General features: G+C 28.6%; 6 protein-coding genes and 3 non-coding genes across 12 annotated transcripts in view; 5 read left to right on the top strand and 4 right to left on the bottom strand.

Annotated features, from left to right (window-relative positions):
• The window catches only part of LOC107436240 (uncharacterized), a 16,517-nt gene extending 9,532 nt beyond the window's left edge, over positions 1-6,985 (bottom strand). The window contains exons 1-4 of the mRNA XM_016047874.4: positions 6,794-6,985; positions 6,564-6,690; positions 4,895-4,965; positions 2,779-2,845 (exon numbers count right to left, since the gene is read on the bottom strand). Of these exons, the coding sequence (XP_015903360.1) occupies positions 2,779-2,845; positions 4,895-4,965; positions 6,564-6,690; positions 6,794-6,897 (369 nt within the window). The 5' untranslated portion in view covers positions 6,898-6,985. The remainder of the gene's footprint in view (positions 1-2,778; positions 2,846-4,894; positions 4,966-6,563; positions 6,691-6,793) is intronic.
• Positions 6,986-15,812: 8,827 nt separating this feature from the next.
• LOC107436239 (photoreceptor-specific nuclear receptor) lies at positions 15,813-77,577 on the top strand. 2 transcript variants are annotated; one of them, XM_016047873.4, is made up of 6 exons: positions 15,813-15,922; positions 49,086-49,331; positions 69,694-69,996; positions 73,030-73,488; positions 75,022-75,177; positions 76,575-77,577. In XM_016047873.4, exons 2-6 carry the CDS (start codon positions 49,091-49,093, stop codon positions 76,814-76,816), a joined length of 1,401 nt encoding a protein of 466 aa, XP_015903359.1. In that variant the 5' UTR covers positions 15,813-15,922; positions 49,086-49,090; the 3' UTR covers positions 76,817-77,577. The 2 variants fall into 2 exon arrangements, with proteins under 2 accessions (XP_015903359.1, XP_071043191.1); XM_071187090.1 differs by lacking the exon at positions 15,813-15,922 and adding an exon at positions 47,533-47,665.
• TRNAR-UCU (transfer RNA arginine (anticodon UCU)) lies at positions 22,831-22,903 on the top strand. Its single transcript has one exon. It is a non-coding gene; the product is annotated as a tRNA-Arg (tRNA).
• TRNAR-UCU (transfer RNA arginine (anticodon UCU)) lies at positions 56,841-56,913 on the bottom strand. Its single transcript has one exon. It is a non-coding gene; the product is annotated as a tRNA-Arg (tRNA).
• TRNAS-AGA (transfer RNA serine (anticodon AGA)) lies at positions 66,426-66,507 on the top strand. The gene has a single exon. It is a non-coding gene; the product is annotated as a tRNA-Ser (tRNA).
• A 21,425-nt stretch (positions 77,578-99,002) lies between the features above and the next one.
• On the bottom strand, positions 99,003-120,938 carry LOC107436230 (SET and MYND domain-containing protein 4). Its single transcript, XM_043051046.2, is given in 19 exon segments — positions 99,003-99,353; positions 101,010-101,181; positions 102,036-102,149; positions 103,305-103,371; positions 103,459-103,566; positions 105,741-105,806; positions 105,809-105,830; positions 107,640-108,049; positions 108,822-108,967; positions 109,054-109,114; positions 109,869-109,974; positions 111,400-111,524; positions 112,748-112,877; positions 113,688-113,742; positions 115,633-115,689; positions 115,833-115,956; positions 117,236-117,352; positions 118,346-118,487; positions 120,407-120,938. Coding segments are annotated over 19 exon segments (2,298 nt in total). The 5' UTR covers positions 120,547-120,938; the 3' UTR covers positions 99,003-99,217.
• A 7,217-nt stretch (positions 120,939-128,155) lies between these two features.
• LOC107436237 (uncharacterized) lies at positions 128,156-176,101 on the bottom strand. Its single transcript, XM_043051047.2, has 28 exons — positions 175,884-176,101; positions 171,748-171,779; positions 171,531-171,667; positions 169,812-169,912; positions 168,587-168,696; positions 164,151-165,805; positions 160,865-160,921; positions 155,771-159,604; positions 151,847-151,944; positions 151,627-151,722; positions 150,478-150,587; positions 149,492-149,660; positions 147,884-147,997; positions 146,273-146,353; positions 144,489-144,638; positions 144,304-144,405; positions 143,149-143,326; positions 142,184-142,258; positions 141,297-141,445; positions 141,002-141,140; positions 139,466-139,642; positions 138,292-138,365; positions 136,812-136,988; positions 135,275-135,400; positions 135,028-135,161; positions 133,542-133,693; positions 131,316-131,354; positions 128,156-129,501 (listed from the first exon to the last, which is right to left on the bottom strand). The coding sequence occupies exons 1-27, from the start codon at positions 175,887-175,889 to the stop codon at positions 131,329-131,331; spliced, it is 8,259 nt and encodes a 2,752-aa protein (XP_042906981.1). The 5' UTR covers positions 175,890-176,101; the 3' UTR covers positions 128,156-129,501; positions 131,316-131,328.
• Positions 176,102-176,673: 572 nt separating this feature from the next.
• LOC107436238 (heterogeneous nuclear ribonucleoprotein U) lies at positions 176,674-213,425 on the top strand. 2 transcript variants are annotated; one of them, XM_071186999.1, is made up of 14 exons: positions 176,674-176,857; positions 177,120-177,179; positions 181,861-182,000; positions 183,430-183,529; positions 185,159-185,271; positions 192,933-193,088; positions 197,155-197,268; positions 198,961-199,083; positions 199,647-199,775; positions 202,934-203,102; positions 203,751-203,915; positions 209,036-210,354; positions 211,439-211,571; positions 212,852-213,425. In XM_071186999.1, exons 1-14 carry the CDS (start codon positions 176,842-176,844, stop codon positions 213,070-213,072), a joined length of 2,958 nt encoding a protein of 985 aa, XP_071043100.1. In that variant the 5' UTR covers positions 176,674-176,841; the 3' UTR covers positions 213,073-213,425. The 2 variants fall into 2 exon arrangements, with proteins under 2 accessions (XP_071043100.1, XP_042906983.2); XM_043051049.2 differs by lacking the exons at positions 176,674-176,857; positions 177,120-177,179; positions 181,861-182,000; positions 183,430-183,529; positions 185,159-185,271 and adding an exon at positions 191,395-191,586.
• A 5,313-nt stretch (positions 213,426-218,738) lies between these two features.
• On the top strand, positions 218,739-242,634 carry LOC107436236 (uncharacterized). 2 transcript variants are annotated; one of them, XM_043051051.2, is made up of 8 exons: positions 218,739-218,938; positions 224,160-224,823; positions 226,171-226,342; positions 229,064-229,226; positions 231,472-231,687; positions 233,144-233,217; positions 235,393-235,423; positions 237,446-242,634. In XM_043051051.2, exons 3-8 carry the CDS (start codon positions 226,178-226,180, stop codon positions 237,667-237,669), a joined length of 873 nt encoding a protein of 290 aa, XP_042906985.1. In that variant the 5' UTR covers positions 218,739-218,938; positions 224,160-224,823; positions 226,171-226,177; the 3' UTR covers positions 237,670-242,634. The 2 variants fall into 2 exon arrangements, with proteins under 2 accessions (XP_042906985.1, XP_042906984.1); XM_043051050.2 differs by lacking the exon at positions 224,160-224,823 and having other exon boundaries at positions 218,740-218,938.
• Positions 242,635-248,511: the final 5,877 nt, after the last annotated feature.

The following is a 248,511-nucleotide window of genomic DNA, read 5'->3' as shown; positions in this document are numbered from 1 at the left end:
ATGGTTGATGATTTGATAAATTAGAGCGCATACTGAACTTTATTTGCAGTACTCTTAAGTTCAAGAATTAATAAAATTAAACGATGTAAGATAAAGATGATTACTGCTATATTCAGGGATGAGATTGGCCAAAAGCCAAAAAAGCTGAATTTTCACGCGAGTAAATCTTACGAGTAAATCAATCGTTTAATAATAAATTTCAGACAATTCAAGATAATAAATAATTATGTGTTGATATAAAGTTAATTGTGTACTAATTTATTAATATAGGTATAATTATATCGACCCTTAAGATTTTGCAAAAAGTAAAATTACAAATTGAAAAAATAAAGCTGGAAATTATATTTTTCTTGAGTCACAAAGGAGTCAATTATTACTGCCTAGTTTAGCACACTAATCTATTGAGAACATACATTAACATTTATTTTTTTTTTATTAAAAATTACTAATACGTGATTTATAGCAAAAATAATCAGCAACATATTCTCATCCAGTTTGGCTGATGTTGTAATGCCTATATATATATATATATATATGTACCAAAAATCGTTGATAGAACAACTGCCACCTATATAGTAACTAATTCAAGAAAAAAACTTACTTCTTATAATAATTGTGATAAAGGATTTTGAAATCGCGAGAATACAATTTGCGATCTTGGACTTTGAAATCGCGAGAATACAATTTGCGATCTTGGATCTTGAAATCACGTAACTACGAAACTCAATATTGGATTTCAAAAATGTGAAAATACAAATCATGTTGCCTAATTTTTAGATCGCGTAAATACGATTCACGATGCATAATTTTTAATTAACTGAATACGCACCCAAAGCCTAATTTTTAAATCACGTGTAAATACGAAAAGTGATGTTTGATATTACAACCGCATAAAGGAATCATGACATTGGATTTTAAACTCAGGTGAATACGAATCACTACATAGGAATTTAAAAAATGCGTAAATACAAATAGCAATATTGGATTTTTAAACCTCGTAAATAAGCAATGTACGATATTGAAATTGCATGAATAAGAATCGAAACGAACAACTTTTAAATCAGGTGAATAAGAAAATCGATGTTTGATATTAAAATGCAGTGACGTCTGACTTACGAAAAATGCGGAAAATCTTATTTTTTGCTCGTAGAAGTGGAGAAAATAGCTAAAATTATTAAAAGCAGTTCGTAGTTTGAATTTTCTGTTTATCTTTGAAAATCGAAAAGAAATATAATTATTTCATTTTAAGGGTTGAATTTTCAGAAAAAGCGGAACATTTATATGAAGAAAAAAAAACTTAGATAATCGGAGTTTTTGATAAAAAGGCTGAAATTCAAGAGACAAAAGCAAAAAAGGAGGAAATCCGCTAAAAAGCGGAAAAATCTCATCCCTGGATGAGGCAAAAACACACAAAGAACGATGAAGTTAAGTTATAAAAGGAAATTTAATGGCAGGTGATTACAATAAGTGTTGAAAACAGTGGCCGGCAACGGCTATGCTGGTACAACGGAGAAGAAAAGATAGGCGAACTTTCCCTGTAGCGGCCGAAAGCTTGGCGACAAATAATGTAGCGCAGTAACTCGCAATAAGAATGGAGCTTTCTCGTTTGCATGAAAAAACTTTCCAAATGCGCCAGCACCTTTGTGTTTTGTTTTCAACCATGCATTCTTTGATAAAAATTGTTTGTCTGGGTGTGTACTATCACTTCCTAATATTTTTCCAATCTTTTTAGAATCACCCTGTGTATATATATATATATATAAATTACAAAAAATGAATTATGAAAACTTTTTAACATCTACATTCTACTTACCATACAATATTTCAATCAAGTAATGTTTAATTTCGGAGGGGGTTTTGTCCCCAAGCTCTCCCCAGAACCACGCCACTGCTTGGTGCAAATGTTTGATCAGATGTAATTAAAAACCTTGTTTTTTAAACGTAACTCTTTTCCAGTTTTGTCCATCAACAGATGAAATCTTCACAAATATGCACAGATTATTGATTTTTTTAACTCATCTTGGTGACTACCTTTCCTCTCCTATCTCTTGTCAACAAGCATTTGAAAAATTAATTTATTTCATTTTCCATGGAATTTTGTAATTTTAGAAAATTTAAAATGTTTTAAATGATTTATGTTAGTTAAAATAGATACCCCCTCTTTGTAAATTAAGACCTGGAAATTTGGGTCCTTGGTACTAGTTCCTTTTTGACAGGCAATTTCCTAAGTCCAGTGGAATCACTGTCATATTAACTTAGTTTAAATTTTAATTATCTTTATTTATTGCTTAACAAGTGTGTTGTTCTTTTTCAGTTTCTTCCGATTTTCTCCAGTTTCCTTGAAGGAATATGTTTCTCCTGGATAAAATCCTGACGCTATCAAATATTGCAAAGTTAAACCACAAATGCTTTCTAGATCTCATTTTTTCATATTGATATTTTGTGCCTTTTTTTATTATTAGCATGGAGGATGCTGACTATATATGGACCAAAAAGTCAGAGTGCTTGATACGAACCAACATTACCCATAAATATCGCATATTTTTTCCTCAAAGAAGTTTATTTCACATAATGATAAACTTTGGAAAAAGGAATCTTAACAGAATTAACATTAAAAACCTACTTATTTACCTATTGATCTAAAATATTCCAATGTTATTTTTTTAAAGTACAATTTATAGAATTTGATTCTCAATACCCTTAATTGAAGTTAAAAACTAACAAAATACTTAATTTATAACATTATAAAATTTAAATACATATTTATTTATTTTTTACCTGTGCTTCACTTTTTCCTTCATACTTTGTTGTCGTATCCCACTCTGAAACTAAAGGGGCAACATCACTGAAAAAGAAAAAAAAAAAAAGTTTTTCAAAGGAATAAAGCAAGCTCATGATATCCACTACTCTAGTGGGGCAGTTGGTTAAGGTGCCAGTCAAACTACTGACTGAACAAAACAAGCGTGCATACACAGAAAAGTGCACATTAAACCATAGGTGGCTGTAAGTTTGGAGAGGGGTACCAGTTCAGTCACTGTCCGTGTCATTTGAAAAATTAGGTAGTAGTTCCTACCACGGCCGTTAAAAAGATAGACATAAAAATGGGGCTAAGTGTTTGGTCACAGTTGGGTGATGTGTGCGTCATGGCTCATGCTACAGACTATAAAGTCAAATCCCATTTTAGTGAAATTCAAAATAGAAACAATTATAAAATAATGAATATCTTCCAAACCTACAAATTAATTTCCATAGAAGTAATGTATTAAAAATACAGATATTCAGAAATGGATTATCTAATTTAACGAAGGTGAAACTAACCGACAACTGCTTTTTTCTTGTAATCCAGACACCTTTACCTCTCTTTAAAAGTAATGAATGAATGAATCACAGAATTCAAATATTTATATGTCTGTGCTTAACTAAGTCAGTCTTTATGATTTTCTTACAGCAGGCAATGATGCTACCACATGTAAAGCATTGAGGTACATGTTCTTTATATGATACAAAAATATAAAGAAAAACTGCTTCCAGACTACAGTAATGACTAAGAATGTTGGATAAATTGGAAGATGTAAAGAGATGTTTATTGATGCAAAACAATTTACTTTTGATACTTTGTTTGACGTGTACATAATTTGAAGAAATTTGTATTTCCACTAGTTCTAAATTATTTTTACGCATTTGTCTGATAACATAGCATTAATAAACTCATTGTTTCTTTCAATTAAATAGTTTCTGAGAGCTTTTTAAATATTACATTGATATCCTCCCATATGTAGAATACAAGTACAATGAAATCTATAAAGTATTAATTATTGTTTAAACAAAAAATTCCAATGAAACAAAATAATTTTGGTTAATGTTGAAATACGTAATGTCGGTCTGTACGTATTGTCGGTTGCGTAGCGATTGTTTCAGTTTATGGAACTCACTTTGACTAAAAAAAAGAAAATAAATAAAATTTACAAAAATCTTTCCCTACAAACATAAATGAACAAAACAGTTTGTTTGTTTAAGAAAAATGCAATGAATATGATTTTAAATAATTATATTTTGACCTCTTAGTTTAATAATTTTAATATAAATTTTTAACTTAACTCTTCTTTTTTAACGACATATTAAAAACTTACGTACTGACTAAAATAGCAGAATTACATTAAATGTTCAGAAACTAGACTTTTGATAATTATAAATGTTGGCATTGTTAAAAATTAACAGACAGCTTTCAAAAACAAATAAACAGTATTATTTTTAACATTCTTTTCTGTAGAAAACAAATAATTTTATTTTGCAAACTTGAAAAAAAAAAGCTGTAACTTACTATCATTAAATTATGAATAAATGCTTACCTAACAAAATAAATATAGCTCCGTTCAAAAGATTTATTATGCTGCTGCACCTAAAATCGTCTTTGCAACATATATCTTAGTTGTGAACACTTTCTGCTTTAGGGATGCATACAAAATCCTCATTTCAATTGCATTTTAAATGCATCACAAAAGATCATTTTTTTCCTTTTGTTCAAGTTTTTATAACTAGTCTCTGTAGTTTGAGATATCACAATAATTATAAAAAAAAATATATTATGTGGTTGTAGCAATATCAATAAGAATATAAATTAAAAATTGAATTAAAAATACCTTTAATTTTTTTGATTGTTAAAAAGCGTCCTTAAAATAGACATTTTCAGAAAATTAAAATCCTGATATGGGACTTTGTGTAGCAAACATTCATATATTCAGTCATAACAATGCTGATGTAAGACATAATTTTAAAACCATAATAAAAAATTACAGAAAATAATATTTATCAAAATTAGTAATACTATGTAAATAACTAATATGGAGAAAACTTTCAAGAATAATTAAACTCAAATGAACAAGAAAAAAAATACCGAAATTGTAGAAGCAATTCGATCACTTCCAGTAAGTTTTCATCACTATTGAAAACAATTCTTCCATGAACCTAATAAAATGATAATAAATAATTATACAAATATACAAAAAAATGTCCCCACATAGTATTACATTATTTTATAAATACTACTGACTGAATCAGTTATGTAACAATAAGATAACCACAATATAAAATATGTAGACTTAAAGAAATTAAATTTTGACCTGACAGTGTTTAAATTCTTGTAAATTTCTTACTTTCAAATATTTCTTGAGTGTGTGCAAAATTTTAGATTATAATGATATAGAACATTATATAAAAAATTATAAAAAAACTATATATGTATTTAGTTTATGTAGAAGAAATCGTAAAGTTTAAAAATTTTTTATATTACATAATGGCCAAATTTGTTATATGTGATGGTTGCTCTAAAATGTAGTTGTCAACAACACATACTGAATTATTTAATTTTCGGCTCAGGTAATCAAATCTTTCAAAACTAGTCGATTATCTTAAACTTTTTTCATGCAACAGTAGGTTTAGTTAATTTGATAAGCATCTATGGTACTGTTTTTTAATAAACACCAAAATATTTCTAAACTTCTATATTATCTAGGTAATTCTGAATCAGGTGTAAGACAATACAATAACAATATTTTATAGAACATAAGGGTAGTGAAAAATTTAAATAAAGAATTAATTTAAAAAATTAAATTTCTTCATGCATTCAAATTAGTTCAAAGAATTCTTAAAATAGTTTTATGTCTCATAAGACATTGTTATTACTGTAAAATTGATTAATTTGCATGTGACACTTAAGAGATAAGGTGTATCAATAGATAATTTCTTTGGAAAACAGCCACTTTCATGGAAGTTACGATACTTTTTCATCTTAAATTATCACAAATACATGAGCTACGCAGTAGCACTAGACGATTTCAGTGCAATTCAGATTAGGGATATTTCCGTATCTTAATCTGTTGCCCCGGCTACAGTCACCAACATGCCAAATAAATTTTACACCTGCAAATTTTTTAAAATAAAAACAAGAAGATGTTTGCCCAGGGGTGGCTTAGGTAATACCTTTTGAGTTGGTTCCTTTCTGTGTTGCTTTTGTGTTTTGTTGAAGTTTCTCGCTGCCACTAACGGGAAATTGCGAATATTCTGCCACAGATCACAATAGGGAAATCTCCCCTTCTGGCTCAATATGAGATTAATCAGTAATTAACGACAACTATGTCATTTTAAACTTATGTAGCAGTTAGTAACTCTAAACGCTGAGTTAGTACTATATAAACAAAGTTATAAACAAGTCACAAAGCTGTTCTAAAATCAGAACAATAATAAAAGTCCTAAAATACATTAAAAGTATTATCACTACTAGCTAAATACAGGAAAAAAAATTTTATAAACAAAAACTTCACAAACAATAACTTTTAATTCAAAAATCAGGAAGTATACTACAACAGTTGCTAGTTTTGAAATTCGGAGGAATATAAACATTAAGGGGAAAAAACAACAACATGTAATTGCTATATAAAAAACATAATGAATATTCTTTAGCTTAGGTGCACTTTGTTTTACGTGCGATTGATTAAATTATTTGATTTTTACATTTTTAAGTGTCTGAACACAATTTATAAAATCTTATTAAGCAATTTCATTACTTCAATCCACCCGCTCAAAAGCATAAATTGACGGCATGTATAAAGGCTCCAGATCTTTCTTGAAAATGAAGGATTCGCAGGTTTAAGCAATCTATACTGTGAATTGTCTTCGTTGTGAAAAATATTTCTGTAAAATAACAGCATCAATTAATAAGATAAAAAGATCAAAATTAAGATAAGGGCTAGTACGATCACTGAACGTGAAGTACATAGATATAAACAATTCCAACCTGTGAATTGTTAAGAGAGTTTCTATTGCTTCCCTAGAAACTTTGGAATCTTCTGTTTCAGTTAACGAAATTAAACACTCTTTAAGTAATTCCTTGTCAAGCATTTTGAATATCAATAAATAATTAAAAAGTTTCAGTTTCGATTTGAACTCTCATCCATCCCGCGAGTACATTTACAGTTTAGAAACTCCATTTCTGCCCGCTTAATAACTTTCGAGACCTAATATTTTAAAAAGGAATTAATGAATCAATGCAACACAAGATGTCGTTACCATTCGCGATCGCAACGAACTATAGGGGGCGTTGTTGTATGAGACTAATACCTGCGATTTCTATATGAACAGTCATTCAGTTACTCTAGAGACGTCGTTAATGTAGCACGTAGCATTGCAACGTTCCTTCTTTATTGTGGCTAATTAAATTTAAAAAAGAAAAATGCTTGATATTCTTTCTTATGCAAACGAAAACAAAATGGTATCTCTTTTTATTAGAGAAGGAATATCCAAAACACATCGGAAAAATATTTGTACATTAACAGAAAAAAATATGTATATTCTTATAAGAGTTAAAACCTAATGCCCGAGAAATAGTATTACTAAATTTAATGATATAACATGAAAGGCCCATTTAAACTTTACATTCTATAGTTTTAAGAATCATATTACTTCAAAAATTAAAATGAACAAAAAGTATACATAAGCCTCATAATTTTATGAAATTTAATTTTGTAAACAAAGTTTTTTGACAACAATTTTTATCAAAAAATTTCAAGTTTCAATAAAAATCATTATTTAGAAACTAAGAAACGTAAAATAAAGAATGCTGACGAAACAAAAAAAAAAAAACAATTCTTTTTTGTCGCCATTTTTAGTGCTACGAAAATTCGTCTTTGGGATTTGCCAAAAACAAAACAAGATGCAATTTTATTTTTTCAGGAGGGAAATATTTTACCGAAAAAACGAAAATGTACCAATTCCCACAACATAAAACTTTATCTTGGTAAACGTACGTTTTGGAAATGTTATTTCATTTGGAATCTTATTTATCAGAGTTCATATGGCGATATGATTGTTTTGAATCTATGCTAAACTCTATATCGGCTCATTTTCCACCGAAATCCGATTGACTATTTTGATTTTAAATAAAGTGTTTTATTTTATGAATTGTCGCAAAAATTTTAAGTGTAGATTGGCGGCACTTAAAAACCGCCAAATCTGTAGCGGCGGTGGCGTTAATACGTAAGTACCGAATTTTTATTCCATACTTTTCTGAATCATATTACTTCAAACATTGGAATATACAAGAAGTATACATAAACACATAATGTTATACCATTTAATTTTTCAAAAAAAGTATTTTGAGAACAATTTTTATCAAAAAATTATAAACTAAAAAACGGAAAATAAAGAATTCTTAGGATAAAAAAAACGATTTTAAGAATTCTTAACATTGAAATAAAAACTTTCATATTGTTTCTTTTTTTATTATTCTTATAGTTCTTAATCAGACGTAAAAAACCATTCTGTAGAGAACCATCATCAAATGAAAAAAAAATATTTACAAGCAAATTTTTTATTGTAAAAATCATTGCACTTACCTGATTTATGATTCCCGGAGAATTCCAAAATGATAAGTTCCTTGTTTGAAAACTTTATTCTCAAATAATAGATACATAGTTTATACCTTCATTACTTTTAGATAACATACTACACAGCAAAATTTTATAATTGATATGAATTTGAATATGTAGCTAAAAACAGAATAGCTGAATTCTAGTTGAACTTATTCTTTCAAAATTAAAAAAAACTTACCAAGAAAACGATTTAAATTAATTAAGAATCAGCACAAATGGCACTATTTCAAGTAACTTGGATAATTTTTTATTGTTGTTTTCCGAATTATATGGATACAGAAATATATACTATTCTATAACGAAGAAGAATATGCTATAACTATTACAATTCTGTATGTTCTGAATTCATATTTATTCACTGGAATGACGAAAGCAATGTTGACTTCACTTTAATTCGTAATGAATTGAAGACAGAAGAAATGCATTTTACCTTAATACACACATCTGTAACAGTATCCGAAATCGGAAGTCATCAGTTGCAAGTTTGTTGATAATAGAAATTAAAAATTATTGAGGAATTTTTCTTCAAATGTTTGGCGTGTTCTGTTCCTGAAAGATTTACTAATATTCTGGAGATTTTTTTCAAGTTCTTCGGCCTTTTCCTTAGGGAAATTTTGTTTCTTATTTGCTGCTAAAAAATGGCGTCTGATTCAGTCAATGACTTTGATGGCAGAAAATGTGATTGTATTAAGTTAATGTCCGATATTTACAGGCTCCCGCTAGACGGCGTACTCGAGCGTTGCGATCGCGAATAGAATATCACATGATCCCTTATATTATCGTTCTTATTTCAATTATTGTAAATAAAATGCATATTTTTATTAATTAATATCTTATATGACTTTATAAACTTCATTTTGCAATTTTTCTCCTGAAGGAGTGCAGTATAGCAATAAGCATGTAAATTGTATCAACTACCTTAGTTATCTGCATAAAATTTCGCAAATTTAACTTTTTCATGGAGGGGTATTTTTATTAATTTTTTCTTTTTTACGTTTTTTTTTCTTTTTTTTACTATAACTGAAGCAATATTCAATAAAATTTGATAAAAATTTTGCAGCATTTTTTAATTAATGACAAAATATAATTTTAAATTTTTGAAAAAAATCGTTAAAAAATTGCGCAAAATATAAGTATTTAAAGTGATCCTTTCATACTGCGTATGCGTGGGAAACATTTTGAAATTTCTTTTTTTATAATTTTGTTTCGAATCGTATTTGATAAATTATGAAAAAAGTAGGTTTGAATATTTTGAAAAATTGAAAAGTTTCTACCAATATCTGAATAGTTTTTATAAATTATTAAAAAAAAGTTTTGATTGGTAAGGGGTTTTCCACAAACATAATTTTGTACTATTAAAAAGGTATATTAAAAATAACACCGGCATTATAGAGGGCAATGCTTATTAAAATATGCTTCATTTCGCGTCCCCCCTTATACCATCTCATTTTGTTGTTTGGAAAATCATTAATCTCTATCAGACATAATAATTTGTTATTCAATTTTGTTTTACAAGGTAAAATGAAGTTAATGAATAGCCCTTCCTCATTTATAGCTTTCTTTAAAGAGCTAGAAATTTTTTACATTTTCAAAATATTCAAACCGGACTTTCTTCATGTAATCAAATACGATTCATATCAAAATAATGAGAGAAAAAAAAAATCAAATGTTTCCCACCCATGCTCAGCATGGAAGGATTACTTTAAATGCTCATCTCTTGAGCAACTTTTTACGAATTTTTTTTTAAACTATAAAATTATGTTATTGTTATTATTTAAAAATTACTCTAAAAATTTTCTTTAACTTTATTTAATATCTTAACAAAGTAAGACAAAAATACTGTAAAAGCAATTGATACAGGCTAAAAGCTTACTGCTGTATTTTTGGCATAGAATGTTCTAAGCCACCCCCACTTTTCGTTCATAATTTATTACCAGTCCCTTAAACTTCTGAATGCTTTAAACTTTATTGGTATGAATAAGAAAAACGCAAGACCAAAACGCCTCGAAATTTATAATATAGTATTTCTCAATATTTCTGGAGAAATTTAATAAAATGCCAAAAACTAAAAGTTTCCCCTCCATTATTGTAAGGTCGTATATTTTTAAAGATATTTTTACATGTGTGGGTTACATTGAAATTTTATAAAGGATAAAATAACAATAATGTTCTTTAAGTAAGCAACTAAGTAATATTAGGACTTTTTGCCGTTGTGTTAATTTTTTACAATTTATCATGTCCCCACTGTTTTTGTCCCAATAATAAATCCGTTCTCGAAATTGTCCACTGAAATCAAAACGCAGTCCCAAATTATTTTAAACTAATGCCTCATAACTGCAAAAAATTCAATTAAAAAAAGACCAAGGTTATTTATTTAAACAAATATATAATTCTTTATTACCTTAGCGTGGAGAAAAAAAAAGGTTCCAGAATCCATTTTATGATTTTTCCACTCATATGGTACTGGTTTGCCAGATATTCTAGTTTTTAAAATTATAGTTCTTTTTACCACAAACTTAGTAACGAATATAAAACTAAAAAGTTAATTTACAGAAAAAACGAATATTTTTTTTTTGCCACACTACAAGGTGTACTATGATAAAATTACCAAAATTTACCTCATTTACCAAACTTTATCGCCTATTATAAAATATTTCATTGATTACTTTGCAAAAATCATTACCGAAGTTCTCCGGTAAAAATTACCGTGATTCTGGTATTCTCATAGATCCAGAAGCAAGGTAAATTTTACCATATTCTGGTAATTTAGACCGTACTTTTTTTCGCGGTGTACAATAACCGTTAAAAGATAGAGCCCTAAAAATGGGGTTAGGTTCTTGGCAATGGTTGGGTGATGATGATGATTAGAGGGGAAGGAGGGGTTTTTTGAAAAAATTTGCGACAAAATAGGAGGGAGTGGGGCTACTAAGAAGTGTGACATCACACATTTCATTGAAATCAAAAAATTTAAAACCAGTAGATTAATTATTTTTTGTACCATTAGTTAATATATTTTTTTCCCTTCATATTTTTCATCAAAATCAGCACCCATCTAACCATTATTGTCGCTATGCTTCCAAAAGCCATTAAAACGTACAACTAAAGCTTACAAATAAAACATGTTTTAAGACATGTGTTTTGTTTGTGAATTTCTGCTGGTATATGTTTATGTAATATAACATGACGTGTGGCAATATAATTTTTTCAAAACATTGTTGCCCGTCATGCAATGGAGAATTTTTGACACAGTTATGACTTTAGTTATGATTTTAAAATTTTTTTTAATTATTTTCAATGCACACCGTCTACATTTTAAGTATAAAAATTTGGTTCATTCAAAATATTGTTCAAAATTGTTCCCCTCTATCTATAGATCTACTGAAATTAGTTAACAGCACGCAACTAGGAAAAGTTGCTGAACAATAAATTATATTTTTACAAGACATGCATGCCTGGTAAAAATCGTTGTGTTGTCGTTGTGTTGAAAAATGTTTAAATGAAGCCTTTATTAATTCAGTTTTAGAAGATTTACCGCCATCACTAGAGAAAATAGTTTTTGAAGTGTTGAAAAAAAATGCAATCCAATTGTTTTTAATCATTTGTTGTTACTTAAAATATAGTTAAAGTTCTAGGAAATATTTTCTGCAATTGTTTTTAATTCGAAAAGGTATGCAAATTAATACTCCAAGGAAAATTAATCCAATTTGAATGTAACAGATTTGTACATGAAATAAATGAGCTGTTGTACAGTTTTCTGGGACATAAAAGTTTAAAACATAGCTTTAAAAATAATAAAAAAGTAAAAAACTATGAAAAATGGCCAAATTTTTCTTCTTTATATATACTTAAATGTTTAAAGTCAAAAGCTTGATTTTGGCATTTTCACTGCGTAGGTAAGCGTATTCAAATTAGAGAGAAAAGTAATGATTAAATATTTTTAAAAAAATCCTTCCTTTAGAAAACTAATTTTAAGCAAATGAGTTTTATAATTGTTTGTATCTACGATTCCTGCATCTTTTAAATTTGCTCAGTAAATTTCGGAATTATTAACTTCAGTATATTTTTAAAAAAAATTGCTGTTTTTCCAAAATTCTTGCAATAAGAGGAATTTCTCTAACGTAAATTATTCGCATAACTCCTCCTTTCTCCGTATTTGTAAATCAGTACTCGTCGATATGACAATGTATCCTAGCAATTTAATTAAATAATACGATTATTTACTATTTAGATTTGTTATTTAAACAAATTAAATGTCAACAATGCTGAAATTTATATGTACGCAATACAAGATGCTAAAATTTATATACATTAAAAAAAAGCAGTGTTTTACAACCATTTCCCTTTTGACAATAGTGATATACGGAGGATAGAGCGCTTGCCTTCCAATGAGGTGAACCGGGTTCGATTCCCAGTTATATCTGATGAATACGAATTTCACATCCGACTTGCACCGACCACAGCGCGGACGTGAAATATCCTCAGCGGTAGACGGATCATGGGTTAGAGTTCACTTACCGTCAGGCTAACCGTGGGAGGTTCTCGTGGTCTTCCTCTCCATGTAACGCAAATGCGGGTTAGTTCCATCGAAAAGTCCTGCACGAAGGCAAAATTTCTCCCAATACTCTCTCCTAGAGTTCTCTTGTCTTATGGATTGGATTCAAAATTACAAGGCTGCGTAGTTGAACATTAGTAGTATTAACCCCAAAATTAGGTCGGCTGTTCATCGACTGTTGTAAAATAAAATAAAATAGTGATATACACTTGTTCGTAATAATTTTTTTAATCTATTTATAATAACTCTTTAGGTAATTAGGCTCATTGGGAACATTTAAACATCTATTTGCATTATGAAGTGGTTAGCGTAGATCTTCTGTTTTTCCGTAAACAGTTGCAGTTAAATTACCAATATTGGGTGTTGCGAATCACGTTCACCAACTTAGCGCACGCTGTGTCTTCTTCCAGATAAGCTTGTCAAAAAAATTTTTCGAAGTGGGCTGTAACAGAAGTGCGCTCTGTCTGGTCCTTAGAGTAAAAAATATCTTTTATGGTCTGGGCAACTACCGAGAAAGAGGGAAATATAATCATTCCTTGCGGTTGATTTTTTGGCTTTTAAGTCATTTAAATATCGAATTATTTCAACTAAAAATCAAATGATTGCGTTTTACACGAATTTTTGGTCAAAAGATCTAAATCTAAAAAGATCTAAGTCTAAAGATCTTTGGTCTAAAAATCGACAATTATCTGCATTTTATGCTGTTTTTTTTTTGCATGAAAGTTTATAATTTATCCTATCCGAAGTGGCATCACCTTGACGTGGTGGATGGGATTTAAACAAAAAATGCCACGATAGATTCAGTACGCGAAAAAAAAATGCCTTCACGCTCTAGGACTCAATTAAAATCTTTTCTGCAATTTTTAAATTAAATAATAAAAAGTAATAATATTTACTAAATGTTATTTTTTGCACGGAATTATCTTAGGATAAATGAACTTTATAATTGTGTTCGAAAAATTTTCAATTAGCTTAAAAATGTCGGAAGATATAGCAAAATACGTAACAAAAATAAATGAACAATAAGAGGTCCGATTATGGATCGCTCTTTTGATGGAATTATTGGGATCATATTTCAAAGATTGTGGTTACCACTTGGTGGTCAAAAGTTCGAATCCGTCGGGGGAAAAAAATTAAGTTTATTCAGCGGAAGTACGTTTTTGCGCATGATTTCATAACTTGAAATATCGTCTGCACTAATTTATTAGCATATTTGAGATCACTCCCTTGAACCATTAAGACTGAGAATTAAGAATTTGATCATTAGATTAAAAGTTATTCAGTGTGGTCGATTTATTTTATTTATGTATTGATTTAATTATTTACTTTGTGCATTGTGCATTACAATAAGAGAAAAAGTTTATTTCTACATTAGTTTAATTGTACTTTCTGACGTAAGTTTTTCAAACTAGTACTTCTGATACTGGGGTAATGGGTCAAAAGATATTAATAATCTGAAAATGAAATTCTAAAATGTAAATATATGAATAAGTAAATTTGAATCTTCTGATGTAAAAACACAAATTGCTATCAGTACAATGCTCCCATCTTTTAAACTTCTTGGACAACTTTTAGACAGATAACTTTTTTACATTTTATGCCCATACTCGAAAGATTCGTTTTCTGTTCGCTCTGCTTGCTAATTCTGATAGAGAATTCTGCAATAAACCCACATTCTTTAACTTAACTAATTAATAAGTTAAACTATAAGTAAACCCACATTTCTAAGCAATAATTTAGAATAATAAATAATTATTAATTAAAATAATATTTAATTGTTATTGCATTTTTCAAAGTAATTTTCAGAAAAATGTCTTTTATGATTGAGGGCAAAAAAATTTAAATACATAATTCCACAGAATATAACTCGCTTGAATAATTCTAGAGATGCTAAATATTCAAATAATGGAATTCATCCTAAGAGGACCTACATAACTAAACAGCTCTTCCATATATTAACTCTCAAAAATCAAAATCCGTTAAAAGAAAGTACATATTTATTTATGAAATTATATTTTTGTGCCTGATTCCGCAACTTAAAGAAGAATCGTCTGCATTAATCCGTATTTTTAAGATTGTATCTGAGTTCGAAAAAAGTCTGATTAATAGATTAAAAGTATATTCCTTTTTCGTTTCATTTATGGTGTTACGTTTTTAGTGCGCTGCATGTTTAATAGTCAAAGAGTTCATTTATTCTTAAATAGAATTTTGTGTATAAAACACAAAATGTTTAATATCTGAATCTTCTGAAGTTAGTTTCAAATTTAGAACATGTTCGAAAAAATATTGGAAAAATGGTTAAAACATTTTAATTGAGGGTGTGTAAAACACATTTGTTTTAGTTTCTGTTCTAATTTTAAACCGCATTCAAATTAAATTTAAAACGAATTATTAAATTATATGTTTTGGCAATGGTGTGATAGAACTTAATGCCTTTCAAAAATTACTCAGATGCTTCATTCCCACTATTTTCTTCAAACCTTTTATAAAAAAATATATAAAAAGAATCTTTTTAGGGTTAACCCTTGCTCAACCTTGCCCGCATCAGAAAAGTCTTCTTTCCCAATTCCGAAAAGATAAAAGATTAGAAGAGATTTTCTCCTTAAGAAGAGTCATCTGTCTGTTTTCTCAAGGACCTCGTTGGTCGCGAAACTGTTCTACGTCATGCTTGTGGGCAGAGCTTGATCACGTTGCTCTTTTGGCTCCTCCCATTTTGTCGGCTTTAACCAAAGAAAGGTGAAATGACTGATGGGTGAGTGCACGAATCCTAGAAACGAATTCCAAGGTTAATGGATACGCCTTCTTAGGGAGCCAAGATGCTTCAGATGATCACTTTCTGATCATCCCGATGTTGGGTCGTGGAAAAGTTATCATCATCATCTAGGCGAAATTTGTTCCATGCCTTCTTAAAGAGAGCAGTGAAACATCCCTTGTTTAAGAGAAAGTAAGATTTTACCTTCAATTTCAAATAGTACATCAAATTTAATAAATACCGTAACAAGGATAATTACATCGTAAATATTTAGTAAGAAAATTTAGAAGTTTTTTTTGGAGAAAACATTGTAGGTCTTATTCACTTCTATAAAATATTTTTCTAAATTTCTTTAATCGTTATATATTTTTTTAATAGGCAATATTTGATTGGTTAAAATGTTTTTCATCTAAGTATTATTTCAATATTATTCTTTTATCAAATATTGCGTAAAATTAAAATTATTACAATATTGCTTAGTATTAATTATTACAATATTTATTAAAAACATTGCGTGGTATTTAAATCAATTATATAACTTACGTAAACATTATAAACGCAAAATTAGAAATCTTATTGGAGAAATATGAGTTTGATAACTAGAAAAATAGCATTTTATCAAAATATTCAACTATTTTCTTTCTTTTCCTTTTTTAACTTTATAAAATTTCCAAGTGGACAATATTTGATCACTTAAAATGCTTGCTTTTATGTGTACAATATTTTTATTTATTTATATTACAAATAGCAAATTTTACTAAGGATTTTTCAAAAGTGTAAAAACATGGCCAAACCTACTTATTTGAGCGAGGTTTGACCTGCGTGAAATTTGATCAACGGGAATTAAAAGAAAATAACTTTCTTTTTTAAAGTTAAATACTTGTGTATTTTGTCCGGAGTAATTAGTAATATAGTAATTAGTAATAAAGTAATTAGCATAAAAGCAGTTATAAGTAACAATTTTGTCTAAGAAAATATCATATACTTACAAATTTCAACTGAAATTGTTGTATCAAGTTTGTTTGTATAAATAATATTGCTTTAGATTACATTATATCATTTTACAATTACATAATATAAATAAAATATGGTACCAAAATTTTTTTTTCTTAAACAGAAATAAGGAAAAACAAGTTTTTTAGTATTTTTTTCTGACTGTTTTAGGTTAAATAGGCTGAGAAGTTTTGCCTTAACGAAACATTTTATTCCAAAAATAAATATATATATGCATATTTTTTTAATTTTTCATTTAACTCGTGCGTACATAAGATTTTTTGCTTTGATGGAAATGTGATTTTAAAGGCAGAAATTAAATTTACCATGGTTGCTCACATGAGTTGATAGTTGGATATGATTTAACATTTTTATTCAAGAAGATGAAAACTGGCACGATTATTTAATGTTTGCTTTTGTCGTATGAAGAGCAAGCTTAACCATGGGTGATCAGCATGTTAGGTAATATAAGGATTGTAATTTTGATCTGAAAATGTTTATAGTAAATTTTTAAATGTTAAGTATGCTAGTTAACATAATGAAAGTCTACTTTATATTAACATGAATATACTATCATACTTTTTTTATAACACCTTTCATTTCTAAAACAAGGGCTCTAATCATAATTTATTGCGCACAAAAATTTTATTTCCAGATTTATAAGAACTTGTTATAATCCAGTCATCTTTTTAGGACAGATGGTACTTTTATTGTAAACGTAAATAGCGGCATCAGCATAATTTCATTATTTACGTTTATCTTTGTTAAGAAAATCATCTGCATTCACAAAATATTGCTTATAAAATGTTTTTTATATAGTTATGAAATTACGCGGAATTTTTTTTATTGGCATTAATGCTTACTTCGCTTAAACTTAAAAGTGTAACCATTTTTTAAATGAAATTTTTTAATATGATCTGAGTTGTGAATTTCGGGAGTTAATGTTTAAAACACATTATTCAGTTTAGTTTATAGAACCACTGTAACAGCAGGTGTCAACTCATAATTTAAGGCATCAATAATGCAAAATATTATCACTGGTACGCTGATGTCTTTTTAATCGATTAAGGAAGAAGAGGCCTAGCTGGGAACAAGGGGTTAAAGTGAACACCTTGAATAACTTTTTTATTTATTGGACAAACTTCGTCTATGAGATATCATAGGTATTAGTTACATTTCCATGGGTAGTGGCATAATCCAGCCGTGAATTGTCATTAGAAATATGTAAGTAGTTCATAGTACTTTATAATTCAGTAGAAATTTGTAAAAGAAGATTTATAGGAGCAAAAGTAACTTTCAAGTTTTTTTTCTTCACTCTTTTATAAACATATTTTTATTTTCAACACGAAATAATTATGGGTTATAAATTATGTTTTTTTTTATTACCTATTTTGATATTAACTTATGCTCTGTATACTTTCATTTGACCAGTATTAGGCATAAGCAAGCACATGCCTTCTTGAGGCTAATGTAGACACATGAAGTGTGGGCGTAGTCACTTTGATCCAATTCAACTTCTAAAATATAAGAATCATGAATTGGTGACAAATGCAACACATTTGGTGTTATTTATTTTCTAAATCAAATGATTTTGTAGAATAATGTACCTTTACAATTTGTGGTTTCATTATTAAGTAAAATATTTAGAAAAAAACTTTTATATTAATCCACTCTTCAAAGGCTTTGAGAAAATATAAGGGAGATGTTTTATCAAGTTTGTCAAAGGAATATGATTCAAAATACATGAATTAATTTTTGACGCGCATTAAGCTAAAATAGAATACCAGCGAACTGTCTTCCCTTCTGCGAGTTGTTCTCATTGCTCCAGTGAGGGAGATATCGCTAAGCTGCCATACTCTCCGTCTGTTGTTCATTAGGACCATTTCCTCATCATGTTAAAACTGTGGTTTTTAAGATTAATTTAAATTAAAATCTCTTCCATGCTATCAAATAAATCAAACTGAAAAATGATTTTCAAATGTACTGATTTGCGCTTATAATGTCTCTCTTATTGTGAGTACAAATAAGTTTCCACCGTTTTCTATCAAAAATTAGCAGTTTATTGTGAAAAAAATAGTACATAATCTTTTATTCAAAGTATTCTACATTACTTGACATTATTTTTTCCCATTTTTCTGGGAGCATTCGAATACCACGTTGAAAGAATTCTTTATCTTTCAAGGATATCCATGAATAAAGCCATTCCTTGGTTTCTTCTAATGATGTAAATTACTGCTCAAACAGACCATATGCCATAGACCGGAATAGGGGATAATCTAAATGGGGAAGGTCTGGTGAATATGGCGGGTGGGGTAGGACTTCTCACTGAAGGGTATCCAAATAGCAAAATCAATTTACATGCAAAATCGACGTTCAATGTCTCTTGGCTTCAGTTCGTATGGTACCCAACTTCCTTGTTTTTGGGTCATTTCCAACGATGAGAAATTGCTTGATGATTCCCTTCTAATGTAAGAGTAAGTTTTTTATGATTTTGGGATTAATCTTCTTTCAGTAATTCTTTCAATTCCTTGTCTTCGCTCAATTTCGATCGTCCACTGCGTTCTTTGTTTTCCACGTCAAACTTACCGTTTTTAAACTTCTGAAACCACTAACGATAGTTTCTCTCACTTAAAGCAGCCTCACCATATACTTCTCCGAACAATTGATGCGCTTTAGCTGCAGATTTCTTCAAATTAAAGAAATAAATCAAGTTTCCGCAAATGACGCTTAAATGGCACAAAACTTGACGTTTTTGAAAAGAAAACAATTACGTAATGCTAATACGGAATCACTAATACTTCAAGGTTATTTTGCTACCAGATGAACAGACTTACAATAAGACGTTTAACACCAGTAAATTTTTACATAACTTTCTGGTAGTGCCATCTTATTACGAACGGCGGAAACTTATTTGCACACCCAATAGTATAGTGAAATACTCTATTACAAATTAGTACTTTAATTAATATCTATATACTTTAACCAATATTTATTCTCCTATAAGGCTTAGGTTGAAATTGATTTCATTTTGCCTTTACATATATATTTCTGAGTAGAAAATAAACTACCGCTTAATAAGTTACCAAATTTGTTTACTCTTAATCCCATTGCCTGTCCACATTTGCCGCCCCGTCTAGTGGAGATAAGGCTTTTCCTCTTTAAAAAGTAGATTAAGAATTTATAATTACATTTTATTTAACAATATGGTAAACTTTGCTCACATCCAAATCAAGTTGTATAATCTTATAATAATGCTTTTAAGTATTTCAAAATTCTTTTTAATCAATTTTTTTAAATGCATAGAATTAGCTATAAAAACATAATTTTTGCAACTGCCTATTACACGCAATGTACGTTTTAGCATTTACAATTTATCATCATAAAAATTTCACGATAACTTCATAATTTTTTGCGTTTCAAAAGATTATTTCTTTATAAAGAACTTATTGTGCTCTGACGTTTAAACAGTTAATCAAGCAATCACAACGTTTTATTACCGAAGAGAGCAATATCAGAAAACATGTAATTAGTGGACCGGGATAGACAGGTTGGTAGGGCGTTTGGCCCACGCCCGAGAGGTCGTGAGTTCGATCTCCGCCGGCTGATGACTCAAATGGTGGTTGGTGCTCGCTAAATCTGTCAGGTCACAAAGTCCTCCATATTCCCATAACAAATTATTCCTTGGGTACTGATTGGAGAGTGACCATTCTCCGGTTCAGGTCAAAATTATGATCAGTGGATGAATGAATGTATGAATAGGTTCGCCCTATAAACAAGCTGTGACGTGTGTGTGTGGCTAAAGTCGTATTCTTGGTCATAGATGGCACCACTGAAAAACATGAAACGAACCCTCTCTGCCTTAAATTTGCTTGGCTGCACCAAGAAGGTTTGCTGGTATTGGAAGGTTTGCTGATATTGCTGATATTGGAAACAACAACACATCCAATTAGTTTAGCAATGCATTGTAACCAGGTAACCGATTCGGTAGGTTTAGTTGCCTACAATATTAGCAGTGAAAACACAATTAACAGGGCACCCACTATGGTTGAGCGAGAAGTGAAATTTATATCATGAATTGTATTTCTTGTTTGTATTGTTATTTACTGTTAAATACACCATGAAATGTTCTTGACTACCACAATAACGCAGTAACTCAAATACATAAAATTAAATCTGATATATACTGTGTCAAAACAATTTAAACTCGAGTGGTAGCTAAATCATGGAAAGTCCTGCTTTCTTTGTTGATTATTCTACTACCTTTAGAATAATTCTGGTAGAAAACTGACATCTCTGAATTGAGAAAAGCAAAAGTTTTTTTCTTTCTTCCTTTTCCAAAAAGTGCTAATTTATTGTTATACACATCTATGCAGGGATAAAAGCATGCGTCAAATTGAATAAGCACAAATAGCAAAGGACAGTTCAAAGAAACATCCACAATTACGTTGAAATTCGAAACCCACAGTCTCGCCAAGAAAAAAACTTGCTTCCTTTACATGGCAAAATTTTCTCCCAATACAATGAAACAAAATTTAGTTAATAAAAATAAAAATCTCATTTAGACATATTGTGCCTTAAATAAATCAAAGTCACTAAATATTTGTAATTCTTTTGAAAGTATACGCAAACATAACCAAATAATTAAAATTCGTGTTTATATTCATTTGCTTTCCAATGAGGTAAACCGGGTTAGAATCCTAGCGATGGCTGGTCGATACGAATTCTGCATCCGGCTCTCACCGACCACAGTGCTGGCGTAAAATATCCTAAGGGGTGGACGGATCATGAGTTAGAGTCCACTAGCCATTAGGCTAACCATGGGACATTTTCGTGGTTTTCCTCGCCATGTAACGCAAATGCGGGTTAATTCCATCCAAAAGTCCTTCACGAAGGCAAATTTCTCCCAATATTTGATGCAGCAGTTCCCTTGTCTTGTGGATTAGATTCAAAATTACAAGGCTATGGAGTTGAACATTAGTAGTGATAAACCCCCAAAAATTGGATCGGATGTTCAACGACAGTTATAAAATAAAATCGCCTACGATTAAATCCCTTACATATTCAAATTTCATCTTCTAGCCAATACAAATAAGTCACGTCTATCTTCTCTCAATAGAAACGACGTAGTTATTTTTCACATTCCGTCCTTACCCAAAAGCACTAGTATTCGGTTTTAATCCCACTTCTGACACCACTTGTTAGGGAACAGCGGGGCAGTCTGCATCTAAACTATCAGTATTATCAATGAATTAATTAAAAATATGATTTAATGCAATTGGAAAATAGAAAAGACCATTGAAAAACACATTTACCTATTAAACCGCATTTTTAAGCTCATCAAAAGCAATTTACTACCTTTTCAAACAAAACCCAGTTCTGTTCAGTTCTAAAATAAATAAAAAATAAAATTCACCTTATATATATATATATATATATATATATATATATATATATATATATATATATATATATATATATATATATATATATATATATATATATATATATATATATATATATATATATATATATATATATATATATATATATATATATATATATATATATATATATATNATATATATATATATATATATATATATATAAAGAGAAAAAAAAGAGAGAAATTAACGAATTAACGAAGAAATTTAAGAAAGTAAAAAATAATAATAATAAGTTTGAATTGGTGAGCATAAGCTGCACAGTACATAGAACTCATAAAATAAGTTAAAAATACAAGGAAAACAAGGCGAAGAAAATATATTTCTAAGGAGAAGAGGGAAAATCATTACATAATAAACGAAATATTTTTAAAAAATATTTAAAAATTAAAAAAGGAAGAAAGATTAAAAAGCCGGCAAACAAAATAAGGATAAAATATAATCTCGTCGGCAGATCACGCGACTATATCCACAAATTTTTTTATTTTAATAATTTTCCTTCTTTTTAAAAACTGAAATTTTTTCCTTGTATTTTTAACTTTAATTTATTTTTACATATATATTACATAAAGTTTTGATTAATTTTAAGATTCTAGTTATGTATCAAAATATTTTGCGTAGTTTTTTTAAAGTGACGCTGTAATCTTACCTACGTTAACCCGTTAAGCCCTTGTAGCGCAGTGGATAGCGCGTTGGACTTCTAATCCAAAGGTCCCGGGTTCGAATTCCGGCAAGGGTGAAGCGAAGTGAGCTTTATATTTTTTAGATCTCAACGAATAAAAAGTTTGATATCGATCAATGTTTCCTTGTCTAATTATCATTAAATATGTAGCTACACAGTCTAATACTATTTTCCTAGAATTTTATTTAGAAGTATTTTATTTTAATATGAAGTTTGGCTAACGCATTTCCTATAGAGTGGGCGTAAATAAAACATTCTGTAGTGACCAGAAAACAGTTTTCAGAAAAAAAGCGGTAGTACAAACGAGGAAGAATGTTTCTATTATTAACTACCAGTTTCAGTTTCAAAAGAATTTGCTATTATATGATTTCAGATCGATACAAAATATGACGTATACAAACGTCTCAATTTTGCAAAATAGACAATAAGATTGAAATAAGTTTGTACTTTTAATATTTTTTTTTTAAAAAAAAGGAAGAGAAAAAAACGAAATGTTTTATTGAAAGAGAACATCGCCGCTGATCCAGGATTTGCTCCAAGTTTTATAATTATATTTTAAATTTTCTTATTGTTTATTGAGCAAAAGAGAGAGTGAGATCAATCTGAATTACTTTTTTTCCCAATGATTGAATATAAATAAGGGAATAAGGGAAATCTTAGTAATTTTAATTGGCTTATCAAATAGGTCGCGTGATTCCCATAAAGAGCAAAGGGGAAAATGTCTTACTTTTAATTAATGCATACTTGAGCCAAAAATAGATTAAAGGACAGGATGTGAATTTAAAAGTGTGAGAAAGCGTTCCATTTTGAATAATAAATGAAGAAAAGGATTTACAGAAAAGGAATAACATAAAAAGATTAATTGAAGCGTTTTATGTTACATCCCCCTTCCCCGAAATTTTTTAATTACAATCCAAAAAATGTTTTTTTCTGACTTAACTGTTTTTTTTTCAGTTCAAAGTCCTTTGTTTGAAAATCACAATAAAGTTATTCACCAAGAAGATATATTCCTCATAATGACACAATTTAAGTAAACTCTTCAATCAAGATGAGAAAAATTTATAAACATTTTTTAAAAATGGAAATATTCTAAAACATTAAGATAAAAATATGAAAATTCAAGTGATATGAGATATGAAAAGACAGGTTGACACTTTTTGTTAAGAAAAATTTCGATCTGAAGTTCTGACTTCAGTATTGTTTATTTTGTTAGAGAGCAAAATTTTAAAGAAAATGACCCAGTGGTCGTTATTCTGAAGTATAAGATTTCAGTATTTTTATTTTTATGAAAAAATGACACTGGTAAGTCTGATGTTTATCTTAACTTTTGAGGTTCAATTCTTATTGTCTCTATATCATATTTATCTTTAGCAAAAATATCTAAAAAATCTAAAATTTCCTGAAGATGGGAATTTTTTTCATTATCTTGAATTTGCATAGTTCCGTCAACATGATTTTGAAAATACTGAGCACCATTATCACACTTAGTCTCAAAAATATTTGAAAATTCAAGATTATTTTCAGTTTTGCTATTTAAATCTTTAAGTCTATTTTTTGTTTTATTTTACTTTAAATTTACTTTGTTTACATTTTATTTTTGTTTATTCTCATGTCCAAAATTTTCTTTTCTTTAACTTTTTCATTATTTTGCTGTTCTTATATTGAACATTTTTTTCTTCTTTTTTTCATTTTTCTTTTCTTTCTACTTTCTTTATTGGTATTTTTATTGCGAACATTAAGATATAGATTAAGAATTGCATACAAGTGTGAGAAAGTGTTTCGTTCTGAATAATAAATTAAGAAAAGGATTTACAGAAAAGGAATAACATAAAAAGATTAATTGAAGCTTTCTGCGTTACATTCCCATTCCCCGAAAAATTTTAATTACAATCCAAAAAATTTTTATTAAAAATTATCTATTTGCAAAATCTTCCCTATGATAGAAGCACGATCAAAATGAAAAGAAAAAAATTCGCTATCTCACATTACAATCAACATTTAAAAATAGTATGAATTACAAAAAATGCATTTAAATAAACAAGATAAAAATTTAACACTATGTTACTAATTTAACACATGATTCATTGCTAAAAAAATGTAGAAAAGCAGAGACGTTGTAGGGACTGTATTTCCTCGTTTGAGAGATATGCAGTGTATTAACCCTCATACTAACCATGTTATAATAAGTTTTTGTAAAGGAGATTTCTATAATTCATCCACGGAGCGAAAATCGTTCTTTTATTTTATTTTTATGAATGGTATCACACACACATTTTCTTATTTGCTCTTTATCTTTTGTTTATTGCATGGGCTATATGAATAAGTCACGTTTGTTTTGTTTCTGAAATCTTTATTCGCTGAAAGGCATTATCCTTAATTTGCGGACATAATGTGTAAATAGAAAGCATATACTACTTTAAGTATAAAAACGAAATTTTACACAAAACGCGTGAAAATAGGCAGATTTCAAGATTTCTTGATACACATTCGTCAGAGAGAAACACTCCGCACAAACGCACATAGAAAAACGAATAACATTAGAAACCAACATGAAAAAAATAATTTTAATAACGTAAAGGTAATAAATGACAACGAGACTGTACTGATTGTAATTTTTCTATAGCCTTTCAACATCCCCAGAGAGTGTCGGACATGCTCGAACATGCTCAGCATCCATCATCACACAGTCATTATTGTTGCATAAAATACAATTTGGGGTAGATAATTTTTCAAATCTATGTAGATAATCAGCAAGGCAGTCGTGACTTGTTTTACTTTAAAGGCCGCAACAGTGTGTAATCTATGGGTATCTGAGATTCACTTTTATATATTGTCTAAAATAGTAGATAACTATTAAATTTAAAGGTAAATAAATTTCCGATTTTTCAAGCCACCGATGTTTTAAGTTAAGTTGGTAAATAAATGGTTCCCAAGTCTGATTCCAATGAGTCTGGTTCCAATGAGCCCAAGTCTGCGGGTTCGATCCCCGGCCCAGACACCGGATTTTCGGGATGCAGAAAATCCTCATCGGCCTTGTCGTATGATTATGTGGCATGTAAAAGATCCCTGGAGTGCCTTATTGGCTCTCGGCATTTCCGGCAAAATTAAATTCCTAGTGCACTTTAGCCTCCCAATAGAGTCTCGGTGCTGCCATCTAGTATCGCAGAAACTAAACGTACAAATTAACAGGATCAACGGTATCTCACCCATTGTGATGGTCCTGAAAGAGTGGATACCATCTCTGGAGAACGCACTAGGTCTGCTCATCGGCAAGACCGATTGTGCAGCTCATTGGAAACAAAACAAAAACAAGAAATAATACAATTATCAATCATCGACAGAAGTACAACAGAGAAGGGTATGCGACCAAATCCTTCCTCCGAAGAAAAATTAGTTCATTTTTCTATGAGAAAAGGACCCAGTTACAATATCACTCTCAATTACGTCCTTCCATCGTAATTTTAATTCGATCTCTTTCTCTTTGAACCTTCAGCTTTTCTAAAATGAGTCCTTTTTATGGGGTTAGAATCATTCATCATGAACACACGAGTAACCCACTTAAATCGATTGTCCTTGATAAATTTTGTAATGCATTACTCCTTAAAACTTCTTTATGAATTTCCGTCTTGTATCAACTTCTCCAACAATCATTTTAATTTACATCTCCAAGAAAAGCCTCAAAAATCTTTCGCTCTCAACCATATTTAAAACAGAATCATTAGATCTTGCCAATATCTATGTGTTAAGAGTTATAGGCTAGGCCAAAATATACTTGATAAATTTTTTTTTCAAACAAAAATACCATTATAAATTCTTGTTAAGTTCATTAAACCAATGTTCATTATGCCAAAAAATAGGATATTTGTTTAATGTATAATCAGTGAAAATAATCGATAAATAAAGAAAAAAATATCAAAGAGAGAGTTAATAAAAAAGTCAACTTCCCTTCGGACAAAATATTAATCCTCTTCTGTGCGGTAAATAGTGTGGGGGAAAAACAATGTTTAAAATTTCCTCTCCCCTGTAATTTGTGAATTTGGACTTGCATAGCTATTTTACTACATTATTCAATTGGCAGCTAAGAACATGATGGCAAGTCTTTCAAATGCAAAAGGTTAAAATCAGGATTGAAATTACTAGTTGTCGATAAACATACTTAATAATTGTATAGATTGAGAAAAACAAAACAATTAAAAAATGGTTAGTTTCGAAAAATTTATGTCAAACAAAGAAATATTTCTGCAAGAGATTCAAAATAATTAAACGAAAAAGTAAGGATTGGTTGTTGTTGTTTCTAATGCGACTAGCCACACTAGCAAGTCTGCTTGGTGAAACTGAGCAAATTTAAGGCAGAGGGTGAGTTTCTTGTTCTTCAGTGGGTCCCTCTATGATCAAGAATTCGTCTTCAGCCGCACACACGTTACAGCCCGTTAATAGGGCGGACCCTTTCATACATCCTTTCATTCATCCACAGATCATAATTTGACCTGAATCAGAGAACGATCGATCTCCTATCCAGTACCCCCAGAGGTTTCGATTTGTTATGGGAGCATGGGGGACTTTGCGACTCGACAGATTTAACGTGCATCAGTCACCATTTACTACGCGGGGGGTCTTTTGTCGGCAGGATTCGAACCCTTGAACTCTCGGATATAGGTCCTGCCCCCTACCGACCAGGCTATCCCGGCCCCTACTAAGGATTGGTAAAATAAAGGGTCATAGCATAAACAAAACTATGAAAACATGTCGCTGAAGCAAAGGAATATTCTTGAAAGAAATTTAAATAAATAAACTATGAATACATAAACAAAGAATCATAGCATAAACAAAACTAAGAAACTTGACCCAAACAGAGATTTAATATATTTAGGAATTTAGAAAAAAATAAATAATTTTAATTAAATAGTTTGTTCATAATGAAAAAGTGTTTGAATAAAAGTAAGCAAATTTTCATATATTCAGAAATTTCAATGCTTTTTAAATCTACATTTGATTTTTTATGCCATTTGATTGATAAAAGGTAGCTAAAAATTATTTCTAAAATTAGTGAATGAATGGTTAAGAAATAGTACTCCATTTTGAAATAAAATCCCCAAATTGCAATAGATCGAATTCTATGCCATTAGATTCAGCCTATTAACGAAATATTTAATCCTTTCTTTAATCATTTACTTGTGAAATTAAAAAATGCCCTTTAGAGATTTTTCAAAAGTGAAAGCTAGTAGATGTAGTTATCTATATTTTATTTGACATTTTCTTTTCTTTAAGTTATGTATTTTAGTTTTAAAATATTATTCCAAGTCTTCATTACTTATCAAGTAACAGATTCATTAAAATATTTTTTCTGCAAGCAGTACTGTTACTGTGTTTAACTTTTACACACTGATATAATTTTCATTCTGAAATTACGGTTCAATAACCTCCAGCAGTCTGACCATTTGAAGAACTTTAAAGATTAGGGTTAGGAACCACTTTTACCATTACGGTTTTGAAAGTGTTTACAAACGGTACGTTTAAAAAAACATGAATACGAAACTATACGGTTTTCTAACCATTTACAACTAGCATGGTTTCTGAAGCATAAAAATAAAACTTAAAACGGAGCTCTGTGGGTTCTGCGCCATTTATACGTAAATTATAATTTCGTATTATCTAGTGTCACCGTTAAAAGAATGTAGGAGACTGAAGGCTCTTCATGTAACGGAAAAAATGTTGTGGTTATTCAGCAAGTCATGAGATTGACCTATTAGCTTTCTCAGATCCAGTATGTATCTGGCTGCCGGAACAAAATGGCTTCTTTAGGGGACCTAGTTGGCGTGCACAGAATTCTGGTTGTTGTACCGTTTTAGGTAAAGACAATTAATAACTGATTTTTCTCACACTTAACAGTTTGAACATCATCTTTTTTAATGGTTATTTTACTGTTTTAGTTGAATATGGCAAAAAAAAAAAAAAAATTGCTATTTAAAAAATTTTACAGAGAATTTCATACACTAATAATTATGTAGTTACATTTATAAATGATAGCAAAAAATAAATCAATTTCTGCTTCATTAGTGGAGTTTAGTGATGCAACTACTGCAGAAATAGATCTTCTGTGAGAGCGTAGGAAGGTAGGAGCGTAGGAGCGTAATTGGAAAATTGAAATTATTTTGAGTATTTTACTTTTAGTTAAAATGTTTAGTAAATAATTATATGTTTTAATGTAATTATATGTTGTAACTAATATGTTTTAGTAAATAATTTTTGAAATAATTGAAATGGCTGCAATTGCAAAAAGAAAAAAAAAAAAAAAAAAAAAAAAAAAAAAAAAAAAAAAAAAAAAAAAAGGAAGAGGGAAAAAAAAGAAAAAGAAAAGATAAACATTTAGAAAATGAAATTTAAGTATTACTCATGATAATCACATATAAGCTTTCATTTAAAGTTGAACATTTACTCAATTTTAGGAGTCTTAGTCATTATTAAAGTAGATTACAAATCAATCGGTCTCTATTTTTTTCCTTATATTTTACATAATGGCTAAGAAAGAAATATTCAGCAAAGGAATTTTTTTATTTTTCTAAAAATTCTTATTAAGCATCTGTTTCAAAATTTAACTTTTGACTTCTTGTCAGCCAACATCTTCTAGTAAAGAGAAGGCCTTAGCACATATAAATTAGTAGTCCGACGTAACGAACATAAACTGCGCAGAGGATAAGTAAGAAAAATTTCACTATGTTCGGACTTCTAAGCTGCGCAGTAGGGGAAAATAAGAAAGATGTCATTACGTTTGGACTACAAAAGGATCAAATTTCTTGTTTATGATAACCCGTGTTGAAGCATTCTCTCTTCAGGGAGGTATTGACTGATAAAGGTATTGATTGATTAATTTTCGTTCGCTGTTGAAGTAAATAAAAACATCGCAAAATATAAAATTTTTGTGCTCGCTTCATACAAAATTTTAAGATTAAATTGTATAAAAGTGTGAAAATCATTAAAAAAAACTGTCTAGTTTGATTTAGATATGTGCAAAACATTGCTAATAAAATAATTTTGTAAATAATTTGTTGATAAATAATTTTAGATACAACTTTAAATTCCTCATCAACCTTTTTTACAAGAAAGCAATTTAAAGAAACATATATTCATTTAAAACAAATTATCAAACTATCTGTGATCATATTTTGTATAAATTATGCCCTAAATTTAGAACTAGCCCATATTTTGAGAGGGTTATGGGATATTAACACTTCCTTAGGTAAAGATTTATAGCAATATTATTAACATAAGTGAAACGAAAATAAATGTAGAAAAGGTACCCTTAAAAAGAAAACACACATTAATTAAATAAAATATTTCGTAAAAAATTAAAGAAATTAGCCTCTACGATAACTTTTATTCAAGTTTTTTACTTTAAAATAATAATAGAATAAGTTCCAATTGTATTTTACATATGAACGCTTGAATTTCCATAGTGAGAGTATGTGAAAAATGCTCCCATTTATAAAGTGATTATGTGCTTACTTTTGAACTAAATGAGGATTAACAATCACCTTGAAGTTAAAAGAAGGAACGTTGACATAGTTTCACATATATATAAAAGTTTTATTATAATTATTTTATGGTGAATACAAATAACTTTCTTAACAAAGTGAATAATGAATAAATAATGAAATCATGCTAATGTCATTGTTTACCTTTTTAATAAAATAAAAAAAAATCCGATTGCCTTTAAAGGAAAACTGGGCAATAACGAGTGAATAGAAATATGGAAATGAAACTTTCTGTACGCAATAAACTGTCTTTACAGCACGAATTTTCAAATTTCAATGGTATTTTTTCTTTTTTCCAATGCCCATCTGGATAATGACGTAGGTCATACAGGCACCTGAAGGGCAGATTTGTTGGCCACTCCTTCAGGGGCACCATATTATATAGCCAACGTTGCTCCCACAGTAAGAACAGATAAAACAAAGAAGAAAACAACATCCGTGCCTTGCCTGGGATTCGAACCCAGAACTTTTCTGATGCAAGGGCAGTTCCCTAATCCCTACACTGGCCGGTCGGCAACTTCAATGATATGGAAAGTGCTTTTATGAAAGAAATGGCAGTATATTAACGTGCATATTAAGAAAATATTTTTTACGTAAATATTTTATCTAAGTGTTTCTTCATCCATGTAATTAGAAATTTCAAATATTCAATCTTCCTTTTTTATCTATGTACTTGCAATTTAATTATCTTTTCTTATAAGAGCTAAGCACCTCTTTTCTACTCTATTTGCAGTAGAATTACTTTAGTGATTCACGCTGCAAAATTAAAAATCTAAGATTATTGGGAATAGGAACCTAAACAGTCCTAGTTGCCCTGTTGAAAGAACAGGATCAGGATGGAAAAAAATTTAATACGAGGTAATAATGACGAATATTTTATTCCTCTAGAAAACAAACTATACTCATGTTGCAAGTTACGAAAAAAACCATTATCTCTATGGAGAACTTGTTAGCCAAATTGTCTATGAACTTGTCTATGAAGAAGTGTACGCCAAATGCATTGCTGCTCCCAGCGCGAACGTATACCAATATCGCCAACTCTTGAGACGACGTTGCGCAGCCTCTTTTATCCTTCTATTATTAGTAAACTGTTATTAACAACAATAATCAATTAACAAGCAATAAGAATTAATAAAAATGATGTCTAAAAATCGTAAAAAATATACGTCCTTCTGTTCGCATTTAAAGAAACTGATGAAAGAATAATAAAAAAGGATTTCTTCAGACGATTTTCTTCTACAGCAAACAAAAGTAAAACTTTTTTATCTGGCATTTGATTAGTTTAAGAGCATGTTAACATAAGACGCATCATTTTCAGTTCAGTATAATCCAGTGGTCTTGCAATGTCATATAGGTGTTTCTTTTTCAAGAACGAATGTTCTTCTTATTTATCGAAATATGTCCCCAAATCTAGGATTCCAGTAAGGCTACGAAGCTATAAATTATTTTTATAATTCTGTGATATATATCGTTAATGATAACCCGAATTAAATTTTTGGCTGACGTGTTTAACTTATGAAAGCTTTTACATTGCTTTGAAGGCATATTTGTAGAATTTGATAACGGAATAAAACGGAACTATATACAGTCACGGATGTTTACTTAAATCCAATACCGCAATGGTCTTTTCTTAACTTGCAACGGAGAATAGAAATGAAATGATCGTGCTACCAGTTTTTCCCCCCTCCTTTTCCGTGTATAATAGAGCCCTGCTTAGCTCTCATTATCTATTTAATTCTATATAAATCGTCTATAAAAATCATAGCCACCATCCCGCTAATTACTTTTCAAGAGAATTAAAAAAAAAAAAACTATTTCATGATTTTCCTATCATTGCAAAAAAATGATAGAAAAAATTATGTTCATGATCTTGGCACTAGACTACAATTTTACTGAACAAATTTTTGTCCATATTTAATAAATTACGTTAGCAAAAAGTCAGGTACAAATATAACACTTAAAAAGAAAGAAAGCGAAATCTAGCTAGCTTTAACGGTTTGGTTCATAAAAACTTCAGCATCGTCATTTTATACAGGAAAATAAAAACAAAAAAATCATTCAAATCTTTGGAAAAAAAATTTTGAGCATCATATTTCATTCGAAATATTATTCCTACAAATTGAGGAATAGAAAATGATGTCCTAATGATGATGATAATTCCATTTTTATCCTTATTTTGTAATTCATGTAAAAAAATGATCAAGTTGAAATGGAACATTAAAATTTATAAAGAAACAAGCAAAATCTGACTTTTTAAAGTTAAAGTATATGAAAACGCTTACATAATATTTTCCAGTTGGATTGTGAACTAAATACAGTATTATGGATCTTTCAATAAAAAGCTAAAAAGTGATCTATATTTCAAAAAAAAAAGTTTCGATGTTTACTAATTTCATTAAAAATACTTATGTTTGATATTTGTAAAAAGGAAAACGATTTTTTGAGCAAACGATTTCAAATAATTTCAAAAAACACAAATTTAAAACAAATGTTTTTTATTCCTTATTAATTTTAATTTTCAATTTTTTCTTATGTTATTAATATTATATTTGGAAGAACAAACACATTTTTATTTATATTTCTCAAATCATGTAAAAAAATTATAAGCTTGTTGAAACGTAAAACTACAAGTAAAAAAAAAAGTAATCAAAAGCTGACTTGATTGAAGTTAAAGTATATGGAATTGGGTATAATATAAAAAAAACACAACTACTTCCATTTAGTAGGAATAACATTTACCATGACGCAATGTTAAATTCTATGCCACTATCCACATAAATGCCACTATCCACATAAATCAATTATTAATAAAAAATCGAATATCAATTACTTTTCTTTATAATGCAATAAAATCTGGCTAGCAGCTATTTAAACGATCAAACACTTCGTTTTTTTATTTGTGGCTTGAAGTTAGGCTCGCAGAAAATGCCGTTCATGGGTTAAATTTAGTAGGAATTAAATTTAGTAGGAACTGTGACGTAGGCTATAGTATACCCAATTGTCGTCGAGAAATCTTCTAAATTGGTATATGAATTTAACATAAGGTTTTACGTACTTTTTAGCTTTATTAAAGAACTGTTTCTGAAGAATCTACAAGAAAATTTTGATGACATCCTATTTTATTGAAAAGATTTATTCTTAAGAAAATCAAATTTCTTGAGTAAATTATTTCAAATAATTCCAAGGTAAAATTATAAAGGAACTTTTCATGTTCACAATTCTAAACTTTCTTCTTCTTCTTTAATGAAATTTATTGTAATTTATTCTCTAAAAGAAGAATTTAGGAGTATAAATATCTATTCTTGAATATAACGTAACTCATGTTAAAAAATGTTTTCAGGCGAAATGCTAAGTCATAAGATTACTTTACTTTAGCTAATTTAAACTTTTACATCATCACTTTCTTTAAAAAATAATCTAAACATGAGATTTTATGTAGCTTTATATAATGTACTAAGTAATATATTTAGAAAAAAAAATATTTTTGATAGCATCTTATTTTTTGAAATATTAAGGATGAATTAAATTTTCTAAGAAAACAATTTTAACTAATTCTATTGCATAAACTATAATTTAAGAGGATTGTTTACTTCCTTTATCAATTTTGTTTTACTTAAGCTGTTTAATGTATCAATATTTTCTTTGTAGGAATAAATATATTTTCAGTAATATTTTGTTAGTCTTTCAAAACTGCTAAGAGGTATTTAGCTTTTTAATGCAAAGAAACTATCTGTACCTCACTAAGAATAAACAATATTGATTTAATTTAGTAATCTTAAAGTTTAAAAAATGTACTGAATGAAGTTTAGTGCCATGGGAAACATTTTGCAAAGAAAAATAATTATTTAGCAGTTTTGCTTATTTTTCATTGCAATGCAATCAAACAATAAACTTTACTTACCTACAATTGTTGAAAGAAATATACATTGTTTGGCGTTAGTCAGTTATTGATCATTGTATGTTTATAGAGCTTTTGATGTTAGAACTGTAACAAGTTAAAGTTTCAGGTTTAAAACTTAACCTTTGATTTACAAGTGAATAAAGATCATCATTGTTTTTTCTAGATTTTATTGAAATCCTGCCCATCTGGTAGCTTTACCAAATAACGGTTTTTAAAGATCTTATTGAGATTAGAGGATGAGCCATTCGATTCAGTTGAAGAATATTTGAATAGGATTCAATTTCAAACCTCATTTTATCGTTTTCCACCTGCCTTTTTCACAGCCTCGTAAATAAAAAACTGAATTTATCAGATAAACTGCATTAAAAGAATCTGCATCTTGCTAGGCTGTGTACAAAAAAACACAATGAAAAAAAAATAAACAGCAGGATCAGTACTCGTGAGGAAAACTCACTATGAAATCAGTAATAAAAATGTGTTCACCAACGGTTTTTTTTCTCCAACGATATTGAACAAAAACAATACATTTTATGAATTTAAGTAATCTATAGGTACACTAAAAGATATTTTAGTAAACAAATGATTAAAGATTACTCAAAATTTTATCACTAATTAAAGTTGATCCTCACAAAAACAATTCCACTTTTTTCATCAATGCATAAGCTTCTAGTTTTGTCCCATAATTTACATTCATAGTTTTTGAAAAAAAACTTTTCTGGCGAGTAAGTACAATTTTTGCTTTTATTAGATCAAATGATGGATATTAATCTAATTTGAATTATTAAATCATAATTTTTTTTCACATTTTTAACAGATGCAAGTTCTTTTTTCTTTTGATAAAAAATTAGGAGTTTGAAAATAAGAGTCCCAGAAAAAATATTCCATTGCATATTCTTCAGAAAAAATAATTGGACAAATAATGCATTTATTGATTTTTTAAGAAAATTTATTTCAATAACGTTGAGCAAAATTTTTGGTTAAAACTAATGGATTTTTTTTCAAAGGATATAAGTATTTCAATAGCAAAACAAGACGTAAAATACACATAAGAAAATAAATTTTATCATCTAATAAATCTGAATTGTCTGAAAATGATTTATTGTCTTTAGAACATAATATTCCATTTTTCTTTGAATAAAATGCGTCATAAAGATTAATTAGTAAGTATTTTAGGTATCCAATCCCAATTTTTATATCATTTAAGCATCTAAAATGAATTATTAAATATTAAAATAACCATACTACACAAGAAAAAGCTAAATTTAGTTTTCTCGTAAACTTAAGAAACTAAATTGCCTTTTTGCTCCTAAAAGAGACAGAAACGACATTCTTAGAAAACCTATTAAGTAATAAGCGCATTGTGCTTATTGAATAATTTCTAAATTTTAAAAGCAACTTAATTCATTTCTCGTGTTAAAGGTAGGAAATATTCAAAATATTCTTTTTCATGTATTTTACTTTCATCGACAAGTTTAATTAGTTTTAAAGATAAAATAAATAGCACAATTTATATTGAAATAATATATTTATTAATTTAATTGTTTGATGAGTAATATTTTCCTGACAATGTAAATTGAATTGTGAAAATTTTCAGTGTCAAGGGAGGATCAAAAGTCGGATTTAATGGCAACTACCTCCGAGGTCCCCATGGAGGGGGGCAAGAGGCAGGTTAAAAAGAGAGAACCGGGTGATGATTTTCACACACATTTAATAGACCACTTAATATCTCCCAATAAGCCACTGCTCTTTAACCACGCTCTTTTCCTCCCTAATCCATAAAAGCTTCAGAGATTAGTCACACATATTGGCGATTTTATCATCATGTGATACTTTTACTTCTATTCCTTTAAAAAAAATTAAATAAAAATTTGAATTTAACATTTTAATCGGTTTTGATTCCTCAAAATAAATTTTTGTTGAAATAGAGATTTTAATTAGAAATATAAATAATACACATCATATCTGGAAGTAAAACTTTACTATTCACAATACAATATCTTTTTTTAAAATTTTATCATTAAGATAATGAGTGCAAAAATAATAATCTTTGCTTTTTAATGACAAATTTTGCTTGCAATTTTCACGGAAGAAAGATATTCTGAATTTTAGAATTCATTATCTTAATATTTAGTGAAAGTTGCATGGGTATATCTACCAAATTTTAAAAAAGTTTTGATGCAAAATGCTTTAATATAAAATGTTTAAGAAATTTTGATTCTTTAAGAAAAAAAAGGAAAATAAAATTTCAATTTTCTTAGTATTTGGTAACATTACACCATTTAATATTGTTTATATATTTTTTTGAACTATGCGTATGTCATGATGATCATAAGCATTTTAAATCAAACGAATAAAATCAATAACAAAATATATTTTAAGGAAAAAATTATACCACAGTATTTGCAATTATAGTTCTGCATAAAGTGAAATAGAAATTTTTAAAAAGATGAATTTAAACTAATAAAGGGCACTTTTTTTGCTATGAATTTTTATTTAAAATATTTATTTCAACAGATTAAATACTATTTAAAAAAAAATATTTGTACAAATTTTTTTTAAATATTGAGGAATAGTATAAACAAAACTATAATGATATTACACTAATAATAGGTTGAAGACCATTTGTTTAAAAATAAATTCATAAAAATGATAATTTTCAACTTAATAAATATGTAATGATGATTGAAATTCTTAAAGTTACAATATGCATAAATGATAAGTAATTTATTGTTTAATTTAAAATTAATTATTAATTAAATAAAATCCCATTTACATGCAAAACATAAACTAAATATTAGTTGTTTTCATTATAAATTATTGCCATGAAACCTATCGCCAACTTGGCAATATTTGCGTGATGTTTTTCTTAACTAAGGACTACAACCCAACCTCCCCAATTGTTGCAAATAAGGGAAAAGCAAAATCCCCCACAATTGTCCTCTCCATCTCATTTTCCAATGACAAAAGGGGAGAAAAATGGATTAAATCGATTAATATGAACAGGTAATTAAACTGTTGTTCACCCAAATCAATTCTTCGATGGTCGCATCAATCTATAAGGACATAATTTATTAATGATTCTCTCGTGGAATTCTATTTTGCTGGAAACAAAGGAAGACAATATGTCACGGGAAATGATCAAATAAACGAGAAAAGTGGAACAAGTTATATTTGACTCAACAATCTTTAGAAGAATAACGCGCCGATTGATTTTTTTTTCGTTGCTGCCATTTTTCACAAATGAAATCGTTTGCTTCTAACAATTTGCAACAACAAAAAGCTATTTGACCACTCGTTTGTTCCTATGAAAGCTTAAACTCCCAAAAAAAGAAGCATTATATTTGTTATGTTCTTTAGGTGCTTGTTTTGTGTGACAGCTGTCTGTTCTGTAAAATGAACAAAAGAATTTATGTAGTTAAAATGAACGAAAGCAGTATTTATTCTTCTTTTTTTTTGGAATAAAATTATCTAGTAGAGATATCTAACTTCTTTTTTTAATGCGGTGCTCAAAATTAGACAGGTATAGAATGCTAAATAATTGTTTTGAAATTATAGAACACTTTAGTTTTAAGGGAAAAAATCTTATGGACAGATAATGACGGGTAATTTGTATATGTAATATTTTAACGCGGTAAAATCGTTTGACCAAAATTATACACTGCTCTTTATTTTCATTATTAACTTTGACCATTTTCAAATCGGGATAGTTTTTGTAATGTTTAGAGAAACAAATTTAAGAAAATCGGTTGAACGAAAAATATGTGGTTCTATTAACAATAACCAAAAAATAACATTAATCACTAACTTACAGAGATAGTTATCGTGATGTTTAGAGCAACAAAGTTAAGTAAATAGGTCAAACAAAAACCTTGTGATTCTTGCTTTTGTGTTTTTTAGCTTGGTTTTGTATTTTTTTTAACTTTAATATTAACGTCTTCTTAATAAGGGTACTAACTTCTAATAATAACGACTTCTTAATAATTAAACAGAAGACACTTCACTGGTTTTATATATTAAGGTTGTATTGTTTGAAGCAACTTTTTTACTTTAAAATATATTCTATTGATGGAACAAGCTATTAGGGTTTATAGATTCCGCGCTCATCTGAATTCCAAAATTATTAATAAACAAATTTTATTTAAAATATATTTAATTGACCCTTAAATGAAAATTTCTAACTACTAAACTTACTATTACACCTGTTTTATTCAAGAATTATCAAAAAACCGCGACTAAAAACAAAAAGATCATCAAGAGGAATGTTTGATCTTTAGAGAAGAGCGAGATGAAATAGCCCAGAATCTGACTAGACTCTAGCTTTCCCGCTGAAGAACAACATAGAAGGTAAAACAACATTTACAGCGAATCAAAAGGCGCTCAATCTGCTGTTAGCTGACGAAGTTCAAAGCGATTGTTTGCAGTAAGGGAAAACAGTCAGCTGTTTAAGCAAGACTTCTGAGAGCGATAAACCGTTGGCGGGGCACAAATAAGAGGTTTTATTCAATCATATCAATAATTTTATCGGAAATAATTTTTAGCCAAGTATTTTTCATCTATAATACAATTTATGACATGATAAGTTTTGTTGGAATAAGGTTTCATGCCTTTTTTTCTTCATAAGTAATCTATATGCAAATTAAATAAATAATTCCAAGTAACTGAAGCGGTAATATATCTACCAGATTAAAAACGGCTTCGATACTTATAAATTACTTATACCAAAGGTATATACAATATTTACATGATTGAAAACTTTATTCGCTTTAAAAATAAACAAATATATAAAAAAAAAACAGTCGACGTGTTTCAAATGCTTCAAAAATAGGCACCCATTTTCAAGACTTGCTTCATTTTACCCTGATTTGTCTCTCGGCCATTGTGATTTTTCTTTGTCCGTTTTTCATCGTTATTCTCTCTTTTTTTTGTGTGTTGTTTTTCAAGTTTTGCTTCTTACCTTTATTTTTCCATTTTTCGTAAGCAACTTCACGTTTTTATTTTATGTCATTTTTGTTTGTTTGCATTCCCGTCTGGCAAGTCTTGAAAATGGGCGCCTATTTTTGAATCGCTTGAAATATGTCTACTCTTTTTTAATATTTGTATATTTTTGAAGCGAATAAAGTTTTCAATCGTGTAAGTATTGTATATACCTTTGGTATAAGTAATTTATAAGTATTGAAGCCACAGAAACTGCGTTAAAACTAAATGTATATTACATTATTTTCCTCTGCTATATTATTTCCTTTTGTAATACAATTTGTAACACATTAAGTTTTATTAAAATAGAGCTTTATTCTTTTTTTAACCGTTGAAATCAATAAAACTAAATTGAAATTAAATTAATGCTATATTATTTCCTTTTGTAACACCATTTCTAACACATTAAGTTTCATTAGAATAGAGTTTTATTCTTTTTTTTAACATTGAAATCAATAAAACTAAATTGAAATTAAATTAATACTATACTATTTCCTTTTGTAATATCATTTCTAGCCCAGTAAGTTTCAGTAGAATAGAGTTTTATTCTTTTTCTTAAACATTGGAATCAATAAAACTAAATTGAAATTAAATTAATACTATATTACTTCCTTTTGTAATACCATTTCTAACACAGTATGTTTTAGTATAATAGAGTTTTATTCTTTTTTTTTAAACATTGAAATCAATAAAACTAAATTGAATTAAATTAATACTATATTATTTCTTATAGTAATACAATTTATAACACAATAGTTATAATAAAACAGGATTTAATGCCTTTTTTAATAGTATTGAAATCGCTAAAATTACTTGGAAATTGAATGGATTCTATATTATTTTCTTCAAAATAAATAGTATGTAGAATTGTCTTATAAACGACCTCAATAATTTTGATGATTATGACTTATAATGCTTTTCTGGTATCTAATTTCTACAAAAGAAAAATTTAGCACTCAAATTTTGCTCAACTGACAAGATATCATTGTGAAACAAATTATTTATGGTTAGTAGGATAAGTTTTACAGCTTTTTCATAAATATTGAAAGCATGAAAAATTTTATTGAAATCAAATGTATACTAAATATTCTAAATAAATTGAATGTAGTAATAATATGTTTAAATAAATGTTTAAGTCGAATTATTTTATCAAAACCCCAGTTGGTTTTCATGTATATGATCATTGCTAAATGGATGTTTGAATTCTAAAAATGAAATTTTTGCACAACAAAAGCAAAGGTTACTGCAATGCGATTCATTTTTGTGTTATTAGTATAGGGCTTTATGCATTTTATAAATATTGAAAACACCACAACTGTGTTGAATGTGTGCTATAATACTTTCTTTAAAATAATACATATAATTATCTAATAGATGACTTAAATAGTTTTAAGATTGCGGCCAATAAAGCGTAACCGTCGTGCAAAATCATTTAAGTGAGGAAAATAGCTTTCAAATTTCACTTAACAAATTATCACCCTATATAACCCACATCGGATGTTTCAATATAAACTCAACAATCATATTACTCAACAATAGAAATTATAACGTAAAAAAAAATTACAAAATAATTAGAATTTTTTTTTCACTCTTAAAATGCTACGATTTTAGTGCCAACAAAATATTGGTGCAGCTAAAATAACAAGCAATCCCTCAGTTTTTTTTTTTTAATTAATTTTTCATATTTTTTTATTTATTAATTTTTTTTTAGAATTTATTTAAAACTAATTTGATCACCAATTGCATTTTTCAGCATCACCATTCTCATTTGAACCAATTTGATACAAAATATCAAAATAACTGCTCAGTTAAGAAAGTCTGGGCTTTAGAACGAACAAATAAACATTGATTAATTTAAAAATTATTAAACTTTTTTAAAAATCTCCAATTTGGCACGATTTTTCCAACTAGTCGCAAATGATCAATCCATAAGTAATTCTTTGTTTTTATAAATTGTTGATCTGAAATAGTGCTGCGTTAAAGATACTTTTAAATATTAATTAATTAAATCTCTATCGTCTCTCATTTCCCCAAAATTGTGGCTTGCGCCATTTTCAAAATCAATATAGAGGCTCTGACTGAAAATAGGCTAAAGTTGACCTAACAGTCTTGATTTACTGTTGCAAACTCACAACTGTTATGAAAATAACATGTATTATTCGAAAAAACTTGTCATTCCAAGTTTTCAAGCAACGATAAACCCTTCGAAAAAAACAGCCTTAACTGTAGAATATGACAAACACTTTTGTTCACGTTTCGATAGTTCTCAATGTTTAATAAACCTTTTATTGCTTTATTTTAATAATAAACTTTAAAAATGAGATTTATGTTAACGTTAAAAGAAGTATATTTACATTAAATGTTTAAAAATGTTGGAGGAAAACTTTCTACAAGAGGTGATTTGGGGCAAAAAATTTTGAGAACATAAGTTCTAAATAATATAATTATGTAAATAAGAAATGACGTAAGAAAATAAAACATACATCTGAAAAGAATAACACCCAAAATTCGAAAGTTATACTCAATTTTTTTCATTTGAAACTCATTTAAAGTAAGCTAGGCCTCCTCTGCATTTTTCAAGCTTTAACATTTATATGAATTGAAAACAAAAAGAGATCCATAAAGGGCATGTAAATAAACTTCAATAAGACATATATTATCAATTATCAAACTGCCAATAATAAGTTGACAACGCTGTATTTGCTGTAAACATATTTTTTTCAGTCAATTGCTACTATATTTATTTGATAACCTTCTGAGAAAACGAAACAAATTAAATTACACTTCTATTTCAGTTCCTTTACATATCTGCATCTGCCCAGTAAATACGAATTAAGCCTATTAGAGGAGGAGCGATTGCGTTTTGAAATCGGAAAGTTTTAAACCGAAAAAACTTTTTCAAGGAAGACTACTTATTAGTGTAAGATCGTGCAGTTGAGAGGAGTCAATAATTCCTTCTTTTTTTTTCGACAAGCAAAATAATTGAACACGGCATGGGTTTGTAATTCATTATTCGGACACATAATCCAGAGATCGCCTTGCATTATTAAGTGGAACCCGGTGTCGATTATCCAATAGTTGGGCACAATTATTGATTCACGCTCAACAAATTGAACCTTGCGTGGGACTTATAATCGTTATGCGTTGGATTGCGTTCGTAATTGCCGAATGATCCCATGTGGAAGTCGTCAATCAATGAGCGTGAGTTTGTGACAAATGTAAAATAATGTTTTGACGGTAACTTTTTTGTAACTTCAAAATACTGTATTTCAAATTTAGTTCTTTTATTTTTAATTTTACACTTTCAAAAAAGTTCTTAAAATTCAAAGAAATGTGTCAAAAAGTCAGCCAAAATCATGCAAATATGTTTTCAGAAAAGAATAAGAAAAAAATTTTCCAAAGTTCTGAGGTACATTTTTTTCTTCCTTTTTCTCTCCTCAGATTTTAAATTATCTCAATTTTCAAATTCTCGTATATATGTTTTCATGTTATTATTTTATCGTTTATTATTTATCGTTATGAAAAAGTGCATAAAAAAAACCAGCCAGCAAAGATTTTGCAACCCTCTTTTCGGTAAAGAAAAGGAGAAACAATTTCCTCAAGTTCAGTCTTGTTTTTTCTTCGATTTTTAATTATCTCAATTTTCATTCTTGCAACTAAACCTTCTACATGTTTAATCCAAATTTTCGCATTATTTATTTAAAATTCTTTTCGTGGAAAAAAATCAAAAAAGTCTCTTCATCAATCTCTTTTTTTAAGCTGAAAACAATTTTCTAAAATTCCTTATTCTAGTTTTCGCTCTCAATTTTGAATTAGATTTAAATTTATGTGTGGAGCACATCGAAAAAGACATTGAAATAAGTCAGTAATTAAAACACTGAAAAAAAATCCGAATTTAATTTGTTCAGGAGCAGTGAAAGGAGAAAGAAGCACTTTTCCTTTTCTCATTCGTACTCTCGGGAACCGATTATTTTTCTCGTTATGCCTGATTTCTACTACAAATTTATATAAAATCATAATTGCAGTTAAATACGATGTTACAGTTTGTTACAGTTAGTTACAGTTTGTTATTATTTAAAATGCGTGAATATATTGTAGCAAAATTTTAGCAATATTTAAAAAACAATTGCAAAACTGACCCAAACATACAAATTGCCATCTAGCATTCAAAATGCCAAATCCCAAACTGCCGATGACTGGTCAATACGAATCCGCATCCGGCTTGAAACGACCACAGTGCTGACGTGAAATATCCTCAGTGGTAGATGGATCATGGGTTAGAGTCCCTTTACCGTCAGGCTAATTGTGGAATGCTCTCGTGGTCATCCTCTCCATGTAACGCAAATGCGGGTTAGTGCCATCAAAAAGTTCTCCACGAAAACAAATCTCTATCAATACTTGATCCAGGAGTTCTCATGTCTTCGGGATTGGGTTCAAAATTAAAAGGCTACAGAGTTAAACATTTGTAGTCGTATAAACATTTTATATATAACCATGTGAAATTGTTTCCTTTTATTAACTTTGCACCTCCAGGAATGAAAGCGAGACGGAAAAGAGAAAAGGCTGGTAGTAAAACCGTTTCAGTTATTGCTAGTTTTTGGGAGGAGTTAACTTATTCTTTTTTTAAACTATTTAACAATATAAGGGCTTTCAGCCATGTGCACCTCTACTGAAGATGCGACATCAATATCTCTTCTGATTGATACTGTTTATTTTCTTTGTAATGTTTGTTTGTATTTAGTTCACTTCTAAGTAACGCTGTTTTCAGGATTTCGTATTCAATATTCTACCCAATTGTTAAAACTCTAGTTTGAAAATTTTGAATATGTTTGCTTATGTGATTGAACTGTTGCTCACACTTCGAACTTTCGGAGTGTCCCCGGATGCCCCCTTACGGGGGCTGGGCGGGGTTAAGCTAGTTATTCGTAGTCGTATACCCAAACAAATTGAGTCGACTGTTCAACGATGGTTATAAAAACCCAAGACTGTAAACGACAAATCTACAACTATATAAACCAATAAGCATTCCATTACTTTTCCACTCGGTCAAAAAATAGAAGGTTGATCGTGTAAAGCTAAGCATAGAGGGCGCTAGGAGTTGAAATTCGTCGTTAGACATCCGGGTTACTACATCCGACTGATTTTTACGCCTAAGCTTTTGAAAAAACGCACCATTCAATATTATTATACTAGTATTGTTTACAATATAACGCGTACTCGCGGCGTAACTACCACTACAAATATTAAATAACAAATCACTAGTATATAAGACATGTTGGCCCGGACGTGATTAGAACTTGCCAATATCGATGGATGATCCACATTAAACAGTTGATTTGCTTAAAAATATACTGCCCAAAGAAAAAACAAATCCGGTGAAGTAAATAAAGACTCCCGCGGTAAATAAATAAAAAATGAGGAAAAAAAAATAATGAAAAAAATGCTATAAAGAGAAAAAAAATGAGCGAACAACAAAAAAAAAAAAATTTCCATAAATAAATAAAAACAGCATGAATCAACTAGTGGTATTCGTTCATCGAATTCTATCACAGATAAAATTCTGGAAGGGGAGTAATGTGGTGTAACTACCACTACAAATATTAAATGACAAATCACTAGTATATAAGACATGTTAACTCGATTTCATCTTGAGGTACCATTTCATTGATGAAGGTTGTTGTTAATTAAATCCCCTCATACTTTCTATCGAACTTTCAACGAATCATACAACAACTGATTTCGGAAGACTCTGCAAACCTACTATGAAGCAGACCAAAAAATAACCAACGGTGCTATTTTGCACAAATATACCCAAATAAGGGATGACGCTCAAAACATGTTTAACCTTACACGTTATTCATGCTGTGATATTAATTTTGTTAAATTTGTTTCAGGCCCACGACCAGTTAGAATTTCTAAATCACAGGAAACTCTTATGAATGGCAAAATTACGCTTAAAGTTAAACACGAAACGAGCATAACATTTAAAATAAATAAATAAATAAGTGAAAAAATTTTTATACTTGGAAATTCTGAAACCTAATATTGTCTATCTAAAATGACAGACAGGATTACAAATAAATTAGTGAACCGATTTAGGCTATAAAAAAGTTTAAAAAGCAATAAACATTTTTGAAAAATTCTACCAAATGAAATTACGTATTTTATAAGTTAAAGACAATTAAATGTTTGTTTTTTTTATTTTCATTTCAACTATTACTGAAATAAAAAATCTGCAAAGAAGTTTATAAGACCTGATAGTGGAGTGAAACAGGATATCTCTATTGGTTCGAAATCGAAATTAGTTGTTTCCCAGTGAGCAAGCGCTGAATTACTTTTTACTAGTCAAGAACCTAGCATATTGACGCGTTGATGTTGTTGAATCCACGACGGCTTTATAGATAACTTTGCTTTGCTATGTCTAATGTTCTTGAAGTTTTACACTAGCCTTATTGGTCAATACAGTTATAATAAATTATTTTTAGTCAAGTTTATTATTCGATTACTGAAGATTCATACTTCAGCAAACAATAAGGATTAAATCTAATAGTAGCACTGTTCTGTTTCGTTTCTGCTCTCGGGGTAGGACCAGGTACTACGAGGTACCCTTCCCCTAGATGCGTGTCTATGCGAGGCTCACGAAAGCTGCAGTGCAGCGGAGGAAGAAGACAACTACATCCAATTCTTAGCAAAGGCCCAGGACAAAATTTATGACGCGCCCTTTCTTCAAATCACCAAAACCATTATTTTACCATTTTGTAAAATTTTTGGAAAAAAATCGTAGTTTTTATGTTGATATAAAGACATTTTCTTTTTATTTTCTCTTTAAAAAACTTATTAATAAATACTATATTTTTTAAAAGAAATTTTGATTGGGATTTTCACAGTCTCTGGTACCGAAAGATATTGACCTCCCCTCCTTTCTAGAGAATGGCCTTGATTGGAAAAACTAAAAATAATATTTTTGTTAGGTGATTTCAACCAAAATGGTTGCACTGGCGTTAGTTAGTTTTGTTCCCCCTGACTTTAGCAACATTGATTGGCAATTGGTGATTACTTTGAAAACATTGTTTTTACAATTTTTTAGTAAAGCACCTGCTGTTGATGAACTTTGTAAGCAAAATCGAGGGTTTTGATGTCCCACCTTTTTTTTTAGTTGATTTTTCTAATCGTTATTCAAGAATACATAACAACGAGAATAATACTGAAAAAGAAATAAGAAGAAATAGGTTAAAAACTTCATTCTAAAATAACAGCAAAATAGGCGGCTGCAGTCTGTCCATCCATTCAACTTTAAAGTTTAAGCAAAAGACCATTTTTTCCCTTTACGCTTTTGAAACCGTCGGCAACTAGTATGGTTAAAAAAACCAGGAATAAAAAAAATATAGTTTTTTTTAACCATTTGCAACTAGCATGGTTTCAAAACCGTATAAAAAGGAATACAGCTGGACGTTGGAGCTCGGCTTTTCGTTAGGTAATGACAATTGGAGTTAGGTTGTGGTTGAGTTGTGTTTTATTAAATTAACCGTGAAATTTAGTTTAGTTAGTTTATCTGCTTGTTTCACCTATCTTAAGAGAATGGAAATACTAGACTTTTTGTGTTAAGCATCGTTATTGCGTTGGAATCTATGATTGAACGAATGTATCGTATTATAATAGTCCAGGGTCTCAAATTGGAACTATTCATGTATTGAAGGAAATATTTTGGTGTCAACGCTGGGACTCGAACCCCGTTCCGTCGGTTATGAGATTGACGGATTAGCAATCTCAGCTATAATATGTACCCATCTGCAAAGAACCAAGTGGCTTCAATAATAAGTGGATCTTGTTGATGCGATAAAATTCTGCTTGTTTAACCGTATCTGGTAAAAGCAGTTAATTAATGGTTAACGGTATGAATACATCTTATTTATGGTTATTTGACTGTTTTGTTTGAATACGGTAAAATAATAATTGAATAAATTTTTAATTAACCATTTTTTCTGAGAAGATTGTAACAGTGTACAATTAGAAATTTCTTATAAAATCCTGAAAATGTCATGATTAAAAGGTTATCTTGAAATGAAAATCCTGAAATTTAAAGTTTTATAATTGGGTCAAAAGATATCTTTTATAAAATCATTTTAAACTTTGGCATTTGAATGTTTGACTGTAATCTGTAATCTCTCATATATATGCGCGTCGAAAAATCACACGGGGCAAAGGAATGTGGGAAAATTAACAGCCGCAGTGATTTTATATACTTTCTGATAAAGACTGTTTCTTTGATTTCTCATATCAGTCACTCAAACACTTTATAGCCTTGATTGATAAACACTTGAAACAATTTTAAAAAATATATATACAATATACATATTTTATTTTCTGATATACATATCTGTTAATATAAGTTGTATTTTCTCAAGAAATTAGGTAAGTAATTTTGAAATGTTTTGAAATAAACATTTAGTAATGAAATTTTCCAATTTATAAAATGACTATAATTAATAAACTATATTTATAATTAAGAGACTATAATTAATTATAATAATTAAAAGTGCACGAAACAATATTTTTTTCAATCTAAAAGAAAATTATTTTTTTTTCTCGATCATAAACTTAGTAACTTTTATTTGCTGATATGCATATCTGCTAATTTAAGTTGTACTTTTCCAACAAATTAAGTAAGTACTTTTGAAGTCCAAGGCTACGGAGTTGAGCATTGGTGGTCCTAAACTCAAGTTAGAATTCAACTTAATTCAAGTCAAGTGTAAATTTTAAATGAATGCATTTTATAAGATGTTGCTAAGTATACCTAGGAAATCGAGCCATTCATTTTGGACTTACCTTGTAGTTCTTTCTATTATCTACCACTTTGGCCTTAAAGATGCAATATTCTTGGACTTCAGATCCAAAATATAAACATTAATATTATATATATACCATAGTAGGCATATTGTGAACTTGTTTCGTGAAATAAATCCTGAAAGAAAAAAAAACACTTGTGCAACTAGTTTTAAATTTTTTTTTTATTGTATATAATTTTTTTTTTAAAGGATGCTTGGTTTAATGGGTTGTGAAAAGCGCGAAGCATGGATAAAATGAAGAGGGATTACAAGATCACTGGCTTTTTAATAAAATCAATTTTTTATTTTCTCTTCGATTTCGCACTTTTATATTTTTTTACATTAAATGTAAAATATTTTTGTTTATTGTAAAATTTGTTTATTTATGTAATTTTTCATGTGCTGTAAAAAATTGCTTTGCAATAAATCTTTCATATAACTATTTACTATAAGCCTTCACTGGTCTGGACTTATAATAACAGCTTGAACTAAACAGGTGAAAGAAGCAAAAAATTACAGATATTTTCTTACTAGCCAATGGTATGTGGGCTAGCTGCTAAATGCTAAAATATTAAATGTACTGTAGGCTTTTCTAATTATCCTGACGTATTGCAAATTGACAGATTTTTCAACTAGCCAACGATTGCAAGTAGCAAGATTTAAATTAATTTCGAGGTGAAAATTAGCGCTACTATTTATGTGCTGTGATATTTTGGACTGAACAAACCACATCGTCTGACTATGATCAAATATCCGTGGTGCATCTTCCTAAGTTTTAAATAAGCTGAAAGCCTGAAAAAATGCTGGTTCATTAGGCAATTTTGGGCGTGCTGTTCAAGCAATTTTAAGAGCAAACAACGAAATCCTTACACGTACTTCCACAAATCGGATTGGTAAAAGTACGTATATTGATTACGTAGGTTTATTGATGATTTAGCTAGTAAATTTTGATCTTTTTTTATTTATTTAGACAACTAATATAATGCGTGTAATTTTGTTTTTCATAGGAGACATGAATATGGTCTCGGAAAAACCGGAAGTGCTCTGTCGAGTCTGTGGAGACAAGGCTTCCGGTCGTCACTATGGTGTGCCCAGTTGCGACGGTTGCCGTGGGTTTTTCAAGCGCAGTATTCGCAGAAACTTAGAATACGTGTGCAAAGAACAGGGTAGATGTATTGTGGACGTTGCAAGAAGAAACCAATGCCAGGCTTGTAGGCTCAAGAAATGTCTCAGCGTATGCATGAGGAAAGAAGGTTTGTTGAATTTGTGCTGAGTAGTACCTTTACAATTTTTATAGCATGTACCTTTACCAATGCCAGGCTCGCACTCTTTGAAATTTCTCGGAAAAAGTGGTTAAATAACAATTTATTTCATGGTTATTTTACCATATTCAATCAAAAGAGTAAAATAATTATAAATAAAATAGTAGTCAAACCGTTAAGTGTGAAAAAAAACAGTAAATTAACTGCTTTCACCTAATATGGTTAAGCAACCAGAATTTTATCACACCAACTAGGACCACCTAATGAAGCCGCTTAGTTCGTTGCAACTTCGTACATATCGTAGTGGAGCAGGTTAATCTGTCAATCTCATGACTGGCGGAACTGGGGTTCGATTCCCAGTATTGACACCACAATATTTACTCCATTTCCTTCAACACACGAAGAATTTCCAGTGACCACCACTCTCCAATGTCCATTACCCTACGAAAAGCAGATTAGAAGATCTAGTTAAATATTATTTTTTACGTTTTTGAAAAATGCTAGTTGTAAATGGTTAAAAAACCATAAAGGTAAAAAACGTTCTTTACTGTAAACTTTAATCGGATGGATAGACAGTAGCCAGTTATTTTACCATAATTTTAAAATGAAAATTCCAACAGTGTGTAGGCTCAAGAAATGTCTCGGCGTATGCAGTAAAAAAGGTTTGTTGAAAATGTGTTGAGTAGTACCTTTACATTTTTAATAGCATCGTACCTTTACTCTTGTTGAATTATATGCAGTAGTGCCTTTTACGCGCAGTTTTCTCAGAAACTTAGAATATGTGTACAAAGAACAGGGTAGATGTATTGTAGACGTTGTATGAAGAAACCAATGCTTCAGGGATGGGAAGAATGCATGCATGCACAATGCATGAGGAAAGAAGGTTTGCTGAAGGCGTGCATCGTTGTAGCTTTACCTTTAACAATAGTACCCTTTATTTAATAGAATTTATGGTTAATATACGCATTATGTGTATTGAATATATTTTTGATGAATTTTTCGGTCTACAGGTTGTTGTTGGAACAGAAAATAATTTCTCTCCTTGTAGTATTTTGATACAATAAAATTCCGAATGAGCTGCACTTAACCATGCAAAAAGACTAAGATACAACCGATATTGAATCTAAACACATTGAGACTTTTGCGTGAGCATGTTTTTGGACAATTTCTTAGTTAGAAAATAATTCTAACTAATTTTTCTTAGTTAGGAAAATAAGCAAATCGCAATCCATGAGCTCAACTTTGTTTTTTTTTAAAATTTGTAATCATTTCTTTTATTCCAGAAAAGATTTTTTCTTTGTGCTCACGCAAAAAAAGAGGGAAAAAAACTTTCATATTGCCATTAAGCGTGGATTAAAACTCCCCTTTATTCAGTGAAAATAAGCAAACCGTTATTTGATCTTCTCAGCCGAAACAAATGATTTATGCCAATTCCCTACTAGTGAATTCTCTAAATCAATATAAGAATCCAGCTGACGAAAATAAAAGAATCAGGGTATAAAATATATGTAATATAATATAATAAAAAATGTAAATTAAAGGTGCATTAACTTATCAGCTAAAATCCCCTTATACCTTTTTTGGTTATAAACCCTACAAGGCCTGCAGCTAAAGCTGTAGGCCATAATTGCAATTGGCTGAACGTTACACTATAAGGGAAAAAAGGAACACAATAAACATTTTAACATCGTGAAAAATTTCTTTAAACGTAAACATAAAAAAAATTAATCTGACTTTATTTCTCAACCAAATACATTCCAGATCACCGTATACTACAACTTGAACAGCCATCCTTCCAACTTATAGGATTAAAGATGGTGTGTCATAAATATGTGGTTGTGAAATTTAAAAAAAAAAAAAAAACTCTTNAAAAAAAAAAAAAAAAAAAAAAAAAAAAAAAAAAAAAAAAAAAAAAAAAAAAAAAAAGAGTAAGAAAAAAAAGAAAAGAACGGCAGATGAAAAACGGTTATAAGAAAGTGGTTGCAAAATTTGCACCTCCGTAACTAAACTATAATCACCATCGTAACTAACTATGGTTCATGACGCACCATCTTCAATCCAATACGTTGGAAGTATGGTTATTAACATTGTAGTATTCTGAATTATAGTTGGTAAATGAACTGATCTTTTCTTGATTCGAAGAAATATCTAAAGATAGTTATGGTGTTTCCTTTTTTCAGTAATAGGAAGTATACAAATGGGTTCAACCATGTATGTATGATTTAACGTGTAGCGAATAGTAAAAGCTGTAGGCCATGTTACAAATGGGTTCAAGGATTTGTAACATGGCCTACAGCTTTTACTATTCGCCGTGTTGCATTAACAAAACCTCGCACCTTCAAAAAGGTATGTGGTGGTTGCTGATTAACACATTAATGCACTTTTTACTTCTTGTTTATTATATTGTAGCAAGGGAAACAGTTTAAATATTTAAAATAATAATAAATATTTTTTTGTAAGTCTACACAATGCTTCGTTGGAATAGCTTTTCAAACATTTTTCATTTTCCACAAACTTTATCTTATATTGACATTTTGCGCTATCATAATCAGAGCCATGACCCCTTGGGGACGGATGATTCATAAAAGCATTCGTGCAAAATCAGAATCAGGATGTAAATAAATTAAAAACGGTAGCTTAAATGTCAGCATTGCTAATTTGACAGACTTACCTTGCTTTTACTTTAATTCCTTAATTATTATTAGTTTAATCATATATATAATTAATGTTAGTTCAAAGTATAACTAAATAATTTTATTTTGAACTAAAGTAATGGTGAATTAAATAAATCAAACAATTATAACCCGCCCACTAATAAACTGTTAAAGAATTACTTAGATTACCAGTTTTATCTTTACGGTTTAATGCTGGTACGTATTTGTGATAGTCGGCTCGAAAGGGTTAAGGATGCTGGCTATAAATTTACAATTTTATTCTTACAGTTATAAATAACTTTAACGTGTACATAACAATTATATGAATAGTATATTATTCACTAAAAAGCGTTTTGTCATGTGATGATAGAACCTACGAAAAACAGTTGTAAAGATACAAAAAGAATTACAGCTATTTTACTTGTAAGAGAATTGCAGAAAGTACAATTTGAAATAGAAGTAATAGCTAGTACTATAAACTATTCACCATAATCATTTACAACCGCTGTTTCTTCGTTTCTCTTTTAGTTATTTATTTCGTTTATCACTGTCTCCTTTCAAAGCGTTCGATTAATAGTGCATTAAATTAATCTTGACGTTTGTATAACTAATTGTAAAATCAAATTATCTTTATTCTACTTCAATGAACAGTGAAAGGAAAGAGTGTTGAATTGAAGGATGTAGTAGATACTATAAAAGAAAAATTGAGTTGGGGGGGGAAGAAAGCCAGATTCCACCCTCCCCCTGCTTCTCACCTTTCTATGGTGAATGTCGAAAGGGCAAAAAGCTCCGTCAATACACTTTCTTGTTCGGGAGCGCGCCCTCCTGAGAAACCACATCTGCTGACACTTCTAATTGGTTGAAGCATCGATCTCAGTGACCGCCATTCCACACTGAAGCCACGCCTTCATTCTATTCAAGCTGTAGGGTTACAATATTTGGCTTCGTATCACCCATTTTTAAATTTTTTTTCACTTATCATCCGCCAAACATGTTGGGATAAATGTAAATCAGTGTTTCCCAAACTTACGCTGTGTTCCACCAATAAAAAAATGAATGTATTTTTGATTATAAAAAAATTGCACAAGAGGTACAAATCACAACTGGCTATTGACACCACTAATTATTAACTGTAAACTCTGCAAAAAATAGTCAATAGAAAAATACGTAATCGTAATTTTTCATGGCTAGCTTTGTTTTTAAATAAAAACTTGAAATTTTCGTTTGTTGCAAGCTGTTTCGCATAAAAACGCGTACCCTACTAAACTGTTCTCGTACCCCTGTGGGTACGCGTACCACACTTTGGGAAACACTGACGTAAATCAAACTACAAGGGCAACGAAATTGTGCTTAGATTTAGCGTTAATTTAATGTACGATTTTATGATTTTAAAAATCGTGAAGTAATGAAAAAAAATTGTATGACTCAAAATTTTGTGGCTCTGAGGATAGAGCGTTCACCTTTCAATGAGGGAATTTGAGTTCGTGTCTCAGCGATGGCTGGTCGATACGAATTCCGCACCCGGTTCGCACCGATACAGTGCTCACGGAAAAAAATCCTCAGTAATAGACGGATGATGGGTTAGAGCTAACAGTGGGAGATTTTCGTGGTTTTTCTCTCCATGTGACGCAAATGTTAGTTAGTTCCGTCAAAAAGTCCTCTACGTAGGCAAATTTCTCTCAATACTTGATCCAGCAGTTCCCTTGTCTCCAGGATTGGATTTAAAATTACAAGGCTGCGGAGTTGAACATTTGTAGAAGTAAACAAAAAATTGGATCGGCTGTTTAACGTCGGTTATGTAAAAATAAGATTATCGATTGAATATTTTTAGTTTTCAAAACAATAAAATAACACAAAATTAGAAAAATTTTGAAGACTACATTTAAGTACACTATAAACAATAAAATAATTTTAATTTTGTCTGAGATGAAAAACAAATCTTGGAACGCATCGTTTTCAGTGTTCAGTGAGATTTTGAGTCAGTGAGTCAGGGAGATTTTCAGTGATAATAACTACGGACAGAGTTTTATTTATTTATTATTTTTTTCCTGATTTGTTCGTTATCTGATTCGTTGACTCACACAAGCATTGATTTTATTATACACATTGAATTACAAACAAAATTACTGGATCATTTCATAATAAAAAGACATGACAGTCTAAATAATAATTTTTTTATATTTGCGNGATGAAAAGCAAAATATGGAACGCATCATTTTCAGTGTTCAGTGAGATTTTGAGTCAGTGAGTCAGGGAGATTTTCAGTGATAATAACTACGGACAGAGTTTTATTTATTTATTATTTTTTTCCTGATTTGTTCGTTATCTGATTCGTTGACTCACACAAGCATTGATTTTATTATACACATTGAATTACAAACAAAATTACTGGATCATTTCATAATAAAAAGACATGACAGTCTAAATAATAATTTTTTTATATTTGCGTCATTAATTAATCGATATATAAATAAGATATTGTTTTTTTCTTTTTTTAACTTTAGAAACCAAGGTTTATATTCTAAAACATAAATATAGCTACTATTAAGGAACGTTTTTCTCAACTAGCGTATAAGGAGGCAGCTGTGTACAGAAAGAACAAAAAATAAACCGAATAACTTTTGTTGTACTGATCGAACATTCTCGAACTTCGCGTCAATAAAATATTATTTACGAATATTAATTAAATTAAATATTAATTAAAGTGAATATTAATTAAAAAATATTATTATTAATTAAAATGAATTAAAAATATAATTATTAATTAAATTGTGAACTCAAGCGCAATAACGTACTTACTATCTTTTCTTTTGTCATAAATTTTGATTTTTGACTAAGCTGCAATGTTTAAAAAATGATTCCAATGGAAGCTTTTAAGCAAATCAAAATATTTTTTCAAACAATGTTAAAGTTCGTATTTTTAACAATTATTAACTACTATTTAATTAATTTATTTAAGAAAAATGGTTTAAAACTTTTCGAATTGTAAGGTACACAAATTTTAACCTCATTTTAAACGATGTAATAGGAAATGCAAAAGCAGATCTTGGAATAATCGTTTTCAAAAGATTTAAGCGGGAGATTTTCAGTGATAATAACTACGGAAGGAGTTTTATTTATTTATTTATTTTCCTTCCTGATTCGTTCGTTATCTGATTCGTTGATTCACACAAGCATTGATTTTATTATACACATTGAATCACAAACAGAATTACTGAATCGTTTCATAAATAAACGTCGTGACAGTCTAGAAAAACAGCAGGACAATACAGCATGACAGTCTTGATAATACATTTTTTACATTTGTGTCATTAATTTATCGATACATAAATAAAATATATTTTTTTCTTTTTTGAAATTTAAAAACCGAGGTTTATATTCTAAAACATAAATATTGCTGCTATACTACTTTATCAACGAGCGTACAAGGAGGCAGCTGTGTAACAGTAAAAACAAAAACAAAAAAAACTCGAATAACTTTTATTGTACTCTACGAATATTCTCGAACTCTGTGCCAATAAAATATTAATTATGAATATTAATTAAATTGAATATTAATTAAAATGAATATTAATTAATATGAATATTAATTAAAATGAATATTAATTAATATGAATATTAATTAATATGAATATTAATTAAAATGAATATTAATTTTAAAAAAATATTAATATTAATTAAAATGAATATTAATTTTAAAAAAATATGAATATTAATCAAAAATATGAATATTAATTAAATTGTGGACTCAAGCGCAATAAGGTACTTACCATCATTTTCGTTTGTCATACATTTCGATTTTCGACTAAGCTGCAATCTTTAAAGAATGATTCCAATGGAAACTTTAAAGCAAATCAAAATATTTTTGCAAACAATGTTAAAATTCGTATTTTTAACAATGATTAACTTTTATTTAATTTATTTATTTCAAAAAAATGGTTGAAAACTTTTCGAATTGTAAAATATACAAATTTTTACTTCATTTTGAACGATGCAATAGGAAATGACCAAATAAGAAAATTAAGCGAAAATCAGTCGAATAATGTTTAAAAAAATTTTTCTTTTTTAAAACACATTTTTTTTTCTAATTTTGTAATTTATAAACTATTTTGCCGATTTTCTTCAAATTTGGCATTTTGTTATTTAAATACTAAGTTTAATATTGTAATTCCGTAACTTTATTAGAATTTGGTAATTAACACATTTGAGGACATCTTTTTGATTGACAAGGGGATTGCAGATGGGCTCATAGTTTGTAAAAATTCAATCATTAGAATAAAAGTAATACAGATTGATCTCACTCTCTTTTTTGCTCAATAAACAATAAGAAAAATTAAAATATAATGACATAATTACAAAACTTGGAGCAAAACCTGCTTCAGTGGCAATGTTCTCTTTTAATAAAACACTTCGTTTTTTTTCTTCCTTTNATCTTTTTTTTTTTTTTTTTTTAGAGATTAAAAGTAGAAAATTATTTTAATCTTGTTATTTATTTTGCAAAATTGAGGCAATGCTGCATCATATTTTGTATCGATAAGAAATCATTTGATTGCATTTTTTTTTTTTATTTATTTTTTTTTTTTAAATCTGAAAGTGGTAGCTAACAGTTCTCTTCTGTTTGTCGATTCTACCACATCTTTTTCTGAAACATTTTTCTGGTCACTACACTCTACAAGAAATGGATTAGACAAACTTGAAAATAAAAATGAAATGCCTCTATATAAAATTGATGGGAATTGATGGGCAGAGTAGCTTCATATATTTATGATAATTAGATAAGGAAACATTGATCGTTATCAAACTTTTTATTCGTTGAGATTTTTAAAAAGTAAAGCTCACTTCGCTTCACCCTTGCCGGGATTCGAACCCGGGACCTTTGGATTAGAAGTCCAACGCGCTATCCACTGCGCTACAAGGGCTCAACGGGTTATCGTAGGTAAGATTACAGCTTGGCATAGGAATCGTATAGGATTAGGTGGTCAAGGATTAAGGCGTCGCTTTAAAATACAACCCATAATATTTTGATGCATAACTAGAATCTTAAAAATAATCGAAACTTCATAGATATATATATCTTTTCCTTATTTTGTTTCCCNATAAATATTATTAAATGTCCAAATATTATCCAATATATGTTTTCTTTTGTTTTCTGAAAAAAAATTCGATATTAAGTTTTATGTAATTATAACAGGAAACTTTGAAGTTAAGTTTCATGTAATTACAGAGATAGTATGAAGACAACAATATAATAGCCAATAAGTTCGGCATACAATTAAGCTTTATTTCATGTAATTTGAAAACTTTATTTCATGTAATTTTTGTCTTCTTGATTGGGTTCAAAGTCTAAGTCACAAGGTCATAGTAGAAGATTAGTAGTTGTAAATCCAAAATTGGGTCGGCTGTTCAACGAAGGTTATATATACATATAAAAAAAAGATACTAAAATTGAGTCGTTGTGGCTCAGGGGAGTTAGTGACTTATTAGTCTCCCAATGAGGTGAACCGTGTTCGAAATCCAGTGATATCTGGTCGATACGAAGTCAGCACCTGGCTTGCACCGACCAGAGTGCTGACGTAGAATATCCTCAGTGGTAAAAAGATCATGGGTCAGAATCCCCTTGCAGTCAGGCTAACCGTGGGAAGATTTCGTTCTTTTCCTCTCCATGGCACGCAAATGCTGGTTAGTTCCTATCAAAAAGTCCTCCGGGAAGGCAAATTTCTCCCGATACTTGATCCAGAAGTTCCTTTGTCTTCTGGACTGGGTTAAAAATTACAAGGCTATGGAGTTGAACATTGGTAGTCGTAAACCCGAAATTGGGACTGCTGTTCAATCATGGATATTAAATAAAATAAGATACTAAAATTTGATTTTGTTAACAGGCCTAAAAATTTAAAACCAAAGCAGGAGAGGAAACTAGCAATTTTTAAAAAAAGCGAGGGAAAAAATGGTAAAGTTACGGTAAGTTCTCTGTAATGATTAGAAGAAGAGGGGGTTTTGGGTTTAGCAAGAGCTGAATCAACTCTAGAAGAGTTAAATTCGAAGTTTATGGAAGAGTCAACTCAAAGGTAAAGTGCGCGGAAAACGAAAGTATGAAATGCGGAAATTTTCTAACATTTAAGGTGATTAGAATTAACGTCAGAGGGCAAAGAGACTGCAAAATGTTTACGACAAACAGAGGAGGAAAAATGATCAAGCTATTTAATTACAAGAAGATTTAAAAAGTTTAAAGTAAAATTAATTTTCGATTCTAAAATATATTAATTGATGGGGTCAACCTAGTTGACAGCAGAAAGTAACTGTTTTCTAGGTCAAACGTATCTTCACCATATCTTTTCCACCATAAGAGTTTAAACAGTTTAAAAACTTTTAATGAGATAGAGATTTGCCCATGGCTAAGCCATGAATTTGTTTATATAAATTACCATTGAATTGAAAAGCAGTTTGCCGAATACAGGAATTGACAAGGGAGTCTATATCTTTAATTTTAATGAAAGAGTAGTGAAATTCTTGCAACGGTAGTTTTAAACAATCAATCAATAGTATTAGAAATGGGGACATTAATGAAAAGAGAAACAAGAGAGAGATAGTTTTGTTGGAGGGGGGGGGGGAAGAGAGATGATACAATAATGTTTATTTTTTTTTTTTTTACTGTTTAATGATTAATTAAGGCAATGAAGTGTATTCTTATAAATTTGTATTCTCCAATTTGCTTAATATTTCCAAATTCATAAATACAGTCAGACCTCTATTTAACGAAGTCGCTGAATCCTGATAATAAGTCCGTTATATGGGAAATTAGTTAAATAGAAAATAACCTTTTCAAATACTTAAACAACACAAAACAAGTTTTAAATTCATAAACACTAGTCATAATTGAAATAGCAATTGATACACCTTCATCTCGTAAACTAGTATTTACTCTTTATTTTATAAATCTTAACAGTAAAAAAAAATCTGCATGGAAAACAAGAATAGAGCAAAACATTATCCATTGTTACACTATCATGTTACATACATTTTCCACTAAAAAAAGATAAATTTATGAATAAAATTATCTCTGCTTTTATTATAAAAGTAATTTTAAGCATATATTACCACATGCGTTCTTAAGTTTAATTGTTACTGATGAAATTCGTTAATTTTTCTTTCGAAATGCGAACAAAAATGGAAAGGGATTTTACTGCTTTCTCTAAAAGTTAAGTGGCTTCGAAAATCAATTCAAGTTCATTTTCCCAAATAAAATGCGTTAACAAGTTTGAAATGCTCTGAAATATTTTGGGAAATAGGGAAAGTGAATTTCAAGGAAAAGTTCGTTAAATAGAAAATTCACTTCGCTATTTGGAAGTTTTTTTACGAAGAAATTTCCAAAACGTTCGTGGTTACTCGAAAAAAAAATCGAAAAATAGAGAAATTCGCAAATTGGAAGTTCGTTAAATAGAGGTCCGACTGTATATCAAGTTGCAAGTACAGACTTTTTAACTTTACAGTGAAAGCTAATAACAAGAACTTTGTATCTTCTTTACTAGAAGATTAGCAACTCTTTAAATTTTCTAAGGACTTCACAAACCCTGCAGATATAACTTGACATAAAACGAAATTTTCGTTTTTATTTATTTCATAAAAGTTTGAAACTACTAAAAAAAAAATATATTTTTCCAATTTCTTTTTTTTCCCTCAAATTAAACTTTTACTTCAAATTTAGAATTTTCCTAAGGGTTATTCTTTTTCCAATTTTTTATGACTTTTACTCATGTATTTGCATTTTTAAAAAAATAAGCGTATTTTAACGTCTGTCTTAAGCATTGATCATACTTTTGTCTGTAAAAATAAGCACATCACAAACCCCTTCCCTTCTTTAAGTGGATTTGAAAAGGAACGAACGCAACATTTATGTAGCTATAAATTTTTATCACCACCAAAAATTCCTAACCCGTCTTTCAAAAGTAATGCGTATCTCGTTTTTCAATTTAGATCAGACAAAAACAAAAAAATTTACCCCTTTTTTTCTACTTGAAAAACGTAACTATAAAATTTTTAATTTTAACTAAATTGGGTACTTGCAACTTGAGAATAAGAATACGTGATTAGGCCGAACCATGTAATTTAAAGCACATGGTTGAGCCCAATCACGAGGTTGTGCTTGGCAAGTTAAAATTACAGCAATTAGTCTTGGTTTATTATCACGCTGAATCGATTTTTAGGGCCCTGGGCTCATCCCCAAGAGTTCGTGGGCGCGATCCCCGTCGACCGAAGACTCCCCGTGTAGTAAATGGTGACTGATGCACGTTAAATCGGTCGAGTCGCAAAGTCCTCCATGTTCCCATAACAAATCAATACCTCTGGGGGTACTGATCCAGAGGTTTCCTTGTCTTCTGGATTGGTTAGAAATTACACGGCTATGGAGCTGAACATTAGTAGTAATAAACCCAAAATATTGGATCAGCTGTTCAACGACGGATATAAAACATAAAAAAGTGACGTCATACGTGCGTGTCGAACCTGATTGGCTTCTGATTCGTGGCGTAAATGATTACAACAATTTACGTACGGTGACGTTGCTTGCAGGTATATTCAATTGGAACTAATATACTGTCATGTAAGTGAAAAAACAGCGTAAGTGCTTCACGATAAATTTTAAGGAAAGCGGCCTGACAACTATTTTTTTCGTTCTGCTTACAAAGTATTTCATGTAACTTATGTAAAGAAAAAAGAATTTCTTTCTTTTTTAGATATGTTACTTATCACACGAAAATGTGTTACTATAAATGTTTTGTCGTCAATATGTTACACGTCAGTATGATTATAAGTTATTATTTTTTTATGCAGTGAACTCTCACTACTACGATATCCAATACAACAATAAGTACCTTTATTACGATAATGTTTCGTAGTTCGACGAACTTACATATGAATTAATGTCATGTTCCTCTCAATATTACGATGCTCTCTGAAACATTAAACCTCCATAAAGCGTTTTTTTTTTCTTCCTCCAAATTCCACACTCATTTTCTTCATTTATTATTGGTTGATACTCTCTGAAGCATTAAACCCCTAAAAAGCGATTTTTTTCCCCTCCAAATTTCCCCCTTATTTTCTTCATTTATTATTGGTTTTCAAATAATGTTAAAAATCTCATTTTATCATCTTTTGCCATTTTTTCCATCTTTTCTGACAAGAGAAGATTCACTGTTGACCACCCCAAGTGCATCCATTCTTAGAATTCCCTCCCTTATCTCCTAAGAAGTCACAGATGCAACATTCCTGTCTGATTTCATTTCCTTCATGTTAAAAGCTAATCAGCTAGAGGGTGGGTGGAGCTTGGAGCACCATTCACAAACGAAAATCATTTTTGTGCTTTGGATTCAATGCATACTTTGCTAGTTGACTTGACAGTAAAAAAAATGAATAAACAAACAAAAATATCAGATTATTTTCAATAAAAACGATTTTCAGGTATGTTTAGGATCTTATTTTCTGAATTTCTTTCAATTGTTTTTAATATTTAACTGTAATTAACACTCTGCAAAATTATTTTTGTGCATAATATATAAATACATTTATAGTTAATACATATATAAAATTTAAATTATAAAAATTATATATAGGCTCTCGATATAACAATATGTCCCTCTAAAACAGAGGTCGACAAAGTGGTCTATATAGACCCCCAGGGGCTATTTAACATAAGCGGGGGTCGATCTGAGCCAGGGGGTTGAATGGGGGTCGATCCGCACCGGAAGGGTCGATTGGTCGAAGGATTATCAGTATTTTTCAGATATGTGACAATTAGAAATAAAAGAANACTCACTGCTGACCACCCCAAGAGCTTCCATTCATAGAATGTAACATTACTATCTGATTTCATTTCTTTCATGTTAAAAGCTGATCATGAGTCACAAATGACCACAAGCATCACATTAACACCTGAAAGAGAACTTTTTCTATAGAGGGTGGGTGGAACTTGGAGCACCATTCACAAATGAAAATCATTTTTGTGCTTTGGATTCCATGCATACTTTGTTGGTTGACTTGACAGTAAGAAAAAATGAATAAACAAACAAAAATATCAGATTATTTTCAATAAAAACGATTTTCAGGTATGTTTAGGATCTTATTTTCTGAATTTCTTTCAATTGTTATTAATATTTAACTGTAATTAACACTCTGCAAAATTATTTTTTTTGTATAATATATAAATACATTTATAGTTAATACATATATAAAATTTAAATTAAAAAAAAAATATATGTTGGCTCTCGATATAACAATATATCCCTCTACAACAATATATTTATTTGGTCCCCAAAATATTGTTGTAACGAGGTTTTACTGTATGACAGTTATTCACCCGGATACTCCGCACTTTCTCCCTGTCCCCTGCAAATACGCTATAACGAGATTCCTCTTCATTTTGATTTTTTCCTTCTTGTTTCACACAAAGGTTTTTTTTTTTTTTAAATAATTAATTAAATTTGCTGCGGGCAGGGGTGACAAATTATTGACGGTGTTTAGGTCCCAAAGCGCGTTTCAAAGAATCAGAGTTAATTCGATGATATCAAATTGGCGACAATTCCTTCTTTGCAAATTGTAGCAAACCTAATTTCTGTCCTCCATTTTTTTTGCTTTTCTTCTTGGCGATGAAGTGAGGAAAAGGGGGGGAAAGTCGACAGGTCTTGTTTGAATGCTAGGTGTTGTATTTAGTGCATCGGAGGATGAAAGGAAGCTTTGAGAACAAAAAGAGGAGGATCTGTAAAGTGACAAATCCGGAGACCATATGGTCGTCTCCCAATCGGATTTGGAAACTAGAAATGGCTCCGACCACGTTTTGCACTTAAGACTAATCACATAGAATATTGGTTATTTCTTCAAACGAAAGAAAAGAAATCTTTAATCGTTTTGGAAATTTTATTTCTCCCGAAAGGATTTATTTTTGAGAAAAATGTTCCAACTTTTGATGGGTTTTTAAAGGATTAAAAAGCCCTGACGATAAAAAATTGTTGAGGGAAAGACAGATCAGAGAACGAAAGCATGTAAGATGCTATTTTCAAAATCACATTCAAAATTGTTAAAATGTCCAAATCAATTTAAATTTAAAAAAAATAAATAAACTAATTTGAGACAAAATTTCGAAACATAATTGTAAAATAAAAACGTATACAAAGCATTCGTACTCTATTATTGAAAACGCTGCTTTAAGGTTATTTTTCGAAGGTTATTATTAAGATTGAATTTCAATTATAAAATTTTAATATTGATGGTTTTATAGAAATTATTAACGGTTTTTAAAAAAAGATGTATTTTAAAAAGTTCTTTATTAAATATTAAAAGAATTTTAGCCAAGGATTAGCCCGAATTAGATTTGCACTTGGTAAAAATATAAATTTAGTTAATGACGAAATCTTTAATAAATTACTTTTTAAATGTTTCCTTTATTATTATTTTTTTCTTCTGCTTTCTTTGTATTTTTTATAAAGTAAATTACCGGTATCAGAGATTACCGACCCATGGAGTAAGGCCCACAAGTCACCGACAAAATACTAGGATTAAAGATACAAAAATTTTATATTTACAACTAGTCAAAAATTATACATTTCCGCTATTACGACAATTTTCCAATTTCGCAGTCCGTAGACTAATATTAAAAATGCAAAAAATGTATGTTTATTACGCGTTAAAAATTACACTGCGACAAATTATTATTATTATTTTTTTTCTTTATGGAAAATACATCTGCTGTTTAAAAGAGGAATAATATACGAAAAAGGGCTAAACGGCAGACGTTTCTTTTTCTTTGTAACTGTAACTTCGTTGATCCCTTGAAAGTTCACTATTAGAATTAACATTCAGTGTTATCAATAACTTCAAAAAACTAATGTACAACAATTCATTTCTTAGTTTTTTTTTTATTTGTAGAACGAGAATCAAGCTATAACGTCAATCCCACTTGTTATTGTGAATTGTCGTTATAATGAACCTTTACAAAAGAGTTAGCATATTATGGATTTATTTAAAATTTTTTGCGACGAAAGATGCTTTTAAAACTTGTTTCACAATAAAATATAGGCGCTATTTGTTTTTTGTAATTACATATTTAGAAATAGTACTAGAAATTTTGAAAATTTCTTATTTTGTACAAATCATATAAAAACCAGCAAATAATCTGTGCACCCTTATGTTAGATCGCTATATACACCAGTCTCCACGTTTTCTTTTTCTGAACTTTTTAAATATCACGCCTTGTTCCTGTCTGTTATCCTATACCAATTATATTTCTGGCGTTGCACTGTGGGCCAGAAGACCATAATCTTTGGCCAAAAATCAAAAATTAAATTTTCAACTAAAATATGTGTAGGCAGTTTTAATATAGCCCAAATTAAATATTCATAATCATCCCAAACATTATAATTTACTTTTTGGACCGACAAGAGTACAATGTAATGAAAAATATGTTTAAATTTTTTTTTTTAAATGTAACTTTCAAATTTTTATTTCAGAAATTAGGAATTTCACTTTACTGTTGCATTTTTGTCAGAGTAATTAGTCTGAAATTATAGTACAATTTTTCAATTTGTTGGATTAGTTAATACTTATAGTTTATACTTATAGTTAATACTTATAGTTGGATTAGACAAACTTATAGTTTATATCTTATCATTTGACATTTTACAATGTTTGAAAGACTTTCGAAGCTTAAGTTCCAAAAAGTTCCACGAGGTAATTAGCTAAACTTTTTTTTTTGTTGTTGTCTTCTTTGATGTTTCTTCTTTCGAAAAAACCTGCCCCATTTTGCCCGTATTGAAAAGGTGGACTAAATATACCGAAAAGCAAAAATTTTATATTTTTTTAATGTTTTTCCGTTATTTTGTAATTAATTCGAGTTATTTTGCAATATTACTTCGGAAATATAATTTGCTTTTCATTTTTCATGTAAAATTACGCAAATTATTATATTTTCGTTGCTATATTTAAATATTTAAACGCACTATATTATTTTTTTTATTTTTGCTCGCCATACTTCAGCCGCCATTTTTTTTTCAGGGGGGGGGGGGNGGGGGGATATTTTTAGCGTATTTCAGAATTTCAACTATGCATTCAATTTATCTGCTCATAAGAAACCCTAAATAAAAAAATAAAAAAGTTTTGAAACAAATTTTATCGAAATACTAATTTTGGCCACGAAACCTTGGAATGCTGGCCCACTGTGCGTTGATCAATTTAGTTTTATTTCTTTATTTGCATATCTAATTTCATAAGTGGAAAGTATTAACTTTGCAACAAAAGGGCTATTTCGATGTTAAGACATAAACACAAATTTTAAAGCCAGATATAAATATTTGATTTATAATAAATATTTAATATTATAAATATTATTATAAATATTTAATGTTATAAATATTATTATAAATATTTAATGCATAATTATTATAAATTATTATTCCTCATATTTCGGCGAACATGAATGAGCTGATTCTTTTAATAACGAAATCATTTTGCTACCCATTTTTGCAATTTGAAATTATTAGAAAGCTATTTAAAAGTATCGTCGTACAGCCGTACAGGGTCAACCTTTTTAGACGCTATTTATTTCGATTTTACGAAATTAAAATATTTATTATTATCTAAAGATTTTCACCAATATTTTAGCACCAAGAGAAAATTCTCTTGCAAACTTAACGTGCTGCCATCTCTTAAGATAAAAACAAACAAATCTAAAATATTTAATTCTTCAAAATGTTTCTTATATTTTATTATTTTTTCGAATTTTTTGACATTAGAAACATAAGGTGTCGTCGTGCTCGGCCTTTTTTTTTTAAAAAAAAAATAAGTAACTACTTTAAACCGTTTATTTGGGAATTGACTATGCTACGTAAAAATGATTTAATTTTGAACAGAAAATGATCATTATTAATTTAAAGCACAATAATTAGAGTAATATAAAATTTTATTTGTTGCCTTTTGTTAAAACATATTAAATAGTTAACTTTATACGGTTAAAATCATTTTTTAACTTTTTTAAATTATAAATTAAACTTATTCAAAACAATAATTCTTGTAAAAATTGTATCAATATTTTTTTTTTCCTCTTCTTTTAAAAAAATTCTTTGGCTATTAAACTACGGAAAAATTTCTATTTGCTTTAGTTTAAAATTAGAAAGATTTAATGAAAAAATAAATCAGCTACTTGAATATTTTATTCTATAGAAGAGATATCTTTATTACATGCATTTATACTAGAATTAAATTACTAGAGAAAACTGTGAAGGCAAAATTGTTGTTATATTCCTATTATTAGACTTATAGGAGAAAGAAAGAAGGAATGAAAGATTAAATTTCAGCTAAGTCATTGTTAAAATTCAAAAACACGCCCCGAAAACTATTACAGTTAAGATTAAAATTAGTTTATGTATACTTTTTACAAAATTACAGATGTGTAGTCGTGGCCGAGTGGTTAAGGCGATGGACTAGAAATCCATTGGGATCTTCCCGCGCAGGTTCGAATCCTGCCGACTACGAAAGTACTTTTTTTTGCTCTGCTGGATGTTAATTAGTCAATTAATAGCTGGATGTTAATAAATGAATAATTTCATGCATGAATTTTTTCTTTCGATTTTTTGAATCTTTAAGAGTCATGATCTTAAAACGAAAAAACTTTCTTAACTTTAATTTCGAGTGATTTTTTTTTTTTAACTTCATTGATTACAACCTTTACGAACCTAATTTAAATATTATTCCAATATTGGGCAAAACTAGAAAAATTTGTTTCCGGTCAGTGGCCAGTTAAAGGTATTTTTAACTTTGGCTTATTTTTAAGTATTTTATAAACCATTTTTAACTTTAGAAAGTATTTTTAACAAAAATTAAAAATCCTAAGCAGTTAAACAAAGAAACTATTTATATTATTAATGTAAAGCATTTCTCAAAATAAATTCCATTTCAAATTCAAAATGAAGAAAAATATTCCAGATATCTCCAAGTAGTTATATTTAAAATTTAAGCACAGTATTTAACAATTTTAACTTAAGTGTAGGCTAATAATGTAAATATTTAAGTTTTTAATAATGTAATAATGTAAATGCTCAAGTTTTTAAAGCAATTATGCAATATAAAATTAAATTAACAATGTCAATAAAAAATTTCAAAAATAAATTTAATCGTTCCAAAATAAATTTGGGATAAGGGCAATCATAATGAATCAGATTACTTTTAATATTATCAACCATACATTTAAAAAAAAAAAAAAAATGCAATATGAAACTAGCTTAAACTCAAATAATAACCATTGATAACCAAAATTTTAGTTCCCCTGAAATTTTAAAGCAGCTTTAAATAACTTTCCAGGGATGGTTGCAACTTCTTCGCGTAAATAATACGAAAAAAAATGGAAGTACGTGTTTTGTGGCATGGGATGCATTTTCGGCGAAAAAAAGCGATTTTTATCGCTATTTTTTTTATATTCAATCGTCATGTGACCGTTAATTCTGCCATCAAACAAATTTTTTTTTTCTCTCTCAACAACTCTACTGACAAGGGGGGGGGGGGGGGAAATTAAAAACATGTTTTTAATCATATTTTTTCAATTTTCATAAGTAGATTATGAAAAACATCTTAGATTATTTACTCTACTCGGCATTATTCTTCAAAACATTTAATTTATAAAGCTCTCATCTAATTAGAATTTGAGAAATATACCACGTGGTATTTTAAATTATTGATCTATTTCTGACAAAATTATACCAAGACAATTCTGAAATCGCCATTTTTTTAAAGGTAGATAACTTTGTTTGCACTTTGTAGGCACTTTTGTTTGTTTTCAGATTTTTACTAAATATCTTTGTTTTGCGTATTTAACTTTCAGCGAACTTTTCAGTACTATCCATACAGGTTTTCGGCAGCTTGAACAATAATTAAAGTAAAATTTAAAATTCTAAAAACAAATAGAATTAAATGAAGTATCTAAAATTATTGCCTGTAAAATTTCATTGCGTTGCTTTTTAAAAATATCTTTGGAGGTTTCTAACTGCAATCAAGCACTATTTGTCTTAATTTAATAAAGCTACGCTTTCATATTCGTCCTTTTCTGAGAGCTATAGTGCTGCGGGCTATGGAATGATAGTTTATTATCAAGAGCTCGTTAAAAGAACAATAAAAAATCGATCAAACAAAAATCAAACATATGTTCAACAATCCATAGAGCCTCCAATTTACTCTGATGGGAAACGTTTAGAAGTGGATTTAAAGTGTAAACAATCTACAATTAAGTGTCTCTGTTATATTTTTCATTTGCGCTTCTTTGTTTCTTTTTTTTAAATTTAATTATGTTATATCATAAATTCTATGATAAACAAAGTAAAGAAGAATCTATTCTGATAATTTATTTTCAAAACATTCACGTATAGTAGCTATAAGCAACTAAGCAATAAAAGTTATTTATTCTTCTGTTAGTTTAAAAAGAGTAATGGGGTTCAAGTCAAACTTATTTATATCCAACAGGAAAATAAATTTAAGAGCCAAATAAATAAAGTGTAGTTAAAATATTTAAATAGAACCATACTTTATTTTAGGTGCTAAGGTCTTCTACTTTTGTCTCGTCTTCTTTAGACAAAATCTTCTTTTGTCTTAATGACATGCTAAATCAATGGTGCCTAATTTTTTTCGAATATGGAACCCTAAATGATCGATTTTTTTCTTCTTTTTTTTTGCAGAACCCTGAGACAAAATAAATCAGTTTATAAACAAATGGAAATATTTTATGATTGAAATTTTAATAATTAATTTGAAAATATTTAATAAATGAATAAAACTGAAATTTTTAATGTTATTGTTATATCAATCTTATTATATGTTAGACAGTTAAATTTATAGGTCTGAAGCAGCATTTAGTCTTCTCATTTGATTTTAGTGCATAAACTGTGTTGAGGGGGTCGATATGTGGACTGTATATACGATTGATTAAGTACAAACGATAACTATTTAACAATTTATTAACAAACGATGAATGACGCCATTTGAAGACGTCCGACGATATCAAAAACAACAACAACAAGAGCTCTTCTTTTCGCCAAATGAAAAGATAAACGAAGCCAAAGCCGATAGAGGCGCCAACAAACTGATTATACTAAAGCTTGGTTTTCACATTGAAATAAGGTGAAACAGAGGACCAAAATAAATGTTGAAAATGGCTATTATGGAGACATATTTCTTCGTTGTTGAATTTGGTTATTTTCACTCTATGTAATTAATATTCTATATTATTGCAATTTTTCAATATATTGTTATAACAATTTTTTTAAGTTTTACTTCTTTTCTTCACAAGCATTTTAATGAAATAATTTCATAAAAATAACGAAAATATTAAATAAATAATGGGCAATTAAACGGATAAAATTTAATTATAGGTTTCAAATAACAGGTCACAGAATAAAAAAAAATTCCTAACTCTGGAAACCCCTGCGATCCTTCAACGAAACCTTAGTTTGCCACGGAACACGATTCAGGAACCGCTGCTTTAAATCCTTAAAAAAAATTTTTTTTTTAAAAACTTGAATTCCTTTATAGGATTAAAATAAAGCATTTTACTTAAGGATTTCAAAAAGCTTCCTAAATTCAGGAAGAAAAAAAAAGTATATATATATATATATTTATATNTGCTTCTATGTGCTTTCTACTTATATCTACAATAAATTTTTCTCTTCTTTCAGCTGTTCAACATGAGAGGGCTTCTCGGTCTCAACCCAGAAGACGTTCAAGGTTGGTCACCAGCTCTTCAGACGCTTCGCATTGTTATGGAAACTCTTTAAGACCTGGTTCTCAGAGATCCACCATTTTGAACAATGTCTCGCTGGGCGTTGGACCATTCTGTACGTCTGTCGCTTCAGATGTCGGAAGGTTGCCTCCACCCTCCTTGTTGTCACACGTCAACACAAGCATTCCAGTTTCTGTGCCGTTATCTTTCAGGAGAAATGACGAAGAGACTCAAGCCGAAATATCAAGACCAATGCATGGTAAGTGTAGTGAAACATTTCAATAACAGCAGGTTGTATGCCAGGGAGGAAGATCATTAAGTTTAAGACTCCGTAACTTCGCGGCCAACAGCAATGCGATTAGAATTGTGCACCGGCTGTATTTACGTACTAGTAAAGCTGGCACCCATCTATTTGAAGTTTTGCGGGTTTTATAGCGAGAATGGGGATCGAACCCCAGCTCTTCGCACTGAAAGTTAAGTGAGTGCCATAGCAGATCATTGTAAGTATACTTGCAAACTAATTTTTTGCGTCTGAAGAATAAAAAATAATGCTGAAAACGAGCGACAAAAAATTTACTTTATTTAATTTATTCTGTTTTATTTTATTTTATTATGAATAATAAATCAATTTTTATTTATGATAAAATGCTATTATAATAAATTTCATTGAAATTATAATAATAATAACGGAGGAGAAAAGCGGTTCAGCAACAAGTTCATCAATAGGATTAGATTGCCTACCTATAAATGAAGATATACATATATTTTAGAACGTACTACGTGTTTCAAAACCTTTAGGAAAAAAAAAAAAGTTGAAACATCAATAATTCATCAAAAGACCAGTGCTGGAGAGTATCTACCACGAGGCGGGATAATCCCCAGGGACCCCCAAAGTTCACAAGTTTACAGAAGTATTATAAGAATGAAGGTTATTTTAATTTTCTTGTTTCATTCACAATTTTTTAAATTTGGTTAGAAAATTTTCATCCCCAACCCGATTTCTTACGGACAACATTTCCTATTGTAAAGTTATTTCCCATCCGGTATTAGATTCATTACAGGTCGATTAATGTTTACGAAACAGATAATCGACGTTCAAGCAATAACATATATGATATAAATTACAAATCTTTGAATTTTAAAACATGTAACAAAATAGTTTATTGAAGGGGGAGGATGTGTGATTAGTCAAAATCTGGCATGCAATGGTTAATAGAGAAAGATTAATTGGTTGACGAATATTTCAGTAAATTATATGGGGACCCAACTTCGAGTGATTACCTCAAAGCCCCAAAGAGTCTAACTACGCTGCTGGTGGAGCAGTCGAAATTTGAAGTCCTGTAATCCTATTTTTACTTTTTCGTTCATTTTCCGTAATCATCGCAACCCGCGTCTGTGCTCGATCGTCACAGATTTTTCCCCCCTCTTCAGTGGACGTAATCAGTAATCAATCTTCAATTGTCAAAATCGGAGAAGGAAAATCGGAGAGGTGAAGGACTAAGATGAACTTAGGAGAGGGGTGCTAGAGGATTATCCTTTATCGCTTCTTACTTGCCAATTATTTGACTTAAAACTAACGCCAAGCAAATGATGTTCACAGTGTAATCCAGGTGGNAAAATGTATTGCAATCAACTTTAATTTAAAATGACTTTGATCGCCACTACATTTAAATAAAACACAAATATTCTTTATAAGTAAATGTTCGTTTAATCACATCAAAATTATAAAGTAAGAGAAAAAAAAAAACTTCTGACACTAATTGTTGAATTATGTATCCTATTATAATTTCACTACCACTTGGTAAAATCTTCATCAAAAAAGTAAAATGTTCATACATGCGAAGTACATATCATAGTTATGAAAAGCGGCATAATTTTTGTCATTGTTATGCATAACACTTTAAACGGAACAACATAACCCGGATTAATTTGACGACTGAACATCGTTTAGTTACAATTCTCTAGGATAATTTATGTCTTAGTCTGACTGTAGCGTGCTATTGAACTAAAAATTCTTATCGCTTTATGCTATAAATACAGAAGTGAAGTATGCATTATCAATCAATATCAACAAATTAAAAGGAGATAATGATAGCTGACACGAAAGCCTACAAGCATACTAGTAGGAGAACGATACAACGAATGTTATGTAGATAAGTATAATTGCTCTTAAGGCATTATTTTTTTCACTTGATCGCGAGTAGTTTAATCTGTAGGGGTACAAAATGATTTGATAGATTCAAAGGCAAGAATCGCCTCAACATGTCTGATTAAATAACAATGATTGTTACTTGCATAAACAAAATTATAACAGAAAGAGTGTTCATGTTTCTAAGGTTACAATATTCGATTTCGAAAATTACTTCTTACATAGCATACAATTAACTGTTTTTGTGTGTCACCAATAAAATAATATAGAGCGTACGGGCGGTTTTCAAAAACTATATTTTCAAACAAATTACAAATTCTTAAAAACTGAAAGTGCTTTAAAAAATCTGAAAAAAATCGTATTCTTTATTAGGGAACTCATTTTAATGTTGACTATTGAGTCCATCTTCCGGCTCAGAATATATATATATATATATAAAATNATATATATATACAACTACTACAAAGTTCTACTGACAGATATTTAGACTTAATAAAGTTTCTTTACTAGAATCATCGCATTATTTCGCATAATAATAAGTATTGTTTTAAAAAAAATATTTTCATGTATAATAGAAGTTATGTACAGTGCGAAGAGAAAAAAATAACGAATTACTCCGAATAACTTCTGATCTAATAATCGAATCCTAGGACTCAATCTTAATGGTTCGAGGGGATGACCTCAAATAGTTATGATGATTAATTAGTGACGATAATTGAATTTTCAAAATCAGTGTGAATAAACATACCTATTTTCCAGCGGATTCTGATTTCTTAAACAATAAATATAGCAGGCAGCCGCAATCTGTTAAATATGGTCCAAATAGTTTGATCAGGAGTGTGGACCAAAGTTTGAACTCCTAAATATTAATGTTACTTATTACGTATTTCGCCATATATCGAGAGCTTTTTAATCAAATCGAAAAATTTCCCCCACGCAGTTATAAAATTTGTTTATGCAAATATAATTTCATGCAAAAATGCTTTCATGCTTTTTGTAAATATTTGTTATTTTTTATTATTTAATTTAATAATATCTCTTTTTAAAAGAGAAGTAATTTTTGTTTTACTAGAGAATCTTTTTGTTCTAGAATTGTTTTCTTAGTCAAACGTTTTCATTTCTCTCCTTTACTTTCCACAACAGATCTTAAGCCACAAAGTCCAGCCTCAACCAAAAAATCATGTCTCGAAGATTGCATCTCAAGTGACGATTCTAGAAACTCTACACCCCCACCTCAACCTCGCACCAGTCCGACCTCTACTGTCCACCTAACGCCCACCTCCCACATATTCAGGAGCAGTCTGCAATCTCCAGAGAACCTCTCCAGGACCGCATCTTATGTGGCCATGGATCATCCACGATGTGGGGTGATGGGCCCTTCAAACAGCCTGCCACCCGCTTTCTTTGGTCCCTTTCCACCCAATCCCCTGGACACGATATACGAAGCTGCTGCAAAGCTGTTGTTCTTTTCAATACGCTGGATGAGAGGTATTCCATCGTTCTTGCAACTTGGATTTCGAGATCAAGCCATCCTTTTGGAAGAGTCCTGGTGTGATGTCTTTGTTCTGAGTGCAGCCCAGTGGGGATTTCCCCTGCAAGAAGGTACAATTTTCTAACAGTCAGGGACCGATCAAGACAAATTCAGGCCCAAGGCCCACCAAATTTTCCGGGCCCCTTACAAGATATTTTGAAATTAAATTACTGAAAAGTAGTCCTAACAATGAAAAAGAATCTATTGAACTGAATGATTCAAGAGAAACATTCTAAGAAATTTTGAAAGCAGACAATTGAAGATTATTTTTCTAAGATAAAGTTTACGTATCTATAAATTAAAGCAAAATATAAAACAACAAAACAATGTTATATCAAAATAAAAATAGTTTGGTGGCCACAAACAATTGAAATCAGTGATTCTTGCTAAAAGTCACCGATTTTTATTTAATACTGTTTGTTGTAGCGGTTTTTTATTGAATACTTAAACCAATACAAAGCTAGTCCACCTTTCATTAGACTTTTACTACTTTTTGAGGCCCCTCAGAAATTGTGACCCTAGACATATGCCTATTGGGCCTAGGCGATAATCAGGTCCTGCTAACAGTCTTGATTTCTAGATTAAGTCTATACCAAGTCTCTTACAGTCTTGGTTTCTAAATTGTTTATGAGTTTATAATAACATTATTAAGTTTATAATAACACATCTCCAACTGTGTCTTTTTTCTAGACCATACCAAGTCTTTGACAGACTTCGTTCCTAGACTATCTAGTCTATTTAATTTTTTATACTTCTGATTATAATAATATTGCGAATATTTTTATACGATAATTTATGATAGTTAATGTTCATGGCATATGTTACTTAAACTTAAACAAGGAATTTTTTAAAAAATGTATTGCAATCAACAGATATACCGGGATAGCCTGTTTGGTGGGGCACTGCGTACACGTCCAAGAGGTCGTGGGTTTGATCCCAGCCGGCCGAAGAATCCCCATGCAGTAAATGGTGACCGATGCAAGTTAAATCTGTCGAGTAACAAAGTCCTCTATGTTCCCATAACAAATCATACCACTGAGGGTACTGATCCAAAAGTTTTCTTGTCTTCTGGATTGGGTCCAAAATTACAAGGCTACGGAGTTGAACATCAGTAGTCGTAAATCCAAAATTGGGTAGGCTGTTCAACGACGGTTATAAAAAGAAATGAGCAAAGATTTAATTCCAAAATATGTGTTGAGCTATTGCTTTGTGTTCATCGTCTATACAAACATTTTTAGAACATTAATTTGCGTAGTAAGTCTTCATACTTTATAGCAAATGGTATTTTAATCTTAAAGTGTGCTGATTTATTGTATGAATTTAGAAATGGAACAAAAAAACCGTTTAGATGTTTTTGCGATTAGTTTTCGATATCAGCAATAAAAGTCTTGTAGGAATGATAAGAACATTTGTGCTATTTGATTTAAAATATTTAATGGTACGTGGTAATTAGATATTAAGAGAACGAATTTATAGTTTTAGCTTAGTACCAGAGTGAGTTTCCTTTTTTTTTTTAATTCTTATAATACATTTAAAAATATTACTTACGTTGCATAACTTGCGTCAAAGAATTTTTTACGAAATTGTTTTAATCATTTTTACAGGATTTCTTTCATTCGTCAATGTGATAGCACCCGAAAAGCAGAGTTTAGTTGCAACTCAGCTTCATCAAATGAAAAATGTTATGTCACAATTGGTGGCTCTACACGTTGATCACACGGAGTTTTCTTGTCTTAAAGCTTTGGTACTCTTCCGATCAGGTGAATATTCAACGTTTACTATATAATATAGCAATTTAATGAACCGGTTAAAATCCGACGTTTCATTTTTGGAACTTTACCCTTTTTTCACAAAATAAATAATGACAGATATTTTACTTTGAGTATTTATCTAGGACTATCAAGACTTTGTACAACTGACAATATTTATGGTTTTTTAATCGAAACTTTTCATAATGGTGGAGTAAATAAAATTGAAGCGCAAACACAAAGATAATTTTTTTAAATTCCTTATCACTACTTAAAATCATTCATTAGAATAATTATCACGTATTTTACTAAACTATTTAAATTATGTATATGTAAAGCAAATTAAAATCCTTTTAAATCAAATTCCAAATTTTGATGTAAGATTTTCTGGAAAATCTGGAAGAATTGTCAATTGTGACTTTGGTATCCAGCAAAATTTGTTAAGAATGTTATATTTTTCAAGCATATTAGTAGCTAAATGAATAAAATATCCACTTAATGTAAACACAAACGTGCTATCACCTTTTTTTTCTCCAAAAAAAGGTTTTTTCTTCTCATTAGTGCAAAATATGAATCTGTACAAGGAAAATAAATAAAACAAGCAGCGGAATTTACTTTATTATAGTACGTCTTATGGAATGCATTGTTAGAATCAATTGTTTTATGCAAGAAAACGTATCACAAGTGATAGTTTTAGATTTGATTTGCGTAGCATTGGCAGCTAATACAAAGTATATTCTTAGCTTAAATGTAGATCTACAGGAAAGGAAAAACAATGATTGATTTAATAATTGAAATGACAAAATTTACTAATTAGTAGCAAAATCAAAAACGTAGATTAAATAGCTAAAGCCGGGATTTATAAAATGCAATTCTTGACAATAATTATTAGAAAACACAAAACTAACATAATTTTCATAAACAAAAGTGCTGGTTCAAACGTGCATGAACAGTCAGTCCATAATAAGGAAACCCTCCTAGCGGCTTACGATAACATATCCAGACAGGGTTGCTATGCATTTCTTAATCCCAGTTAAGTTGTTCTGTTTATCCATAATTGTATCGACATTACTCAGTCCATATTTAAGCCTATACAGGTTTGAGTAATTCAGCCTGTATTTTTCAGCCATTATAGAATCTTTATTTAGTTGTCATACCCAATCTAGGTCCATATTGCATAATCTAACCACATTCCAATCTTATTCCATCAGTTCATGTTCTTATAAGATCTTTGTCGAACCAAATTGGGATCAAGATAAGATTGTTGCTAGGGTATATTCTATTTCATTTGATTTGAAATCCAGCTCGAATTTTTGTAATCATCTCTTTTTTTGCAGTGTTCGATAAATTCATAGTGTATTTTCTCCATACTCCCTAAATTCATTTTTTAATTCGTTTCCCTCTTTCAGAAGCGAGCGGTTTGAGAGATCCAGTACAAGTGGAAATGTTGCAAGATCAGACTCAGCTTATGTTGCACGAGTACGTCCTAACCAAACAACCACCTTCGAAGGTTCGATTTGGAAAACTCCTCTTGGTCCTCTCGCTGGTGAGAAAGGTGAACGCCAGCGTCGTGGAAGAAGTATTTTTTAGAAAAACCATCGGTTCGGTTCCGATTGAGAGGCTACTTTGCGATATGTTCCAAGCAGCGTAACTTTTAATCGATTATTTACTTTATACTTATAGCTCGAATGGTACGGTTTAAAAAGGGCTGTTGCAATAAAATAAATAGATAAATCTATCATTACTTTGAGAAAGCTCTCGGTTCTCGGATTCTTAAACCAAAACATTGCAATTCCATCGTGCCCGATCTCTGACGGCCGATGATATTCAATTGAAGCCCTAGAGTTGGAATAAATACAATAATGCTGCCATTTTGAAGTTCAAATCATGAAGAAGAAAAAATCCAAGACGGAGATCTCCGAATGAAAGTTTAACAAGTATTATCTATCACTATTAATCTAGAAGATCTCCAAACTCTGGTTTATTTAAATTTGAAACTTTGAGGTGGATAAAAGGATTTTGCATCGAAAGATTGTTGAAGTCTTGACTTTCAAGTAGAAATTCGAAGTGAATATCTTTGAATTAAAAAGAATGCAACTGGAGCAAATGGTTTGAACATATAGATGCTGTTTTGTTAATTGCATGGACAAAAAAAGAAGAAAAAAATCAGGCATCCTATTGAAATCTAGGAGCTGGTGAATAGTACCTTAAGGTGTCCCTTGAAGGAAAATTGGAAGCATTGCATTGTTTAAGTGAACAATTTTAGCTTTACTCAGAGATTATATGCACTTTAAAATCAAGAAAAATGCTATTGTTATAGGTGAAAGGCAAAACGGAGATCAAATCACAAGAAAGTTGTTTCAAACTGTAAAGAATTAATAAAAAGTTATTAAATAAATGTGTTGAACATTGGATTGTCATAAATTTGAAATGACTTGCGATGATCTAACTTTAATCAGACTGTAAATCGTGGGTTTCGTAGCAAAAAACAGTGTACCTGAACAGCTTACGATCTAATGGTCGATTATTCACGTACTAACCTGCTACCTAAATGGTTCAAGGGATTGGTTTAAAAGTATGTAACACACAAATTTTTAATTTTCTATGTATTATTTACCTTTAAATGAAAACATCATAAAATTGATAAAACGTAATCCAAATTTTAAAAGGCAAGAGGTTTGGTGCCAACAGCGGTTAACTGCTCTAGACATATACATACATAAATTATATGCTTGTGTTCACACATCTGAGACGAAATCTTTACGAAAAAAACAACTTTTAACAGCAAAAAAATATTTCGTGTAGGCTTAAAAAAGTTTTTTTTTAAAAAAAACACACAAAAAAAACTGATCAACGCTACAGCACTGCTTTTGTACAAATACCTGGAATCTCATCGAGCGTACTGTACTCCTTACCCCCATCTTCTTTGCGTACAATCTCTCCTAGCTTTACCTAATTTTCCAGATTTTGACTAACCCATATGTTTTGGATCAAATATCCAAATTCGTTAGAAAGTGGATTTTCGAATACAAAAAATCCAAAAAGGTACGTTTTTGGGCTTGAATTTGTAACTTATTTAAGAGTTAGTACTAATAAATTGGAATGTTAAGGTCTTTTCACTTAAAAAGTGCCATTTTAACAAGGAAAACGAAAATCATTAGAAATCAAATCGTGCAAGGAAAATTCTATTCATTCTTCTTTCGACGGCTATGTATATTTGGTTTACTAAAGATTTGTTTAGTAGCTACAATCTGAAATATGTGTTTTTCAATTGCAACCAAGAAGCCGGTTGAAAATTGTAGACACTTTTTCGTTCCTTCTCTGAAACTAACTTAATGAATTCGAAAATCCTATACTCAATCGAAAAAATGCATTTATTTTAAGATAGATAATTTCATCCAAAAATTCGTTTTTTTTTTCTTTACTTAAATTATTAAAATTCTATATAAGTCATAAAAGATTTCTTTTCTTTTTAATTTTCTAAAACACAGTAGTTTTAAATAAAATCACATAATTTCAGCAAAAAATATAAGAGAAAAACTTCAAAAAAGAAATAATAATAATAACAATAATTTATTAAAACTTTAATAAAGAAAACAGCTTTTAAAAAATTTATATTTTTAAAAACTTGGAACTTTTCTGACTAGCTAGAGCACTCAAATCTCTACTTAACTCCATGCCTGATAACAAAATAAGTTTTAATTATTTCCTGACCGTTATAAGTAGAATTTTGCGTCAATCAATATTTCACCTGCCTCGGATGGCCCTTATTTTTCAACTTTTTTAAAGTGATGGAATTAACCCATATTTGCATTACATGTAGAGGAAAACCACGAAAACCTCCCACAATTAGCCTCGACAATCCATCGCTGGGATTCAAACCCGGGGCACCTCGTTAAGAGGCAAGCACTTTATCCCCTAAGAGACCACGGCTTTGAATCCTTTTTCTTTTTTTAAGTTTAGTCTTTAAAAAAAAAATGATTCGTGCAAAATTATACATCAGTTGGACAACAACAACACACTGACAGTATTATTATTTTCCCCCAAAGAACCACTTTCCAATTTTTTTTTTCAATTCTGCTATCTTATTTTCTGGTAGATTTTTATTAACAGTGATTTTTATTTCTAGCTTAAATATTTGTTTTTTCTATTTTAAATATTTTGTTCTACTATAAAAAAAAAAATTTATGACTTGGTACGCCATTTTTTAATTTTTTTTTTTAAATCTAGAAGCACGATTGAACGACTAGTTTTTTGCCATAGATGGCTAAAGTTATTTTGGCAGCAAACAAAAATGGGAAATAAATAAATCACCAAAAGAGATTTATTTTGCACTAAAAGGATTTTTTTCTTTCATTACCAAATCAGGGATTTCTGAACATTTATAAATCTCGCAACAAAGTTTCTTTGGGGATTTTCTATAACCAAACATTTCTTTGAAAATATGGAAAGATAATCCTGACTTCAAAAATGGAATGAAGAAAAAAAAAAGCAGTTGTAAATGATACCACAAAATACTATAATATTCTCCAAAAACATGAAAATAAAAAACAATATATAATATCCTTAACAGAACGATGCTACTTTTTTTTTATAGGAACAAGATTAGGGTGTAAAAGCACCAACAAAATTGTAACTTTTGGGTAATAGCATGATGGTAAGAACCCAACACCATCCGATTATCTAGAGTGCTTGAATTTCTATTAAAGATTGATGCCTTGTTTCTTTAATATTACGAACAAAATTTATCATCATTTTATATCGAACTGAAATTTCGAACAATTTCTGATATAAACTGACGGACATGAAACTAAATAAAGAAAATAATGAAATAAATTTAAAATGTCAATATCTACGTTTTTTAAATGAACTAAAAAGGTGAAAGTGATATTTTTGTCACATCACTCCTAAAACGAAAAACACAAGGCGAATCGCTATCACCACAGGAAATTTCTCCCTACGTTTTAAATGTGATAAAAATAAAACTATCTTTTTCACTTTTAGTCCACTTGAAAATCGTTTTCATTTCATTTTCTCTCTTATTGTTTCATGTTATTATTAGTTCATATAGTAGTTAAATATAAGATAGATTCATTTATATATATCAATTCTTTTGAACAAAAGTTTAAATGAATATAACATAAATAAACCGAATTATAAATAGCAGTACCGAAAAAGGGAAATCATTTCCAACATATTAGAACAAATTAGATTACCAGCCTTTTGATAATTTCACTTCTATTTGGAGTGTTAAGAATTCTAACTGAAAATCTCTGACAGTAATATAATCTAATTCTGAATATCGCCAAATTCAAAAGATACCGAAGAAAAAGAAATGGCTTCTTTATGAATGCATATCTGCACTAGTTCAATTACATTTATAGAACATGAGCTTCGCCCTTCGAATGAATGGCATAAATTTGGAAAAGTTTTGCGAGCAAAATAATAACAAAAACCCTGGGGAACATATTCGAATGTGACAGAATCGGAGGCAAGTAAAACCTAATCAAATTCCTGACGTCATCACATTCAAATTTCGCCATTTGTATACCGGCGGAATAGAACGTCAGTTCGCGACGTGATAAAAGTTTGTTTAGGGAAAAATAATCATAACAATAATAAAGATGTAGGACAGACGGGTAGAGAAACATCAATAAAAAAAAATAAACAACATCTTTTCAGTTAGATTCGGAGTGCGAAACTCTTTTGAAATCAACAAGCGAGCTCGTGGATTTCGACGATAACTGAATTTGCGTCAGATTCTATAGGCGTTCCATTGCTCTTTGATCACCTTGGCAGGCCCCTTAATCACAAGGTATTCAATCCAGGATGTCCTGGTTGTCACGTGACCGTCAGGGCTGCTCAGACTGCCTATTCAACCGGATAATTTAGTTAATTTATCAGGAACCAGGAGAGGGTTCTTTCATTTAGCCGGGATCTTCCCTTTCAATGCTGGGACCGTACACAAATTGCTCACTGAGACAAGTGCAGCAAATGAGAATCTGGAATGTATTAGGATGAATGAATTTTTGTAAACCTAATTTATGAAGGATTTAGTTAAAATAAATGGCAATTGCACCGGAATTTCATTATCATTTTTCTAGAAAAAATATATTCCAGACGATATCGAATGTTAAACTTGATTAATATTTGATTGTAAGTTTTGTTTAAAAAAAATTGACATTCAAATAATAATAGGTATTCTGTAATTACTACTCTTTATACACATTTTTAGAATCCTGCCAAAACTAAAGCCAACAATGAACATACATAAGGGGGTCGAAAATTAATATTAAAGCAAGGGAAAAAAAACGCCATCGAAATCTAACGAATCACTAATGAGAAGGATAGGGCTTGAAACATCAAAACCTATTTGATTCCTGTAGGAAACAGATGGATTGAAAAACGATTTTGAAACATATCCAAGCGTCATCCGGCAATCAAACTAATTTTGAGGGTATAACTGAGACTCATACCCCCAGATTTCGATAGCAATTTCGTTTTTACTATGCTCAAAATATTATTTTGAACTCTAGTAATGTTCGTACTTTTTAGACTTCATTTTTTGCATTCTAAAAATATAGATTAAGGGTGGGGATAACAGAATACCTTAAACACACACATATATATATACATAGTCGGACCTCTATTTAACGAAGTCGCTAAATCCCGATAATAAGTTCGTTATATGGAAAATTCGTTAAATAGAAAATTACATTTTGAAATGCTTGAACAACACAAAACAGGTTTTAAATTCATAAACACTAGACATAATTAAAATAGTAATTGATACACCTTTATCTTGTAAACTATTATCTACAATTTATTTTATAAATCTTAACCATAAAAGAAATTTGCATGAAAGCAAGAATAGAGCAAAACATTATTTAGTGTTACACTATCATGCTACATACATTTTAAATATACATTATCACATGCGTTCTTAAGTTTAATTGCTACTGATAAAATCCGTTAATTTTGTCTAAGTTTTTTGCCTAAAATGCTAACAAAAAGAAAAATGGATTTTACTACTTTCTCTAAAAGTTAATAGGCTCCAAAAATGTATTCACGTTCTTTTCCCCTATAAAATGAGTTAACAAGTTTGAAATGTTCCTAAATATTTTGGGAAATAGGGAAAGTGAATCTCAAAGAAAAATTCACTTCGCTATTTGGAAGTTATTTTACGAAGAAATTTCCAAAATGTTCTTTGTTCCTCGAAAAAAATCGCAAAATAGAGAAATTCGCAAAATGGAAGTTCGTTAAATAGAAGTCTGACTGTGTGTCGGAAAGCATTCGTTGTTCAGCAAAACAAACTTCGTTTAGTCTTATAAAAAAAAATATTCAGAAATGTAATTTCTTCATATTGCACCTCTTTGTTTTATAACTTTACACTTTAATCTATCTTGACGCTTAGACTTCAGAGGCTAAAAATTTTTTTAGAATTTAAATAATTAAGACTTAAAATGTATTTAAGTAATTAAAATTTTTTAATGGATGGTGGTGAAAAGAAAGGAGGAAGTACTGTGCTTAGCTAAACTTTGAGAGGGTAAAAATGAAATTTTTTCACACCTTATTACTTTTTTTTGGTGGTGGAAGACAAAAAAAAAAAAAAAAAGAAGAAATATAGGCTTCCCACTTTATTTTGGAAATAAAATTCACTGACTTTTCTAGGAAAATTTCAACAAAATTCAGAATTACATTTTCGTTACATACCGCAATATTTTATAAGAAATTTATTCACTTTTTTAAACAGAAATATGCCAAAAAGCATAGAAACTGCATTAGCATGGAAAATATGCCAAATATTTAATTTTGAGCCGAGGTAGCTCAGGGGATAGAGCGTTTGCCTTCCAATGAGGTGAACAGGCTTCGAATCCTAGCGATAGCTGGTTGATACGACTTCCGCACATGACTCGCACCGATCACAGTGCTCAAGTAAAATATCCTCAGTGGTAGATGGATCTGGCCGTGGGAGGTTTTCCTCTCCAAGTAACGCAAATGTGGGTTAGTTCCATCAATCCAGATCATCTACTGAGGACATATCATTATTCCTTCTGATAGTAAATGAAATCGCTCTTCACCCCAGGTCGTTCAACTCTTCTTTGATGAATTAATTTATCATGATTTTTTTTAATTTTCTTCATTCTACATAGGTCAGGGGCTGCCAAACTTTTTTGATCATCGACCCCTACATAATTTTTCGAAATCTCCATCGACTCCCATAAAAGTAATTTTCTGTTAATTAAAATAAAACTCTATTAGATACTGTGTTTGTACAATTATTTTGTGATTTTGAGCATTTATTAAAGTAATAGTACATAGTGTAACAATAGTTTTATGAAAAATATATTAATGTTGAAATATAAATACCTTAATATTTATGAAATAATAAGTAATTATAAGTAAGTAGAAATAATAAGTAAAGTAACTACGGATTTATTGCTTTTTAATCAATGACATGGGTGTGCCTGGTGTTTTTTTTTCTGCAAGGTTCGTTATATTGGGTTCAAATTTGGTCAATTTTAATCTTAAATTCCCTCGAAACTCCACATTTAATTTATTTCTGTTCTTAGCTAAGATTGGATTTACGTGACTGAAACCGGCTTCAACCATATAGGAACTTAGAAATGCTATCATAAATCGCTGAGCTATTTCGTAAAGTCTTACATACTTTTGCATTATATTTATATTTGTCCAAAATTTGCTTATTGTTAAATTTTTAAAAAGCGTCTTTGTTTCAAATCCCCATAATAATTCAGTAAGCTCATCTTGCAGGTTGATGTCCACGTTTTCAATTTGAGCAGAAAATGGCACAATAATCCAGTCAGGGATGTCAATGTTTTCCAAATCAACAAAGCGCAGTTTAAAATCGTCGCTCAATTTTTGAAGAATACCTGTATATATTTCCAAGTCTTCTTCTTTTATTTCTAATTGTCACATATCTGAAAAATACTGATAATCCTTCGACCAATCGACCCTTCCGGTTCGGATCGACCCCCCGCTTATGTTAAATAGACCCCTGGGGGTCTATATAGACCACTTTGGCGACCTCTGACATAGGCAAAGAAAAATTATAAATATAGCAACATTTAAACTTGCAATAGCTCAGATATATCTTATGCTAAATAGCCTGAAAAGAGTTGGGACTACAGTGACAAATATAAAATTTTTTTTTTCAGTATTTCAAAAGTTGTATAAAAACTTATTGGTCACGGTGTGTGTGTTACCGGAATTGTTGACAATCAGAGAGTCGCTTTGGTAAATGCTCGAAATATACACCTGGTCTAGTTAAGTGCCACTGCCCGGTATGTCCTACATCAATGTTTTTTAAGGCTCAGTTAAAAATAAAGAAAAAATATTTTTTTAAAAAGAAGAAAAAAGTTATTAAAAGATGTTTTTTGAAAATATTCACAAATTAATTTTTTTTAAATTAAAAAAAAAATAAGGAAAATATATAATCCTGTCATCAGCTCACACGATTATATCCGGAAAAAAACAGTGCTTCCTAATATTGCATCAATGTAACTAAAGAAAATCATGTTAATACAATGGTGTGAGGAGCAGCTAAAAATAAATAAATAAAACGAAAACAGAACTTATTAAGGATAAAATGTAGTTATCGTAAATAGCTTTTCTTTTTGTCTTTATATATATATATATAAATAAAGTACATAAATACTTTATATATTCAAATTATGACAATCAACTATCAATTTTTTATAGGATAATTGGAAGCGAAATTTCATAGCTGTTCAATTCAGGGCCGGATCACGGCCCGGGGCCCCCTTAAAAAAATGTTTTTTAAATAAATTTAAAAAAATTAAGAAAAACAATAATTTAAAAAAAAATAAATTTCAAATATATATCAATAAAATACGATAATTTTTTTAGTTCTAATTTAACAAAATAAAGTAAAATTTAATTTATTTTAAATTTGCTTTCTTAAACGAAAAGATATATAAATATTTTTATATTTGAATAAATAAAAAATTTACGAGAAAATTTTTTTAAATCTAAAGGCCCCAAAAATTTGAATGGCCTTGGTTCAATCATTTCGACGTAACATAGAGAGCGTGAACAACAGTTGAATTGAATTTATTTCTAAAAATGATAAGGCATTAAATGATTTCAAGTCAAATTTTATTGAGCAGTGAAAAGATATAACAATTGAATTGATTTAACAGCTAATGACATATTTTTTTTTACAATAATTCAGTTCAAAAATTAAACCATAACAATAGTAATAAAATGTACAATTTACAGGCAATAAATAACATATTTACATGAACTAAATTGGACATTCATTAAAATAAAAGAACATTTACTTTCACTTGGTTAGCATTACTTTGTTTTGGTCTCCATAGTTTTTCTGTACGCCTAGCTTCGATGCAAAGCGTTTTCCAAGGCACATATATCTTTGCTTTTGCCATAACCATTCAAAACCACTAGTTAAGCAGGCCATGAAAAATTACAATTACAAATAAATAATTAAATATTTTCACTTAAAAATTTACACCAATTGCGAATACAAACTACGTAATAGGTTGTTATTCAGATTCCCTTTAACTAAAGTAGTCCAGAAAAAAAATTTACTTTTTCCCTGATTAAATAGATTTGGTGCCAACTCTGATTGGTAAAATTAAAAACACATATTTTATTTTTAACAAAATTTTAAAAGAAAAAATAGAATTTGTTTAGAATGAAAAACATTCAAATTTAACCCATTCATGTCCGATAACAAAAAGATAATATTTGATCTAATTCGATTATAGTCAGGGTAAAAAAAAATTCTACCTTGATGGGCACTTTGCCAAGTTTTGTTAGAGAGTTATAGCGTCAAATGACAAGAGTGGATAAGTGTTTTGCATATTTTAGTCTAACATGTAGAACATTATAAATAATAAAAACACTTCCAACTCTCGATTGCCAAAAGAATAGTAGAGCATTGAGAAAAAAATAATTTTACGTTTCTAATGGTTAGTATTAGTTTTGAAATAAGTGGCCCCAGATTAAGCATTAAGTGTAAGAAATGATTAAAACCTATACATTATGTTTTATTTTGATTCATTTTTAATAATAAAATTTAATAAATTTTGGTACGATAAAATTAGTAAGTGAAGCGGTTAAAAGGTCAAGCACAAATGGGCTAACATGAATATTTTCCCATTACACTAGGTATTGAAAATTAAAAAATTCCATTTATCAAATTACAGTTCGTGAAATTTAAGAAAAATCAGTTTTCTTCCCCCACATGATTATAGCTTTTAAACTTAATTAGGAAATAAATGAAATTCATCTTAAGAAGTTAAAAGTAAATTTGGTGATTCAAGTGAATATGTCATTACAGTAACTGTAAGAAAAAGTTAACCTGTAAAAATTACATAAACTGTAATTATAACTTATGCGGCAGAGTTAAAGTTCAGAACTCTTATACCCATAACTAGATTGTAATTTTACTTTAAACCATATTAAAAGCTTGGGAAATTGACAAATAAATAATCACACAAAATTAACAACTTATTAGGTACTTGAACTATAAATGTGAACCAATGATTTTAAAGTAAATTTAATAAATAAAAAAAAACAGCTGTTTTTCACCTTTTAACTGTTCTGAACTAGATATTGCAGTGTAGTTGCCGGTAAAAAAAATGCTAAATAGTTAAGAAAATAGGAAAAAACTTAAACATAAAAAGTCTACAATTTAATAATAAAACAAAATAAATAAATGAAATTATGACAGTGTCTACTCAAAATTTAAGCCAAAGTTCCTTTATGTCCTAATCACAATAGAGACTCCTATTAACAAATTAAAGTATAAGGAGCTCTAGTGTGATTAGAGCAAAAAAAGACTTACTTGCTGCAGAAAAGTGTTTTTAGAAGCTAGTTAAAAACTTTAGCAAAGGGTCTGCAAATTCTGAGGGTCCGGTGGCCACAGTGCCTAAATACTACATATTGCGAACAATATTTTTCTTCGATGTCGTTTTGGGCCGAAGATCTTCAGGTGGCCTGTCCATTTTAGTCTTTGATCTGATATTAATTTAATTACGTCTGTTTGAAGATCCTATAAGGTTCTGAATTTGTTCTTTTTCTCCAACCATCATTACACTTTACACCTCTCAAAATACTTCGCAGTATTTTTCCTTCAAAAACCGCTAAAACTTCCTTACCACCTTCAATCACTGCCCACGTTTCAGCAGCGCGTGTAACTATGGGCCTGATCAAAACTTTGCAGAACAGTAATTATGTTTTCCTGCTGATGAGACTAGATTTTTAAATATTTTTGTATTCCATAAAACCACCTGTTGCTCTGTTACGTCATTGATAGCTTTCAATTCAGAGACCAAATAGGTGAAAAGATTAACTACGTCAAAACTGTAGTCACCTATTTTGAGATGTGCGTTCATTAAAATTGTCATGTATTTGGTTTCGGTTGATTGAATGAAAGATACATTTTCTTTGCCTCTTTTTGGAAGGGAAGAAATTCCTGTTTGAGAGCCTCCGTTGTCATGGCAACCATAGCAATATCTTCAGCATATGCAAACATTTGTGGAAAATATACTTTTAATTTTAGGTTTTATTTTCTTTTTTTAATTTTAAAAATTCTGAAAACTTACAAATTTCTGTTTTTGAAAAATGGACCCTGCCTGCAAGAAACTTTGTAGACCCTTAGTTAAAACCATGGTAGCAGAATTTATTGAGCCGATCTGCAGCACAATTTTCATAGATTCAAATTTGTCTGTGACTCTTAACTCAGCCAGAGAGCATAATTGGTTATCGGAGATGAAAAATAAGCTGCAGTGCCTGATGCAAGGTATATACTGCCATGGCTGCAAAATGATAGGTTTTATTAGCTTTAATACAGTTTTGGACAGTGAATCCATAATATTTTAATCCAAAACTCCAACCTTGTTATGAAGATATGTTAGATAGATAGTTTTAAACAATACCCTTGTGAAACACAAATGTTGAAAAATTTATCAGTAAAGAAGTTAAAAATACATATATTTGTAATAATTTTCATAGTTTGCTCTTAAGCTTGTCCTTATTTCTGGAGATTAAAAATGTTGTGCGTTTTAATGAAGTTTTTACAAAGTACAGTAATTCTTAATCATACCAAATAAAAGTAGATGGGAAAGAACAAAATTAAAAAGTATAATTTTCATGCAAACTTAATAAAGTACTATTTTTTTAAATTTTTACAAACGCTAATACCTGATAGTTTTTATTATTATCTGCGTAGGTGACACAAAATACAAATGCATAGTGCATATTGCACTATTAATGTATATTTACGTGCATGTGTTTTGGAATTTTTAATCCACAAATCAAATTAGCAAAAAATTAATACTGCACTTTAATGTTACTTCTACAATAGCCTATCTTTTTAGATCTAACTAAAAACTTATCATAATGCAATTGGTGTGTATTTAAAAAATAAAATTATTTATGCTAGATAGATAGATATTTAAATTTATTAATAAATTTAACAACTACAATTTTTTAGTTATTCCTTTTAAAAATAACGATTCTTTAAAATTGCTCATTAAATAAAATTACGATTTTTCATGTCGCAGAACATGATGACAATTAGTGTGTTTTTCCCTTAATATATTAAAGATGATTATTTAAAATAATTCCATTCATTATATTTATTGTAAAAAAAAGTATTTTAATTGAAAATTGCATTTAAAATTATAGACTTTGTTCATACTGAATAATTTTAAAATCTGCATTGGTAAAGATAACCTTTAAGTTATTGCAATTGCATAATATTACATAGTTCTAACTATTTTATTAGAATTGTGCAAAATATCTAATCAGCAATATATTCTGAAATTTGTTCTGAGACCTACATACTTTTTTTTTAATGAAATTTAATCTAACTTTTTAAGAGAATTAAAAAGCTAAATCTACTTTATATCGTAAAGACTATATTTTTAGAAAAAATTTCTAAAATTAAATCTAATTTTTTTTTCTCAATTCAATTGGAAAAAAGTAGAAAAATTTCTCTAAACTATTGTATGCATTAGAGTTTCAAAGTAATTGTTAAATTTTACAGCTAAGAGACTCAATTATTGTTCATTTGTTTGTAAGGTAAGCTATATAATTTACAAATGACATCTTTGTAAAAGTTGTATGGTACAATTTGTGAACAGAAATACACTTTTAAGACAAATGTCAAGCTTAAAATCGCTATGGCACCTTAAGCAGTAGTTGAATATTGAAAATAAATTTTAAAATATAATAGCTTGCAGTGATTTTGGACAATGATGAAAGAGGTAATATTTGCAAGACCAATACAGATGTGGATAAATGGACGATGCATTGTGGAAACAATGTTAAGTGCATTGGAGAAAAAGATGATAGTAATAAAAAACAACTACAACAGTGGTTCCCAAATTTAACATGATCCCTGACACATTATTTAATTGTCGGTTCACCCTAGGTGCTGTATGATGATTTTTATTTAAAATGGGCACAATTAACCGCTTCCCTTAACAATTTTTTTGAAACAAAAAGGCAAAAAATCAACATATTTTTTTTATTTTGTTAATAAATACAAGGAACTAAAATAAAACATAGTACACAAGTTCTAAGTTAAAAATTTGATTTTTTTTTTTATGTGCAAAAAATATATAATTACCCAAATTATCTCGAGCAAATGAAAAAATTTAAACATTAGTTTTCCAGGGTGCGTAGCCAAATAATTGAACGAAAAATAAGCACCTTTTAAGCACTCAAAAAATATTTTTAAGCACTTAAAAAAAATATCATAATTAGGCAGGGTTGGAAGGTTTTGATAATTGACGCTTTTATCTTGTTTTAACCGTCATGTCAATAATTTTGAATCACGTAAAACGAATGGCGTTTTCATACGCTACGGTCTGACAACACGCCGAAATAGATTAGGGTTGAATTAATTATGAAAACGTTGAATAAAACAACGTGAACTGTGTCATTTTGCCTACTTTGAAGTGAAAATCAACAGTAAAAAAAATCTCATTTTGAAAAAGGGAAAATTAAGCACGTTTTAAAAACACCCAATGAAAGAAGCACCTTTAAGCACTTTTCAAAAACGCCAGGCACCCTGTTTTTGTATATGTTCTAAACTAAACTCAGTGGCACTATAGCCCATAGAGGGCCAAGACCTACTGTGCCCATCACTTTTCTTGACCTTGGGCTCTGGGGTGCAGGAGCAGACGTTCCAGTCAGGTGGTCAACCGAACGTGGAGCCCCCAGTGCACATTCGTTCCCAGGCATGCTTGGTACTCATTTATCGACCCACTGAAGAGATGAAAGGCTGAGTCAACCTTGCCCGGCCCAAGGATCGAACCCAGGGTGGCACGGGAGCGCAACTACCACTCAGCCACCGGGCATCTTGTATATAATCACATCTTCATAATCTGAAAAATCATCTGCATTACCTTCGCTCGCCATTTTTTTACTCTTTTTTTCTCTGTAAATTCATCAACCATCGTTTGTACAATTGTACAAAACACGTCTGCAGTCCCACAAATAGCAAAACTCCCAAACAAAAATTAGCCAACTTCCAATCACAGCAGATTATTATTTTTTGTTTTAGTTCCGGCCGAATAAAAATGTGATCAAACATAACATATTGACGAATTATGCTATGCCCTAGTTTACTTGGGATAATAAATATTTGCAATATATACATACCCGAGTTAACCCGGGATAAACAGGGAAGCGGTTAAAAGTGGAAGTTTTAACCTGGTTAAAGTGGAAATTTGTAACACATATTTTAAAGCACTTTTGGAGTAAACCTTGAATTACAAGTATGCCATTTTGTACAATTTGGGAGCCACTCAACTAAATACTATTTCATACAAAATGCTTCTCTTATCTAATATGGGAAAACAAACATTTCATACTTAACATTCTGAAAATGATGACAGTTTTCTAGCTTAAAATGCTCAAATTTACCAGAAGAATATTTTTTCTGATCAATTAGTGAATTAAGTTGATGAAAGAATATTTATTATAGAGAAGTTTGTCCACTTTGTAAAGCAATGTAAAAATAATTAATATTCTTGTCAGCGCAAATCACTCAATTTTATATGTGCAAACATCAAGTAAATATAGGAAGAAGAAAAAATACTTTTTTAAGTGCACTGTGCTTAACTATCATTGCATGAATTATTTTTGAAATAAATTTAAAAACCTGATATTATTTCAAATTTTAGCTGTACATATACATTCAAAAAATATTTTTAAAAAAAATTAAGATTCAGTTTAATAACAAAAGAATATTTTAAATAATGAACTAATTTTACATGCTTAAAAAAATAAATTCTGAAAAACAGCTCAACATAAATTGGAGAAATAATATTAATATGTATGAATTCACTTTAAAGAAGATAAAAAAACATAAATTATACAACTAAAAAAGTTTTTTTTTCAATGAAAATTCAATTCAATATATAGATCATATCATATTAAGAAATTTAAACTCATTGCATAAAAACACAAGGAGTTTGATACATAACTAACGTCATAATAATGATAATTAAATGTAATATTTCAAATTCTTATCTTTTTTCTTATTTTTAAAACTTAATTGTGTCAGAAATCAGAAAAAATATTAGTGATCAAACTTCTTTCTATATTTAAGGCACACAATTATATTTTATCTTTTTTTCCTGTTTTTGCTCATTGCAAAGATATATTTATCAGGAACACTTATTTTAAGACCAATATGTCTGAAAACAGCATCAATATCGTTCACTTTCTAATGAAATTAACACATTAAAACATTTATCAGTAAAAATGCAATAATAAATGAAATTATCACAAAAAATATAAAACTTCAATAAATTTTTCTTTTTAGTTATCAGATATTACCAATTAAGAGTGTAGAGAAAGATCATTTTATGAATTTGAGAAAACCAGCTTTAGAAAATAAAGATGGTATTAGGCTTACAAAATATTCTTTTCAATAGTCTACACAGGGATGCACAACCATTTTTTGGATAGCAGACTGCAAAAACTAAAATGAAAGTTACCACATTGGGAGACGTAATATTGCAATGTGAATTTAGATTCAATTTGAAAGTAATATTACACATGTACAGCGAAACCTCTCGTTTACTACGGAACTCTCAGTTCCATAGTAAAATGGTCGTTAATGGAGGTTGGTCGTTCTTAGGGGTTACCTCCATTGACTTCAAAATGTTATCAAAAGTGCATCATTTTTGCAAACGAATTTAAATTTAGTTCAGGCCTGTTTAGACGATCCAATTTCTTGGACAGAGATTGATTGATATTGATGGAAACTTGTTTTGCTTTGAGCTTTGATCGTGTAAACAAACATCCAAGAACTTGGTCCAACTTCTTGGACGATAGTAGAGCATGTTCTACTTTCCATCCAAGTTTTTTCTCCCTTAACCAATCAGCGTCTTAGGTTTTGTGACGTCAACAATCAGGCAGCAAATTATGTCATCTTCTTGTCTGTTTTCATATATTTTAGTCCAAATAAATTGATCTGTTGCGGTTTATTTGTGTTATTATGATTTTATTTGAATTTATTTAGTAATTTTAAACTTATGTAAGTATTATTTTAAAATGTAGAATATGAACAATGCGCATGCGCAAGCTTTTCCTTCAACGAATCAGCGACATTCAAGAACTTGGATAGTGTCAACGAATCATCAAATTTCTTGGACAGAGAAATCCGTCCAATTTCTCGGATTCAAGAAATTGGACCGTGTAAACAGGCCTTTAGTGTCATCTTCTTGGTGCGGAAATGCCACATGTTAGCGTCGTGAAAACTGGATGATGAATAAAACTTAGCGTCAATAAAAATTATTAATTTTTCATTTCTTTTTTTAGAGATTTTGGATATTTTTGTCATACCAAAAAAAAAAATTGCTTGACTAAGTTCTTCTACTGCGAACAAAACAGAAATTTTTTTAGAGCGTTCGCCTCCCAACGAGGTAACTCAAGTTTGAAATATGCATGGTTTACAATCCCCTTGCCGCCAGGCTAATCATGGGAGAATTAAGTAGTTTTCCTCCCCATGTAATGCAAATGCAGGTTACATCCATCAAAAAGTCCTCCAAGAAGGCTAGTTTGTCCCAGTGCTTGATCCAGGAATAGCCCTTGTCTTTTGAGTTGGGTTAAAAATTACAAGACTAAGAAGTCGAACACTGATAAACTTAAACTCAGAATAGGGTCCGATATTCAACGGCAGGTATAAAATACAATATCATAAACAAAATTATTCTTACAATTATTATGAGAAAAATCAAAAAACTACTTATCATTAACTGTCAATAACACTACAGGTTGAAATGTTGATTTATGTCTTGAACGGTAAAATACAAAAACACTCATTATTTAATAATTAAAGAATAACTTAATTACTTTTAGTTATAGCATTAATAACTATTTATTAGCAGATTAATAACTTAAATGGAGTAAAGAAGAAAAAAAAGGATATTTATAATAAAAAGAGATATTTGATCATATTTATACTCAAGGACGGAATGATGGACATTTTAACTATTGCACAACACATAAAATGTACAGAAAATTTCATTCTTGATTTATATCCATAAATTAACTTAAATATTGAAATTCTAGTTTCCATTAATTATTTCATTTTTTAAAATAAAAAAATTATGCATGAAATATTTTTTATTTCATTTTTTAAATCATTATTTGAACTCAAACAAATAAAAAATAGTTTGCCATCTGGGAGTAAAATTAAATAGTCTTCCAAACAGTAACATAAAATAGAAGTCACAAAAAAAATTAAATACAATGAACAAATGAGTTCAATACATATTTGCCTTTAGATATAAGTCCAAATGTGTAACGATTTATACATCATGCAGCTTTTAAATTATCATCATCATCAAATAAAAACTTTTTTACTAATAAAGCTTTAACACTATAAGCTACAAAATAATAATAAAATAAATAAATAATAGGGGATATCTTTAATGACAATTTAGAAAATATTTTATCAACAAAATTTTTGTGCTTCAAAGTCATTTTTTCTAATTATTCAAAACATTTATTCAAGCAAGTATTAATTTAAGACATTTATTCTTTTGAAATATCAATTATATTGAAAAGAAATGTCAATAACATATTCCATTAATTTAATAAATATCTCAAGTAGAAATCTAAAATAACAAAGCAATGTTTTATGTCATAAATTTAAGGCAAAATTTGCATTAATTATTTTGCAAAACATCTGCAATAGATAAATAATAAACTAATTTGAATATATATTTAAAGATAGAAAATAAATTAAATTAAAGGATAGATAAATATATGATTCATTAACATTAGAAGTAATTTTTTGGTGTAAAAAGTCATCAAATTAATAGGATATTATAAATAACTGCCGAGTGGCATCATTTATCTCTCATTATATACTGTAATATTAAGATCAAACTTAAAACCTTTTAATTATAGTTCCAATAATTTTTTTCCCTAAATCAGGACAAGTATTTAATTAAGCTAAAATACATTATTCGTAATATTTATTTGCACTCATACTTCAATTCAACTCTTTCAATTAACTTTGTAATTTTCAAAGACAATATGTTATTATAATTGAAAATAAAAGTAACACATTACCTTTATTATTTTTCTAAGATAATACGCTATTATCTTTGAAAACAATGGTAATGCATTATCACTGCTAATTTTAAAGATAATAAATATAACTGCTTATAATTCTTCACAAAGGATAATAGCTGTTTAACATAAACATTTATTTTAAAACAATCATAACTTCATTTAAATATTTTATATACATGCTTTTAACTCAAAAGTTTGCAAAACACTTCTAATACAGGCAACAATTATTCTTAAAAAGATATTTGAAATGTTCCTGAAAAATATGAAACAATTTAATAAATTTATTAATATTTTTTCCCCTGTGGTCTCCCTTGAATTTATAAATATTAATGAAATTCATAGGTTCTACAAACTTCCCAAGAGAAAAAAAAAACATGGATACATTCAAGACAAACAGTTAAGATTGTCTGAAACAGCAAGACTGAAAAAACAACACATTCACATTTAAACACATATTTGAAAGACATGTAATCGGAAATGAATGCTTATCCACTACAAAGAATGTCATTCACTTATGGGAATTCACAATTAGTGATTGCACTTCTAAAGAAAAATACAAAAAAAGAACAATATTGACAATTTTCCAATAAAATTAATTCAAAAAGTGCAAATAATTTCTAATAGAATGTTTTCTTTTTTTCAAACTACACACATGAGATTCAAGAAAAAAAATAAACAATTATTTTTAAATAAAAAATTATAAAAAAATTCAAAGTTTTAACTTTTAATTAATTTAATTTTATGTGATTATATTTTCTGATTTGTAAGACAATAGACATCATTCAATAACAAAATGAAACATGTAAGAAAAATTAACTGAAATACGAATAAAAATCTTGAATTTATTTTAAAAGAAAGTTTAATAATAATTTTTTAACATAATTTACTTGAAAAAATTGGTGCTCTGGGAAGATACTATAAGTAAATTGAGCAGGAAACTATTGCAAAATGGAATTAAAACATTCATAACATTTAATAAATCACAAATATAACAATTTACTGCACTTATTGCTAGAATACAAGACCTTACTGGAAACCATTCATAACATTTAGTGCAAATTTGCTGCACTTTTTGCTAGAACACAAGACCTTACTGGAAACCATTGATAACATTTAGTGTATATTTGCTGCACCTTTTGCTAGAACATAAGACCTTACTAGAAACTATAATTTTTAACCAAGTAAATCAGAGCAAAATCCATCACTTATTCCTAGTATCCCAAGCCAAAAAGTATTTCAGAAAGATATTAATTATTCTTGTATTGAAGCATAAAAAGCTCTGGTCCTATTAAATTTCATTAAATTTTGGTGAGAAATTTTCTTTTCTTTTTTTATTTAATGCCTTGCACTACGCTGAAATTCGGAATAAGCCGTGTCTAACATATGCACCCGAATGTTCACGAAAAGAGCCTAAGACAAGAGAGATAGACAGAAGATAAGAGATTAGGAGACAAGATATAAAATGCCTATTCGTAAAAAGAGCTCGTTCAAACGTTCTTGTCCAGCCTGAGATTAAGACCACAATAAGTATCGAGATAAGAACTTCTCGTGATGTTTATGTTTGCCCCAAAATGTCAATTACAAGCTAGACTAGTGATATTCATGTTTGACATGAAATTAAGCAACGAGCCTAAATTTTCATCACGATTTAGACTCGTAAGAATAGTGCAAGGGGTTAATGTAAAGTTAAACTACTACAGAGTGTGTAGCCAAATCTTTCAACAAAAAATAAGCACCTTTCAAGCACTAAAAATATTTTTAAGCACTATATACATTAACAAAGTGAAACATAATTTTCAAAGACTTTACATGATCATGATAAAATAACTATTTTCTGACAAAGAGCCTTTTTCTTGATTATATTAGCTACCATAAAAAGATCAAGAGATTTTTCGGTTCAAAGAATGAGGGTGGAAAATGAAGCCTGAAATTGAGAATATCTAGCAAAATGCAGCAGACTTACACATGAGAGTGCTAGAATCTCAAAGAACTCAGCTCAGTAGACGCACATGCGGACTTGCAAGTAAATAAAATATGTAACATAAAATATGAAAAATAATTGCTGCTTTCATAGGTTATGGAACGACGATAGGCCGAAATGGATTGTGGTTGAATGAATTGTGAAAATGTTGAATGTGAAAAGCATGCTTTTGCATAATACGTGCAAAAAATCGACATGGTAAAGAAAAAATCTCTTTTTTGAAAAGGAAATATCAAGCACTTCTCAAAAACACCCAATGTAAAAAGCCCCTTTAAGGGCTTTAAAAAAACTCAAATCGAAAATAAGCACCTTTAAGCACTTTTTAAAAATGCTACGAGCCATGTACTATATTCTTTTCAAAATTTTATATTTGATAGTTTAATTTATATAGGTAATTAGGGAATTTTATTTTCTATAAAAAGAAAATAATATTTTACATTTATAGGTCTCCAAGTTCAAACATTAAAAATCTTTAATTGTCGACTCTGAATTCAGTCTGAGGATAACAGTTTGCTTACCTGGCAAAAAAAACCTTTTTCTCACATGTTAAAAATAAAACTTTTTTACAAATTGCAAATTATTTATAAGGTTGAGCACAAAAAGTAGAGAGTAGAATCTGGCATAACCAGTAAGTTGGTCTGGAATTGATTTGCAAGTCAAACAAAAACTTTCTCACACACGGACTCAAATCTTAAACAGCTTCACACAATATATACAACACTTTGAATTGATATGCACTATCATTTGCTTTGCTTTCTTTTTGGAAGTTGCAGATTAAGTTTATGAGCACCACTTTGAAGGAAAAAAACATGAATTCTATGCAGTAAATGAGCATTCATTTCAATCACAAAACATATCACAAAGTTTGTAATATTTAGAGTACAAAAATATACAAATGTGTTCGAGATGGAATGTAAAATAGTTTTGTTTCACAACTGCAAATCTGAAATATGAACAGCATAACAAACTTTATACCAGTGTTTAAATATATGAAGCTCAGCCTAGATGTTAAAAGAATTTTGTATACCAATGGGCAGCTCAGTCAAATGTAGTACACTCAAAATTAAATAATTTTACAATTTATTAAATAAGTTTATTTATCAATATTGTACACATAATAAAAAAAAAACTAGAGAGCATATATACTACATAAATGATTTTGATACTTTTCTGCATAAAGTGCATGACACGGAACAACTTTTTTTAAAAAACATGTAAACTTATTCTCATTATACCATAGGTGTTTGATATAACTTAACAAAGATAGAAAAAAAGCAAAAGTTAATTAGAAGTTACTAAAAGCAGATTTGGTTACTTTTTTTTTAGTGTTTTAACCTATAATCAAAAAGAATAACACACCATTTGACTTACGTAAACCTAAAAATAGAAAAGGATGGTTTTTGAAAATCATAGTTGACTTTAAAGCAAAACATTCTTTGACATCATAGACATGCATTATTATCAATTAAATTATACTGACGCTTTATCTATTTTGATAATTTAGTTACTTTTGTAACAAACTATTGTGTATCAATACTTTTTAACAGCCCAACTGATTTTAGAAATGTGAATTTCATTCAAAATTCGTTCATTTCAATTCATTTAAAATGTTTGAATCTATTTCATTTTTTATTTCATAAAGCAGCATTAGGATTTTTTTTTAATTTTTAAAATTTTATTTAAGGTTTTATCCCTTGCCTCTATTAGAAAGAAGTTTCTAAGAAATAATAATTTCATTAAGGGAAAAACATGAACACATAAACCTATGTAAAAAATAAGACTTGCGTTAAGTGAAAATAATTAGAGATTATAATGCAAAAGCAAATATCATTCAGAAAGTTATTGTGACATATTTATTGTGAGACTAATTCATTAGTCATAGTCTAATGTGGGAAAAAAAATAGAAGGCGAAAGCACAGTGCATAAGATGACAAGAAAGACAACATCTATATGGAGTTAGGAAAAGGACAGCTATGTAACAAGATCGCCAAATAGTTGATCAGCATTAGCAATTTGATGAATAGAATAAATTTCCTCAAACAAATTAAGAAATATTTATTTTTTAAAATAATTAATAAGGTCATGCCTAAAAGTCGTAACATCTTAAAATCGCGACATGTAAAATCTATGAACTGTCATACAGGTAAAAAGGTTTAAACGAAACTTTATTTTCCCACCCAAATGAAGTGAGAATGAATCACTACCGATAAAAATGTTAAGCCAATATCTCGTCTATTAGCCATTTGTTTTTGTAATAAATGCCAAAATTCCTATTAACACCATGACTTAGCTTCGTACAATATAAACAAATAATGAACATAAAATTTTCTTTGGCCAAATGAGTCTTGTATTGCGCATATCAAGACTTACTGAAGCAGAAAGCTGCAGCATCAGGATTTCAAGCGAGACGCTGTAGTAAAGAGTTCGAAAGGGAAAAAATGGCATCAGAGAACATGACTAATGGACTGAGAACATTTCGAGTTGCTTTTGCTTGGCTTTCAGCTCCTGAAGGCCTTCGTGGTATGGACCATAATGGATGGAAAAGATGAGATGGGATTTCTCCAGCACTTCTCTTGTCTCTTCCACTAGAATCCTGAAAATTAAAATGCGTAAACGGCCAAATAATTTTAACGAAACCATTACAAAGAATTTGTATTTAGATCAGGGTTGGGTTTTTGCCGTCAAAGACTGGTTTTTGACATGACAGTGGTAAAAACCATGTTTTTACCGGTAAAAACTGTCAAAAACCTACTGTTTTCCTTAATTTATAGCATATAGCGGACAATATATTATTTTCACATAATTGCCTTTATAAATGAATGTTGTAAATGATTGAAATTGATTTTGTAACTATATACATGTATTCTTATAGAAGGATATACATTCATACAGAAATATTGAAACTCTAAAAGGATTTCCCAGGCTTTTTCATGTCTCATTTCTGTGTAAAATATTGAAAACAAAATTGATAAGAAAAGTTTATTTTATGAGGCTTCCTTTTTATGTGTACATGTGTATCTCATAGCAAGATCTTAAGAATGAAATTAATCAATCTTGACATTCTTCAGTAATGTAATATGCCAAACAAAATGATGCTTGGAAATGTTGAAATTTTTTTTTAGTATCCTAATATTTTACTTCAAATAGTATGTTTTGATATATTCATGTTGGGAAAATGCAAGAATCTGTTCTTAAATATTTTTAACAACTTTTTTTCTAATTTTATTGCCCAAAAAGGAATTAATTTTAAATTATAAGCAGTTAAACTCAAATAAAAATACAGTTTTACCAAAACTATGGGTTTTTGACAGTTTTTGACAGAGGGTTTTTTGACATGACGGTAAAAACCATGGTAAAAACCGCCATGTGTCAAAAACTTGCCAACCCTGATTTAGATATAACAAGGTGCGTAGCCAAATCTTTCAACAAGCAACTTTTAAGTACTTTTTAAGCATTCAAAAATATTTTTAAGCACTATATACATAACAAAATGCAAACTAGTTTTCAAAGACTTTACACGTTAATGATAAAAATAACCAGTTTCTGACAAAGAACTCCTTTCTTAATTATATTAGCCATCATAAAAAGACAGAGAGATTTTTTTGGTTCGATTTCAGAGGGTGGAAAATAAAAGTCTGAAATTGAGAATATCTTGCAAAATGCAGCAGAGTTACACATGAGAGTGCAATAATCCCACCGAACGCAGCTCAGTAGAGGCACATGCGGACTCACAAGTATTTCATCGAACATGTAACATGATTGGTGCTATCATACATTATGAACTGAAGGTATGCCGAAATGGATTGTGGTTGAATGAATAGTGAAATTGTTCAATAAACCAATGTGAAAACCACATTTTTGCATAATATGAAACAAAAATCGACATGGTAAAGAAAAAAAAATCTCATTTTCCAAAAGGGAAAATTAAGCACTTTTTAAAAACACCCAATGAAAAAAGCACGTTTAAGGGCTTTTAAAAAACAAAAAGCGAAAATAAGCATCTTTAAGCACTTTTTAAAAAAGCTACGCACCATGTATTCAAAATCATCCAATCCACGAAGGCGTTGATTATGCCATTGCCGGGTCATCAGTAAACAAATTTAAATTATACAATCCTCAGTCATTATATGTTCTTTACTCCGATTACAGTAAAACTATTAACTATTTTTGCTCAGATTAAAAAAAGAAGGGAATTAATTTTTTTACATTAAGAGACTCAAGTAGATGGTTTAAATGAAGCTCAACTCACCTGAAGTCTTGGTCACTGGCAGATCGTTCGTGATAGGATTGAGCAAGAGCATTGATAAGTAGATCAGAGTATTTCTGTAATTCATTACCATACTCTATACTGTATACCCCAAAGATGTGCTCAGTTATTGTGAGAGTTGGCCGCAAATACTCCACAGCAAGCATCATCTTGTCTATTGAAAATAAATAAATGAAAAGAAAATGTTTTTAATTAGTACAAAAATATTTAAAAAGTAAAATAAATTATTTTAAACATACTTTTTTTAAAAAATCCTCATAACACAAACTGCAATGACTTTACCAGCAATATGAAAGACAATTTAAGGGTTTTTCAAAATTTTACATTAAAGCTTGGTTTAAATTCTTCAAATTAAAGGAGGAGGGGAACCTGTATATACCTTTGCAATAAGAGTTTCAAAATTGGATGTGATTAATTTTATTTGCAAAATTGAGGGTTGGTAAGAAATAAATTTGTTTAAAAAAAATGTGATGGAGATTGAGATTTTTTTTCTCTTTATAATATTTCAAAATTTATGATTTTGAAGTTCATTTAAACAAGGGTAAATAAAGTTTTAAAAAAAAGGCAAACAACACGCTTTATACTTTTAAGTTGGGATTAGGATAGTTATTAAGCAAAGCAAATAAAGCTATCTTTAAAATGGAGAAAAAATTCTGATTATAAATCACTTAAAATTTTCTCCATAATATATTTTAAGGAAAAAGCAAATTATATAGGACTATTATGTGAAAGAGGGAAAATAGATTTAATAATGAGGATAAAAATGAACCAAAAAAATAAAAATAAATGAAATTATAAAAAATCCTAAGTAGGTAAAACAATAAAATAGTATATATTTTAGTAAGAAGCATAAATAAACACATATGAATAAATATATATTGGTATTTCCACAGTTTAAATTTATTTTTGGCTGATTTTTACATTATCTCTAGTTTGTAGAAAATAGACAAGTTTAAATTTCAATTTGTGAATAAAAATAAACTTTTAATGAAATAAATAAATTTCTACCTAATGAAGCATAACAACATGCCAACTGATCTTGGACTTCAGAGAGCTGTCTGTTATACTTGTACATGACTTTTTCACGAATTTTGTAGCATTTCTTTAGTCTTTCAAGTGCATCTTCAGAAAAAAAGATAAGAATATTATAATCATCTTATTGAATTTCAAAGTTTCATAATGTCTTAAAATAAATAATTTTTGTTAAAAAAATATAGCCTTTTAATCATAAAGCAAATTATGTAGCTTCATTGAATTTTTGCGAATTATTTAAAAATTTACCCTTTTTTTCATTTATATGAATAAATTTATTAATACAAATTTCAAATTTTGTCTCTCAAAACTTTGCTAATTATAAGTAGGAAGATACAAAATATATAATACATTAAAATGAATTAGTTTTAAAATTTTAAGAGTAAAACAAAATATTGATTTGGCCAATTATTTAAAAATTGTGATAAATTTCTTTCATTAATTTTATAAATTGTACTAGCCAATTAAACACTTCCCAATTTCGACCAAACATCGTTTGGGTACTTTAAAGGGGGCCTTCCTTGTTTTGCCCGTGCGTTGCTTGTGCGACTGATTTTTTTTACTCGATTGCAACGATTTGCCAGAATTTTTTCTTTCTTTATTTTACAATGTTTCTAACAGATGGCTCAGGTAGTCCAGTAGAGGTATGATTGCAAAAGGCTTTGGAGCTTTTCTTTTACGTGGGAAAAGGCGTGAATTTTGTTTTCACTAGCTTAGTAGAAAAGCCAACTTTAAACAAAAATGCAATTGTTTTTGAATTAAAAATTAAAACTATTTCATAAAATCAATAACTATAATAGTTTTGACTCTTGATTTGAGTTTATATATTCGATTTTAACAGAAATTTGTTTATCAAAAATATGATTTTTTGACCCAATTTGCCAGAAAAAAGACGCTGTTAAGCGGTTAACAATGTTAATCCATTCGACCACTTCTTTCAACAATGTACAAAAACCCGAAATTAATTTTAAGAGAAAAAAAAGCTAAAGAGAAAATACACAAGCAAATATCTACACAAGACAGTAATTCTGGAGATTTTCCTCACTAAAGCAGTGAAATTGAAAATGTAAAACTTTTTCTCTTTAGGAATATTTTTTTCCAAGATAGATTTTTCTTAAAATTTCCTAGATTAAAAAAATAAAACTTTTAATACATGGACCACATCACACTATTCTTCTCCATTTTCAGTACAGATGACATGACTATTTCGGAAAATAAATGAAAAACAGAACTTAAATGTCACACCTTTGAAGCTACCCTTAGCAGCAAGTTGCAGGCCTTGCACATAAAGGTCATGAGCAGTGAAGACTTTCTAGAAAGAAAAAAAACATCAAACTGAATTAAACATTGTCCACAGTTCAGGTTTTTTTTTTATCGTAATAAATGAAAATAAACTCACTCTTAATGAAGTGGTGCAGTCATTGGGTTTATCACAATCTAAGCACGAAGCTTTATTTGTAGAGTCTGGTGCTCGAAGTGGACCACTACATGACGGACATTTTAATGCCTAAAATCAATTAAAAAACACAGATAACTAAAACAAAATCAAAACTAGAATGACAAATTAAGGTTCATTTATTGGCATTAAACCAGGGTTGGCAAAAAACCAAAAAACTCGTTTTTTTGTGTGGCTTAAACCAGGTTTTTTCCGACATTCTTTTTCCAACTAATATACATACTAAAAAAATGAAAATTACTTCCACGAAAAATTAAAATAAATAACAAGCTTGTTATTTATTACAAAATGGTTTTATAATAATAAATAACAAGCACAAACCACACTAAACAAACTGGTTTTTTTAAAGGAAAAATTCATTTGGTTTTAACCATGGTTTAAACCATGCATTAAACAATAAAAACAATTATAATAAAAAAATGCACTCTGTAAGAAAAAGTGTCTCTGTTAGATTCTTGACCATACAAAAAAATAGACAGTTGGAGCTAAGATGTGGAAGATTTGACAGGAGAGCTGAAACTACTTGTAGTTAACAAACTTTTTGCTGCTGGAACTGTCTTTGTCTAAAATCATAACTATGCTAAATATTGTTTTAAAATTATTTCACAGTGTGAGTAGCCAAATTTTATAACAAAAAATAAGCACATTTTAAGTGCTTTTTAAGCACTATATACATCAACAAAATGCAAAATAATTTTTAAAGACTTTTCGTGATCATGATAAAATAACTAGTTTCTGCTGCACATGAGAGTGCAATACTCTCATCGAACTCAGCTCAGTAGACGCACATGCGAAATAAGTATTTCATCAAACATGTAATATGATTGGTGCTTTCATACGCAACGGACCAAAGGTAAGCTGAAAGGCATTGTGGTTGAATGAATGGTGAAAACTTTGAATAGAACAATGTGAAAATCACAGACGCTTTTGCATAGCACGAGGCAAAAATCGACATGGTAAAGAAAAAAAAACTCAGTTTTGAAAAGGGAAAATTAAGTACTTTTTAAAAACACCCAATGAAAAAAGCACCTTTAAGGGCTTTTAAATTATGAAAGTTGAAAATAAGCACCTTTAAGCACTTTTTTAAAATGCTACACATAACACACCCTGATTTCACCAATTTTTTTATGCGAAGCTCTTCCAATTGTGACTTGAGACAGTGTTTTCATTACAGAAAAAAAAATGGGAGAGAATTTCTCACCCTCTCTCAAAAACAGGGTGAGATTCCCAAAAGCTAAGTGAGATTTCAGAAAATTAAAAAAAGACACGAGTATGCTTAGAAATTTTTTTTTTTAATTATAATGCATTTTTAACATCTTCTAATTTCTAAACCATTGAATATTTTTGCTGCATCATCATATGGAAAATGTTCTATATCTACTTTTTCATCAGTTATTCTCATTAGGTTGCTCAAATGCTCATCAGTCAATCTGTTACAATATTTTGCTTTCATTCGGCTTTGGGTGCTTAATGACCTTGCAACAGATGCTGAACTATTCGGAATCACTAATTAAATTCGTAGCATTGTGCACACACTTTCCTATCCTCTACATCTACCAGCATAGGCTTTTCAATTATTTCTGTTATAGAATAGTGAAGTTCGTTGAAGTTATTTCCATGTTCATAGTTCTTGTTAGGTATTCCAGCATAGTTTTCAGACTTCCAACTTTTACAAATTGCTGTAAATTGTCGGTGAGGGAGTTTGGTTATTCATTTACAACTAAAAATAGAGCTAACTTTAAACAACTTATTATGAAGGACTCATTTTTTTCTCAAGACTTGTCGTAGTTGTTTTCATGTCTGTTTCAAAATGGCGGAAGACAAAATTTTTTCCAAAATTCGAGAGATTCGCGCATTTTAAAACTGATTAATTGAGTGCGCGAATTTCGCGCGTTAATCATTTTTTAATGCAAGAAAATAAATAAATATGCGAGATTCTCGCGCTGTAGTGAAAACACTGCTTGAGAGTTCGTTGTGGTACCGAAATAATCTCTAGTACCTTCAGATAGTTTTTCTTTTTCAATGTGACAGGTCAAAAATGTTGCATATGGACAGCTTTATATAGAAATTTCTTCTCATTACACAGAAAAACCAGGGAAGAAAACCACAAATGAATAATAAGATGCCAGTTCACACATATAAAATATTAAAAAAATATCTATATTAACTTCTAAGCGGCTTTCCAAAAACAATATTTGTTAAAATGTGCTTCTAAAAATATTTACTTGAAATCTTTGCTCCCGTTCATCTTCATTTTCACAAGAATCGCATTCACATGTAAAAAAAAATTCTGATNAAGTACATTCCGAGAAAAACTAAAAAAAGAAAAAGAAATCAACAAATATTAAAACAATTAGTATAATAATTTTAAGAAATGAATGAAAGGCTTTATCAAATATTTTAATGATGCTTAATATATTACATAGTGAGTATAGTGCAATGATAGTGAGCATTTATCAATTTAACTTAACATTGAATAATCTTAGCTTCATGTAAAATGGAGATATTTATCACTTATTTCCTTAGAGCATCTAGCAGTGACCAGCTGGTCTGCCTACACTAACTCACTGCTTAGTAGCCACACACATTCAGTGTGGGTAGAAAAATCTCTCAACAAAAAATAAGCATCTTTAAAGTACTTTTTAAGCACTCAAAAAATATTTTTAAGCACTATTTACATTAACAGAATGCAAAATAATTTTCAAAGAATTTATTTAATCATGATAAAATAACTAGTTTCTGACACAGAACTCTTTTCCTGATTATATCAGCCACCATAAAAAGATAGAGAGATTTTTCTGTGCTATTTCAGAGGGTGGGAAATGAAGCCTGAAATTGAGAACATCTAGCAAAATGCAGCAGAGTTGCACACGAGAGTGCAAGAATCTCATCAAACCCATCTCAGTAGATGCAGATGTGGCCTCCCAAGTATTTCATCAAACATGTAAAATGATTGGCGCTTTCATACGATGTGGATTGACGGGATGCCAAAATAGGTTGTGGTTGAATGAATTGTGAAAACGTTGAATAGAACAATGTGAAAATCATGCTTTTGCGTAATACGTGGCAAATATTGACATAGTAAAGAAAAAAAATCTCATTTTCGAAAAGAGATAATTATGCATTTTTTAAAAACTCCCGATGAAAAAACACCTTAAAGGGCTTTTAAAAAACGAAAATCGAAAATAAGCACCTTTAAGTACTTTTTTAAAAACGCTATGCACCATGGTTATTTAGCATTAATGTCTATAAGGATAATTATTACAATAATTAAAAAATATCACAATAAATTTTTTTTAGTTTTTTCAATTTAGCACAAAAAGATTACAAGTTCCATGTTTTGACAGCATGTATAAATTTAGCTTGAGATATCAGTAAAATATTTTTTGTGATTATAACAAATTAGTTTATATAATTAATGCACATAAAGATGATTCATTATGAATGTGAGCAGTATCAGAATTAGTATCAGCAGACTTAGATAAAATGAAAAACTTTCTGCGAACACAAAATCTCAGTTAAAAAACTCTCTGCACACATTAATTAACTCTTGTAACTAGTTTAAACTTTTTTGTCGCAACCTCATTCTGACAAGATTTGTTTGAAACCATGATTTTTTAAAAATATATAATTTTTAAAGAATTTTATATTGATTTATACTACAGAAATGAGTTTGGTAAAAAAAAAAAAAAAAACACTGAAAATAGAAAGCCAAAAATGTTATGTGCAGAACCTTTTTTTTAAATAATTGAAAAAAATGCCTGAAATTTGAGCAAGAAAAAAGTATATGTAGTAAATATTAATCCACAGAATGTTATCATCCTTTAAATAAAAATGTTGATGCGAAATTTTATTTACTTATTTAAATTGCATAAATATGAATAATTTATTTCAAAATTGTATTAGTATGAATATCAACGTTTCATTTTAAAATCCTGTGAGCATGGATTCCAAAATATAATTTTTAAATCACTTGAACACGAATCATAATAGTGGCTTTTGAATAGCATGAATATAAGATGCAATATTCGATACATTATAGTGAAAATACGAAACATGATCTGAAATCGCAATGTGATTTTAAATCATGTGAATGTATCAGCATCAATTACAAAAATAATCACCTGGATATAACAGAGGGATTGCACGAATGGTTCATGAGACTGACAGTGGGAAAAAGTCCAGTGGCGATTTTCACTTGTTTCTGGTTAAGAACAGAAGTACCACTTTGAGATGATGTTTGCAATTCTGTTATAGCATTGGCATTGCAGATCAATTGCAGAATATGACGCAGTATCAGTCCACTAATAAACATTTCCATAGCGGGTGGACCAGTCGGCATGTCGTTCTCTTCGACTGAATTTACAGAGAGACGAGAATGGACGGGGCTTCTAGATTTATGAGTTGGCGTGGATGGAGCAGACCCTACACGGCTGTTAAGATTGCAGCTGATGAGCCTTTCGCGTAATGTTTGGCTTTCTAAGGTGGCGAAATAGTTCATTCGATCCAATAGCATCAGCAAAAGGAGGGCTGTCTGAAAAGTAAAAAGACAACAACAAAATAATTTCTCATGTGCATAACAAGCAGGGGTGATTGTGGCAAATTGAAAAACCCTGCAAATTTTATGCGCGAAAAATCGATATCAATTTATATACCATACATCTTTCATACTTAACACAATTTTTTGAACTAACATTTATAATTAAATTACCTTCTAATGCAAAATATAACACCCCTTTAGCAACTAATTCAAGAAAAAGCTTACTCTAACAATAATCTCGATATTAGATTTCATAATCGTGTGAATATTAATCGTGATATTGGATTTTAAAAACGAGAAAATACAACTTGCGATATTGAATTTTTGAATCCAATCAGAAAAAAATTAAGAATAAGAAAAGTTAAGATAATTTAGTCAAGAACATTTAAAAAAATACAACACAATGAAAACTTTTATAACATACCATAAAGCTACTAATTTAAACTGCTGAGTCGCACAAAATTTTTAATTTATCTTTCCATCCAAAGAATTTAAAATTCTACACTTTTTAAAAGATTTTAAACATTTTAAATGACATTTGAAAGAAAATGTATCATATTGAAAGAGAGCAATGTGAAATATTTATAACTTGAGAAAACTTAGTAGACTTAATATTTTTCATGCTTTTTTAATTTTAGAAATTTTCATCTTTGGACAAACCAAAAATTTACAAATGGGCAATCAAAAACAGATGGTCGAATTATATTTTGGAATATACAGTATTCTCTTTGATAACTTTTCTCTAGTAAAAACAATGAAGTATTACCAATGCATATTGAAAAGTGTCGTCTGTAGGCATGTCATCATGGGCCACCAGATGATAAACTGCAAAGTAATCATTTCTGTATTTACCATCAGGGAAATCAAAGGGATATAATGAGGTTGAAGACTTCACTAGCTCTTCACGATTTTCTAAGATTGAGAATAAAAAATACATTAAATTATCCAACCGCTCCTTGCATCCAATAAAACATTTCAAAATTTCTATTAGCATTTACCTTGGAGAAAATCTAATCCAGTGACTAGAATTGTCCTGAAGCTTAAATGAGCGATACCCACCTAGAAAGAGAATAATAGAAAAACTTTAAGCGAAAGTAAGTTGTTTAAAACAATGTCTTTAAACTCTTATTAGGAATTGAAATAACCTTAAACAATGAGACACTTTTTTCTAATTGCTTTAATAAACTCATTTATTAGAAAATTAAGAAAAGTTTCCCCAAAATTACAAGTTATGCTAGCAGGAACAGGTTTACATAGGTCAAACCAAATATTTATTTAAGAATTTCTTTCTTATATTCAGGATTATTTTATAATTAACAATTATGACTGCAAAAAATTTTTAACCTTTTTTTGTAGTGGATACTGTTAAGTAGATTAATTAAAACAAATAGAAGTAGAGCTCGAAATTAACGGTGATTTTTTAGTGCAGGACCACTAAATTTTGACTCGGTCTAACAAAAAATAATTATTAAAGGTTTCCGGGAGAAGCAATCGATATTTAAAAAAAAAATTTCTATGCTATTTTGGTTTTATCAGTTTCATGTTTTAGTCTGTGTTATTGTTATTAAATAATTTATTACCTCTTCATAATTGTGGACATTTCACATTGTTTGTATTGTAATTTTTTTATTATTTACATTCCCTTCATTAACTTTTTAAAAAAAAGGTTAATTGACGTGCATAAACGAAGCAGTGAAAATGTGTACAGACAAGTTACTGGTGCTCTGTACTAAAGAAACTATAGTTAGAATAAGTCTGTACCAAAGAAACTATAGTTAGTATACATGTACTATAGTTAGAATAACATACTCACCGAATGCAATAGGTCTAAATTACCACATTCCCATTTGTGGTATTTCTCCCATGATAAATCAGCACATTTTTGGGAGCAGTAACGAACTTGTGAACACTGATGACACCTAAGGAAATTTAAATAATAAAGTCATATTGATGACAATGACATAAACAGAAATTATAGTTTTGTTAAAAATCATGATTTACAAGTGAATTATTAATAATTCAATTTTTGTTGCACATAAAATGAAAAAAATGAGATCCATCACATCCTGAAAAAAAAGAGCAATTGGGAATTAAAGGAATTTTATCAGTGAAGTTACCTCTGACTTTTTCATTTTCAGATAGTAAAGTAATCATTTACTCTTGTAATTTTATCCAGCACAGAGTTTCAGTTGAAGCTTGAACACTTTGGATACTTTGTAATTTATCAAAATTATGATTGTGAGATTTGTTATTTACAAGCTAAGTAAATCACACAAGATTTTCAAAGACAAACAAATTGTTAGCAGAGTTAGAGGACGTCCAAAACTTTGATGGTTGGACTCCATCAGCACGGATCTTAAAACAATCAAAGTAATAAACTGGCAAAAATTTTCGCTAAAGAGAACAAAATGGAGAAATGTTTTAGAGAAGGCCAGGGCCCACCCTGGGATGTTATACTGATGATATTGGTCACAGACGATATATATACTTACCAATTCTAAAAAATTTATTATGAGAATGCGTAATAAAATTTTGTTAAGAAATTTGTTTTAAATTATTCACCAAATATCACGTATATGCAGATAATAGATTCCCGATAACACGAGATGGACAGGATAAGTCTTACCTCATACTAATTGAAACTCGAATTATCAAAACCATTAAATAAAATGTAATGAGTAAAGCAGTTTTTAAATACTGGTATAGACAAAAATAAACAATGAACCAGACAATCAATACATAACGTCAGTAATTTTTCTCCTGACTCCCACACTTACCTTGCCTTGTAGAAGAGAATCTATGACAGTTTTTCAAAGCACCTTTTGATCCATAGGTTGAACAAAACTGCTTTTCTTCCTTTTCCAAAGTCAATGCTTAGTGACAAAAATATTGCACAGAACCCATCAATTTACCCTCATTTAAATGTGAACTCACATTGTCATTAAGATGGCTTTGAAAGTGTGAAATTTCTTTCACATGTTGCTCACTATTTGGGAGTTCTTGATATATAGGGGTTTTCATGAGTTATTTTTAACATATGCCATACACTAATGAAACTTTTTAGGCACCAATATTTAGCTAGTCACAAAAATATTCAATGGATAATATATCAAATAATATTTACTTAAGTTATTAGTTGAGCATTAAGGAGGCTATTTTGACATTAAATAAAGTATTTTACACTCTAAACTTATTTAAAAGCCAATATAGGTCAAAATGTAAAATTTAATTGCTTTAGTGACGTGGTGATTTTCTTAGTGGATAGCAGTATTTTGAAGAGCTATGAAAATGACTGTAAAATTACATAAATAGAAAGCGGATGTGAAGAAATAAAAGTAACTTACGGAACTACAGCTAACGATTTGACATAACAGTGATGGCAGTGAGATGGATAATGAACAGGCAGCAATACAGATGAATAGGCTTCCTCCACAAACAGAGTATCACCAGGTGATAACTCTCTGTTAGCCTAAAACATTGAATATCACAATGATATATATATATATATTTCTAATTTAAATAGTGAGTGAATAAACAATTTAAAAAATAATAAATAAAAGTTAGATCATTTTAATTAGATCTTATAATTGTTAGATAATTGATTTCGTCTATAAATTAATCGTTTGAGAACATATGTAAGCATTAGAACTAAATGCAAGTCTGGTAAAAATTAATGAATAGTTTTTATGATTCCTGGTTGCTAAAAATTAAGCTACTAAATGGTGTGTAGCCAAATCTTTCAACAAAAAATAAGCACCTTTTAAATACTTTTTAAGCACTTAAAAATATACATAAGCACTAGATATATAAAAAAAATGCAAAATAATTTTCAGTGACTTTACATGATCATGATAAAATAATTAGTTTCTGACAAAGAACTCTTTTCTTAATTATATTAGCCAAAATAAAAAGATCGAGAGTTTTTCGGTTTAATTCTAGAGGATGGAAAATGAAGCCTGAAATTGAGAATATCTTGCAAAATCAGCAGAGTTCCAGATGAGAGTGCAAGAATCTCACAGTACCCAGCTCAGTATACGCACATGCGGATCCGCAAGTATTTCATCAAACATGTAAAATGATTGGTGCTTTCCTACAGGCTAGGGACTGATGGTATGACAAAATGCATTTTGTTTGAATGAATTGTGAAAATCACGTTTTAGTATAATGCATGTCGAAAAGCAACATGGTAAAAAAAAAAATTTTTTTTTGAAAAGGGAAAATTAAGCACTTTTTAAAAACACCCGTTACAAAGCATGTTTAAGTGCATTTATAAAACGTAAATAAGTACCTTTCAGCACTTCTTAAAAGCGCTACTCACCATGTACTAAAGCTGGGGGGGGGGAGGAATTGCATTATAAAGCAACAAACATAAATATATTTCATGATCTTTATGGAAAAGGTATCAACAGTAAAAAACAAGGAGTAAAAAAATTTTTTTTTTATTTTTTACCCAAAATCCCTTTATCCACCTTTCTAATTATTGCATGGATATTGAGCTTGAATGTTGTAAGGTTATGAAACTAATACTTAGATTATTTCACCAACATAAGATTGTAAAAGGGAAAAAAGAAAAAAACATGAGAAATTGAAAAAAAAATTAAATATATGTTTGAAAAAAGTTAACAAGACTATTTTATATGAAACATATTTTTATTGCTTAATATTTTCAAGTACACTCGAACATGAACTTACCACAACAAACCGACCCTTTGTTTTATCATTCTTAATGTCTACTGCACATGAAGCATTGTCAATAGAATGATTGGAGCCATAGCTTAATGGAAGAATATGAGAACGTACTGCCTCTTTTTCCTCATCTGGCCTGAAAAGAAATCAACATTTATTATTTAGAATTTTATAACAGACTAGAATAGCAACACACTCATAACTCAAGAATAGAAAAAGGAAATGTTTTCATACAATAAATAAAAATAAATAAAATACAAATAAATAAAAACTTTATTTGCAATGATATAACATTATAGATAGATATTATACTGACAACAATACACAACTTAATCAGAATTTTTTTAATCTTAATGTAATGATCAATAAAATGCTTTTAAAAAAAAACACTCTTTTTGGGTTAAAAATTATTGTAGATTTGTCATAAAATTATGTAAAATTTAAAAGTGAATTGGAATGATCAATATGATAAATATGAAATTTGACAAAAAAAATTTATGTTTAGTTCAGTTTTATTTTAATATAAGTTAAAAAATTAGGTGCATCACGAAAAAAATTTCTTCTAAATTTTAAGTCAATAAAAAGTTGTCACATAATTACCAAATCTTTTTTGAGACAAATTGAAAGATTTTTAAATCTCCCAGTCTATGCTAAAAGCTTATTTTTTTGGAAGGGGGATTAAAACATAAAATTTTAAACTAAAAATATAAAATAAAATTTAGTTTTCAACTTCAAAAATGTAACATGACAATAAAAAACTTAATATAATCATACACATCAAATTAAACAATTAAGTCTCCTGCAATCTATATAAAAGCGTCAATTTAAGCCATAATCTACATAATAACCAAACCTAAAGATTGGGTTGAAAATTAAAAACATGCATATTTCGTAATGAACAATGAGATTTACCAAATATCAAATGCTAAAATAGGAGAATACTCACGGCTTCATTTCCTCAACAGCTTTTATTAAGGTTTCTACATCATTTTCTTGGCGAGCTGAAAAATGACTATACATTAATTAACGTGTTGAAATAAAATGTATTGTTAAATAAATTAATCATTTTGAAATAAAATGTATTGTTAAATAAATTAATCATTTTGAAATAAAAAATTTATATTTTAAATTTTCTAAATAAATATTTTAAAAAATTACAATACTTAATGATATGACAGCTTTAATTTTAGAAAATAATTAACTTCTATAACCATTTTTAAACAATGTTTATTTGGAACTAAAATAAAACCATTCATTAATGAAACAAATTATGTCAAAACATTTAAAAACAATTTTTTACTATAAAAAGAAATATTTCAAATGTTCTGTTAAATTTTCGTACATTAAGCGAAAATAAAAATAGCAAAAATTTAAATTTTTTTTTTTTCACAAAGCCTCATTTTGCCAATTTATTTAAAAATTGGGAGGAAATGATTTAATATAACAATGATGATAATACTCCAATGGTCTTTTTTATTTATTTAATTACTGCTAATTAACAGATTTTAAAAATAAATTAATTCTAATTGTTTGAGTAAAAATTCATTTAACAATACGCACTGAAAATGTATTTTATAGCAAAATTGCTGTTTTAACAGAACGAAGACAGAAGTGTCATCTTTCAAAACTAGCTATCAGGAACCACACAGTACAAGTACAGTAACATAGAAATATACAGTTAACATTTACAAAATATATTTATTGCATACTTTGTTATGCAATACATATATTAACACAATTTCAAGAAAACCCAGGCTTAAAACACTGGAATACTTTATTAAGATTATTAGGTTATGTTCAAATTACTCAAGATTATTTGCTAAAATTGTCAAATATTGAGGAATTAAATATTAATTGTTACTGTGACTCATATTTCGCTGCTAACTGGGATGACAGAATATCAGTAGGTGGTACAATATTGTTTTTGGATAAAACTCTGATATTCTGGAAAACTTTTAAACAAAAATGTGTGAGTCTATCTACAATGGAATCAGAGTGTGTGACTTAAACTGACGCTGCCAAAGAGGTAATGTGGATTAAGCGTATAATAGATGAGTGTGGAGAATTAAATTTACAGCGTTTTCATCATAGAAAAAAAATGGGTTAGAATTTCTCACCCTTTCTCAAAAGCAAGGTGAGATTTCAAAAAGTTAAGTGAGATTTCTAAAAACTAAAAAAACACTAAAACTCTTTAAAAAAAATTATTTCTTTGATTATAATAAATTTTTAATGTCTTCTATTTTTTAAAGCATTGAATATTTTTGGTGCATCATCATAGAAGATTTTGCCTTTACAAGGTATTTGTCCATCTTACATAAGTTCATAAAAAATGTTAACGTCTTACATGAAGAAACCTTACCTACGGTGAACATGTGATTGTAGAGAAATGTGCTCTGAAAGGGGTTCCGTGGTTGTGTTCTGTTGTTCGAAAAGGTTCTAAATAATACTGGTAAATAGGGAAGCTAGATAATGGGGCAGATGATAAAAATAATGAAAGATCTAGGAAGAAAAGTGAAACGGATTTTTTTCTAAATGGCGTAATTCGAAGCTTTTTCCAAAATGCAAGAAATTCGCGAATTTTGAAAATGATTTATAGAATGCGCGAATTTCTCGCGGTAATCATTTTTTAATGCGAGCAAAGAAAAAAATATGCGAGATTCTCGCGTTCTCGCGCTGTAGTGAAAACACTGATTTAAGTGATTGTATTATATTTAGTGACAATCAATCGGCTATTAGTTTTTCCCAGTCACCTTTTGAAAATAGTCGAACCAAGCACATTGACGTAAGAAAAAACAACATACCACACCAAATCCTGTTACAGAGATCGTCTTAAAAAAGACTAAAAAAAAACATGAACATTAAAATAGTTAAATAATCATATATATTATTACCTAAACGCTTTGGATCCAATGACGCTTCTTTTAAAAGTTCCACCGACATATTGAAAGCTGAAAAATAAGACAATCTTTAAATTCTCGGCATTCTGCACACAAATTACTAATAAATCTTTTTTTAAAAAGCAATATCAAAATATTGTACTGATATTAAAAAACAGTAAAAGGACACTTATTGAATATAGAAAATTTATTACCTTCCATAGCTGCATCGGGCTGATTTAGTTTCATGTAGCATTGCCCTTTTCGTTGAAATAGCTTAAATCTGAGATTGATGGGATAATTGTAATGAATCGCTCGATCAATATCTAATAGACATTCCTGCAAAAATTAAAAAGCATTGGTAGGAACTGACAATGAAAGCATCCAAAGTAACAATCTCCAAATAATTTGAATTTCCCTCACATGGATTTCGAGAATAGAAATTAAGATGCGAAAAAAAAATTGCACATCTCTTAGAAATACAGTCTAAGTTCCTTAATATACTAAGATCCACCTGCCATTCCAAACACACATTATTTTAACGTCCATATTATTCAAGCTATTATAATATAACAACCAAAATTTTTATTCATTTTCATTTAATTCCAAGGAAACCTCTTCAAAAAACCTTTTTTGTGCTTCCAAAACAAAAATGTTTCCATTGAGAATGAATCACTGGAATGGATAGTAAAAAGTATGGAGAAAATGATTTAAACTCTAAACTCAGTGGTGCGACAGCCCATAGAGGGCCAAAGCCTACTGTGTCCATCTCAGTTTTCTTGACCTTGGGCTCTTAAGTGCAGGAGCAGATGTTCCGGTTTGGTGGTCAGCCGAACGCAAAACCCCCACTGTTTAGTTCCCAAGCATGCTTGGTACACATTTATCGACCCATTGAAGGGATTCAGCCACCGGGCGCAGAAAATGATTTAAATAACTATTTTTCTTTATGTTACTTCTCAATAAAATTATTTCTCTAGAAAAGAGAGAGATGGACCACCGATTCTTAACCTAGGTAATCATAACTATATTTTATGGTTAAAAAGATGGCAAAATACTGTTTAAATTCATTATTGAGAATTGAAAGAATACATTGTATTCTTATTCATGACCCTGGTATTTTTTTTTATTCATATTTTTCTTGTTTGAAAACTATATTCACTTTTTTTGTGAAGTGTTGTGATAAATGGTTTAATTATGAAAAAGGTTAAAGGTTGCATTTAATTATAAAAAAAATAAATTATTTTTTATTATTCTCTAATTTGACTATAAAAAGTTTTAAATATTAGGACACGAAGAATTTTATTTCTATTGTCTGCAATGTAGGTGTAAATGATAAAATTTAAATTTAAAAAATATGTATATTAAAGTGGCTCTAAGAAAAAAAATTAAAAATATGTCTTTTTAAAATATTTCACAGAAACTTTATGTGGTTTTTATTTTGATGAATTGATCATCATTTTTATCTCTTAAATATTTATTTATTCATATTTTAATATTTTTCTGTATATTTGATTGTATTTATAAACAATACTTTGCATAAAGTAAGCTTAAAAGTACTATAAAAGGTTACAAAAGCAGTACACTAATCAAGAAATGTAAATCTCTCTTAACCAAGTACCTCATTTTTGTGTAAGTGAAATAAAGCAGCCGATCGATTACCATATCCCAAAGCAAGTTCTTCAATGCGGTTGTCAGCAGAATCTTCAGATTTTGGAAACGGTGCAGCAAGAATGCTCTGAAATTAATTTCATAATTTACTCAATCAATTTTTTGACAGTTTTCCTAAATTTAAAATAAATAATAAAGACACAAGTGATTATAAAGAAAGTTTTGGGTGTTGAAATCTTAAGACTCTAGCTGCACTGAGTCAAATATAACCTTATTTGGATAAATAAACGTCAGTGGCCTAGTTTTGGGGACAAAATCCCCTTCGAAATTATATATTAGTTGATTAATGAACTATTGTATGGTAAATAGGATGTAAATATAAGAAAGTTTTCAAGATTCTTTTTTTGTAATTTAAACGTTTAGAGTACATAGATGAATATTAGAAGGAAATAACAGATAATCTCCTCGAACATTACATTAAAACTACACCACTGGAAAGCATGCATGATGATTGAAAAAATCTTGAGAAACTTTAAATGTCCAAATTCCTAACAATGATGTCATCATAATAAATAAAAATAAAAAAAATAGCATCGAAATGTTTATTCTGGCAAAATGTTAGCATTCATGCAAAGCAAGGCTTTATTTTTTCTAAAATCTGATTAGGTAAAACTTTCATTTTCCTTTTCAAAAATATGTTTAATCCTAGAATGAAGTTGTTTATTCAAAGATTATCTAAGCATATTTTTAACATTTTTGAACATAGTTCGAATTTGAATTAGTTTGAACTTTGGTTCCCAGTTTAAAAACATTAAACTGAATATTTCTAATATTTCTGAATATTTTTATAGCTATCCTAAAACATGTATTTCATTAAAAAAAGCAAATAAAAAACCATCAATAAACCATCATTGCTCATAATAAAATACAAAATATTTAATTTCATAATAAAAAAAAAAAACCAACATCTGGCTATGTAAAAAATAAAGATTTCATTTAGGAAGCATTAAAAAGGAGCTTTTAAAAATAAAGACTGGCTAGAGGGCAGCCATAATTCTGGGTAAATTTTACTGAAATATAAAACTAAAATACTTTAATCATTAAAGAAGAATTTAAATACCTGTGTGTAAAATTCTACAGCCTTTGAGTATGATTTCTCTTGAAAACACTGATTTCCTTCGACTCTTAGTTCATTCGCTTTTTCCCAATATTTTTTATGTCGAGATGAACACATGATATTGAGCCACTGCTGAGCCTTATTTCTATAAAATAAAAGTTTATTACAGTTTGCTACTTGAACCAAAAAAGATATTTGCATTGCACTGCCAACATGAAAATCTAGTAGATTTTATAAAACAATGCAACCTGTCAAGATGACCATTATCACCAAAAACTGAATTTATTTCAAAGAACAAAACATTCTCGTAAGAATTCATTAATCATGGAGAAAGGTTGAAAAAAACCTGGGTTATTATTTTAAAAAAGGCCCAACCCAGGTGAGTTTTGTTGGGCTTAATTGGTCTTTTTTTAGTTTAATTGGGTTTTATGAGGTTTAATTTTTCTTATATATAGTAATATACTATTACTAGTATACAAACAGTGTTAATAATAGTGGTAGATTAGATAAACTTCATGGAGATTAAGGCACAATGATGAACGACATGGTGGTGGCAATAGGGTTACCTACTGCCTTTGCTTTCCAGGCAAGCTGGTACTTAATGATATGAAACTGTGGGATTTTCAATAAAAAACTTTAAACTGATTACATTACATAAGACTTACTTTAAACATTATTTAGTAGAAATACTTATTTAATACTCAAGCAATCAACTAAGGAAGAAAAATATGTTTTTATAAGGATTTTGTTTAGGATTTTGTTCAGAATTTTGCAACATTTTTTTAAAAAATACATGAAGGTTTCTCCTTACTTTCTTCACTCACCAACCACCACAATAGCTTACCTTTCATTATTTTCTGCAGTTGTATTTTTTAAATTTATTGCAATTTTATACAAGTACATTTTGCTAATATGTTAAACGCAATGAAATGAATGATTACTTGGATTTCTTTCTAATATAATTAACTGTACCTGAAAAAAATGTAACTTAGGAAAATAAAATGTGTGGCAAAATAAGAAGAAATAAAATAGAATTCATCTATTAACAATGTATAATGATAATCTTATATCATTACAATAATTCAAATAGGTAATTGTTTTTATCTCTCTGAAACTCAAGAATTAGGTTTATTTTTAAAAATTAAAATATAAATGAAGCTACTTGGTATCAAATAATCCCTATTTTTACAGTATTTTTTTTTTCTTCTCTTCTATATTATGAACAGTTTTGGATGTTTTTAATGGCATTTTTTGATTTTTGTTTTAATTGGTATTTTTTGAGATTTCCCTTTAAAATCTGGTCTCCAGTTAAATGTCTAAAAGCTACAATATCGTAAATGATTACTTTAGCAAGTTTTTCTAAAGGAAAACTAAATTTTTCCAAACGATTGAAATTGTTTCTTGGGTGCCACTGCCCGTAAATTGCTGAAGCTTGTTAATTGTTTTTGGTGCAGATTACAAATCTTTCTCCCAGAAGTAAGTCCTACAATTCTTTCTTTAACTGATAGGGGAATATTTCTGCATCATAAATAATAGCCAAGCAGCCTGTGAGAAACTATAAATAAACATTACAGAAGGGGACCAACTTAAAGGGCTTCATGAAATTATTCCTAGATGTTTAAAACAGAACCAAGTAACCAGTAAAGTTGGTCTGAACTGATATATCATAAACAGGAGAAATTGATATACATTTAATCAATATACCTTTTTTTTGTTCTTTGCATTAGAAAAAGTAAAAAATGAACAGTTTCATGCAAATTCCCTTATTATCTGAAAAACCTTCCAATTTTACAATAGTGAAAAATACAATATAAAATTTAATAACATAATTTAGCAGAAAAACTTTTGCTAATTAAACTTACATACCTACATAATACAAACATGAAAAACTCGTAATTTAATATCGAAATCGGGGAGGGGATTCTAATAAAGGGGAAAAAATTGTTATTCAATTTGTGAATAAAAAAATTTATAAATAAATTTGGAATAAGGGAAAATAATATTTATTTCAAATAAAACTGAATGATTCGACACCGAATGATTAACTAAACAGAAGATTGTTACCTAATGAAATCATCTCTAAGACAGAATTCCACTCTGTCTTCATTGTTCTTTAATTTAGCAAATCGTACTAAAGTCTTTGATTTCTTGCACCGTACAGTAATATCATCAAGTACATCTTGCCAGCATGTGTAAGCCGCCATTCGTGTTACCAAGAAACGTTCTGTTTATATTTTGAAAAGGAACATTTTCCATACTGCGAATTTCTAGATCAGACTTTTAAATGCTCTCAACATTATTGATTGAAGTTTAGTTTCTTGTTCAGAGAGGGCACTATGTAAACTTCGCGTTTGTCACGTTTCGTTTATTTTTTAATCAATAATTTGAATTATTGCAATAGGCCAGTTTTTACACGCTTTATTTTTGAGTAAAATTGAACTTCTTGATTTTCTTTTAACATTTGGTGGTAGTAGGTCGGTAGGTGCTTTATTTATACCACCATAAGCTGCACTATGGGTTATTGGCGACGGTATAGGAAACATCCCTGAGGATGATTGAAAGACATGCCATCCAATTTTGATCCTCTGCTGACGGGATGGTTGTCTCTCCTGCTTTGCAGACCGGCGACCTGAGCTTGAAGTTGAGCACTTCAAGGTAAAATGGTTTAAAGAGGTCCAATACCGCGCACTCTTGGTCCCCACTCGCCTACTGACTGCACTCAGTGCAGTCAGTAGGCGAGTTCTGCAGGGTAGAGTAATGCTTGACTTCGGTGTTCTGCAGGGAATCGGTTTTGTGCAATCAATCCATATTGGGACAACATATGGTGGAAAGGTCACTAATTAACATTTATGAAGCAGTCATACATGCATGCGTCCGGAACGTCCGGGTCCGGAACTTGGTCATGAAATATTAAATTTGGGAAACTAGCTTTTAGTAATGATTTGTAAAACTCATGCGTTGGCATACTTAGAAACAACTGCTTCAGATGGCGCCAATCTACGGCTACTCTATAAAGAACTTCTGCTTTCAACATTTTACCAATTGAAGCTGTTTGAGCTAACTATTTTCATCAATTTATGTTTTGTAGAACAAATATAGAGGAAATAACAGGTCATCAGTACTTTGCTAAAAAAGAAATAACAAAAATAGCTTTAAACAAAGTAGACAAGAAAATGAATGTATATTGTTTATATTCGCCACGAATTGGCAAGTTAAAATTCTATCCGCGGGCAGGATAAAACCTTCTGGCGGGCCGTAGTTTGCCCATCCGTGATTTAGGTGCTCCAGATCTGTAATTTTGCTTGATAAACTACGTTTTATACTATTTTGACTACATTATAGTATTCTTTTTAATTACATTACGGTACATTATCTCTCCACTGCTATAGTCTTATTTATCACGCAAAAATATAGACCATTTGGGTCAACGCATAAGTAATTTTTTTGTGAATCTTATTTATCAAATAAGTTTTGAAATAGTGTTTTAACATTTTTCAATGCTTGACTGGAGTTGACTGGAGTTGTAAATATCCTCACTGATTAAAGAAGATAAAAAAAAAAGTACACAGTTATTAAAGAAGATAAAAATTTTCTTCTTTATTACGTAGAAGCCGAGCTTTCGAAAATTGTTGGAAATATTGTCGAAAATATCGCATATATGAATTCGGAGATGCTTTTTTCGTATCGAATCGAACTTGAAAACTATTGTTAAGAAAATATATTCCAAGATGTTTAGAATGTACTTTACTTCTTATCGTAAAAATTTTAATTGATAATTAAAAATTTAATGAAAAGTTTAGTTCCTGACCAAATAATAAGTAAAGGGCACCAACATTTTCATCAACTATAAGATTCGTATTACTTTCATTTTAATAAGAATTTCACTAGTTTTTATTAGTCTGCACAGAGCTGTTTGTTTTATACGCCCCACACATCTAGACTAAACAGTTTCTTGAATGCGTTGTAGCTACTGAAGCAAAAGTAATTATTGATTCATATGCAGAGTGTCATTGATTTGATTGGGCCATATGTGTAAAAATCGAATTATTATATAAGCTTCATTAATTAGCATGGCACAACCTTAAATAAAGTGCAAAATTAAAATTTTTTATTTATTGATGTATAGGGTCCATAAAATTTTGAAGGCCAATTGAATGACAGAAGATAATAAAGGCTGTAAGCCGTTTTTTCTTTATTCTGATTCTGAACACATTAAAAAGTAAATTGGAACAATAAAAGACTCTCAAGTAATTTCCCCAATGTCCAATAGAAAAGTTTATTTTAGAGATTGATTTATTTGATTTCAGAAAATATACTTTTGGGAAAGGAAACCTTTTAAAAGTGACAACCATTTCAAGACCAACTGCAAGGTGGTGGTTGGTCACTATGTATCCAGCATTGCTTACTGGCAGCCTCTACTTCTAAGACAACCTGAAACTCATCAATTAGAAGCTGGGTAGGCTTTAAGCCACTTAGTAGCACCACAACTCCTTTTTTCCCCTTGGTATATCATAGAATTTTGATCGACTTTGGCAAGAATGGGTCAAATATTAAGGTTGATCGATTTTGTAAACTGAAAGTTTATTACACCAATAATTAAAACAAAACACAGCATTTTTAAAAATTTATATTTAACAGATTTAAAAAATACAACAATTTCTAATAAACACTGATAACTTTACAATAAAGTAAAATGAGATTATAATACTGGTAGGATATTATCCATCATAACTATTAAAACATAAATAGTTAGGACATGATCAGATATTAAAACCCTACAAATTACAGGTACTAATATAGTCTTAAAATATAAAACAGCAACACCAGAAGTTCTTTAGAATGCTTGTCCCTTTAAATTGCACAAGAAAATATAGGTAAAGTTACAAAACACTTTAAAAAATATAATAAAAGAAATTTACTACTCTTTCACAAAGAAACTACATACAATAACTGTACATAATAAAAAATATGGGATATTAAAGATAAGATAAAGATTGGTTTTGAGTCACAGTTACCCGGAGTAAAAAATAACGGGTACATATTTCAATACAGAAGTGGAATGTTCAATTAAACTTACAACAATGGCTCAACATTAGCAAAACTATTACCTTTCAGATAACATTATATAGAATAACATTATAAACTATTCCTTTTCAAACAACAGATATTTTGAAGGCCACCTTACAATCACTGTTTTCTTTACATTAATATCAGGCACTGTGAAATACGAGTGGCTGGAATCTTTGAAACGAACAAGTCTGAGGCTTAAAAATGTTTTAGTTAGATAAAATTATTATAAATAGTGACATGCATAAGTTTATATTCATGTCTTTAATCCAGAATTTTATAACAGGAAACATATTTATAACAATAGAATTTATTATTATAAATTAATTTTATAGCTGTAAATACTGGATAATAGCTGGCTCAGTTTAGGGAAGTCAATGGAGAAAATGACAAGATTGATGCATCCAAAATGCTATAATTTTTTAAGGTATCTACCACATACTTTTTGAGACGAAAAAAAAAAATTCACAAAAAATTTGCAGACAAATTTTTAGTTGTACACATATATATTAATTAAAAATATTGAGAAAACATGGAAAATAATATAATGAAAATCAATGAAAAGATAAGAAAAAATATTAAAATAAAATATTTAAATTTCTTTTCCATTTAAAAAAATATTAAACAGCCGGAAAACAAAATAATGAAAAGATATAATCTAGTCATCAGCTCACACAATCATAACTGCAAAAAGGAGTGCTTCTAATATTGTATTAATATAGCCAAAGCAAAATATATCAATACAATAGTATGAGGCCATATTAATACAATATTAGAAAGCACTCCTTTTTGCGGATATAATCGTCGTGAGCTGATGATAAGATTATAAATTTTCATTATTTTATTTTCTGGCTACTTAATATTTTTTTTTAAATAAATTTTTTTTTAATGTTTTTAAAAATATTTTCATTTTTCTTCTTCTCTTTTCATTAATCTTTATTATATTATTTTCCATTTTTTTCTCGATATTTTTAACTTATTTCATGAGTTCTATATGCCTGCAGCTTATACACAGTTAATAAAACTTATTATTTTTCTTCATTTTTCTTTTTGTCTTTATTGAGCTATATAAAACAACATAAAATCAATAACTTAAAAATACATAAAAGTATTTTTCTAAAACTTTAACAATGGAACAATTGGTATAATGCAATAGCTACCAAATTTCTGACACATAGAAAACATAATTTTATTTTCTATTTAAATTAAAATGTATAAAAATTAATTGCTCTTTTTTTTAAAAGTAACTCACATTAGCTACACTAAATATTTTTTTAAGTAAATCATTATTTTAAATTATAGTCAAATTTAACTTGTAACATTTATTACATTTGCAGGAATATAAACTCATTTTAGATGCATCAGACAAATATACACTGACATACCACTAGGTATTAAACTCTTTGATTTAACAACAATCTAAAAAATTTTATAGGAACTTTTTTAAATTTGGTTCTATAATTATATATATTAATATAAGGAAGACTATAATTTTCTAATTCAATCTCAATAAATGGAAATAATTTAAATGCCATGAGAAAGAATTCAGGAATTAAAAAATTTGAAAATTTTAATTAGCATTTTCTTTAGAATTTTTAATAACTTTTTTAGAAATTTTTCTACATACACTAGCTTAATATTACTGTAGTCATTACAAAAATGAAACTATTAGAAAAAATGAGAGTTTTAGTTTGTAATTAGTTATTTTTTTATTATAATGAATATATTTAGAATTAATTTTGGAATTCTAAATGTGAAAAATTGATAAAAATCCTCCTGAAAAATTCAATTTTTACAAGTTAGTTGTTAGAAAGAAATTCACAAATTGGCAGTAAGAAACTTAAAAAATAATTTTTGTGAGTGGAAATTAAGTGCGCAAAGAAAAAAAAAATTAACACTTCTGAAATCATAAAATTTGCAGTTTTTGATTACTAATTCTTTCTACACTGGATGTAAGTTTTAAATACATTAAAGTAAACAATCACACGAGACACATTTTACATGATATAAAATTGTAAAATAGCAAAATTTTATCAATTTTCTAAAAATATTAAATAAATAAATAAAACAAAAGATGTAAAAATGGCAAAAAAGCATTTTTGTTTCAAAAAATAAATATGAAAAAAGTTTTTTTAACATCAAGCATTTTCGTATAATTTTTTCTTTGAAAACAATAAAGGACATTACCATACAACTGTACCAGTAAAGAAAAAAATTTTTTTTTTCCTGTCCACCATTACGGACATATTTTGAGTTTCATCTTTTAATTATTAAGAAGAATTTCACTCATTTATCAAAAGTTCTTACAATAAAATATTTCAATTATGTAGAAGCCAAACTAAGCCATAAGGCACAAATAAGTTTTTGACAACACTTCAATAGATTAAAATTATTATATTCTCAAAAATAGTTATCCATTCACAACACTTTATAGAGCTCTTATAGTCAGCATTTAAAATAATATTTTTCTCCTTTGGTAAGCTTTACATACATACGTAAGCACTGAAAATGTTTCGCAAACTTTTTAAAAATATCTTAATTCAATGCAATTTTACAGACAAATAGGAAAATATTGTTTGGAGAAACGAAAATTAATCAAGGTAAATAGTTGTCTTTTATTCACATATTAAATAAATATTAAGTTTTAGAGTCAAATCTAAAAACAGAGAGTAGATATACGACTGCAAAAGGTTAAGAGTCAATACAATAATCTAACAGTGAAAAGAAATACATTTGCTATAAAAAGTTAAGTGTCTAAAAAGGATTGTCTAGACAGTACACAGCAGTTTTTAATGAATTATGCCATGTTTAAATCATACATTTACTAAAGTTATTTACTTAAAAGCAAATTTAAACAATTGAGTGTAGAAATCAAAAGCAAAGAAAGAAAACGAAAAAGAGAATACTAAAATTTCCTCTATCTCATTATCTAGTTTTACATTATTAACAGAACTTTTTTTTAATCTCGTTTAATTATGACAAATAGATGTCATAAAATGCCAAGTTTAAAAATCTGTTGCACAGTTAGAAGCCACTGTGATTACAGCTTTGATTACATAAGATAAATAGAAGATGGCTTTTGCCATCGAATAAGAATGCTCTGTGCAACTGACAAAGTTCATATAACTGCATTAATAGTCAAAATAATTACAGAATATTATGTCATGTTATCAATAGGTATAATATCTAACTTTTTTAACATAATTTATAACTGAATTTTATATTTAGTCATTTAATTTTTTTGCTCATATATATGTTCAATATATCTTCATCACTGAAATAGACATAAAACAAAAATCGTTAATTATTAATAGTGAAATAGATTTTATTTATCTAATAGAATAATTAATATTTAATTACTTTCACTAGGAAATATGCAATGGTTATTATTTGCAATACCAATATGCAATACCAATAATCTATTATTTCATGCATACTGGATTCAATTTTATAAGATTTGAGATACATAGACATTACAGCAATAAGAGTTTCAATATAGTAAAGAAAAAGTGGTATCAAAATAGTACATGAAAGTCTAAATATTCATTTTTCATCAGCTTTTTAGCACACAGGCAAATTGATTTTATATAGTTAATCATAGGTATTTGACATATAGACGATCTGCCTTTGACTATTTTGCAGGAGATATTAGTGTAGCCTGCCCCCAACCTTTAACATCCGTCTAGATTGCAAACATTTTTCATCACTGTTCCATTAATATTTATTAACATTTTAATATTTTAACAATTATTAAAATATAACAATACTTCCCTAAAGTGACTTTTATATGTTCAAAATAACGAATAGTATAAAAATATACATATTTTAAATTTTAAAATTATTAATCGCAGAGAAGCATTGATTATCTAGCATTAAAATATAAAAAAATATTTAGATATTTTAAAAATAAAATACTTATTTCATTTGTCAAAGTATTATTATGCATTTCCTAACAAATTCTGAATATGAAACTTATAGGTTAGAGTTTTATTTAGACATAAGAGGGAAATTTAAATCTGCCAAAATAAATAGCCGGTCAGTTGCGGCTTGACTCTGTTTCCAAGCCTCAGAGTTATTATTTAAAAATGCTGTCAACTGATCATAATATCTGAACACATGCAGAAACCCATAACATGCCTCTGGGGGCTGGAGGATTGTTTTAAACAGTAAGTGAAAATGTTAAGTTTAATTAAAATTTCTAGTTTATATTTTTTTAACCTCTATTAAGAGTTTATTGTCACATTTTGATTATTTATAACCTCAATGATGCAGGTTCAAGCTCAACTTTTGAGACAAAAAATGAATTATATCTTAGAATTGTAGACATATTTAACATTATGGTGAGAGTAATACACAGCAATACAGAAGATTTTGCTACTAAGCTTGTATGAGGCCATTTTTATGGCAAAATACCGCATAAATATTAGAATTTATATTTTAAAAACAGAAATTGGTGAATTTGCCTATAATCGAGATTTTTTTTTATTAGACTTGTAAGTTCAACTAACAAAAGAGAGATTAAATTATTTTTTAAATTACATTGCAGTTTTTTAGTTACTAATAAATAAAATGGAACTTTTCTGAAATTTTTTCATAGCTATGCTAGTAATACCATTAATGAAAAATATTTGTGAGCATATATATCATCCACACAAAACTGTCTTGTCGTGAGAAAAATTTATAAACAATCAACAGCCCTGTTCATCATTTTTATAAGCATTAACAATGCAAAACAAAACATATGTATTTTTTTCATGCAATAAATATTTAATAACAACAATATGTTTAAACAAATAGTGAAAAAGAAATTAAGTTAACAATGGAGAAATTATATAGAGGATTGGAAGATTTTTCATTATTACAAATTTATGAATAAACTAAAAGATCATCTTCTAGTTCAAAAAGGAATTTAAGTTACCTTAACTAATTGATTAATTCGCTACTGAAATTGAGCATCTAAATATTTTTATTGTATGCCAAAAAATATAGGCATATCATAGACCACCATTTATATGGATGCTGATTAATTGTATAGTCTAATAGATCAGGTCGATCAAAAACCACACGTGTCAAAGTATCAGCTATTTAATAATCAGCAATAAAATAAAATAATTTCAAAGCTAGTTTTTTTATAAGCTCCAATATATTATTACACAATCAAGAATAAAATCCTAGGTGCCAAGGGTATTACGAAATTCAACATTTAAAGCTGATTTTATTACTGCATTATGTAATAGCTCCTAAAAAATGGGTTTTTCATTTTAGAAATAGAAATTTTTCCAACCTGTGAATAAACATAACATTTTTCTTCCATTGTTACAAATGGAATTTTCTTTTGTATCATTAACAGAATTTAAAGAAAAAACACGTAGCAAAATTGAAAACTTGTTCTTAAAATAAGAAAAAATACATATAATACAAGTAAACAACTAACATGTGATAAGCACAAAAGTATAACAAGTAACAAGCTTTGTGTAATAACAATGTATAATATTTCTGTTAGCAATAAATTTTTACTGTACATCATATTTTATTGCCTTGTGAAAAATATAGGATGATTTGTTTTGATTTTAAAGTTCTTTACAAGAAAAAAAAATCAAACCTCAATGAAAATTATTTATAGAATCAAAATTTGGCATAGTACCAAACATATCTGATAAAGCTGCCAACATAAATACAACAAAATAGCACTGATATAAAAGTATATAAACAAAAGTAGTACAAATTACAATAATCAAAATAATAAAATTTATGTACTAAAAATTGTGATACAAAAAAAAAAGTATATTGCAATGCAATAGGCAGCCAATATTGCTGCAACAGAGAAAAATGTACATTTTAAATAACAATTTATTGCAGTAACAACATTTTTAGAGAAAAGGCTCTAAAATTACAAGAGAAATAAAATCACTGGGATTGATGGAGTATAAATGGCAAGACTAGGGGTGTCTGCCTCAGGCAGATGATGAACTGAGTATTTCAGGCGTAGAAGTTGTACCGTTGCTGGGTGATGGGCAATGGTGCCATAGGACTTATGTCTTCTTCAACTGGAGTGAGAGGCTTCTTCATCATGCGCTCCAAAGTGGCAAGCACTAAAATAAATAAATTAGAGCTACTTAAGAATCAAAGAAAAGCAAACATTCCAGCAGCTGATATTTTGTTTGCATTAGCCAATATGAAAAATGGAACAGCAGTGCAACCATTTTGGAACAGAAAAAATGTGTTCTGGAGCAATAATTTGATTTTAATAGCGGATTAGTGCAAATAATTTTTATATTTGGAGTCTCATATTGCGCGTAAAATTACATTTCTGAACAGATATGAGCATATAAATTTACAGTTTATACAACATTTAGCAAAGCTTGAAAGAAAAAATGCGTTACTAAATAAAAAGAATGTTAGAAACACAACAAAGAATTACAATGAAAAAATTTACTCCACAAGTTTCTTGCACAAAGAAAGTCTAAAAACTGATTAAACCACATTTAAATCGAAACACATTTTTAATAATTAAATAAAAGGAACATGCATAGGTTTGAAAAAATAAAAAAATTTGAGACTTAATTTGATTTCCTTGCTAAACCGCAAGATTTACCGAAAAAAATTTCCACTTTATTTATTGCTTTTTGGACATTTCCACATGGTTTTTCAACTTCTGATGTTTTTAATATGTCATTATGACACGCAAATTTAAAATTTGAGTAATTACTTCTGGAATCACTCTATTCCATCATAAATCAATATCATTTGATGATCGTTTTAAACAACAGTAAATGATTTTTCTGTCCATTTCCATGCTGTTTTTTAAATTCCTTGTGTATTTTGTGTTTTTAATGTGACAGGAAGAAACACTCATTGCAATTTTTCGCCCTGAAAACAGCTGCACTTAAAGAATTACTGCATAGTTTACACTTTGCTATTCTTTTTTTGTAGCTCAACCATGATATAAAATCAATCCACAATTGCTAAAACTTATGCTTCACAATTAGCTCACACAACATCACTGTTTTGAATAAACATTTCTTGAATGGGTATTATGAATTCAAAACAAAGAGATTAAAAGACAAAACTCAATGCACATAAATATTCGAGGTAAGACATTTCACTACTTTTTTTTACGAAAATATTCAAGTTTTGGGTTAAAGTATATTAAAACATTGGATGCTAGTTACTATTTTTTAGGTGCCGTACCAAGATGCAACAATAATTATAACAGAATCACCAGACATTCAAGTTTTGAGAATGGGTGCATATTTTTGAATGCTTGAAATCAGTAAGCTTTGTTCATCTTCATATTGTTTAAAAGAAATTAAGTGTTTTTTAATATTAAGTAGAATACCTCTCTGGTTTTTTATATCAATAATATTAAGTGAAAAATTAACAATTCTATTAAGTTACCAAAATTATGAATTTCATGATGAATTTCCATTAGAATATTCAATTTTTTGTCATATGTTTTTTCATTTATACATCAATTTATATCCATCTCATGAAAGACAAATAAAAGGTGTTTCACTGTAGTTAGTTTTAATTACAAGTCTGTTAGAACACATTTTATGAACTTTCTATAGTCAAAATTAAAAGACAGACAAACTTAGACTAAATTTACTGAATACAAATAAAGTCCTCAAAAGGTTTTATCACTTGATGAAGAATATGTTTTTCTTCCTTTATATATACATATAAAAAAAAAACACAGTTTATAAAAAAACTCCTTTAATTTATTTATTAAATTAACACTGAGTTTTAAATTTTGGAATTATAAAAAGGAAATAATTCTAATTAATAGTAATAACACGATTACAAAATTCATCAACACAAGATTATGTAAGTAGACAATTATTTTTAAGACTTAAAATTACAGTTAGAGAAACTAAAATTCAGTAAAAAAATGTACATAACAAACCTTAAGATGTTATCTAATTTCCAGGGCTACATACATTTGCTGAAAAATAATTAAATAAAATTTTTAAATCATGCAAAAATAATAGAAACAAATTCTTTTCAGTCAGGAACAAAAACAAAAAGTAAATAATAAACAAATGATTACAAAAGGGTAAATTATTAAAAGCATAACTCTTAAATTTCAATAAAAAAATATAATATGCCATAATCAACAAATATATAAATTAGAATACAAGAAAACTTGTTTATATTTCAAATAAAATAGAATTAAATTAAAAACTTGGCAAACATAGTCCAAAATAACATGCAAAAACAGTTCTTCAGTATAATCCAAAGTATTTGGGACAGAACCTACTTCTGCTAATCAAAATATTCATATTTCTCAAGGAAACATATCTTTAATTTACTTTATTCAAAAAACTTTGAAATTTGATTTTTTTTTTAAAAATACATTGCCATACAGTGTTTAAATTTAATTTTAATATGATCATTTAATAAATGTCTTTTTGTAAGAAAAACATTAATTTTTTCTTCCTCTTTTGTACTACTACATAGAGTACTAATAGGTAATAGTACTCCTTCACTTCCTTTTGGAAATAAACCATTTGTACAAAGCATCATTTAATTTAGAATTGTTAGCTGATTTAATTTAATTAATTTTTTTTTGAAAATTTTAAAAGAATTTCTCCTAATTGCATTCACATAAAACTACAATGCTATATAATTTTTTGCATAGGCAACATAATATGCTATCTTTTAGTAGAAGTGATGAAGAAGACAGTGTCTAAGATAGTCTAAACTTAATTATAGTATATTATTCATAATGAAAAGTCAGATAAAACAGCAAATTGAAAAAAAGATTTCTTTAAAAAAATAAATAAATAAACAAAATGCAACCCCCTAACAAATTCTCTATTTGTTACTTACATAAAATGATTAATTATAGGATGAAAAGCAGTAAAAAACAGTTATTTTAAATACCTCGTGTACAGATGAATTATGACAGTATATATTAAAATTTGAGAAACGAAAATTAAGTGCTTGTGTGTAAAAAAAAATTAAAAAAACTGGGTTAACTGAGACATTCAGATGATCAAGATTCTAAAGCATGTAAATAATTTCTAAATTTTCTAGAAGAAAATCCATCAAAATTCTACATAATTTCTTTAAAATCAAGTATTCAATTTAAGCTAGAAGAATTATACAGTAAAGGTACCCCAAATTGCCTATCAAATGTATCTATTTTTATGGGTCTTACTGCCTTTAGAAACATTGCTATGAGTACTTCGCACTCATATACTGAAAATTACTTTTCAAACATTATATCAGCTACCCTTTCTTAAACAATGTTCTGTTCATAAATTCGTAAAGTATAATTTAGAATGAATAAAAAAATGTTTTGAAGGAAATAGCAGTTTTAAATCCATGTTAATCAGGCCAAGACTTTCAAAGGGTCTCTTATGAAAAATCACGTCAGTTATGTACACTGTATTTTTAACTACAACAACTGCCAAATGTTAAACCAGTATAAATATTGGAAAATAAAAATAAATCTACATAAAAATTTTAATAAAAAATTAAGGTTTAAAGTGTATAGATTTGGGCCATCCTCTATCAATACTTATAACTGCTTGTTCCTAATATTCAAAAACTAATAAATCTCTATAAAAAATTTTAATAGAAAAACAGGCATGTAGGTGCATAAATTTGGATTGACATTTACAGGCTACCATTTGCATAAAAATTGGTGGCTAAAACAAAATTATCGGGGTTCTTCCTTTTTACTACTCAAATATATGATTGACTAAGATTTTAATGGTTATAGGACAGGATAATTGGGATGAAAAAAATTCATTAAATGGCTATGATTTGTATGTTAATTTTAATTCATTAATATGTTTGCTAATTATTTATTTTTGTACCATTTGCATTAAAATAATAGCTAATGCATTATAATTTTACAAGAAAAACTTTAATAAAAATTCAAACAGAACAGAAATTATGTAAATTTTATGAATGCATAACATCATTAATTTATAAAGATCAACCAACATTTTATCAGCAATTTTTGCTAACTTTTTAATGAAAGTAAATAGTGTTAAATATCAGCATACAGTTTTACACTCTTTTTTAGTCTATGCTTAAAGATAAGAGATTAATAGTTTAATAGATGAGAAAACAATGGAAATCAGATGTTCAATTCTGCAAAAAAGAAAAAAAGACATACCTGCAACAGCTTTACTTTTTTCAACTACCTCTCTTGCTATAGCTCGATTCAAGTTAAGTAAATGAGCTCTGTTCCTCTTTTCTTCACTCAGTTTTTTGTGAATAGCTTCAGGTGACTTACTTCTCTCTTCAACTACATTCTCATAAGTTGCTCTGTAAGTAAATATACAGGATGAAATCTATTTGTAAGTAAAGCAACATAGTTCATCTATTAAAGTAGCGAGCTAGAAGAAGCTTGTCACCGAGGGTTCTGCAAGGGACATTTTTGGTAGATTGCATTAACACTCCAGTTCAGTAACTTCGATTCCTCTACTGAGCTGATAAACCAATTGTAAAATTTTTGGTTAAAAAAGTTGGCAGTTTTTTTTGTTAGGTAACTCACAGTAAGATTTTAATTTTTTTTTCAATCACCTAAAAAACAGAAGCTTTGTAAGATTGTCCACCACTATATTAGAGTTATAAGTTATTTCAGAACATTTCATATGTCTTGATTGGTCTGAATTTCAGATTGTAAGATACTTTTGAAATAAATATATATTAACTTAGTAGTCTAACAGTTCATGGAGGGCCAAGGCTTACTGTGCTCATGCCAGTTTTTTGACCATGGGCACTCGGTTGCAGGAGCAGATGCTCCCCTTGGGTGATCTCTGCCGAATGCAGAACATCCAGTGTTTAGTACTGACTCATAGAAAAATAAATATAGATGCAGAAATTTTTTCCCCCCACATTTGATTTAATGAGGATACTATACTTAGCATGGAAGTTATTTTTTTACAAAGTTTTCAAACTGCAAATCAATTGAAAAATTAAAGTCCTACTTATATTTATTTTTATTACGAGATTTTTTGTTTATTCTTAAAAAAATCTGCTAATTTAAAAGCATCTTTCCTTTGGTAGCATCCAGTTAAATACTTTTGAAATAAAGAAAGAAATTGATTGGAATTAGTTTAAACAATTTAAATAAAAATTACATATAAAATTACAACATAAGTTGTTTATGTTTAATAAGTTTAAAATTTATAGAAAAAGAGCTATAATTTTTTTAAAATAAAAATTTGATACGTCTCAGATTAATATATTTCAGCAATGGGAACTTTTAAGAAATTTAGTTTCACTTTTTATTAATGGAGTTTTTACAGATAAATTTTGAAAATTTTGTTACAGAAAATTTTGGAAATGTAGCATGATATTTGAACTAAAAATGTCAATAATTTAGGGCATTCCAAAATATTTAACAGAGAAAAAAAAAAAAAAACATATCAATTGCTCAAAAACCATATGAAGACAAAGAAAATAATTTTTAAAATTTCATATTTTTTCCTTAAAACAAGGTAGAAAGAAGAGAAAGTATTCAAGCAGCCAAAATGACGAATCCCAGATACACTTAAAATTCTACATTATTATAATTACAAATTAAAAGATGGAGACAATTACAAATTTTTTTATTATAAAAAAACAACCTTTTTCTTAATTAAAAATAAACTTACGTTGTGGTTTCTGATAGCATTTTGCAAATATTCTCTGCCTTTTGACTTCTTCGTAACTTCTCCATCGCTGATAGCTGCTCTGGTTCTACTTCAACATATCTTTCAGGGATTTCAATTTTCTGAGGCAACATCAACTAAAACGAAAATAAATTAAAAATGCTCAAAACAAACATGGAGCAATTTTAAATACATTTTAATGTAATTAACAAGGCACTTATTTTTGAAAAACTTTTAGACAAAGACATACCTCACGTTCAATAATATTATCATCAAATACATCACTTTTCTTTATTGTACTTCGCACAATGTCTGGAGTGTTTGCAGTTCGCAGGCATCTTTCCATATCAACATCATCTCTAGATCTAGGTCTATCCTAATTTTATGGAGGAAAGAAAAACATATATCAGCATGTGAATTATAGTGATTTTCAATTTAAACTCCTGAGACAGTAGTTAAAGAGCAGGAGTTTAAATATTTCTTCCCTAAACATTTAACATATATATTATAAGTCTTGAAAAATAGAATTTCAAAATGTAAGAAATTACTTAGTTGGTGAAGAAATTAGGAAATTTTAAGATAAATTAGGAACAATTTTAACGCTCATTAATAATAAGCTTTGTATTTATGAGCTTACTTCTTTATTTAAAAGTTTGTGATATGTTTATTTTCAACAGATTACAAAAAATTTAAGCATTTATTTATTCTTAAACTCAGGAAGATATTCCTCCTCCATTTATACGAGACGAAAATTTATGAAAAGGGAAACAAAATCAAGCATGTTTAAGAAGACATTTTATTTTTAGGTTTGCAAACTTATAAAATATGAAATGCCTGATAATGGGCTAACAACGCAATCTGCAAGGAAATGAGAAATAATTACTCCATTAAGTTGGGAAAGAATGGTTAACAGCGGATCTTTTTCATTTTAACTAGGTTTATTGAATTCCTCAAATTATTTTCTTTTTAAAGACCAGATAATTAAGAGTCAACATTGGCTAGATTGCACTAATGGTATAAATATGAAATTGTGTTATAAAATAATCGGCGTAGAAAAAGAAAAACACCAGCTGACTTACAAGAATTCTGTTAATTTAAAAAGAGTACTTTTTCTGAGAATTATTTTAAAAGATTTAAAAAAGAATGAATAATCATAGCATGGATTAATATAATGATCGAATTTAATTCCTAGAACCTGTGTCCGAGGTTTGAAAATTGTAGATGTTAATGTTCTACCTAGTAATTATTCTTCATTAATTTTTTTTAAAACTGTAATTAAAACATATTTATTAAATGTATGTATTTTTTTAAAGTATTAAAACGAGACTCACAATAAGCAGCATGAGTGATTCAATAATACAATCACTAGTAAACATAATTTTTTGTTTTTCTAAATTTTATTTCTCTTTTGTCCATTAGAATTTGAAAGAAAGATAGGAATATCACTGCTTTCTTGCATCAATCAAGTTCAACTATGTGTCAAAATAAATTGACAGAACAATGAAAATTTCCCTGTATGAACTTCTATGCATTTCAAACTAAGTATTTTTTACTTTAAGCTAATTACAACTGCTTTAGATAACTATAATATTGCTATAACCATGGACCTCACAAACATATCTACTGTAAGAAATATATACATTTTGGTATACATAGAATTTTAATTACTGTTTCTAAATTTACAATTTATATTTACTTTCAATTAACAGGAAGCACGACCTAAAACTGCTTCCAACAAAAATGAGTGAACAAGTTATGGTTTGGGGGGGGGGGGGGGGGNAACTTACTTTGAAATATTGTGAAAACTGAGGATCAAGCATATACTGGTATCCGCTGACAGTGTAATGCCTTCGTTTGGAGCGTTTTACAGGATATGCACGATCTTGACTATTATTTGAGGTAGATCTATCTTTCACAGATTTGGCTGCAGTTCCAAATAACCGCTCATGAGCTGACTGGGTACTCTGAAGAAATGAAATTACAATATACTTTACATTAACTTCGACTAAGAATAATTAGGATCAGTGCAGTAATAAAAATGTATTTTTTTTCTATCATTTAAAGTTCTTAATTTATAAACAGAAAATCAATAAAATACAGAAACATTTTCAAAAACTTTACATGATCATGATAAAATAACTAGTTTCTGATATATATTGCAGAGAAAATTGTGAAAATCATGAATTTTTTGTAATTTGGAACAACGATCATTACAGTCAAGAAAAAATCTCTAAAAGATAGAAAATTAGGCACTTTTTACAAACCCTGAATAAAAAAGCACATTTAAGGCCTTCAAAAAAATATAAATAAAAAATAAGCATCTTTAAGCACTTTTTTAAAACGCTGCGCACCCTGTGTAACTAAACAAAAGATTGTAACCAAATATTTTAAAATTTTTGCTGCCGATCCTGCGACAGCGTGTGATGAAATTCTTCTTAGTAGTTTGTATGAATAAAACAGATCAAGTAGTCGCAAGATGTATAGTATCATCTAACTACTTGGGCAGAAGATATGATATTTTCGCCCAACAATAATGTACTGTTCATTGAAATAAACTTATTGCGAATTTTAAAAACCAAAATGGTTGCTAATAAAAGAAAAATTAATTTTGAAATTATTTTTATTGATTACAACTTTTCAAAGATAGATACTGCATAACCATCTTTTTGCAGTTGGTAGTGAATGTGTTAATCTAAGCGGTAAAAAGCTATGTTTTTTCAGAGCAAGTATGTTTCTGCTCTTTTAAAAAATATTTAAAATACTGTCTTCTCAACAATAATTGAAATTAAAAATAAATAAGTTAAGTACTATAGGGTGAATTCTTAAGAAAATTGCTTCATTGCCGTAATTTTAAGTGTTGATCATTTCAAGGCCAAATGATACTTGAATATAGTTAATCATTATTTCGCAAGTTGAACTTATATTAGAACTGCATTTATGAACTTTTTAACAAGAAGTGCCCAAAAAGGGCTATAAATAAAAAGATAAATTTGAAATTAAAATGGGTATTCAGTCAATTATACATAGTTTGTTGTACTTTGAATATTAGTTCTTAAAACAATATGGTATTAATCTTTTTACAGTGCGGAATATTTAAGTTTATTACGAGTTAACATAAAATTCATTGTGGCACCCAAATTTAAAAGCAGACTTATATTTTCCCATTATTCTACTCAGAAAAGTTCGTGCATTCTGAAATTTTATGAACGAATATGTTGAAAGAGAGGAAAGTCAAACATATTGAAATAAGAGAAAGTTAAAACCTACCGACTGGCGACTGTTATTGGAGGTTAATAACTGGATAGATGAGGGCCTTACAGCAGATGGTATGGTGACTTTGACTATAAAAGTTAACTTTGGTTACTAACTACATAAATTACTTTAATACAATAAACATGCAAGATATAATAATACATTTTACAAGAGTATACATTGTTATTTAGTATATATTGTTAAAGATAAATTCTTTTTAAGAAATGGCACAAATTCCTCTAAAACAGTAAATTCTTTTTTAAGAAATAGTAAAAATAAGAGAATCACAATATAGTTAATTTTTTTAATACAACATCAGAAAAAAAAGGCAAATGCAATTTTTATTTCAATGAATTTAAAATGACTGATTTCTATTTATATTTGAACATCACATGCAGTATGTCCTGTAATCATTGTCCTTAATGTAAATTTTTAAAATTCCCATAGGTCATGGTAGCCCAGATGTTAGAGAATCAGAATCTGGTCTGAAAAAACCAGGGTTCAATCCTTGACTCGCACCTTCCCGACTTAGAACTCGTCAAAAATGAAGCAAAGAATGTTAACATTAAGTGTCACCAAATTATATTTAAGAGAGAATACCTAAAACAATAACCCTCTCAAAATGTGATTAATCACTTGTAGAGAGGCCAGGACTGAAAACATCAAAATAAGTTGGACTGCTGGAAGAAACACTAAAAGGTGATTATTAGAAACTTCTTTTTGTTTCAACAAACAATCTTAATGGTTTAATTGTTTTTCATTCACTTTTCTTACTAATGATTCAACAGATTTTTTGTCATTTTTATTTCTTTTTCATTTAATTATTAACTTTCAACTCCTGATGTATTTTTAACTACTTCAATTTTGACCACAGATTCTAAAAATATACATTAAGGGCAGTCGTAACAGAACACCTTAAATAGTCATGGCATTTATTTTGAGAAAATTAAAATATACTAATTAATTAACATCTTTTTACATCAACTAATTTGTTAATTGACCATACACAAAAATAAGATAAACATAATTTTAATTAGTTAATTAAAACATTTATTTTGAAGCAATCAATCAAAGGAATAAAATGTTATTACAAGTGGACATTTTATTGAAAATTAAAGTAGCTTCTTTTTCCAAAATAAAGGTTTTTACAGAACAAAAAAGCTAAAAATGTATTGAAATATATACAAACCATCATCAATATCTAAATGATCATCAGAGGAGAGATCAGGCTCTTCAACCACCCACACAGATGACTGATCATCATAAGTCACACGTTTTTTATCCCTCTCACGGTTTCGTCTTTCAGACTGCCTTTTCACAATCCGAACAGTTTTGATTTCAGAGGGTTTTTCTTTTGGAATAATGCCTTCAAAAAATAAATAAATAAAGTTAACACGCATAAATCTATATTTAAAAATGTTACTTGATAAATATCTGTGAATGTATAAGAATTATCAGGAATGCATGTTTTCCATGGCCCATAAAAAGGAACAAAATACAATAACTGGAAAGATCTTTTTTTGTAAATGATAAAAAAACAATATTCGAGTTATTTCTCTGCATATGAACTATTAGAATGATAATACTTGTTATACTGTGGGATAAGTTTTTGAAGTCTAGTATCAAGTCTGAGTCTGCCACCTGGGAATGAAGCCAGCATATCTCAGTTGTCTACATACTTGTGGGAAAGTTAGAAGCAAACTAAACTGGTTTTCTTAAAAAGAAATTCAGTTACAGTGTTGGAGTTGCAATTCATTACTATTCAACAAATTCATTACTGGATTAAATAAAGTTACAGGACCATGAATTTAACTGTAGGACATGAAATCTAATTTAAGATAATTAATGATAAAGCAATTAAAAATAAACATTCCTCTAATTAAATTAATGTTNGGCTGAGTCTGCCACCTGGGAATGAAGCCAGCATATCTCAGTTGTCTACATGCTTGTGGGAAAGTTAAAAGTAAACTAAACTGGTTTTCTTAAAAAGAAATTCAGTTACAGAGCTGGATTTGCAATTCATTACTAGACTAAATAAAGTTACAGGACCATGAATTTAACAGTAAGACATGAAATCTAATTTAAGATAATTAATGATAAAGCAATTAAAAATAAACATTCCTCTAATTAATGTTTTTAAAATAAAATAGTATTGTATTGGTTTATGCGTTCTCAATTATCTTCACTTACTTAATTTATTGAGTCAGGGTTTTGCCAAAAGAAGTTTGATTATTTAATACAGTACAGAACCCATAATCCGAAAATCAGAAAACCGGAACGAAATTCAATAAATTTTCCCGCCATTTAAAAAAATTTTTTTTTTTTTTCTTCACAAGATTTTAGGATTTTTCTTTTAAAGATGCTTACCATACCATCATTTTGGAGATAATCATTACTGTATTACTTCATCGTTTTTTCTTCTTTTTAAGATTATTTCCAAATATATATATATTTTTTAGTTGGGTTTAACAATAAAAAAAAAACGGCTTTTTGTAGCGATTCAGAAAACTGGAAAAATTAGTTATCCGGAATAGCGATGATCCCGATCGTTCCGGATAATCGGTTCCCTACTGTAATAATTAAACTTCTCAATAGCCAAAAGAAAAATCAGAATTGCTGCCTTAGAGAATATAATTTTGGATCCCAAACAAAATTTAGGTGTTTCCCAAAAAATGAAAAAAATTGAATGAATGAATAACTCTTAAAGTGAATGAATAACTCTAACCATAAAATCGTTTCATTCTTTCATCAGCATCATTTATGTCTTGCATTGAACACTGGTCGGAGGAAGACACTTCCAGAACACAGTTTTCATACAAGTTCAAACTTTCAGAGCTCAGACCTTTGCTGGTTTCCTCAGATGCCTAGAAATTAGAAATAGTTGTGTCACTAAAATATAACAACTGCATGAGAATTGAATTTTTTTAAATCAGTGTATGTAAAATTTAAAACTTAGTAAATTAGTAATTTTTTTAAAAATCTTATAACATAAATAAATAAAAAAGAAAAGGAAACCATACACTATTAAATTCTTCAGCATTTGCATACACAGGGATATCATCAAAATCCTTCTCATGAAGATTGGCTAAGTCTCTAATGTGCATCGTGTCCAAGTCAGTTTCCAAATATGTGCTGTGTTGTTTTTTACGAACAGGAAGAGGGGCGGAGCCTAAACACAACATAAAGAGAAAGATATATTTCACAGCACAGTTACGAAATGTATAAATGGAGCCAATATCTTACGTATTGAACTATAAAGAAAAAGCCTCCTGAGTATTTTCTCTCATTATATTCAAAGTTTATATGACATATTTGTAAGTTTTCAGAGATGTTATTTTTGGGTGATAAAATTAATTATAATTTGAAGAAATGAAGTCTTTGTCCAGTTATTACTAATAAACAGTTTTAGTAGTTTCAATTCACTATTAATAATGTTATATATAATTATCTAGTGCAAGTTTTACAGTGACAAAATTAGCAATATGTTCTAACAAAATGCTATAACAGCTTCACAAAAATCTTTAAGTTCTGTTTGAAGTTTTGTTCTCGTTGAAGTTTTTAAATTTCTATTTGGAATTAAGCTTTGCAGCAAAATTAACTTATTTCAAATACAGAAACTGCTTTCTGAAAATTATTTATGAAAAAAAAGTCATAGAGAGTTACAAACTTTAGTTTCCAGAGTTTAAATCAATATTCTATACAAAATATCAAATCTTTTGCTATAAAAAAAAATTTCCCGATAAATTTGAAAGATTTGGAATCTTTGGAAACAAATATTTTTAAGGTATTTATTTAAAATGCACTGACAAAGCATTTTTTAAAAAGGATAATAGAATAATTTTTGTGAATATAAAAAATAATGAGCTAATAATTCATTTTGCATTTAGAAAAAAGTTAAAATTCAAACCTGCAACTCCAGTAGGACTAGCTCTAACTTCCACACCTTTTCTGGCTTTCCTTAGGTGAGAATCTTCTTTGTCATCTGAAACAAAGAGAGGAAGAATATATTGACAAACCAAAAATCATACACATAATAAAAGTCTCAATTTAGCATTACATATGTATAAAGCTAAACAATGTGAAAAAATGCCTTGTTTGTAATTTTTTATTGTATTTCTATGTTTCTTTATTTCATTGTTGTTGTTTCCAATGACACTTGGACAAGCTAAGTTATCCAGCCATTGGCCTTATGAATTAAGCCAGGAGTGACAAAAGAGCAACGTTAGGGTGAAAGGACAATTTAGTTCAGCTCTTTTCAAAGTGTGAAAAATATTTTTACTAATAATCTAATGAAAATGTGTTTAATATATTGATCATATAATTAATCATGTGTATTTTTTTGGACGTAATTCTAAGGTTCTACAAAGGCTCATGTCAAAATTAAAAATTTCAAAATTAATTTTTTTCAAACACAATGTTTTTTTTTATAAACTTGGATAAAAAAGACAATTATTTTGGATTCTGGTAACAAAAGATCAAATCGAACTAGAAGAGATCAAACTTTAATCATGACCGTATAATAATAATAATAAATATATATATATAATAATCCAATTCATAACTACTTTATTGACATTGTGTGGTAATAAAAAAATATGATTTTTTAAAACTAAAAAGAAATTGTTTTTTTTTTTCTAAGAAAAAGTTTATAGCTGAGTTTCAGCTATTGTTTATAATTAAAGTTCAGGTATGAAAATATCCAGCTGTTCTCTAAAAATGAATTCTGCATTTAAATTTTGATTAAGATATTTTTAGTTATTTTACCATTTAGAAAAGACAGCCTAAATGACTACTACAAATTTTTCTTTAAGTTATAATTAACAATAAAAAAGCTTGGACATTAAATTTTTCATAAATAAGAAGAATACATACCTAAAACTGCAGTGGGACTAGCTCTGATATCTGTGCAACTCGAAACAGTGGGATGTGATTCGCTTTTAAGTTTTTCAACTGTATTATTTATTTCTTGTCTGTGGTTTGCAAGTTCATCCAGAACATTCTGTACCCTGCAAAGCTCAGCTTCTAAATCAGCTCGATTACGCTGTGATTTCTGAGGCAGGAAATATAGCATTTTAATTTTTTTCAAACAAAGAATATTTAAAAATTACTAAAATGTTTTAATGAGTACACCTTTACACATTGGATAAAATTGTAAACAAATTTTAATGCTACACACTATTTTCTCATTTAATAACATAGAGAAACTAGCTTTTTTGATACAGGAAAGCCAGCTTCTGAGACTAACGCTCAGAGAGTCAACAAACATAAATTAAATATCTTAGAAACATTTTTAAAACTATAAATTAAATTATATTTATTAATGATATGGTAGTGAAATTTTTTGAGCTAGACGTTAATGCTTTAGTTGAATATTATTAAGTAGCTATTTAAAAAGCAACAATATTAGACATTTTCAGAACTTTTATTTAATTTTAGCACTTTCAACACGGCAATGACACACCTTTGAGCTCCCCCGCAGCACTAAAATTGAAACAAAAAGCAAATTCCTAAAAACTTGTTCATTTAACTTTAAAAAATAATAATCAATTGCAATTAATAACCATATTCACTAATCAAACAGTAGAACATATATTCCTGGAAAACGAGCAATGTTGTTTGTAGCAATGAAAGAGTTAAGCAATAACACTGAGAATATGATACTTTAACTTAAGTTATTCTTTCTTAAATACAATTTGCATAACTTTTTTTAAATCGATTTTAAAAGTTAATTTTTCAATTTCAAGAGGATAATACTAAGATAAAACAAAATTGTTCAGGTACCTACTAAATTTTATTAAGAATTTTTAATATGTTTGACATAATTATTGGATTTCTGCTTTCTACAAAAATTTATTTTAGCAAATGAAATTTACATTGCTCCCTTTAAACAAACATTTTTGCAAAGAAATTACAATACCAATTACAATGTTTAACAAGAAAATAAAATTTAAAACAAATAATAACATTATTTTTTAAACATAGTAATGTAAAAATATGGATTGTAATAATGATAGTATAATGGAATACCATTTCTGAAGAGCCAGTTTTTAAGGCTTCCGTTAGTATTTGTCGAAGATGCAAGATATCTTTTTCCATTTGATCATTTTTAGTAGCAGCATCTTCAATTTTCTATGACACAAGAAAAAACTTTTAAATTATAGAAATCAGCATTTTTAAATGAGAATAAATGAGAAAATAATTTTAATTCTTACCTTGGCACTGGTGCTCAGTAGACGTTTCACACGCACCAATTCTTTCTCAATCATTTTCTGTTGCTTCTTCAATTTCTGCAATTCAGATGGCCTGTCTTGATGATCTAATATTTTGTTACGCATTCCTGATAGAGTACACTCTAGCATTTCCTAGATAAATAGAGATATAAAAAGAAATTTAAAAAATTGTATGGCAGTGAAATACAATTCATGATTGATATTTCACTCAGAAAATTTGTGTAAAACTTACACACATTCATTAACATAGTTTCAGACAAACATGATAGTCAACCATATTTAGAATATTAATAAAAAAAAATTATTTAATAATTCCTATCATTTTATGCTTTGTAACTTAAAAACACTTCTGTTTCTAGACCTAGATTATAACTGAAGTATCTTTTCACTAACTGTGTAATAATAAAAACAAAATTTTTGTTAACTTAAAAATATATCCATGTCTTTCCCTTCGATAAAAATGTGTTATTTAAATTATGAAATATAATAAAGCATTAATTTCAAGTTAAATACAGAAAAAAATAATACAAATAAAATTTTAAAACAATACACTGTAATATATCACCAACGAAATTCTAAAATGTTATATCTATCACGTATTTTGGAATTGATATGCACATCAGTAACTAATTAAAGTATAAATGAGTCTAACTAATTGCAAAACACATTATCGTATGAAGTGGAAACATCAAACTTAAGGATAATTAAATAAAATTTGCACTAAATTTATAGCAAAGAAAACATATAAATATCAAACAGAGTTAAAAGACATATCAAACTTTATGAAATTAAATTGTCCTTTAGATTAAATAATCTGGGGGAAGATATTATGCATAAAATTACATTTTACGTAAAGCTCTGAAAATATTTGGAATTCATTGTCTAGAAAATGTACAATATTATAGTACTCTCTATTATTTATTTTTTGGTTGCCTCGAATTAGAAATTAAATATGTTTTCAAAATAATTTAAAGTTTTAGCACTACATTACAATTTTAAGTAATGTAGCATTTGAAAAAAGTTTAAAAAAAGATATACATTAATATAATTTTGATCTAATGGTCAGATTTTCCTTCTTTTAGGTCAAGGATTGCAACAACAACAAAGGAAAAAAAAAAAAGATACAGATAAAAATAAAAAGTTTTTTTTTTCATGGGTTAGAAAAAATTAGGAAGAATATTTTTATAAGCAAACTTTTTAGTTCATGATGTTTATGTTTATAGGTTGCTTAATGGAAACTGCACTTGATGCACTTAAACTTTTCAGAAGAGATTCAACTTATTACTAATAGATAAACAGGTCAGAAAATATATAGCATTTTAAAATGTTAAATTTATCCCGAAATAAAAAAGTAAATATTAATACAAATATTCGTATAGAAATATCAGTTCAATCAACAAGACTTATAACTTAACAAAAATTAAATAGTGAATGCCTCGATAATAAACAACAGTGAAAACGCCATCTAACCTCATCTTTACCAATCTATGCACTTAAAATTGCTTTTGATGCAGTTTTAAATATTTTGAAAAGGACCTGAAAGAAAGTTTTTAGCAGTGGAGCTATTTTTCAACATCCTTGAAAATATAATTAAATTGGAAAATGCTAAAAAAAATATTAAAAAATGGAGAATTTGAATAGCGCCATGACAGTCCTCTATCTACACTGTAATCTCATAACTTAAGTAAATTAATTACATTTTCTGAAACAATAAAATTGCATACCAATAAAATATAACTTTAAAAAAATATTAGATTATAGCTCACCTTATCCTGATGTAAAGATGATATACTATTTGTTTCATACCGAAGCCCTTTATCAAGACTATATATTTCACTAATACGCTTCTGAAATTAGAATTAAAAAATTTCCATTAATATACACAAAGTTAGCATATTTACACTACAAACATAAATAAAATTTAAATTTTACAAAATTATTATGGTAGCAATAAAAACATTAACAAATTATCATAGTTATTTCCAGTTTTACTAACCATTTATTCAGTGTTTGGATTTTTGTAGTTATTTACATCTACAATTGTTTAATTGCAAATGTAGTTAACTGTAGCTACTTTTTTTTAAGAATGCATTGACTACAAACTACTTTCGAAATTTTGTCACTACTTCACTATTTTCAGGAGACAAACCTAATTTGCACCCATGTTCAAAATGGTTCTGAATAAAAAAATTGCCTTATATAAACATGAGGAATTATTAAGAAATATTTATTCATGTTCATATGAGCCAGCTTGTTATTCTGTATTATTTTAAATTTGTTTATGAATTTGTTCTATCAGCCTTCAACATTTTGTGTCTTTCTCTATAGTGAATATTTCATTTCAGGAATACTAGGAAATAAAAGTTTGCAATTTTGTAAAAACTATGAACTTTTTATAATTTAAGAAATAAAGTACATTGACAAGCACAGGGAAAATATGTTCCCATCCATTGAAATAACATCTATGTTTACAAGTGTACATTAGCGTTTGAAGGTATGACCCCAATGATAAGCTTTTAATTGTAATGTCATAAAGGCTGTCTCATCAGATCCACTAACAGACCCATGAAGATTTTTTCCAATCAGAATCAAAAAATTAATTGCATTTGAACCTTGTTTCTTAACTCAACTAACAGTAACAGTTAGCCAGAAATTGCTATAAGATACCGTTCTTTTTACTACGCATTACTCAGCACTACCTTACCTTTTTTAGAAAGTAGCACAATACACTACCAACTACGAAGAAAAGTAGCAATTACAGTAGTTTTACTACTTGCAGTGAGCTATATCCCACTACTGCTTTTACTTTATTCTTTTCTGCAATGACAAGTTAATTCACCAATAACATCATTAAATTCTTTAAGATAAATCCCATGCTATGATTGATTTAATTTAAATCATCACAAATTGAAAATATAGTTTGTATTGTACGGACTTTGATACAAATCATGAGTAGTGTTGGGGGAGAGGAACAGTGGGTGTATGTCGCCCTAGAAGTCTCAAAAAATCGCCCTCACTATTTTAGATCTATTAATCATTATCAATTTAAATTCACCACAGTTGAAAAATAAGAAAGTGATAAAAATAACTGTTTTTTGCAGATATTTAGCAAATATAAGAAACATTTTTTCACATGAGTGAAATTTAGAGAATTGTTATGACTGAGTATTTCAATTCAACCTTCCTTGAAAACTGGACACCAGCGATACAAATCTTTTGACATAAAACAGAATAAATATTGATATCCATATTTATTTATTATCATTATTTTTTGTTTTACATCTTTTATAAATTAGAATTTTGGAAAGCCTGGCACATGACTAATGAGAATTGATTTTTTTAAATTTTATGCAATAAAACTGTTACAACATATTTACCTGCAAATTACTTTCTTCTGCAAGGAGTTGGCTCAAAATATTTGACTCTGGCACGTGATATGAACTGTTAGTTGTTTGAGAAGGTGGTGCTGTTTCTTCTTCTTGAGAAGTATCCTAAAATACAGAAATGAACAAAATAATTAAATACAGTCAAAATTCTATTACTTCAATGATAAAAACTTGATTCTTCAATAATTTGAAGTTATTTTAAATCCTGGTAAAAGAAATCTAACTTTAGCTTTAATTTTTTGCATTGCTCAAAGTTAAAAAAAAAAAAATTTTTTTTTTGATAATTCTGAAACCTTTTTGGTTCCCTGAACATTAAAACTCATCAAGTAGGTTCAATTTTACTTATTTATTTTTCTTTTAAAAAAGCTTTGTTGAAAAATAAATCTCAGCCAACTAAGGTTTAAAAAAAATCACTAACTTTGATAGGAAAATTCCTCTAAATTTTATTATATTTTTATAGAAAGAAAAATCAATTACCACCAAATTTGACATCTCTTATATCCCTCTTTCAAAAATTTTGAAAGAAAAAGATAAAGGCAGGGGTACCAATTTTTCTAACCAGATATCAATAATCAGAAATACAATAAGACAAAAACATATACAGTTAGAGTTTAAAAATCCAAATTAGAGCAATTTTAAGCTACATATATTACTTAATTTCATATAGGCATATAATATTTATATAATTATGCAATAAATTACTATTCAATTAAAAAAGTAATATTTAAAGATATAAGTACTAAATTAAAAATTATACAACACTGAAATGCATAACTTTGTTATAAAATGATAAAATTAAATTAATAGCTTGAAATCTATGTTCTGCTTTTGATTAAATTAGAACAAGCCTTTATTGATTTTTATCACCTGGTATTTGAAGCACCAGAAATTTTTGCTCACACCATTGCAGATTTGAGTTTATTTTCCTTTGCTCTTCTCTAAAGAGAGAAGATTAAGTTTCAAAATTTCATAACTCTTAGAAGTCAAGAGAAGATAAAAAACTTATTTTAAACAGATTATTACGGAAATTTAAAAAAAAACATAATTTAATATCACTCAACAATAAGACAGATATCCTGACCTTGGAAATAGTAATAATTACGGATAAATCGCAATAGTTAGCAACACAGCAAAGATAAAAACTAATAGAGTTATTTTTGCCTGTTTTCATGCTAAAAAAACTCATTTTAGTCAGTTTTAGAATTAGCTCAGCTTTTGGTTATTGGCAACATTTTAGGTTTCTGATGACAATTCAATTTTTGAAGTTTTCCTGTACATAAATGTAAAATTAGTGTTTGCTTTACACCAAGAAAGAAAGTTATCATTTAATCAACAATTTTAATTTCTTCTCTTTCATTTCTTTTATTTTAGAGCTATTATTCAATCTTTTACTTGACCATAATATTTTTATGGTCAATTAATTCAATTTGTAAATGCTATGGTTTAGTTTCAATTCAATTCCTAAAAATTCAAAACGTATACACAGTAAATTCCTTTGTTTTAAATTTCTTAAAAGTGCACAATTACAATATTTAAGCAAACTTTAAAACAATAAATAAATGACTGTAAATCAGTTAATAAAAAAGTGTTTCAACTTGCCAACAAAGGAAGAGAAAAACTTCTTCTGTTGCTGCTGCCATATAAACTTCCAAGTTTCACCATATTATCAACCAATGAGACTAAAGGCTGAGTGACATCATACTGATTTTCTAACATTTGAATCTGCTTTTGAAGATCTTTACTGTTATGAAAAGTAGGTTGATATGAGCTAGAATTTAAAAAATAAATAAATTATTTCATAAAATACAAAAGCCAAGGCACAGAAAAGTATTCTTAAATTTTATCAAGAGAATGAATGAAATTTTCAACAGCATTCTAATAATGTATTGATTGTGTCACATGCAAAGTGATTATGAATAATGTATCTATTATGTCTTATTATTTGGATTTAAGTGCAGACAGTTGTTTGTTTATACTATTATCTTTACAAAATAAAAATAAATAATGAATACACAGGCATACTTATAAACACATGCAGAAACAAAATATCAAATATGGTAAGTAAGGTAAAGCATTCGTGCAACAGCCATTAGTCAATCAAGAGGGTCAAGAATTTCAGGCTACAATTCGGGACCAACGACTAGATGTAGTCAACAATGAGCAATGTAGTAATCATTGTGCAGTTACTTCTTTACTTCACAGACAAGCTGATAACTATCAGTTTGAATTTGAGTAAGCTAAGATATTACAAGGGATAGTCCAACAAAGCAATAGCTCTAATTAGTGCCTAACTCTAATGCTCCATCAGAAGCAATATTGTCAAAAATATACATATAGAAAAAAACCAACAAGATTTAAAGGCCTTCTATGACAGATAACTTTAAGATTTCAAATAATATGTTCATATTTTTTTTAAAAATACAAACTTTCTTCATTACACAACTTCTTAATTATTTTCCTACACATTTTAAACTAAAAAACGCATTTCAGTTCCTTGTGGTCAGTATATCAATTGTTAAATAACATGAACATTTCTTTTTGATATTTTAAAAGGCAAAGAAAAAGTAATAATATGAAATAAATACTTAGGCATTTCTTGAAAATGTTTGATTTGCTTCTCCAATTTCTCCTTTGCCCTGAGTATCTTAGTTTGATTTCTTCTCAGTTGAATCAGCAATAAAACTAATTCTTCATGCTAAGAAATAAATATTATAAATATATATATAAACTTATATTTTTATATAAGATAATTACATAGTTTGTCTAAAAAATAATGTCACTCAGTCAAATGTTGCTGTCGTTTGACAAGTGCTGAAAAGTACAAGTTAAATGGGACCAAAGGCATGGAGCACAGCCATGGCCACTCATAGAGGGGTTTGCCATTGCCTCAAGAGTATTCAGTCAAATAAAAAGCATGAATTGATCCAATAAGTAGAGCACTTAAAATAGTTTCTTCCTGGATTTATAATTTTTTTTAATGAGATTACATGGCACCATAGTAGGCCTTTTCTAAAATGTTCTTTAGAACCTTGGTGCAAGCTTTTTGACTATACCAACTGTCCTAAAATGATGGGAGTTTTTAGAGACTGGAATACAAATTCTGGGGCTATATCAGTACTTTAGGGGTGTTAGGGATCCATTAGCATAATTTAATCAGTCCATATAGAAGGTGGATTGGCATGATTGTTTTCATCCTGAAGTTTCCTATCATCTGCAATTATGCGGAATGTCTGTTGGTTTTGCCATTAAATAAAAGTTCAAATAATACTCTGAGCTTAAAAAAGCAGCTGCACACCTCACCTCAAATTTTCATTGCAGGTTTCATACCTGACCTTTTTATAGCCTCTAAGAAATGCTTTGTGCCATCAGTAGACTAGGCTTTTTGATAAAGAACCATCACAAAATGCCATTTTTATCATGGAAAAAGTTTACAATACAAAAATTGCCAAGTTTCACACAGATTAAATGGCCATCCATCAGGACATGACCACTAATAGGGGAGTTATGAGTGTCACAAAAATGTCTTTTCATGGACAGTTGGAGATAACTGAGAGACCACAATCATAAAAGGTGACCGCCCCATTAACCAATTACAACCAGTTTAGGGGTACAGGAAAAAGCATAACTTTTACAGTGACATTACTTTGTGGATACACTATGTAAAACAAATATTCTTCATAATTAAATTTAATTTTATTAATTAAAAAGGATATAACATTTAAGTGAATAACTACCGTTTTTCCAAGGAGATCTCCGGCTGAAACACTCAAACGTTTTCCTTTGCACATCAAACCCTCAGATTGCTGCACGAGCTTACGAACATGAGCTGGCTGAAAAAGTCAAACTTATATCAAGAAAAAAATTTAAATCATAAAAGAACTATGCTACGTTTGAATGAATGAAAAATAATATTTTTTATAAACAGGATAAATATTAAAAAAATAATTGTATTACCTCTTTTTTGTAGATTTCAGATGATACACTCTTAGACAATTCAGCAATTTTAGCTCTAGTATTGAGATTATACATTGGGTTGTCAGAATCCAAAGAAGCTATAAGCACAATAAACATTTTTAAAAAAAACGATATAGACCGATTAAAAAAACTTATAAAAATGTTGGATCAAAGAAAGCTTTATAAAAACCAAAAATTTCACAAGATTTTCACTGAATAGAACCGAAATAGTATCTTCAATTCAATTAAATAAAAAAACTTCAGATAAGTTTAATACAGATAATTAAAACAAAAAGTACATAAATAAATCTTTGCACATAAAAAAGCAATCTAAAAACTTAATTTATGATTATTACCTATAGATATTTTTAGGTAAGAATTTAATAATAATTTCTTTGTAATTTGTAGTACATGTGATGTTAATTCTATAATTTTCTAACACGGGGATAAAACTTTCTGTCACTTTAATTAATTTAATCTATAACAATTCTCTATTACTTAAATTTTTTATACATTTATATATAACTTAGTACGAGTAGCATAATAAATGCAACATTAAATTTTTTAAATATTAAAAATTTGAGTTGTTAAAATACTTGAAACTACCGTAATTTTAAAACTCATTACGTATAATTTTGAACAATAAGATGGAGGATAATAAGTTGGAAAAAAGTGGATAAACTTTGTTGAATAGACTGATTTGACACTTTCTTGTGTAGGCTACGATTTTAGTATTAAAATATTACATTCTCCAAATATCAGTTAATATATCATGGTAAATCCGAATGTCTTTTGAAAATGTTTCTCAAAAATATATTTAAAGAATGAAATTATTTAGTCACAGTCTGCATATTTTTACTAATCCTTCAAAGAAACGTTGGTAATCCTTAATGGATTAGGAAAGTATTCGAATGTTCTTAAATTTTTGAAAAGTATCTACACTTTTGTATTAAATTTATTTGCGGTAGAATGATCTTGTTCAAGGATTCTTAAGGAAATATAAAGAACAATATAAAAAGCACTTTACTATTATCAGAAAACAACAAGCGTGACTTTTTCAACATATTTTTTTGGTTGAGATACGCTTTAGATAGCTTATTTCTACTGCATTGACAAGCAGAGAACAAGTTTTAAATTGAATCAATTTTAATCAATGAAATGGACTAGGACAAGGAGTATAAGGCATAGCACTATTTCTCTCATTAGAGCAATATAAACAACTCACAAAATGAAAGATGGTACCATTTGCTAATGTCCTGTTTTAGTTTAATGTATACATATGAAAACTTAATTTTCTATTTTAATTTTTCTACATTGAATTACATTCTTTTAACAAACCTGATAAAATAGCTCGTTTTAATTTGAAAGAAAAAAACTTTAAAACGTGAATTAATATGAAAGTCTGATGCTTAATTTTTAACTTGAGAGTGAAACCAATATTTGTAAAGGCATATAATTTTAAAAAAAGTCATTCAGTTTTAAAAAATAAATAACTTTATGCCCATTTCAATGTGTTACTTTATGCCCAATTCTGGTTAATTGAAACTATACTGAGCAAAAGTCAAAATCCAACTAGGTAAAAACCATATAATTAATAACATATTATCGTTTTTTGTTGTTGTTTAAATTCTGAAAATATGTTATTGAAATATAAAAAAAGAAATTTAAAAGTTGTAATTGCACCTTAAAAACCTTTTTCTTTCTTTCAAATTTCTACTAAAGTATTCACAGCATAATTACGCAACTGCACAAAAGTGTGCATCAGTGTTGCTAATCTACCATATCTTATATAAGAAATTTGATAAGTAAGTAAAAAAAGTTAATCAAGATGTCTACTTTTAAGTCACAGCCAAAAATAACTTCCTTCTTTATTGTTTTTCTTAAAGTCTCATTTTGTTTGATCTTGCCTAATTAAGTTTTGAATTTCTGTAGCTGATTACATAACAATTCAAACATTGACAAAGTTGTTCTTGCACTAAGCCATAATCAAAATAAAAAAAAGAGATTATATAGAACAATAAAGATAAAGTCAACAAAAAGATGAATAATTGATGATATTTTTTGTAAGTTTGCTTTAAAATTATAAAACAAAGTTAAAGGCTTAGTATACATTTATTTATGTGTATTACTTTAATAGTTCAAAATTTGCAACAAAAATTTAATTTTTTTAAGTTTTATAATCTGGTTCAGACAAATTAAATAAGTTCAATTAAATGAATAAAAATACAAATATTATTGTCAAAATGCACAATAATGAGGATAACAGATTTGTTGTCTTTTATAACAAATCAGAATGCTACACAGACAAAATATCTTTGAATAAATTAAAGAAAATAATAAAGAATATCAATTATTTAAATAATTAAATACTATTCCTGATTTTCTCAATGTATTTATCATTTGATTTAGTAATTATTTTGATTATTAATCCCTTAAAACTAGCACTAGTGTATTCAAACCAATCAAAAGATAATGTACTGTAGTTATTTTTTTACAAACCACCAAAAATAAAAATTTTAAATTATACACCGGAAATGTTTCCTGTGTTTTTAATAATGAAATTATTATTCTATAATACGTGAGGAAATAAGAAAGATTTAACATTCTTTTGATAAAAAGAAACTCCATATAATTTAGATTAATTGTTTTAAATTACATTTAATACTTTTCAAAATATAAAAAGAAATTAAAAATTAAACAAAAAAATTCACTTAATATTTTTTGATTATTATTAATAAAATCATTTGGAAAATCATTTGCAATGAAAAGTGAAGCTTAAGGTAAGATAAAATTTTACATCAATTATTGTATTCTTTCGGTAACTAAACATTTGTCTAATGGATTACCAACACCAGAAAGTTTTGCAAATTCGAGATTTATAAAGTGAGTAATATGAAGGTGATATGTACAGCTGTATGCTTGTTACTTTTTGAAATTTGCTGTAATAGTCATCTAACAGTTGAATGTTTAGTTCAACAAAAATTAATATATTTTGAATATTGAAATATCCAGAGAAGACACAACTAAAAGTGTGGTGAACAAATGCAAAATTAGTACTTTCTGTCCACCTAAGAAAGGTAGAATGACAAAATACGTATGCAAGTACTGCAACACTGTTATTCATGGAGAACACACTTTTAACATCTGCTAAGAATGCCAACAATAATTTTTATTGTATTTTAATTTTTTAATTGAAATATTATAATACTTTTTTGTAAGTTATGCTAATTTGTTTGAAATAAATGAAGGAAATATAAAAAATATACTTGTTTTTAATTCATTGTCTATTAGTCGAATGATTAGCTACAGATTAACACCAATTTAAGTTTGGTTATCTAGGATAAAATAAATTTAGAATATTTCTTTGTAAACCAAACTCCATTTTCCATTAAGACTTATACGATAAAAATAATAAAAAATAGAATACAAATAATGACATGTATTTTAGTAAATCTAAAATTCACTTCTCTAATAGTAAATTATTATTTTGGAATAAGATCTACTAAATCACATTGCTTTTTGCTTCAAAAAAAAGGGTATTAAAAAAAAAGCATTCAAATATACAAGTCTTTTGGTGATGATAAAATTAAAATTTAAAAAAAATTAAACTATAAGTTAATTAAAAAAAAAATAAAGCCTGAAAATGAAGAATAAAATTAAAAACACAGGAACTGAGTCAGATCTGTTAAATTTCTTCTATCACAAGAGGAATAAGCAACAAATTAAATAATTAAATTGCTTTTTGTTAAAAAAAGAGGGTTTATTTTTAAAAAAAATACAATAAAATATACAAGTCTTTTGGTGATGATAAAATTAAAAAAAATAAATATAAAACTATAAGTTAATTTTAAAAAAAAATAATAAAACCTGAAAATGAAGAATAAAATTAAAAACACAGTAACTGAGTCAGATCTATTGAATTACCTTCATCACATGAGGAAGAAGCACCCGATGAACTATCTGAATATTTATCAATGTGTTTTCCATAATTTTCAATATTTGAAGTTTCTTGGGGAACTTTAATATTACAACCTTGTGTTTCTTTAATATCTGTGTGTCCAGATTTGTTAGAAGTGCTAAAAGGGCATTGGGACAACACATCCTGATCAGTGATCAGAGGATTTTTAATAATAGCAGTTTGTAATTTCTTACTTTTAGGAAATACTTTTTGTTCATTTCCTCCGCCCATAGCACACTGTCCTAAAAAATTAGCCTCACAGCAATTGGTTTCATTTTGATTTTGCACCAATGGCACACTTATCTCAGACACAGAATTGGTCATTTTGGTCACCGGAGTGCAAAATTGCCGTTGGGGAAAGGAAGAAGTGTCCTGAGAGCTGACCTGTATAACACGAGAAGACTCGTCATCTTGTGCCAAAACTGAAGATGATTGAGGATTTTCCTGAGATCTACGTGAAGATAAATTAAAGTATTCAATGTTCTCATAAACATGTTCTTCATTTTCTTGAGCAATGTCATGTGTTAATTCAGGGGCACTCGGTAATCCCTCGAGCGAGTGGGACAACCGCTTCTGAAGTTTTAATTTTGGTTGAAAAACCAGGTTTTCATAGACTGGTTCACCTGACTGAGAGGTACCAGCATTCAACTCAGGCGTAGAAGCCCTATGTTTGAAATAAGACATCGGATTGCTAGATCTAGTTTTCTCTAAAGTATGACCTGCTTCGTATTTATTTTTTTCAGCATCCAAGTATTTAGATTTTGAGCTTTGTAGAATGTCTAATGAGCATCTTAAATTACTTTTGGCTCCATCGCCTTTCCAGTACTTTATCTGAGCCTTGTTATTGAAAGAATCTCTACAGTCAGGAGCCAGGTGTAAATCGATTTTGTTTACTTTTTTACCTATGTCTCCTTTGCATGATGAGATATTTGTGGCATACACGTTGTTTAAAACTGCAGCGTTCTTTTTCGGAGGACTAGCTTTATCATTTTGTGGCATGTCATTTTTCTTCAAAAATTGTAAATGACTAGGAAGGAAACCAATCCCATTGGCGAAGTACAAGTCAGAATAATAATAAGGAGCTGAATTTGGCGATTTAGTTGGGGACTCTTTATCGTTTGGCACTTTTTCCTGAACTTGAATTTCAGGAACAACATCAGGTCTATAGGACGGAACGGTTTGAGCTAAATTTATAGAACCAGATGGATTGACATCAAATCTAGAGACATAGGCAACATTCTCAGACAACGAGTCCCCATCGACAGGATAAGATTCTACAGAAATAGTATCGGCAGGTATGCTTACATTGACATCAAGCAGCTTAGGTGACTTAGTTGAATCTTTCCTTTCTAGAATTTTGCAAATTTCTGACTCTTCAAGATTGAATGGCACGGGAAATATTTTAGGTGCTTCAGGTTTTTTACCTTTTGTGTAAACACGCAATTTTTGAGTTTGATAAGTTTTTTCTAGATCACTAGGAATAATTTTATTGCTGTATTTATCATATTCAGATGAAGACAAAATGGAAGCGTTATCTGAAGTTGAACAAATGGCTGATAGTAATGGTTTCACCTCACTCACTTTAGATCTTGATTGGTGAAAATAATCAGGAATTTCATAATGATGAGAAGAATGAGAGTCAGTTAATCTAGGAAGATCTTCAAGATTGGCGGCAATTATTTCAGAATCAAATGATGAATTGCAATCTAGTTTTGCAGGTTTATGTTCACTGTTAGAAAAGTGATCTAATATAGAGGACTGATACCGAGCTCCACAAACAGAATCAAAATCTCTACTCGCTTCATCATCAGCATCAGAAGCATCACTATCTTTCATTTCTTGAAGCTGGAGAAGATCAGGTACAGAAACACTCAAAGTAGGTTGTTCATAATGGTGAGGTACTGACAAGGAATTAACATCTCTCTCCAGCAAATTGCTATCCATTTTAGACACATTACTTCGACCTACTGAGGTAACATTTGAGCAAGACAAACTGCTCATCAGAACAGAGTTTGTTTCTTGGACGGATCTGTGGGAAAATTCATTTCTCAAGCTTCGTACAGATCCAGAAGGAAAACGGTGGAAAGGTTTTTCATAAATGTTTTCTGTTAATGAATCCTCTGAACTGCTAGATTTCATTTGATACTGCATCTGCCTCATTTTTTGTTTCTCATAAACATCGTGAAGAAAGCTTGAAGGGGGTGCAAAAGGTTCATTATATAGATGCTCTTCTTCATGTAAGCTTTTTTTGAATTTTTCATTTGATAATGATGGTGGATATTTAAAACCACTCATTGTTACATATTCAGGCTCATCATTAGCAACATTTTTGTTGAAAGATTTTAGACCATCCATGGGCAAATATTCAACCTCATCTGAGTTTCTGACATTTGAGTCGGTAGAAGACTTAAAGATAGGTAATTCAATGGATTCATAAGAATGTTTTCTTTTAGAATTATTTAATTCTTTGGGAGTTTTAGAATTATTTTTGTTCTGACATTCTGATTCATTCAAGGAATGAAAATATTCTTTCATTGCACTAGATATAGGAGCTGTCTCTTTTGATGGAGCTTTAAAATGTTCCTTACCGGCTTCAGCAGTTTTTCTTAAGTCAGCAAGTACAGACGATAGTGGGGAAAGAAGAATAGGTGCTGACTTCATAGTCAAGTCATCAGAACTTTCATCAGTGTCACCGCGTACCATAGCTTCTGAATCACTATAAAGGATACGCCGATTGGTTTTTTGGCGGCTCGTTTTGTGCCGATTTCTCTTACCGACGCTTCTACAAGAAATCTTCTCTTTACGAGAATCAGAAATGGGCAACGAATTCGTTTTCTGCCCAAGTATGACATTTTTTTTAGAATAGTCCACAGTTTCAAACTTTTTTATGCGATCTTGAACAATGTTTGGAGGTGGAGCTTCTCTTTTTCGTAAAAGTTGTCCTCTCATTTCTTCATAGCTCATTTTTTTATCTGCTTCTTTTTTCAGGCTGTTATTCTGTGCATCATCAGCACCCAAAATACTTGTCTCAGACATTTCATGAGGTTGTCTTCCTATATTAAAAGATTCCCCCTCCATTGTTGCACTTATATGATTCATTTCTTTTTTAAAAGAATTGTCATATGAGATATATTTGTTGCTTTCAAGAATGTCTGGCTTTTTCTTTTGGGGAGATTTATTTGGAGTAACTTGAATAGGAATGCCGATATCTTTATCCAAATTCACAAAATTTGGCCCACTTTTATCCTCAATCGATACATTTGCATAAGCAGATTCTTTTTTAGATCTCTCAACACTAATTTTATTTGCTCTTGCTTTAAGTTTTGCACGTGTTGATGCATAAAATATTTGAGAAGCCCTATAATAATCTTCTCGCTTAATATCACACTCTAAATCACTGTCATATGTATCTTTGCTAGTTATGCTGGTTAAGGTTTGATTGTGAGCGCTGTCATCATCTATCCATTGCTCTTCAGAGGGATATCCTTTATAAAGATTTTCTGCAGCTTTAACTTTCCCAGATTCAATTTGATTCCCTTTAGATACATGTGGTGCATTTTTGCTAATTTTTGATGCTTGTTCTAATGGCTTTAATACGGCCCGATTGATTTCAAAAGATTCATTAAGAGGGACAGCTTCATGAACAAAGCTGGTATTTTGTTCATTATAAAACGGGCCAATATTAACATAATCTGGCGATGATGTTTGATATCTGTCAGCCAGGTTGTTTTCAGCAAAATTGTGAGATTCATTTTCAATAGTTTCAGTCCTCTCATCAGGATTCAAATGTTGTCCAACATCTTGGGATAAAATGAAAAAGGTATTTTAGATCGCAGAATTCAATTTAAAAGTTTTGTTTATACGTTTCATCCAACACCATATTTAATAAAATGACATGCCTTGGATAGAAATGTTGGAAAGAGCTTGAATTAATGAAGCTTTTTGTTAGTGAAACACAGTTAGTCAGCTGTTAAATCGACATGTTGCCTTTTATTTTTTAAATGACATTTTGTTTGCCATTTTAACATTTTGGCACAATATACCAGAGCTTGTACCAGCAGTTAGTAGGCATCACAACAATGGATTAAATAAAGTTTTATGATGAGGTTCTTTTAATATTATTTCAATTTCATGCACAGGGTATTAAATAATAAACTTTGAACTGTTAGAAATTATAGATTAAAAAATACACAGTTTTACAAAAAATTTATTGTTACTTGAAATAAAAATATCCATCACCAAAAAAAAGGAAAGGTTGAAAAGGGAACAAAAAGCACACACATTATTTGAAATACACATCAAAACTATATATTAAAACTTATATATTAGGCTACTTAAATATATTTAAAATAATAAATCAGGAATGCCAGAGCATTAAATGCAATGGATCTCCATATGACTTTCAGAAAAGTCAATTATATACTATATATTTTTTAAAAAATTTTTTTTTATCATACAGCTTTTGGTATTCTAATATTATTTAATCATAAATTAGAAAAATAAACAAAAATATTGACATTTAACATAAAGTAACTAAGACAAGAAACAATTTTCTCCTAAAATCTAATACAATATTAATTTATTTTTATATTAAAAACCTGTATATTACATGGTTTTTTTTACAGTTGAATTTTGTTTTAACTCATAATTTCTACATGCCATTGTCATTTATTTTTGCTGTTGTTTTAATGGCATATAATAAGTAATATTGCTTTAAATTTAAAAAAAAAAATATCATTAAAAATTATAAGTGTAACATTATAAAACATTGGACAAATTAAGAAACTTGCAAATGTAATTTAGTAGTAATTTAAAAAGGAAATTTTATTAAAAACTAGAGCAATAACTTTTGATGGATTTCTACTCTAGCAAACTAAATAAATCTAAGAGAACAAGTTGCATAATCTTTGCATGTTGTATCAAAACATCTTTTAAACAGATAAGTGCACAAAAGCATTCTTTTTTAATTAAATATAACTAATTTTAAAGAAAATGAAATAATGACTTAAAATTATAAAATTTTATTTTGGGAATAAAGAATGGGAATGTAATTTATTTACCTTCATCATCAGATGAATAAGTGGTTACTTTCTTTTTACAAATGGAAGGCTTAGATTCTAAAATAGATAAAATTAAATTTATTTACACAATGAATAAACATAAAGTTTTAAATCTGTTATTGTAAATTGTAAAGCTAAAACAAAGAAATATTGCTGACATCAGGGAAATTTTGAACACAGATTACTCTTAATTAAAAATCTTTTAAAGTCCTATATTTTTACAGAGAGTAAAATAAGATTTATAAAATAATAAGAACAACTGAAACAGAAAATATTTAATTTGCAAATGCTATAAAAGTAAAAGAAATTTCATTTTCTGCAGGTATACCAGGGGTGATTGTGAGTCCAACTCCAAAATCTGGAAAATTGGAGTAAAATCTTTAAAGATGCATAATGTCTTTATATTTTCAAAACATTGATATATAAATAAATTACATACAGCATAATTTAAATGAATAATTACGTATAAGTTTATTTTTATCTTTAATCATGTTTATTACTCTACCAGAAAAGATTATTTACAAATGAAAGATGCCAAGAGTTTTAATACATAAGTTTAGAAACAAGAAAAATTTAACAAGAATTTTTATACATAAATGTGATCGATGATTTCTTGAAACTTCTGGACCTAAGATTTCTGGAAACTTCTGGAGAGCAGTAAGGGAAAAATCCGGAATTTTTCCAGAGCATAATCACCTCTGGTATACTCAATAATGTCAAATATTTTTCCTCCCTCATACTTAAAATTTGTGAAAGGGTGTTAATGTTCACCACATTAATTTAATATATTGATTATATTTTACTAATAAAATACCTAATAAACAATGAGCTATTATCTCTCTTACCCAAATGTCATATGCATGTCATTCTGAGTAAATATTTCAGACAAAAATAGTTTTTTTTCTTTCCAAAAACTACCTCGTTTTTTTTTTTAAACAATGAAATAGTAACTCAAGAATTTTAATGAACATTAAAATTTTATACATGCTACAGCAATTCTATAAAAAAATGAACTTTTACAATTTAATGAACTATTACATTAGATTAAAAATAGCTTTTTTAAAAACACATTTAATAATTTCACCTTAACATTGTAACTCGTCTGTTGTTTCAGAATGTAATTCCTTATTAAATTCCCAAACGAAATCAAGAGCAAATCTGAAATTTTAAGATTCTCGTAAAATTTTAAACAGTTTAATTTTTCTTAATAAGAAGTCAATACAGTCAAATCGTGTTACATCGTTTTTGCATCTTTTGTTTTTCTGAATGTATTATCTTATTTTAACACCTCTGCCACAAAAACTATTATAAAGTTAATATAGTAATTTCCCAGAAAAACGCTGCCCTGAAAGTTTGTCAAAAAAGGGAAAGGCCACACCAAAATTTTACTGTGAGATCGATGGCGGAGTAAATGCATCTGTTTCAAATAACAAGTTATATAGAAAATAAATTATTAAACATTAAAATAATTACTGAATATACAATAAATAAATGTATACAAACTTACTTAAAACCAGAAATTATGTATTTCAATAATTTTCATCATAACTTTTTAAAATTGTATCGTGTACAATTGTGGGCAATTTAAATGCAACACAATGGTCAACACACTACATTATAAAAATATAAAATTAAAATACTCAACCTAAACCTAACCTAAACATAATAAAAATATCAAAATACATTAAAAATAATCTTACTAGAAGCATAATTGTACCATACAGAACAATTCCGATCGCATCTAGTATTTTTTATCGTAATTTGATTTGAAATAATTGAATATAATAAAATCAAAAGAATAAACAGCTAAAAATCCTAAAAATTACTTTTCATATATTTTCAACTCGTTATTTGATATTTTGATTCCCAGATTCATTGTTTTCATATCTATTGTTCTCAACAGAGTACTATGAGAAAAAATTACGTAGATTTAAGAATTTTTTTCTTCAAAATAATAATAATTTGTGAACAACCTGTCAGTTTACAGTTTAAAAAATTTTGGAATCATTGAATCATTAATTGGATTTTAATCAATTTAAATAAACTGTACAAATCAAACAATTAAAATTTATCGATCCAATATACAAGATTTAATTTCATCTTCTAAAAATTTTAAAGAAGCATAAGAATCCACATCCTCCCTTATAAATCATTATTTGGTTTAGAATCAATTAAAATAAACTATAGAAATAAATAAATTCACCATTCTCTCTTATAAAATTTTAACCAGATAAGAGAATTTAATTAAACTTTTTTTCTTTATAATATTATTCAAGAATTCTAAAAATTTTGAAATGGCAAATTTGATTTAATAAATAAGATATTTCAATCACTTTTGCATACTTTGTGGATGGTCAACCAATCCAACATATCATATTTTGCAATTCTTAATTAAGTCTTATAATGGTATTTAAGAAGAAAAAACGGCGATAAAGTAGCATGTTTGAATTAAAAACAATAGCTGTTAACAAACATCAATGAATTTAAAATATACATCAGGGATGCAAAACTTGATCCCCTTTGGTTTATAAGTAGCCCCCCCCCCTCGAACAGTTTTAAATATTAATAAAAATTTATAAAATCTTTATACAGTAGGTAACCGATTATCCGGAACGATTGGGACCATCGCTATTCCGGATAACTGATTTTTCCGGTTTTCTGAATCGCTACAAAAAGCCGTTTTTTTATTGTTAAACCCAACTAAAAAAAAATTTTTTTTAGAAATAATCTTAAAAAGAAGAAAAAATGATGAAGTAATACACGAATAATTATTTCCAAAATGATGGTAAGGTGAACATCTTTCAAAAAAGAAAGAAAAATCCTAAAATCTTATGAGGAAAAAAAAAAATGTTTTTTAAAAAATGGCGGGAAAATTTATTGAAGTTCGTTCCGGTTTTTTGGTTTTCTGATTTCCGGATAACGGGTTCTGTACTGTAATATAAAAAAATATACAGATGTAAAAATAAAGAGAGAGGTCTTTTCCCAGATACCACTGTATTAAAAAGACTCATTGTTTTAATGCAAGCCTAAACTTGATTGTAAGTCTTTTGAATTTGAAATTTTATTTATGATCATGACTTCAGTGCTTGCAGGAAATTGCAATTTCTTAAAAATTTTGCACACGTGTTCGTATATGCATGTTATTTTCAATGAGAATGCAAATACTCCTGCAATTTTTATGATTAATACCTCGTGTTGACCCCTAACATGGCATTTTTTAGTTTTTGTGGCCTTCTAAAAAAAAGTTTATGCATCCCTAATACACGTAAATAAAAAATAAACTAACCTTTTGATTCTGTTTTATATGATGCTTCAGAATACTTAATTTTTGAGGAATATTCATTGGAACATTGGAAATTGGACTCCTGACTTTCATTACCAATGCTGCTAACATTCGGAAGAGTACTAAAAGAATGCATTTGAGGTGGATAATGACAGGTTTGAAGGTTCTTAGAAATCTCATCATCATTAGGGGAATTATCATTGTAAGAAAACAGAATTTCATTGTTCTCAGAATCGACACAATAAAGAAGGTTTTCATTTCGCAGTTTCTGGGAAGACTCGGGGACACTTTGGGTGGGGGCCTGCTCGAAATGTTCAGAAAGTCGGGTATTGTTTTTGGTTGGATAGACGTCATTGTCATTATAGGGCTGCTGATATGAGTCGCCGTATTGTAACATATTCTGAGAATTGTATGAAGAATCAGGATTATGACTATAACTGTAATTAGGGGAATGATGAACGTGGGTTTCAGATTCAAGAACTACGGGATTTTGTAAGGGCTTTTTGACACTAGTTTCAACCTTGTATGTTTTCATGGGAGAAGACATCGGAGAGCTTGTTTCGGAAGAATTTGAATGCAAATAATTTCTTTTAGAGAGAGGAGATTGCAACATTCTCTGTTTCCATTCCATTAATCGTTGCATGGATTCTTGAGAATTTTTTGGCTTCTGTTCCTTTTCCATTGAATCAAAGTTTCCTTTTTGTGACATTGGTGCACTTTGATATTTGTCATATGAATTATTCTTTGACGTTGATGCATAACAAGGAGAAACAGAATCATTTGTTAAAAACCCAGAATTACTCACATAATGGATATTCAATTTTTGGTCATTGCCTTTTCTTTGCTTTGAGCCATAATGCTTGTTACTTTTGCTAAGATTTTTGTTCAGGTACAAATTATCAGCTTGCATTCTGACGGCCTCGCGATAATCATCGAAATTGCCCTCATCCGAATCCACATAATGATTATAGTACTCCAAGCTTGACTTAGGTCTTCGAGGTTGCGCATTCCCAGTGTATTGTGCAACATCTGGCATCATTTGGCATTCAGCCTCCCTCTCTAAGAAATCGGCCGATCGTGGCCTCGGTGGTTGGCTGTGATGAAGGTCTGATGTTTCAAGATGCATATTTTGGGGATGATTTTCAATGTATTGCATAGATTTCGGATCCTGCCTAGATGGATCATTTTCAATGTCGTGAAAGCTATTTTGGCTCGGAAAGTAGCCCATAGCCTGATGGTAATCGGAATGCACGCCCCCAGGATAATACATTGTAGTTGCAGGCATATAATTTTCATGGTCTCTTGAATCCGAATAATCATGAGGGTAAGGAGCAAAACTATCAGAATTAAGACGTCTAGGTTTAGGTGGAGCATTCGCGTACAGAGGTTGCCGTCTGGGAGGTTCGTCTTGTACGGAAGGTGTTTTGTATTGAACATTTTTATAAGTATCAGGATATTTATCATCGCTACTGAGATAAACTTCTCCCATTCGATCACCATAACTGTTGGATCTTTGTTTTAGTGGTTCAGAGTTAAAGTGTGAATCATGAGCTGTGGTTAATTTTTGGCTTGTGTATCTTCTAGAACGATGAGATTTGAAACCACAATCTTCATCATCATTACTTGCTGAACTAAATGTTGCATCATAATTTTCAGACCTGTAAATTTAAATTCAGAAACATTATTATTAAATAGAAGAATAGTTATAAGCAAATTAATAAAGTATAAGAATTTTATGAAATAAACATGAACGAACAAAAATTTTATCAGTAAAACTTAATTTAAACAAAAACTGAAAGATCTCTACTCTTCTAAATTGATGTAGAGCAGTGAAGAAATGAGTTCATGTAGGAAGATAAACTATCAGAGCATGCAGTAAAATATAATATATCTCTTTGAAATCCTAAAAGTAAGATATCAAAGAAGATAAAATACTAATAAGATGAATGACTCCTATGGAAGCTTAATTAACATCCGGGGTCTGTCCAAACATTTTCTGGAAGGTCCTGTTTTTGTAAAATAGTGAAAAAACTACTCATAAGTTGTGAATCTAAAATTAGTGTTAAGTCATGTTCTTTCAACCAAGGTCCTACTTAGGTGAATTTGTACAAATAGGTCCTGTGATTGTGAAAATTGTAAAAATCACTTTCAAGGAGTTATTTGAATTGTAAATAGGTACATGATTATACTTAACACTGCGAAATTATAATAATAATAATAAAATTAAAAAATAAATGCCAATCGCTGCTCTTAAATTAGAGATGCAACATACAAATATTTGGCATTCAGCCAATACTGCTGAAATGCCGAATATTCATTTTGGACGAATATTGAAAACAAAATCACTTACATTTTTAATAATTTAAATTTATACATTTTAAAAAACACAACTTATAGACTGCTTTAAATGTGTTACATATTAAGTAAATTTGTAATAACATTTCATTTTAAAAACATTGATATAAAATAATATTCCATTAATTAATTTTATGAATAAATATAAATTATTAAATTATTTATCGAAAAGAGAACAAAAATTATTACTTATTTAATATTAATAAGAATGCACAGAGTGAAAAAGAGAACCACTCTGAATATCTCTTGATGTAATGATCGGATATTTATATTCTATGACTCAATCTTAATGGCTCGAGGGGATGAATTCTAACATGCTAATTAATAAGAGCAGACAATATTTTAATTCCAGAAATCAGACAGAAAAATGTAAAATTAACATTAAGGGTTTTAATCTCCCCTGATCAAACTATTATTACCATATTTCAAGATTGTGGCTACCCCCTATTTTTTGGGGATCAGAAATCCAAATCCATCAAAAAGGAAAAAAAGAAAAAATGTTCATTAAGAGAAGGTACGATTTTGTGTCTGACTTGGTAACTTAAAATATCATCTGCACTTATTGATTAGTATATTTGAGGTTACCCCCCTTGAACCACTACGATTGAGTCCTAGAATGTAAAGATTCGATCACTAGATCAAAAGTTCTTCAGGGTGGTTCATTTTTTTTTTTTGTTGGCACACTGTCCACATATAATCTTGTAGAAATAGAAATAATTTCTAAGAATACTGCTTCTGGAATTTATAAATTTTATATTTGATTTTGAAAGGGTTAAGTTACAAAAAATAAATAAAATAATATCGAGATAGATAACTTTGCGAAATCAAGGGAATAAATAGAACACGACCGGTTTTTTCCTGTTTGCAGTGTATTCTATTTTCCTGCTACACGCAAAAGGAGGGCGAAGACTTCACAAAAACTTTTCAGTTCTTTTAGAATTGTTTTCCTTTTTTTTCTTCCTGGGAAAGGTTAATTGATTTACAAAACATTCATTATAAAGATAAACAAATTTGAGAACGGTCAAAATAAAAGATAAAATATTTTGTGAAAGCTCCGTTAATGGACCGGAATTTCCTCTAAACAGACCCATATCTAATCATATAATTCATTTATGTTGATGAAGAGTATTTTACTTTATGCTTTATGAAAATACATATTTAAATATAATATCACAACATCTCCTATTTAAGTTGTAAAGTACAGATAATTCTTATATTGCAATTAATAACAATCCTGATACTTTTTTTTTTAAAAAAAATTGAGAGACAAAAATAAGCAGATCTAATATTCATTATGTAATTTTAAAAGTTCAAATATAATATTTTTTTAAATTATAAAATGCATAACTAATGTTAAAAAACAACATTAAAATAAAAGTTTTGTGTAATTTCAAGATACAAAAGACAACATAAAAAAACAAACATTAACATGTGTTCATTAACGAATTTCTTAGTTTTTATTAACTATATCAGATATAAAATCAAGAATTGTAGTTCTTAAGAATTTTGTAAAAATAATTTTAAAAAATTATTAACATTTTATAACAGTTTATATTTGTAATATCAGTCATGTAAAAATTATAATTTTCACCATTTCCCACATTCTATATATATCATTTAATGTGTACTTTCAGTGGCCCCCGTTATTTTGAAGTTTTTTATTTTTTATAAATTTTTAAAAAAATAATCCCAATATTGCTTATAGATGAGGTAGAATTTCAAAATAAAAATATGATGATATGATGAAAAATATGATGATAATCTCTTTTCTATGTAATATCAGTATCTTTTTATAGTTTTATTCTAAATAAAATATATATAATTTTTATTTCTTTTTCCTATCTGCATAATATTATTAGTCTATTAAAAAAATACCACATAATTTATAAAAAGAAAATTAAATATATGTCAATGAAAAAAAGTTTAAAAATAAGTAAATCTATCAAAATGTAATATCATTCACCATGGAATCTCCCTTTTGGTCATTCTAGTGTTGAAAACATTTATGTCTCAACTCAGCTATGAAGTCAAAAGAAAAAAGAATGATTAAATTTCAATAGAGTAAAAATGATAAAATATCTTGCCTGACAAATTTTTGCATAATTGAAGCAAGCGATATAGCATTCATCCACCTTTTCATACTATCCATTTCCTCAGCAGCAAAATAATAGGTTTTCATATTTTGATGTTCTGCCTAGAAACAAGAAAATTATTGGTACGCATGCTAAAAAACTATTATTTTACGTGTTTCAACAATTGTTTTATGTGTTATCTAATTATTTCTTTAAAAAAAATTCAATATTTTTTTATAATGTCAAATCTGAACAAGGTCTGCAAAATCAATTTTGGATAAGGGGAAAAAATTGAAAAATATGTTAGGGTCTAACATTAACATAAACCTGTAATTTTAAAAAGGCAGGATACGTTAAGATTTTATCTGAGACTAAAATGAAGAGTCTGTAACTGAACTTTTCACTTGAATATGGATAATAAAAATTCAAATGCATAAAACATTCCTTTCTATACAGAAAATTCATAAGGGTTGCATCTCCGCCACTATTTTAAGTGTTCAACTTAATGTTAAATTTTAGTTTGCTACTTAAAAACTATAGCACTTGTATTATTAAGGTGTGTAGAAAAATGTACAAGAATAAGACCAAACATCTATAATCATTTAGTAGAATCATCAATAGTTAAACTTAAAACCTTATGTTAAACCAATTAGAAAAATTCAGTTTTCAAATGTCCCTTCTGAACAATTTAATTTAAATTTTTTAACCATTTTTAGAATCGGGGGTGGGGCCAAAATTCCTCCTTTTAAATATTTCAAAATTCTGGCAAATTAATTTCTTATTAAATTAGAGCTTGTTATAAGTGAGTACGACTGTATTTGTATTTAAAAAAAACTTAGAACTAAATTATTACAATTGGATTTATTAGTCTATTTTAGGCATTTAATAATAATTTACATACATTCCACTCTCATTAATTTTATAGAATGAAATCAGACTTTAAAAAATAAAAAAAGCATTCTTGGGAGTAAATTTATACCTAATAATGAAAATTATTTGACTTAAATAAATGACTTTAAAAAAAAAAAAAAACTATGTCATTTCTTCAACATTATCTCAAGATGTTTTAAATCATGCCAAACTCAACACAAATTCTTCCTTTCATAATTATTGATGTGATTAATAAAAGTGCATAGCAATACAAGACAAGTAATTTCATTAAAAACAGAAGTTTAAAAACAATTAAAATATTGCTTAAAATAAATAAAAGAAAACAAGCGGCTTTATAAAATATTACCTTAAAAGCAAATTTTTTTGACACTTTATCATCACTTGTACAAGGACTTATTTTATAGCTTGGTAACAATATTGAGGATGTCAGCTTGTCTTCACTTGGACCTAATTAAAAAATAAATAAAATAAGTAAATAGAAAATGACATAATTGAAATTATTAATTATTCGTGTGACAGATACTTTTTATCAATTATAATTCTACATATACTATTTTTTCTTCACAAACCCACAAATAAGAGGTTGCTAGCAGAACTAATTATGTAATAGAAATGTTGAGCATTTCTCCTGATTACTGACACTAAAGCAAATATAAACACTGAAACTTAAACAGAAACTCTTCTCACCAGGCATTGTCTATTTTAATTTGGATTAAAACTTTACCGACATACATAGAACCAAGACAGGATTTGAAATTAATACATGGTGCGTAGCTAAATTTTACAACAAAAAATAAGCACCTTTTAAGTACTTTTTAAGCACTCAAGAAATATTTTTAAGCACTATATGCATTAACAAAATACGAAAAAAATTTCATAGATTTTACGTGATCATGATAAAATAACTATACTTCCAGTTATAATTTCTGACAAAGAACTCTTTTCTTGATTATATTAGCCTTTATAAAATGATCAAGAGATTTTTCAGTTCGATAACAGAGGGTGGAAAATGAAGCCTGAAATTGACAATATCTTGCAAATTGCAGCAGAGTTGCATATGAGAGTGCAATAATCTTACCGAGCCCAGCTCAGTAGACGCACTTGCGGACTCACAAATATTTCCTTAAATAATTAAAGTTATTGGCACTTTTATATGCTATGAGCCGACAGTAAGCCGAAATAAATTGTGAAAACATTGAATAGAACAATGTGCAGGGATGAAAGTACCAGTTAGCAAAAAAAGCTGAATTCTACATAAACGCAATCAAACATTATGAAATTAATAAATGTATGGAGCTTAAAAAGCTTTGAAAAAAGCTGAATTCAGAGTAAAAGCTGAAAACTTTCATGCCTNACTTTCATATGCTATGGGCCAACAGTAAGCCAAAATGTGCAGGGATGAAAGTACCAGTTAGCAAAAAAAGCTGAATTCTACATAAACACAATCAAACATTACGAAATTAATAAATGTATGGAGCTTAAAAAGCTTTGAAAAAAGCTGAATTCAGAATAAAAGCTGAAAACTTTCATGCCTGAATGTGAAAACCATGCTTTTGCATAATAGGTGGCGAAAATCAACATAGTAACAAAAAAATATTTTCGAAAAGGGAAAATTAAACACTTTTTAAAAACACTCAATTAAAAAAACACCGTTAAGGGCTTTTAAAAAAAGAAAATAAGCACCTTTAAGTACTTTTTAAAAAAGCTGCGCACTATGTTATAGTTGTCCATAGTTCAAGAATTATTAAAACTTGACGTGAACTGCTATGAAATGAATTATCTATAGTCTCAAGGGCTAGCAAATGATGAAAACGAAGGTTAAACTGTTTTGGTCACAAAATAGCATTTTTCATCATAATGATAAACAGGACACAGTCTCTGTATTGTTATTTAATTCACTTTATTGACTTTTTAAAAATTGCAATTAAGACTTGTACATGGACCAGTAAAAATGTATACGACTAATATCTTTTAGTGACTGATCCTGTAGAACAGTGACTAAATTTTCTTAATTTCTACCCTTGAGAGAGGTAAATTCAGTTATTAGAAAGATAAGCATAAGTACCTTTATAAAAGAAAAGACAAAAATCTGCCAGCACACACCATCTCTGCTTAAATTGCTTCAAAGCCCCACCTTCAAGCTTATACAGCCACCCTTTCATTACAACTTGAGACTGAATATTACGTTTAACATGAGGAGACCTGTACAGAATTAAAATTATAACATTACATAAACTCAAATGTAAGCAACAGAACATCAAATAAACTATAAAATAACATACCTAATGCTCCCATGACTTTTCTTTCTCATTGGCTAAAAAAGATGTAAGAGCAAAACATTACTTGAAGAATTAATTTCAGATACATTTTGAATTAGAGAAATCGCAATTTTCCTTCCTTTATACAAATAAGTTTATTTCTAAAATTAATAATAATTCCAAATCAAACTGTCTTCCGAAACTCAGAAAAAGAAAGTATTTTCAAAATAATGAATAACTTGTGAAGGAACAAATGGTTTTGAATTAATATATGACAAAAAAGATGATTTATATTAATGTTTCTTTGGGTCAAGGATAGGACTGGGCTATAAATCGATGTATCGAGACATATCGATTTAACGCACATATCGGCAAGACGATACAGCGACTTTCATTCAAGGCGATGCATCAGAAATCAGATTTAAGCCGTCGAGTAAAGACAACGAGCGCAAAACGATATAGCGATATAAGACACGCAAGGATATAAGACTCTTCTCTTACGTTCCGATGTCGACTCGCGGTGTGGAAGACGATGTTCGTTTCGTTATGTTGAAATGGCCTTGATTGGTGAGCTGTAGAATCAGAATATCGCATGTTCCTTTTCGCACCTCTTAGCTTTTTTTTTTCTTTGTCGCGACTTTTCTTGTAGATTATTTTCAGTGGGACTAACTTCGTGATCGCCGATGTTACCTTGTTCTGAAGGCAATCTATTATTGAAAAGAATATATAAAGAAGAGTTTCTTCATTAATTAGATAAGTTTTTTTTTAAAAAAAACTTCTTTTTATTTTTAAATGTGAAAATTATCGGCAATCTAATTTAGGCGCCCATAAAGAATTGAATTTGTTAGGTTATTTTTTTACTTTCTTTTAATTTATTAAAAACTTTTTGTATGAAACTTCTAATAATTTAATGAGTTTTTATTACTGATTTTAAATTTATAAATCTTGTTTTTATTTTTAGAAATAAAGTTAAAACAAAATTTATTTTTGTCATTTGGATTTGGACATAAGTCAATCAACTTTGCTTTTACAAAAAAAATTTGACAGGTTTGCGTATTTTATTCATTTTTTTAAATCATTTAGCACTTCGTTTTATTAGAGAGTATAATAATTTTTTTAAAAAAATATTATTTTCATATTATTTGTTAATTAGCTAAATATATTATCGAATATCACAATTCTTTTGTTTTTATTTTTAAGAAATTAAACCTTACTTTGTTTTTCGGTCATTATTCAATTTAATGTAATTATTTATGTGAAATAATAATAATAAAAGTGATTTAAAAGCGCTTTATTATTATTATTTTTTTTTTGAAATTTATTTAGCACTTTGTTTTGAACATACAAATAATTTTTAACGAACTTATTTTTTAAATTTTCTTTCTATATTGTTAGGTAAATATATTGATAAATTTCTATTTTATTTATTTTTTTATTATTTATTTTTAAATTAAGAAATCTTTCGTTATTTGCGTGATCATTTTTAGAAAATATAACAAAACTTGCGTTTACTTTTTCATTTAGAATTTGAACATTACAATCGAACTTAATAATTATGTAATTATCAAAGTTATTTTTATATGGCTCATTTAGTAAAATTATTTTTTATGGCTTTAAACTTTTTTTTTTCAAAATTTCATTCGCTTAAACTAATTGATTTTCAAATAATTCATAAACCTATCGTTTTAAACTTTCTTTTATTTCTAGTTAAAAGCTTAGTAAAGTTACCTAATAATTACCTAAATTAATTAATAATTAATTAATAATTTAATTAATTAATAATTTAGGTAATTAGGTACTTAATTAGACTGCTAATACCTTACAAACGATAAAGATGTGCAAATATTCCATTCTGCATCTACACATTTTTTCAATAAATATTTTAAGTAAGTTTTGTGCATAGTAGTCAATTTATTTAATATCTTTCTTAAGCAAAACATATCTATCTTCAAATTTATAAATTGATTTAAATCAATCTGAGTATGAAGTTTTGATAGAAATCTGACTTTCTGTGCCTTATAAGTAAATGAAATTCAAAAATACTATTTCGCGATACATCGCTATATTGCGATGCAAAATTGACGATGCATCACGATACATAATTTCTAATATCGCCCAGTCCTAGTCAAGGATTAATTCAAAAAAAAGTTTTTTAAGACTTTCTAAAGTAAGACTTAAACTTTCTCATTGGCCAAAAAGATGTAAAAGTAAAGCATTAGTTGAAAAATAAATTACAAATGCATTTTAAATTTGAAGAATTGTAAATTTTCCTTAATAAATGCAAATAATTAAACTCTTAAAGTAAATATTTATTCTAAATTAAGTTGACCAAGAAAATAAAGTATTTTCCAAATTATGAATAGGTTGTGAAGGGTTGCAAGGCTTTGATCAAGAATAGATAAAAAACTGAAATTAAAATATGTGAAAAAGTTCGTTAACACTAGTGTTTCTTTCGGTCAATGATTTTCTCAAAAATATTTAAAGTTAAGATTAAAACAACACATTTTCAAAATGCAGAAGATCCATATAATGCAATTCTATAAAAATCACAATAGTTTTGTGGTACAAACAATGTAATTTGCAGTTAAGAAATATTTGTAACTAAGCAAGAACTTTTTATACTACTTGTTTAATTATTTGCTAAAAGGTTTTTTTTTATTTTTAATTACCTATGGCTAAGTAAAATGGCAAACTTTTATATGATTAACAAAGAACACAATAAGAGAAAAAAATCAATGTCCCATCAGCAGTTGTCAGGCGCTCCAATATCGCTTCACCCCACACAGCTGTGCATCGTGACAAATGGCTCCTGTCCATGATTTGCTAAAAGGTTGAAACTTAAAAAGCTAAGCAAAATAAAATCAATCTATTCTTTGTTACGATTTTGAATGATTCTTTAAATAATAAATACTTAAAAACATAGTTTGTGTTAAGCAATCGTATCTAAAAATTATTATATAGTCTGTTAGGATTGATCTATTTCCACAAGTTTGCAGCTATATATATATATACATTCCAATGTTTAAATTACAAGACAATTGAATAATGAGAATTTTTTATGTCTACATCTTACTTACTGAACCGAGCAGTTCATTAGTCACTTAATGTATAATTTCGGAGGGGGTTTTGTCCCCCAAACCCTCCCCAAAACTATGCCACTGGACATATTTATTCACTTGCAAAGGGTAACTACGATTTAATCTCCTTTGAACTTGTTCTCCTGTATGTCTATTTAGTTTCTCAAAAACTATTGACAGGTTGTCACCCAAAGTTAGCATCCTTTTAGGGGCAGGTCCGGGAAAGATTTTAGCATTGGTATTTGTACCAAAAAAATAATAATTGCAATTTCAGCAAAATACAGTCCCTGGCACATGAAAAATTTAAAAATAATAATTATAATAAAGTCTTAGAAAGGGACTAATAATTAATTACTTGTTTTTAAAATTTTTACGTTAAACTACTTTTTGGCACTTTTGCTACATACCTTCAGATATCATTACTAAAATCATCCAGGGATAGTTATTGGTACCTATTTATGCCAACTACTACAGCCAAGGGGCAAAATATATTCCAAACTTGCAATTTAAAAAAAAAATAAAGCGCTTGTCCAGGGGTGGCTTTAAATTACATTCTCCGAATTGGTCCCCTTCTATGATTTTTTTTCTTAGTTTCTCAAGTGTCGCTGCCCGGAAGTTACCAAGGCTTGGTGATTAGTCTGCCACAGATCACATACGTAAATCTTAAAAAGAAAATAGATGAAAAATCTCCAAGTTGTCTAAAAATTAGATTAATACTCAATTTAATTACAACTGCATGTGGCATCATCAAAATGAATTTTCTTTACTGAGAAGTCAGTTCAAGCATATATGTCCCTTCATAAAAAAAAATTATTCAAAATATTTAAAAAAAGGGGACGAATGACAAATACGCTTTATGACATGCAATAAAATTTTTTGGTTTTTGTTACTATGTAATCCATTTCTGGAACAAAGTTAATAATTAAGGAATACTTCTGTTCACATAATTCATAATTAACGAGTAACATTATATTTAGACCATTTTTTAACGTAGCTAAACTGTAAATGATTTTTTGCATACAATTTATAGGTGTGTACCTTGGCTAAATTATTTCATGGAAGATTTTCTTTAAATATACTTACAGCCATATTCTGCGATTTCAAAGTTTTGATAGTAAAATCTAATAATAGAGTAAGTGAATATTTTTGCGAGGCATTTCATGCAAATAAATATAACTTCTGAAATTTGGGAAATACATATTTAAATAGCGTCCGGATTGACAACACAAGTTTATTAACAAAAACAATAACAAACACAAATAACTCTTGTAATTGGCTATCTTGTATTGCCACACGATCACATTTTTTTAAAGTTGTTTTCTAAGGTCAACATTCCTGAGTTGCTATCCAATCACAAATTTAGTGCATACCTCATATGCAGAAACTAATTCTAATTGCTTTAGTAGAAGTTAGTCGGAAAAGTTAAAAGTTTCAATAGCGTGATCCAGAATAAATATCATAGAAAATTTAAGTTAAACTCAAATATTGAAATTTATTTTATTTAAGTAACTTCAAAACCACCCAAACAAATCTTTAATCTAAAATATTATTTTGACCACCCAAATAATGTTATAATTTTAAAATTATTATTTTAGTGCTGAATATTCTACTGCTGTGTCTCAACTCTATCTAAATATCAAATACTACTGTCAATTAGCAAGCCGTTTCTTTGCTTAAAAAATATTAAGTAAGTCTTTAGTACAAATTTTTTATTTATATTTCTGTTTCAATGCAGAATTTTTATTTGGTTATTCATTTTAATAGTCTAGAAACACTTTTACTTCCATGCAAAAAAAATACATTTATAAATTAATGGTATAAAGGACGTGATGATATACTCCATGATTCAGCCATTGGATTAATAATAGTTTTGTTTGTTGAGAAAAATTTATAAGTAATTGCATTGTAATATCGCATCAATATCATTTTTATATCATTCATTAAGTTATATATTGTATTTAAATGAATTATTTTGTGTTTACTCGAGAGGTATTTCGTAACCGGCTTTTTTAATCTGTATACAACGTACATATATTGATGTATGCTGATTGTTATCAGTGCGTATTTATTAAATATTGTTTTTCCATATATAAATCAATAATAATACTTTGTTTTTTAATAGTTGTTCAAATTTATAACAAATGCACAAATTTTAATTATGTTATGGATTTTAAGTGTTAGTGCATTTGGTTGTAGTGTGTTACTATTGTTTTGAAATGTGTGTTTAGCATGTGAACAGTATGTATGTCTATGAGCTATTGTCAAACTTAACAGTTAAGTCAAAATTTGACGCAATTCTAATTGTTTAAATAATTTCAGAATCAATTATGAAGCTTGAACCAGATGATCTTGATGAAACTGTAGTAGCTTTAGATCCTTGTAAGTATCTTTTGAGAATAATGTTAAAGAGGGCATTCGAACTGTATATTTTTAATAAGAATAAGAGTGCTGTTAATACCTGAGATTTATTATTTTTCAACTGACTAGTAAATTAACAAATATCTTGTAGCAAAGTTGGTGTTTTACTTCAGTAAATTATTTTCTTTTTGTGTGTGTTCTGTATATTTCAGTTAGCCAGGTGCTAGTAATACCTAGTCAAATGATGTCGATCTCCTTCGACTTTTATATAAACCTTAAGGGAATCTTTTACTGCCATTTTTTGCATTCTTTCAAAACAATTTTATCGTTGGGGAAATTTGGTTTTAGAAACGTTGGGAGTTATCACAATATTTAGAAGTCTCTCTTTTTTTTAAAAAAAAAAAGTATTGGCAACAATTCAACATGCATTCAAAATTATAAAATGATACTTGATTTTAATGATACTACAAGAAAACAGGAAAAAAAAATTTAATTCTAAATAGATAAAACTTCTTTGGAGAAAAAAAATGCGCTAAAAAGCAGCAGAAATTTAAAAAACAGTAGCAATGAAGGAAATAAAAATATGACCACCAAAGCAGACGTCTTCAGGGGGTACCGGCCCCGGTAGCCATAAAACAAAACTATTTCTATAAAGGGAGAAGCAAATGCCTAAATTAACTCCCTTAGTACCCCGATGGTTTTGTATAGAAGTCCAGGAAAAAACATGAAATACAAATAACCAATTTAGAAAAGAAACAAACGAAATCAGAATTTAGGTTTTTAATTTTCCTGGTGCTTTTGATTCAAAATGTAGGAATTAAAGAGGAGGTGGAAAAGGTAAAGTTATTGAATTTGATGAATTTTTGTAACTTATTTTTCTTCTTTTAACAGGGTGCAATTCAAGTCTTAACTGAGCAGCCCCAGTTAAGCATTCTATTAATTTGTTACGTATTTTTTTGTTTCTATCTGTGCAGTGTAATAGTGGGCATTGTTTTCTTTAGTTTTTAGTGTTTCCTTTTCATTCGGTCTGCTTGTGAAATCGATGTTTGACTTGGTTAAGTGAGTTTTTATTTTCTGATGATTTTGTTTGAGTTTCTTTTCTAAATTGGTTATTTGTATTTCATGTTTTTTCCTGGACTTCTATACAAAACCATCAGGGTACTGAGGGATTTAATTTATTATATTTTTTAAGTTTAAGAATATTGTTAATATTGATTACAAAGATAAATATGACCTGTCACTAGCATGTGCATCAATCAATTTTTATGCAGGAGTGCTTTCATCATTTAAGTTTAGAACGGAGGCTATTGGAAAATTACATGCAATTTTTTTAATTTAGGAGGTAGCATTAAATAAATCTAGGAAATAATAGAAACCACAAGTATCAGGAAGGAAAAAATTTTCAGTAGTAAGAATCTATTTAGTACCATCACAGTGAAAATTTGAAAATATCCCATTTGTTGTTGTATTTTAACTCTATCATTGTCAAAAAGCAAAGGACAAGGAAGAATGTAACACAACCCGAACACAATCATCTTATCAAAGAGAAAGTCTTCATTTAAATACTTTCTTTATTGCCTGATATTTCAAAAGAAAAAAAGTGTAAGGCTGTAAGCAGTTCAAGGACGAATTTCAGAAACGTGAATCACGAAGCAGGATTCATCCATCAAAAAGTCTTGACCCTCCTTGCCCACCTAGAAAGATAAACACCCCTTTTAACCACAACTTGAAGTAAAAAGGGGAAAGCATACCTTTTGTCTGACCCTCGACATTTTAGGTAGCATCTTTTGAAATGTGTTTTAGAGAAGGGAGTTGCCAGAAATGAGTTTAAATATTTCTTTTTTTGTTTAAATTCTTTTTGTTTACTTATAAACACTTTTCTGTTTCTTGTTTTGACTTTGTTTTAGTTGATGGTCATTTGTTTTGATCACTTGCCATTTCAGTAATGTTGCTACCATAATATTGGCAAGATATTTCCCTATCTGGCCGAAAAATAGCAGTTTCACTAAGTGAAATTATGAAATTTCCTGAAATTATTAAGAATTAATGCTACACATTAAACAAAATTTTTTGTAAACACTTTTTTAAAAATTTTCTATTGTGTGCTTAAGAAATTTTATATAGTCTTACTTTAAGAAATGAAAATAAATCTAATAACTTTTTTTATGTTTTAAGGATGTATGTAACAAAGATTAAAATGTCCTTTTTCCTATTTGTTTTGTAATTTTGATATTTAGGGCAAGTTTAGCAAGATTTAAATGACAATTTTTTTTTTAAATCATTGATTTGATTCAAAAATATTTTTTATACAGTTTGATATATGTAGTGTTAAGGCTGTGAATTAATTTAAGTCTTGATTAGTTTTACTATTAATTAAGGTTTTATCCAGAATGGAGAGGAATGTATACATACATTATTTCTGTAAATTATTAATTGACATCCCAAATAAACTTATTAAAAAAGTGACATTTAAAAAATAAACTTATATATAATTAAGTTATGGAAAACTTTCAATTCATAATCTGTATAAAAACGATTTGCTGTTAAATAAATATATTTTTATTATACTTACTTATTACCTTACTCATTCTGGCTTATTCTTTTAAATATTTATTTCTTTTTTACCAATTTATCACATTATAAAAAAAATTTAATGTTGAGCTCCATTGCGTTTAAGATTGAAACTACAAATTTTGAGCTAAATATTGTTGATTAAAATGTGTTTGATAGCATTATCAAACACACTCTTTTAATTGATTTATTTAAAAATGTAATTTTTTTTTATAGAGAGATTTTATAAAAGAATATAAAATTTTGGGGGGCAATTTTAAGGCATAAACTAAGTTAAAGTGAAGGGTATTTTAGCATTAATTACTCTATTTAAAATTTGTTCACAGGCAATAAATGTTGACAATCAGAGTATTTAAAAAAAAAAAAAGAAGAAAAAAAATATATCCTTGTTTTATCAATAAACTACAACTTTTAATCTGCCATCTCCCTTTTTTAATAAAATGTGCAGTTTCTAGTTTGTTTTTTTAAATCATGATTTTTATGAACCCTGGTTTAGGGTTTTGAATTCATTCTTACTTCACTTACCTTCTCTTTTAAAAAAAACAAGTATTGCTAAGCTGAATGAATTTAGCAATGACTTAATAAATTGTTCTAGACAAACTTGCATATATATGATTATGATGTATTTTTTTTTTTTTAATTTTGAGAAAATTCAAATATATTGTTTGTTAATATCTTTTTAACCTGATTAAATAAATGAAAAAAAAAATATTTTTATCATATTTTCCGTATTGTTTGAAATGTATTGAGATATTTAAAAACCATGTGAAAACCAATAACTACCAAAATTACAATTGAAACATGGCATCGATTTTACGATACTATCTGCGTAAATTAAGAGCGCCAAAAAGTGATTATATGAATGCATGATTCCAATTTTACGTGTAGATTTCTGTGGACAAGGCAACTAAATATTTTTACTTTTCCAAGGAAAAATCTTTCTGCAAGAACTCTATAACGTTCAGCAACAATGTTGCTGTGATTCTGCCACTGGAAAATTAAATATATTTCAATAGAATTAATTGTTGGTTACTAGGACCAGTGTAGATATAAGTAATCTGTTTATATATTAATGCATTCATCTGTAATATATTAATACACAGGGGTCACATTCCCCCTAAAATTCATAAAATTCCTAAAACTATGTGCAAACCCTAAAATTCCTAAAAATCTGATAAAATTTTGTTGGTGTTCCTAAAAATTTAGAGTTATAGGCTGAATATAAATAAAAAAGCAATAATCTAAAATATAAGAATTTAACTACATTAATTAAAACTGTTTTAATTTTGCCACATGGGAATTCTGATCCTGAGAGAGGTTTTTCGATAAATAAAGCAATGCTTAATGTGAGTCACCATGAGAATACTATTATGTCTCTTAGACTAATCAAAGATACCATTCGAAATTATGGAGGAGTGTTGAAGATCACCACAACACTATTGAGGGCAGTAAAAGAATCTCACAAATCATATCAAGAATATATTAGAAAAATGATCATGATTAATTTGTTTTTCTCTAACTTCTAATATAAATTGCTGATTTGAAATCTAATAATATCACACAATAGTTTTTCTTAATAAAGTAAGGTAAAGGGTAATAATAAAGTTTTGATTAAGAAGGTAAAAATTAAATAAAAATCCAAGTTGGTGTCAATTTATTTTTTCTTTTGATTTATTCTCACTTTTGCCTGTTCCTGAATTATGCACTTAATTTCTGATAGGTAATATGTAAAGTTGAAATTTCATTTTTACACTTCAGAGATTTCGTTCTTGACTTAATAAATTTCAGAGCTTTATTTTATGACTTGCAATTATTTATGATATGTGTGGATGAATTGTAATAATCTTCTGTTATGTAATAAGCTACTGTGTGATCTGTTTTTTTTTATCCTAGCAAAATCATATATTACCCCTAAAATTTACCTAAAATTTTTTGAAAAAAGTTCCTAAAATTACCCTAAAATTTTAAAAAACTTTGCTGCTACCCCTGTAATACATTTTATTGTTGAAATATATTAATGCCATACGGTATTTTTTAAAAAAAGTGTATAGCTTCGAAAAGTCCAAAAAAAAAGAAGTAAAATTTGATCTTTAAAAATTATGGAAATAAGCATTTCTTCTTTTTTTGGCAGATAACTCTGACTTGAATCTAGTTTTGAATGCTTCACGTTCTGGCGCTCAACCACTCACAAATGAAGGTTTTGCTTTTATGTGGGCTGGAGTTCGTGCTACTCATGGATTCTCCAAAGGAAAAGTTTGCTACGAAGTGAAGGTTGGTTTTCTATCTTTTTGTTTTGTACTATTACTTTATTTAGCTTAGCCTGAATAGTTGTTAAAAATGAAGATGGAATAATTTAGTATTTTTAAATAGGAAAACTGCTACCTTTAAAGTTTAAGAACTTTCCAATGAAGTAAATTCAGCTATTTAATTTAATTATTTAAATTTTTTTTCCCTTAAAAAAATATTTGTTGTTGATGAATGTAGCAGTTGAATTTATTTGCTCCTTTTGACTTTGCATTGGCAACTTAATCGCCTGCACTAGTGAAATGGAAAAGTAAATAGGTTTATGTTTAACCTTATTATATATTCTTACACAACGTTAAATGGAAAAGTAAATAGGTTTATGTTTAACTAAATTATGTATTCTTACACAACGTTAAACATAAACCTATTTACTTTTCCATTTCACTAGTGCAGGCGACTAAGTTGCCAATGTAAAGTCAAAAGGAGCAAATAAATTCAACTGCTATATTCTTGCACAAGTATATTAGATTTACAAATAGATTTTACGTTTTTAAGACAGTATTTTTTTTTCCAATTAATACCTACCTACGTATGATATTTAAAATAAAATTAAAGATAATGATGAAGTATTTTCTAGATCTGTTACCTTTTTAGTTATTTTTTTATTGAAAGTGAATTCATTTATTTTTTCTGTATATATATATACAGTCAAACCCCGCTATAGTCAACACGGTTTATAGTGAACTCCCGGATATAGTGAACGAAATGTTCGGTCCCGTGCCTTGCTATATACGGATAATGTTATTTTTTGTGGATATAGTGAACCAAAAAAGTGAGGAAGTTGGATATAATGAACTTTTATGAACTTTTTTCTGTCTTCGACTGATTTTTAAAAAAAATTTGTTGTAATAATTTTGTAATTTCTACTTCAAATTAAATACGTATACCGATTTTCAAAACCATCTATAGAGGGGAATGTAGCGATATGCATTTTTTCTTGTTTGCTTCTCTTATCTCACTTTCCCATCCCTAAACAAACCAAGCAGATGTTTCCAACCCAGGCAGACGATGCACCTGTAAGGTGTCAGTGGGATGAATATGCATTTTCTATCAGAGGAAATGTGTAATTATTCAATATTGGTCAAAGGGTTGGACACTAATATGTGTTGATAAGGTTCTCATTTCAACTCCTTTTTGTTCTCAGTAGAAGAGTAATGAAAAATAACACATTTTTTGCTGTTACATAATATTTTTCAGTCATTTATTTGAATAATGTGTAATAAAAGGGAGGAACTTGGAAACCTAGTTAAATATTTTTGAGGAACGGATATAGTGAACTCCCGGTTATAGTGAACCAAAATTTCGGTCCCTTGAAGGTTCACTATAGCGAGATTTGACTGTATATATATATTTTTTCATAATTTGTTTTTTAGTAATAAAAATTTCTTTTTATTAGATTGTAGAACATATGAATGTTTCACATCTCCCAGAAGATGAACCAAATCCTCATGTTGTCAGAGTTGGTTTTTCAGTTGAAAGCTCCACATTACAATTAGGTAAGAATATACTTATTTAATTATTAAATTTTTTTTATCTTACAAAATTTTATTTCGTATTATCTACTTATTCTGTTAGCGTTTTTTTTAGATTATTACTATTTGCTTGTTTCTTCTGTTCTAATCAAAAATTCTTTAATTATTTGTTTCAAAATAGTTCTTATAAATAAAAGTTTTTTTCTCCATTCATTTCGGTTGTAGCTTAAATATAACTAAATGTGAAAATGGTTTAAAATTGAAATTGAATTTCTAAAATGTCTACATGAAATTCAGTAAACGTTTGTCTGAAAGGAATATATTTGCCTGATTACGTGATATCTTTTGTGGTTATATTTTTTATATATTGTGGGTATAACTAACTAATAATGTAGGTCTAATTAATAAGAGGAACAAATTTTTAAAATAGTGCAAAATATTAATGAGAAATGTTCATAGTTAATGTCAAAATGTATTAATCTCATGTTGAGTAGGAAATTTATATGTACTTTTTTTTTAATTATGCTTCAGAAATTATTAACTATTTATTATTAAACTTTTTTATCTCTCTCTTAAATTATAAATTTACATTTCTTTATGTTCAGTGTGCAAAAAAGGACCGCTCTGAATAATTTTTGATTTAATGATCGGATCTTCTAAGACTCATTCTTAATAGTTTGAGGGGGTGACCTCAAATGTACAAATTAATTAGTACAGACGATATTTTAAGTCAAGAAGTCAAATACAAAAATCTGAATAAACATATCTTTTTTACAACAGATTCGGGTTCCACATTTCCCAGAGATCCCCAAAATATGGGGGTATCTCTGGGAAATGTGGTTCCATTAGTTTGGTCAGAAGAGGAACCCCAAGTTTGAACCCCTTATTGATAATTTTATTATTTGCGTATTTCCTCATAACTTAAAACTTCTTAACTGAATTGAGAATTCTTTACACACAGTTGTCCAAACTATGGATCGCTCTTCTGAGCAATCTATGGGGACCATATTTCCCAGATTACGGAACCCCTATAGTATAGGGGTCAGAAACTGAAATCCGCTTCAAGAAATTATGTTTAGTTAGAGAAAGTACGTTTTTTTTTATCTAGTTTTATAACTTAAAGTATCGTCTGCACTAATTGAATAATATATTTAAGGTCACCCCCTTGAACTATTAAGAACCGATCATTAGATCACAAGTTATTCAGGGTGGTTTGTTTTTTATTTTGTTCAGTGTAACCTTAGCATTAGCCTTTAAAACCCAAAGTTTTTGAAGATCAGTTTTTATGGTTTACATAAGTATTTTCTGACCTCAGATTTGTTTCTGCTCTGTACCAAATTTGGTTAAAAAAATAGACCAACATGCCAAACACTACATCATTAAATAAAGATTAGAGAAATAAAAAAATAGTGAAATTAAAATCTCCCAAGTTCTAAAAATGACTCACCTAAAAAACATTTTTATCTTGAACAATATAAAGTGCAGATTTAAACCAAAACGAGCCCTACAATTTTCACAATTCATCTTGCTTTTTAAGGATCCAAATTTTATGAGTAATCCAATCTTACATTCAGTAACTTAAAATAAGACACAATTGAACTTATTGCAACATATTATTAAATTGTAATATTTTTTATTTCTTTTTAAAAAAAGGTGAGGACCCATTGTCCTATGGCTATGGAGGAACAGGAAAAATATCTACAAATTGTCAATTTAGGGATTTTGGAGGTCCTTTCATGGCTGATGATGTTATCTTAGCTGTTTTGGTATGACTGATTTTGCTCATATTTTATATAATTAAGCTCATATTTTATTTATATCAATTTTACATGTTTATAAAAATTCTCTATTTTGAATCTGTATGTAATTTAAACAAATTTTAGATATCAAATTAAAATTTCAGTAGACACCGAGGATTATTCTTTTCACCTGCTCGGTTGTGTTTAATTGAAAATAGCATAAATATGAAATCCAATGGTATATTCAGCTAATTTGTTATGATGCGTTTATAGTTTGAAGTTTCCCCCCATTATAACTCTAATTTTTATTTAAACTGCCAAGTAAAAATCATGAAATTTTATTCAAGCTACTGAAATTTAATTTGACAGATAGTTGTGTAACTGCGCATATAAGGAAAGTGCATTTGCTAATCTTCCAGTGATCTATTGATGATTAGTGTGAAGGAGGAACAAAACATTAAAGTAAAAAAATTGTTTTGATCACCATATATTACTGAAAGTTGATATCAATTTGTAACTTTAACAAAGGTATTAACTTATAACTAATATTTGTGGAGATGTAATTTTTCTTTTTAATAAGGCTTGTTTTTCCTTGCGAATTTCTTACTTACAACTAGTTTTTAGATAAGTTGTGTAATACGCAATTAGTTACTAACTGAGTTTTATTTATTTAAAAAAAAATTCTTTATTTAACAGACATGTGCCAATAAGTTATATAATTTTTCCACTTTTATCTCACCCATTTTTAGCTCAGTTAATCTGAAACTTAAATTACAATTTTGGTGTTATGCTTATAAAATGTTCTATAAATATAAATCATCCTATGAACAGAAATCAGTGGAAGAACAAATAAGCTCTCGTTAACATGCTTAATTCAAGCAAACCTGCTTAAGTAAAAAAGCAAGTAAACATGCTTAGTTCAAGTTATAAACAGTGATGGCCCAGTGGTTAAATCACTGAACNAATTATTATACATTAATTAAAGAAACAATATCTGTCGAACTGTAGATGTTTTTCTTTTTTGGGAAAAAGTTCTATTAATTATTTTTTAAATTTAAAAATATCGTCAATATTGATTACCAAGATAAATATGACCTGTCACTAACATATGCATCAATCAATTTTGATGTGGAGTTGCTTTCCCCATTTGATTTTGGAAAGGAGGCTATTGAAAAATTACATGCATTTTTTTTAACTTAGGAGGTAGCATTAAATATATCTAGGAAATAATAGAAACCACAAGTATCAGGAAGGAAAAATTATCAATAGTAAGAATATATTTAGTACCATCACAGTGAAAATTTGAAAATATCCCTTTTGTTGTATTTTAACTCTATCATTGCCAAAAAGCAAAGGACAGGGAAGAATGTAACACAACCCGAACACAATCATCTTATCAGAGAGAAAGTCTTTTTTATTTAAATACTTTTTTTATTGCCTGATATTTCAGAAAAAAAGTGTAAGGCTGTACACAGTTTAAGGACGAATTTCAGAAAAGTGAATCACGAGACAGGATTCATCCATCGAAAAGTCTTGACCCTCCTTGCCCACCTAGAAAGATATACACCCCTTTTAAAAACAAATTGCAGCAAAAAGGGGAAAGCATACCTTTTGTCTGACCCTCGACATTTTAGGTAGCATCTTTTGAAATGTTTTCTAGAGAATGGAGATACCAGAAATGAGTTTAAATATTACTTTCTTTGTTTAAATATTTTTTGTTTACTTATAAACTCTTTTCTGTTTCTTATTTTGACTTTGTTTTAGTTGATGGTCATTTTGTTTTGATCACTTGTCATTTCGGTAATGTTGCTACCATAATATTGGCAAGATATTTCCCTGGCTGGCGGAAAAATAGCAGTTTCACTAAGTTAAATTATGAAATTTCCTGAAATAATTAAAAATTAATGCTACACATTAAACTAAATTTTTTGTGAGCACTTTTTCAAAAATTTTCTATTAATGTGTGCTTAAAAATTTTTCTATAGTCGTAAGTTAAGAAATGAAAATGAATCTAATAACTTTTTTATATTTTAGGGATGTATGTAACAATGGTTAAAATGTCCATTTTCCCATTTGTTTTGTAATTTTGATTTTTAGGGCAAGATTAGCATGATTTAAATGACAATTTTTTTTTTAAGTCATTGATTTGATTCAAAAATATTTTTATGCAGTTTGATATTTATAGTTTTAAGGTTGTAAATTAATTTAAATCTTGATTTTACTAATAATTAAGGTTTTATCCAGAGAAATTAGAGGGGAATGTATACATATATTATTTCTGTAAATTATTAATTGACGTCCCAAATAAACTTAGTAATAAAAGTGACGGATTTAAAAAATAAACTTATGATATATAATTAAGTTATGGGAAACTTTCAGTTTTCATAAACTGTATAAAAATAATTTGCTGTTAAATAAATATATTTTTATTTTATTGACCTATTACCTTACTCATTCTTTCTTATTCTTTATATTTATTTCTTTTTTACCAATAGTTATTTATCACTTTTTTAAATAAATTTAATGTTGAGCTCCAATGCTATTTAAGACTGAAACTACAAATTTCGAACTAAATATTGCTAATTTAGCCAAGAATTATCAAACACATTCTTTTAATTGATTTATTTAAAAATTTAATTTTGCAGAAAAATGAAATAAATAATTATAAAAAGTTTTTTTTATATAGAGAGGTTTGATAAAAGAATATAAAATTTTTGGGGGCTGATCAAAACAGTTTTAAGGGGTATGTTAAGGTGAAAAGTATTGTAACATTAATTACTCTATTTAAAATACTCTATTTTGTTCACAGACAATGAATGTTGACAATCAGACTAAAAAAAAAAAAAATTCTATCCTTGTTTTATCAATAAACTACAACTTTTAATCCGCCATCTCTCTTTTTTTATAAAATGTGCAACTTCTAGTTTTTTTTTTTTTTTTTTAAATCATGATTTTTGTGAACCCTGGTTTGGGGTTCTGAATTCATTCTTTCTTGACTTATCTTCTCTTTTAAAAAAAATAAGTATTGCTAGGCTAAATGAATTTACAATGACATAATAAATTATTGCACAAGACAAACTTTCATTTATGATTTTGATGTACAGTCGGAGTCGTACCTCTATTTAAAATTTTTTTTTTATTTCCTCGCCATTTATTAAATGCAAATTAGTTCCATTGCAAAGAAAAGAAAAAAAGTTCTCCACGAAGGCAAATTTCTCTCAATACTTGATCCATGAGTTTCTTTGTCTTCTGGATTGGGTTCAAAATTACGAGGCTACAGAGTTGAACATTAGTCGGCAGTTCAACGATGGTTATAAAATATTTTGGTATAATTAATTGTTGGTTACCAGGGCCAGTGCAGATATAAGTAATCTTGTTGTAATAGATTAATGCCATACGGAATTCTCTATCGTAATATAAGTTTAAAAACAACATTTTTATCCTTGAAATATCAAAAGAAAGTAAAATTTAAACTTTAAAAATTATGGAAATAAGCATATATTCTTTTCTTTTGGCAGATAACTCTGACTTGAATCTAGTTTTGAATGCTTCACGTTCTGGCGCTCAACCACTCACAAATGAAGGTTTTGCATTTATGTGGGCTGGAGTTCGTGCTACTCATGGATTCTCCAAAGGAAAAGTTTGCTACGAAGTGAAGGTTGGTTTTCTATCTTTTTGTTTTGTACTTTTACTTTTTTTAGTTTAGCCTGAATAGTTGTTAAAAATGAAGATGAATAATTTAGTATTTTTAAATGGGAAAACTGCTACCTTTAAAGTTTTAGAACTTGCCAATGAAGTAAATTCAGCTATTTAATATAATTATTTAAATTTTTTTTCCCCTTAAAAAAAGATTTGTTGTTGATGAATGTAGCAGTTGAATTTATTTGTTCATTTTGACTTTACATTGGCAACTTTGTTGTCTGCACTAGTGAAATGGAAAAGTAAATAGGTTTATGTTTAACTAAATTATATATTCTTACATAACGTTAAACATAAACCTATTTACATTGGCAATTTAGTCGCCTGCACTAGTGAAATGGAAAAGTAAATAGGCAACTTTGACTTTACATTGGCAACTTAGTCGCCTGCACTAGTGAAATGGAAAAGTAAATAGGCAACTTTGACTTTACATTGGCAACTTAGTCGCCTGCACTAGTGAAATGGAAAAGTAAATAGNTAAAAACCGTCAAAAACCTACTGTTTTCTTTAATTTATGGCTTATAGGACAATATGTTATTTTCACTCAATTGCCTTTATAAATGAATGCTGTAAATGATTGCTATTGATTTTGCAACTATATACATGTATTCTTATAGAAGGATATACATTCATACAGAAATATTGTAACATACTTATTGAAAATAGTGATACTTAACTTTTATCATTATAGCTTGATTTGCGAAGGATTCAAAATTTTACACATCTTAATTGTTAGAAATAAACAAAAAAACTTGAAACTATTAATAAATTCAAGAACTAAAAAGAAAAATTTAAAATTTGGCGTTTATTAAATATTAGAAATAAGCTAAACAAAACTTTCAAAGCTTGTAACTACTAACAAATTCTAAGTCAGGAATGACTAGACATTCTTCAGTAATGTATTATGCCAAACAAAATGATGCTTGGAAATGTTAAAAATTTTGTTTAGTATCCTAATATTTTACTTCAAATAGTATGATTTAATATAATCATGTTGGGAAAATGCAAAAATCTGTTCTTAAATATCTTTTAGCAACTTTTTTTCTAATTTTATTGCCCAAAAATGAATTAATTTTAAATCATAAGCAGTTGAACTCAAATTAAAATACAGTTTTAACAAAACTAGGGATTTTTGACAGAGGGGTTTTTGACATGACGGTAAAAACCATGGTATAAACCGGTAAAAACCGTCATGTGTCAAAAACTTGCCAACCCTGATTTATCTGAAAAGAATATATTTGCCTGATTAAGTGATATCTTTTGTGGTTATATTTTTTATATATTGTGGGTATCACTAACTAATAATGTAATTCTAATTAATAAGAGAAACAGATTTTTAAAATAGTGCTAAATATAAATGAGAAATGTTCATACTTATTGTCAAAATGTATTTATCGCGTGTTGGGTGAGAAATTTATATGTACTTTTTTTAATTATGCTTCAGACAATTATTAACTATTTGTTATTAAATTTTTTTTATCTCTCTCTTAAATTATAAATTTACATTCCTTCATGTACAGTGCTCAAAAAAAGGACCACTCTGAATAATTTTTGATTTAATGTTCGGATCTTCTTATTCTAAGACTCGTTCTTAATGTTTTGAGGGAGTGACCTTAAACACAAAAATCTGAATAAACAAATCTTTTTTACAACAGATTCAGGTTTCTAACACCTCCAAAATATGAGAGGATCTCTGGGAAATGTGGTTCCATTAGTTTGGTCAAAAGAGGAATCCCAAGTTTGAACCCCTTAATGATAATTTTATTATTTGCGTATTTCCTCATAACTTGAAAACTTCTTAACTGAATTGAAAATTCTTTACACACAGTTGTCCAAATTATGGATCGCTCTTCTGAGCAAACTATGGAGACCATATTTCCTAGATTACGGCAACCCCTATACTATAGGGGTCGGAAACTGAAATCCACTATAAGAAATTGTTTATTTAGAGAAAGTATTTTTGATCTAATTTTATAACTTAAAGTATCGTCTGCACTAATTAAATAATATATTTAAGGTCACCCCCTTGAACTATTAAGAACAGGAAGATCCGATCATTAGATCGCAAGTTATTCAGGGTGGTTTGTTTTTTATTTTGCTCACTGTAACCTTAGCATTAGCCTTTAAAACCCAAAGTTTTTGAAGATCAGTTTTATGGTTTACATCATTAAGTATTTTCTGACATCAGATTTGTTTCTGCTCTGTACCAAATTTGATTTTAAAAAAAATAGACCAACATGCCAAAAACTACATCATTAAATAGATATTAAAGAAATAAAAAAAATAGTGAAATTAAAATCTCCCGAGCTCTAAAAATGACTCACCTAAAAAACATTTTTATCTTGAACAATATAAAGTGCAGATTTAAACCAAAACGAGCCCTACAATTTTCACAATTCATCTTGCTTTTTAAGGATCCAAATTTTATGAGTAATCCAATCTTACATTCAGTAACTTAAAATAAGACACAATTGAACTTATTGCAACATATTATTAAATTGTAATATTTTTTATTTCTTTTTGAAAAAAGGTGAGGACCCATTGTCCTATGGCTATGGAGGAACAGGAAAAATATCTACAAATTGTCAATTTAGGGATTTTGGAGGTCCTTTCATGGCTGATGATGTTATCTTAGCTGTTTTGGTATGACTGATTTTGCTCATATTTTATATAATTAAGCTCATATTTTATTTATATCAATTTTACATGTTTATAAAAATTCTCTATTTTGAATCTGTATGTAATTTAAACAAATTTTAGATATCAAATTAAAATTTCAGTAGACACCGAGGATTATTCTTTTCACCTGCTCGGTTGTGTTTAATTGAAAATAGCATAAATATGAAATCCAATGGTATATTCAGCTAATTTGTTATGATGCGTTTATAGTTTGAAGTTTCCCCCCATTATAACTCTAATTTTTATTTAAACTGCCAAGTAAAAATCATGAAATTTTATTCAAGCTACTGAAATTTAATTTGACAGATAGTTGTGTAACTGCGCATATAAGGAAAGTGCATTTGCTAATCTTCCAGTGATCTATTGATGATTAGTGTGAAGGAGGAACAAAACATTAAAGTAAAAAAATTGTTTTGATCACCATATATTACTGAAAGTTGATATCAATTTGTAACTTTAACAAAGGTATTAACTTATAACTAATATTTGTGGAGATGTAATTTTTCTTTTTAATAAGGCTTGTTTTTCCTTGCGAATTTCTTACTTACAACTAGTTTTTAGATAAGTTGTGTAATACGCAATTAGTTACTAACTGAGTTTTATTTATTTAAAAAAAAATTCTTTATTTAACAGACATGTGCCAATAAGTTATATAATTTTTCCACTTTTATCTCACCCATTTTTAGCTCAGTTAATCTGAAACTTAAATTACAATTTTGGTGTTATGCTTATAAAATGTTCTATAAATATAAATCATCCTATGAACAGAAATCAGTGGAAGAACAAATAAGCTCTCGTTAACATGCTTAATTCAAGCAAACCTGCTTAAGTAAAAAAGCAAGTAAACATGCTTAGTTCAAGTTATAAACAGTGATGGCCCAGTGGTTAAATCACTGAACTATCATGGGGAAAAATTTAGGTTCGCACCCCAGTGGTAACTTGAAGCTCTCCCTACATCAAATCGATGGCTACTAGCTTGTCTGGGAAGTAAAGGTTACCTCTGCAATGGTGACCACATTACCACCATCATGATGTTTGTTTTGAATTTGAGGAGCCTTATCCTCCATGACCTTGATAGTTGGGGGAGAGCTTTTTAAATAAACGTTTTAAAGTTGCAGATTGATTCAAACTATCAATAATACGAGATTGAATTTGCAAATTTTTTTTGCTGTTGCTTAATTGCACTTTTGATACTTCATTGAAAAATAGATATAAATGCATGTACATTCTGCAATAGTTTGCTTAAAAACCTGTTGTTTTTTAATCTGTTTCATGTAATATTAGTGATTTATATGTTTTTATTTTATTAGAACATGGACACTGATCCAGTACAGATTGGATATGCAAAGAATGGAAGGTTTTTAGGCTGGGCCTATAAAGTAAAAAAGCAAGAACTTGATGGACAGGCTCTTTTTCCTCATATTTTAACGAAAAATACTTCATTTGAAGTAAATTTTGGACAAAAGGTATCTATTTTGGGATCAATTTTGCTTTATTTCTATATAATGAAGCTAATTTTCTCTCTGTTTATGTAAAACCATAGTTATATAAATTTTTCAGAATAGTGCATATAAATTTTGTAATCAAATATAGATCTCTTCAATATATTCTGACTTGTCAAACAATTCCTAATGATGAAGAGATTATATATTTTTTTATCTGGATTTTTATTTTATTTTAAAAAAAAAAAATTATTATTTTTCATTATTCTGTAATTTTTTCCATGTTTTCTCTACATTTTTAACTTTTATAAGTATACACATACGCACCAAGGGTTTGTTTAGAAGAAATTTGGGTCCGTTAATGGACCCTTCACATAATATCTTTTCATAAAAACGTACCCTTTACAAAATAATTTATCTTTTAATCGGACCCTTCACAAATTTGTTTATCTTCATTATCGTCTTGTTAATCGAATAAACCCTTCCGAGGGAGGGGGGACAGTTCAAGGCAAACTAAGTTTCCCTGAGTTTAAATTCCAAATGTAATATTCTAAGAAAATATTTCTACTTATGTGCGCATTCTTATTAATATTATATTATATTTTTTTTTCCGTAAATAAATAATGGATCAATTTGTATTTATTCATAAAATTAATCAATTGAATATTATGTAAATAAAAATTAATTTCTGGCAATTTTTTAAATACAATATTATAAATTTAAGAATTTTTTAAGTTTACTTCATCCCTAACACATTAAAAGTGATACATTACTAAGTTGTGTTATTTAAAATATGTCAATTGAAATTATTAAAAATGTGAGTGATTTTGTTTCCATTATTCGTCTGAAATGAATATTCTGTGTTGAGCAGTAAAGACTTTAGTACCAAATATTTGTATGTTGCATCTCTAATTTAGTAACAGCAATTGTTGAGAAGAATCTTGTATCTATTTGCAATTTAAAAACTTCTTGAAAAGGTTTTTAGCAATTTTTGCTATAACAGGGCCCTATTTGCACAAATTCACAAAAGCAGAACCCTGGTTGAAAGAATGTGACTTAAAGCTTATCTTATATTCACAAATTATGATTAGTTTTTTCTCAATTTTACAAAAACAGGACCTTTCACAAAATGTCTGGACAGACCCCTGCACACACAGTCTGTGCTCTTTTGTAAGACCCTCCCATTCTTACGAATGATACATAAAAGTTCCTTTTGCTATTTCTTAGACGCAATGTTACTTTAAAATCCATTGAAACATCTGCACTGAGCTACTAATATCACAACATTCTAATATAACAACCCAAATTTAGTCATTTGATTTAAAAAGAGTTTAAAGCATAGTATGTAAACAAACCATTATTCCTTTTCAGGGTTCGTTGATTTAAATCAACTGATGTATATCAATTTTAAAATCAATATATATATATATTGATTTTAAAAGTTAAAAAACAGTGTTTTAAATTATTGATACTTTTATTATTTTCTTTTCTTAGTTTTAAAATTTATTTTAAATAAATTGCTGTGTTATTTAATTTTAGTTAACGAAATTACTTTCTTTTTTGGCGTGTGTTAAATTCCAACGCATTTGAAATTACATTTAAAAAATCTTTTGAATCTTGAGATTGAAAGTACACATTTAATGCTGTCTTATTATGGATTTACATAGCTGTAGAAAGTAATTAATAGACATGAATTTCAAAAAAAAATGAAAANGAAAAAAAATGCAAATAATCTTAATTAAAATTCTACCTTTTGATTGAAGCAGCATGGAATTAAAATCTACATTATATTTCATTGGTGGAAAATGTATATTTCTAAAGCTTGAGGTTATATTAAAAAGAAATTACCNAATTAAAATTCTACCTTTTGATTGAAACAACATGGAATTAAAATCTACATTATATTTCATTGGTGAAAAATGTATATTTCTAAAGCTTGAGGTTATATTAAAAAGAAATTACCCTAATATGTCAAAAATAGAAGGAAGAAAAAAAGGCTAATAAATTCAGATATTTTTTCCTGATATAGTGTCATTCTTCCCTTTTAAACTCTTTCTAAGTCTATTTGAAGCAGTAGGGTTATTAACTGATATTTTTTCCTCATAATATGTTTACAGTATCTTTGACATCTGATTTTCTATTAAGAAATTTTGTGAAAAAAAATTCCTGAGTACATAGATTTAAGAAGAAAAAAAAATTTTTTTTTAGCTTAACTTATCTATTTTATATAGAATTAAAAATAAAAATGTATCGATTAAATATTTATTTATTTTTTGATGAATGACTACATTTATAAATACAATCTGTTACATTTATTTTGTCATATCAATTAAGAGAAAGAAAAAAAAGAAATTTTAAATTAAAATTATGGTTTGCTAATTGAAACTTTGTTTTAATAGCTAAAGTACAAGGGTCTGTCCGAGTGAAATTTACTACCGTTTACCGGTACCTTCACAAATTTAACTTGAAGAAAAATGGTAGAATAATTTCACAAAATACTTTTTTCTTAAAATTTTATTTTTGTGTCTTGTAAGAAACTATAAATCCAAATTTTTGACATATTTGTGTTGATTTTTTAATATAATTTTTAATTTTCAAAAATTATGAGGCAGTAGAGTTATTAACTGATAACTGGTATTTTTTTTTCTCATAATATGTTTACAGTATCTTTGACATTATCAGATTTTCTATTAATAAATTTCGTGAAAAAAAATTCCAATGACTGCATAGATTTTTTAAAATTTTTTTTTAGCTGATCTATTTTGATATGGAATTAAAAATGAATATTTTCATATAAAAATAAATGGATTAAATATTTATTTATTTTTTGATGAATGACTACATTTATAAACACAATCTGTTACATTTATTTTGTCATATTAAAAATCAAGAGAAAAAAAACAAAACAATTTTAAATTAAAATTATGGTTTGCTAATTGAAACTTTAATTTAATAGTTAGAGTCTGACCAAACCAAATTTGTTACTGCTTAGGGTACCTTCACAAATTCAACTTTGGAAATTAATAAAGGCAAAACAATAATTTCACAAAAAACTTTTTTTTTTCTTAAATTTTATTTTTGTATTTCGTAAGAATATTTTTGTGTTGATTTTTTAATATTTTTAATTTTCACAAATTATGTCTAAATTTTCACAAAATAAATACCTCTCAGAAAAACCTAGACAGTCCACTTTCATTAAATTCTCTATTTCATCTAGTCTTCAAATTTCAATTATGCATTTGTTTCAAAATGGTTGCTATGCATTCAAAGCTATGTATTGTAATGAAAAATTATATTAGTAAGTTAGAGCTTCTAAAATATTGTTTTAATATTAATTTAATTTTGATTAAACATTTATAAAGTATTTTTAATCAAAAATTAAAGTTCTTACAATGTGTTTGAATAAAAATTAAAAAAAATCTGATTTAAATACATAAAAATCCGACTTAAATCAAAAAAATCTGATTTTTAAAAATTTTTTTCTTCTTAAAAATGAAAAAAAATCACGAACACTGTTCCTTTTAATGTTAATTAGTTGAAATAAATGAAAAATACCTTGTGTCCCTTTAAACAGAAAAGAGAAGCCAGACCCCTAAAATATTTGTTCTAGGTCTTAGGTGACCCTAAATTATGTTTATTTATGTTCTGTGTGCTACTTTCTTTTTTAAGGATGCAATAATTTTATAAATTATACTTTTCTTGTTTGAAAATTGTATTCACTTTTTTTGTGAAATGCCATTCTATTTTTTGGTTTATTTTTATTTAAAAGATTTGGTTTTCGTAGTTACATTATTGAAAGTAATGGCCCCCAAACAGCCTATTATGTTTAATGAATTTTTCAATTATGAAGTATTTTTTTGAAAGATACGTGTATATAAATTTTTTTAGACAAGTGCTTTATTTCCAATTTTTCTGTTAATTACTAAATTCTAATATTAATTGAAGTAAATCATTGTTTTGTTCTAATAACTATAAGGTAATATTTACAGTATTTTTGTGCACTCTTAATGTAACGACCTCATATTCCTCAAGTGTTGTTGTATCGAGTGGATAGAGTTCTATTTAATCTTCAATTCCTCCCTGTTTTTAGGATAAGCCTTATTTTCCGTTACCTGATAGTGTGAAAGATTTTACTTTTGTAAACTGTACACCCATGGATCAAAGAATCAATGGAGCAAGGGCACCAAAGAAACAAGATTGTGAAGTAAGTGATTTTTTTTTCTTATGTTGTATAACTGGAAAAATACATTGGCTTCAAAAAATTTCTATCCTTTAATTTAATAAAATGTCATAACTTCGGCTGATTCCCTAAAATCTGAGAGTATTGCATAAATTTTGACTCATTCTTGAGTTTGGTAGATTCAGGGTATCTAGCACATTGAAAGTTTTGAAATTAGGTATTGAACAAAATCTCTCATGATTTCTATTAAAAAAAAAAATAGGGAATGTCGTGGATATTGGTCGTCAAAAAATCTAATTTTTAAATGGAATCCCCCCCCCCCATTTCACGGTGTTCCGAATATCTGAATTTCTAACAAAATCCCCACTCACAGTCATATTTTATTAAAATTTCAAATGTTTTCATCGTGTTCTTTAAGAATTATGGAGTTCTTTCAAAAAATGAAAGAAAAAACATCATTTCTAGAGCGAATTAACTTCCTTTCCGATGAAAAAGAAAAAATTCTTTGCTTTCGTATTTTTTTCAGCTATTTTATTGCTTCAACTCTTTTTTTGCTCTGTTTTTTAAATTTAAAATCTATAAATATGAAGGTACAGAGTATAACAGTTTTCGTTATACCTGTCATTTCAATTAATGTTATTTTTAATTTATTGTTGTTTTTGTCAGAGAAAATAGTAACTTCATTAAGTCATGAAAAATTCTTGGAATTAGTCATGAAAAGTCACGGATTTGAAAATCCAAAATGTAGCAGATACCCTGCAGATTCTTTCAATTTTTTCTAGGAGATGACAGTTTCAGATTGGTTTTTAAAACTTGTTTTATTTTCACAAGAAAAGTTTTTTACACCATTTTAATCGTTATGAAAGTAAAGTGCAACAAAAAATTCTATTGATTTTTTTCTAGATTTGTAATACTTCGNTTTCCCCCCCCCCCCATTTCATGGTGTTCCGAATATCTGAATTTCTAACAAAATCCCCACTCACAGTCATATTTTATAAAATTTCAAATGTTTTCATTGTGTTCTTTAAGAATTATGGAGTTCTTTCAAAAAATGAAAGAAAAAACATTTCTAGAGCGAATTAACTTCCTTTCCGATGAAAAAGAAAAAATTCTTTGCTTTCTTATTTTTTTCAGCTATTTTATTGCTTCAACTCTTTTTTTTGCTCTGTTTTTTAAATTTAAAATCTATAAGTATGAAGGTACAGACTATAACAGTTTTCGTTATACCTGTCATTTCAATCAATGTTATTTTTAATTTATTGTTGTTTTTGTCAGAGAAAATAGTAACTTCATTAAGTCATGAAAAATTCTTGGAATTAGTCATGAAAAGTCACGGATTTGAAAATCCAAAATGTAGCGGATACCCTGCAGATTCTTCTAATTTTTTCTAGGAGATGACAGTTTCGGATTGGTTTTTAAAACTTGTTTTATTTTCACAAGAAAAGTTTTTTTACACCATTTTAATCGTTATGAAAGTAAAGTGCAACAAAAAATTCTATTGATTTTTTTCTAGATTTGTAATACTTCGAGAAATTTTTTTCCCATCATGTCTAAAGTTGTTTTTATTTTAATTTTTAAATAAACCTAAATTGTCATTTTTAAATACTGTAATTTCTGGTGGTTAGGCTTATTTATATTTAAAATTCTTTTTTTACTCCTTAATTTTTTCGTTATTACTTTTTTATTGATAATTAATATTAGTTTCATTCCTTTTAGATGATAATGATGTGTGGACTTCCTGGATCCGGTAAATCTGTTTGGGCTGCTGATTATTCCTCCAAAAATCCAGAAAAGAAATATAATATTTTAGGAACAAATAACATTATTGATAAAATGAAAGTAAGTCTATTTTAGTGTTTAAAAAGATAGCTCTGTGTTTGGTTAGTTCATAATTTTGTAAATGCTTAGTCTGCATAGTAAATATTAGTTAAAGCGTCTTGCACTTCATAATTTACAAAGTTCAAATTTAATTACATATCGATTGAGCAAATGCAAATTATATTTGTGTTAAATATACAATCAACATAGGGCTTTTAACTTAATTTTTTAATTTGGAAAATTTTGTGAGTTTTCTTGTTAAAATCTTGGTATTTTTAGAAAAAGGTATATCACTTTATCAGTTTTGTTAGCGCTACTTTTAGCCAAGAATATGGGATGGAATATGCATTAAAATTATGCTAAGAGGAAGTTTTTAATTTTAACTTAGTTTTTAATTTGCCTTCTTAAGAGAGCCTTTACCATTTTTGATTTTCATATTTTTATTCTGAAAATATACTAAATAGAAATTTTTTCCCTTCAAGTTTTTTTTCCACATACATTTTTACCTTTTACCAATTCTATGTCTTTCAAAATAAAAAAATTTAATATTGTATGAAAATGTTTATGTAACCTATTTTCTTTAGGTAATGGGCCTTCCCCGTAAAAGAAATTATCATGGACGATGGGATGTTTTGATAAAAATGGCCACAAACTGTTTGAACAAAATGTTCGAAATAGGATCCAAATTGAGAAGAAATTATATTTTAGATCAGGTGAGATATTAATATGAAAATTGTTTGGTTTTATATTGTTCATTATTTGTTAAGTTTTATAATTCTTCCTTCAAATACCAAACATTTTTTGTTTCAAATTTAAGCTTCTTTACTGCAGTGGGAAATCCCTTTTCTGGACATCTGCGCTTTTGAATCTTCTTCTGGTTACTTTAATGAATCTATTTACTTAAAAATGTCCTTTTTTTTTATTTTTGCTTGGAGTCTGTTATAAAATCTTGTATATAAGGCCCTTTTGCTACCAACTTTCAGTTCAAATAATTTAGGATACATACTACACAGAGTGACATTTTTTAACACAAAATTTTAATGTTTGAAATTTTTTTATGTGGGTTGCTATTTGTGTTGGTTTTAAGAGGCTGGAAATAAAGTCTCCTTTGAGAGTAAATAATCTTCCTCATTAAAAGTTTATGAAACATAACAGTTAAAAGGTGGCTTACTTTAGGTCTAGAACAGACGTATGGTGCATGTAATTATTTTCTGCAACATATTTCTTTAAAAAAGTCTGATTTAATTCTAAGTTGTTCATGCAGAAATGTAGTAAGTCCTCTAAAACTACCAACCATAAAGGCAGAACTCAGTTTCATAGCCACTTCGGCTAAACTGTTCACAAAGACATTCTTAAGTGAAGTTATTTAGTGAAAATAAAACTGCAATGGCAGAAAAATATTTTAATGCAGTTGACCGTAAAATATGCTTTGAAAGACTACTTAACTCTCCTCATCTTGTATTGATGACTTATAAATTAATTAAATATGAATTACAAGCTCATAAAGAATATGCAACCTGCAGAAAAAAGTACATAAATAAAAAGCTTGAAGAGAAAAAGAAAAGAGGCAGAAAAATAGTAAAGAGACTTTAAGAAGTGGGGAAACTGTAAACCCAATGGAGACAGAAAGTTATTGAAGAAAAATAAACCTAGATGCAATATAATCAAAGAAGCAGTTGAAAATTTTCTGAAAAGAGTCACCAATCGACTTAAAAAAGTTTTAAAAAATTGAGTTGAAAGGACAGAAACTAGCTAGTTATGTGCAAATAAGTGACAAAAATGATAGCTGGGAGAATAGCTAGAAAAATGAATGAAATAAAAAGGAGTCTTGAAAAGAAAAAATCATTACTTAAAAACAAAAATCATCAATCATTACATAATTTTTTCTGAAGAAAAATTTAAAAGAAGAAATATAGCACAAATATAACTGCCATAGTCCATTCAGCGTAATTGATCTTAAATGGTTTATTTTAGTTGGAAATGCCTAACAAAACATTAGTTTTTATTTTCTTTCTACATAAATTTCTAGCATTATAATTTGATGTTTTAGCTGTAGGAAACCTGAAAAAGAAAAAAACTACCTATTGACCCTTTTTTATTTGAAAAGTGGGTCACCTTTTTGGAAGTTTTCTTGTGTTTTCTACCCTGAATTAATATCATTCTGTCGATTCTTTCCTTTTTTCACCCTACGGACAGTTTTGTCACTTTTCAAGCCCCCATTTTGTAGGGTATGCTATGTCAAAAAAGAGCACCCATAACTGATTTGTGCTTACAGATTAAAACAAATCTCACACCTTATTGACACAGAAAAAAGTTTCTAATGTTCTGTCTAAAAAAAAAATTTATAACTCGTGCATTTTGGCTGACTAAACATTTAGGCAGCTTCAATGAGCACAGAATTGAAAAGACACAGGGTAAAAAAAAAACTTGGAGAAATTAGTATTTGAAATAAACACCAGCAAGTAAAGATTTTCATTTTTGAATCATGTTCGTTATTTAATATAATTTTTAATAATATTTAATAGATTGACTTTTCGAATTTGAAGCTTGTTTTTAAATGTTATTTTTTCCTAAATATTTGCTCTGTTAATTCTTCACATCAAATTTTTAAAAAAAGAAAAAGAATGTGTTGTTATTTGTGCAAAAGAAAGTTTGACTTTTTTCGGTGATGCTTATTTTATCATTTTAAACCTTCTTTCGTTTATCTAATGTCACTTAATCAGTGCAAAAGATGTTAATGTATAATAATTGACATTATTTATAATTTTTTTATTTTATAGAAAAGCTAATATTTTAATCATAGTTTACCTTAAAGATCTATTTGGAAAATATATTTTCCACACTTGTCATAGTCCCATAATTCTAGGTACGAGACTTTCTACTGTGTTGGAATGAATGTTTGATTTCATACAAAGATGGATAAAGAAAGAATATTTACAAAATAAATTTGTTTTTGGTTTAAAAATTGTGAAAAATAACATGTCTTCAAAATAATAAAGAAGAGTCTCCTGCTAGGAGGCCTCGTGGCGACATTGTTGCAGAATGTTATAGAGTTCTGGCAGAATGATTTTTCCTTTACGAAGTAAAAAATTTTGGTTTTCTTTTCTTTAGAAATTTTTGTTCTATTTTTTTTTATTTGGTTATTACCATTGATTTCCACATACTTTTTAAAGTCCTATATTTTTAATTTGATATTTATTACAACAACTGAATCTCGAAATAAAAACATGCATTTAGTGAGTCGGATCCACACGATTTCTCCTGCAGTCTTTTTTTCGGTAGTTACTGCTACAGATTTCACGATTTTTTTTATTATTATTATTTTTAATGTGGTGAAGATTTACAAAACGCGAATATTGTCCATTATATTAGAATTTAAAAAAATTTACATATTTGATTAAATATGTTATATTTTATTTTAACCAAAAAGTTTTTTTGAATTAAATTGACGTTTTTGTTACTATAAATTAATTAGTAACATGTATATTTGTTATTTTTAAAAGTATCTTGCAGAAAGATACTAGTATTAGAGGGGCATGTCGTAGAAGGCTAGAAAAAGTTCTGCCACAGGGCTGGGAGGAGAGAAATACTTTTAAAGGTTTGACATGTGGTAGTGTAATTAACAGCTATATCAGCCATTTATATTGAATGAGTTGCATGGGAACATTAGTTTAAGCATTGAGTTGACATTGAAAAGGTGGCAGCCTGAAGTAGCTCTGAAATTATTTAATATTGTGAATTATTTTCGTTAAAATATTTTGATTGATTCTATTCTTTTTTTTCTCTCCAGTATTATAATGTGTAGTTTCATTGCAATGAATTGGTAATGATATCCTTATTTTTAATGAATGATCTCCTTATGCAATTGCAGACAAATGTTTATCCCACTGCACAGCGTAGAAAGATGAGAAATTTTGAAGGCTTCAGACGTATTGCTTATGTTGTTGTACCCACTGATGCAGAATGGAAAAGGAGATGTGATAAGAGAGACAGAGAAGAGGGAAAAGAAATTCCAGATTCTGCAGTCAATGAGATGAAAGGTAATTCAAGTGTTGCCTTGACTGATTTGCTGCATTAAGTTTAAAACCTACAAAGAGACAATAGTATAGGGAGAAGTCCGGGAATTTTATGAATCTATATAGTTAAAATACTCTGACAATTTAATTAAAATACTCAAATTTATAATTTGAGTTAGAAGTAACTAGAAAATTTGATTTTTTTTCTTCCTGAGTTTAAGTGGCTACTTCATTTTAAAGCTTGTGAAATTTGTTGATTTTATTTCTAATTTTTATAAATTTTATGTCTGTCGCAGATAGCTCGAAAAAAAAGTCTGCCTCAGGGTTCATGGTTATGGTAAAATGTTATTTTGTGACAATTATACAGACTAAAATTCAAAACCTAAAATCAAAAGACTAAAAATCCATATACACATCACTTGCTTGCTGTCACATTTGTATTATGTAGTGATTATAAATATCCAAAATTTCTGTCAAATCCTAAGTATTGCTTTCTGCAGAAAAAAAACTAATTTGTTTTCAATCGCTAAAAAAAAGAAGGAAAGGCTTAGCTATTTATCTTTAAATTTAGTGTTAACAAAATTTCATTTTTAAACATTCCTTTCTTTTTTTTTTTAATCCAATGTTTTTATGTGGCATTTAAGGAACTTTTTTTCTCCTTTATTCTACTAGCTAACTTCAAGCTTCCTGAGAAAAGTGACATATTTGATGAAATTAATTTTACTGAGTGCCAAAGGGAAGAAGCTGAAAAATTGGTTAAAATGTATAATGACGAAGGCAGAGCTGTTACTGGACCTCCTCGTAAACAGTTTCGTTCAAATGAACCCTCAGGATTTGGTATGTCTGAAAATAACTAAAATTATGTGCTCAAATCTGATAACATTGTAGTCTAATGTTTTGCTTCTTCAACTGCTTAGCTTCAAAATTTGTATTACATTTCTAATCTCTTTTAACTGATATTCTCAGATGAATTTGTTCATATATATATCTTTTATATGGTTTTCATTACATTTAAACCTATTTATTGTTTCTCTTGTATTAATAAAATAATATTGATAATTTGATGAAAAAAAAGCTTAAAAATTAAGCTTTAAGGCACAGAGACATAGTGACCTTTATAAACATGTAATCTGTTACTTTGCTCCCCCTCCCTAAAAAAATTTAAAACTAATTTACTCCCCTAAAATTTTTTACAGGTCCATGGCAAATAGTTTTTTGTATAAATAGACTTTTCAAAAAGTTGACGACTTCTTTAAATCACAGTTTTAACTCGTTGAAAAACAGGGTTCGTGTGTTTCTTCGCAAAGAAAAAAAGAATTTTATTTCCTTATATTTACAGAAAGCAACTTCCTTATAGGAAAAATTCTATTTCAGTTCAATTTTAGTTTTTTGAAAATAATGAGTCAATTTTTCATACTTTCATGAAAACAGGGCAGTTCATAAAATATCTGGAATGGTCCTCTTTAATCGATATCCATATTCAGGAGAAGCCAGAATTAGAGAAATAAAGGAATTTTTTTTACCTACAGAATCGAGGGAAAATTTATAAAATTATCTCAAGAAATTGAAAATCATTTCTACTTCATTTAATNCGTGTGTTTCTTCGCAAAGATAAAAAAGAATTTTATTTCCTTATATTTACAGAAAGCAACTTCCTTATAGGAAAAATTCTATTTCAGTTCAATTTTAGTTTTTTGAAAATAATGAGTCAATTTTTCATACTTTCATGAAAACAGTGCAGTTCATAAAATATCTGGAATGGTCCTCTTTAATCGATATCCATATTCAGGAGAAGCCAGAATTAGAGAAATAAAGGAATTTTTTTTACCTACAGAATCGAGGGAAAATTTATAAAATTATCTCAAGAAATTGAAAATCATTTCTACTTCATTTAATCTTATTAATCATTTGAACTATCATTTCACTAATTTGAAACCTGTCTCTAAAAAAGCAACCCACCTGGAAGTGGGAAGAAGTTTCAATTGTGACCTGAGTTTTTTTGGGGTCGTTTTCGCGGATGCTGCTGTGGGAATAAAAATAAACAGTAATTTGTGTGGATAAAAAAAAATTACTGTATCGTAACATTCTGATACTGTGCTAAGAGCACTAGTATTTAAACTGCTTTTGAAGTTTTGTGTAAAGTTGGTAAATTTCTATTGCTGATGGGTCAAGATTTCCAGTAATTATTACGAATTAGGAAGAACGTGATACTATAATAGTGTACTTATAACTATTTTTTATTTTATTTCTAATGGCAAGGCAAAAATAAAAATAAATGAACAGGAACAGAAGTAACAATGACACAACAATAAATTGACTGAAGTCATAAGTTCTTTGACCTTCCAATAAAGCCCAGTCTCGGAGTCGCCCCTAAGGACTGCACAGTAGTGGAGGTGGTGTCTATTCATAGGGATATTAGAGTTACAGAGGGGGCCGTAAGGGCTTGAGAAGATCCGAATACGGCGAAGGTGATCTGCAAGGCAATCATGTCCGGTTAGTAGACGGAATTGGGCCACTGCGTGCCGACATGGACTGCCAGGAACCCTCAAAAGATCTTCAGCTTCTTATGATAACTATAGATTGTTAGAATTAAACTTTTTATATCCTTATGATAACTATAGATTTAAAAAGTTTAAAAAACAAAAAAAAACAAATTCAAGCAACTCTGTTCAGCATGAAAATGCCTTTTAGAGGAAAATATTTCCTCCTTCTTTTGTACTTACTTATTCTTGATTGAAAGTGATGATTCCGTAATTATTATTTATGCCACAGCATCTGCAAATTTCAGCTTTGCGACTTTTTAATGGTGCATTTTAACATGTAAAGGACCAACTTGGCCACAAAGACATTAATCAACCTTCCTGTAGTTTTGAGACTAGGTGCGTTAGAAATTGAGGTGTTCGAGAATTCACTAGAAGATTGTACACTTCCCTCCTACGAAAATGATGCGTGAGGGACTGTTTTAGTTTTGATATACGAATCATGTACCTTTTGTTTGTTTGGAAACAAAACGCGATTTCATCTAAAGGACAGTTGTTCAAATTTACCATACAATGCAAGTACAAGCATTGTATGTTACCTACTTACAATGATTTATAATAGATGGAAGACTAGGTTAGCAGAATCTTCCTCAGATCCACAATTTTCCCCTTTTGCATATTTCTATGTTTGAAAACATGATAAGAAATAATCTGGAATGAAAAAAATTTGAATCTCTTTAAGTGTTGCCACAGAAATTGATTCACTCTCTTGAAATTGTTACTTATGTTACCTTTCTCTTTTTTGAGGTTTAACACTTGTTTTATTTTACAATTTCTTTATCTGCTTTTGTGATGAATTAAATTATATGTTCTTTGTTATTTACCTCCCTTAAAATATGTCGCTACTTGCTTAAAAATTGAGCTTACTCTTCTGAATTTTCCTCTTATTTGTATTTCGTCTGCTTTCACCCTCCAAATCAGTAGCCACTGTTGTTCAGTTGTGAAATGTTGCAAGTCCAGTGAAATGTTGTGAGCTTAGTCAGGAAATTTGTTCACAATTTCTATTGCCACCCTGTATTTAGTAGGAGGACATACATAGTGTTCTTTTTAAGGATTCCCAGTTGCTGCTGCTCAGGCATGTAATTACCAGCAGAGTACTACTGCCACTCCCCAGTGGTCTGAGCCACAAGCTGTTTCAACCAGTACTGCTACTGATCAGTCAGAAGGGTCTCAATACTCTCAACAGCAAGCTTCTCAACCCAACCAGTACTATAGTCACCATTATTGACAACTATCTTGGATACTGAACTGCAGATAACAGCTGAAACCGGACATTCTTCAATTTCTTGAACAAATATTATCATTGACCTCTGTTGAAGCCTACGGAAAGAAAGAAAAGAAAAAATTTCCATGATTTCTTGAATCACATTAGATCTACTATTTTGTAAATCAAAAATATGTTTGGAAATTCCCTTACAAAACATATTTTTTATTTAAAAAAAAGAAAAAAATTATTCAAATAGCTAATTGAAATGTCATTCAACAGTTATGCTTGGAAAATGTATCTCTTAATCATAGTTATCTGCATGACTTTAATAAATCTTATGCAGTTCCATTTCTTCTTGAGAAATTGTGTTTTTTTTTTAATTATTACAGTGCTGTTAATTATTTTATTGGGTTAAAAAATACATAACTTTTTCAGAAAATTCAATTGAATAATAATGCTTTTTTTAACCTAAAAATTAGTCGAATTTTGCTACTAACCTAAAAAACAACAAATCTTACAATTTGTAGCGCAAAAGGTTCAAAGTAAATAAGTTTTAGACTGTTATTTCTTGCAAAAATTCTGCTGCAACATGGTTTAGCTCTCTTTGATTTATTTGAATTTAAAAATTAAATTAGATATTTAAATTTAGCAATTTATTGTTTAAAATTTTTCTTCAATATAATCGTATCTACAATTCAGTAGACGACCAAAAAAAAATATGTTATTTAAAAAATTAAGCTTTCTGTTTAATTTAATTTTGATAGAAGAAAAATTAGGCCATTAACAGACTTGTCATTAAAATTTTACTGTTAAAGCTTATCTCAAAATACTGTATCATGGTAAAAAAAAAATCCTTCACAAAAATATTTTATCTTAACTAATATTTCAAATATTTTTTCCTTTTAAACGACCAGGGTTAAGAATCTGTTGATAAGCATGTTTGAAAGTGTTCAATAGGGTACAAATTAACCACCTAATCTTCCCCTAGGGTAAAATATACTTGTTATCTATTTTTTGTTTTTTTAAAGAAAACATAAATTTTAAATTGAAGAAAACAATATATAGTTATCACCCTTTTTTGAAAAATAAAATTCGAAATAAAATTTAACCACAGCTGGTATATGATCTCTGAACTGGTATATGATCTATGATCTCTGGTTGTAGGCAGACAGCCAAACTGTTACACCATGAATACATATAAATTGGGAAGATTTTGTAAGTTTAAAAGTAAATGAACTGGGGCTTGAATGGGGCAGATTAGGCACCCTACTTTATCCAAGGTTTGCAAGCATACTCTTCAATTTAAGCATAATTTTGTTTTCATAGGTATTTTCAAGATGCCTAGATTAGTTTAAATCAACAAAAAACATGCAAATATCATGAAACAAATATCAAAAAACATGCAAATATAAAAAAAAAAGTTCGAAAGATTTCTTTAAATTTAGAGAAAAAAAATGTCTCAATTCTAAAGCCAAATATCGTCAAGCTCAACAGCGACCCTCTTGGAAATAGGTAGAGGAACTAAACTTCAATAATAACCTGAATCATTGATTCGATTGGATTAATTTTTGTTCTTTGCTGATGTTGTAGTGAGAGAATGACAAAGAAGTAAAGCACATAATTGTTTTATACATAAAATAAAAATTACATTAACATGATATTCTGCCATTGTGCATTAAACTGCTTCAAAGTTTTATGTAAATTTATTGATTATCTGTCAATGATTTATTTAGATTTTCTGTATATTATTTTTATATTTAATGTGGTGGCGAAATTTATAAAATCACATTAAATAAATACGGTTTAAAATGATTTTGACTACCATTACATTTGAATAATTTAAAGGTATAATTAAATAGGCTTGCTCGCTCTGATTGGTGGCGAAATTTTTACGAAACACCAACATACAATCTCAATTTTATTGACTTTACTCTACCTTTAGTAATTCTATTTTGGGAAAAGGGTATTGGTTGGAAGATATGTAATTATTAACAAATTATAAATCAGAAGTATGTTGTAAGTTAAGAGAGATAATGTTTTTCCAAATTACTGTTGCTGCAGTGTATTTGATGTAACAAGAGAAATACCACTAGGTAAAATATCTAATTAAAATAATCAAATTCTAATCAGGTTCAAATTTTGTCTTATTTCTTACATTTGTGAAACTTATTTTTACTTTTCCAGTGTTTTCATTTAATTTATTCTTACAGGAAATCGAGGATTTGATTCAAACAAAGGTGACTTCAACCCGAATAGCCCTGGACGTGGTGGATATGGAGGTCGTGGTGGTTATGGAAATAATTCTCCTGGACCAGATAGTCCAGGAAGATTCGGAGGAGGTCGTGGTGGTTACGGTGGTAACCGAAATGAATTCGATGGAAATCGTGGAGGCAATGACAGTCCAGGTGGTTATGGCGGAAGTAGAGGTTTCGGTCGAGGCGGATCTGATGGTGGTCGAGGAAACCGTGGGGGGTTTGGTGGTAATCGTGGTGGCTATGATAGCAACCGAGGTGGATTTGGAGGAAATAGAGGTGGTTATGATGGTGGTCGTGGGGGATATGATCGAGGAGGCTATGGTGGTGATCGTGGAGGATATGATGGTGGACGTAGTGGCTATAACGGTGGCCGTGGCGGATACGATGGAGGTCGAGGTGGTTATGATAGAAATCGTGGTGACTATGATAGGTATGATGGGGGGCGTGGCTATGATGATAATTATGGTGACTATAATGGACAAAGAGGATTTGATAACAATCGTGGAGGATTTCAATCTGGGCGTGGTGGATACGATGAAGGTCGTGGCAGGAAAAGAGGTTATGATGATGGAAGATTCGATCACTCTCCCAGTGGAAGTGGTAGTCCTGGTGGCTATGGCAGTAACTCACAAGGTAGTTATGGTAGCTTTGGCGGTGATTCTTCTGGTTATGGTAGCAATAGAGGATTTGGTTCTTCCAGGGGTGGCAGAGGAGGTGGAGATTTTGGATCTCGATCATTTGGTGGTCAGGGAGGTAACAATTATCAAAGTAATACTTCATCTGACCAATATTCTGGCAGATACAATCAAGATGACAATTCCAGCTCCTATGATAAAGGAAATTCATATGGAGGTGGGCAGCGTGGCAGAGGAGGACAAAATCGTGGTGCCCCAAGAGGTGGTGGTCCATCACGAGGTGGGAACTCCTCAAGAGGTGGGTATGGTGGTGGTCGAGGCGGGTATGGCAACAGTGATTATGCTCAAGAGTCATCGAGCAGTTATAGTAGTGGTTATGGAGACTATCAAAATGAATATTCCAGTCAGCCACAAAGTGGGTATAGGTCGAGTTCTGACACATATCCTAAAAGGGATGCAGGATATGGCAGTGCACCCCAAAGTGGCTTCAAGAAAGAGCCTGGCACAGAAAGTGGAGGTTACGACAGTGGGTCTAGACTTAATCAAGGCACTACTCGAGCAAGTGGCAGGACTAGTAGATGGTCTGCTGCAGAACCAGCACAAACTCCGAGCTATCCAACTCCACCTGCTCAAGACAGTGTAAGCTTTTTTCGTCATTTTACCATAAAATAAAAAATTTTCATGCTACACAATTATCCTATTTTTTCTTTCAGTGTTTCCCAATTTAAACTTGTAAAAATCAATAGATATAAAAAGTTAAGAATACCAAATGCTACTCTTATTTGTTATGTTAACAGAGATTTCTTAGTCAAAGATTACAGTCCAGTAATGTGATAAAAGTGATGTGTTTGAGAATTTCTGTTATAATCTGTTTTAAGATAATTTTTCTCCCTTTAACTACCAAGAGTTACGAAGTTTTCTTGTTTGTGATTAACCCATAATAATTTTTTTTCTACTCTTATAACAGTCCTAAAAACAATAAATAAACAAAAACTATTTGATAAAAATAATTAGATGCTGAAACTCAATCTTTTCTCGACAGAAAATCAAAAACACAAATACAAATCTGAAATGCTCTAAGAAAAAATGTTAGTAGCTGAAGCACAGGATGATAAAAAAAAAAAGTAATGAAGTATGTTAAGTTATTAATTTTGTGATTTAAACAGGAGTGTTTTATCTAGGATGCAGAAAATTCTCAGAGCCTAACATTTCTTCAGAATGCAATTTCTTTCCTTAGAAATTTCCCCCTAACTTGCAGTCTATCAACTGCATCTGCGCCATTAAAAATATCTATTTGCTGAAAATATTTATTCATTACAAATTATAATTCAGTATTTTATTTGAAAATTTTCAAAATTAGAAAAAAATCAGAATCTTGCGTCTAACTTTCCTAATTCGCACAAATCTTAAGAATTTTTTTTTAAATTTTAGAATTTTAAAATCGTAAGGATTGTTTCTATTGAACAATCCTTAAGATGAATCTATTAATGAAGAACAAAAAAATGGTCAATTTTGTGTTATTAGAAATTATGTCAGAAAGAGAATAACTTTAGTGCAAATGAAAAGGAAGCACCTATAAACTTATATTATAGTGTACAAAGTAATATTTGCGGCATTTTGCTAAAAAGGAACTTAGCTTGAATTTTGATGTGATCCTGTATAGTGTTTAGTTAATCTATGATTTCATTAATAATTAATGTTCATTGTTAATTAATGATTTCAGACACCATCATACCCCAAGTATGGAGGATCACAAGTGAAAACTGAGCCCACAAGTACTGCTGGATATGATAGTTATTCTGGTCAAGCTTCCAGTTATACAAGTTATGGACAAACTCCAACAGCTGCTACATCAGGTATGTCTCTTCAAAAGTATCTAGAAAATGTTTTCTTGTCATGTATATGCTTGTCTTTTCATGATAAATAAGAGGGGTGGTTTTGTTCCAGTATTATACTGGGATTCCTGCATTTATTTCTTTTCCAATACCTAAAATCCGGTAATTTCTGCTAGAATAATCTTGTTTTTTTTTTTCTTTTTTCTTTCATTTTTAATGAAAATTAAATTAGCTTTATTTGACAGTCGAAATAGTCCCAAAAATGTCAGTGTAACTAAATATTAACTTTCCTTGAAAAGGGAAGTTTGCATGGTAAACTATTTATTCAGAGACTTATTAAACTAACAGACTGAGCATTTGGGCAAACCGAGAAGCAAAACAACAACGAAAAGTAAAAATATAACATTTTTCAACTGTAACTTAAGTACTCTCACAGATAAGGGATGACGTCATTAGTCAACTGACAGCGAATGAAAAAAGACTGTTCGAACACTCTTAGACCGTGATGTCACCGACGTAAGTTGGCATTGCCAAAAATGGGTTTCACAAAACTGAAGACGATCTTCACTTTATTACAATCGATCAAACAAAGAAAAAACCCTTTTTAGTATTTATTTATCTCTGACATTATTGAAAAAAGTAGCGCTTTTTCTTATCTTCAGTAACTTAATTTATTGGCTGCTTGGGGGAATAAATAAGAAAGGAAAGGCTATTTTTTCCTCTTAGAGTTTGCAAAATACCGACGGTCTCCGATTGAAATGTTTTCGTTAGTTCGTTAGCAGATTTCATTTTTGCTCGATGTGTAATCATTTTTTTGCATTTTAAATTCTTCTGTTGTTGGAAATTTGTACCCTTATTACTTAATTATTCGTTATTTTAATTATATAGATGGTTACAATTTTTTATAGTTTCTGTTTAATTTTCTGCATGATTATATCACTAATAGGCGATTGTGACTTACGAGACGAGATCATGCAATGTAGATAACTAATAATTTAGCTATCTACATTTCTATTAAACAAGTATTTCTTCATTAAATTTAAATATTTTGCAAAAATAACAATGTATTTATTAAATTGACATTTATTTAATATTGCTAATTATTTATTAATTTATTTAATATTGCTAAGAAAATTTCTAAATTTATACAATTTTCTAAAATCTCAGGGAATTGGGGTTTGTCTGGAAATTTGCCATCTTGGAATACTTCTTTGTAAAACTTAATAGATTTTTGTATTTATTAATAAGGTATGTTTATTCCATTCATACAATTTATTAATATGCATAATATTCTTTTTAAGCATACCCAGCTGCTGCTCAGACTTATAATTATCAGCAGAGCACTGTAACTCCCCAGTGGTCAGCACCCCAAGCTGTCACACCCAGCACTCCAGCAGCACAAACCACTACTACTGATCAGTCACAGTGGTCTCAATACTACCAACAGCAAGCTTCTCAACCTAACCAGTACTATAGTCAGTACTATGGACAACCAGCTGCAGGAACCAATCCTGGTTACTGAATTAGCTGAAACCACAACTTACTGACATCTTTATGACGGACATTATTTCATTCCTTGAACAGACGTTTATCATTACTTTTCATTGACCTCTGTACATTAAAATTTTCAGTAAAAAAAAAAAACCTTTTTTGTTGCATTGTTTCATGTCGATCACATTAGAGCAAACATTTTGTAAGCCATTAGAATATGTTTGGAAAACCCCATGTCCCAAAAGAGGTATATTTTTTATAAAATAAATTATTCAAACAGGACGGCTAGCAAATTGAAATGTGTCATTCAACAATTGTGCTCGAAAAATGTATCTTTTAATCATAGTTATTCATGTGACTTTAATAAATCTTATGTTGTTATTTTTCAAGTTTACTTCTTTTCGCAAAATCGTCTTGTTTAATTCTTACTCCAGTGCTGCTTGCTACAAAACAGGTAATTATTGTATTTCTGCTGTGTACAGAAATTTTAAAGATTGCTATTACAATGCTTAAAATTGTATTTTATTATTAGTAGTGGCTTGTGTATTACCGAGCATAATATGAATTTATGGTAAAAAATCTTTTGATTACTTAATGAATGGAATTTTTTCGACTGTTTCAATATTAAGATAGCTCTCACCAGGGGTGATTGTATTCTAGGGGTACCCTGAAATTCCGGGGTTTTTTTTGTATCATTCATCTGGGACTAAAAAACAGGGTATGTGAATTTTCTGTGAATATCGCAGAATTCTGCATATCTCAAGGCATTGCAGACTTTCGCAAAGGAAAAACTTATAATCCGACGAAATTCTGAAGTTTTTGTTGAATCCCGTTTACGAGATGTTTATATACATTCTTCCGCCAATTACGTGAAGAATTGTCTTAAACTTGATTCATTTGGACTGGCTGAATTTCGTCTTTTGCAATTGCTCCCAAATCTATCAAGACCGTATTTACCCGATTTAAAAGCTACGTGTTGCAACTTGTGTTCTTGCGATTTAAAAAGCGTACATCGCAACTCCTATTCACATGATTTAAAAATCCAATATCGCGATTTGTATTTACTCATTTTTAAAGCCTAACATCCCAATACATGTATTCATGCAAGCTTAAAATCTGATGCCACGGTTCGTATTCACGCATTAGTAATATCAAACAAAGATTTTCGCATTTATATGTATTTGAAAACTGCGCATTGTGATTCGTATTCATACTATCTAAAAATTTATGCACAGTGATTCATATTTACACAATTTAAAAATTCAATATCTCAATTTGTATTCTCAAGTTTTTAAAATCCAATGTCGCGATTCATATTTACATGATTTTAAAATCCCCTAATGTGATTCTTATGAGAAGTAAGTTTTTTATAAAGGTGTGATGTTCTGCATTAGTTGATTATTTAAGTATAAATGTTAGCTCAAATAATTGTTAAATATGAAACATGTATGGTCTATAAATTGATATTGATTGCGTACACATAAACTTTCAGGGTTTTTAACTTGATGCCACAATCACCCCCGTATCACAAATTCGATGCAATATTAATTTCTAGAAAATTACAATAACTGTCTTCCTTCTCGATCTCTGCACTCTTTGTTTTTTCTTTTCCCTAAATACTAAAAAAATTTTCAAATAAGCATTAAAAAAAAATTTAGATATTAATATTTATTTTTACCTAGCATTTAAAGAATAACAAGCTTTTTCAAGTATTAGTTTATTTTCAACTGTGATCAATAAGCTGTTTTTTTTTTCTTTTCAAATTTCTGTTTAATATATAAACTAAAGAAATATTCATGTAAAAATATTTGTCCACAGATGAAATTATTTTTCCTAGTAAAAAAAAAAAAACGTTAACATCAATAACATTTTGTTATTTTCTTTACTAAAACACTCTTATAAGCAGTTTTTATTTCAAAACAAAAGTCAAATTTAAAAATTAAATAACTAAAAGAATTCAAGATAATAAAAAAAATTATATCATTGATTTTTAAAATTATATCCATTATTTTAGGAATCTCAAGATTGAAAGCTTTTTCTTTTTGCGGAAAAACTGTTGAATTTTGAAATGTGCAACTTCCTTTGGGATGTGACCTTTTTTCTTGTTTCAATAATTTAATTAATCAACCTGGTTTTCCAAGCACTCTTTATAAAGATTCTATATGTATTACTGTAGGATTTGTAGCTGTCCTGGTATTCCTAAAAAAAAAGATTTTGTCTTGATATTTCTGATTTTTGTGTGTTCAGAGCATCCCATTTTCTTAGAACACAAATGTGGTTTTTTAATAAATAGATTTGAAGAATTAAAAAGTTTGTATTTTTGATCCATCTTCTTTTTTTTTTAAATAATATGATTTGTAGTGATTGGCTCACCGCTAGAGGGCGAGTTAATCACTAACCCAATTCAAGATTTAAGATAGAGGAGGTTAAGAGGAGCCGGAGCGTAGGCCGGTCTTTCCTCGATAAGAGAATATTTCTGTAATTCTATTTTGGCCGCAGAGGGCCCTCCCTNAGCATCCCATTTTCTTAGAACACAAATGTGGTTTTTTAATAAATAGATTTGAAGAAGTGAAAAGTTTGTATTTTTGATCCATCTTTTTTCTTTTTTTTAAAAAAATAATATTATTAAAATTCGGAGTTTACAGTTTTTGTAGGGACAGTCTACTAATTATATACAGAAGAACCCAGATTTAACGACTTTTGTTAGACTGGGCAAAAATGTAAGAAACGGAATATTGGGTAGTGAAAGTTCCCATGAAAAAAATTAAAATGCATTCAAATGTAATAACATTTTGTTAAGTACCTAAATACTATCAGAAACTGTAATCTATTTAGTAAAGAAAAAAGCTAGTAGTATTTTAATGAAAAGAAAATTTAAGATATTTGTTTCCTCTTTTTCTTTTATTGTTTTCAAATACACAATGAATTTTCAAATAATTCTCAGGCATCATTTCTCTCTTTCGTTCTTGATTTTTTTTAAAAATTGTTGATTTAGGAGATGCAACAAGACCTAACTGAAATTACTTTAAAAGCTAAAAAAATCATTATTCACGGTTGACGTTAAATCCGAATTATACTGTACATAGTTCAGGCTCAGGAATAGAATTTGAGATAAAAACAATTGGTCTATTTATCACCAATATTTCTAACTCACTTGATTACTTTACAATAAGGTAAGGTATATTGATTTTAAAGCTATATGAATAATGATAGAGGGGTATTATTTAAAATAAGTATGAAAGTGAAGTGACTGAAAATTTCTATGAGAAATACTTTTTTAACTTTGTTAGCAGTTATAATTACTAAATTATTGCATTAGGAAAACAATAAACGTTAAATTTAAAATACTGTAAAAAGAATATTTTTCTGATGCTATTTCAAACGCCATCTATTTAAGTACTTTTGACCATCGCAGGGTTTTGGTTTACTTTTTTCAGATAGATACGATCGAGTCCTACAAACCCGAGTAACATGAGCTACTTTTTTTTTTTTTTGCTTGATTTTTTTATTATTTTAACACTGAACTTACTTTTTAACTCCGACTAATTTCTTTTCTTTGAGTATGTAATGAAAGTTGCGTTTAGAACAGTACAGACACTTTCACCTCTGGTGATAGTTTCACCTATAGTTTCTCCTTACAGTTAGCCAAAGCATGATTTTCGTAATCTAAATATCAGAGTATGAAAATCTTACGAAAATTTTCGAGAGGATGAATATATTGTGGGTTTCAGATCTGCATATTTCTCTCCTTATTTTATAAATAAATATTTAATTTGTCCCAAAAAACATAATTTTCTGAAAGAGTAATACTAATGAATAATTGTTTTAAAATTTAAAAAATTCAATTAAAAAAAATTTTTTTTTGTGTTTAAGTTATAAGTTTTTAATATAAATTAAAAATCGATGTTTTATAAAAGGTGTTTATTTCGAACAATGTTTTTCAATTTCTTTTATCTCTGTTTTTTTTCTTCCTTTCCTCTATTTTTCTTAATATGACTATCTTATTAGAAATATGAAGGGGAAAAAAATAATCGCTTGCGACCAATTAAATCTTTCCTTACAATCAATCTTCAAATCAAAATCCAACATTCAAGTTCAAATTTAAAGGCTTAAAATGTTTCATACATTTTATGTAAAAGTATTTAACTCGGAGCAGATTTTCAGTTGTCAATCTGCAACTTTGTTAAATTGTTGTATGTTTATATCGATCGAAACAAATTTGTTTCATTTTCTTAATCATATGTTTAAAGTTACTGCTTTTGCAAAATTTAAGAAATAAATAGGCATTTGAAATCCGATCAAATTTTAACCTTTACATGCACCACTTAATAAGTTAACCTTCAAATTAATAAAATTCTTCGAGGGTGTTTTTAAAATGATTAAAAAACTCCATTTAAAAGAAATAGATTGATCACTTTCACATCTTAAGTGTCACCAGTCAAATGTAGGTGTGGAAATTATTAATAAAAATTGAATAAAATGTTAATGAAAGGTAAATGTGATAATGTATGAAAAAAAAAAAAATATTCAACTAAATTGAATTTTTAAAAAATATACTATAAGTTCTGAAGGCAGCCAGGCCAGTAAGATTGAACAAAACTTGAGAATTTTAAGATCGCCTTTTTTTACTTTAAACTTTTTTTTAATAAAAACTAAATGAAGCAGAAATTTTTTTTGAAAATAATATATATATATTTTTTTTAAATTAGTAATTTGCGAAAATATTAAAAATTGCTATTTACAGTGGGGGGGGGGTATTTGAACCCCCTTAACCCCTCCCTTTACTTACGTCCTTGTCCTTTAATGATAATGATAATCAAGTGCATGCCGAAATTAATATTTTTTGGAGGTTGAAATCATTCATGAATGGTATAAACGCGTGAGCTTGGTAAACTTATTTTATTGGTTTTTAGATTTAACTACACCACTTGAAGTGTAACAGAACACATAAGTTGGTATTATTTGAAATAATATTTATCTCCAAAAATAAAAAAAATCACATTTTCCCCATTAATGTTTATTTTTTTTTTTTACTTTCCGCGTAAATTATATCTAAAAGTTATTTTGAAATAATTGTAGTAAGAAAAAAATATTTATAACTGAATGTAAAATTAATAAAGATGAAACAGTGAAAAATAGGAAATTTTTGTTTTACCAAAGCAATTAAAAATAAAAGAAGATTATGAAAATAGAACTAGCAATACAGAATAAATGATCACAGTCATTGATAACTTTATTCATTGAGAGAGAAAGTAATCATTATCTTTAGAGACATAAAAATGTGACGTAATAATTCGAAAGTAAAACTAATTTGAAGTATAGTAGTGCCACATTTGGCGACTTTCAGGTGAGTTGAAAGACGAAGATGATTAAAAACATGGAACATTTTTTCTTAAAATTTTTATAAGTTTGCCTCCAGTTTCACAGCTATTTTAATTTGTCAATACTTTTCACACGTCTTTACTTTTACTAGATACTCTTAACCTTTTTCTATTTAGAGTAATGAAAACAGAAGTTTAAGCTTGGCGAGTTTTCTATTGCGTAACACGATTGTATTATTATTATTTTTTTTCTTTCTTTTCAAAATGCTCCAGAGCTTTCCACGTCTTTCTAGAAAAATAACGTCACATGAAATAATTTATAATAAACCTAGAGTAAATATCTAGGTAGTTTTAAAATTGAATCAGTAGAAAAAGTATTTCTAAAACGTAGTTCGTAAAGTATTTACTTTTACCCTAAACTCAACTGAAAAGTTGAGTTTAGGGTGCAAACAAGCTTTTAGTTTCTTACGTTTATTTTCTTGCAACCCTTTTAGTTTGACACCGGGATCCTAAACAAAACAAATCTCATCAGAAGAATGCTGGATGCTCTTCGAAACGTAAGAACAACGGAGAGCGGTAAGACAAAATAATTAGTTATTAAATTATTAATAATTTTCTTCAAATCCTGTTTTTATATTGTAATCAAACGTATTTTTTTGCAATTGCTGTGATTTCAATGTTATTTGATTATGCTTGCAAGTTAACTTATCTGCAAAAAAATATATAAGATCTAATCTCTCAGGTAAAATAACTAACAACCCAAAGTAATTAATAAAAAAGGCACATTTTAAGTTTGTAATTTATGTATTGGGTATTAAAATCTGGTTATTTAATTATGATTAATTTTTTTGCATTGAAACGGCAGGGAATTCCCCGTTTTTCGTTCATATAAGATTTAATCTGCACATTAAAATAATAAATGAAATAATCTAAACAATATATAGTTGACCCAGAAAAAGAATGAATTAGAGTGTAGAATTGAGATATCCTCTTGAATGGGCACCATACTTGGGAGATTATACGGTATATAAAATCTTCCTATTTTGTCTAGATTACTTATTATTAGAAGATCTCACTTTTAAGTCATTTTATCTGTTTTCTGTAAGAATATAAAAAATCACCAAAGTAAGAGCTGCACCCGAATGTGAACTTTTATTTACGGAAAATTGTTTTTTGATGCAAAACAGGTTATTGTTTACAATCGTTATGCACTGTGATTGCATCAATTGTATTTGGACAATGTATTTAGTTAAATTTTTCCTCTGAAATCTAAAATTTAAGTTGCTTTCATCTTCTCAGATAATTTTTTTTATTTTTTTCCAGATTCTATTAATGTGCTTATTTTTTACTTTTTTCTTTAACAACACCTTAAACCATAGTCGTTTTTAAAGAATTTATTTTCAATTTTTAATTCAACATTTATACAAAATGCACTTGTGTGAAGTCAATCACCCCATGCCTAAAACATTTTTAAATAAAATAAAATAAATATGCTAATGATGCTATAAAATTGAACAAAAAACTCAAGTTTTCTAAATAACCTTCCTTTTATTTTTTCGAAGAATTTGGAAATTATGGTCCTTCAAATAAAGGAGCTGTCACTATCTGAAGCAAAATTTTCCTAATAGTTAAATTAGAACAGTTAAAAGTTAAGACTCCTGATTGTTAATTTTCGTTTATTTTGCTATATCTAATAAGACAATGGTGTTCAAGTGTGCGTGATCCACTACATATAGGGATGCACAACCTGCATCTGAACCTGAAACACAAAAAAAGTAATATATTTCTTTTGCAAAAAAATAAAATCTGAAATTTCGAATTTGCGCATTTATGTTTTTGAACTCACCAAATCTAAATCAATATAGGCTTTTGCTCGCTTTTTTTATGTAGTTATCACTACGAATTTCCAAGGTTTAAAAAACCTAACACTTTTGACCTCTTGACAATCCCGAATGTTTCTTCATAGTTTTGTTATCTCATATTATAATTTATAAAATTTGTGTTAAGTCTATGAGAGGATGAATTTATAATTTTTTTAGGGGGCGCATCTAAGTCTATGTATGCTACCGTAAGATTTTTTCGTGAACCGAAAGATTTTAATTATCAGTTTGGAAAGATTTTTATCTGAAAGCCTACAATTATAAATTTTGTTTATCTGAAGATTGAGCTTGCTCAAATTTATTTTTAATAATTTTTTATTCATTTACTAATGGTCAAAAATTCTATTGTATTCAGTTGTATTGCATTACAATTTTTAAAGAAAAATAATTTTAGAAAAAAGAAATTTAGAACACGAAATTTGAATGTAAAAGGTCGAATAGATATAGGTAGAGTATATTTTTTTAATAATTTTTGTTTTATAAGAATTACTCAAGCAGATCTCTACAAATTTTAAAGACTATAAATAAATTAAATAATTAAAAATTGTTATAAAAATAACTTATAACCTCAAATAACCTTTTGATATAAGTTTTATCGAAAGGTCATTGCATATAAAAAATTTCAGATTAAGTTCTGGGAATATGCCAAAATTTGCAAAAGGTGAAATTTACAGTTAGGAGCTCAAATTTAAGATAGCTTTTCTGCATAAACTATTATGGGGGAAAATTCCATATCTTGATCTATGGCAGAATGATCGCAAAGTCTTGGCAGCACCACGCGAGAAACTAAAAAAAAAAGAGCATCTTAGAAAAGTACCAACTTGAAAGGTAATAACTATTAACCATCCCAAGCAAACATCTAAATGTTTTTTTTTTTTTTAAATTTCAAGTCTAAAATAATTTATTTGGCGTCTTGGCGATTGTAGTTGGCGCTCCAGATCACAATAGGGAAATATCCCCCCATTAAAATCATACTTTACAGATTGTGGGTCACTAATAAAAGGAATGTCTGTTTTTTCATCGAAAGTACCTTTTGTGTAACTTAAATAATCTGCACTTATTAATTACCGCATTCTACTATGGGAAAAATTTGATTTTTAAAACTAGCAATGTGGAGAGTGTATTTTGGTATTCAGCATGTTTTTTTTTTTTTTTTTTTTTTAATTTTTTGACTTTAAAGTGTGTATATAACTTGTATCAAAGCTACGTACTTGATCAACTTGAGTGAGAAAAATCAAAACTCTGTTCCTGAGCAAAAAGGCCCACTTTCATCTAAAAATTGGTTTTGAACACGTTGAAAGGTCAAAGACAAGATAAATCCTACTTCGGTTTCCAGTTATTTAAAGTGTAAATGAAAAATTACGCTGATGACAAAACAGATGAAGAACCAATTATGAGTATCGTTTTAATTTTACTGTTTTATGAATGTTTTTCTTAACGATTTTTTTTAGTTCTTGTTTTTAAATGAATAATGTGTGTCTAACAGCTGTTGGCAAGACAAAAATAATATTTAAAAAAAAAATTATGGAAGGACTTTTTTTATCTCATGACTCTAAACTAATTTAGTTATAGGTAGGTAGGTATTTTATTTACTTCACACTAGAGCTGCACAATGGGCTATTGACGACTGGGAATTATTCCTGAGGATGATCCGAAAGATTTTGTTACAATTCTCTATAGTTATGATTTCAAAGGTCTAAGAAATCAGCTTATTTAATAACAGTAGCAAATAATTTAAAAATAGGGATGTAACGAATATTCGGCCACTATTCGGTATTTGACCTATTCTTAGAGACATAANTAATTATTTAGATTTATAAAAGCCATATTGCCTTGTTATTGGCATCAAGATATTTAAATTATTACAAAAAATAAATCAAGTTGTTAAAATTTTTTTAAATATACAAAGATTAAAAAAGCAATTTTGTTAATATTTATTTCATTTTTAATTTAAAATTTGAAAATTAAAAGTAAGTATTCGGCCACCGAATATTCGGTATTCGGCCTAAAATTTAGCCGAATATCCGGCTATTCGTTACATCACTATTTGAAAATCACTCAATTAAATTAAAAGATAGAAATAAAAAAAGTAGAAAAATTAGCAAAATTTTAAAACCTTAAAATTTTCAAAATTTTAACAAAAATATTTTGAAGGTTGTTGTGAATTTTTATGCATAAATTAATATCATAAAACTAGATTTGTCAATAAAATCATTTTTACAAAATTATAAAACTGGTTTATCACGAAGTAAGTTTTATATTATATATTAATGATTAAAGCTTTGGGGACATTATGAGGAAAACTGAAATTTTCATTTTAATATTATCTGTACAAGATTAAAATTTATTTATTTATTATTATTATTCAGTTATATTTTTTATTTGTTTTCTGGGCATGTTTCATTTTTATAAGTTTTTAATTTTCAATTTTTAAAAGCCGTTAAAGGTGCTTTTTTGATTGGGTATTTGTAATTACTGCTTAATTTTCTTTTGACTTCTCAAGAACAAAATTGCTACTATGTGAAGACCCATATACCTTGTTGGAATTTTTTATTTTATTATATTTATATTAGCTATAATTGTTGTAAAACAATACATTTAGCGACATATAATTTTATACTATGCCAGACATTCTCCTCCCCTCATATAATTTTTTTTCTCTCAAGTCCTAATATTTTTTTTTTTTCATAAGAAATCCTCCATTGTTATATGAAATGCTTTTTTGCAAATAATTTGCAATTTTCATAACCTTTGTAAGTTTGCAACAGTTACTCATGACAGTTAAGACAAGTTTAGCCTATCTATGGCCAGTGCTCTGTATGCTTATTCTAAAAGTGGTGAAGAAAAGCCACAGTTTTGTGAAAATGAAAATCATTTGTGGTCTAAATTGTTAATATTTAAAAACTTACTCTAATGCCATATTATAAAAAATTAGCAAAAACTGAGAATAAGGCAGTGGTTTTGATAAGGGAAAAAATGTTGCCAAATTTGCAATTTTTAAAAACTTTCAAAATATTTAAGTTATTTTTTCATTCTAAAACACTGATAATTCTTCATGGCAAGATGGTATATGCAGTTTGAAATTATAGCTTTGCTTCAAGTTTTATTTTATTTTATTTTATTTGGCAAAAGAGCTCTGAAAAACTATGTTAAGCTAGGAGTGCACAATCTTTTTGGAGGGTTTGGAAAAAAATAATTGGAAGAAATTAAATATGATTTTGCAATTCCCCAATAAATTCAGTTTTTATGTCAATCGACTATCATTTAACATAGTTAATAAAATAACCTGCCTTAAAAATTAAAAATAAACCGCCAATGAATTGTAAATTTTCAAAAAAATATTGTATTGTCTCAAGTTTTCTGCTTCAATGAAATTAATTGCAATTTAATTTTTTTCATTAGGAAAATATTTTTATTTGGTGCGTCAGTTATTTACCTACATCATTAATTTTAAAGCTAACCCTTTAGCTATATTTAGTATAATTCAACATGTTTTGACTATGTATATGTATATTTTGTTTGGTAAACGTGAAGTTTCGTTTATAAATCTCAAATTGACTAAAGAGTTGACACCCCTATGCTCATCAATTCACTTTTCTCATCAATTCATTATGCTCATCAATTCACTATGCTCACCAGTTCACTATGCTCATCAATTAAATTTTTAAATAAGAAAATCAATATTTTTTAATGTTTGTTTAATAATTTTAAATTTTGGTTATTTTTTTAATCAAAAATATGTAATAGATTGCATTAGAAAAATCAAGTTCTTTTTTTTTTTCAAAAATTTTCTACTAAACAAATTAAAAATGTTGCAGTTTTCATTGTACATGCAAACCACCACAACATGGGCTGTCGTGTTTATTATTGCCCGTATAAAAATATGTATTCGCTTACAAAAATCTTCTTTCTTACAGGGTCAATTTCGTGCAGATCCGAGATATCTGCAGTAAATATAGAGAATGATCATAAAGTACCGTGAGATGTTTAAATCGCTCTACTTTGAATTACCGAGTCGAGTGCAACCAAACTTTGCTATTACAATTAGATTTAAGATGTAACCTTAATGTATTCTGGTCGCGCCAATTGTTATCACCAAGGTTCAATAAATTAAAAATAAATTAATAGATAATCCAATAAATTGAAAAGTATTTATTAAGTGTTTTTCTTAGTGGCGGCTAAGAATTTTAACAGTCGAGTTTGTCACCTTCTGTGATATTTTTGAAGCAACTATTTAGGAGCAGGATCCGCCATGGATAACTTTTCGAAACTAAGTTGTAAAAGACACATGTGATTTAAACAAAACACTAAAAAGCAGTACAACAATGAAATGTAGTTGTAAAACGGAACAATTATAAATGCAGAAATCGTGGCCCACGTATAAGTTGCCTTCAGCATAAGTTTAAGTCTAAAGTAAGAAGAAATAGCTGGAGTAAAAAAAAAAAGGAAAAAGTCCTGTGTAATTAGATAAAAAATTTTTTCATTTGATATTTGAAGTTTGGTTGCTTGACTTGGTTGTTTTATAGTATGGGGCACAGAACACCTTGCAATATTTTATAATCAAGTTTTAGACAGAAATAGGTAAGATGTTTTGCATAGTAATATTATATATATATATTTTTTTTCACATCCTAAAGTCTATTAAAATAATTTTTTTTATTTTTTTGCTAAACAAGTATTTTCCAAAACTTTTAAATTTCTTCATATGATACATTTTAAAGTTTTTCTAAACCTTTCATTAACTGATATTTAAAATTCTTCCCCAAATCCTAATATTTGTTCTTCTGAAGTCATGCTAATTTTTAGTTAGTGTTAGTTAATAAGTAAAAACAATTATGTATTCCACAGGGGAAAAAATATAAGGAGTTTTTAGATATATTCATGTACAGAAAAAAAAAATCAACTAATTTATTATAATGATTTGGTAAGAGCTATTTTAAGGTATTAATATATATTTATATAATCTTTTTTTCGTATAATGCTGATACTTCATCTGAGAAATAGATAATCTTTCTGACAATGATAGTAAAATGCAAGGTAACAGCTCTATTAACGTTCAAAATTATGTGAATCAGAACAATATTTTTGTGGACATACTTAAGGACATACTAAAACCTATTTGCAAATACTCTAATGAACACTCTCAGACACAGCTAAGTACCTATAAGCAATCTGATTGATGAATGCCATAGTTCATACTGACATCCCTTCTCATTCAAGTTTCACACCATTAGACCCAGACTGAACATTAGAATTACTTTGAAGTGCTATCTTGCAACAAATACAAACTAGGCTACCTGTCAAACTTCGGATAAATTTCAGTCTCCAGATTTACACCACTGTTTGTGAGCATGTTGATTTTGATATGAATTAACAAGAAGAAAAAATAACTGTTTGCCTGATGATCAAGGCTCTGCAAATAATTTTTCTTCCTGAAGGAGACATCTGTTATGGCTTTTTATCTTCTGCAATGTGATTAGCTGTCAATCTAAACAATATTAGGTACTTGCGTATTAACGCCACCACAGCTACAGATTTGACGGTTTTTATGTGCCGCCAATCTACACCTAAAATTTTTGCAACAAATCATAAAATAAAACACTTTATTTAAAATCAAAGTAGTCAATCGGATCGGTGGAAAATGGCCCGATATAGAGTTTAACATAGATTTCCCGAATCGTTTAGCATAGTTCCCCCAATCCTGAATGTTGGCAAATCCCTAAGACGAATTTTTGTCGCTCTAAAAAATGGCGTCAAAAATCAGCAAACAACAAGGAATCCAAAAGATAACTGTGTGCGAACAACAGGGTTGCTCTTTATTGGCGCATTAGTGCAACTTCTGCTGCGGTGGCGTTAGTACCTAATGTTACATAATGGGTAGATATTAAGCGTAAATATCGATATAATTTAGCTATTTTTTTATTTAAGGTAGAGGATGGGTAAGAAAGTGTCTGAATTAAGATCTTTTATTATGGAGGCACTGAGAGATGGAAAATATCTGCAACATCTGGAATGGATTGATCCTGAAAAGATGATTTTTAAACTTGATTTATCTCATGTATCAAAATACTCCGACTTGAATCAACTAAAAATGTATAAGGTATGTAGATATAACAGCTAACTATATACCTGTTCTTTGTTCAAGGTAAAAATTTAAACATTTAAAGCTGCAGTAATCAGAGGGAAGAAGATTGCAGTTTATTGTGATGTCCCAGTGGTGCAATAGGAAAGTGTATGTATTTCTCTTCCTAAAGGTCATTGGTCATCATTATTTAGTTGTAAATTTTTTTTGTCTGTAATTTTAAAAGTCATTATTTTTGCTTTTTATGTTATTTGCAAAGTTTTCTTAAAAATGTTTTTAATTACGTTTATAAGGTTCCCATAAGTTTAATTTTATCACAGCGGAGAAAAGTTTAACATTTATATAAAAAAGGTGGCAATAGATTTCTTTCATAAATAGAAAATTTTGCGTTAAAATATTTGTCTCTGTATATTATTGTCTTTTAAAATACTTTTTTTAAATTTCTTAATTATAATTAATTTGAACTAAATTCCTTGATTTTCAACCTTATATGTTTAAATCAAAATATTTAAATTAAGGTTTAGCAATAAAATTATTATATTTTTTCATTATTTATTCTTTATTTTTCTTTGAAATAGTTAACGTTTTTATTAATGATTATGGGGAAAAATCTACATATTGCATGATATGTATTGAGAAATTTGTGACATTTATAAATCGTTTGTTAGAACATTTGTGACATTTATCAAACTGAAAGGAAATGTCTGAATGACCCTCATCACTTCTATTTTTTTTTTCTTTTTGAAGCATATCTAGTCATTATGTCTAAATATTGCTTATGAGAAACTGCTTAAATACAAACAAAATGCTTGATAATTTTTTTTCCTTTCATATCTATTGTTGTTGAATGGCAGAAAGCGATTTCTACAGTGATACACTTGAATCTCAATCTAAGGTTCCTGTATATTTCAGTTTCCTGTATACATTGTCAAGGTTGTCAGCCTCATCCAAAATGCTATTATTGTAATGTTAATAGATGATTATCTATTAATATTACAAGATCACATTTAGATTTATACTAAAACTTGCAGATTCGCGAATCATTCAAAAATTCTGCGACTTTTAAAAAGAATATTGAAAATTTCTTTCTGAGATGAAAAAGGGCAATACCTGACGCTTATGATGAAGAAGAAAATGACGATTTCTTACAGTTAGGTGAAAATATCTAAAATATCATGCTTGATGTTTATGCATCCAGTTCATGAAATGTTGTGCAGTTTTCAATTCAAGAAATAGTTGTAGATGCTGAAGATGCAAAGTGTTCACCACAAAGTAGTGAAATGTACCACAACCAGTGTCAACATTTATGGACAGCCTCAAAGCTTTCTAAACAAAGAAGCACTTTCCATATTCACACAAATGTACAGAAAATGAAAACATATATCTCATACTAATGTCGGAAGCTTGAATGAAATGTAAAGATGTCTCATATTTGCTCTGAGAAGTATAGCGTGTTTAAACCAAAATTTCATAATATTTTTGAATACTTATTTATATTTTTGCAATAAGTACATAATTATTTCAAATAAAATTTGTTAACACTTATTATAATTTTATTAATATTAAATTCCATTACTTCGAATCTTTATTTGACATTTTATGATGACCCAAATTTGCTGTTCCTGTATCTGTCGTTGCTATTGAATGGTCCAATCAGAAACAAGCAATCAAAATTCTACTGCATTATTAATTTTATTGGCAGTTGTATCAGATTTGTACAGTAGGGAACCGATTATCCGGAACGATCGGGACCATCACTATTCTGTATAACTGATTTTTCCGGTTTTCTGAATCGCTACAAAAAGCCGTTTTTTAATTGTTAAATCCAACTAAAAAAAATATATATATTTGGAAATAATCTTTAAAAAACAAAGTAATACGCTAATGATTATTTCCAAAATGATGGTAAGGTAATCCTAAAATCTTATGAGGAAAAAAACATTTTTTTTAAAAAAAAAATGGCGCGAAAATTTTACGAATTTCGTTCCGGTTTTTTGGTTTTCCGGTTTACTGATTTCCGGATAACGGGTTCTGTAATGTTCAATCTCTAATAATTTCAGTTTTTAATTCTTTACTTGCAAAATCATAGAGAATATTCTCCTTCTTATTTTGCATTTCTATTTATGTTTCATAAATTAAATAAGGTCACCACCCAAAATTGGATAAAAAGAAAAAAATATAATAATGTAAATAAAATTCTGGCTGATGGCAAGTATGTTCATAATATCTCACAAGAGAAAGATGCAAGTGCTTTCATTTTGCACCACTGGAACATCATAGGTAGTGCAGTCTTTTTTTTTTTTTCCTCTCTTGTGCATCATAAAAGCACATTAACATAAATGACACTTTCAGCGCTTCAAAATCTACAAAAAAAGTTATATACAATATCAAAATTTTTTCTTACACTTGATATCTTTTCTTTTAAGAGAAATGAAAAACATTGATTAAAATGGTGCTTAAGAAAATAGAAATAAAAGGTTTACTACGTCTTTTTTTAAAATAGTTTGATGTAAAAAAAATTTACCATTTATGGTTAACTTATTTAAAATTAACCAAAATAATGATAATATTGTTGCTTGTAAAAAATTAATATCTTTTTTTTTTCCTTCAAAAATTTAGCAGGCAAGTGTTACATCTTACAACTTGATGTTATATTTGGTATATTCTCTGATTTGAAGTGCAGTATAACATGTATATTTATTTTTAAATTATTAATAATCTCTTTAATGCTATTTTCAGGACTGGCACTTTAGGAACAGTAAGGATAACAATATAGATTTAAAGAACTTCGATGATTACTCTAAAGTAAGACACTCTCTTCAGGTGTCTTTTAAAAAGTCAATTTACTTCAAAAAACAAGAAGAAAAAATATTTAGATTTTCAACTGATGATGAAATTAAAGGTAAGAGATATAACGTGCATTAAAAATGTAGTTAATATGTTAGTTTCTTCAAATATTTTTTTGTACTATAGCACTAATATTTTGTATTGTGACTCTTTTTAATATTTTCTACAATTAAGGTTTCTTGATAGAGGCCCAACTGCCCAGCTTTTATAAAAAAAGAAAGATTTTATTTTTCCTGTTGTGCTTATAACAGGTCTATAATTACTTATTAGTTGTTTCTTATTTTATTTTTCGCGTGTAACTCCCATGCATGTAAATTTATTATACTAGTTGTTTTAATGAAAATGTCTTTAGAAATAGTTAATAAATATTTTAAATGATATACTATAAAGCTTTAAAAGTTAAGCAGCCAATATGATAAAAATCATCTATGCTAGAGGTTAAATCATGAGTGACCTACTTCACATGCCCAACTAATATAAATATTCTTTAACATACCGCTTCGCCTTAGTGTATTTATGAAATTTCATGTTGAGAGGCCCTTCTCCCGAATGAAGAGAATGGAATGGAACAGAAAATTCTAAATATGTGAAAAAATTCTGATCTGAATTTCTGAAAAAATAAAAAACTATAATTTTTTTAGTTGAGCATGTAATAATTCTTTATTCTAATATTATGGGTGATATTCTTGCATGTTGTTTTGGGGGAGGGGTTTTACGCACGAAATATTTCCTTCTTCGCATTTTGAAAATAATCATCACAATAAAAAAAAAGGGGGTTACTCAAATGCATAATAAGTAATTGTAATATCGAATAAAAAATATAATTTTGATGGAATCATTGTCTTAAAAAGAAAATACTCAAATGCACAATTTGAATTTTCCATATTGTTTGAAATGTATCAAGATATTTAAAAACCACGTGAAAATCAATATCAATAAGTGAAAATCAATATCAATAACTGCCTAAAATACAATCGAAACATTACATTGATTTACAATACTATCTTTGTAAATTAAGCGTGTCAAAAAGTTATTATCTAAGTGTATGATTAAAATATTACTTGTATATTTCTGTGGAAAAGAAAGCTAAAATTTTTTACTTTTCAAAAGAAAAATCTTTCTATAAGAACTCTAACGTTCTGTGACAATGTCGCTGCGATTCACGGGGCTTAAAAGTATGTAAAATACATATCCCTCTTCTAGTCACAATTTAAGATATGGGGTGTGTAGTATTTTAGATTCTTTATTCATTTTTTTCAGATTAAATTATTCTCTAATATATTTTTGCAATCAGCATTTTTTGAAAGGTACTTTATTATTTATTTGTTTTTAAAGATTTGATATTCTCATATTGTTATGCTTGCAACCATTTTCCAACTTGAGATGCTAACAACTATCAAATGTGCTTATTTCAATGTTCTATAAGTATTTTTTTTTATTGATTTTATAGCATGTGTGCTTGTAAACTTGCAATCTAAAATTGATCTTCAATTACCTCAACCAAAATGAATTAAATAAGGTATATCTTGAAAACTTTAACCATTTCCCTTACTAACTATTTTGAAGAAGAAAAAAAATGTAAAAAATCAAAATTTTTTTATTTTATTAATAAATACAAGGAACTAAAACAAAACATAATGTACAAGTCTTAAGTTGAAATTTGAATTTTTTTTTATGCATAAGAAGCATTTAATTTAAAATCAGTTTACTATCTCAAGTTGTCTCAGGCAAATGAAATAAGTTAAATATTAGTCTTTGTATGATTGTTCTTAAAACAAGGGACAACACAAAATGATACTTTTCAAACGTCAGTAAAGGAATACCCCATTTTTTTAAAACTCTTATTGCTATGTAAATTCAACAACTATCGTATATAGAATCACATAAAACACGTGTGCAGCAAAACTCCCAAATAAAACTTGGCAAATTTCCCATCAACAGCAGATTACGTTTTTTGCTTCCTACCAAGTAAAAATGTGATCCCCTTGTCTAACCCGAACTCAATAATGTGTATAGACATTGTTTGTACCCAAACTGAGTTGATATGCAAAGAAAAATGAATTAAATACATATTTGGTTTTCAATAATCAAGTAAAGATAGCATTAAAAAAATTTGCTTACTTAGAATATATTGATAAACAGATCTGGTTAATCAAATCAGATAATCACAAGTAAAAAGAATGTTTTTTAAAAAATATGTTTGATAGTTGTGAACTTATACTAATAAATGATCTTTTGGATTAGAATTTAACCTTTTTTTCTTTTTCTTTTTTACTTATTTTTCTTTCTTTTTGTATTAGATAAGAGGAAAAAGCCAAATAATAAAAGCGGAACAAAAAATTTTGAGATAGCAGATGACAGAAACAATTCTCCATGTTCTGTAGCATCATCAGGTTATGGAAGTCTTGATGAAAATATAAGTGATGAATTTGATCAGTGTTTTTGGAATGTAAATTTGCCTAATCCTTTAGAATGGGAAAGTGTTGAAAATTTTCTTTACTCTTCCAATGAGAAGGGTAACTCCATTTCAAATTTCTTATACATATATATATATTTTCTAAAAAATTTCAACATTTTATACTTCATGAAATTTTGACAATTGTCATTAACTTGTAATGCTCTTTTATGTTTTTAAAACATTTTGCTTTTTCTTTTTTTAATTTTGTTTAAGAAAATTATAGTTAAAATTAAATTTTAGTGAATTTTAATATTTTGAAAAGCTTGGTCAGGTGATTTAAAGAACTGCACTTGTAAATTTTGGTAATTGCTTTGTTATTTTCTCTAATTGTTTTGCTATTATACTGTATGATTGGATCTAATTGTAATATTGTCCTTCAAAAAGTGGCCCCCTTGAATTTCGCTAAATCTATACAGGTAACCCCACTAATCTCATTTAATGATGGGTATTATTTCATATCAAAGCTTGAAATATAGTTTTTTTGACAAACTGTGTTTTAAATTATTTTGGGTTCTAAGAATATGAAATCAACAGATTCTACTGCACAAGATTTTTTATTAAATGTGTTTAATCGCTTCCTTTAAATTTGATAGCGTAAACATGATGTGTTACATTACAGCTAATACAATGTATAACATTGAGTTTGTTTTTGTTTATAAGTACTAGATCTCAACTTTGACTTAGTTTTTTGTTCTTTCTTGGGGTTGACTTTTTTTAGGACTCATATTGAATGATGACTTCATAAAATAGGGAAATGCTTGTTGAATCTGGTCAATCCTCGAATCTGACTTCATTAGTTCGCTGTTCAAATAAAAACGATCAGATATGTTAACAGTGATTCCATCTTTTTGAAAAACTCCATGCCTTATTTCTGGTAGTGAATGATTTTCAAATCACCTTAACTAAAGAATATACTTATCTCTTGTAGATTATTGTTATCATAAACTTCTGTTTCCTTTAATTTTTTGCTTATATCATTTAATACATGAAATTTGTCATCGGTATATTTTATGCCTTCATTAAAATGTTTAAGATTTTATTATGACTCCATGATTTGAGTTTCCAAGTCGCTAGGCAATCACTTGATCTTGACTTTATTCATTTATTTAATTTTTAAAAAAAAAAGTTTTTCGTTATTTTTCAAATTAGTCTTAAGATTTTATTTCCTTTGTTACATTCTAGAAAAAGTGAACAAATTTCTTGCAAAAAAAATACACTCTGATGCATTCATGACATTCTACCAAAACATACATTTAATTTTCTTTGTTGAATCCAGAATCTTGTTAAGCAGACTTTCTATAAGTGAGCTCTATTTTAGAAGGTATGAATTAAATAACTGTAACAAATAGGTAACTCAGTTGAAATGTAACGAAGTAACAGATTCACTAAGTAGACACTTTTGTTGAGATAAACTGTTACACTATTAACTCTGATTAAGTGTTTGATTTCCTTGTGAATTACATACTTGTCTGAATTGATATAGCTTAGTCATTTAAATTATTGTTTTTCTATAGGGGTGACGCTTTATAAGTTTAAGTGGGAGCAGAATGTTGCTGGAACCGGTTCTGCAATCTGTTGGGAGCCTTCAGTATGTCATAAAGCATTGTTTTATAAAAAGTATTCAATGTATAAATTAGAGTTTGAAAAATATAAGCTCTCTCGGATTTTTCATCCAAATGTTTGACATTTTGATGAAAATTCAAGTTTTTTTTCGTTTTAAAAAGTCGACTTTTGTATTATGCGCAATAAAAAATATGAAACATTTATATAACTTTTGCTCTGAAGATGCAGGGTTGCCAGTGGCGACTAAAATGCAACTATTTTAGGCATGAGGCGACTATGGTACTTTTTTTGCCTGAAAAGGCTGAAAAAGCAACTATTTTCACAGGAAAAGGAGACTATTGGGAGACTCTTCTGTACTCCCTTTGTTGCCGTAGCGTTTTTTTTTTTTTTTTAGCATGACTTGGGTTGAAAATCTACAGCCCGTAATAGTTTCCGAACACACTGAGCTTTTTTTTTCTTAAAAATAAATGTTGAAAATTTTGAATTGCAAATTTGAGTCTTCACTTTTTAATTCGTTCAATCTGCACAGATTCCATTGTAAGTCTATTTAATTTCTCGATCGCCTTTTCGATGGTTCTATTTCAGTGGCTACGAAATTACGCATGATTTTTAAAAAAAAAATTAAAAATGTATTATGATGCATGAATTTCGAATTGACAAATCACTTTTCACTATATATATATATACATATTTCCTAGATTAATTATTAATAAAAAGGAAACTAATGCTAGAACATTAACGTTTATATAAAAGTTAAAATTAACATATTTGCCACCAACTTGACTAAATGGATCATGGTATATGACAATTAAGTCATTAACAAAATTTTAGTCATATTTTTGATGAATTTTTGTTTTTATTCAGGCAACTATTTTCATAGTTTTCGGCTACTATTTTCATACTTTAGGCTACTAAAATCAACTATTTTGTTCGTTTTTTTTCTGTGGCAATCCTGAATATGGGATTTTCACGCGAAATTAAATATTGTAGTTGCGTTTTTTTAGGTCAATTTTCGTAAAAAATCTATATGGGTTTAAAATACTTTTCTTTTGTTTAAGAAAACCTAATTTCTTCGTTTCTCTGAAATTTAACATACCAACGGTACAAAAATTTTTTATTTCTCATGTTTTGCAAAATATTCAAATACAAAAATAATCATGTATGTTGGTCATATTTATTTATTTATTTATTTATTTTTTTTTTGTATTTTGTGAATAAAATTTAGCATGTGCATATCAGAAATTTTCCCGAAGCAGTTCTCCCATTTAACTTTTTGAAACCATTCATTTTGGACGAAATTATTTACAGTTATAAATTTTAAAACGCATAAAAGAGGGAATGAGTATCATGGCTTTATTTAAATTCCTTGAATTGAATATCGCATGAGCGGAAAAGAAAAAAAAAATTCAGGTGCACGAGAATTTTTTTTTTGTTGCTATAATTTCTAATAAATCGAAAAAATTTTTTAATTTATCACAGAATTAAATTCAAAAGAAAAAAAAATCTTGTCACTAAGCTTCTGATTAAAAGAAGATTCAAAATGATACATAACAAACAATATCTGTAATGCATGTTATTTTGCTTAACTTTGATAAAAATCTGACAGTAATATTTAATGTTCCTTCAAACATAAAAGAGTCCCATATAAAATTTTGATAAAGCTGCGACCCGCCATTTGGCTGGTGTTTTTAATTGCGGCCTCCGACCACATTTAAGTTGGAAACCCCTGATCTAGATAATAAAAAATCTATGCCATAATATACAAAAAATATTCATTAAAAATATCTGTTATTCATTTAAAATAATATTCTGAACTCATTCTGAATCTTTCTTAATGTGATGCTGTATGTTTCTTTTTCCTGCACTTTCATTTGATAATAATAATTATTAGAAAGCTTACTTACTTAATTTACGCCTACTTACTCACTTGAGCTTATGAAAGGTTATGGGGAGAGCCATATTTTATTCTAAGACTGAAGCTCAAAACTTGGCATTTAGAAAGAACATTTCTGAATTTCATTCATTATTTTAAATTTTAATTTATTTTTTATAAATTTTCTGTTTATATGTTTTAATGTCTGTTTTCAAAGTGTTGCTATAATAATTATGAATTTATTGAAATGTGATTTTGAATACAAAGTAAAACCTTTAACTTAGAGTGTTTGTTTGAAAACTTAACTGATGTTCTTTCCTGTTCTAGGATATAAAACTCCCAGGAGAATTAAATGCAGGTAAATTTTTTACTCAACCATTCTTTTTTTTTTCTTTGAACTTCAATGTACACAATGTTCATGAATATTTGTTACATCAAATCAGAGTTAAAGGACTGCTTAAAAATAAAACTTATTAGATTTAATTCTTTTTTAAAAATCTTTTTTTAAATTTAGTTTTAATGTTTGTGATAATTTCAAAACTAGAATACTGAATTGTTTAATTTTAGTCTGTAAACTAGATAACTAGAATCTTGTCTTTTACTCTATAGTGCTGTAGATAGAGCCTTTGACTATTAGTGCCTAGTGGCACAATGTATAAAAAAAATTGTCTGTTATTAAACATAGGTGTTCAACTTTTCAAAGTATTGTCAGTAATCAGAACAATAACACAAAAATCTATTCGGTTAGCGTTTACAAAAGTCAAATTTAACGCAATTTTAAGGTGCATATATTACTTAATTCTTTATACAGTATTAATAAAATTATGCTTGAATTCACTATTAAATAAAAGAAGTGGCATTTAGGTAATGGTACTAAATTAAAAATTATACAACGCTGAAACTTTTGACTTAATTATAAAATGATAAATTTAAATTGATAACTTGGAATATTTTTGGTTTAATATCTGAACTGTTAGTTATCAGAGGTTCTCTTTAGATTTTGCTAGCATTAAGGAATCCAATAAAATAAGCAACTTGTATTTTTCTTACCTTATAAATATTTTAAGAAGTATTATTTCAAGTAGTTTCTTTTATTGAATTAGGGTATCTAAGTGAAAATTAAACTTTGTAAATTTATGTTAATTTGCTTTAATCTTCCAAGCACCAAGCATTTAGTTATGAGGGCTATAGTAACTTATGGTTAAACCTGAATTTAGACTTAAAAAAAGTAGATAAAAATTAAAGTAGATACTTAAAAAAAGTAGATAAAAATTAATTAATGTTTAAAAAAAAAACTCAAATAGGAATTTTTTGGCCAATTCAAATCAACAGTTCATAGTAAGGAATTAAAAGCAATAATGAACTGGACCATTTAATTAATGATTAAAAGCATTCAATGCATTAAATTAAGACACTGGACATTTCTGGGCCATATAGAAAAAATGAATAGAAATATTAGGCTGAGAAAGATATGAGATTTCATTGGAAACTAATCAACTTTAAACAGGATAAATTTAATCTAGTGTTAGATAGTGAAAAGTTTATCACGCTCATTTTTCATTTATAAAAAAAAAAAACTATTTCTTTATTATTTATTTTAGTGTTATGCAGAATTTTTAAATATATTTTCTAAAAGTTAAGTCTGAGTATTCATACTTAACAATATTTGATTATGAAGATTAGTACGTCTTTTGTAAATATGAATTTAATATGTAATTTATCTTAGTGTATGTTTATGCATATTATGTTATTATAAGTTATTTAAGTGGCATTAATAAAATTTGATCATCACACTTGTTAAATTTTTTTATATAATTGTGAAATGTTTTTCTATACTTGTGTATGTAAAATATTAGCGAACTCAATTTATCTTAATTTCATAATAAATCCCTTTTTTTAAAAAATTTCTAATTGTTACTTTTTAATTGGTATTTAAAAATTTTGTATTAAATAGCTTGGAAATTAAATTATTACTTAAACTGTTTAATAATTGTACTTATAATAAATATTTATTTATTAAAAGAGTTTTTTCAATTTTTTATTTAACTGTGAAAGAAACTTGCCATTCCTATAAAGAATTGTTAAAATAAATTTTTTTTTGTTAACTTTAATTTTTAAGTGATAAATTTAAATTCAACCACACTTTTGATGTGTATTGGGGCTCTGCACGTATTCTTTACTTAGTTCAGCCTTGAAAATCTTGATTCTTGCACCCTGTTAGTGTATTTTCTCAATGACTCGCTTTATAATTAAAGTAATTAATATTCTTTACAATATTTCAAAGTAACTTTGTTTCAGCTCACTTTCATGTGCTTCTTTAAATAGAGTCAAAATTTTAGTTGCATTATTTGTGTATATATTTTGATTTCTTTTCTTTCAGAAATTCCGATTCCTGGTATATTTGTTGAGAATAAGGATTTATTTGGGAAGTTACTTTCTAATAATGTTTGCATTGATGAATTAAGTGGCTGCCTTATTTTCCTCTTGGAAAATAGAGCTGAAAATGATCAATATGATGTTTATAAGATTGAATCGACGGGAGGTGATATTTATGTATTGCCCGGATATTTTATTTTCTACAGTCATAATGACTGTAGAATTTAAAATATACAATGTTTTGCAGCCAAAAATCCATTTCTCATTAAGACTTAGTCCCAGAAACTAATGGAAATAGATTTTTGGTTTAAATATTTAACCATGGATCACTATTCTCTTATCAAATAAGAAAAAAAGGAAATTATGTATAAAAGTTTTTAAAAAAAAAGATTGAAAAGATAACGATTATTAACGAAAGTTAACGATTATGTCTTTCGAATGAAAAAATGAATAAAATAAAAATATGCAACATAGTTTAAGCTAAATGTATTGAGTAACGGTGATGAGGGAATTATTTGGCAATGTTACAAGTATTTATCATTATGATGATATGTGTATCTAACTTAATTACAATCTTAATGATGCATTGCTCTTATTATTATTGATAATGTTAATGATGCATGAATAAGGATACATGAATAATGATGTTAATGATACGTTTTACTATTAATTGCTAAGTATTATCTATAACTGAGTAAGGTGATGAGACAATTTGTGGATTGCATTAAATCAAGACACTTGTGACAACAACATAAAAGTGGCAGCAACAGCTTCACGGATAACGTTCTCAAGGAAAACATTGTTACAGAGTAATGTTGTGAGACAATTATAGGGAGATGTTACAAATAGCAATTGTTTACTCTTGTGATAGATAATGATGTAAATTGCAGTAATAATATTGTTTGTTGATGCTTTATTTGGAAAGCATTTTAAAAAAAAAGGTATTGTGTTGTGCATATGTTAATGACAGAGTTGATAGAGAATTGTGTCCAAACACTTTCAGTCTTAACGATGATTAACACTATGATAGCACAGCCACAACATTAGCATTTTGCTTAAAATATTTGCTGATAAAGTGGTAAGTACTGAGGAATTCCAGTTATCCTACAGCCGTCATCAGACTTCTAAGAATTTACATATAAATTTCTTAATGAAGAGTCTTTTACGAAAAGGGTTGACAACAGATTCATTGATCATGTTTGTCTTTATCCCAGTTTATTTAATGAAACAAATAGGCGGCTATTGCTAGCAAAAAAGATATGGGTTTGATCTGTTTTCGTTATCCCAGATTTCTTTGTATGGGATAGATCAGTTTTCATTAACCCTAACTGCTTGTGAAAAGAAAAAAAGCCACTGTAAGACTCATAAGAATGTTTTCTTATTAATGAAGAGTCTTCAAACAAAAATGTAGACAACACAACATTTGCTGATTGTGTTTGTCCATATCAAGATTTAAAAGTAGACAACACAACATTTGCTGATTGTGTTTGTCCATATCTGGATTTAAAAGTAGACAACACAACATTTGCTGATTGTGTTTGTCAATATCCGGATGTATAAAATAAGTGGCCATTGCTAGCAAAATATTTAGGTTAGATCCATTTTCATTAACCCTAATTTTTCTGTTTGGAATATAATTGTATGGGTTGGATCAATTTTCATTAATCCAAATAAAATAAAAAATAATTATAGATGTATTTTTAAAGAAACATAATTTTTAAAGGATAACTGATGTAAATGTAGAAAGTGGTTACTTCTCAATGGCATCTATGACATATATGTGCTTGAGAAAATTTTGAAACTCCTTGTCAGTAATACCCTCTTTACTGACAAAAATACCAAACACTGACAAAGTCTTAACAAATATTGATTCAAATAGATTTGTCTTTGTGACAATTTCTTTGATAACCACTTCTCCTTAGGGAGTAACTACAACTCTTGCGGGAGTAACTTCTCTTCGGAGTATTCGCAATTTACATGCATTTTTCTTTCATTATGCGTCAATTCGTCTGAGTAACATCTCCTTCGCTAATTCAATCTCCCTCTGGAGTAACAACTCCGAGAAATAATTGCAATATCGATGCAATTCTTATTTCATTGTGCGTAGTTTCATTTCGGTATAAACTCCTTCGGTAACTCAATCTCCTTCCAGAAACTTGCATCTTCGGAAATAACTTGCATCTTTTCTAGAAGTAGTCGCTATTTAAATATCTGTTTTTTTGTTTTGTTATGATCTTAAAATCAATAAGTCTAATTATTGCAATCAGCATTTCAATCAAGATCAATTTGTGTTTTAGAATTTCAGTTAGAATTTTTAAATTGTTACAAGGTAAGATTTTCTTTTTTAGAACGAAAAGAGGAATAAATCTGTTAAACAAACTTTAGTGAATGTGACACTGGCCATCTTTAGATTTATTGCTAATGCTAAGTGTATGGAAAAATGGGATTTTTAAATATTATTATCTGAAAAAAGTCATAAGTTTTAATGTAGTTTTTGTGTTTGATGAAAACAGAACAATTGTATAGTGTTGATTTAATATTTATTATAATTTTGACTTTCCAAACTTAGTTTGAAGTATAGAAAATTGTTTTTTTTTTAATGTCATTCAATACCTGGAACACATTAAAGTATATCACAACTATAAGAGATAGTTTTACCACAAAATTTAACTTATATCAAAAACTGAATTTGTTTTTTTCTAAGACCTTTTTTTTTTATATGTAAGATGGACAGTACTATAACTCCTTAAAATTCAGAAGTGTACTCGGATTCATATGTCTTGTTGCTTGAAAAAATTCATCACATTTTGTAAAAGTGCTTAACGCACATGAAAAAAAGGTTATTCAGTATTCTAAAACTAAATTGTCTGATCATCTTACTCAGTACATGCTTTACACTAATTTTTCTTTTTTTTTAATGTCTTTGCTCTGTTATGTTTTATTATAAAAATTTTGTATTTTTTTTTTTTAAATCCGTTAATTTGTTCAAAAGATTTTCCTTGCAATTATCTTTTTCATTTCCTGAAAAGTTAATAAGAAAGTTAAATAGACCTATTGTATTGTTTTTCTTTATGATATTATAACCTAGTATAATTGAATTTTAAAAGCTTTTTTCTTATGCAGGGCTCTCGAATAGGTACCCTTTGACATAACTTTAGTTTGTTTTTGCCTATCGCTTGTTTCATACATATTTTTTACTTTATGGTTATGATCTTAAATTTTTTCAGCATTTTTTTTAGACGAAACGATATAACAGAATGTATTTTTTTAGAAGCATAAATTCCAAAATTATATTCCCTCTGCCATTTTGAAATACTTAAGTTCACCGCAAAAATGGGGTTATACTCTTCTTTTTCTGGTATGTGTTTTTAATATTTAGCCAACTGTGTTTTAAAATAAAAATTCAATATTTTCACTGTAATTTTGCATACCCTAAAAATACACAACAATTAGGACACACTCAATTTTCAGATCATGGTCAAAAATTTTTTAAAAAATGCCATTAATATTTAGAAATAATTGAACTCAGTGAAGTTGGTCAGTAATTTATCACGTGAGAGTTCAGTTATACACTGCGTATCTTCACTCTGAAATTTTCATCAGAAATTTAACTGCATATAATTAGTTATTAATTAACTAATCTAACTAAATGTTCATATACAAACTATTTAAATTAGTAGCAATAAAACCTCCTCATTCAGAATCCTAATTTTGAACAGATTACTTACTCTTGTTTTAATCATACAATTCTTACAGTATTCACTGTAACAGAATTTTTTGGAACTCAGTTATTTTATGGAGAGAAAATTTAAATTTACTAATTTTTAATGTTAATTTTTAGCGTAACGAATTTTGCTTTTATTCACTTATTTACAATTTTTCGCATAGTAAATAGTTAATTTTGTGGGAATAAAATTCGCATTTACAAAATTTTAATTTTTTTTTCTTTTGTATTAAAATAAATTATTATTAGGAAAGCATTTGATCCCCTTTTTCACATTTTTAACTGTTTTGTTTCCTTTTCATCCTTTTTTGTTTTGGCTTAAAAACTATTGGGAGCCTTGCTTAAGTGTAAGTTGTGAATTTAATATGCTATATATTGAAGCACATATATTAATCAGAAATTATTCTTAAGTTCAAACTTCAATTAAATTAAGGGTTGTGAAGTATTTTTTATTTTTAATATTATGGATTTTTGGTGTGAATAATTTTATTAACTCCTTTTTTACTAAGAATTTAAACGTAATCGGAAACATTGTTAGGGATTAAACAAATTATATAGATCTTGTAAAATCTTCCTTAGTGTACTGTTTTTCATCTTTCTTTTTCTTTTTTTTTTTAACTGTTACCAATGTAACTGGAATTTTATTTTTTTTTTGTTGCTAAAAATTTAAGTAATGGATGTCAAAATGTGCCAAGTCTATTTTAAAGAAGCGCATGTTTTTTGAAAAATCTTTGATAGATTCACATTTTACGATGGCGTTTTAAGTCTTGTTTTTGAAAAACTACTAAACTATCAATGATACTAAAATTCCAAACATTATAAAAAGTTTCAAAAAATTTCTGTAACTAAAGAAAAAGCTGTCTCATTGTTAAAATGTGTAAACATTTTTTAAATATTTTGAAACCATTAGTTTTGCATTTATTTATTTATTTTACTTTTGTAAAATCTGTCTCTATAAAGTTGCATATTTTTTAAAAATTAAAAATGCCTGAATTCTAAAACATTTTCCCTTTGTTTTTGTATATGTGCCTTTTCTATATTCAATAGTTATGAAAACAAGATTTCAATCATCCCGTATTTTTTAATCTCCTGGTTCTTAGACAAAGGTTAAGCTTCTATAATTAAAAAAACTTTCATATTGTGTTATAAAAACTAAAACATTTAAGTGAATATTCCTAAGCATCTTAGCAAAATAAATTTTCAAACAAATTAGGCTAAATTTATTCTGACATTGAGTATTGAGTATAGTTAAGTACGGCGAGCTCTCTGCTTATAGCTCTGCGTTTTTCTGACATTTTGCTTAAATTTGTTAACTTTAAGATGGATTTGGCAGATTTGGTACCCAATACAACAATCAAAATACACATTTAATAACACTGCTTTTGTGAGCTTCGTGTTTTACTGAAATATTGTGGCCTGATGAACATTTTTGCTGTAATTCTTAGATGTTAATAAAGGTCTTGGTGTAATTTAAGTCTTATTTTCTTTCTCTTTGTGTATACAGTTTATCTAAAATTTTATGATACGATGCCTTTAGTAAATAATAATTATTTTCATACTTATACAAAAATGACTGAAAAAGGTGTAAAAAAATTATGTCTTGCTGAATATTAAGTGTTATCAAAGTTTTACTAAAATTGTTTCTGTTAGCATTTTTTAATATAGTTGAAGCTTTTATTCAGTGAATAAATGGATATAGTTAGGGGAATAATACGAAGTGAGGCGACTCAAATGCTTCATGTGCTACTTCAGATTTTAATTACATTTATAGGGATATCACATGAGAGAAAAATAAGAGCAACCATAAACAAAACCTCAACTCTAAAGGGTTGCCATTTTTTGTTACTTATCTTAACTTTTGGCTAATATTATTTATTCATGAGATGCTAATATTGTTATATCTCATATTTTATCAGCGATGTTTGTAAAGGAAGGAAAATTAAATCGCAGATGCTCAAGAATTGATATTCGTTTAATTTTATGTATTTACTCAAAATTTCATTCTATCATCCTCTCGTCGCCAATAGCCCATTGTGCAGCTCTAGTGCGACGTAAATGAACAACAACAATCTATAATCCTCTTCATCAACGTTGCCGCCATTTATATTTGTAACCGTCATCACATAGAATTGAAACATCATAAAAAACAAACGATCTGATTGTTGCAAGTGTGAGTTGCTCTTATTCATAGGCAATTTTTTTCTCAGTGGAGAGAAACAGTTGCTGATATTTCGGACAACTGTAATTTCTGTAACATACAAGGATTTTTGGGAGAAAGTGGAGGATACGATTGCGCTTAAGGTTAACTTGGCCGGTTTCGTTGCCGGTAATTTTCGTGCAATATACCCATTTAGTGTGCCACTCAACCTGTTGCTTTTAATTGAGGCTCTAGGAAACTTAAAAAATAACAGGTTATTAGAGTGTGGCACACTAATAAAGATCATTAAAATCGAAACTAGCATACGGGGCATATGAGTTGACTCATTTCACATTATTCCTCTAACTATAATGATTTTTTAAGGGAATAAAAGCTTTAAATAAATTTTAAAAAAAATTTGCGTTGGCAACAAAGAACTGAAATATCATGTGAGTGAGCTGCCATATTCAAATTTAATAATTACCCATTTTCCATTTAGAAATTTCTTGTGTTAGTAAGAAAAGCTTAAATAAACGGCTATACTAGGAAAATTAACAAACGGCGCGATATCTTACACAATAAGACAAATAAGGGATCACTCTCAGAGTATGGCAAACTTTACACTTTGAGCCGCGATGGCTCAGGGGATAGAGCGTTCGCCTTCCAATGAGGTGAACCGGGGTTTGATCCCGGCGATGGCTGGTCGATACGAATTCCGCATCCAGCTTGCACCGACCACAGTGCTGACGTGAAATATCCTCAGTGGTAGGCGGATCATGGGTTAGAGTCCCTTTCCCGTCAGGCTAACCGTGGGAGGTTCTCGTGCTCTTTCTCTCCATGTAACGCAAATGTGTGTTAGCTCCATCAAAAAGTCCTCCACGAAGGTAAATATCTCCCAACACTTGATCCTGGAGCTCCCTTGTCTTCTGGATTGGGTTCAAAATAACAAAGCTACGAAGTTGAACTTTGGTAGTCGTAAACCCAAAAATTAGGTCAGCTGTTCAACGACTTTTATAAAATAAAATAGTTTAGTGTCTTACTCACTAATCAATCGTGGTTCGTTTACTGGAATAACTATGTATAAAATTGTTGAATCAGTTATATATTGAAAGAACATAAGTTGTAGTTGTAGTTCATTTACGTCGCACTAGAGCTGCACAATGGGCTATTGGCGACGGTCTGGGAAACATCCCTGAGGATGATCCGAAGACATGCCATCACAATTTTGATCCTCTGCAGAGGGGATGGCACCCCCGCTTCGGTAGCCCGACGACCTGCGCGCGAAGTCGAGCACTTTACGGTAGCACAGTTTAACGAGGACCAATACCGCACACCCTCGGTCCCTACGCAGACTGATCCAAGTGGTCACCCACCCGCACATTGACCGCAGCCAGTGATGCTTGACTTCGGTCACCTGCTGGGAACCGTGTCTTAACGATCAGTCAACTGCGGGACGGAAGAACATAAGGTAAAAATATTACCTACAAAATAATTTTTTATTGAAACAAATTAATTATTTATAATTCGTTCAAATAAGGAATTTCATTCGGTTAAATGATTATTTCCCCCACTCAAAAAATAAAAGTTAAATATAAAATAAAAAGCGGGACCCCTGATTGAAAACTAACCAAATTCTATTTAAAAGTTAACCATGTATTCATATATTTGTAATAAATTATTACGTGAATATCCTCAGTAGTTGACGGATCATGGGTTGGAGTCCCCTAGCTGCACAGTGGGACAAAATCAGAAAAATGCTGCCAAAATTAGAAAATTAACTTAAAAATTGATCACTAAAACATTGAATTAAAATTTGAATCAAATAAATGATCAATTAAAAATTGATCACCTATACGTTTTTTGGGTCGCTGATTTCAAATATGAAGTCAAAATTTCAAAAAAACAAAATGGCGGATGATTATTGAAAGAATTGTAAATAAATAAATAAAAATTATTTACTAGTAGTTTTTGAGATCTTTGATTACAAATTTGTGGTTAATAATTTTAATAAATAAAGTAATGGATGTAAAATCGCAAATATTTATCAAAACAAATTTAAACTAAATAAATTGAATCAAGATATTTAAGATTGTCAATTACAAATTCGATTATCGAATTTTTAAAAAAATAATGAATCTATTTTACTAGATATAAAAAATTTTGATTTAAAAATTTCAATTTAAAAAAATTACAAGATTGTTCAGCCTTGTAGATATAAGAAAATCATTATTATAAAAATGACACGAACTATGAAAATCTATATATCAGCCAAATTCGCAAATATTCGCAGCTAATTTTTTTTAGNAGCATAAATTAAAATTTTTAACCCCTTAAAGTTCTGCTCATTATTATTTTTACTCCTAAAATATCACTACTATTTTGATTAATAAAAAAATATATCACAACTATGATAATATGTATAATTAACTATGTTTTATTTGAATTTATGAACTGTTACAATTGACCCCGTAAGTGGGGACAATTGTAACAAGTGCACGACTGTCAAAAATTGTTAATAACTAATAGAATAACATTTAAAATAAGGTATTTTTTTTTTCTAGAAGAGGATAGCCTACTTTACTTGTCTGTCAATTAATACTAATAATATATTGGATTTTTTGTTAGTTGAAAATAGTTAAGTAAAAAATTTTACAATTGACCCCACTCTCCTCTATTTATGTAAAATAATGAATTCATATATATCTTAGAAATATATTAGCTATAATTCCCAGCTATTGCTGGTCGATACGAATCCGCATCCGGCTTGCACCGACCACAATGACGCGAAATATCCTCAATGGTAGAAGGATCATGGGTCCCTTTTGCGTCAGGCTAATCGTGGGAGGTTCTCGTGATCTTCGTCTTCATGTAACGCAAATGCGGGTTAGTTCCATTAAAAAGTCCTCTACGAAGGCAAGTTTCTCCCAATACTTGATCCAGGAGTTCCCTTGTCTTCTGGATTGGGCTTAAAATTACAAGGCTATGGAGTTGAACATTGGGTCGGCTGTTCAACAACGGTTATAAAATAAAACAAAATAGTTTGATGTCTTATTTTTATTGAAATTATTTTATTGAAACAAATGAATTATTTATAATTCGGTCAAATTAGGAATTTCATTCGGTGAAATGATTATTTCCCCCACCCAAAAAATTAAAGCTAGCGGCGCCCCTGATTGAAAACTAATCAAATTCCATTTAAAAGTTAACTATGTATACATATATGTATATTTGTAATAAATTATTACGTAAAATGTATATAGAACTAAGTTTTACATTTAACGACTCTTAAAAGAATTGTTATGAAATGCATTTTAAAGCAAATCTACTGTTAAATTTATAAATTTCATACTTTCTTTATTTTAAGAAATAATTTATAATTGACATACATCATTAATTTAGAATGTTTATTTATTTTTTGAAAGAAATCAGTTTAATATTTTATTTATGTTACAAATGCTAGTTGTAATGCATTTAAGCTTATAAATCTTATTTCTTAAGAAATTAGGAGTATTTACTTATCATAAAGCATATAAAAAAATGGCATTTTTCTATATTTACTTAATTCAGAAGATGTATTTCAAATTTCAGAATAACATGATATAAAAAATGATAAAAATACAATAAAACCAAAGCAAAGCATTATTTAAACTTTCGGTCTACTTAGATAATATTATCATTGCATTATTTAGACTTTCGGAGGGGGGGGGACCGTGGGAATGATGCAGGTATTCTAGAGAAGCATCTTCCGGTGGATGTTGTTTTCCTTATGTATATATCATAGATATAAGGGCAGTAAAAAATCTTTATTAATAGTATCCTAGTCCTAGTGTTTTGATTTTATTGAATCCCTTCCATTGTAAAGATAATTACTAATAAGACAAAAATTAATCAGAATTTCCCAATAATCAAAATCGCAACTAAGGATATTTTTAAAATCATGGTAATAATTCAAAAGGACATCTTTTAGTTTAGAAAGGGGAATGCTATTGAAAAGATCCTGGAAATCAAAAGTCGCAATAGAACAAATTTTATTATGTTTAATGAAATCTAAAATCGGTTGATTATTAGTGATAATCCAAGAGAAACCTTCTTTAGTAATCTAGTTAATAATCTTATTTAAGTAGTTAGAGAAAATGGTGCCAGGTTTAGTTAAATAAGTATTAGACCCACTTGTGATAGTTCTAAATTTTACTGGAATTTTATGAAATTTAGGACTGATAATTAAGTAAGGAAATTGTATATTGCTAATTTTAATTTTTAATCTCTCGTAAAAAGCTAAAATTTTTTTAATGGCAATATTATTATTGAAATTACTAAGTTCAAAATTTTTACTATTTTTTAATTCCGTATTTAAAAGTTCAGCATAGAATTTTTTACAGAATATAGCATAATCATTGTTAGCTTTGTCTATGGGAGTAATTTCAAAGTTTTTTTGAAGTTGCTTAATTGATTGAACAATATTAGAAAAATTTGTTGAATTGTTATTATTATTTAAATTATCCTTATTATTGAAAATAAAGTTTTTAAAGCAATAATAAACTCCCCATTTCCATTCTGTTAGCATACCTAAAGGTAAAGAGAATCTATTTGATATCTTTAAACAAAAACTATTGAGATCAGTACTGCTTTAAAACGGTCAAAAAATCGATTTTTTAATTTTGATGTATTATTAAACTCCATTTTGTTCTGAATAAAATGAAACCAACCGTTTTACTCTGCGAGCTACCGTTCGTGGGGTATCTAGTTTTTTCCAGAAGCCACCGAGCAGAATTAGCTCCAAAAATTAAAGTGGGCGAAGTATGACTCAACCGAAACCAGGAAGTGAAACCAAAACTAGTTTTTAATTTAAATTTTAAAGAATAATACAGATTTTATATATTTAATATTTTTCTACCTGGTTAGCCTCATAGTTTATGATGTTATATTTTTATTGTGAATTTACTTCCACTTTAACTTTCTTTTCAATTGCTTGTTTACAATCTACAACTATCGTTTGCATCTGTTTTTCGTCAATTTCTTTTTACATCATTTCTTAACGTTAAAAAAAAAACAGTTCTTTTCAGAACTATTATAATTGCTTGTAATTTTCTTGAGAATTATGAGTTCTTCAAGCAATAAACCAGTGTCTGGAGTTCGACCTAAAAAACGAAAGTTTTATGGTAATCGTTTTACGAAAGTGAAGTCGGATTCTGCTAATACTTCTGCGTCA

Source organism: Parasteatoda tepidariorum, chromosome 1 (assembly GCF_043381705.1).
Source record: "Parasteatoda tepidariorum isolate YZ-2023 chromosome 1, CAS_Ptep_4.0, whole genome shotgun sequence".
Taxonomy (NCBI): Eukaryota; Metazoa; Arthropoda; class Arachnida; order Araneae; family Theridiidae; genus Parasteatoda; species Parasteatoda tepidariorum.
This window is presented reverse-complemented; position numbering and strand designations above follow the sequence as displayed.

Bases quoted from the DNA above. Each gene is read 5' to 3' on its own strand.
- LOC107436239 (XM_016047873.4), top strand. From the start codon at position 49,091: ATGAATATGGTCTCGGAAAAACCGGAAGTGCTCTGTCGAGTCTGTGGA. The intron at 49,332-69,693 runs GTTTGTTGAATT...CTCTTCTTTCAG, and splicing joins CGTATGCATGAGGAAAGAAG to CTGTTCAACATGAGAGGGCT. The intron at 69,997-73,029 runs GTAAGTGTAGTG...TTTCCACAACAG, and splicing joins AATATCAAGACCAATGCATG to ATCTTAAGCCACAAAGTCCA.
- LOC107436237 (XM_043051047.2), bottom strand. The intron at 142,259-143,148 runs GTATGTATTCTT...TCTTTGTTTCAG, and splicing joins TAGTCCCACTGCAGTTTTAG to ATGACAAAGAAGATTCTCAC. The intron at 133,694-135,027 runs GTAAGTTTATTT...ATTTACTTACAG, and splicing joins ATGCTATCAGAAACCACAAC to AGCAACTTATGAGAATGTAG.
- LOC107436238 (XM_071186999.1), top strand. The intron at 183,530-185,158 runs GTAAGAATATAC...TTTTAAAAAAAG, and splicing joins AAGCTCCACATTACAATTAG to GTGAGGACCCATTGTCCTAT. The intron at 203,916-209,035 runs GTATGTCTGAAA...TTATTCTTACAG, and splicing joins AAATGAACCCTCAGGATTTG to GAAATCGAGGATTTGATTCA.
- LOC107436236 (XM_043051051.2), top strand. From the start codon at position 226,178: ATGGGTAAGAAAGTGTCTGAATTAAGATCTTTTATTATGGAGGCACTG. The intron at 231,688-233,143 runs GTAACTCCATTT...GTTTTTCTATAG, and splicing joins TTACTCTTCCAATGAGAAGG to GGGTGACGCTTTATAAGTTT. The intron at 233,218-235,392 runs GTATGTCATAAA...TTCCTGTTCTAG, and splicing joins CAATCTGTTGGGAGCCTTCA to GATATAAAACTCCCAGGAGA.